The sequence below is a fragment of the Calidris pugnax genome, unplaced genomic scaffold (assembly GCF_001431845.1).
Source record: "Calidris pugnax isolate Ruff unplaced genomic scaffold, ASM143184v1 scaffold31, whole genome shotgun sequence".
Taxonomy (NCBI): Eukaryota; Metazoa; Chordata; class Aves; order Charadriiformes; family Scolopacidae; genus Calidris; species Calidris pugnax.
Window position 1 is genome coordinate 3,557,098 of NW_015090786.1, and position 235,000 is coordinate 3,792,097.

General features: G+C 39.6%; 1 long non-coding RNA gene across 1 annotated transcript; it reads right to left on the bottom strand.

Moving 5' to 3' along the window:
• Nucleotides 1–28,452: 28,452 nt before the first annotated feature.
• Nucleotides 28,453–174,133, bottom strand: LOC106902675. Its single transcript, XR_001414558.1, has 4 exons — nt 174,014–174,133; nt 115,867–115,992; nt 114,198–114,300; nt 28,453–28,539 (listed from the first exon to the last, which is right to left on the bottom strand). It is a non-coding gene; the product is annotated as an uncharacterized LOC106902675 (long non-coding RNA).
• Nucleotides 174,134–235,000: the final 60,867 nt, after the last annotated feature.

Consider the following 235,000-nt stretch of genomic DNA (forward strand, 5'->3'; position numbering starts at 1 on the left):
GCCTGGAGAAGAGGAGGCTCCGGGGAGACCTAATAGCAGCCTTCCAGTACCTGAAGGGAGCCTACAGGAAGGCTGGGGAGAACCTGTTTAGAAAGGCCTGCAGTGACAGGACGAGGGGAAATGGCTTCAAGCTGGAGGGGAACAGATTTAGATTGGAGATTAGAAGGGGGTTCTTCACTGTGAGGGTGGTGGAGCACTGGAACAGGTTGCCCAGGGAGGTGGTTGAGGCCCCTTCCCTGGAGATATTCAAGGAGAGGCTCGACGAGGCCCTGGGCAACCTGGTCTAGTTGGGGTTGTCCCTGCTGACTGCGAGGAGGTCGGACTAGATGACCCTTGGAGGTCCCTTCCGGCCTGGGAAATTCTATGATTCTATGATTCTATTAAATCCTAAGGATAAACTCAAATCGGCAGAACTCTTCCATTTATAAAGGTAACTTGCACTGCATACAGAATTCTCACTCCTTGGGAAAGAGATACTGCAGCTACTATTAACAGCAGACTGCAGTCAAGGAGTTTGAGGATGCTAGTCTAATACCTTGAGGATCTTAAGATGACTTCACCCAAAAAGAATTGCCATACATAGAAAAGCAAAAGCTAGATCAATCCACTGTACCTGTGATGCAGGAGGAATGCATACCTCCACTTTTTTCAGTACATGTACCATCATTTTGGGGGATGAAGGCCTCTTCCTTCTCCCTCCAGGATTGCAAGGCCCTCCTCAGCCAGCCAGAGCCCCAGTCCTCCCTGATGCCAGAGCTATGAAACACCAACACACCAGCTCAGACAGAGCTGGGAGCACTTCCCTCCGCAGAGAGAAGAGGATGGAATAGACCTTATAACTAACTGCTTTTTGGAAATCCTCAGGAGCATGATTAAGGTTTCTCCACAGCACTTTTGCATTGCTGGGGAGACTAAAGAAGCTAGCTATTCAAACTACTAGATTCAAACAGGGTAACAAAAACAAGGAATAAGCTCTAAGACTGGGCAAAGATGATCCAGATGTGAAAACCGCTAACGGAGGCATAGTTTCTCTAAGTTACAGTCATGTTTATGTGCATCAGAGATAAGTTCCAAAAGGCCAGGGATTTATAAGCTGCTTGCTACTTCATTTATCTACTACCTACCTACTAGAAAATAAATCAAACAGCTGAAAATCTGAGCTAATAACCCTGTAATTGTCTTTTCAAACTACCTCGCATTTGGATAAAACAGCTTTCACTGCCATGCCACAGAAGTAGATATTGTCTGGATTCCACATAGCAGCTGGCTTCAGCAGCTTTGATGTAAAAATTTCTCTTGTGATTTATTCCTTCCATCTGATAATAATTTCTGAGGGAAGTTTTGGGTTGCAGCTCTACTACAACCCTCTTACTGGCAGTGCACAAAGGAGACCGCCCACAATTAACAGAACTAGATAATCATTCTAGTTAAGATTTTTCTGACCTGGAAGAGAATGTTAGCTAAGGTAATTAGTCTGGATTTTTAAAAAAAAAAAAGGAAAAAATACCAGTGAAGATGATAGCCCAGAATTAATTTGTGAGAGACAGCCTATAGATGTCTAAACATCAGCTGCCAGTTGAAACAGAGCACCATCAACACCAGATATAAGCACTTCATCCTCTTTAATTGGCGAGTTGGAGGTACAAGCCCAAAGCTGAGCTAAGCTCCTGCAGAACAGCATTTTGTATCAGGTAAAGTGTGTTAAGTCCTCAGGCCTTGAGGTGGGGAACACACACAGAGGTGGTACTAGAAATTAAGGTCAGCTGAGAACCAAGCTTCTGTTTGGGAAGCGCTGGCCTTGACTACCAGCAACATCAGGGGGACTAAAGAAAAGTCATCTCAGTAAAAAGTAATGAGCAGCACCAGACCAGATCCTCACCCAGTACAGATTCAAGTACTTCATTAACTCAGTCCCTGAAAGTCACTGCTCATACCTGCATACAAATTTCTTTTTGGGGGGAAAAATATGCCTATATCATCATCTCCATATTCACAAATAATGTCTTTTAGATTCTAAGTATATTATTTATGCCTGGGATTTATTGTAAAAGTAAAGGCCACTATTAAAATGACTTTAATAGAGTAATGAAATACTGTGGAAATGAAGAACTGCAGAGTCCTCTGGCACATTTGACTCAGGAATGGGGATGATATTTGCAAGTAAAATCAGTTTAAGACATTATATAATTAGATGAATAATCAAAAAATGCTCATTAAAGCATCGAAGGATGCTGATAAAGCAAAATGCTCTTCTCTGACCTTCATTGTTTTGTATTGTCCATTTTGACTAACTGTTTCTTCTTTCCTGCCAAACAGAATAAATTCAGCCCTTGAAATTATTCTCCAGCAAACCCTCTTCTCAGCTATTTTCCATCATCCATTACAATGTTCTTTTATCCTTAAGTGGTACCTGCGCAGTGGTAGGATCTTGCGAGTTAACCCTGTTTCACTGTCATAAGAGGTCATCAAGACAAAGATGAAACTATTTTTGTGAGCAATTATGTAAAAACAAGGAAAAAGCACAGCATTAAGTTGCCATTAAGATACCATAAGTGCATCACAGACATCAACTGCATGGTTGTCTGTAGTTTTTAGGGTCCAAGATCAGCGATTCAGATCACCCCTGCTTAGTCCCATGTATCCCTCCCCTGCACATACAAACACAACCACAGGCAGGTTCCCGAAAGGAAATGTCTCCTGGTGCCACCGGGCATCTGCTGCTGAAGATGGGCCTGGCACTGCATCTCAGGTATGCCCTGAAGCCTTCCCTGAGCCTTAAGAGAGTGTGTTGGCTGTATGAACACACTGGCATGCTACTGGCATCCAAAGCAAAGTGTGAACACGGTTTAAAAATTTTAGGGCAGAAGCCCAAACACTTGGTGCCCTGCTAACGCGATAACAAAACTATTATAATTCATACCCCAGCTGTCAGCATCTCGATACTTTCTTCTCTGCTTTGGTAGGCACTCTAAAATCCAATTTTACCAGAGAAATAAACAGAGAAACACAACCAGAGCCTCATCAACCCCCCAAAACACAAAAAGGCATTTAAAACGTAGTGCAACAAAAGGAAGGTGGAACGCACATCACTAAATTTTAAGCAGAATTTGAGCACCGACATCTAAAACAGCATCACAGGGATTTCCAAAATCAATAAGTGCTAGAGATGTCTCAGTTCCTGACACTGCACCTTACTGCATCTCTTGAAAGTGCTGAAAACATTTACAGCTGTGTCCCACACAAGCTCACCTTGCCTCCCCCTAGGGTACTGCTCAAATAGTCACCATCTGTGCACGATCTCAGCTTTTTCTCTCTAGTTTTGGTTTAAGTGAGATGAGACTCCATGGTAACTACAAGGTATTAGAAAGACAATGTTGAGTTTGAGAGGTACCAGAGAGAAGACCCTGAGTGTGTGAGGGACAGCAGGGAGCTTCTCTGGCACACTCCTGTTCAGAGAAACTCAACATGGGTTCTTCCATGATAAGATAATGAAAAATAGCACCAGTTTTTACTTATTTTGCTTAAATATACACATTAATTTCCTTAGAGTTTCCATTATGCTTCTCTTTAATCTGGGTGCTAGGAAAAAGAGGTCGGGAATCAATAGGCAATTCATCTTAGAAGACTGTTGTTAAAAATATTTTTTCCAAAATATCACAATGCTTTAACATACACAGTTGATCACCAAGAAACTGCCATGGTCAAAATCAAGTGCATATCTTATACCTGATTACATGAGATGACAGCCTAAATAAGTACATGTAACAGCTATTATTTTGTTAGTCATAATTTCAATCAGCAGGCGTCAAACATCATTAACTCTGATAGCTCTGGGATTTTGAGATTATTTTTTTAAATGAAATATAGTCTTAATGGAACATTGTGAGGCGTATTTGTAATTATACATCAGCTTGGCATTGGCTTTTCCTCTGGGAAGATAAAAAAAAAAGGGGTAGATACTTATGTTAAGAGACAAAAAGGGAGGAGAGCTCTAGAACAAGTCTCAATAGAAAGGAAAGAACAGGATACAACAGAACCACAGATCTAGAACAAGGTGCTAGGAGTGTTTTTTAAGTCTGCCCTTTGCTTATTTTTGTCGTTTGTTTTTTAAACAGAAGCAGCTTAGATCTGTGTTTTCTGTAGCACAGGAGGAGGGGAATGTTAAAGTGCTAATGAGGAAAGCTTTATTATAAGAGATCTTTGTTATAAAGAAACCTCAGTTTATTATTAGAATATATATAGATTAAATAATGAAGTTCAAAACTCAAACACTACCTAAACATGCATCTACCATTTCTCTTTTATAGCACATTATTTTTGATAGGTGTCTAAAAATAACCTTTTAATACAATTCACATTAGCACGGGTTCTGTACCAAAGCTTTAGCTGTTCTGACTTGGATCCCCAAAAGCCATTAAATACATCTTCTGTTGATTTTAACAGCTTCACTAAAGCTATTGTTAAGTTTCAGACCCCTGAAATAATTTTCACATTAAAAATGACCACAAACAAAAACCAGTAATGGTCCATTTGATAAGCAATGAATGCAGAGGAAGAAAATATTAACAAGTGCTTGCATATATTTACTCACTGTTTATTTACAAACAACATATAATAAATGTTTTAATATTTTGCCAAGAATGCCATTAACACAATTCAAGATCTTCTAGAAACCAACCCACCATCATACCTAGTTGAGCTCGTTAGACTAGAATTGCAGCTGCCTAGTACTTCTGCAAAGCAGAGTACAGAAGCAATAAAGAGACATAAACCGTTCATATTTTGTTTTGATAGAAAGTTAAGCCATTTAAAATTCTGTTTATGGTTACCATGCAGGAAAAAACCTTCAGCTAGAAAACAAGAATAGTAAGAATAATTGACAACTGTTTTTTCAGCCATACTCATTCAATTAGACAAGAAAGTCCTTTCTGCCCTACCCACAGCTAACTCCCATTGCAAACACATCTCTCTCACTCAGTCCTTCATTATGAATGGGGGGGGGTGGGGAGGGGGTGTGTGTGTGAACAAAACACCGAACAAAACCGCACCAACAAACACAACCTCCCTCCCACATATTAAAGAGCCACCCTTCTTGGGGTACTCCAAGAGAAAGCAAGCTTTTCACAGAAGTCGTTTATTGGGGCACACTGACCTGTGTTTAAGACACCACCACAGTAGCTCAGCTGAAAGCAGAGAATCTTTTCCTTAAAAGAGATTTAAATATTTTAACAGATCAAACAATTACAAGCCTGATAGCATGGGTATAACCCCCAGCACATCCAAATGCACAGCATATTAAACTAAACCTCATAAATCATAAACATACACAGTCAAGTCATAACTTTTCTCACATTTAAGTCAAAGATACAGTACTATTTTCCTGCTCTCTCCCCAAACCCAGCTGCACACACAAAGGCTAGCTCAGCCCACAGGCTCCTACCTGGCTCCTGCCTTGACAGAGAAGCAGCTACCATCCTGCAGCCATGAAAGAGTGGAGCTTGTCCAGGCCAAAACCACAAGTATCCCACAGACAGAGCAGGAGAAAAGTTCTCTTCAGCTGCTGCCAGGCAAGTGCAGCCAGACAAGGGCAAGCAGGAGGTGGGAGGACCACCAGCTGTAGGTGATAATGACCTCATCAGCACAGCCAGGTGATGCACACAGGTGTGGCTCCCCAGGGGATGACTCAGCTGAGGTAATTTATTGAAAATGTTAGGTAGCACTCAGAAAAAAATATCAGCCCCTTGGTGTTGTTCATCTGTTGTTACACTGTAGTTTTATAAAGTCTTTGTACCATCTTCTGTATGTTGGGCCTAATCCAGACTACATGAGGAAGTCCTGTTATGCTGAATGTCTCCTATGCACGATGTAGATAATATTGTACTAGATGTGAGAGGAGTTGCACAGGATTAGTGAGCAGGAATCATGGATTGCTTTATTCCCCATTTCCATTTTGAAACAGTTTGGCCTGGACTAAAATTAGCTCTAGCAATACACCTGGTATTGCATCCTCTTAGACCCAACAGAGCTTTTTCAAGTGTTGCCTGTAGTGGTGTGAAAGACAAATAAAAGATTTACGAACTGACTGCAGCAACCAGAGACAAAATTCCTTTTCTGCAGCTGAAACAGGCTGACGGAGGTACCTGCAAAAAGCAGTGAGTCTAGAAAAGCTAGAATAGCCCAAATACTGCTCTTGACCATATGCTCAAGGCTGATCAGACATTCAAATACTATTGCAATGACTAATGGCAGGTAGGGAGCAATTGTCCATATCTGAAGTTCGTCATCATGTAAGTTAACAGAAGTTATTAAATAGAAATGGGGAAAAGATCAGTGAAGGACTGCAAGGATTTCATGGAGTCCTTCATGTGTATATCCCAAATGGACTGAGCAATTCTGTGGCCAAGTGAGACACACAGGTTTATTAAATTCACACAGAGCCACATGTGCCAAATAACCATAAAACCATCTGAATTTGGGGGTGGGAGGGGCTTATGCCTTCTCTGTATTTTCTGTTATTTCTAGTAGAAAAACTGCACAAAATTAAATCTACAGGCTTCAGTAGTTTCTAGTGTTGCAAACCCATTCTCTGTGTAAGTTATTGTTTCCCTTTCATCCTTCAATACAGAATACTCATTTAGGATACAGCTAGTATTTGCCATCCTTAGTTTGAAAATAATTCATTGACTAGCTCCTGAACGTGGCACAAAACTTAGACCTTGATCTATTCTGGTTAAGTCAGTGAGAGTGTTTTCAGCCCTTCAGTATGGCTCAGAAGAAATTGTCTTCACTGAGCTGTCTCAGGTGAGTTTTCTCTGCCTTTATTCATGTGTAATATTGTGGCTGTTGCATTTGCAGTAATTTAGGAGGAAAACCAAATGTGAAAGTAGAAATGGTACAGGGTTCTGAAAGTGCAATGCCAAGCATCATTCCCAAACTCTGTATTGAAGTCTTTTTTTCAATTCTGTGTTGGGGGTGAAAAGTCCATTCAGTGCCTTACCCCCAAAATGGGGATGGTATTGTGAACAGGTGAAACTTCCGCACAAAGGTCTGAATACACATTTCCATACAACAAAAGGAAAATTAAAAATATGCCTTAACAGCCAAATGAGTTAAAAAATAGTTTTCCTGGGCCAGAATTTATTATGAATAGATCTTTTCAGCCCTAACCTGTGCTAAGACAGTAAATGCTTCACTGAAGCTCGGTTTCAGCTAGAAAAAGGTATTACTTTATTTCTCCTTCTCTCGCATGAGCTCTAACTCCTTTCTGTTGATTCTGCCTTTTTCTTCCTATGTTAAAGAAAGTAAAAAAAAAAAAAAAGAAAGATGAGCAGAGCTGGGCAAGTTTAATAGTTGGGCTCAATTCCTACATTTGCAAACAGTTCCGTTATCTGAGTGACATCTGCAAACTGATAACACAAACTGGGAATCCAACCAAAACAAACTTTGTGGTATTGTCTCATAGACTGAAACTCACTAACATCCCTTTCCCATGTGAATGCATGTTAAAAAAACCAACAAATCCTTGTATCTCATCGTGAACAAAGTTTACCTTATGGAGTGTATTCTGAAGTAATTTTCCAATATTTAGAACAGACTTCCTTCTCCTGTGTCATGTTGAAGTCATGTCAAACATGGATTTGACTTGAATCATATTAGAGAGCTCGAGGCAGTTTCAGTGCTTGATCTGCCAAACCACATTTATCTGGAATCAGAAATTCTTTGATGGTACAATCTGAAAAAAACACTTTTGTGGCCCCGATGCTTACAGGCTAGAAAATCCAGTCAGAAAATTCATGCAATAATAACAACAATAACAACAGAATGAAAATAAATTAGTGCTTCCCTAAAACACTAGGATCACTTTCTGCTAGATCATCAAGACTGTGCTGAAGAATTCTGCTCTGATTTCAGTCATTATTGGTGGTGTGGGATGTTTCACTTACTCTTGAAATATGTGGCTGTACACTCAGTACAACGTATGTAACCTATTAAACACTGTGTTGTCTCTTATTAACAGAGACCAATTTTTGTCAATATAGTATTAATCAATATGTTACAGAAGTTGACTGCAGCTGCAACAATCCCAAATATTTACTAATATCATCCGAAGAAAGGTTGAATATAAAAGCTGGAAACTCAACCCAAACACCCACAGGCTTATAGATTTTATCCAGTTTAATTTTGTATGCACAGGCATTATCACAGAAATAAGGATTTATACACTGGCTACTTGCTTTGAATGAATTACTGACAAAAGTGCAATTCTGCTTAGAAAGTCAATGAAATTCACAGCCGTGAAACTGATGCCCTGTTCTTAAAGACTCGAAGTATTGCATTTGTATATCAAGCTTTATTGACAGGAAGTTTGCACTCAAACCCAGTGCTGAAATATTTGGTAAGGGTATATGAATTAGGAAGCCAATTCACTTCAACAGATTAGAAGGGTCTGTGGGGCATCCCTCATTTTACAAATGCAGTGACATGATAGTCATCAGCAGAATTCCTAAGGGCCAGCAGCTCTGGTGTGCCATGGGGCTAGATGCACTCTCTATAGGGAGAAGAATCACAGCTGCTTCCACTTAGCTCTTTTTCATATTCTCTAGACAGCTACTGAAAGAAAAAACTAACATTTCAAGCATATATTTATAGGAAACCAGAGAAGTCTTGGTCAGACAGATGCCTGCGAGTGTGTTCAAGTCAAAGCCCACCTATGGAGCTGTAAAGCATCACTTTTTTAAATTAAGGTGACTTCTCTCCATCCTTAGGGGCTGCTTAACATAGCCACTCTCTTTAAAGACTGCAGAGTTCAGCCTCTGAAGAGCTGTTCTTCCAGATACATGCTGGAAATCCAGCCCTGGAGCAAAATATGGGAAGTCGAGTGCAAAGATGATAATGCCTCCTGTCCTTCAGGGGATTCTCCTAGGAATTATGTTCATGTGGGATTCAGAGGTTTTAGTACACCCAACCATGAACTTACGAGTACAGCCATGAAAAACATCTACAGACAGACAGCTTTTTATGTCATATGAGTAAGGTTGGTACTATTGTTCACTGCACCAAGTTATGGTAATGTTTTTAGCCCCATAAATACAGCCTCTCAGTATACCACCTATTTAATAAAATCATTTAGAATCACTTTGGTTGGAAAAGACCCTTAAGGTCATTGAATCCAACTGATGTATGCGTTCATTCTATGTTGGAATCCACTGGCAGGATTTCTGTACATTAACTGCCAATATTTCACTATGGAGACAGAACTTGTTGGTCATGGTTGTTATGTCATTCACTGACATAATGAAAATTAACTTTCATATGTAGGATTTGTTATTCATTGAGAATGCTTTGCCTACCTGCATGATTGACTTACAATATTCATAATCAGTGGACAATCTCCTACTCTGTTAACATGATGAAATATTAGATGGTAAGAGGTGGAGTTAGCTGCTCACCATGAAAATGTTTCTGGTTTAGAAACATAAAGTGACCTCGTAATTTAAAAACCGACAAAATTCTAGAAGATGTGGACTCAATTCTCAACTGTGATCAACCCTCACTTCAATGCTTGCTCTGCCTCCCTTATCTTCTTCGATCAGGCATTGACCATGAAAGGACTATCTTTCCCTGGGAACAGGAAGAGCATCTAATACAGTCTGGCTCTGAACTCCACTGGATTTCCCTGAAAATAGTTCAATGGAAAGAGACAGTTTCCTGAATAACACTTTTCATTGCAATTTATTCAACTGTACAGCCTTATATACGCATGAGGTTTTGATTTTTTTCTGTTTCATACAGGAGTCTTCGTTAGGCTGCTGTGTTACCAACAAAAAAAGGTGACAACAACCACTAAACCACTGCAGGAAGAGGACAATATTCATACTACCATTTTACTGCTGTAGACTGTTAGAGATTTTGTTGGGAGAAACGGTGTGAAAATGAGTTAAGGTAATTGGGCTGAGCACAGGGATGGGGCAAAAGGACTCCTCACATATAAGGCACAACTCTGATTTTGAGTCAAATCACCAGGAACTGTACCACCACTTAAAAAAGGTAACCTGTGATAAAAAGCCATTAAAAGAGGCTGGGTAGACCGAACAGGAAGAAATAGATTAATAGATCTCAATGTGAGCATAATTGATTTTGGGCATGTACTCCTAAAACCCTTCACCAATGATTTATCTTCATTTGGTGGGTATAACACTGAGTTCAGTCAGATCCTCAGAGACCCATCCATCAAACGCATCATCAGCAAAAAGTGCTGCCTTTTCTCTTTCTATTTTATCTTTCCTTTTTCTTTCATATGTGACTTAAACAAAACAAGCAATCGTTTTTCTTTTGAAAATAAATAAATCACTGCTAGTTATTGAAGTATTTCTAGGTCAGGTAACCCACCAGGATACTTAACAATTGAATTTTTCCCTGAACCATGAATTTTCCTTTTCTCTGGGTTTATAGCAACACACTAGCCAAGAAAGTTTGGAAAGACATGAGAAAAAGGATGGTTTGGACACCTGAGCAGAATTATTAACAACTTTGCCCCTTGCGTCCATGCACACACACTGACAAGTTACACGTTGTACACAGAAAATCATCAGGCATTTTCAGTATTCCTACTTCTCTCAGTCAGCAGTGAGACCCAGCACAATCACACATTGAGCTGTTACCGTCTAAGCCAACTCCAAAGCTGATAATGCATCTCCCACCTGCTGCAATTCCAGCTCTGTTCAGCCTCTGCACACCAAGAAGGGAGAGCTAATGCCATATTTAAACTGTGGATGATAAAGCTTAAACAATCTTTTCTGCTGTAGCTATTTTTGTGCAAGGAACACTTTCTTTAAGGATTTATACTTGCTGCTTTAACAGGGCTCATCATTCTGGTAATGAACAAAATAGGAGAGACAGCTATTAATAAAAGGAGAATGCCTGAATGCCTCCAGCATGCTCCTTCTGCCTCCAAGGAAAAGCGCCATGGGAAGGAAGCCCCGGGCCAGGCTACCTTCGTTTGCCTCCAGGAAAAATTGCTGAGGAAGACTCTAAAGCACAGTTTCTGTGAGGGGTCCCTCACAGACCCCCACAGACATTTTACCCGGAATTGCCAGCACAGCATGGCACAAGGCTTCACTCCTACTGCTACAGCCTTCAGACTCCAGTTTAGACTGGTTAAAACCACACCAATGCACTTAGCTGCCCATTGCAATAGGCTGGACCTACATTTTGTCTATAGTAGTACTCTGCTTCTTGCTTACAATTGATTCTCTTAGGTAGAGGGAAGTTTGTATAACCTCCATTTCTCTCTCTCAGGCTGCAATAAGAGGCTTTAACAGGGTACAGAAAAGGTTGGGGAGAAGGACTGTAAGTAACACATTAAAGAAAAAGAATTAGAGGGGAAACATGAGTAACCTGCAGCCAGCGTTAAAATGATCTCAAACATTAAATGATGACAAAGGAGGATAGAATAAAATCGTAAGTCAGGCATGCAATTTGAAAAATAAACATCATGCTATGTCCCAACCATCCCCTTTTTGGATTATCTATTTTTTCTGCACTTAGTTTATTATAAATTCTGAGGAAAAGAAATATAATTATTTCCAATTGCATTTAAGAAATGAATGCACCTAAAAGCAGTATTTGCTTTTAGGTGTGTAAGCTCACTGAAATGGGCACCTCTCACATTTATAATTTTTACACATTATTTTTTGTGACATTTAAATTACACTGAACTCCATCAGGGCAGAAAGCATATAGTTATTTTGGGAACATTTTATCAACTTCTTCCCTTGTTTTTCATCATTTTTGGCTAATCAGGCCAGGACACAGATGATACATATGGCAAACACATAGTTTGGACGTATGCAGTCCTGTGCCTTCTTCAGGACTTTGTCAATTGGGGTTTTGAATATCTCCAAGGATGGAGACTCCGAAACACATCTGGGCAGCCTGGCCCAGTGTTTAATCATCCCCAAAGGGAAAAAAAACAACACAAAAACACAAACCAAAACCAAACCCAAAGGAAAAAAAAACCAAAACCCTCCCCAACAATCTTTTAATTGGAATTCCCTGCAAATCAATTTATGTCATCTTGTCCTGTCAAGATTTTGCATTCAGAGCAACACAGGGCAGGAAAGGAAAAATTTTTTCCTCAAGACAATTTTATTATTTTATTTCAGAAACCCTTAGTTGCAGGCAGAACTGTTGGTGAAGTCCAAAGTCATAATACCAGTCCCCATGCTTAATCTAAAAAACTGTAATGAAATGTGATTAGTTAAAATGAAATACAGTCCCCAAGTAATTGAGATGGATTCAGATTTAATTCATCTTTCACATAAGAGTAGGAAATGTTGATGGGAAAAAGGTAATTTTTCTTTTATAAAACAGCTCCCAGAATGCGAAAGCCCCTCTTTTCTGTAAAAAAAATGACTTGAACTGAAAAGAAATACCTCTCTACAATGGGAAACCTGATCCTTCATGAATATGTAAGTAGTATAGGAATTAAATTACTACAATATTTTCAGCTTTTTGAGGACTACCAATTGCGAACTCTTCCACAGTATTTTCACGAAAAGCTTAACCACACTAGTGAAGGGTAAGGTTCTCCTGAAGTTTTGTTAAAGCATCCTAGATGAAACAATAGAATTTAAGCAACATACCTAATTGCTGTATTGTGTTATTTCTTAGATTTGACCAATTCAAGTGCTCATTGTTTCTACCTGAAATGTGTCTGGAATAATAAAAGAAACAACATGTCTTTGAATGTTACTGATCACAAAGAAACATCTGTGGAGGAGAATTTCCACTTGCAAACGCTGGTTGTATTTCTTTACAAATTCTGGGGTACATCTCTTAGAAGAGTGATACCGGTAGTTCAGCCTCCATGGATGTTATACACATAAGGCAGCAATTTTGGTGCCAGTAGGACACTTGTTTTTTGGTTGGTTTTTTTTTGTTGTTCTCCCCTCCCCATTTTGGGGGCCTAAAAGCAAAGGTCTGTTTAATCATCAAAATGAATTCTTTTGGAATAAAGCAAAAATCAATCTGATTTCCAAATCAGAAATACTCATTTTTATGATTAGCCAAAGAGGTTGTTGCAGAAGCCATGCTCTATGACTTAATGACCAAATCATCCATGGAGAATAATTGCATTCAACCTTTAATCTACAGTTTTGTACAGACCAATACATTTCAAATTGACAGTTTCAAAAGGCCAAATGCCACAGTCAAAACCTGCAAACTATTAAACTTTAAAAAAAGAATAAAATCAACTATTTCTTTAAGACAGTTACCAGGAACTGCTCACTTAACTGTCTCCTGTATGTGTTGGGGGGGGGCAGCTACACAGTGCCCTGTTAATACTCTACATATTGCCTCTACAGAGGCAATAAAATATCATTTTCTTCACCATACAAAATTTCTGTTAAAAATTATGGTTCCTGCCTTCTGTTTCATGAATATTTAAAAAATATAAGTGCATTTTTTATGGTGTTCATCATAGATACTACAATTCCCTTAGTGTTCAATGTGCTGATTTATCCCTACTGAAACCAATAATAGATAACAGAAGAGACCCCACAGCATTATTAATTACCACAGGTGTTAATTAGATGTTGCACATGGTAACAAGACAGATGGCAAGACAAACAGTAGTAAGACAGACAGGTATGGCTGAGTACCTCACGCTGTCCTAGAGAGATAGATGATGCCTTGCTATTCATGTAAGCCAACAGGGAATGACCTTCTTTGTCACAGAAGACACATTAATGATAAGACAACTATCAGAAACTAAAAATACAGCAGAGATGTGAAAATAAAGAAACAAGTAAATACTTCCTCAGTTCAACTGAGCCCATTAATTGAAATAAATGAAACATCCCAACTGAAGAAAGGAATGGCATCTGCAATGTGTGACAATGATTGCCATTTAGAAAGATGGCTAGTTGGCTTCCCAGAGCTTCCATTCACTTTGGTTAATTGTCTCCCAGCAGTAAAGAAGAATAACATGTCAAAGGTTTCTCATGCTTTCCCCCCCGCCTTTAATTGCTATTTTCTTTTTAAATAACTGGCAGATATAGAGCCTAGTTATGCATTTTATATTAACCAGTCAGCAGAGAAAAAAAAAAACAACCACAAGAAAATAGGGGAGGACCACGCAGCTGCTTGCTCACACCCCCTCTGGTGTGATGGGGGAGAAAATCAGAAGAGTAAAAGTGAGAACACTCATGGTTTGAGATAAAGGCAGTTTAATAGGTAGAGCAAAAGCCACGCACGCGAACAAAGCAAAACACAGAATTCATTCACTACTCATCACCAGGCAGGTGTTCAGCCATCTCCAGGAAAGCAGGGCTCCATCATGTGCAATGGTTACTTGGGAAGACAAGCATCATCACTCGTGAACATTCCCCCCCTTTCTTCTTCTTCCCCTGCTTTTATACTGAGCATGACATCACATGGCATGGAACATCCCTTTGGGCAGCTGAGGTCAGTTGTCCCAGCTCTGTCGCCCCCAGCTTCTTGTTTGAGACAAAGAGTTTAATAAGTAGAGCAAATGCTCTACTTATTGAACCCAAGAAGATGGAGTCAGTGTCCCATTACAACACAGTTAAGTCACATCTTTATTCCTACCATCATCTGTAGGCCGGACCCGTCCTGTAGGGAAGTCACTTGCCTCCCTGGGGCCAGGACTAGGGACATACTGAATAAAACTCGCACATTGGTTCAGCCTTCGGACTATTACCCACTTCTGATATTTCAGGTGGGCCATGATGAGATAAATACTAGAAGCCTCAAGGCAATGAGGAAGGATTTCAGAAGGCTGGGGCAACTAGTCAAGGGATCAGGAGCACAGGTTGTGTTCTCTTCTATCCCACTAGTCACAGGGCAGGATGAAGGGATAAACAGGAAAAAACAACAGTTCAACTTATGGCTGAAAGGCTGGAGTAAAAGCCAGGACTTTGGCTTCTTTGAGCACAGGCAGACTTACAGGTCATCAGGCGTGGTTGCGGCAGGTGGGGAAAGCCTAAGCCAAAGGGGAAAAACGATATTGGGACAGGAGTTAGCACAGCTCATTAAGAGGGCTTTAAACTAGATTTGAAGGGGGACGGGGTTGGAACCAGGGTCGCTGAAGTGGTACCCGGGAGTAAACTAGAATCGAAGGGGGAAGGGGAGGATACCAGGCCCATTGGTAACGTGCCTGGGGGGGAAGAACCGTGGATGAGGGTGAAATCGGGTGCCCGGCTTAAGTGCATCTACACTAATGCACGTAGCATGGGCAACAAACGGGATGAGCTGGAGGCCATCGTGCAGCAGGACAGCTATGATGTAATCGCCATCACGGAAACGTGGTGGGATGATGGTCATAGCTGGAATGCTGTGATGGATGGCTATAAGCTCTTCAGGAGGGATAGGCAAGGAAGGAGAGGTGGGGGTGTGGCTCTGTATGTTAGGGAGTGTTTTGATTGTATGGAAATTGATTGCAGCAATGATAGAGTTGAGTGTTTGTGGGTAAAGATGAAGGGCAAGGCTAGTAAGGGAGATCTGGTGCTGGGAGTCTGCTATAGACCACCCAACCAGGAGGAGGGGGTAGACGAGGCATTCTATAAGCAGCTGGCTGAAGTCTCTCGATCGCCAGCCCTTGTTCTGGTTGGGGACTTCAACCTACCGGACATCTGCTGGGAATACAACACAGCAGAGAGCAGGCAGGCTAGGAGGTTCCTTGAGTGTATGGAAGATAACTTCCTGACACAACTGGTAGGTGAGCCGACCAGGGGAAGTGCCTCTCTAGACCTGCTGCTCACAAATAGGGAGGGACTAGTGGGAGATGTGGTGGTCGGAGGCCGTCTTGGGCTTAGCGACCATGAAATGGTCAAGTTTTCAATTATTAGAGAGGTAAGGAAGGGGGCTAGCAAAACCTCAACCTTGGACTTCCGGCGGGCGGACTTCAGCCTTTTCAGAACACTGGTTGGAAAAGTCCCATGGGAGGAATCCCTGAAGGGCAAAGGTGTTCAGGAAGGCTGGGTGTTTTTCAAGGAGGAAGTATTAAAAGCCCAGGCACGGGCCATCCCTACGCGGTGTAAAGCGAGCCGTCGGGGGAAAAGGCCGGCCTGGCTGAGCAAAGAGATAGGGTCACAGCTTAGAGAAAAAAGGAGAATTTATGACCTTTGGAAAAAGGGGCAGGCCACGCAGGAAGATTACAAAGGTGTAGCAAAGTTATGTAGGGAAAAGATTAGGAAGGCCAAAGCCCACCTAGAGCTCAACCTGGCTTTGGATGTTAAAAACAATAAAAAGAATTTCTATAAATATATCAATAGCAAGAGGAGGTCTTGGGAGAACCTCCATCCTCTACTGGATAAGGGAGGTAACATAGTGACCAAAGATGAGGAGAAGGCTGAAGTCCTAAATGCCTTCTTTGCCTCAGTCTTCAGTAGTAGGACAGGGGGTTCCCTAAATATCCAGACCCCTAAACTAGCAGACAGGGGCGGGGAGCAGAGCGAAGCCCCTGCAATTCAAAGGGAGATGGTGAGGGACCTGCTCCAACACCTAGATGCAAACAAGTCTATGGGACCAGATGAGATCCACCCGAGGGTGCTGAGGGAACTGGCAGAAGTGCTTGCGGAGCCACTCTCCATCATTTACCAGCAGTCCTGGCAAACTGGGGAGGTCCCGGCCGACTGGCGTCTGGCAAATGTGACGCCCATCCACAAGAAGGGCCGTAAGGATGATCCAGAGAACTACAGGCCTGTCAGCCTGACCTCGGTGCCTGGTAAGATCATGGAGCAGATCATCCTGAGTGCCATCATGCAACACATGAGGGACACCCATGCGATCTGGCCCAGCCAGCACGGGTTCACAAGGGGCAGGTCCTGCTTGACAAACCTGATCTCCTTCTATGACAAAGTGACCCGCTTGCTGGATGAAGGAAAGGCTGTGGATGTTGTTTATCTGGACTTCAGCAAAGCCTTTGATACAGTCTCCCACAGTATCCTCCTGGAGAAACTGTCTGCCCATGGCTTGGATGGGAATACCCTCTGCTGGGTTAAAAACTGGCTGGAGGGACGGACCCAGAGAGTGGTGGTGAATGGAGCTAAATCCAGCTGGCGTCCAGTCACGAGTGGTGTCCCACAGGGCTCAGTACTGGGGCCACTTCTCTTTAACATCTTTATCAATGATCTGGACGAGGGGATCGAGTGCACCCTCAGTAAGTTCGCAGACGACACCAAGCTGGGTGGCAGTGTTGATCTGCTGGAGGGTAGAGAGGCTCTGCAGAGAGATCTCGACAGGCTGGATCGATGGGCCGAGACCAACGGGATGAGGTTTAACAAGGCCAAGTGCCGGGTCCTGCACTTCGGTCACAACAACCCCAGGCAGCGCTACAGGCTGGGGGCAGAGTGGCTGTAGAGCTGCCTGGCAGAAAAGGACCTGGGGGTGTTGGTCGACTGTTGGCTGAACATGAGCCAGCAGTGTGCCCAGGTGGCCAAGAAGGCCAACAGCATCCTGGCCTGTATCAAGAACAGTGTGGCGAGTAGAGCCCGAGAGGTGATCGTCCCCCTGTACTCGGCACTGGTGAGGCCCCACCTCGAGTACTGTGTCCAATTTTGGGCCCCCTACCACAAGAGGGACATTGAGGTGCTGGAGCGGGTCCAGAGAAGGGCAACGAAGCTGGTGAGGGGTCTGGAGCACAAGTCTTACGAGGAGAGGCTGAGGGAACTGGGGTTGTTCAGTCTGGGGAAGAGGAGACTGAGGGGAGACCTTATCGCTCTGTACAAGTACCTGAAAGGAGGCTGTAGAGAGACGGGGGTCGGTCTCTTCTCCCAAGTTACAGATGTCAGGACAAGGGGTAACGGCTTCAAGTTGCGCCAGGGGAAGTTCAGGTTGGATATTAGGAAACATTTCTTTACTGAAAGGGTTATCCAGCATTGGAATGGGCTGCCCAGGGAGGTGGTGGAGTCACCATCCCTGGAGGTATTTAAGAAACGTGTAGACATGGTTCTTCAGGGCATGCTCTAGTGCCCAAGATTACTGGTTTGTGGTGGGGTGCTGTGTGGGTGGGTGATGGTTTTTTGGTTGGAGGTTGTTGTGTGTTTAGGTGGTGGGAGCTGGTGTTGTTTGTTTGGTGGTTTTTTTGTTTTTTGTTTTTTGGTTTTTTTTGTGGTTGGACTCGATGATCTCTGAGGTCCCTTCCAACCACTACAATTCTGTGATTCTGTGATTCTGTGATCTAGAATTGGCAGGGCTAATATGTAATTAAGCAACCAACCATGGCAGTTATCAGTAAATAAATACTAGTGTGGTCCAGAAACTTTCTCCGTATTTTAAATAAGATAAAGTTTTCCACATTACATCCAATGAATTGCTTTCAAGGTTTTCTGTGCAATTGATATCCACTGGGCCAGAAAGCTGCTAATCAGCTGAAGACTCTACAGTGTGCATTTTGACAGACATGTAATAGTTTTAAAAATATTTTTTCTATTACCTGCCAATATTATTTAGGTTTTCTTCAAGGTCTGTAATACAGCTCTATGTGCCAATTTATTTGAATCATTTTCCAATATACCTTGAAAATCAAAGAAAATGGAAATAAATGCATAAAGCATGGAGTATAAAGATGTGTTGCTCCAGACTATCTGTTTCCTTGGCTTCATTATTCATGTAAGCACAGAAACAATGAGTTGAATGTAAAGAAATTGGAAAAACATCAGCTTAAGCAAAACAAATCACTGTATTACTGAGTAACATGAAAACAAAACAATACATGTACATTTCAGAGAGAAATCCAGATTTTTTCAGAGATCTTTTGCAAACGTGATTATTATCAACTCCACAATATTTTGAGATTACTTTTGTCATGTAAGGTCTTACAAAAATCTCACATTAATCTCTCTAATTTCATTCTCTGAGTTTTGAGGGAAACCCCCTGCCTCCTACCCAGCAAAGCAAACTGCAGAAACTTAAAATGGAAAATCTCCAGCTGTTATATTTGAGGTATAACGCTTACCGCTTAAATTGTTTCATAGATTCCTATACATTTATTGCAGCAATGACGGGATCTCTATGACAACAATACTAACAAATGCTCTCTGAACGCTGTTGCTGCACAATGCATTTACCATGCTTCAAATGATAAAACCGTTACGCTGATTCCCATCAATTATTTTTGGAGTGAGAAATTACTCATTATGATATTTTATCAAGAATAGGGAGAGGCAGCTAACCCTGAAGCACATACAAAGATCTAAAATTTGGCATATCTGAGTATACAGAAACAAATGCTAAAATTCATGGTGACGTCAGGATATCTGAGTACACAAACAAATGCTAAAATTCATGGTGACGTCAGTATTTTTCTATCCCTCCCCCTTGAGGGTGATAGGCATCTTTCTGCCTTCTGGATAAGCCTGCCCACACCAGCCAAGATATCAGCTAGAGCACAAATAACCGGGACTCGGAAAAATTCATTCTCTGGAAGTTTCTCAGTGCATTTTAGCTCTTCTAAAAATAAGAAATAATAATAGTAGCATAGGCAACTTCCAGTCAAGTCTTCTGGCGCACTCCCAATCCTATGCTCAGGGTTGTTACATCACAGCACTGTTAAAATGATCATTTTTGCAGGAGCACAACTCATCAGTGCCTATTGAAATGCTCTCCTGCCTCCTTCTCATCTCTTACAGCAGATCACTAGGAACTGACTGTTTTGGCCCATGATATCTAGATCCAGGAGGCCCAGCTGCAGCTCAAGCTGCATCATGGAGAAAGTACCAAGGTAGAATTAGAGAAAAGAAATCTCCTTTGCCTTTCACTCTGTACTATCTGGGCTGCATAAACAGCTGTATTGTAACAAGGTTCCCCACAGCTGAAAATTTCAATGGAGAAGATGAAGGATGTATGAACCACTCATAATGTCTCCATTATTCCCGAGCACTAATAGGTATAGTTTTCTACATGCTGGCATTATGAAATAGACTATGAAGTAGGATGAAACGTGCCACAAGATGCTCAGTTTGTCCGTACTGTCTGAATGGGAAGAGAGTACACAAATGTCTGCCACTAGAAGACCAGCATGAATAGGTACTAAACCCCTCTCTAAGTATATTTGGTTTCATATTTGACCATTTGTTTGTGATTATTTATGACAGCAATAATGGTGCCATTGTATAGCTATTACGTTTTCCTTTCATAAGCCTGAAAGCACTTCAGAGGTGTCTGTCAGTATTTACAGTATCACTTCGAAACATTTTAAATATCTCTGCACATGCAAGCAAACCCATAGAAGTGGCCACAGAGGAAGACTCGAAGCGGTAACCTCTGCACAACATGGGTCACTTGCCACCAGAGCAACGTGCCCTGTGAGCTGCAGACACAGCGTGGCACCAGCAGCTTGGGGGGAGCTGGCGTGGGTGAAAAGGCGAGCCCAGCAGCCCTGGCATAGCTCTCTGCCAAATGAGGCATTGAAGTCAGATTTCTAGAACTCCAGTGCAATGCTTCAACTACAAAAGCATTCTCTGATGAGATTAGCACTTAATTGAAAAATACCCTCTACTACTTGATACTTAACTCTCTCATAAATTAAGAGCGAAGAAGCTCAAAAATCCCCCAGAAGAGTACTGCCAGCATTCCACCTCTTGCAGACACCTCTCAGTCTCTGTGCCAGGGCAATGGCCACGTGCACTGCTAAAAGACAGTGGCAAAGTTTTTTAAACTAGTCATCCCACAAAAGCCTATTTTCTTTTTTTTTTCTTTTTCTGAATTAGGAATGAATTGAAAGCGGCCTCCCCTGTTTGCAGCAATGCCTGTTTCCATGGCACCCAGAGCAGCAGCCGACGGCTTTGTTATCACAAGAACTCTAATAAATTTCAGCAGATTGCTGGGAGTTGCCGCTTTTTCTCCTTTTTGTTTTTTTTAAACCCAGATGACCCTCTGGTCCTGTAACCTCCAATATGGTCCAAAAGTGTATGGCGAAGTTAAGCCCTTCATAGTGATGATAGTTTGGTTGTGAATTTTTTTAATCAAGAAATAAAACAGAACATACATCCCCCAGAGAGAGAAGAAAAAACCCCAAACCCTACAAATTTTTCCTAGTTATTATGGACTTGATAGAGCTCTAAAGATGACTGTCTGATGAATCCTACCTGAGCAGCATCTGTCTCGCACCCACCAAAGAGCAATCACGGATGGCCTCGGAGACAGAACATCTTCTCTCTTTAACTATGTTCCCAAAAAGCTGATAAGCTGACATGCTGCCCTGTAAATTTTTGAAAAGAGATTAATCAGCATGGGCATTTTACACTCAAATATACTTTTCATCACTCTGATATTCATTTCTGTGAAACCTCATGAATATGTAGAAGTGTCTTTTATTTCTTTTTAGGATCTTCCAGGCTCAATGACTTTTAGATGCCTTTTGTTTCTAAGGCATTGATTCTGTGGTTTCCACTTTGATTTTACGTACAATTATAACTGATTGAATAGTGTTTACGAAACTGTGAAAAGCAATGGAAGAAAATCAGCTTTTCACAGATTCAAAGGTAACCGAAAAAAATCTGTAGGTTATCCCTTGTGCTATATTAATTACCCTGGTGTCAGCCTGTATTACACTGGCCTCTAATGCAAAACACGCATTTATCCCTGTGGTAACAATCAGATTTCAAAACTAAAGAGAAAACAGAAAGCAGTATTCAAATGCCTATAAGGGGGGAAAAATAATCAGTATTAACCACTGCATTTGAGAATTCAGTACTAATAAAAAATTTTCTGCTAAATTCTAAGTACCTGTTTGCCAGAGATGTCCTTAATGTTCATAGAATCACAGAAATGTTTGGGTTGGAAGGGACCTTAAAGATCATCCAGTTCCAACCTCCCCTCCCGCTAGACCACTCCCAGTACCGACCCCTGAGGAACACCACGTGTCACTGGCTTCCACTTGGACATTAAGCCATTGACCACCCCGCTAGACCACTCCCAGTACCGACCCCTGAGGAACACCACGTGTCACTGGCTTCCACTTGGACATTAAGCCATTGACCACAATGTTTTGAGTGCAGCCAACCAGCCAGTTTCTTATCCAGTGAGCGGTCCATCCATCAAATCCATGACTTTCCAATTTTGAGACCAGGATGTCATGTGGGATAGTGTCAACCGCTTTGCGTAAGTCCAGGTAGATGATGTCAGTTGCTCTGCCCTTGTCTACCAATGCTGTGGCAATATTGTAAAAGGCCAACAAATTTGTCAGGCATGACTTGCCGTTGGTGAAGCCATGTTGGATGTCACCAATCAACTCCTTATTTTCCATGTGCCTTAGAGGAGATTCCAGGAGGATCTGTTCTATGACCTTGCTGGGCACAGAGGTGAGACTGACTGGCCTGTAGTTCTCTGGATCTTCCTTTCTTCCCTTTTTGAAAATGGGGGTTATGTTTCCCCTTTTCCAGTCAGTGGGAACTTCACCAGACTGCCATGACTTCTCAAATATAATGGAAAGCGGCATAGCAACTTCATCCACCAGCTCCCTCAGGACCCATGGATGGATTTCATCAGGTCCCATGGACTTACACACCTTCAGGTTCCTTAGATGGTCTCGAACCTGATCTTCTCCTACAGTGGGTGGTTAATTTTAAGTGGTTAATGTTGAGCATTACCAAGTTATTACACTAAAGGGAATCAACAAACATTGGGCCTGAACTAGTACATTTTCAGGCTGCCATGAAATGCACTGTACTACATGGAGAAGTATGGACCAAAGCTGCCATCAAATTTTCTTCCTTTGCCACAGCAGAGGAAATGGTGGTTCTCCACATCCTGTTCTCAGTTCAATACCTGTTACTGCATCTGCTCCACTCTCTGTGTCCCGACACCCTACAGCTGAGCCTTTGACCCAAACTCAGAAAATGACTGCTCAAAATATGTGACTTCCCCCAATGAACCTGCAATTCAGTAAATGAACAATAAAAATAACAGAACCTGTAGAACTGTAGGACTACCTATTCCTAAAAACATGGCTTTTGGTACACCATGAAAAATAAAACTGAAAAGCCTCAACTGAATTTCAAAGAGAAAAACTGCTTTTCTCCATATTTAAATATTAACATTTGTGTATGTAAAAAACTTGCTAAAAGTAACTGTCCTATAGTTCATTATAGAGAAAAATATACAGAAGGAAAGGCATATGAACTTAACCAAAGTATCAAACTTCACCTCAAAGTGAACTGAAGTCTTTTGTTTGGGAGCCATAGGAAGGAATATGTGGATGTGCAAGAAAAAAATAAGTGGACAGGGAGTAAAGGTGACAGAGTGAGACAGCTGTTCTTCGGCAACAATAACTCAATCGCTAGAGTTACTGACAGGTCATTTTAATATGAGAAATAACATGCAATAGAACTATAGAAGATTTTCTCAGTGTTTTGGAAGACACCACTGTACCATGTCTATATTATCACTAAGAGGTTAAAAATGCACTCTGGCATCCCAGGCTATACCATATGTTTTGCATTCTCATTTCTAGAGGAGCTGCACACATGTTCTGCAGAGGCACAGGGAGTATATTCAAATACAGCACCAGTAATCTCCATTTCATTCACAAAGTGCTTAATAAAATGACCAAGATTACTCCAGTTTAGCACATCATTATAATTCATTTTGCAGCCATAATATTCTCAGGTTCAGACATTAAAAGAACAGTAAAAATGCTTAGGAGGTATTCTCTCCAGTTAATAAGCACGATGCAATCCACCAAACTTACTTCAACTTCTGGGGAATTGCCAAGAAAGTTAATAAACTAGAGTGGTTGAGGAGTCTACTAATTTTGGATGGTGTAATTTATATCCAGATTCTCTCTAGAAATAGTTGCCAGGACAAAAATCCTCATTGACTGATATTTTGCACTGTTTCCAGCACTCCAGTAGTTTTCCTTCTACTCCCTGCCCTGAATGGACTTTTTCCCCTGCAGATGCAAAGCCCTCTCCACACCGTTATGAGACCATGTCCTACCTCAACTGCCAGAGGGGTCCAAGCAAACATGCCATTTATGAAGCCTTTTTCTCCAAATACAGGGAAGGGATGACCAAGCAGCTTCCTCCAAGGTGTTTTTGTTCAGGTGATTCTAGACAGACTGCTTGTAGCTGCTGTAGGCATAAAGATCCCGCTTTTGAGCCATGTAAAAGTTGCACCCCTGCCGACCAAGCTTCAGCTCCACATTATGGATTATTTTCCTCCTTTCATGTTCGTTTGACAGACTGAAGGATTGAAACAACCAAGGGATTCGTACATTAGCTTTGTTTTAAAACATTGCAAAAACTATTTTGCTAGCATAGCACATCATCCACCCTGTGGGCTGCTCTGTCCTCCAAGGGAGTGCCACTACACCGCTGCCACCAGCCACAATGTGCACCATTTTTGTCATGAGACCTTTACTACTGACTGAGCAGGATTGCATCTAACACTTTATTTTCCACACAGCACAGCCTTTACCCACCTCAGTCAAAATATCACAACCATCCTGTTGATCTGTGCTTAGCTAAATGACAAAAACCTGTATTGTCTGTCCCCTCCATCAGGTTGCTCACTGTTCCATGGTGCGATTAGGGTTTTAGACAAAAACTATGCCATATAGTTTGCCCTGGAAATATACACCCTGAATCTTTCAAAATGCATTACTGTAGCAAAGTGCATTAAATACCATTGCGGGAATACTGAGAAACTCAGGGAAAAACTAGCATTCTACCCAATTTCTTTCTTTCTATCTGAGGCAGGTAAATTATTAGGAATTTGATATCAGATAGCAAAACATTTCAATCTTCCACAAGATAACAGTAATAAGATGTGACAACAACCATAATTTGTGCATTAGAATACATCAAAAGAGCTGTTTTAAAGGTGTGATAGTGGCTCATTTGCAATGGCAGATGTGTGACATTTTACAAGTCTGTGACACGTCTCTGATTGTTCTGCATTGCAATTGCTATAGCCAGAGTTTTTTCAGCCGCTAATGCATTTGATCATTGACATTAGAAACATATTTATTGAATGGGACAAATATTTAAGGACCTAAAATGATTATTAAAAGAGCCTGTTGGATTTGGTGCAGGGAGAAAAACCAGAAAACAACCCCAAATAGGAAGAGTATGAGAATTCCCCCACCAGCCCAAGTCTGATATGGCCAGTACCTACGCCATCGCCAACAGAACCCCAACTCATGGAGATCTCAAACATGACACAGAGCAGAGGGGTAGCCTGACAATTTCAGCTGAGCTTAGGGACAAAGGGAAAATGGCTGTAAACAACAGTAAATATTCCCCACTTCTGTTCCCTATACATCACCTTTTTTTTATTCCCTCTTTTTTCTCTTATGAGGATTGGGAAAAGGCTGACTTATGCTGCATCCTGCAGGTGCATGAAATGTAATCTCACTACTGTGCTTCCTATGCCACCTTCAGCTAACTGAATGCACGTGGATGGGTCCTGTGCAGGTTAAGCAGGATGCCCAGTTCCTGAGGTGTATATCCCATTTTCTACCTCCACATGCACCTTTCTTCATTTTCTCAATCTTAGTAGGACAAAATAGTTTCTACACCTACCACTATAAACCAAAATAAATGCTTGAGAGAGGAGAATTAATTATTTATGTTTGATATGTTCTGCTTCTCACTACTATATAATTTAATCCAATAGTATTGCTTAACACAACTGATGTGATGTATCACGATTTTCTAGCAGCTAATGTTTTTATTTTGAATCTGTCATCTTATTGATTAGATTTTTCACATGCTTCATGTTTTCTTGCTTGTATCTCCTCCAAAACACTACACTTCATTTTGTCTATAATGGAGCTCTACTTATATATTGTAACACATAATTTTATATAATTATAATGTACACCATAAAACGAATGCAAGGTTCATGGTCAATTTGAAAGATCAAAAGCAAGACTTAATTCTCCTGGCTGAAAGTGACTTCTGAAAAAGTTAATTATTCCTCTTTATCTCTGATTTACCTCTTAAATCTTTCTGCAAGAAATCTTTTTACAAGAGATCTGAAAGGATTTTGCTTTTCAGTCCTGGCCACATAATGGCACAGCAGAATATTAAAAGCTCAAATAGTGTGTGAAACACGAAGAGTTATTGCTACTATTTACAAAGTACCAGGAACAAGTCCCGCTTTCAATTATTTCTGAAGTTACTCCACTGAGTCTGATCCCCTATTGCCCTCCATAATATATACATTTAAACCTATACGAAGTGGGTTAGAAAGCACTCCTTGTCTTCTCTCTGCACACTTCAGCTTGACATGACACTGATAAAGAGCCGCAAGAGAGCCACTTGTTTCTAAAAAAGATGCTTTAGGCTAACAGAAAATATTATCTATAAACCTTATGTGTATTTGAGGAGGGCTGGAGGGGGAAAAATAAGCTGTATTTCTAACATGTCCTGTCAAGGCACCTGGTTACAGTTTTCATTGAGTTTAATGGGAGGCACTTGGTTTCTGTTGAAAACAGAGCAGAAATGTAACATTGGTTTCACAGAACAGATTATTAACATCTCTTACGTGATTTCTAGAACACTATTAGCACTAGAAAATCACAAAAAATCATAGCAGGTCTCCAGCTAGAAGCGGTTAAGCACAGTTGCATTGTGTGTACCCACACAGAGCTAGCAGATGAGCTCAATCCTTCAGGTGTGAGCCACTGACTTCAGCCCTTAGGTTCCCTGCAGGGCAGCTTCAGGCCCCAGGTGGGCATAAGGGGAAGCAGAGCCACCCCTGAGGGGTGACTGGCCATCACCCAGGTCAGCTGGGGGAATCAGGGTGAAAAGAAACAGTAGTGATGCCTGCTGAAGGTCTTTCCCTCTGGGCCATCTGAGCAGCTCCCCCACAGGACTGTGGTGGGTGCCAGTGCCCAGGCAGCTGCTGCAGGAGCCTGAGGAGCGGCTGGGGCTGCCCACAGCCAGTTCTGGCTGTTCTGGACGGCTCCATCGGCCCCTGAGTGCCAGCAGAGCTGAGCCCTGCTGGAGCCCGAGGCAGAGCATTTCACAGAATCACACAATATTCATGGTTGAAAGGGACCTTTGAGATCATCGAGTCCAACCACTCCCGCAGCATATTGAGTCTTGTCATTAGAAGCGAGCGATGTGACCTCAAACATACAAGGAAGACCCTGTGTACCTGGACAGGAAGGAGGGGAAAGCTCTTGAGGGATGTGTTGTGAGAATATCTGTTGCTCTTACAAGCAGTAAAAAATACCAGGTTGATATGGGATTTTAGAGCATTCTTACAAGAAAACTTTGAAGGGTGGTGGAGATTTGGTCAGCTGTCCTCAAGCAGCTTAATAACGTGACCTTTCAAGCAGCCCATGGGCTGATTAGCTCACAAGCCCATCAAGGACTCACCACTGTCATTGCCTCCTCCACATCTTTCCCCCAGGGCTCTCCTGCTTACTGCCAGTGAATTTTGCAGTAACTTGTGGCTTTCCCCAAGACATTCAAGATGACCAATTCCAGAACCCCATCTCTTCCTCCTCTTGCTCCCAGCAAGCCCGCAGAGCCTCACACACTCTTCACCATGTGCCTCCTCCTCCCTGCAAAGCTGGATCTGATGGCTGCAAGTGAGGCCAGGTGGCAGCCACCAGCCTGCCAGAGCAGAGGCAGAGCTGAAAAGCCAAGAGACCTTCCTGGCAGGAAGAAAGAGACTGTGAGGTGGCTACTGAGTGCTCACATCCATCATCTCCTTGCCCTAATACCCGAGGCTACAGGAGAACAAGGTTTCTGGCACGTTGCACAGCATTAGGCAACATGGTAACGTTTCCATCAGGCTGAAATGTTTTCGCGTTATCTAATTTGATGTGGCTTAATAAATAAGCTAGAGCAGTACAGGATGCTATAATGCAATCATGTTGCACTAACATGCCATAACTAATTATTTGTATCAACCCTATAGAAAAAGGGCAGGGGTGCACCTAAGTTGCATTCCCAGCATTGCCTGTTCCTCCCTACTCCCCCCCGCCACAAAAATCAGAGAGCATTCTTCTACCAGGAGTTGTGTTCAAATAACTCCAGATATCTATGTGCCTAATAATGGAGATTAGTTTCTCAGAAATAAGACCATGGATTTCACGAAAAGCATTACAGCTTTTAATGTGGTAGGATACCAACAATGTACAGCTGAAATCATAAATACTAGAATAGAGAGAACTGCTTGAAATGGGGCATTTAATGGATTCATTTAGCGTCTTTGTTTTTCTTTGTTAATTCTTCATGAGCTGATTTGAACAAATCCTACTTATTTGACCACTAATTCAAACAAAGACATTTCTATCTATAGAACACTTGCAAATTATACACTGCTGCTGCTATCTCACAGTGTAAACAATCACATAAATTAAATAGTATGAGCTCTAGTCCCTGGTTGAAGACTCACTGAAAAAAACCCCAAAGTGCACAAAAAGTGTCACATCACATGTGACAAAACTACTCACCATCAACCACAGTGACAATCCTCATCTCAGTGCGCTTATGTTTATGTATTCACAAATTCTTGGTGCAAACATGCTTTCCCATCTGTACAACAGCAGACCTGCAGAATGATACAGTGTTTCAGATAATTCCTTTAAAATGATACGAACTAGCTAGCACAAGAAAGGGCTCCAAGAGATAGGGTAGCTTCAACTCTTATTAAAATACCAAGAGCAACTTAGCATAATAACTTTTTGTTCTTTCAGGGTAAATAAAAGGGGAATTTTTAAATGAACGTCTCTCTCCACTTGGATTCGTTGCTGATCAGTTTTCATCAGTTAGTGAAAATTGGCCTATAGAAACTACTTGTTTTGGAAGACATATTGCCCTATTTTATAGTGGGGATGGTTTTAGACTGGAAGAAGAGCAAGGCCGAGGACCTTGTTGGAAGAGGGGAAAGCTGGCACTTAACAGTTTTCCTGTGTTCTGTCAAGGGGCAGCTGGAATAGCTCCCATTAACTTCCTGAATGGCAGCTTTTCAGAGCACGCTTTTAAATAATACTAAAATTGCAAATATAATGTGAAGTTTGTGGCTACAGAATAAATTCAACTCCATTAAAATAATAAACAAAACTGACAGGATATTAAACTGAGTTTCCATGAAAACAATTCTCTGTGGTCTCCTGTGTAGGTTCCTCATCTCAGAGCTTGATTAGCCATTGCCATTGAGAGCAACTCACAGGTTAGTCAGCTCAGGGAGAACAGCAGGCAGTCCAATCCAATTTCACTCTGAAATGATTTTTTTGTTTGCTTTTTGGTTGTTTTTTCCCCCAACTGCCAAACTCACATGACTTCAACATGAAACTGCCAGACATGTCTAAGGCCAGACAGTTTTTAATTTATTAAAGAGAAGTAGGAAAACGTAAAATAGTAAAAAGCCACAAAATCAAATACCAGAGGTCAAGTACAACCCATAAAAGACTGAAACAGTCCACCAGTTGATCCTGTGTAGATTAGAGACTATTAGTAGCTCATCTACAATAATTTAAAGGCCCATCTCCTGTTGGCCCTGCCTAAGCTTGCGGTTGGTGGCTGTTAGGAATACTTGCTGAAGCAGGCATTCCACCTCTTACACCCCACCGTTTGTGAATCCCATGGCTTGGCTGTTAAAGCATTTCCACATTCATTCACTGTGTCTGTCTACTGTGCTCCTCCAGCCCTGACTTAGTAGAAAGATGATTCATACTAAAATGGCAACCAAATGGTCAAGGGAGCCAGGAGCCCTGTATCGTATGGGGTAGTCTCGTACCTGATGGTCTTTGATCTTCGTGAGGCTCTTCAAAGTCTTAACACAGACAGATAAGAAATAGTAAGCACAGCAACACAGTAATGTTGTGAAGCTTAGGCAGTGACTGAATAAGTGAAGTTGCCTTTTAAGAGCTGGGATATTATTTTTGATGTTTTAGATACATTTAGATAAACCTAGCAGTGCTATTTCTTTGCAAGACACAGTGACGTTAATAAGGGAGGAAAGAATTAAGCATATATAGAGAGGGGTGAAATCAGTTTGGGGGAATCTCACAATTAAAGTTGTGCCTCTTACACTATCATTCATCATGCTTTGTCCCACAGAGCTCTTGCAGTCTCAAAGGAATACTTAGTAAAATACATTCCCTGTGTGTTTTCCATGTATGTCTTTGTCTGTGGATCTAATGCTTTTGTCTCTCGCTGTATGAGAATAAATACTTATATAGAAAAGAAATCAGGGAAGTTCATGAAAGAGTAATGAATGACTATGCTTTACACTGACACTTATTGTTCAGATCTATTATTAAATAGACTTCAAGGATATGTGGGGAGTTTGAATAACCATAACTGCAACGCACAGTCTCCATAAACCCTAAGCCCAGCATTTGAAGATAAGACTGAACCTGGCAAACTGGCATGCATGTAATTGTACTACTGGGTATAATTTATCCATCCTAACAATACAGTTACACCTAGACTAGTCCCTAAGCAATAATCTATGTTAAACTATCAGATACCATAGTCCCATATGCACAATTCAAGCAAATGATTAAGATGGCTGTAGATTTCCTGTGGGTAATGTTTAGATTTAGGATTAGTACTACTAAATGTTGCAACACATAGCACTGGTTTCCACAGGCGTTAAGACTGACAGTATATTTGGCACACATCATTCCTAGCTACTCAGTCAGTCCTTATGCTGTTTGGTGTCATTCTCCTTTCACTGCTAGCAGAGGGGTTTTGAACTAATGTGGCACAATAAAGTGAATACAGAAACATATATTAACAAATTTCAGATTTGTGGAGGGGTACATATTGGCAGTAGTATGACAGCAAAGCATTTACCCCACAGCTGGAGAAGGTTTTCATCCATTACTGAACGAGTCAAATTTAAAATCTGATCCAAAGCAATTTTACTCTTCCTCATCCCTTTATGTCTCTTAGGTCCTTTGTGAGCACAGAAATTCTGCATTTATTTCCTGCAAGATTTTAATTATTTATCCCTGCACCGAAAAGAAAATCTGTCTGATCTTACCTTTGCATTTTAAAAAGAAGATTTTTTTTTCATGTTTTGTGTGAAGTTATTACCTATCCCATTTTCAATGATCATCTTCATTTTTCATATAAATGTAGCCAGAATTTCTTTTGAAGTGCCCAAGAATTAAATCAAGTAAAGAATTTGGCCTGCTAGTAAATTCTTTAAGGATCTGATATCAAGAACATAGCAGACACTCCAATAGTCTTGAAATTTCCTTAAGAGGGTATAAATAAGAATCTTGAAACTTGCTGTTTTAGGCAACACTGAAGGAGAATTTCACCAAAATGACATACTAAAATTATTAGCAACCCTACCAAGGGAAGAACAAAGTTACTAGTATTTTGTCCTGCTTTCAGGTAAAACAGAACCAATTCTCTTTGCAGTGATTTTACTTTTCAGCTAAGCCTCTTCTAACTAACTGAACCCTCTGAAATTAACAGCATATTTTTCAGTGTCTGCTTCTAGTAGATCATGTCTGGTGCTCATAGTGAATACCAAGGGATGGTATGCAGATTATACTTACTGCTCTAACATCCAAGGTCAGCTAACCCTGTTATGGGCCCTGCTGCAGGGCCAGAGGAATGGTGTAAAGGGGTCACATCTGTGGGAAGGAGCAGACAGGGCAGGTGACCCGAAACTGACCAACAGGGTATTCCATCCCATCTGCATCACTCTCGTTATAAAAGCTGAGGGATCAAAGGGTCAGCTTCTTTCTTCAATGTCTGGTGTCTGAGGAGGACTCTGTGCTCATTAGCCTTTGATCCAGATCCGCGTGTTCCTGAAACCAGATCTGGAATCCAGTTCCTGTCCATTGCTGGGTCCAGTCAGGGACTTTACCAGCGCCTGCCAGTGACATCACTGTCATCCTGGAAGCTTGATAGGGTTTTGTATATCTTGTGTATATTTAATTATTTTCTTATTAGTATTATTATATTTTCTATTTATCATTTTACTATTATATTTCATTCAGATATTTTAGTTTCTTTTAAACTCTGAAGTTTCTCCCATTTTCTCTCCTCTCCTCTGAAGGGAGATTCTCTCTCTTCTCTGAAAGGGAGAGAGGTAAAATAGAGCATTGGCCTTTTTAGCAGCCAGCCCAGCCCAAACCATGACACTTTGCAAGAATAAACGTGTGAAAATACATATTCTATCTGTGACTACCCTTTCACTTCTATCACCCACTATGGTGAAACAATATAATTTTCCTTCTCATAGAGCCTATGAGACATAAAAAGTGCAATTTCACTATAATAAGAATTTTTAAACTATTCCAGATTCAGGCAAAAGCAGCACATTTAAGTATTTACTTATGGAAGTCAAAATAATTTATTTCTAGGACTGTAAATGTCTGCTCAGACATTCTTTTGGCACGCAGTTTCTGACTTAATCTTGAGGCATTCTTCTTTGATCTCTGGGAAAAGACAGATGAGGACAGTCACACTGCATAAGATGTGGGCTGAAGCACTGGTCTAGCTTGAGGATGTCATACACGTGGCATTCCTGGCAGAGCCAGTTGGCCACCTTGGGGTCTACAAGAGCTAAAATATATACCTCTAACTTCTAAACTCACATAACTTATAAACTCTGGTTGATATTAGTGACTCTTTACATTTACAGGAACATTGTTTTTATTTACATGTTGAACTAAATTTCCCCAGCACACTGACACACAGTTCTTCCTCTCATCCAAGTCAAGTTTCAAAACCCCATTGCTAAGTCAAAGGAAAGCTCTGATTCACGATCCATGTTTCAATAAAAATGGCAATTCCCTTGAAAATCTCAAAGGTGTAACACTGACCCAAAACAATCCCTTTGAAATTTTGTAAGCAGTTGCAGGACCCTGATTTGCCAGCATTTTTGGTTTGCTAGATCAGGGAACAGCTGCTGGTAGAAGCCTGGAGGATTAGGCTGTACTTTGCTAATAAGAACTGACTGCAGCACCTCAGAAAACAGTGAAAGTCATTCTATAAATAGTGAAGGTTTCTATTACAAAATGCATTTACATATATTAAATCAAGATGCCATAATTAAGGTAGCCATTTCAGAGGAATGTATAATAAAGAAAAAGTCATTAATAATCTCTTACTGCATGCGATTATGGGAAAAAAATCTGACTGAGATAAGCTAACATTTTTTTTGCATTTGGAGAGAAACTGTTATATTTTCATGGGTTTGATATAAATTACTAGTAGTGAAAATGATATGGAAAACATACAAGTCTATTAATAATATACACTGTCATAGGTCGTCTAAGGCTTTACTAAGTATATCTCAGTGTTTTCATAATTACAATCAGCTAAATAGCTGGTTAAGTGAGGCAGTGTTTTACAATCAGCTAAATAGCTGGTTAAGTGAGTGATACAATTTAAATTACAAAATTAAAATGTTTGAACTATTTTCCTGCAGATTTAGAATGGCTCCTTAAAGGATCTGAAGTGCCAATGGAGTGCCAGGATTCTCTATAGTCAGTGATTGTCTGCTGTTTGCAATCAGTTTCCGATTTGTCCTACTGCTTCCAATAAAATATTAATGTAATCAGATGAAATTATTTCATTTCCAGTCATTTGGTTTCAAGTCAGTGCTGTGTTTGCTATTGTTCTAAATGAGAATGTGGTGCTCCAAGGAAGTAAGAGTTGGTGAGAGAAGAAAAGGTGACAATTTTAAAATGATACTTGAAATAGCATTATAAAATACTACATGTTACTCTGGTCTAGGCCACGGTAGCCTAGAAACACCACCCCTGAGAACCCAGAAGCTTCCTAGTGGAGGGGAATATTTGAGATCACTACTATTCCATTGCTTTTTTTCAAAAATTAGCAGTGCTTTAATTAACAACAGGAAAGCTATAAACTATGAACATCAAAAATCTGTAAAAAAATTAAGTTACCTTAACGGCACAGTGGCACAATTAGTCACAATTAGTGCAGCTATAGATTGTAAGTGATTAAAAATGAGTCTTAGATAAAAAGGGTGTATTTGACTAAAAATGTTTCTATTAGAAGGATTTGACCTTCCTACCCATTAAATATGAACATTAATCTGGAGACGAAAATCAAGTTACAATTGAACAGAGACAACTACATTTCAATTTTGCTTGACAGCAAGCTCAGGTTTCAATTCTAATACAGTTATTTTGTGACCTCAGGCACCTCATCAAAGTCCTTTTCATCTCTAAATGAAGATAATACCTTCCTGTATTTGTAAAGAGCTTTTAAACCTTTGCTAAATTGTTATTATTTATGTCTACACCCCTGAAAGCATAACTCAACAAGATGGCAGTGTTTGCACATTTGAGCCTGGACGGTATTGTGAACAAAACATTTACTCTATCTGTACCCAAATAAATTTTGCTAGAAATACTGCACCAGATGCCTTAATGAAAGTTTGCTTGCTTGCTTCCTTGTTTGTTTTTCAAACAGAATCCTAAATAAGGCTCTGGATCCTACCAAAATGTATGTACTTGACTTTCTTCAGAGAAATCTATCCACTGGAATCCATGAGACTGGTCACATGCCTCAGTTCAGGCTTAAGTACACATCTGTACAATCAGAATTTAAGGGACCATAAAATATGAAACCAGCCCTATTAAATCCATGCAAAGTCAACAGATCCTGCATCAACCTCACCTCAATGCCTTTATCCTCACATATCCTGCCTTGTTACACTCCATCTGAAGTCCTTGAATCAATGCCCTATCAGCTTCAATGACAGATGAACCACATGCTTTTTTTCATTCATTACAGACTCTGGCTATCACTTTAAGAGTTGTCTGATCTCATTCTCTGGTTTTTTTGTAAGTGTTCAACTTAATAAATAAGAAAAGGAACTAGAGCGTTGACAGATGGCAGGGTTTGATAGATTCAAATTACTAGTGATGACACCAGTGAATATACTGTCTCATTTAAAAAAAGAAAAATTAAAAAAAAGAGAAAGATTGGAAATGTATAAGCATGAAAGAAGCATGAAAGAAGCAGCTCTCCTTTAGCCCCTACCCTAACAAGTTAACAAGTTATCAAATAATCTTCCCTTCAAGCACTGTGAGCATTGCCCTGTTTCTGAGGAATAGCTATATTCTAATTTCCGTACGTGAGTGAGGGAAGACGATGGCATTTAGCAGTAAAGTACAGGGCAAAAGAACACATCCAGTTTTTTGTTAATCAATGTGTCAGCACAGCCACTGGTATCAAGTATATTTATGTAGCTGCAGAAATGCCCTTAGGGGCCTTTTGGTGAGCTGCACTCCAATGACAGAAGACGACAAGTCATTCATTTCCTCCTGTGCAGAAGATGGTATGAGTAACAGCTCCAACAATCTCAGAGATGAACTGGGCCAAGCTGAAGTATAGGGGTTCTTTTCCTTTCAATTTTTCTGCTTGCACAGTCCAGATGCTGCTTCCCACTCTAACTGCAGACACGGCTCACACATAACCACTCAAAGTACCCTGCCAGATAAACAGACTCCCACGTCAGAGCACCAGACTTCTAAAAGGCGCTAATAACATAAAGCTGCAAACAGAGGAACAAGAAATTCTCACAGGTATGGAGCACCTCACTCCCACTGAAGCCAGACAGCACAGTCCTTGTACTGGAGTCCAGAAACACCTCTGGGTTTGTGTGTCGGTCCATACCATCCTAAGGTTTTTGCGGGCTGACATCCACTGCAGTGCTCAGTGATGAGAATAGAATCCCATGCGTTATCAGACTTTACACCTGCGGAAGATTTTCCTCTCTGCTAAACTGCCTCTGCAATTCTGAAACCAGGATTGAGAAGGTGCACCTACAATATCTCCTGCATCATCACTGTTTGCTTCATGTGATGTAGGTAGTTGGACTGGCACACAAATATCACTCATCTGTGGGAGTGAGGTATTTTTCTCACATCACTAATTCCTGAGAAGGTGATGGAATACCCTCTCCCCTAAAAAAAGTGCCCATTCTTTCTTATTCTTAAGCCTTTTAAGTTGTATTTCTTATGTAGCTGCCAAAAAGTTCAGGAGTTTTTAGAAGTCTAATGAAAGCCAATATGTACATGAAGGTCATGTGCACAGTCACCAGAAGTAGCCATATTTCTGCACTGCAGCTAAAATCAGCCACCTCCAAAATCATGTTTTAGGTTTTCTTTGCAAGACCCCAGGGAGCACACTGCTCTTAGAGATGCAAAACTAAAAGTACAAACACAAATGATTTTTTTTACCTGGTATGAAGACCACAAACAACATGACTGCACTTGCAAAAAATAAAAATATTTTGATTTAACTATGACTCTGCTGTCACCAAGAATACCTTAAAAGCTTCCAAGGTATATTTGCAAGATTCCCTCTTCTGCTCTGCTATGAGCAAAAAGCAATGTAGAGCAAGTCAGTATCTGCTGGACCTCATTATGAGAGCCAAGCAACTCTGACCAGGACCACAGGGCTACAGATAAAGCCATAACTGTGACCAAAAAAAAAAAAAAAAAAAGGAAAAAAAAGCCTGAGATAAAATCCAACTCTTAAAGAAAAAAGAACAGACTGAAAACCATATGAAAGCTGTTACGGACATATTTTCTTATTCAATGTCTTTTGGTTTTGGTGGTGGTTTTTTTCCTTTGCTTAGCAACACTGACCTTTTGTAGGAAAGATAAAGACTGATTTGTTTTTGTGATCCCTGATACAGTCAATGCACTGAGATGTCTCATGCAAGTCTGGGCAAAGCTTATTAGTCAACCCAAGAGAGGTTCACAGAAGTTATGGGGTGTTTTCCCTCTATTTTGCCTTCTGATCTAACATGCAAAACAAGCCCAGCTCTAAAACTTGAATTTGTCTGAGTTTTCTAAGTTTCTTAAACTTCTCTGAAAGCCAGAGGAGTGCTAATAGTGATAGAGTGACTCGATGCACTTCCAGCTTTCAGTTTGAACTGCTTGCAACCGTATCTCCTGCTGAATTGTCTGTGTTTATATAAAACTGAGTCTGAACTCATACTATTAACCCAAACAGTCTTTGTCATAAGTCACATGGAAAGTCATCAATCACATTCCAGAGGAACACACACAAATATATATATATATATGTTTTAAAAAAAAAAATTATAAAGGCCAATACTTTGAGGGTTTTTTTGTTTGTGGTGTGTTTCTTTTTGTTTGCTTGTTTTTTAATACTTATATGTGTGCATGTGCCATGTGAGGAAGTAAATGGTCTTCAGAAGTAGTCCATTTCTTTCACAGCCATGGCAGAAGTTCCTACATGGCAACTGTCAGGCTTCCAGCTTTGCTTATCTGGAATTTATAGCCAGATACCCAACACAACATTTAAGGTTCAGTAACCTGGGTCAGATTCTAGTTTTTCTTACATTGGTGTATCAGAGATTATAATTTTTAGTAACAACCTGTGGCACTATTTTAAACTTACTTTTTGGAGGTAACTGTACTGTAATTTTAAGTCTACAGGCTAGTCATGGGTTATGCATCCTGTATTAATAGAAAGTCCATTCTGATAGCAGAGGTAAAGTGGACTTAAGGTGAAGCATTGTATACAGTCAGTCAAACGATGCGCCACAAACTTTTGGTTTTTTCTGGTGGTGTTTGTTCAACAGGAAATCTGATAAGAAGAGGTAGGGAACATGGGTACAGAATGAGGCTGTTTTCCACAGGAAAAATACATTAAGTAAAAGATACACCGCTTGAATTTCATGACTCAGATTATTTGGTACCTAAAACTCATCCATTTTCTTCTTTAATTTAGTTGAAAAATTACTCAGCTGGGATCATTAAAAGGCTGTCCAAATGTCTCTTTTGGCCACACAAAAGAGCAGCACTTAAGCAGGTAAAGAGAAAATTACATGGGTTGTTGTCAGATGAAGCACCCCATTTTGACATTCTGTTAAGATGCCTGTATCTGAAAATTAAACCTGTGGCATTAAGAACTTTCACATCCAGGACAAGGAATGTTTTTGAGTCTGAAGGAGCTGTAGGAAAATGACTTTCCTCTTTCTATGAATTTAAAGCACTGCTACTCCCCTGCTAGGTCTAATACTGTGGGCTATGAGAAGCAGAAATACTTCACTTCTAGGTATTTAGCAATAAACTAGATTTAATACGTTTGCTCTGTGTAAGGCTGACATTTACTTTGCAGCTGCTGAGTACTATATTTTCCACTTGTGCAGCATATGAATTTCCTGTGAAGCCAACTCAGATCAGCTCACTTCAGCCAAAGTCACCTGTCTATGCAAGTAATGCAGATTTTACCCCTTGTTTTTCTCTATCAGAACACTCAGTGCCCCTCATACTCTGTCTTCCATCTCAGAGGTGGCCTTTTTACTTTATTTCTCTCAAGAGCTTTCTTTTCCTCCAACCGCTCATGCCTCTATCCCTTACTCTGCACAGGCCCTTTGAAAACATACTTCTAGTTTAAAACAGATTAACAGTTATCCAAGGTGCACATTACCTGAGTCCCGAGTATATCTCATGTGCTCCCAGTTGCTAATAGATTCCAGCTACTTTCTTGCAAGAAGAAAATACCCCACGCTGCTAACAATGAGGAGCTCTTGTGACTTTGTTTCAGTGACTCCTTGCTAACATTAGTGTTAGTCTTTAGTTATAACTAATCTCAAATAATATTAAATTACACCACTAGTGGGACTTTTTCTTATATAGAAGCTATAAAGTGTCCCACTTCATCCCCAAAAGGGAGGGAATTAGGAATGGTAGAGACCCAAAAAAAACAGATGAAAGAAAAACAGGTATCTGCAAATTGTCAAAAAAAAAGCTAAGGCCGGCTGGTGGTATGCATAAAAACTTTCCAACATTTATTGTATAGTGGAAGAGATTTCTGGGATACTTCAAGAAGTAGCAATGTTATTTGAGATGAATGAAACTGAAACATTGTGTTTTCTCTGAAATTGGACTGTTTGTCTAAGTAGTGGTGCATTTTTTTCTTCAAAGAAATCTGTAATCCCCTCCATCTCTGGCTGATTCTGTGCATGCCATCAAAGGAATGGTGGTTTATGCAGGGTACTACTGATTCGGGTCTGTTGTAAAGCCTCTGATAGAAAAATAAGACTACAGTTAAGAAAGTGAAGCTGCACAGAGTTATGCACGTACTTTAAAACCTCCCAACACCAGTGTTCTATTTCAAAGTAAACCCTAACGTCAGGCCAGGCCCTCCTCTATGAAGCTGGCAAGGAAAATATAAACCTAGACTTAGCAAGCCGTTTCTGCAGAAGACTGCTTTATGCTTCACAAGCATTAGGATTCACAAGGGATATAAGAATCGGGCCATGTGTTAAAATATAAAGACATATGTTGGACAGTTTATTAGACATGAAGTCAGAATCCCTTAGCTGTGCCTCACAAGAAGGGTTGCAATGGCCCAAGAACGTTATTAATTTACCGTGTCCTTCTTTTGTACCAAAAAATCACTCAAAAAGAAATAGCAAATGGTAGAGAATGAAAGGAAACCGTATTACTGGAAACTGATTTTAAGATATTGGTTCATAGTCTCCACTATTAAGGAGATGCCACGTTAAGGCTGTGGATGTAATCTCATGGGGATTTCAAGAATTATTAACAGGGGGGAAGGAAGATAAATAGCTGATTCAAACTCAGAAGTTGCTAGGTGGCATATATTTGTCTGGCCAAAAATAAACCAAAACAAAACACTAAAACAACCACGTGAGGCAACTTCTCCTGTTCAACACAGTTTCAGTTTCTTACCATCACAGCGAATCTGACCCTCAGTTTTCCCAGCCCTGCTGTATAGAGCTATTCCATTACACACAAATAACAATCAACACAGGGTGCTTAAAGTGTCTGTGCACAGCTGGTAAATCACTTTTTCTAGCATATCCTTTGTCAATTTTCGCCCTTAATACATATTTGACCTGATGGTCAGACTACTCACTGACCCAGACTCATCAGAATGAAAGAAAACAGGCCACTGTCAATCAAGGGCTCAGCTGGTTTGCTTCCTGCAAGTATTTCTTGAAGGAATGACTAAATCTGTCTGCAAGTATCTTTTTCCAAGAAATAATTGTCTGCTTGTGGTGCTCAAATAAATATCTTTTATTGCCTATGTGCAACTACTGGTTTTACAGAGAGTCAGGGAGAGAAAAGATTAATTACAGTGAGCCTGGCATACACTTTAGAAAGTGAGGCAACTTCTCCTGTTGAACTTCTCCTGTTCAACACAGTTTCAGTTTCCGTGAGGCAACTTCTCCTGTTCAACACAGTTTCAGTTTCTTACCATCACAGCGAATCTGACCCTCAGTTTTCCCAGCCCTGCTGTATAGAGCTATTCCATTACACACAAATAACAATCAACACAGGGTGCTTAAAGTGTCTGTGCACAGCTGGTAAATCACTTTTTCTAGCATATCCTTTGTCAATTTTCGCCCTTAATACATATTTGACCTGATGGTCAGACTACTCACTGACCCAGACTCATCAGAATGAAAGAAAACAGGCCACTGTCAATCAAGGGCTCAGCTGGTTTGCTTCCTGCAAGTATTTCTTGAAGGAATGACTAAATCTGTCTGCAAGTATCTTTTTCCAAGAAATAATTGTCTGCTTGTGGTGCTCAAATAAATATCTTTTATTGCCTATGTGCAACTACTGGTTTTACAGAGAGTCAGGGAGAGAAAAGATTAATTACAGTGAGCCTGGCATACACTTTAGAAAAAACTAATCCTCCAAAATGAAAAAAAAAAACCAACCCACTGTGGACTTCATTCCCTGCTCCCTTCTGTTAGTTACATTTGCTCTTATGTTTGAAGAGGACCAAGCAGAGCTTCTGTGCACAGGACTTCACAGTTCCTCTCTCAGACACATGGCAAATAATGAACCAGAACCTCAGCTGCTTGCACACTGTGTGTCACCTGGACAGAAGCACAAATATGGGAATGTCACAGGAACAGCTTAGATGCTGACCATTTCTAGTCTGGATTTGTAGGCACAAGAGGTTTAGGTAAGGATAGGAAAAGCACCAGCATTTTACATTGTACAGAACTAAGGGCTAAAAATAGAATAGCTCTGTACAAGTAGATGTAAACAGGACAGATATTACAAAACAATTATTTCTCTCTGCATACATACAAATCTACATTTTGTAGGTTTGATTTCATTGAAGAAGATCATCATATAATCTTCATAACACAGCTTTATGGCCTGACATGTTTACCTACACCACAATACTGTTGAACTCTGCTCTGCTGAAAGCAAAGCAAGGTTTAACGTTAACTTCAGTGTGACCATGATTTCACATTTGAGTCATTTTTCATCATTAGAAGTTTAGAGCATACCAACAAAAGTTCTGTTTTTACTACTCTCCATCTTTCCAGTGCCAGTTCATTTTATGTCTATGGTAAGCTGATCAAAGTCAGGTCATTAATTGCTTTTTCACAAAGCAATGCAAGACCCATTGATTTTGAAACTGAGCCTACATTATGAATGTTCTTGAGGTTTAAAATAAAGATTGATCTGATATCTATTTATTAGTGCAGTTCTATGCACTTTAACTAATGGCTCTTTAGGTCTTCAGACAAATGGTTTCTGCATATGTTTTCGCAGAGAAGTATTTGCCACTAACTTCACAGAAAATTAGGTTTGTGAAATAAAAGTGTATTAAACAGAAAGAGAAAAATCAATAAGAAAAAAACAGCTGCATATTTGAAAAGTCCCCACTGACACGGAGATGCATGCTTTATGCAAACAGGTAAATGGATGCAACTTCAGAAAAAAAAAAAAATTGGACTTCTGACATGTTTGGCTTCCTTACAGATCAGAAACTTCTTAAATATTTTCAGTCACTCCCAATTTCTCTTTATTTTTTATTACCAGATAATCTGGTATCAGTCAGACCCACTGAGAACTGTTTCACTTTGGTCCTCCCTGGCTGCCCAGGTGGGCAGATAGACAACTGGCATCATTTGCAACATGAAGAAACACAGCCCTGGATATGTAAGCTAAAATGTATCAGTTCACTTAAATCCCCATCACAGCAGAATGGTGGTATTTTATTCCCGATTCATAGACATCAAGACTGTCATATCCAAGTGATGATGATAATGGATCACTGGGAAGGTAGCGGTGACCTAAGTGTTGTCACTTAGAGTGGTGTTTACTAATCTAAAATTTTTTAATTACTTACATTTAGGCATTTTAACTGAAAGTAGTCAGTATATTAAACTTTTAAATGTAGATGCATTTAGGATGTGAACACCTATTCATTTTTAACTCAGTGTGCAGAACAACTTAATAACATCATTACACATTATAAATACATCACTGTACATGATAAGCATGCTGTGGTACACAAGAAAATTGGATTGCACATTTACCCTAATTGTTTGATGAGACATCATTACACCAATTAACTACACTTTATTATTTATCTTTTCACTGAACTGTGCTTGCAATTGCAAAAGCTTAGATTTGTCTCATAGAATCATAGAATGGTTCGGGTTGGAATGGACCTTGAAGATCATCGAGTTCCAAACCCCCTGCCCTGGGCAGGGACACCTCCCACTAGACCTTGCCCCAAGCCCCATCCAGCCTGGCCTTGAACACCTCCAGGGATGGGGCAGCCACAGCTTCTCTGGGCAACCCGTTCCAGTGCCTAACTGCCCTCACACTAATGAATTTATTCCTGATATCTAATCTAAATCTCCCCTCTTTCAGTTTAAAATGGTTAGCCCTCGTCCTATAATCAAAGCCAAACTTTCAACCAAGAGAACAAAGACAACTCCAACATCATTTAGAAAAAGCACACTTAACTAGAAGTCTTATAGAGAAAGAGGGCAGGTATGACATACAATTTTTCAATATCTATGTAAATCAGTCATGAAAAGTCAAACAGATGCTGATGGAGTCCCATCCCTTTTTTGATGACACTATTAAGTCCCTGGATTGTCCTTCTATGAGTTCTGTGAAGGAGGAACTCATCCAGGTTTGAAGGCCACTAGACATTTCCATTCCTCCTCCACTAAAACAGTAAGGCTGTTTTATGGCAAGGCTTCCTTGCCATAAAAATGCTGTGCTTGGATATGAAAACAATTTGCTTAGATGCTCATCAGAGCTACAGTACAACCCAAGCTGTAAAAGGAATGGGGCTGCACATGCTAACACAGCTGTGAAAGGTAAAACAAATGAGAGGCAAGCTACTGGACAAAATCTGTGTTTCTGATCAATTTGGTATTGGGCAGACCTCAACACTGCCTGGTTACATGGGAACAAAGAGGGTTCTAAGTTAGCATATAGTTTGCTGCTGTCCAAATCATCACTAACACAACATTTTAAATTTTTTTTAATCTGCAAACTAAATTTAATTTATATGGAAATTGTAAATCTATCAAATGTGAAACCTCACAATACTATCTTTGAAAATCAAGGTAGGCTCAAATCCTACCTATAAGCAAAAGTAGAACCAGTAAAGACCGTGTCTGTAAAGTATTATATAGTTACCTTGGCTGGTGCTTCTGGATCTCCCATCTCTCCCCTGAGGCACCCAAGTTCTACTAAAGCCCCCCAGTTTAACATGAAAATACATTCCCTTCTGCTTTTACACAAGTCAGCAAGTAATTTGCATTTAACCCTATAAAGAACCCACACTCAGAGAAATTACATTTTTCATAGCAGAAGCGCAAGGCAAGTCATCTAATGATTGCCTCTTACAATCAAACAATACAGAAGAGAGAAACCTATGATTTTTGGTGTTATAGGCATCTTTATACATTTCTTTAACAGATTTGAGTATCTTTTCTCATTTCCAATGTAACTTCATTTCTTCACTGTCCTAATTTTTCCATTCTTTGCGATAATCATCCCTTTATTGCTAAGCGAAAGCCTCACCTGCCTCAGCAAAATTTCCAACCAAAATGCTTTAAACTCAATCAATAAAAGTGAGTTTTATAGAACATATGAATTAATGTGGCACTGATAAAAAAATCAGTGGTTTCACTTTACATGCAGATAGGCTCTAATATGCTGCATTGAAGGTACAATCCTTATGGCACTAGCAAGTAATAGTGGGCTGAATGCTAATGGTCACAATGTGCATTTGGGTGGTATATACCACCTTCAACAGCTTTTGCCAGAATTTTGTCAGGCAGCTAGGCATTTCTTCCAAAAACTAGGTAAATATAGCCGTTCCCAGCAAAACTCACCTTCAAGCCTTTTTCACTACTTATTGCTTACTAAGCTTTGGTAGTGGTAGCAACAAATAAATCTAAGAAATGTCCCCTGGAACTTATCGCTGTAAGTTATATATATCTACAAAAAATAGAGGACAGAATTTTTGCTCTTCAAACTATGCTATTCTTTATTCATTATGCCTTGGAAATGTAACAGCATATAAAGCCAGTTACTTTACTTGAATACACCACAAGAGCTCTGCAGAGCAAAAGGGCCTTGCGCACAGACACTATCACCTAACGGTTACTCTCTTCTCTAGCAAGACTTGTGGGGAGGTTTTCACAGCCCATATTAATCCATGGATTAATACACAATGCATGCTTCTGCCTTGCTGCTTCATTTATCATTCAAGTATGGCCTTGACCCTGGCTGAAGTGAGGTTGGTGCCAAGAAAGCAGCTGGATTTCCCCGAGTGTCTCTAAATATCTGAAGCCCAAACATAAATGCAGATCTCTGCCTGCCTTTTGACACGTGCTATTATACAAGAGCAGTGTGAAGTATTAATATTTATTGACAGGAAAAAATAATTTAACTAGAATAATTTCTTTTAAAAAACACTTTTCCTCAGAGCAGAATCAACTGTGAAACCTACCTTCAAGACCATTTACCCTACAGGTCACTTCCTATTAATAATATATGTATGTAATTGATATTTAACAGAAATCCTGGCAATGCTATTTGAAAGATGCTTTTGCCCGTAGTTGTTTTCGCATTTAGAAACACACTGCTGTCAAACTCTTCAGTGGGATAGTCACTGGTGGAATAAATATTTTGAAATTCTCTTTTTGTCCCCTGGTTAGATGGAAATAGAAGCAGGATGATAGCTGTGCACAGCTCAGCTGCACTTGCGGTCTTTTCATCTTGTACTTTGGTTCAGATTTTTGATCTTTGATTCCCACATCTGTTTTCTTGCATGACTGCTTGTTAACAGCAGCGCCTGGGACAGTTCATCCTACCGGAGGAATTCACCAAGACCTAATGCTGCCTCTCCATTTGTGCTTTTCCTCCCTTGATCCTACCCTTTCACAGCTTATGCTACAAGGAGCCCATTGCCAGAATTGGCCTTCCAAAACCCGAAATGATTTAACATAGCATACAAAATGTCATTGATACAATTATACGTAAAAGGAGAAAAATACAGAAGCACAGAGAATTTTCCTTGGAAGACTTCCACAGAAAGATTTTTCTTTTAGAAATACAGGCTCTATTGCACCCAGGAAAAGTACTAGGGGAGTTTCTGCTTCCAATTTCTTTACTCTTACGAGGCATTATTTCTTCACACTGGGCCTTTCAGTTCCTGCAAAGCACTTGATAAAGCAGATGATGAAGAAATAAAAAGAGAAGGTCTAAGGCTTCTGGGTTGAATTCTTTTGCCAAAGACTGTCATATAAGTGGCTTTTTGCCTCTCCGTTTTATTATGTGTACCTGCAGCCTAATCTGGACCATAGCATCACAGATACAGCCCAAATACCAACAAGAGGATTCAGCTAGGGAAAAAAAAAACAACACAGGCATTAAATAGCTATAAGTAAAATCATATTCATAAAAATGTATGCAGACATGTATATAAGTGTGTACATTTATAGTCAAACTTTATTATTGTGTCTAGAATGGCCTGAGAAACAATAACCTGCTAAGAAGAAACTGGACAAACCAGGTATTCACATACTTGGAAAAGGGAAAAAACATAGGTACTTGCTGTTCCCTTCATAGCCATTTTGATTTCCTCAACAGACAATACCTGAAAGGTGGGGGGAGGAAACCACAACCCAAAAATCACTCCCCTGAACTTTTTTTCAAAACATCTGCCAACCATCTACTCTATGTTATGTCGTCATGTTGACTGCAAATTTGAATGACATCACAAAACTGACTGCCTCCAGAGCAATAAAAAGATGAAGGCTCAGCAGAATATGTGTTGATCTATGCAAGGTTCAGGCAAGTCAGACCCAGAAGAACAAGAACTATTCCCTGTGCACCAAGAGCACAGTTCTCTCTGAACCACTGAACCCAGCAGCACTGTGCACCTGGCTAATGTCAAGCTACTAACATCTTCAACTGCTAGTGCAAAAGGTTGCCAAGTAGGTGAGAAAAGGAAGGCAACCACTACACAAAAATTCTGTGATGTTGCTTTCCTTCAGAAAAAAGCATGGAAAGGAGTGTAATAGATATTTAAACACTGCAGAGAGTCATAACACAGCAGAGGATTGCTTCTTCAAGCATGAACTAATACTTCTAAAGGAATCAAAATAAGCTTGTGAGTCATTAAGAAGCTAAATTTTCAAAACATACTTTTTTTTTTTTTTTTTTTTTTAAATGCCCCTCAGTGAAAACTCACTCCTTTCTGCCTTAGTCTTACAAAGGAAAAAACATTCTGGCTTTCTTCCAGGGGTCCTTTGACTTTCAGTGACTAAAGGAGCAGGAGAAGAAAGAGGAATGGGAAGGATCACAGAAATCCTGGACTTGGCCCTTGCCATCAAAACAGCACCTGCCAGCACAGTGCTAATCCATGTGTTAAGGCCACGTCCTGCCTCCTGCTCTTTCCTCCGGGTGACAAGTATCTTTATCTGCAAAATTTTATAGCCATCTGTTAATTGGGCAAGCAACCACCCTCTGCTCCCCTTAAAGCCTCCGCCTGGGTATTTAAGGCCAAAGGATAATTAAGATGCCATTTGAAAGACATACCCAAAACAAGATGGGTATGAGAAGGGTGAGCCGTTCTGAGGTCAATTCCCACAAAGAGCACTAATGATCTTCTGAATAATGAGTTATGGAAGAGCAGCAGCTGGTGCAGGAGAACCAGGACTTTGTGTGAATACAATCAGTCTGGGTGCCAAATTAAAAACAACAAAACCAAATCAACCAGTTCCTTAAAAGGGTACATTCTGCTTAAATGGCAATGCTGACAGATCTTCATCTCAACAGGTGTTTCAGTTGCATCTAATAGTTGCCTTATGCAAAATAAATCTTTCTCTTGTTTCACTTTTTAACAGAGGAAATATTACCATAAGGGTCCAAAAAATCTGAAAAAACAATTATTATTGGCTTTTGCTAGGTTCTTGTTAACTCTGGTAAACAACTGAGTGTATTAGATAAAGATCAGAGAACAATGAAACAGCCAGTCCTACTTTTCCCAGATCTTGTAGCATAGATGAGGCAAAACCAGACTTGGATAAACCCACTGGGAGAATTTTTCCATGAAATGTCAATAAACTTGGGCCTGTTGCTGAGGAAGTTCTCTCTGGGACAAACTAGGAGCACTTTCACTATTTCCCCAGGCAAGATAACCTAAAAGCTAAGCACTGGGATGGGAGGTGGGTGGCTTTTGGTGTTTTTCTTAAAGCTTCAATTGGAGAAGGCATCTCTATTCAAGTTTAAACACACTTAAATACATCAGTTGTCTAAATGGGATTCTGGAACTAATGCCTATTGGACTGTGTGCTATCAATACATACTGTGACTTTAAGTCAAAACACATGGAAAAGAGCAATGCTGATGAGTACCATGTTGCAGAAGTACCCAGGTTACTGGTGCTTTGCAGCCATATGCTTTTTTTTTTCTGTTGCTGTCTGAGCAGAAGTATCAGAGGAATTACATGAAAGAGATTCACCTTTTGTACTCAGAGATGTTGTTTTTAAAAAAGGCAGGAGGTGTCCTCTTAAGTCCTTTCTTGAGTCTTCTGCAAAGCCAGAAAAGGTGGGCAATAGATCCCCTCCTTCAGGGGAAGGCCAGAGCAGTGTCTCAGCAAGGACTGACATACATGATGTTCTTCAATGGGACCTCCAAAGCTTGCCAGGATGTTTTACAACAAGAAAACCTTCTCTCAGTGAGGAAAGTCCAGGCTTTTAGAAGCCAACAGACAAACTAGAATTCATTAATATTAGGTAAAAATTGCTGCTTTGATGCACTTTTTCCATTTCTTTTCATAAAATACCACTGGGAGTGTAATTTGCCAGGAGGAATGTATTTAGCATAGCATCTCCTAAGCCGCAAGAGTTCAAAGTCAAGCCACACTGGTAAGGCCAGGTGACACTGTAAAGCAGTGACATATTTTACAGCATAGGCAAAAGGTAATATATATGGCTGTTAGCAAAACTATCACCCAAAGACCTAGTCCTCATTGAAGGTATTCATGACTTTGCAAACTGAGCTTTACAAACATATGCAGGTAAAGCTGCAATTTGTGACTACAGCCCAAGCAAAAAGGAAAAGCCAAACATAAATGAAAAAAGAGATGTAATTTTCCTTCTCCCTCACTTCTGTATTGGAAAAAGAAATTAGAGGTCAATAGCTTATAGCAAAGCTTTATCTCTTCTCCTTTGCCAAAAGTTTGAAAAACTCAAAATTTCAGATTTGCATTTTCTGTTTCCAAATGCAAAAATGTATCTGTATGGTACAACCCCAACTGTGTGAGCTGAGTAAGAAGTTTCTTTAAATAAGGCAAGGTAAGCAGAGTTTTTGTTGTTCATTCATTTATTCAGCTCTTATCCCTTGGGGCTGAGCTATACCATCTCCCTTCTGTACAGCTCTGCTTCTCATTTTACCAATTTGCTTATCTTTAGGCACTGCATTAAGTTTACTGTTGGAAATCTGGAATTTTAGAACTCAGAAGATGCAATCATTCATTATCCTTGATGTCATCGACTAAGCCAAATCATCTCTCTCATCTGCTTACAGGCTAGTCTAATACCACTCCATCACACTTTATCTATGTAAGTCTTATTTCTACTATTACTGCAGTCAGAATAACTGTACCTGTGCTGACTATAATGCCCTTTTTTCATTAAGAAGAATGAAAAATAAGATGAGGTAGAGGATGTAAATGCATAGAATTAAATTAGGGAGAATAACCATTAAGGAGTTTGTGCTCTCCCTTAGTGTACTTTGGAGATCAAGGGTGAGGTTTGAAGCTTTAGGAAATACATGTGGAAGCATCAAATGTTTGACAGTCTTCCCTTTTGGAAGCAAGATATGAAGCACATTTGTCATATCCCATTATGAAAAGCACCTAATTCAACTGATGTGATAGAATGCAAATTGTTTAAGTGGCCATGGTTTCCCTGGGGTGTAGAAATGGCACTGCAGGGAGCTGATTATCGAGGCTTCTTGTATGCAATGCATGGTGCCCGGGAGAGCTCTGCTAAGGGGGGGGTTTCCTCCCTGTCAGGTGCTGTGTTGAGCTGACTTTTGAGTTAACATAAATTATTCATGTCCCTTTTATCAGTTGTTACCCTTACTTTGTCCTCTGCTTGATTTTGGTTCCAGCTGCCAAATTCCCGGGTGTCTTTCAAGTATAAATGATAAAGTGATATTCGAGGCACATTTGTAGTAATTTGACTTTTGCTAACAACTTCATACATTTCAGCACTTTAATATTAATGTATCCTAGGGTTAAATTACAGGAATTATGATGGTTGTTTTATGATCACAAAGAATACTCAAAATTCTTTCTGCTCCATTGGAGTTCTGAAATTATTTCGACATTTTTAAATCCCAAGAGTTATTTCTAAGATACAATGGACTTGTTCAGTGGCTTTCTTCTGCCTTTTCTTTTGCTTTTCAGTTGGTAATAATATTCTTTACTAAGTAATGCCCATTAGCTACATGTATATCCCATTGTAAAATGTCTAAAAGAGAACACAATCTACTATTATAATATATCACAGCAAAAATGTTTGAGATTTCCTGTGCAAAATGCCTCAGAAAAATTGCGTGCATAACAATTTTCTATCAATATCTGAGAGGCTTTAAGCAAAAAATTCTCAAAACTTTCAATCCCTTTTTTTAAGATTTAAAATTATGCAAATTTATACTACTTAAATAAATTTATGAGGCACAAAATCGAGGAACCATTTTCCAGGCAACTACAGAGACCAGAACCCCATTCCTCTTTGGATGTTTCCCTGCCATAAAGGAATTCATTCAACAGAGACAGGGCTGTGACACCTGTACTACCTGAGGATCTGTCTGAACAACCTTACAAGTGAATCGTCGACCCATACAGTTGTGTGTCAGCTGTAGTTAAACACACCATGTTAACTGCTTCCTCTTCTAAAGATTTTAAATACCCAGAGAAAATACCCGTGTTATCCATTCATCCTTCTGCTGCTTTCTAATCCCATTACAACTGCATTGTAATGTTGGAGTGGTTAATTGAGCAGTTACGAAGCATGAAGTACAGTAAAATGAATAGGAGATGAAGAGATGTGAGAGTCCAGGAGTGCTAGGAGAAAAAAAAAAATAGATTGAAAGAGACGCTCAGAGCTGCTGTGTTTAAGATTCATAAATCTTTCAGATTTAGGCTGACACCTCAGTTCTGAGGAAAAAGAATCCTCAGAATCCCCCAAATTACCGATTTCTTATCCTGAGTATTTTACTGCACTGTCACATCTAGTTGAAAGAGCACAGCAGCCCAAAACACCTGCAGAAAAGGTGAGGGGGGAAGCATCGAGACACAGAAGAAACAGTTGTGCAGATCTTCATTCCCAAAGACATCAAGCTTGAAATTGCCATCTCCGGTAAGACTGAATGAGACAGCTTTCTGTAAGCTGTCTGCGAGCTCTTGAGTGACAGGGTGGTGTTGGGAAAGCTTCACAAGGCCAAACAGTTGAGAAGCACAGATTTCAAAGCAAAAGGTGGCAACTGGAAGTGTCAGGAGAGAAGAACAGAAGAGAGAAGACAAGTGCCTGCGTCAGCAAAGCACTCTCAAGAGAGAAGACTGGAGAATTTAGCCATGGTTGATTTTTGGCAATGAAGGCAAATAATATATGGAAACAAAGCTGGAGATTGCTCCTTTTTGAGGGGCACCTGACCCTTTCAGTTTGCATGTGCTTCGGTAGGCTGCACAGTAGCCATGATCTCAACCAGATTCCACCAACTCTCCTGCTGGAGAATTGAATCTGCGGAGGAACAAAAAGGTGGTAGAAAAAACCACCACGACTAAAAAGTTCCTGGCATCCACCACGATGAACAGCTTCAGCAAAGCAAACCAACAAATGCAAAATGAAAATGAAAGCATTCTTACAGAAATAAATATGAGATTAAATGATTGTGTTTCTGCTGTCAGTCTGCTGTGTACATTTCTCATATACTCTTGACACTTGAGCAATAGTTAATTTAATAACTAGTTTTCTTTGTTTATAGCTTTACCAGTCCGGTCTGGTTATGCAAATAATACATCATAATATTGAAATGGTTGCAGCATTTATTACAACATCATAAAAATGCAATGCACTTCTCTTCTGTGCAGTCAGTCAAGTGCAGACAGTTAGGTGTTCAACAGCCACTTGAAATGAGAATATGCAACCAAAGGCAGCACTGCTTAAGTAAATGAAACAGTCAGAAGTCATGTACCAGTGCCTGTTTCTGAAACAGTACAGCTTCTTGACAAGCACTTACCCTTCTATGTTTGCTGGGGCTTATAGAATTGCCTGAGCAGTCACACTTACTTTCAAGGAGATCACACTGGGATTCAGGAAACAGGTGTTCCTTCAAGTTGGCCTCCCAGCAAGCTTGATGTTAGAGACATGCTCCCTACAGGACTTTCACAAAACCCAGCATTTTATTTTTAAAATGCTAATTTCAGAGCAAGGTTTAGGAAACTATGCACTTTTATGCTTTCCAGTCCTATGGAGATTTAGACCTTGGTATCTCTGCTGCTCTGAAGATGAAGGATCTGCCCCATAGGTTAAGGCACGATAAAGCTTGGCCAATGTGCAAGAAGGAATATGAGAGTTATGTCTCTAGGACTGTGCACAGAACACAGCTCTATAGCCTAAAGAGAGCATATAACTCTGGAGGGTACAAGTACTCAACAGGGAGCAGAAAGATGCAATGGTTCTGATCTTTGCTCCCTAGGATCACAGAATCATAGAATGGGTAGAGTTAGAAGGGACCTTAGAGGTCACTGAGTTCCAACCCCCCTGCCCTGGGCAGGGACACCTCCCACTAGACCACATTGCTCGAAGCCCCATCCAGCCTGGCCTTGAACCCCTCCAGGGATAGGGCAGCCACAGCTTCTCTGGTCAACCTGTTCCAGTGCTTCATCACCCTGCCAGTAAAGAATTTCTTCCTAATATCTAATCTAAATCTCCCCTCTTCCAATTTAAAACCATTACCCCTTGTCCTGTCACTACACTCCCTGACAGAGTCCCTCTCCGGCTCTCCTGTAGCTCCCTTCAGATATTGGTAGGTTGCTATGAGGTCTCTTCGGAGCCTTTTCTTCTCCAGGCTGAACAACCAGAGCTCTCTCAGCCTGTCCTCATAGGGGAAGTGCTCCATCCCTCTGATCATGTTCATACAACCAATTCTGATATAATTAGATAAAAAAATTTCTGACAGCAAAGGCTCTAGGTTTTTGCTCTAAAACTTTGGTTATAGCCTGTTTATCCATCTCTTCTCTCTTCCCAGGTGAGTAAACCTCTCACTGATTTCCACCTTTTCTCACTGATGGCCACCTATAACAGGTCAATAGAAGTGCCCACTTCTAAGAAAAAAATCAATATACTTCTTCCCAATCAAACAAATCCATAAATAAAAAATGAAAAACAAAAGCACGCAATTAATCCTCACACAAGGTACAAAATTCCAGCCCTTAAGACCAGATCTGAAAATACTCAAAAGCAAACCCTTGTAGCCATAGTTTTTCTTATAATATATTGCTGAAAATACTGCCTTTGCCAGAAACTCAAAGACTGAAGGCTAAGTGGAAAAAATGTCTCCTGAGTACAAGTCCAAGTGTTTCTATCTGAACAGATGTCCTTCCTTTTCTATTATAAAGCAAACACAGTCTTGCATGACTCAATTAATGAATAAACATGATAAACCCACTGGAAACAAAATAATTGTGTTTTCCCTTTCTTATATTATTATATATGCCAGATAGATGATCATTTTGAATGCAATGCTTTATTAATCAAAGATGAGGTGGTTGCCTTTCTCAAAGTCATTAAAATTTAATGTTTACAGCTGCTCATCACCTATCACTGTATCTTTGATGTTTTGTATTTTTCCTTATATTTGAGAATTCATTAGCTGTCTCCTTATGCTATTATTTCCCCAAGAAAGTTACATATTAAGTTTTAAAGTAATATAGATAAATGAGTGTATACCTAAACAGTTTCTTGCCTACAAGTGATCTTGCTTTGATCAATATATTAAATTAAGACCTTTTTTACATGAACAGAGCTGTGTACACCAGAATTTCTCATACCACAGATATACTCTTATCACTCCGGCAAACATTACCCACATGATACAGCATGTATTTATCACAATATAGATAGAAGAAGTGGTCACTGACATCCTCTTCTCAACCGGTTGAAAAACTCCAAAACATTCAAAGTTGTTATGAAGGCTAAAAAAAAAAAGTTTTCCAAAGGGAGAAATACTCCGATCTCTTTCACAAAATAAGATATATGCAAAGAGCAGGTTTTAAAGGCATCTCAGAAATCCGAGCACAAGTGCTCCAGTACCAAATACAGCTCTTAACTGCAGTATTGTACAATTCTACCCATACGCTCTTCAGTGGAAATTCCTATCGCTTCCACATCAGATATATCCTAATATTTCCCTGCAAAACTAACCTGAATTTTAAGACCAAAACTAAGATTTTCGCCTTTTATTACGTACTCTAAATTCATGGCGGGAGGGAGAGGAACAAGCTTTTGTAAAGCTGCCATTTCTAAATAATGATTCCTGAAATCCTATTTACAACGTATTCTACAAGCAAAGGTGATTAGGATGTATGAAACAAGGATTTTGAACCTGCCTCTCCTGCCAGATCACGAGTAGCATGGTATTAACACCGATTGATTGTGTAACACCTGCAGTACCAAAAGAAATAAGAGCTTCAATTACCTCCACAACACAAGCAGGCAGAGCTACTTTCGCACATGCTCAAGAGGCAGATGTATTGAGCTATAAGGCACTATTTCAACATAGCTGCTGTTCAAAGGAGTGCATCAATTTGAATTCTGCTAAATCCTCATTTCTTGAAAATAGTTAATGATTTTTCAACACTTTTAAAGGCACACTTACCCCTCTGTGAGATGTTTATGGAGCAACTATCTCTTCTTTGGCTTACACCAGTATTTAAAGTTGCACATACAGATGAGCTATGTAGTTACAGAAAGTATGAGACCAGCAACGTCTCAGACACTGTGGTTAAAAAGTAATCTTTCTACATTAACTTTGGACAAAGAGAGCCTTCAGAAGGACCAGGCTGATGCAGAAATCCAGCTCTGAAAGCAAAACATAGTCATTCTTTTCCCATCTGTGTGGACCAAGAAAGTCTATCTTCCAGATTCTTTTTCTTCTAAAGAACACATTTTCTTCTCCAAGATTGTGGTGTCTTGCTTCACCTCTACATGTGTGAATAAAGGAGGCTTTGCTCAAAGAGTTAGACCATCTTACAGAACAACAAGTTAACTCAGACCTCTAAGAAAAATGATTTTTCAAGAAAAGCCCCTAAAACTTAAGCAACGTTAGATTTACCAAGCACAACCAATGAGCCCTCTGGGAAAGAACCAGTACACTAGATAAAACAATCAAACATTTACCAGATGACAGCCCTTGTTTTCTTCTTGTGCCCTTCAAGATATTTGACAAAATAACTATTATTCCTTCTGAAAGTTTGCTGAAAGCAGACTTGAAAGCCAGCTAGGACTCTTCTCAAATACTGTTGGAGAGTTTCTATTTACATCTAGTACTTGAATCTGTATAGACCTTAAATTGAGTTAGCGGGGTGGGGTCAGCCTCTGTGTTTTAGGGGGCACATGTGCCTCTGAATCACCTAACAAGGGCCCTGTGTTCTATTCAACACTGAGCACTGCCTACCAGGCATTACACAGAATCCGTACACAAGATCTTTCTGAGTGAATAACACATCTGAATTAAGAATTTCTACTTGAGTAAAGCACCGTAATGAAGAATTGAAAGGAATCTCCTGGGTCCAGTGTGCTGCTATCATAGACAATCTCACCACATAATTTTTCTCCTAAGGGTATCACTTTAAAAATTACAAGAAATATCTTTAAATGCTGAAACATTTTCTAAATATTAAATCATTTTAATATAATTTCAATTGTTTCTGAAATCACTATAAATACATACTTTTTTTTTTAAACCTCAACTTGTTAATATCTGACTGTTAAAGGCCAGGAATTCACAAGCAATTTAAGCTCTCGAATAACTTGAAAAATTCACCTATTAAATATTGAAAATATTGAAAAATGCTTCCAAAGAATAAAATTACAGACCTTGTTAATTAGGATGGTAGAAGTAGCACCCTCTCCTTCCAAATTATCCTACTTCCCTTGTTCAGACTGTGTAATTTATTATGGAGTGAATGAATAATTCATACATACTGTGAGACCTTGGCCAACGTTGCACAAAATCAGCTGTGAACAACACACTGCTTGAACATTAAGCCACTCTGCTGTACTTGCATTCACTATCCCAGCATCTGTTTTTTACTGGCCAGTACGTTCTTTTCAAGCCTGCAATCACCAATATTTGCACAAAAGCCTGCCTCCTCACTCACCCAGCAAAACAAGAACATGTAACACATGCTAACATCTACGAACATAACTGGCTCTGAACTTTCAGAAGCAATTACAGCTATTTTGTCAAATATCTTGAAGGCACAAGAAGAATCATTGTATCACGGGAAATCAGTGAGATATAGATGTTCATTTAGAGGTTTTGTGCCTATTTTGAAAAAATGCGATGGTAACCAACACTTCGCAAAAAAATGCCTTCATTTCCAGAAAAATACTAAATATCTGAAAAAAAAACCCCAAACCCTAACCTTCATACTCTGTTTTCAGGAATTCACACGACCCTGAATTTAGCAGCCTAGGAGAAAACAGCCAACTCAAAGATACTCAACCTTCCCTGTACGTCAATCTTCCACGTACTTCAGAAGAGAAACAGGAAAAAGGCAAAAAGACCTTGAACAATTTCACATTAATCACAATGGCAGCAACAACAGAAGTTCTGCTCTAAGTCAAGAGAAATCTCAGAATACATCACACATTTCTGACTCCTGACTGCATGAAGTAGCTTAGATGCTGATAGAGGCACAAAAGGCATATGGCTAACGGAATACAGATCCATTTCAGACAACAGTCTGAGATACACAGGGTGTACATCCAATGTACAGATCCATCGTTGTCTGTTTTTATTAATAATATTTAATAGTGAGTTTGGGATTAACTTTTCTCTTTATCACACTCTAAAGCCCAAGAATAAAAAGCTGTAGCCATAGTAACCCTGATGCCACTGTTAGAGAGAACTACTTGCATCCACTTAAAAAAAAGGGGTTTTAAATTGAAAAATCAGCACTGAAATAGAAAGCGTAACAGCAAGGCATTTGCTAATATGTCTTAAAGGCAAATATGTCCAACAACCAAATCAGCATCAATTATCAATAAAATGGGCTGGTTGTGATGTTCTGTGCTGCTGGTGCCTTTTAAAAAAAAAAAAACCCAAACAAAATCAACCAGACAATTCAGGCAGTTATATTAAAGAGATCAAACAGCAAAGGACATCACCTGTGACATCCTGGCCCCACTGACGTCACTGGTCCATCACACAGCGATTTCAGTAGGGACAGGAGTTTACATCCATGGAGAGATTCTGAACAGGAAAAAGTCAGAAGTACAGCAAAAAAACCCACATCTACAGCAGTGCAAGCTTCCTGCACCTCCATCCTGAATGTATTCTGAATGTAAGAGAGGTGTTCATGCCACAGTTATAATCCCAAAGGTAAGAACATCCTAACTGCATCGTAGCAGATCTGATAAGGAACCTTTCAAAATCACCTGGTAATAACAGCATGAGTGAAAATGAACAGCAAAATTTCTCTCCCTCTGTGCAATCCCTTTTAATAGCAATATCTGTGCATTTGGCACATTAGCTAACTAACTGCATCTTCTCACTTCATCACTGCAGTCTTTGCAGCACTATAACCCCAATTATACAGTGACAGCAGCATTAAGCACTTATTAGACATGACATATTCTACCTTTCTTCAACATGACCATGTCCTACAGAGAAGATACAGGAGAGAAGCCCCAGATAGATAAGTAAGTTACTATTATTCATAAAATTTCCCACAACAGTCTTATAACTGAAGTAGTTTCTTAAATTGTGGAAAGATCCAAACTGGCAGCAACAGCTAGCACCAATGTCCAAGCAGTTCCACTGGGGAAGGCAGCTCGTGCTGGGGAGAGGCAGAGGTGCAGAGTCATTTTGCAGCTTCCCCAATGATCTGACAACAGGGGGGCAGGAGATGATCCATGCTTGACATACTCCAAACAGCCACAATTTGAACCCTAATTGTCAGTACCGCTGTAAAGATGGAACTGCTCACAGCTCCTATCCAAATTTAGCAAGGCTTTTTAATCGGCAAGACCAGAATCAAATAGCAAAGACCAGGAACACCTGCCGTGATGCCCAGCACGGTACTGGCTTTTCCTTACCTTTATTAAAAGGTTCCTGAGAATATGCCCTGATTTCTTTTAGAACAGTTCTTTTGCATATTCCCTGCTGGAACAAATGGTAGCTCTATAAAAGCCTCAAAAAAGCATTTAATTTAGATTTAATAGGGAAGTAAAAAAATCTATGGGTTCTAAAAGAACACTTACAGCAGTTTAATGAGTACGTGGGATAAATCTGGGCAAGAAATATTCCAGCAAGACAACATAGTGCCTGGTTTAGAGTTCATTATCCTAGGAGGTATACTTGCTTAGTTTACATTTGTGATTAAATTTGCAATAAAAGTTGCAACCCAACTGAACCTCGAAACCCTGTTTTTTAATGTGAATTAGCAAATGCAAAAGCAGAAAACCCACCAGTGCTTCATCAACTTCTACTCATTATGGGCATTTACTGAAAATAAGCCCCTAGAAGCTCATGCACTTGCAACAGCCAGGATACTGTGTGTCACTCGCCAAATTCATTTACAGTAGTTGCCCTACTGAGGATGTGCTTTAATCAGCAATCCAACCAAGCAAAACCTACCAATGTCTCTGTCTCCCTCTCCACCTCCCTCCTCTTTTTTCTTTCTTTTTCTTTTTTTTTCTTTTTTAAAGCATTCCTCCTTTTAAATCCATCTGTAGTAACCATCACTCCATGTCAATTCTTGGCTTTTGTTCATGCTTTGAGCTCTCTTCAATCTCCATTTTTTGATCCTGGAGGCTACTTCTGGACCTAATCCTGCAGCTGCCCTGCATACAGCCTGCCCCATTTTCTGCAACAGAATTGAGCAAACAAGTTCAGTGACGAAATTCTTATCTGTGCAGATAAAAAATAGAAGAAGTACTGCTGTCTAAACTGCACACAGCCTCAATCACTCAAGGAAAGAGAATAGATGGAGCAGCAAGAAAGGATGATGTAGCAGCGTCAGACAAATGTCTTCATAGTTAAACTGCAACACACTGGGTCTTGGGGCTGGCTGCTGTTATTATCTATTTAGTGTCAGTTGCTGCCACTTTCCTGTGCAGATTGGTTCCCAGTTTGTATGTAGTTCCACTGACTGCAACTCAGTGTGAGGAACAGTTGGGCTTTAGGCACCTAATGGCCTCTTGAGCTGGAAGACTCCTCAGTGACTCTCCCAAGAACCACGTCTGATTGCTTTGCTTTGTTGGAGAGAGAGCATTTGAGATTGTGCTGCTTCAGGTGAGAGTCGTCAGTGGGGACAGGCTTGAGTCTGCACTCCTAGTTTTATCTGATAAAACTTGTCTTCTCTGTGCAACAGCTTGAAAAATCATGCTCAAGATTGACCACAAACATGTCTGTGAACAAGTTGTCTTCCTCCATATCCCTTCAAGCAGGGCACTAACGTTTCCCCTCTTAAGACTGCACTTTAAAGTTCTTGTATTAAATTGTGCTTGCTGATATCCTAATAAATGCATTAAAGGACTTATTAGGGTTTTGAAATATGTATCTTTGCCACTCGGTTGCTTTGTCTATGAAGTTCAATTAGCAGTACCTACTTCAGACAGATTGGGGAAGGTACATTTATAATTAATCTGTGTCCTGCATTTTAAGGTACTCAGAGGAAAGGCACCCTAAGTGCACAGCATTCCTATTAATAGCATGTTTTTGCACTGGCTTATAAATATCTGCCCTGCTGCTTCTCTCTCTTTACTTTTCCCCCATTTTCAGTGAAATTATCATACTTTAGAAAAACAAATGCTAATTGGATGAAACCTCAGGAAAGAAAATGCTCAAATAACCTTGGAAATTACATTTTTTTATGATTGAGTATGTTTATTTCAGGCACTAGCACATGTAAACTAGGAGAAATTGGGAGTATAAAAATATATAGGATGCCTACCACATAATGGCTCCTTGCAAGAGGAACAACAATAAATATTTAATAAAAATGCAAATGTAAAGCCATCTGAGAAGCAACTTCTGCCATAATTTCACAGGGAGAGACCAACTGCAGCTGGGTTAACGCCCTGAACTTCCTTCAAGAGATGGGCCTTCAGCAATTCATTCCCCTGCACCTAGAAAAGATTGAGCTGAATTATTTATGTTTTGGAAATCTTCAGCGGTTCATATTCATCACTTTGACACGGGAGATACAGTTACTGCATATTGTTCCATCGGGTGTTGCCTGACAAGCTCTCCTCACATGGCAAAATGCAGCAGCAGAAGGGAGCTTGCTTTCAGCTCCCTGAATGATCTCCTGGGCCCCGTCCGGGAGCGGGCAGGTGACCGCACCTGCAGCAAGCGGAGCCTGGTGCAGAGGGGGTGGCATAAGCAAGGACAGAAAACTGGGGAGTTGGCTTAGACTCTGGGCAGCAACTGTTGAAGAGCTGTGTCCAACAGCAGATGAAAGGACCTAAAGACTATTTATGGTATGTTGTTCTCTTTTCTTATCTCTCGGGTGTCTTTCAAGACATATGATCCAAATGTCTGAGCTCTTTGCAATAATTAAATACTGAAACCTATTTAACAGCTAACAGGAAGCATAAATCATTTTATTATCTGCTTTGTTAGTATAACAAAATGTGGTTGGGGTTGCTGGTTTTTGGGGGTTTTTTTGTTTGAGTTTTTTTTTTAAGACCTGTTTTTTAGATCAGTAGAGAAACTTCAGTTAGAGAAATCTTGCACAAAGCACTGGCTATGATTTGTACTGGGCTATTGGATGATGACCAGTCTTCCTTGGCTGCAGACAGCATCTTTACTTTTAAAAATGAAGATTAATAGAATATAATTTGGTAGGCAAAGCTGGAGCCATTAGGCTGTGGTCAGACCTGCTCACGAACGCAGATTTAAAATGAAAAGAATGACATAAACACACCTGGCTGGGAGCACTGCAGGCTGCTTGTCAGCTCAGCTGAGCCAGCGTTGTGAGGAACAAAGGTGTGCATGGCCACATGCCCAAGTCCACAATCCTACTACAGGATGCACTCAGCATGTTACTTAGTCTTTTCCCCAGGAATGCCTTGGGAAAAAAAAATATTAATCAGGGATGAAGTTAAATTTAAAAAATTTGTGGCATCACATCTCTACTGAAGCACAGTGTGGAAGTCTAACACGTTTACATACACCTCCCAACACTCCTTCAGTAGGATTTGAAATGAGGCAGCCACAAAGCAAAAGAAACGTGTATTGGGAGCTGATGTTGTTTTCTCTGTTTGTCCTCAGTTCCTTCATCTGTCATGGAAACAGGAAGTGCCCAAACTTGCAAATGGGGCGATCTCACTGGACAAAGGTGCTTGACAGTGCCAGTGACAACTGTGCCACAGCCCAAACTGGTGACAGCTTGTGAAATTTGACAGGAGGCAGAGAACTTACCCCAGTTTTTACCACTGCTAGTGAGGCTTTTGTAGTATATTTTTTTCTTCTGAGAACTAACACAAATGACAAAAGTATTTTTCTGTTTGTGTGTTGGAAAGAAAAGGTGACTTTTGTAACCATCAGCTCTGCAAATTCTGTCTGACACCTGAAAGCAAAGCTGTGATATTTCTGGCTGTTACACCATTGATGGCAACAAAAATGCAGCATCTTACACTGTGCTGGATTGCCACAAAGTCGAACTTAGGCCTGAGGAGACTGGTGTCCTTGGACATCCTTCACCAGAGGAGTGTGCCTGGCCATCTGCAGAGGGAGAAGGGCTTTTCCAAGAAGGAATTCAGGCTCTGTGTTGATCCTTGCTCCGAATCTGCTGCTGGTAAAGCAGACCACTCACACCACTACAGAGGGGCAGTCTTAGCCTTCACATGACAAGTTTCCACTTGGAAAACTTATTGTTTAAATGTTAGAGTCTGAGCAACCCCAGAGGCCACACTCTTTGCACAAGACTGCCTTTTCCAGGGGAACAGATAGAGTGCGCTCACCGAAGCAGAAGCTGCAAAATGTGTATTTTATCCTTTCTCTTTATTTGTGGGGCTTTTAGTGTTACTGCCTGTGCTCTATTTGAGCCCTGTGCCACAGACAGTACTCAGCTTCCTCAAGGGCATTCCTGGGAAAATCCCTGCTGTCTTACTCCTGTTTGGGACGCGGTGACAAGTTTAATGTATGCAACACTGCTTCCTTCACCTTACCATATTTTAAAGAATCCCTGTTCAGTTTTGCTCCCGAGATGTCTTGCGGTGCAGGACCGTGGCATGGCCCCACTTCTCTGTGCCCAAACCTCATGCTTTTCCCTTTGAGCATATTCCTGTTAGAGGCCAGGATAAAATCTCTCATCTGTTTATGAGGCCTCTGAGCAGCAGCAAAGGACCAACCCTCTACATCAGGGGAAAAACACACTTGGGCCCTTCTGTAGCTTTTGGTGTTCTTGTTTGCCCAACGCAAAAAGAGTTGGTGAAACTCAGGATACAAGGCAAAAATGACATCTTGCCACTTTTCTTCTTCTCTCTTCTCCTGTTGGAGCAGCCCTGGGAAATGGCTTTGCTCTTCTAATAAACTGCAAGAAAGCTGAGACTCATCCATCAGCCATAACTTTCTACACTGCAAAGGTACTTCAAGCTCCCTATTTTCCTTCCTGGGCATGCTGTAGCCTAGACACAGTGGTGGGACAGCAGCCAATAGAGCAATGCCAGGCACTCCTGCCAGTAGCAGTTTCTTTATACCTCTGAAATGTGCAAAGAAATAATAGTGCCACCAGAGGTGTTATTTGCATTCAGCCTTCCTCTGTTAACATCCCTGCTTTGATAGCACAAAAGTACATTTTAATGGTCTGTCACTAACTGTTTGCATTTTGTTCTTTCTCTTGTTCACTGCTCAATACATAATAATATTTTGTTTTCAGTGACTATAAGTATTCTGTCTGTGTTGTTCTCCAAAAACTTATACCTGTGGGTAGCTTCCCACAAGGCCAAAGTCTTCTTTTGAGAAGGATTTGGTAATAAGTTGAGTGTGCTGGCTGATTCCCAACCAATTATTTATTCAGGGAAACAACTTCTGCTTGTGAACAGACTGCAAAGTCCTCAGGTCTCTTTCTTACTCAGAATTATTCATGGGTTTTCCCAGTGACAGATAGTTGGTCTGCAAAAATGTGCATTTCACAATTTTTCACCCGAAGAAAGCTCAGTCACTCAGGGATCTGGGAACGTGACATTCCATACAACAAGAAACACAACACTGAGCTGCACTTGTTACGCTGACATAATGCAATACACTGTCCTGTAAAAATACCTAAAGATGCTCAGATTCCAGGAAAAATGTTGGGGTTTTTTTTCAGTTAACCTACACCTGGACAGCTGGGTCCTATATTTCCGTAAGCAGATGCCAGCAGGTCTACTTGAAAGTATCTCAAATAAATTGACATGGAACTGAATTGTGCTTCATGGACATACCCTTTGTAACCAAAATGAAGTGAGAGCCAAAAGGCAAGGGAGCCAGCCAGAAGTGATCAGCTGTTACCAGGCTTTCTGCAAGTGAACTGCCAAGTAACACCTCCAGAGGTTACAGGCTGGGGGGCAGCAGGCATCCGCGTACTACAATGAGCTATGGCCCTTTACGTAGTACAAGACACTTACAGAGACAGGATTTTCAACCATCTTGAAGGGCCTAACAGTCCTCCATCAGAAACTTCAAACGAAGAGCAGAGTCAGAACTAGTCAAGAAACATCAAGATCTGTTTTCCTGGGGTAAAATACCAAATATCAGCAGAAAATTGGACCAGAATACACATTTGAGTGACAAAAATCTTGATTAGCGCTGATGAAAATTTCAGGATCAATAACAGGGTTTCATCTGGAGCAGGGATCAAAACCAGTTTCTGGGACTTCAAGAGGGACATGAAGAAGAAAAATTTCCAAAGAAATCATGATCTTCGGGGTTTTCTCATCCGAAAGAAGGTATGCTTAAGAGAAGTTAGTGCCCCATGTTAAAGAGGATACATCCTATTTTGGAGTTAATATAAACACACAAGGGCAAGATCCTGCATGCACATGTATCATTACGCTTGCTGGATAAAATACACGAGGGTTTCCAACTAGCAGGTTAAGGTGCAAAAAGTCAGATGGTAAAGACAGGCAGAATGGAAATTGTGGCTTTGTACTGAACTTTGGCATCCTTAGTGAGTGAGAGTTGCATCAACTTTACTTCTAAAGGTACCTTCAGGTGGAGATTTCCACTTAGCTAAGAAAAAGTAGCCTGTACAAGCTGTATTACATTTTCTTGAGCCTTGTCTAAACTAAAAGTGGCTTTTGTTCAGCAAAAGCAGTTAAGACAAAAACCTCAAAATATTGTAAGAAATAACAGAACTCTTCACTTACGAGAGGATGTATTATCAACCATTTTAAAAAGCCAATATCCAAATTATAATAGGTACAGGTAACTAGCAAAGAACTGACCCAATGTATGTTTCACATATGTTTAAAAACAAATTGTGTGTTAAAAGATCCATCCTGTACACGACACACATAACGTAAGATCCATGCATGGACACTTTATGCACCAGTAACATGAGCAGATCCTCCAAGTTAGCCATCATGAGCCAAAACCCCACAATGTGTCTCACCAGTGCTCCTCAAGGCTGGGGGACAGAGTACTTAATTTACTATATTTTTGTTTATTAAGAAGTTTATGCTACAGTCTGATCTGTTTAAATGCTGATACACACTGCCCCAATTTTTTTTGTTGGTGGTTCTTCCCTCCCTCCCCCCCCCATAACAATCTGTATCTACTTCTTCTAAGAACTACAGTCTTTAGATTTAGATAGTTAATCCCAAGACCCCAAAATAGAAGATATCCGACACACATATTTGTCTGAAGAGATTTCTTCTCCAGAGGCAACCTCTGATTTGAGACTTGATGCTTTCATCAGACACATCATCTCATTACCCAAACATGCATTATACTGTTCTTTTCCTTAAAAAGAAACAAGATCCCTATCCCACTGAAGTCCACTGGAAGTCTGCCATATACTCCATCGAGGCAGTGATACTTCTCTTATTCAGTATTATAAAGTGACCCGAATAGTAACCATAAGCAATATCGTCCTTGATTTGACAACTCTTACACAAATTTATCCTACAATTTTTTAATTCTCAGGAATAAGTATTTTGGAGAGTTAGTTTTTACAAACTGTTATTTCACCAAGCTGTATATTTACACAGACATAATTTGCCAGTCCCTTTATTCACTTGACAGCATCCAATTATCCCCTGAACTCCTTCACAGAACACTTATTTCCCACTTTGGCAATTCCTACCATATTTCAGTTAACCTTTTGGTTAAGACCCTCCAATCTGTTAATAGTTCCAGCCTTTAGGAGTTGCAGACCCACTGATAATTCCCACCAAGTCCTTTTACCATAGCACTGGGGCCTTCCTCCCCAGCTGTGTAATTGTGTCTTCCTTACCTGGTTTCCACTACACCCCCGCGTTTCCTAACTCAAGAATTTGTATTCTTCTTTCTGACTAATATTTTGTCATGCAGGCAAGATTTGATTGAGTCATATTTATTGCTGCCTGGTGCACTCTGTAAACCTTTACATTTCCCTTCCAACAAATAATAGGATATAGCAATATATACCCTGTAACCATGCATTAACATTCAGTCTATTTTTATTTTGCATAAACGCTAGCACTGACTTGGAATCACTCTTGCTTCAGCACCAGGGGAGAAGGGAGAAAGAGGATGCTTTTGCAATTAGTGATGCCCAACTATGCTCCTGCAGAAGATGACTTCAGCTACTGCAGAATGAGGCCAATGCTGACTATTTTATAAACCTCCCTTAATTTTCTTCAGTATCCTTAAAGCAACTGCAACTAGATCCAGAATTATTTCCAAACATCTTAATTGTGTACATCGGATAAGTCACCATTATTTTGAGTAAAAAAAAAAACCACCACAAAACTGACTACCTGTATTAGGATAGGGGAGATTTCATTTATTTGAGGCACAAAAGGTTTTGAAATTTTCCTTAACAAATAGCTTCATCTTTAAGTACTAATCCACTTCTAAAAATACACCTTGAGTGTTTTCAGTCTCTTTTGAAAGTACCTATCTCTGGCGTCCCTAGTAGACAGCACTTGTTTCAAACTGGCTTTGATGGCAGCAATGCAAAGCAGCTGTCTATATGTTAAATACGAGGCTACCCTCTAGCGGTGACAGCCCTAGATCTTCTCCATGGGACACAAGCAGTCCACTAGGAAAGGACGCAGCAGGGCTGTTCCCTGTATATTAAATGCCATGCCAAATGCAGGCATTTGCTCTTCATGCAAAGCTTTAATTTTCTTCTTGTACGTTTTTCACTTAATTTCTTTCCTACTTGCTTCTTCTTGACCTACTGTGTGATTTCTTTTTCACTTCACAATATCCATAAAGAAATTAAAATTTTAACTTTCCCTGGACATGGCAGTGGGTTTCAGGAATCAGTGGAGTCATTTGAAAGCATCAAGATGTTTAGAAAGTGCTTTTATAGCCAAATTGGAATAATTCTTTTTTCAAATCTGATGCCCATTTTACCAAAACATCTGCATTTTGACTTTCACCAGTGTAGATTAACTAATTAATTAGCAGCAGGAACAAACACAAATCTGGCACACTAAGCAACCTCTCCTTTTTAGCTATGACTGCATACAAGGGCCTAACATCTCTTCCACTACTACTTTCACTAATCTCAACACTGAAGGTGACTGAGTCATGAGAAAGCAGGCCCAACGAGCCAGCAGAATACAGAGCCTCACCATTGCACAACTGAGAGCTCAGCAGAAACTGAGGATCTTCACTCATAGGGTCTGGTGGCTTCTGTGGAGCCAACAATGTTCAGTACCAAACTGTATGCTATGCAGCTTTCAGTCCTTTCCTTGAGTTTGGCTTTGGGCAGTAATGCAACACTGGCGGCTCATAATGCATGAAAATGCGATGCTCAAACTCCTGATCAGCATTTAAAAATTGCCTAAACTTCCCTGAAAATAATTTCACACAGCAGGTGGCAGTAGGTTGTTCCACTCATACATTTTAGTTCATAATTAAATTATTATTTTTAATATAATTAATTAAGCCTCAGTAGCATGGGTTCAATTCTGTTCTCAAACAATTTATCTTGTGAAAATCTTGCAATCATTCTCACAAAGATCCCTGCCTCTTTGTGTGTACAGACAGGAATATAAAAGGACTGTCAACTGCTATTTTTTTGCTATACTATGGTGTAGATTTGTTGGTTCTTAATCAAAAGAAGATTTCATTTTAAACATTGCTACAGAATAGCAAGAAATGGCACATGGTAACCACAGACAAGACTGGACAGAGCAAAAGGAGGGAGAAATTCATCTGTGTTCTTTACCTTGTTCCACTTTGTCCTTCCAGTGAGAGAGTTAAAGGAAAATTTGACATGGTTTCTTTTGGGCAATAAAGACCTGAAATACTGCACACAAATCAAGATGGAAATTTGCCAGTCAGTGTTGGTGTGCTCCCAGGTAAGAATGTTGATGTGCAGCAACTCCCAGCAGTCATGTTGGTGTGCTACCACAGTACAGAAGGAAAATGAAAACATTGGAGTACCTGGGAGAGGAACATTACTGAGGGTAACCCTCAAAGGCAACGCAGGAGATCAAGTTCAGGCTCCCCACACATCCTCTAGCAAATATGTCAAAACGCATCACCCAGAAATGTTTGTTTTGTTGGTCTGAAAGTGTCCTGAGAACCATGAAACTTTGGGAAATTTTACTTCCTGCCAGTTTTCTCCTAGCAGTTTATTGCTCTTGCTGCCAATCTAGGCTGTCAACAGAAAATATATTTGTTTTAACCTAAAGCTAGTTTTCAAACTACTGAATGACTTTAGGTCAACTGAATGAACTATGAGGTTTGGTGTGAAGTTTCATTTTTCTTTTCTTTTCAAAACTAACTGAAAGAAAATATGAAGATTGTTACAGCAGGCACATAAATTGATGGACACCAGCCATTGTCTGATGAAAGGCCTGTAATGTGGGAACAAGACTATGAAGAAACAAATTTGAACAATGTGTTTGGGTGTCAGCCTCCAGCAAATTGCAGAGTCCCATAATAAGCGTGATTCCTTTCACTCTGACAGTCTAGGGAAAACAAGCTTCAGAAGCTGCCTGCTGTTTGGGATACTAGAATAGTTTGCCAGTGGAAAAATCGGATACTAATGACATTAGTGTTTTAGTCTGATTTAAGTCTTCCACCTCTGCTAAGGAAGAATCTGCTGATATTGTAAGTGTAACCTATTTTATTGATCTGTGTCTCAGTTGTGGAACAGCAGGATCTTCCCACAGCCCTTTCTCAGGCTTGGAGGCTCCAGCTCCCCAACTTCTGCTCCAGAGAATGCTGCCAGCGTGCCCAGGGCTGACACGTGGAGAACTGCCCAACTGCACTGTCGGATTCATGCTGCCTTTCTAATCTCTGCAAATTTTCATCTGTGACTCAAGCCTTATTGGCACAATGATGTCCCCTTTGCCAGCATGTCTAACTCACTCCATCTACACGCTCAGACTTCCCTTCTGATTATTTCCAGGCTCTCTGGCTTCTCTGGGACTATTTTCAATTGATATAATTGTTAGTATTACATGCTAGTCCTGAAAGTGTATTGTTCTTTCTAGTCTTCTCAGTGCTACATAAATGTCCTTAAAATGCAGGGTATTTAGAAGAGAAGAAGCAGTCTGAATGTCTATATTCTTCTATTTCAGGACTTTTCTAGGAAAAACTCCTTACAGCTAGCCTCTCGTAACCATGTGCAGTGAATAAAATGCAGGACCGTTTTCTAATATAACAGCAATATTTTCGTGGTAACTCCTTATTGAAGGTTTTTGCTATGTTTAAAAAAATAAGTTACCTCTGTCATATCAGTTTTAAGGTAAAGTACTCGAGTAAATGCTTTTCATAGCCAGGTTTTACAGGGCAAGCCAAGAAAATGTTATATATAAACAGAGATACAGAAATTATTTATTACCATCACTGGAAAATGTTACATGAACCTTTCTTCATTCTTCGTACCATCTAAGAACAAGCACAATTCTCCTTTGCCTCATACCAGTGATCTCACATGGTAGACACGCTGAATTATGACCCTAAAGAGACATCACTCACTTGTGGAATTGCACAACTCATTAGCTTAAAGGTGAGTAAGTGTTAAATAAAAAAGAGGGGAGAAACAGAGAAGTGACAAATGTGATGTTATATAATTACCATCAAAATTGCTAATACATATTTTGTTATAGCTCAACATCAGAGCCATCCTCTTAAAAAAAAGTTTATACCTTGTTATAGCTCAACATCAGTAAGACTGGCAGAGCCATCCTCTTAAAAAAAAGTTTATACGTAATTCTCATTCATTAGTGCTAAGTAGCTTGAAACAGTTCCCAGTACCCAGCACAGAGTTGTCAGCAAAGCAGCTTCTAGAATGTTCTATTTCTGTAATGCAGCTTAATCAGTATTAATACACTTCTTATTCACTGAGAGGCAATAATCACCATAAAGACACTTGATATTTATACAGGAGCAACGTGTGTAATTCCATCAGAAATGCACTGCACTTCAGTATTCAGGATAATATGGCTAAAGGCTTCGAAAAATTTGTCCCATTACACATGAATGTCTGCCTTCCAGAGCTTTCTAACCACTCTATACATATCTGGTCTGAGTTTAAGGCAAAGCCTAAGGAAATATTATTTTCATTATTCAATGAGTAAAAGCTCCATTTTTCCAGTATAATACCACCCACCAATATAGTTATTTCTCCCTTGTTAAATGAAATGTTCAACTTAATTAACGAAATTCTCCGGGAAGATCTGATTTCTGTCAGCCAATGGCAGGCATGCAGGCTCAAAGAAAATAGCTGCTCTTAAAGAAAAAATAGGGCATTTTTCTTTACACTTTATTTTGCTCTAGGACTCTATGTTTGGTCAAAAATGCAAGTAGACATGTATCCAGGAAATGAATTGAGGCATGAACCAGGGTAAAAACAGAGCAGGATCGAATACTTTCTTGTCTCAATACTGTGTGCTAGACATTTTCTTTGGCTTTGCTAAACCCAGTGTCCTCTGCTTACTTGAAAGCTGCTAAAGTTTTCAGTGAAAAACCTATCGAGCTTCAGCCTTAAACAAGGCCTTCTTCAGTCACCTATGAAAAATGTGGGCAATCTTTATTCCTGACAAACAGCCTAATTTCAGTTTAATTTTACGTAGGGAAGCGAATTTCTCTACAGGAAGAATAAAATTTACAACTAATCTTCATTAAAACTCTTCACTGAGAAATACAGAATGTATATACTGAACATATAATTGGTTACTGCCACTTCCCCCTCCCCCCCTTCCAAACTTTCTTTCCTTCAGTAATAGCAAAGTTACCTTTGTATTCATGCCATCATCTATTCTCAGTTGTGTTGACAGCATAACCAAACCTGTATCTCTAACCAAGGCACCAGCACCCCCTAAAAAAGTGAAAGAAGAGACTTGCAATGTGCCAGGATGGCTCTGAGATGATCCACATGATGCACAGGTTGTCACCTGAGGCCAAGCAGAGCAGGGACCCTGTGAACTAAACTGCATAGGAAAAAAAAAAAAAAAAAAAGGAACTGTCTGAAACGCTGTTACTATTTAGCAGTTAGCACCTTGCTTGGGACCGGGCAGAGGTACCTTCTCTTCCATACTATTACAGCTGGGTCTGTCAAAGCCTTCCTCCCCACTCCTTGGTTATTTTGGGGGGAAGTTTTGTTTTGAAACGAAGAATTTCTTTCAAAAAATAGCTACCAGCACCTCCAATTTATGTGACAGCTCTTTGATAAAGCTCCAGGGACGCAAACATGAAGAAATGAAACATTTTGCAACTCTCTACCTAGTTTAAGAGGTTTCAATTCTATTTTTCCATCTCTAAGGAAGAAGCCTGAATGGCATCTACATAAGGAAAGGCGGAAGAGGAGGCTCAGAGCTGAGAAATCCACTCCACCCTGTAAAAACAAAACTAAACCATTCTCAAAACACAGGAAGACCAGAGCATATGTGTGTAAAACTCAATAACCTAGTGATCAGGGCATTCTCCTAGGAGGAGAATTTATGTGTCTTTTATAGAAAGCCATTGCTGGATAAAATAAACTAGTCCTTGGAGATGGCATTGAAAAGTCAATGTTTCCTGCCAGATGGTACAGCACGCTCATGGGGCCTGCGGGAGCTCCCCCAGCTTTCAGCAGCCACTCAGTGCCCCAAAGGAAACCCAAAGCACCAGAAAAGAGCACACAAGCGAAGCAGGTACTTCTGTGTTGGACAGTACTTGACCTGATCATGAAATCGCCCAGCTCCACCACAAATATGTCTTAATGCCAAAACAAATGTCCAGATGGCTACAAGTACCCCACAACAAGGCAAGATAAAGACAAAGATAAGGAACTGCTTTTGGTTTTATTTTTGTAGGCCGGCACAAAATAAAGTGTGATGAGCCTGATAAATGCAAAGAGCATGGTGCCATGGTTACCAGTGACATTAGATTCCTGATACAGCAAACTAGCTGCAGGAATGATTTCTGTATAAACAGAATTACTCAATTACGTTAGCTGTGTGTCTATAAAATACAATGCAACTTGATTTCACAGATGCAGGATAGGGTTTGTTTGTACGTAGACTCTTCAATAAATACTCCTTTGCTCTGCTCAGCAGTCACACTGCTTTCATAACCGACTTCACCTATTACACCAGCTTTACACTGACTATGAAGAAATGGATTGACACAGAGGTGGCTGCAACTGTGACTTTGTTCTCAAGTCCTCTCTGGTAGTGTTCCAGGAAAATACAAAATGTGCCCAAAAAGACTATTTTTTCCCTCTCTAAAGGAAATATACATTTACTTTGCTTGACACAGTAGAGACTGGATTCTGGGAAGTCGAGCATCATTCCTATGACACAGTAGAGACTAAAGCAAGCACTGGATTCTGGGAAGTCGAGCATCATTCCTGTCTCTGAAATCGAAGGCATAGCACGATACCAGTTGCAGTTTGTCTAGTCTAACCATGGGCCAAAAGCAGGGCTACCTGCACAGTTAGAGCAGGCTGCCAAGGGCTGGTCCAGACAAGTTTTGAATACATCCAAGGATGGAGATTTCACAGCTGCTCTGGGCCCCTGTTCAGTGTTTTACCAGTTACAAAGATTCTTCCGTTGGCTAGGTTTGTAAGATGAAGTAAGCCTCATCATCTTGCTTTGCCTCTATTTTCACAACTGCAAAGTAGGAATAATATTATAATCATCTTTCTTTCTAGAGTGGTCAGAGATGGGCTGACAAAAAGCACGGCAATAGCCAGTTATTCATTTCTACTTACAAGATTCAAACTTACGTCTGAGAACACCAATAATTTTAAATGTAAGCATGCAAAAGCTAGCAGTTTTTTCTAGAATTAGAAGGAAGAATAATTAATCATATACCCAGATCAGTGCTGTGTGCAGCTGCTGCCTGCAGAGGAGAGATGTCAGTTTGGACACTAAGGATTTTGCACCAGTGACATGACCCCAGAAATAAGAATCCCAGAGATTGAACCATTCCCTCTCATGTACCCCAAGGAGGAGGCAAGATCCTGCTGCGAGGCAAGCACTATTTTCTTGTCTGGGATGCAGGATGGTATGAAGTCAGACTGCAAACTAGTCACGGTTACTTGAACATTAAACACCACCATAAAGCATTGACTTAAGGCATGACTATCTAACTTCCAACACCAGGACAAGGCACTGGGGACTCACTCTGGCTCTCAGCAAAGATTTCACCAGGACAAGAGGATAACCTGTGCCCTTGGAAAATACTGTCCTGAAGAGGAAGCATTCATCTACTGTGTGCTTGTGTTAAGACTACACAAAACACACACCTGGGAATTTGTGAGGGTCCACTTCCTTGGCGTCCATAAGAAATGTGGGGCTCAAAATTACCTTGGGGATAGCAGAAGGTGCATCTGTCGGGTTTATTCGGTTTGTATCACAAGCAAAATGATTATGTATCACACCTAAACAGTAACATTGCTGCGAGTGCTTAACAACAGTTGCTATTACTTAACACTTTAGCGACATGGATTTTATATTCATAAAACAAATTCCTAAATTGGTCTTAATCCCTTCTTCATGCCAACACGTCATCACAAATTAAAGGAGCTACACCCATCAACAGCTTGTCACCAGCAGAGTCAAGTGGACGATTTCTCCCTGTCTCTGAGATGGTGACAAAAATTAACATTTAAATATGGGGTAAACCCCCAGATCTTTCAATATGATTACAAGAGATTTTTCTGAATTTCTGCCTTCACAAAGTAAGCCTTGATGGCCCCAGACTAATCCAAATGGGGTCTAATCCAAATATAGCCAACAGTATCTCTTGGAAAGTTTTTATAAATAGTACTCTTTTCACATCTCACTTCACATCTCTTTATGATCCTTATCTCTTAAAAGCCTTTGATCGATGCTATGAAAGAAAACCTCTGGAATCCCCATCTTGTCCTGTGCTGCTTTCAGCTACTTCACTGTCAGAGAGCTGCTGTGGATACTACTTTCTCAGGTTTTCAAATGCTGGTCACTAATTCTGGAAACAGACAAGTTATGGTGTCCCTCCCTCTGCCACACCACAGAGAAATTACAAGTACTTCACTATTCCCTCAGTACATATAAACACAACTTCTGCTTTTTCCTTCCCTGCCCCACAGTCATCTGCATTCCCCTTGTCCTGGGATAGCTGGACACAGTGAACAGTAGATTTATTGGATGATTTTTTGAGAAGAATGTTTGTCATGTTTTTGACGTTTTCTTTTGGTCTTTTCATCACTGAGCTAAATGTGGTGGTGTAAAAAAAGAGGATAAGTCAGACAAGCCAACAACCTCTGCATTCCCCTTGTCCTGGGATAGCTGGACACAGTGAACAGTAGATTTATTGGATGATTTTTTGAGAAGAATGTTTGTCATGTTTTTGACGTTTTCTTTTGGTCTTTTCATCACTGAGCTAAATGTGGTGGTGTAAAAAAAGAGGATAAGTCAGACAGCTCATGAGTAACAGAGGCTGCAGGATGTGGGTAGATTTCTCACTGTATTTCATAGTCTTTGATAAGAATTCTAAGGAAGGTGTCAAGGGAAAGGTGTAAATTTGGAGTCCAATATTCTTCCAGTAAGTTATATCTATTTAAATTCAATTTAATGCCTGTGGAGTGGATGCTAGGGAAGCATCACAGAGCATAATAGGGCTTACGGGAGTGCAGGTGGTCTGACTTGCACAATCTCACACACCACTGCCAAACCAAGAAATTATACAGAGGCACTTAGGTCCTAACCAAAAATGGTTCATAACCCATCTGCAATACTGAGGTGAGACTTTGAAACCAAGAGAGACAATTAAGCCCTTCATGCTCTGATCATCCTTTTATAAACATTCCCACTGCCTCAAGGAACAAATTAAGGAGAAGGGAATTAAAGATAGAAAAATAATAAAAGGATGAAAAAAGGATAACAATAGCACAAATATTCTCATTTCACCTCCCAGTAATGACTTTTTCTTCACTGGCTGAGAAAGGACTATGTGGATCTACAAAAGTGATTATTATATACATTTTGTTACTATACTAAATAAATTTACAAAACCAAGGAGAAATTTCTACCAAAGTGATACTGAATGTTCAAACACAATGAAGAAAACTAAAAGTCTTATTGTGTATACTTCTTTATCTGGTTTTCCATCTGAAAGGAAAAAAAGTTGCAATCAATCCCTCATTTTTCTTTTCCATTCTGCATCTATCAATAACAGCCCCAATAGCTTGGCTGATGGTAGTAACAGCTTAATTTTATTACCATACACATCCTCTCTGCTATAAAAATGTTCCTACCTGCTAAAACTGCAGGTTCTCTAGTGAGTACAAGCTTACTCCAACAGATGCTACCCCAAATGCTACAACTCCTGATAATGTTTAAGGCTGTTCTTGCAGAATATTAAGAGCTGAAAGCCAGCCCAGTCTGGGTGGTATGTTCCCTCTCTTTCAGACAGATTTTGCCTGGATATAAGACAAGGCTACAAGATTAGCACCTTACACTATGATAAGGTTTCATGTTGCTACCTAGGAAAAATTCTGACCTGGAAAATTAAATCTGGAGTATATTTACAGATGATGCTCTTTGGCTCAAAATCTATGGTAACATACTGAAAATGTGCAAAAAGACAGTTATGTTGTCAGCAGCACTGTAGAAGACATCCACCACACTAAGCTGTGATTTTGTGTTGGGTTTTTTGTTGGTTTTTTGGAGGGTTTTGTTTGGGTTTGGTTTTTTTAGTTTTTTTTAATTTTTATTTTTTATTTTTAAATAAAGTGTTTTCTCTGTCGTGTATTGTTTATCTTTCAGGAATTCTTTCATTTGCTGCTTTCCCCCAGTCCCAGCAAAGATGTGCTTCAATTTACTGGTTAGGATACCTGCATAATAACTGTCTCTCTCACAAACACTGAGATGTTCCCATCATCTGGGCTAAATCTTACAGAATACAAGGTTGACTTGAACATAAAATTGTGCAGACACTTTTAACAAAAGTTAACAACAACCAAAATACATGCCAACAGCAGGCAGGAAAAGCATTTTCTCCTTCCTGGAGAAGACTACAGATGGGAAGGTCTGGAGCATGAAGAAGGCATGTGACCACCCTGCAACTGCAAAATCAGAGTGCTGAGTTTTCACTAGGTGTCTTTGGTAACCCCCACAACTGATTTCTGAAGCAAACTGTAATGCAAAAACCCAACAAGCACTTGGCATCTTCCCAGCAAGTCAGAAACATGCAAGGAAAGGGCATACTAAGTGGGCCAAAAAGGATGTTTCAGTTGAAAAATTCCCCCCTGATGGAGGAGGCAGCCTATCACCAGGATTAGCACCCTGGCCACAGTGACTTTGGATGTCCCAAACAAGACAAAAACAGGTCACCTCATTTTTAACATGAGTTTTCTGATTTTAATGAGCCGAGCATATGAAGATAGACATACGGAAATGTATTTAGAAGAGCACACATGATGTTTTACCTTCTGAAAGACAAAATCGAATGCATGTGTGTACAAATTCATTTCCATTTATATCCTTCTTCCTTTATATCTACCCATCTGGATAAAGGGAGAGCTACATACATTGCTTTATCTTTCATTCAATGTATGAAGCAGTTAATGCACTTTTCTAAATACCTCTTATTTAAAAAAAAAATATAACCTATATTATCAGTGTACCTGATACCATCATGTATATATCAGTGTACCTGATTAGTATATAACCTATAGTATCAGTGTCTTGGAAAACAGCCATTTTAGCAACTGACTTTAAGATATTGTTCTTTTCTAATGATAAGAGCAGTAATAATGGGTTTGATCTGTCAATGCTCAAGATAATCTCTTGGCAGAGCATCAGAAGGCAGGTATAAGAAACCACACTACAAATCTGGCTTTAAGGACATTTTAAATACTGAATTTTCAGTGAGTACAAGTAAAACTACTTTATCAAAGTAGCAATTGTGTCATCTCTTTTCACCTCTGCTTATTTTCGGCATTTTTACTGCACTCACATAGTTGCACTTAAGTGCTAGACAATAATTATATATAGGACTGAGTGCGAAGAACAATGTTTTCACAATCACTTCCAATGCATGTATTTAGTTTTTACATTTTCTGATGGTGGTTTTTTTTGGTGTCCTCTCTCCCCCATTTTTCTCCTCTATGCTTTTTTATATCCACTGCCTTTTCATGGTTGCAGATAGATGTTTGGGGGCTTGACAGAATATGTTAAAGACATCCACAACATAACTTTAGATGGTTACTTTGGGAATCTAGAATTTCTTCTAGGTCATAACTTTTTCTGGAAATCAGAGACTTGTTCCCATCTCTACTAAGATTTAATGAAAGCTTCCCATTCCCCAGACACTTCACTCAGAGTAACCATAGCAGAAGAGCCCTCTTCGCTGCATACAATATTGCAACATATCAAAAAAAACCCAACACAAAACAACAAAAACATTCCACCCAATGCATTTAAGATTACTACTGCTTTTCACCAGTGGCATGGTGTACCATCTATAAACTGCACAATAAAAAATTGGCAACATAAATACTTAAAGACTCTCTAGTTCAAGAAAGAAAAGAAACAGGAAAAAAATACCAACCTGAGTTGCTGTGAGACAACAGAAAATTGGAAATACAAGCAGCCAACTAAGTATTAGTCTGAAGGCATTGCACAGCATATAGTCAATACAGCAGTGCACAGGGACCAGCAAAAGAGGAAGCATTCAAAGATAACTTTCTTCACTCCTAGTTTACCACAAGAACAAAACAACAGCTCCTAGTTGACAAAGCCATGCCTGAACAGGAAAAACTACATGAACTACAAACATGCTTATCATACAAGAAAAAAAGGAATGAATGAGGACACTTTTTTCGGCTGAAAAAAAATAAGAATTTGAAACCAGACACTTAGACACTAGACAGAGTAAATCCTTAGTTCAGAAGAGCTCGGATAAGCAGTCTGGCCTTTATTCCTCCTCTCTCATCTCCAAGTGTAACACTGCAGAGCTCACACGTTATCAGTGTGGGAAGAAGGTATTTCATCACTACTCCCACCATTCAACAGACATGATGGAGAAAGTTCCACTAATGGAAAAAATTAGGATTTAAATTTAACATTTCTCTGGGAACAGCGTCTGATTTTAATTTAAGAGGACATCTTTTCTTGGAGAAAGAGGGAGAATTAGTTTCTGTAGGACTTGCTGCATTTCTTTGTGGAAGCTGTTCATTGTCCCACTTCACCATGTATTTGGCACTCTCTCCATGGATTTTGCTCCAAAACTGCATTATGGCAGCTCACAAGGAAGGAAAACCATGGTGTGTTGTAGGGCTTGATAACTGGAGATATTCGAACTCCATCTCTGTTCTCAATTTCTGTCTAAAACGTCACAATTCTCCAAAATAAAACACATAAATAAACCACTAGTTTTTGAAAACACAAAGTCAAGATTTATTCCTATAAAATTCAGGCACTGAGCAGAGATAACATCACTGTGATGCTTCAGAGACTTGAGCACTGAGCTATGCCAGCCTGACTACTGGGTGTAAGTTCGGTTAAATTGTACTTGTCTGCATCACCAAAATGTCAAGAGCCTGTCCAAAGTCTTCTTTACTAAATGGTGTGGGTGAGAGGAAGTTTCAGGGACACGCAAACCATCACATACCTGCTAATGGAAACTTATCTGGGGCTAGGAGGCAGGAAGACCGCTGGAAAGTCATTTGAATGTGCAGTTACATTGATCTCTATACTACATGGCATACAGAAGTGAAATTAACTGGAAAAAAAAAAAGCAGGTGTGGGTTGCATAAAGAGTATGTTTCAAATCACACAAAAATTTAGTCAGGAAGTTTTGACTCCAGCATTTCACATGTTCAGTATCCAAATGGGGTTACCTATTCACAGCTTCACTGGAATAGAAGAGATCTAAAAAAACCAGCTTCATTCTGTTCTCTGAACAAAAACAGAGCCCATGGGGGGAACAAGAGATTCCTCTTTAAATGTCAAAATATTTCTCAGCTGGTGAAGACCTATGATAGCAGCTTTAGATTTCAGTTTGCATGTGTTGTTCTGTAACACAGCCATGATGCAGGTAAATACAGTCCATTTTCACAGCCAGATTAGCTGCTCCATGTTTCAGATTAAGAGCTTGTTCACAACGCAAATCCTTTGCTAGAGAATGAAACAACACAGATAATCTGTCTATTCTTATTTTTATGATCATAAAGAAACTAGAGGAAAAATAATCATGACTTAAATTTTCACTGCTGTGACTCAGGAGGAGCATCACTAAGTACACAACCACCTGTACCACTCAAACAGAAGAATTTTCAAAGCTGATTTCCAAGATTTACTCTAGCTTTAAATTGAACTCTTCATGAAAAACAAGATTAATTCTAATCAAGAACAGTCAGGATTCTTGTGGAAAACCTAACAAGAGTTTGTCTGTGTTTATATTTCTTTCCCCAATAAAAATCTATTTTCTATAACGTTTTGGGCTTTTCAGTATATTTTCCAATGAAGTTTTCACTGGAAAAAAACAAACTAATTACTTGACGATCTCTAAGCCTCCATGTTTCCTTGCACATGCACAATAAGAAATATTGAATAAAGCCGGTAAGAAAACTTTCATTGCTAGGTACGTGGCAGAATTCATTGAAATTCAAATCTGCTGCCCTGTGGCAAATTTTGATAATTCAGTATCTATTTTTACCCCAAATCAAGATGAAAGTTTGAAATATTCATAGATTCTGTAGAACAAAATACACTTAACAATTTTGCCATAAAGAGAATTGACTTTTCAAAGTAATTTAAATGCTATTTTTCTCTTCTTGGGAACTCCTGGAAGTTAGTGTGGGGACATGTAGCCCTGATTTTCCCCACTGAGGTATTATATCCATTAGGGTTTTTCCCCACTGAGGTATTATATCCATTAGGGTTTTTCCCCCCACCAATTCCTTTGCTGTTTTTATCAAAACAAGAAAAAAAAAAAAAAAAAAGAGCATCAGTTATTTCTATACTTATATCCAGAGGTTTTTCTAGCAGCATACAGCTACTTTAACTAAGCATTAAGGTATTGAGTGGAATTTCAAGATAGAAACAAGGAGATTTGCACCCTGAAGTAGCCAAGTGACCATTAATCATTAACGTCAATATCACCTCAAGGCCCAGATTAAACCTATTACACTAGAGACTTGAAGCTAAATCTTTCCTCTCTCTCACCATGCTATTGCTTAGTGCAGCCTCTTTCTTTAGTTTTTTTCTAGGATAAAAACAAACAAAGCAAATGTAATTTTTGACCCAAAGCAAAACAGGAACAAACACAAGTCTCATGAGGTTCACTGAATGGGAAATTTTTTTATTTTTTTTTTAATTATATTTTTAAGCCAAGTCCATTGGGACAAGCGGCAAGCTCTTCACAGCCCATGCTTCTACATTGTCCAAAGGAAGCCTGCACTGGGTAAAACGATAAACCATCCTCAGATAACCAAAAGAACAGGAGAAAAGAAGGAAGAGACCAACACTTCACATGAAGCTGCGAGCTAAACAGAACACATAATTTAGTATTAAACTTAATTGAAACACTTGGTTGTGTTTAAGAGTAAAATAACCTGGTTTCCCTGTGGATTGCCCAGTGCAATCAGTGCACAGGTTCAGGACATACTGAACCTTCCCCAGCCCCACGTTATCCCCAGGTCTCCTGGGTGCTCTGCCAAGCAGTTCAGTGAGATGCTATCGAGTGGCAGTTAGAGACAGCAAACTCATTTGTTACTGCCCATTGTGTCACTTTTCCAATAGCAGAAGTAACTCGCAGAGACCGTGTCGACACCAACAATTTCATGGGGAGGGGTGCCAGAGCCACGCAAGAGTGTCATCTTGTCCCTCTGACATTCTCCACATTATGCTTTGAATATGCATGAGTACATTAATTATAGCCAGTCAATGACTCACAAACCCAAAGTGACTCTTATCTCATGGCTACACCGAGCAAGCCATGCGTGTCAAGACAAAGGCCATGTCCTCGCATGCACATCAACAGCCTTTAAGCACCGCAAACAAATTTGCATGTTTGGAATGCTAATTTCAATCAGTGAAAATGAGGTAAGAAGATTCAAGGCTTTTCAGGAGGAATTGTGGTTTTTTTTCCTAAAGGAATATCAGAGAAATGGGTATAACAATGAGTTTCAGAGCCTACAGGTACACACCCTTAGCCAGGCAGAATTAACCACTATAATTAACAGTGCCAGGGTCAGCAATATAAAGCAGACTCTTATACACATGGGAAAGTTCAGTTGTCCTAGAGGTTTTCCCTGTCAGAAAAAAGGAGGTTACCTGTGATAAACACACAGTAATAGTAAGTAGTCTTTATAGATGTTTTATATTAACAGCAAATAGTAATTCTTACAGTAGGGTCACTTTTAAAAGTATTTGAAAATGCATTATGTTTAAGAGCATATTAACAAATTCTGTGTGACTGTTAGGACATGCCTAGGACAAACGAAATGGAAATGTGTCACTCCAGTTGCCATCGTATCTGGACTCAATCAAGACCCAGTAATAACCTACATTTATCCCAGAGACATTTTCCTCATACATGTCTGTCAACGTATAGAGATGAGTGTACAATATCTTGTGCCTAAATATGTCAGTGAATCACCAACAAGGGGGAAGAACAATTGTGTTTCTTGTCTATATTGGCAAGATACTATTTATTAGGAAGTTAAAAGCAAGATTGAGGCACAGGAAATTCTGATTAAAGAGAAACAGCTTTTTCACCATGAGGCTGGTCAAACATGGACAGGTGCCCAGAGAAGCCACACAATCTCCTTAAGCTCTGCTGGATGAGGCCCCGAGCAACCTGACTGAACTTGAAGTTGGCCCCAATTTAAGCAAAGGGATGGACTAGGGGCCTCCAGAGATCTTTCAAATTCAAGGTATTCTGTGAATTTAAGATCCAACACGGCCCAAAACAGAGGCACCTCTGGGAATCTGCAGTATCTGAGAAACTACCTGAAACTGTGCTCAGACTCTATTTGCTTTTCTTTGAGGCCGACCAATCTTCATGTTCTTGCTGTAGGTTGTTTTAAAGTTGCTCTGAGTGATAACAGTACATAACTATAAATCTGTCTCAGACTTCAGGAAAGTTGTATTGTACAGAGACTGTACAATATTGTACTAGAAGCATTTTAGGGGGGTTTAGGGAATATGTAGGGCATAGGGAAAGGGAAAATGCATCATACTTGTAACATCATTTAAATCCAATTCTGATGCTTCTATTTATCTCCACAGTGTTTTCTAACAGAAATCAGATATTATTTTCCTTCTGCACAACAATAAACAATAACAATCAGCAGCAACATCTGGGTTCTGCTCTTCTTAATAGCACTTTCATGCAGTTATAATGTAAAGTACAGGAACTGAAATTGGAAATAAAACAGAAATGTTAATTTGACACTTGGAACTTCACTACAGCTGTGCCATTTTAAGTCACTTTAACTGCAGACTTATGCTGTTAGATTATATTTTACACTAACACTTTATTCATCCAGACACATTTTCTTAGTCATCATCACTCATGTTTTGGGTGGTTTAAACTTATTTTTCCTATTCTTTCTTACAAAAAGCTATGGAACTGAAGCCACTTGTGATGGATGAGCTCGACCCCTTAACCAAACTAGTGACAGTTTGGTACAGGCTCCAAAGGAGGTAAAGGCCTGAGCTGTAGCTGGGCCAAGAGCTCCTCTAAGTTTCAACCTGTTCTCCAAAAAACCCACAGAGGAACAGAGTGACACAGTTAGATCAATACATAAGAGTTTGGAACACTGATTATGCGACTAATGCCTAAATAACAGGTGGCTTTTCCAAAACTCAGTTATCAAAAAAACAAAGTTGTGGGTGCAAGGAGTTTTATGCCTACCTTTCCATCACATGTGATTTCACTAAAAGCCAATCACTTTATCCCATTAATATGATAGGCAAGAGGGCAGTGATCCCCCCTTGAGCTGCGACGCCTCTCAAGGCTACTCCAAGGCAGAGAGACCTTTTAGCAACAGCAGATTGCATTGAGCCTGACTTGAGCTCCCTCTGAATTGCAGCCAGATGACTGTCCCCTTGAGCAGGGACGCCTTTCAAGGTTTGAGAGTCCTCATCTGAGACACAGAGATCCTTCCTTGCCCAAGGCAAAGAGATCCTTTACTCACTCCTTGACACCGAGAGATCCCTTGCCACAAAAAATCCTCAGAAGTGAAAAGCTATTGCTTGTTAAACTTTGTAAGCTTCGCTAACTCAACTTTCCTTGCAGTAATTAATAAGACCTTACCAAAGTTACTGAACCTCAGTTAACCACTGTCAAACTTTGTTAAATTCCATCGAATTCATTGAACTCTGTCAAATTATTATTTTACCTCAATAAAACATATTGCTGCTTCTCTTTTTTCAGTGAGGTCCATTCCACTTTTCTGCAACACCACTTCAAATCAAGATTTCCTTGTATGCACTGAGGAGCCCCACCCACAGTTCCCTGCCATGTATCAGACACTTGTAACAAGGCAGTCCACCAGTCAGCACACCGGGGATGGACTAGTTCAGGTGCAGCACTGACATTTTACCTAGCATTACCTTCTGCTTTTCTGACCAAGTTTAGAAAAGGCATATGCTGAAAACCCCTGGGGGATGATTTAAAACATCCCTTCTAATGTTTCTGTTGCTGGTGGTGGTATATCAATGCCTGCACAACACAGTTCAAGTAACACATTTCAAGGAATTGCCCTTCAATAACAAAAATGCAACAGCATCCAAAACTCTAAGGAGGAAAAGTATAATCCTGTGCCAATGCCAACCTTGTCATAGAATTGTCTGGAAAACCATAAAGCAAAAGACACTGATTAGAAGATCGGTAACTTAATTGCAAATGAATAAGTGCATGGTAGTGCTTTAAGTGTTCCTTGCAGAATAAATTCTTTCTTTGCACATCAGTTTATACAACTTGTACCTCTGGGAACATCAACAAACCTCTTATTTCCTTCACCTCAACATAATACTTATCCACAAAGACTTCAGGATTGGTACCCCTTCTCTTTATATTAACAATGGTATTATTTTTTTCCTGAGGAGAGGGAAGGGTTCATTGTCTTTGATAAATACTGTACTGATTTTCCCTTCAAAAACCACCTTAGCGCTCCATGAAAATACCTTCAAAAATTAACACTGTTTATGCTGCTGGAGTGCAAAAGCGGCTCTTCAGCTTTTACTCAGCTGACGTAAAGGCTGGACATCATCCAGCACTGTCCACTGTCTCATCAGCTGTTGGTCACTCCTGCCTCTTCAGTCAGGCTTAGAGAAAAGCCTTGAGTTTTTTTGTCTTGTTTAATTTGCCAGCCTCCTCAAGAAATCCTCGTGTGTTCCCTGGTAGCACCTTGAAACTCTAGTCCTGGTCTCATGGTGGTTACAATAAATCACAGTAATCCACAAAGCTAATTAGCTACAAATTTATGCAATATTCACAAGCCCTTACCATATAGCTAAGATGAGTCAAACGTTTGCATTGAGTCTCCTGTTCTGTTATGCCTTGTTCTGCCTGATTAACACATGATGCATTTCCTTCTATCTTGTGGTTAGATTGTCTGAAACTTTCCAGCAGGGAATTACAAAACCAAACACTTGCTAAGTCTCAGGATTTTTATTTCCCATGAAATCAAATAATGACCTGTACAGCCCTAAATCTCATTTACTTCCGTGGGTTTGAAAAAAAATAATAAATTTGGGTCAAACACTGCTTTAACATTAAGAAGAGATTTACTGTTGACTTTGGGTAACCAGAATTCCATTTTATATCTCCAGCAGCTTAGCAAATTTGAAACAATCCTCATCTACACTACACAAGTTAATTGTTCCCCTTTTTGGTAGCACCAGGCAACTCTAAATTAGACAGATGTCCATTTAGGTCTATTTACATAGCAACTTCATAGTAAAACTGCAGATATGACAAGTACATTGGGAAATCACTGGGAGAGGAAGATATTGTAAAATTACAGAGGCCATTTTCTGTAATTACATAGTTCAACCAAACAGTTAAGGAATATTAGGGGCTTCAGGCTGAATGGACAAATTTCAGCATGAGGTTTCAGACTTGGTAAATTACCAAATTGAAAACTATTGGAAACATAAAAAGCTGCCTGGAGTGCACTTCAAAAGTAAAATTTGGAAAAATGATGTGTAGCATTGAAATAAAAACAGAAAGAGACCAGAGAAACAAGGAAGTAACAGGGGGAATGTTACTGCATGTCATCAATGGCTGGACCATTTCATTATAAAATTGGCCACCTTCACAGCACCAATCCATACACCAGTAACCACGTAAACGAAATGCCACTTACAAAAAGAGACTGACAACACTTAGCATTTTATCAGGAGTGAAAACAATAGGTTTGTCATGTCCACAAGTGCATTATACAGACTGATGAATTCATAAACACCACTACCTGAACTGCAGATGGAAATTCTGGGAGCACTGTATTAATGAAATTAGACAGCTACACATAAAACCAAGCATGAGAATCCGAGCCACTGCCATCACACTTGTATCTAAACTCTGGATGCGACCCGTACCCAAAACGTTGCCCGTATGTTACTTGTTTGCAAAGGGCTTTTAGTGAAAGGACATTGGGTAGTTTGACAGAGCTTGTCTGAATAAAATGACCGTGGAGCATACACAAAATAAATAACTGCAGTACATATGGCTGGAGGCAAAGAGGGGAGAGAGAAACAAAGAGGGAGGAAGGTAGGGCAGAAAGCAAGATGTCTACAGCTGATTCACCCCAAAAGCCCCCCCACCATTTTTTCTTTTTAAGGGAATCCTTGGATGTGAGAAAACAGTTTAATTTGACTGTTTATCCTTAAATGACAGCCTGTGCCAATCGCTACTACACTCAGCAGGTGATTAACTTTCAATAATTCTTACAATAAAAGGCAAAAATGTTAATGATACTATCTGATAGGCCTCCCTCACCTGATTTTTTGATGTTTCCTCTTCCCCCTGCCCCCCAAAAATAGACTACCAGACTTGTTATTTTACTGACTGACTCTATACCTGCAACTACCCATTTCCTGTCCTGGTCCATTATGACACTGCTTGAACAACACATGCAAATGGGAAGCCATTGTGGCACTTAATTCAGGGTGGAATTATACCAGTGTAAAACCACTGAGGATCATATTTATGACACTAATTGGGGGCGAGAGGGGGACAACACACAAATGCTACACAAAAAACCACCAATGATTTCTATGAATAAGTGCCCAAAATTCAAATTCCACAGCTGGCAATTGCAGAGAAGCCTCTCTGACTCCCTGTAGATTTCTTTTCAGCAGGAAGTTTAATTAAGGTGGGTTGGTGTTTTTTTTTTTTTCCTTTCCACACAGGAAATTCCCACTGCATCTGCCACACAGAGTGATTCTTTCATTTTCAGGAACAGGAATTCAAAGGAATCCCTGAAGCACATCAGAGTTAGGCTTATGCTAAGTATCAACCACACTCATCTTTTTAAAGATGTTATTTACCTTGTTTAAAACTTGAAATTAATCAAAGGCTAGCCATCATTTTGCCTCTGCAGTGCTGAAACAACTGAAGAAGTTAGTGGAATACATAAAATACTGCAATAAACAAAGTTTGCCTTACAGCACTTCAAGTTCCCTTTCTAAATTAGTTCAGGGAAACGGCAATTAGGTCATCCTCATTTTAGATATTCCAACAGTAAAAAGGCTGATTTTACTGAATTTGGTGAAGCAGCCTAAATTGTTAGTTAGTTAACACAGCCATTTATGTTTAGAAAATGAATCAAGTCCCAGAAGTGAATGTCAAGGTTACCAAGAGTCAAGAGCACTATAAAAGTATAAACAAGGTTTTATCAATATCACTATGCCACACGGTCTCATGAAAATAAGACATGTAGTAGAAGAATCCTATTTCCCCTAAAATCCAGTGCTCTACCCAAAACACGTATGAAAGAAAGAACTTCAGTGGGTAAAAGTAGAAAGCAGTAGTGGCGATACCTTCAGGCAGTTTTGTAAGGACCAGGAACTCAGTGACTATTTTTTTCTCTCCCAAAGGCATAGGGGAAACTAAAATACATCACTGACATTTATTTTTTTAATAAATTTTTTAAATAAAATTTTAAATAAATAAAAGGGTTTTTTAAATAAAAAGGGTTTTTAAATAAAAATAGGGTTTTTAAATAAAAAAGGGTTTTAAATAATTTTTTAAATAAAAAAAGGGTTCATTCCGATTGAAAGTTACATAGCTGTTTAGAAATAGCACTAACATTAGCCACAGAGCATGACAAGTTTAAATAGAGTCACAGTATCTAGAACACTAATGCCAAAAACTCCTTGCTGCTTTGTAGTATTGGGGCAAACAAAACTACCCAGATAATAGGGGTGACATCTGGGTATGCCCCTAGACTCAGGAAAAGAGGAAAGCTTTGGGAATGGATCAACACTACACTTATACCTAGAAAAGTTAATGATTTCATGCTCACCCACTGATACAGGTCAGAGAGCAACCATTGAAATGTGGTGGCATCATTCCCTCAACCAAAGGCAGTCAGATATTTCCCTGCAGACTAATTCAGCCTGCTCAGGAGGACAAAATGCAGCTACACACCCTACAGCTTCTGAGTTGGCTCAATTACAGCCATATGCTAACATGGCTATACTGCTTCTGGCACCCAAACGAGCTTACTCAGCTCTCTCCTGCTTCACATACTCTCAAAAGAGCATGAATTTCAGAAAGCTCAGCTCCATCCCACCCAGAGATACAGAATGTAACAGCAGCTCAACTCAGCATGGGACTGAACAGCTTCCAGCACGGGGTCAACCGCAGCAGGACACAGGAGCGTGCAAGGGAGGGGGTCCTAACCAGGACACAAAACTGCTATGGGAAACTCCACTGAGGCTGCAGAGCTGAGGGTCTGGGACCCTCAACCGCCTCACAAAAGTGCTTTTCTTCCCTGGAGAATCTTTACCGAAAGTGTTGATACTGAACAAAAAGTTCATAGGTCTAAGCGCTTGTCAGCACAATCTACCCAACCATATGCCAATGTGTTGGCATATGCACATTGTGGTCTGGGGGATAATGAATAACTTAAGGAAAGCGAGCTGAGGTCAGGGATGAGGGCAGAAGGTAGAGGGGGAGGAAGACATTATTAAAAGGTGAAAAAAGTGAAAAAAGGTGAAAAAAGCTGAGATTTGATTTAGGGAAAAGGATACACAAAACACGTTAGCTTTTCTATATAATACTTCTAGATTTGCGAATGACAAATTTGTCAAAAAATTTTTAATATGTACTAGTGCTCCTCTTAAGTATGCAAGTCACACCCACAGCATAGGAAAAATGGTCATATTACAAGCAACAACTCTGCCAGTTCACCGTCAGAAAAAAGGAAAACCCACTACAGCCTTAATCCATAATACAGTGTGCAGTGAGTAATTACGCATCTGCTTCATATATCACCAAAAAATCTGTAAAGGTAACAGTGTGCCATATTAAAGAAGTCAGGTTTTGTCTGGGCAAAAACTACAAGAATTAGTCTAATTTATGAATTATGAAAAAAGCACTTTTAAGATACCCAAAGCCTAGAAATTATTCCCCACAGTGAACTTAATTATCTTTATTTGTTCGAAATGTTACGCACCTCATAATGCCTACCACACATTATTTTCACTTCCTAGGTTGTCTTTAGCAGTCTCCATCATCCATGCTGTTCTCCCTACAGCTCCCCATTTCCTAAGGATTTACCTTCAACAACAGCCAAGAAACTGGATTTTTAAAGTGTTACAGTCACCCTCATAAAACATTCCTTTTGTTTGTGGATGTTGCAGCTGATCACGATAAGGCAGGCATTCACGGGTTCTGGGTTTGTTGGGGTGTGGTTTTGGTGGTTTGGGTCTTATTTTTGGGGGTGGAGTGGGTTTTGTTTGCTTGTTTTGTGGCTTTGTTTTTTAAACACAAATCCCCCCAGAGGAAGGGCCGCACACTCCTGGCCTATCCACTAGGTATGCTCACATGATTAAAAATAAACAAACAATGACATATTAACAAAAACTAAGGCACGCTATCAAATATCTACACCATTTTGACAGGGGAAAGCCTATAAATAGACCAAACTCACCTGTCACAAGATGCCGGAGATGTTTACCATCGCTCACTCGCAGACTGGGGGGGCAAGAAGCTTTTCTTGTGATTCTGAGAGAATCAAATGCAGCCCAGGGGCCAGAGCCCCTCAGAAGCCGTGGAAGAAGCCTCATGGTCTGAGGACCAAGTTCAATTCCTAAAATATTTGCAGTACAGACCCTCACAGGTGTTCCAGGTAGCACTGCTGGCTGTGAGTGGCCAGGCGTCGGCTGCGCTGTGAGGGGAGGCGGGAACCCACAGCCGGTTCCAGCCGGTTCCGGATGGTTCCGGCCGGTTCCAGCCGCCTCAGCCCAGCCCCTCAGCCTCCCCAGAGCAGAGGAAATGCTGCCCAGCAGCCAGGGAAATCAGACCTTCAAAAGAGTAAACACATATTGTCTCACTTTGTGGTAGCAGTGGAGCATTATATAGTTTTTTTATGCATATATGTATATGTTTATATAGTGTGTGCTACCGCCTCTCCAGTGGGGCACCCGCCCCAGCAGTACAGCTGAAGGTTCTAGAAACTACCAAGAGCTCATGCTCTGTGTGTTGGGTTTTTTAATATATATATAAAAATATATATTTATATATATGTATTTATTTTAATATTTTATATATATTATAATAATACATATAAATAACATATTTAAAGAAAAAATTACCACAAATGAAACAGAGGGCTGGGAGGGAAGGAGCTGTTTCAGTCAAGGCTCACCCTATATCCCTTTCTGCCATTTCTCAGTTCTCATTTGCTTTTCCTGCTGCTAAGGTTCACTCCCGAGATATATAGAAATCGAGTGTAAACATAGGGTAAATAAACTCAGCCCAGTCCCTGCCAGCACATACAGCTTCTGGCAGTGTGGCTTATTTTCCAACCAAATTCACATAAGCCTAAAAAGAAAAAAAATATCCCATTGCAGCTGATTTACCATTTAACTGCTCAACATACCAGCAGTGAGGGACTTATCTGAAACAAGAGTGAAAAATATAAGTCTCTCCTTTAAATAATATTTACAGTACTGGAGATAAGATACAATTACTGGTTTTTTGTTTGTTTTCTCCCTTCTTTCCCATTCTGCATTGTCTAATAATACCTGCAAGCAAAAAATCCAGGTGGATTTAGAGAAAAAGAGTAGGCACGTATGAGATTCTCCAAGTTGCACCTTCTTTGGTTTGGGCAGCCCCATGCCAATGGGCTCTCTTTCCTATTAACAGTAGTTATGAAGGTTTCAAGGTTTGCTGCAACCATTAACATCAAGCCAGTTACATCCGATGAAATCATATGAGACTTGAAGGATTCTGAGGGGTGTGGGGGGGTGTGGAGAGAGAGGGCACTTGTCATGGGCATGAAACATGAAAACATTTGAGATGATATGGAAGGAGAAATTTTTTGTGTTTTATTCAGTGAACCTGAAGAAAGCCACCAGTTTCTAGTAGGTAGTATTTTATAGGGAAAACACATTTCCCAGGGATTTGACAGGCTAACATAACTAGTTAATAAGGTTTAGGGAAACAAGACAGCTTGGCTGTTTTTGTCATCCTCACAGCAACAGGGACTAGAGGCTGCTCACCTTGAAGTCCGACCTTTCCAAAGCAAGGCAACATGACTGAGGACAGCAGCTTAGAAAGCGGCAGAGCCAAAATTCAGTGACCAACAAATTTAAATATGCAAGGAATGCAGGCAATTTTAAACAAGTAACATCAGGAGAAAAAAAAAAAAAAAAAAAGAAAAGAAAAACCTCAGACCCCTTGCTACCATATTGAAAAATCACTCTTTGGCTCATGTTCTGAAACAAGTCCTTCTGACAAGATGGTCACATCTTCAGCAGCATCAAGATATAATTTAAAATGTGCATTGTTTATCCTTTCTGATCTATTATACATACAGCTCAGCTGTCTCATAATGCAGAAGCAATCCAAGCGCAGTCGTTTCAATACAAACATTCATTAGAAAACAGCCTCTCTGGTCTCAACCAAAACAGATCATTTTTTCTTCCTTTTATAGCTTTCAGAAATAACCTCATGCAAAAAGTGATTATAGTTGTAATGATAAAAAATGAGGAGAAAATGACAATAAATAATGTAGTATCTTTTCCAACCACATCGAGGTCTTTGAAGCTTCAACATGTGAAGAAGGGTCTTTCTTACCTCGGTGAGCTGGGTAATATAAGGTGTTTAAATAAAAAGAAAAAAGAAAAAATAATCTGTCACTGCCATAACAGCAAGACAATAAAATTATTTATATAGGCTGCAAGCAGAAGTGCTCCTGAGAGAAATCATCATGGGAAAAATATTTTTGGGTGAATGGTATTCATCAAAGGGGGAAAAAAAGTGTACTTTGAAGAAAAGGAACATAGCAAATGCAATTAAATATTTCAAATGCCTACTGAAATATAATTTCCAAATTTGCTAGTATGAATTTATAAATATTCCCCCTGCCCTTTTATTTGGATGGACACAGCCCAAGGATGCTGCAGAAAGTGCATCAGTGCTCCAGACCTAAAAATCCAACCTGAGACAAAAGCAGCCATAGTAGCAGTTTCTGTCTCCTACTGTTCCTATACTGATCTCCTACATTTCCTGTCCTGTCACCAGAATACCTAAATTGCCACGAAGAGGGGACATTCCCCTTCACCTTCTCCAATCTATCTCTGTAATACATACCCAGGAAGGAGCTAGGAAGCCTGGGTACTATGCTGGCTTAAGCTCAGGACACCACAACTTCTTTTGAATCTGCTGTGGATAGCCTGACCTATACCATACGGCATAAATACCTATGCAACACCTACATTGCTGAGAGTCAAAACAGACAGAATAGACTTTAAATCTTTATTGAGCAGCAGACCACCAATCCCACAAACAGTATGTTAAAGAAGGAGTCTCATCACAAATGAAGGCAGAATAGCACAGGAAGCAAGTTTAGGAAATTATGCGCAATTAAACTGCCATATGTTTTTCCTTTTCCCTGTTGGATGAGTAACACATAAGACACGCAAACAATGTACAGGGATAGATAGGTTAGACAGACTGATATGGATTCCTTCTTTTTTTTTTTAATAGGCCATGTAAATCAAGACTTGAAATCGACATAGAAGACTTAGGCCCAAAAGACATACCGGTATGAGCTATCACCGTTATGATCAATTAATACAAGCAGACTTGATTTGATTTTTGCTTGTGTTATGAACAGAAACAAGGCTGCTATTTTACCCCTTTTTTCACCATTGTGGGTGCACATTCTTTCCCTTACTTCTCAGAACTGAGATTATGGGCAATTTGGAATAAAGAATCAGATCAAAGCATTCACCAAAGCTGCAAGATGTCTATATGAATTCTGAAAGTGTATGAGAGATGGTGTGGAGAATTTTATTCAGCTTTCTGAATGCAATCAAGAGCTCTGTCCTCTGATCACGATTCCTTTTTCAAGTTTAAAAAGTGACACTGTGTTGTCTGATTAGGTTTCAAATTTTTTATCTGTTTGCCACAAATTATTATATATATTATAAGAGAGAAACAGGGAGAAAACTTTATTATTAGTTTAAAAGTTACTTATTTTCTTTAAACTGGGGCTTGATAATTTTTACTTTCTACAGCCCTACCCTCCCCTTCTAAATCCCTGTTAGTCTAAAGAAACTTGATTAAAGGTAGGTGGTCTCAATTTTTCAGCAGCTGGAAAACCTTTCTTGCTTTAAATCCTTTCAGTGGAGAAAGGACTGAAGTAATTTTGTTTAACATTTCTGAGAACATTCCATCAGGTTGAATTCAAATAGGAGAGATTTCAGCCCCGACAATGAACACTGGATATGCAAGCCACATATTAATCATTAATGACTTTTAATCAGTTCTGCCTTGACAAAAATGCACCTGCATGCACCAGGCACTCAGAGCAGCCTCTTCTCTGCCGGTGCACCATACCGCAGGATGGAAAATGGCATAGCACATTCTCAAAGAGGAGGAAAAACACTGGATATCTTGAATGTCAACGTGATCAAAGGGATCAGCTAAAATGCTCCTTGTGTGCTCTTTCCACTTAAATATTTTTTTCTCAGGAGGCAATGTATAACTCTCAGACAGGATTTAATCTAAATTTGGAGAGAGCATTTATATTTGTCTAGCTTGTTACTGCAGATGTCATTAAAAGAAATGCAATAATACTTTGTCATCATCCTGACAAATCCCAGGAGAACGTAAACGCTTTGCACACAAAATCCTTTCAGATCAAACCCAAGGTAGGTCACTAAAGAAATCTGGCCGAACACTCAAACTCATGACATTACCAAAACATGTAGCAACTTCATGATGAATGGCAACATGGCATTCCCTGATAAACGTACAAAGACCTTAGCCTTATCCTGACAAGTTATCTGTTACATGAAAGCTGCCAAAACCAAAACATTGTCACTGGAGAAGATTTCTAGGATTTGGCCACAAGTCAGCAAGGATTTTGACTGTCTTGTTATGCTGCTTAACAGAGAACAGCAAAGAAAGATGGCAAGCATCAAAGTCTGTTGACTCACTGCTTTTCTGCCTTTCTAAGCATACTTGTGCCTTAGAGTTGCTATAGTTCTGGAGATCTGAATTAATATACAAAGCCTGATGGAGTGCTTACAGTCCCCACAGACACCATTTAGAGGCCAAAAATATAGCGAAGGCAGAGAAATGCCTGTGCAGCAGCCGACACTGCCCCATCACTATCTGCATTGCCTTCCAAGAATAACAGTTACCTCCTTCGAGGTACTCCATCCCAACAGGCTAGTACAAGGCTGGCTAATCTAACATCGGATGGAAACATTTAAGAAGTTTCAAATTTTACCTGACATTGAGAAGCAATTTTCCAAGACAGGTTTATTAATTGCTGACCAAGACAACCCTCTGGAAGTTTGACATGAGTGTGCCGAGGCAGGCAAGTCAAAGAGAAGGGAAAAAAACCCAACAACAATCCCAAACCAAAAAATCCAACTCCACCCCACCCCCCCACAAAAAAAACCCCAAACTCAACCAAATCAACAAAACACATGCACTTCGTGCTCAATTTGTTCTTTATCATTTCTGTTTTAAATCAGGCTGTGTGTTTGTGTTAGCAGCCAGGGTGAAAAACATGAAGCAGGATTGGAGTGGAAGGTCCAAGATCAGCAATGACTTTCCAAAACTACAAGGTTTTGGTGCACTTTCTTGAAGCAGTCCCTAAGAAATGCCCAGTCAGCAGCACCAACTACTTCCTTCTAGCAATAGAGGGCACATAGATAAATAAGCATCCTTCTTCTGCAGGAACACCTTTTGTGTTTCCTTTCCCCCCAATTCTGAACAGAATCATGACTGAACCTGCCTCAGAGTCCAAGAACACAGAGGATCACTGCCATCTGCAACCAAACTGTTCTGTGTTTTCCCAGCTACAGAAAGGTTCAAGGAATTTAAAAAAATCAAAACCCCCGTTGTCTCATCAATAAATACAAAGATTTTGCTTTCAGCAAAAAGTGTTTTTACTAGCAACAGCAAATCACCGAGACTGCCACATTTAGCATCAACAGAGATTGAAACTGGCAACAGCAGGGTTTTACAGCACTTTCTTAAAGAAGATTGACACTAGAGACCAAAAAGGCTCTCAGTTACTAAAGCTACACAAATTATTTCATTCATGTCAAGACTTCTTTTCAGAACAGGATCACTCAAATAGTTCTTTCCTGATAATATTGATGGATAAGAGTAACTTGCAGTCTCCCAGGCTGCCCTGATCTCATAGACTAGGCTAGGCTTTAAGACATTGTGTACAAGACAAGTTGTTATTTGTAGGCAATATTTTGCCTTGTCTGCTCTTTATTCTGCCTGCTCTCTTCTCACATGTATTTCCATGTTTATCCTCAATGTTTTTTAAAAATCAACCCAAAACACTTCAGATTTCTCTCTTCCCTAAAAGCCTGATACACCTGGAATTGGCATCTGTAAGTTGAAACATTACTTCAAGCTAGGAGTTGTCATTGATTTTTGTCCATGCTCCAGGGGAATTTCAGACACTCTGATAATCCCAAATTTAAAAAAAAATTACTAATATGCTCATAAAACAACCAAACTAAGGAGGAGAGAAAACAGAGGAAGTTCTGGTTTATTCTACTTTTTTTAAAGACTGCCAATTCTATTACCTTGTGTTGAAGTCTGGGCTGTCTGCACCCTTTGACATGGTATACTTTAGAAAGGAACAGAGTGCTCAGCTCCGCATTTGAACCATCTGCAAAGGGGAGTTCAGTCTGGAAGTGCTGAGACTCCAGGCTGGAGGGGCACCAGTAAGTGCCACTTGCAGTAGTTCTGCACACAGTGGTGTAAAATTCATTCTTCTCTGAGACAAAGGCTGAGATATTCAGCTCTAGAAATGAATCTCATGATGCAAACAATGATTACCACTTAAAGAGGAGTCTTACTCAATTAAAGCCTTTAGTATTAGCTTCAAGTGAAGAGATCAGACAGAGGTCCCCAAGCAATTACATTAAACAGTCACCCTTACAGCAGCTTCTCTAATAAAACTAGTACTCTATTTTATTCTCAAGAGCTATTTCCTAACTAGGTTTCAAAAATAATTCAACCTTTGCAATTCACAACTCTAGATTAAGAAATCCAGCTCAGAGGTCAAAGGTGCAATTACCTCATTTCACTTAAATCTTCTTCCCTAATGCAAAAGTTACCCTGCTTTTTTCTTGAGACTAAGTGAAAAAAATCTAAGCCTCTTCAACTCTTCTGCTCCTCCCTGCCACTTCTATTCAAACAAAGCTTGTTATATGCTGTGCTACAGTCCTCTCTCACCATTTACATGCATACTCACACCTACTGCCCAGCAAATTTCTTGGACTCTGGTGTTGCCAAGGCAGTAGGGAGGAAACTTTCAGAGTTTCTTTCACGTACTAATGGCATCTGTCTTAAAAGCTCTGAAGCAAGAGCCCAAAGACATCTTTGCTTTATTTTTCACTATACAAAAAACTTTATGCCTAATTTTGATCCCCTGGATTGCATCAAATTTATATAACAAATTTGTAAGTAATTTCGCAGTATCTGTGACTCTCCTGATTTGCCAGACACTTCAGTTTTCTTCAACTTAATGTTACTTACTAAGAAAAAATAGTAACTGGGAACAAGTTATTTGTATATAGTTTAATGAAAGTAACAGATCCCAAAATTCTGCTTTGAATAAATATTTGTTAAAACTGATTGGAAAAAAAAAAAAAAAAGTTTTTTCCAGCCCTCCGATCAGAGAAGCAGTAGGGGAGTCACATCTTGTGTGACTAGTCATCACTGCAACTCTAAATGTGTTTTATATCAAGAGACAAATATTTGCTTGATTTTCTTTGCCATCAAAATGCCTGCCAGAACATGTATTAAAGTCATAAAAGGAAAAGTGGAGGACCTGAGGAAGCATAAAATAGAGCTAGCTGAAAGATCTACAGAAAGATGTTGCTTTGCATATGTTTTTAAACTATGCCACAGAGAGTTTCTTCCCTCCTGGGAAACTGTTCTATGTAAGACGCTTTTTCAGCAGTTAACATGAGCCTTTGGAATGATTATATTTTAATATTAAAAAAATGACCTCAGATACGATTCAGGTAATCTTCATCAAAGATGTAGGCATGAAATGAAAAAGGTTTTCCAAGTGCCTCAGGAAAAGTTTCTACAACTAGTGGTGAAAAATCAGAAATTCTCCCCTGGATTTTTTTTTCTCTGTCATTCTGTTCAGTGGCATTTTCTGTCTTCTGCAGTGGCCTAATGAAGTCCTTCAGTAGCATTACAGACTAACATGCAGTGGACTTTTACTTTATTCTTGGTAGCAGATTTAAACCAAGTTTGTTGCCTTTTCTGCAGCTGTATTCCGTATGTTTTTGCTGAATTTTACAGTCACCGTTGACTTATCCATGCACTTAGTTTAAGCACTTGTCCAGATATAAATCACAAATATACAAAACTTTGCGCTGCATGTGAAGATGCCTAAATGTTTCCTTTAATGCATACTTTACTGTTACCTAGCTGATTGCACATTGATGTAAAACTCTTATTTGTCCCTTGCTGCAAGGGGACAAGGAGATGAATTGAGCAGCACACCTTTTGCAGGCTTGTGTGTTGGAGCTGACATGTGGAACAGTAGAGGCAGAAATCCAGTTCTACTTAAAACAAATTTAAAATTCCCCCAGGCTAGGAAAAAAGAAAAAAAAAAAACCCAACACTTTTTTTCTTATAAACCAGAACTATAAGCAACAATTAAAAAAGGAAAGCTTCTCATCCAACTTTATTACTGAAGTAACCACTGAAATACTGGTAAACCTCTAGTTCTGTCAGAGGCATCTAGAAAAAAAACAAATGATACAATAGCTTAATATCAAAAGCTATTTTGCCCTTTAACAGTAATGCAACGAAAGTGGCTTTCTGTGGCCTTTTTCACACAATTCACAGTACAGCAAACCTATGGCTAGTGACTGTGACATTATCCCAGAAATATCTATCAAGCAGATTCAAAGCAAATTTAACATTTCATTCAGAAATCAAAACTTTGGCTTTACACTGGGGAGAGGCAAGGGACCTGTGGTGAAGTGTAAAACTAACATCTTTATGTCCTGTGCTTATATGATGCCTGACATATGGACCCAAACAACTATAACTGACCCTCTGAAGCAATAAAGTCCTAAATAATAAAATAAGGAATCAAACGCCTCCAATATCCATCACTGCATTTGACGAATGTGCTTAAAAGCTACAGTTAAAGTAGCAAAAATAATAGATGAATAGCATGAAGAGTCTGACTCACTCCTGAAGATTTTGAAAGCATCACAGCTACTAGCTGATGGCATGGTGATAAGGGATGAGCACAAACATCCAGAAGGCAAGGCTGGAAATTGGTCTAAACATAGCAGGGGCAAATACCATTTCGAAATTAAAAGCAACTTTAAATTATCTGCTACTTTATAAGCACAATGTGCAAAAACACTGCAATGAGGGTTTAAAAAACACAAAACAAGTAAGTTGCCATTTTCTGGGTAAACTAAAGGGAAAGAGAGAAAGTGAACTTGTTGGAGTAAGTATAGGCATTTTTAATCAGCACTACTGATATTCTTAAGCAAATCAGCAACAATTTTGTTAAGGTACATCCTGAGCAACATCAGCTGAAAGCAGCACTGTCTCACTAGTCATCTCTCCATAAAAAGGACTCTGATGGAGCATCTGTGTGTCAAGAGCCCACGTTCTGGCAAAGAGCTTGGCCCAAGTACTTCATGCTGCTGAGAATTTTTATCTGCTAATACAGGTGCTTGTCAGTGGCAACTGAAGCCCTTCCTTTGACAACCCCCCCAAGGGAAAGTCAGGGGTTGTTTAGCAACAAGTTTGGTCTCTTAAAAACGAGGCTATCAAATCCTCTGGCTCTTTAAAACCACTGCAATGTTAAGTTCTGAGGTCGAGCTCCAAGGAATTGTTTGGTGTTTGGGTTCAGCAAGAAAATAATTTCTTCTGTGTGCTAATGATGAAGAAAGGAGCACGCTTATCCACAGATCTAATCAATCACCTGCAGAAATCAACTTCAAACCTCTCTAAATGCTAAAAGCAAGTGCTGTCTACATTCTACGTATAACCTTTCAACACCTACAAAAACCCAACTGCTAAGCAGCAAATTGCATTTCAGATGTTATTTTTGGCCACAACAGCATCACTTCAGACTTCTAACTGGAAGCAAAACCTCTCACTACAGGTAAGATGAGCTTGCTGCTGTCACCAAGGGGGTGGCAATGGGTGTGCTGTTTGTTTTCCTCTGCTTTGCCTATTCCAGGTTTGCAACTATGATAGTCTGACTTCTGATATATAACAACAGGGACCAGTGAACACTGCAGTGTTCAGCCACTGTGAACCAAACAACCACAAGTCCCACACAAGGGACTGTGTGTTAAACCAACTCTCCTCCAGCATTTCCAGGCCAGAAGCAGGGGCAGAGGGAGGTAGGGAATAGGACAAAATGCCACTAACCCAGCTTTGTGTGAGCTGAGATCCACCTGTCTTCCAGCCCTACAGTCCTGGAACAGTGTGGATGTGCCCATGGAGCCCTCCAGGTCACTTGCTACTTCAAGTCTTACAGAAAGCTAAATGCTAAATAAACCATTGCATCCCAAAATGCTTTAGATAATTTCCAACATTATTTTTTACATTGTCAGGTTATGTAATGACATGTTACACTGACAGATTAGGAAAACATTTACTGTTACTTTTTTTGAGCAGGCACAATTCATCAATTAGCAATGCATCAAACCAAAATAACTGACAGAAACATCCTCCCTTTTCCCAGTGTTACGTGGCCTTTCGCTACAGATATATCGTTTCCACTTATAGGCAGCTCAGAAAATGCTTAAAGAAAGGATGCAAGAAGAATTGTTACCCTAATGACATATTCAGTCCTAAATAAAGCAAGAGGTTGTGCAGATAAAACCAGAAGAGGTGGGTACTTTAACTCAGCCATTTCTAATAAGACAGAAATAGTCTAATAGTGGGAGTACTAGATTGTAACACACACTCTCTGAGTACCAAACAAAAAGCCTACTATGTTACAGGAAATGTTGAGATGTGTTTACACAGTTAGGAGTAATTAAGCACATATCATTTTGGTAAGTGGACTAAAACACTCATTGTAATTTCTCCAATTCAACTAGTCAGTATTTGCTGTGGTACAATAATGAATAATGCTCATGTAAGACAGGGGAATGCTGCCTGTCACAGCACCTTTCCTACTCTTCTCTTTCCCTCCACCCCCCATACGTATCTCTATTGATCTCAGAAATTTCTGTAAGTTTTGCCTTTGTTTTAAAATGCAGAGGGAAAAATAAATATCTGCACCAAATCCAATGGTTTGCAGGAGCAAAGGAAGGATTAGTCCTAGAGAGAGCTGCAGTGAGTCTGTTTAATCCACCGTAACTTCCAGAGCTGTTACGTTCTGCAGAAGCAGAGCTATTACTTAGGTGTCTGCACAGGAGTACGATGTTAAAGAACACCAAGGGAAACAGTGCTTTCAGTGAAATCAGTATTCCCCAGCCAGCCACAAGGGTCACATGAGAATAAGCCAGGCTACAGTTTATGTCTTCCCAAATAAAGCAGGCCAAAGAGCTGAAGTTAGATAATTAAAGGAATATTTTTGAAGCATTTGGCATTGAAAGTAAGAAAAGAGAAGTAAAGCATGCATTGCCAAAACCACTCAAATCCACGTGGGGAATACCACGCTTATGCACTTAGTACCAGAACAGACATTTAGTGGAATGATGAGTATCTCAGATGCATTCAGGTTTTCCCTGACATGGTTTGGTTCAATTGCAGGACTTTTTTCCAGATACTGTTCTTGTTAATCTGGTTACTGATAAGAGTAATTCTTGTAAAACCTGAAATCATTCTTTATTTGGAGTTATAGAGAGTTCAACTGTCTTCATAAAATTAACATGGAAAAATCATCTCAAACGTGACCCTTTTTAACACGATCAAAACCAAAATGCTTTCATGTCAAGATATCTGAACTTTATATGTGCTGCAGGGATTCAGAACTCAGTATTTTATTAATGAGAACCCCCAGGGCTGGGGAGAAGAGGGGATTGTTTAATAGGCTTATATACATCCAGACTTTTTGTTTTCTCCCCTAATATACAAATACACCAATGCACTTCTGAAAGCATAAGCAAGATTTTTTGACAGAAAGGACATGCTGCCATTTCCACAAAAGCCTTTACTGGCATGCGATCACAAGTATCTTTTCTTTGATGCTACATTGCCTGTTTTACCTATCCAGTAAGCATCAATTTGACCAAGGTAATCAGGCTTAAAAAACAGAAAAAAAAAGACATAGGGTAAAGACATTTTAAAAAGCTACCATCAACAAATTACAATTTGGCCTTCTGCAGGAAACTAACTGTTCAGCAGTGGCTGATTTCATAAATGGATGAATTTATTTTAAAGGCAGTCACCTTTCCAAATACCTCAGTATAAAATAAAGCCTGCTACTTATCTGTTACCAATACTGCTGGCACAGGCATTTAGAATTATTCTTCATTTATCATCACTGCTATCTATATTTTAGATCAAATATTATATCACCTGCTGTTGTTTCTGTTAATTAAAATGACCTTGGGAAAGCAGACTATCCACAAATACCTAATGCTGCCCTGCTGATCCCCGAATAAGGGAAGTAAAGGGACTGCTTGATCTATCAGATATCAACTTCATTACCATCATCTTTCAACAATACCACCTGAAGTTCTGTAATGGCTTTTAGAACCATTTCTTAACTATTACGAATTGAAAGATTTATAATTGTTATTCTTTCCCAGCTTGGGTCTACAGAATTAATACCGTTCAGTTTAAACACATAAAAAAGCACTTTGTGTTTAATCTCAAGTGGTTTGATACCTCCCTTAAAAACTTGTGGAGTTCAGAGAAGCATTTCTAACTCATGGCATACTTGGGTAGCTATTGCTTTATTTTATTTTATTTTTTTTTCAATAAACTTTGAAACTCCTGCCACGTGCTGACCTCTCACTGCTCTGTGGCAGAGGACCATCTGGCTATTTTCTTAACTCCAGGAACTTAACTACAGGGCCAAGGTCTGACTGGAAGGAGAGATTAAGCTAAGTAGGCTCTAATGGAAAGAGATAAATGGCTTCAGCTGGACCACTGCCCCCTACGTGCTCAATGAGATCACTAGCAAACCAAAAGACCAATGCTTGTCACAACTTTTGCAGAGAGAAAAACACAGCAATTATGTCTGCCAACAACATAGTTTTTTGTTCTAAAACACTAAAACATTTATCCTAAAATTCAATGGGAAAACCTAGAAATATCACAGGGAGTATAAATCACAAGTCACAGCACATTGATAGTTTTTTGTTCTAAAACAATTTATCCTAAAATTCAATGGGAAAACCTAGAAATATCACAGGGAGTATACATCACAAGTCACAGCACATTCAAATTACTACCAAGAAGACACCCCCCAAAGCCTAAAGGGCTACATCAAGAAATAAGATTTTTGAGCAGTGGTACTTCCAGGAGAGGTCCTGATCCTGCAGCACTCTGCATGGGAGAAGGCCCAGCAGCACCACACTTACTGCACAACACACAAAAAAGAGCCAGACTCATCCCATAGTAGAAGGTCAAAGAGTACAGGCTGCTGTTGAGCATACAGAATTGGTGTACATCTTGGAGTAGGTTCATAAAAACTCACATGGCACACTGCATGCCACAGTGGAGAAAGCTGCTTTCTACATGACTCCTTCTCCTTCTACTTCAACAAGCAAGAACTTCTCATGCTTCCCTCCTCACATGTCTTGTTTTCTCTTCTTTTCCCCTCCCATGCTACCTTGCTAAAAGCAAGCAGAAAACAAGAAACTGGGAAAAGCTTTCTACAGACCCATTAGTCTGCCCCACCTGAAACTGCTGTAACAGGGCAATGGAGAGGAAGTAGTTGACCCAGCTGCAGATGATTGGTTTCTTCTGGGCTTGGGGGTAGATAGCAGAGTGTGCTTCCCAAAAAGGACAGTTGTTACAGCTACTACCTGTAAGCTTGCTGACCATCAGAAAGGACTTCTGCCTTGTACAGCACAAAGTTCTGCTCACCTTTCTTATTTCTGGGTTGAGGCAAAACGTGCATTTTGTAAAGGTGTTCTCTTTTTGAAGTTGCAGAATAATGTTTCATGAGTGACTGAAAGGCTTCTGACCTGAAAAACCTGGATTCACTATCTTGGCCTTAATGAGGCAGAAAAAGGATTTAAATCTGTGTCTTTATCTGAGGCCAGGCTTTGGTGTTTGATGCACTCAAATGGTCTTTTATGCCTCAGTAAATATTCAGTTTCCATCATAGAGGAAGATGAACACACAGCTTTCAGCTCCTGTTAGTGGTGCACCTGTGGCTAATTACACCATGTAGATTGGTGCTGTGATAGCCTTGTGGGTGTTTCTAGGTCATTACATCATTATGTTATTAGGCCATATGTAATGATGCAGTATCTCCTGGTAATTGGAGCCTTATAATTTCTATGTTGAGATCACGTGTATGTAATGTCACAGGAAAAAGGTGATAATGTCCTGACTATTCAAATACAACCTGAAAAGGGACAGTTGTAAAATATACCAACAAATAAAGCAAAATGAAAGAATACCAAATAATATTATTTTTTTTACCAAAAAAAGTATATCTAATATTTTAAAAAATAGCACAAATAAGCCAGATAGTGACAGAGCTATATCTTTTCTTTCATCTCAATACCAAAGCTGAAGAACTGACATAGCTGTAGAAAAGGTAAAGGGGGCCATGTAAGATTTTTCAATATAGAAAAGCATGTGGATTTTAGTGATTTTTTGGCACTGAATTTCAAAATAAATTAGGATGAGATTGTTTTTCTTACCAATGTCTTTTAGTAACAAATGGAAGATTATACCTCCTCTTGTAATTTGAGAAATGTTGTAATATTGTTTTCTTGAAAATTCCTTTGGAAACTGATTGTATGCACAATAAATTATTTTTTATCAATAAGCATTTTCACCTCAGAAATCTGTTGAGGACTATATGTATACAATCATTGACTGTGGAATTGAAGATTTAATAATTGTTTAGAAATAAACTTATCACAAAAAATATTTTGCTTTCTTTGTGTTAAAATTGACTTGTCTAATTAATCATAAAGTTTTTAACAAACATTTATGCTTTTCCAATAGCAGAGACTAAACGTGACAGGATAGAGGTCTGCCCAAAAAGGCAGAGCAATTCAGCAAGATATCAAGCAAGCATAAAAACCCAGTTTCCAGGGTCTATTTCATTGTTTTTTTAATAATAGGCCATGTACCCCTTAACTGTCAGCAATTTTTCAATGGGAATCAAAGAAAAAGAGCAGTCTAAAGTATACAATGCACTATGATTGGTGGGGGCTTACGATAGTTCCTTACATATGAAAAAACATTGGAAACACCTGGAAGTAGGGCATAAAGACCACACCATCAGCAACAGGAAAGCAGAAGACAACCGCACTATAAAATAATGATCAAAATGAACTACCTAGCTCCTACAGAACATGTTTCATCCTGGGGTCTCAGGAGGGCATTGGTGGTAAGAAATGCAGAGAAGAACTGAAACACCTCTTGAACCAGTGTGAGAAAGCCTCTGTTGATATAAGGAATAAAGAGAAGTCAGGGAAGAGATACAGAAAGGAGAATGTGCTGAGATTGATCAGTTAGGGATACAGGTCTGGAAGCAGCTTTGTGGATGGGTAAGAGGCCAGAGGAGAAAGTGTATAGTGTGGACGTGAGATTTCATGATTATCATCCTGCATGCTACGCCTACTTGCTGTTATTAGTTTAAGTCAGGTAGAGCAAACAATGAAGAGAAATTTCTTCAGGGGAAATGACTCCATAGCACTGTCCATCTCATGTGCTGTGTGCAGCAAGAGCCATATAAAATACAGTATAGCATGCAATTCATAGTGAACTGTCTTGTCAATTTATTTGCATGTGTGAGCTAACTTAAAATCACACAATCCATCAAATCTGGTATTTGATGTCTTGACGATGTAAGATGTTCCTAGAATAGAAGCCTGTCTGGTATCTACATATGCTCATTTCTTTTAATGATCCCTCATTTTATTTCATCTTCCCCAAACTGCAGCAGGAAGGCAGACCGTTATGAATGAGAATCAAAAAGTGTCATTGACACGCTGTGATGTCAGAGGTCTGAGGCCAAACAAACCGCATGACAATACCTACAGGTAGTTAGCATTTTTAAGTATAGTTTGAAATATTACTGTGAATTTGCCCTCAGAGCCAGAGAGGTCTTAGGCAGGTGGCAGAAGGGGTCTGTGTAATCCACTGCCATTAATGCTTCCTCCAAGATAGAAATTTTTTTCTTGAAGAAAACAAAGTAACAAGTAAGAAACATGATTGAAACACAAAGAAGTAAGATTGCAAAGACAAATCTTGGGCATTTGTATTTCTGCATTAAGTGGAACAGAAGCTTTTGTTAGCTGGTGGTTCTAGTTTCAAAACATGAAACGTCACTGCCCCCTTCTGTAATCCAAGAAAGCTGTATCCTTCAGCTACCTAAAAAGTCCATATGCAAAGATAGGTAGCTACATACTAGCTGACACTGACATTGACATACTGAACTTGCCCAAATTATTGAACAAAAGGGTTTCGTTCATTTGTCCATAATTATTTTCATGCCTGCATTAGACTTTAAGAGCCTGATAAAGATCTAGCTTCAAAGAGAACAAATAAGGAATAGATACACTGGATATTTTTGATTAACAGTTTGTGTATGAGACAGAATCATGCCCATTTCTGAATTTTTTAAAAAGCTTTCAGAAGTTTCCAACATTCACTGAAATGTCATCTGAGGGTCTTGCCTAATTAAGCTTTTTGCCACAGTTTTCAAAGAAATTATATACAAAGTTGTTAAATTGCCCTACACTCCAGGGAAAGTGGACAATCACTGACTTTTCTAGAAGGAACCTGGAGACACTTACCCACTTTTTTATGTCAGCTGCAAATTTTACTATCCCAGCCTGTGGTATTCTGCCTGTGGTATAGCCTCCCTTTTTGCAATGTTTAGAAATCCAGTGCATGTTCAGTCCGCTCTTCCCAACCTCTGTGTAAACAAGCAATTTCCTTGTTCTTCCCACATAATCAGATCCTCCACCCAAGACCTTCTCATTTCTCATTCTCAATTCTGCCTGGGACTGTGTCTATAAGCCGCCATGATTTGATGCACCTTGGCCGTGGTACATGAGGAGAGTGTGTCAGAGCCAGAGCACAAGACTTAAGAGCAACAACAGTTCATGTTTGAATTGCACTTGTAGCTTTTAAGCTCTCCTAAGGTCCAAACTCTGTTTTTTTCCAGTTCCTGCAATGTGAATCTACTGACTTTCCTATTATCTTTTCCAGAACCTTTCCTAGGATCTTTTCCATACAGTAACATCTCTGGGGATCCATTCCTGCTTTAAGCCTCCCCTTAAATACTGTTTCAGCTATAACCAACACACTTTCAAGCCTCACTTCTTCTGAGAGCTCAACGAACTGAAAGCTTCCTCATGCAAGTTCAAAATAGACTTGAAATCAAAAATTTTTTTCTTATTGAAAACAGGCATCAGCTGCAGCCTTTAAATATATAAGCTGAAACTCTGGTTTGTGGATTTCCCTGCAGTGCTGAGGCTTATTATTGCTTGGGGAGTAAACTGACCTCCTGCCATAATTGAAAAGAATAGCTCTTACAGATCTTTTTTCTTACAATGGTATAAAGCTCACCTTCTTTCTCACTATTGCCTCCTATGCTGCTGGAAAGGGTACGTGTGAGAGAAGCAGCAGCATTACGCTAAATGGTTAATGGATGGTTGAATATGAAGAGGCAAGAGAAAGTAAACTTCATGTGCCCACAGCTCCCCAGAAAGTGGAAAGAGGTGCTCCTAATCTCATGATTATCCCCACAGGGAAAAGGTACGAGCCAGCACCTTGTTGAATTGAACACCAACACAGACACTCTGCAGAACACAGGCAGGTTTCTTAACCTGCTCACTTGCCCTCTCAAGGCAGAGTATTCTTTATATTGCAGTAGTGCAGTGAAGATTAATGTTAATACAGATTTGGTAAGCAAAGACAGGGAAACCATGTGAATGATGAGATTTTTCTACATAAAAATACAAGAAGTTACAGATTGCCATGTTAAATAAACATGCTGGAACTGCAAGAATCACTGTTAAGAGACACTCCTCATCTAGTGCAGCTCTGCAAGACAAAGCTGATTTATGCTGGAGGGAAGATAAACATATAGGTATGTTTTGAAAGGTGAGCTAGGGCCCTTACACTTTAATTCCTTTGAACTGCCCTATGATTTTTTATTTCACTCCAGTCCACAACACTGAAATATAGAGACACTGGAAGGATAATGCAAATAAAACTATCTTAGTGTCAGCTTGATTCAATGGGGTGGGAGTAGCTCAGTTCCAGTCTTTCCTGATGGCAAGGCCACAGATACTGTAATTTTTAAGAAAAAAACTGTCTTCTGCTTCTGGAAATACCTCTAACCAAACATGTGCATGTCAAACTAGCTGCACCGGGGAAGGGATCAAAAGGCTGACTGCTGTACTGGGACTAGGAAGAAAAGTGAAATATAAGATAAATAATGGTCAGGAAAGTAAAATTGGAACAGGAATGGAGTTTGACCAATGCATGAATGGTGTCCACCACGTGATGCCTGCAAAGGCAGGAAATGAAAGTCAATAATCCAAGAAACTCTTTCCATCCCTACACAAGGTGATGGGAGATTAATAATAGTAATGTCTCTATCAGCGGATGAAGTCAGGCATGTAGAGGCCTCTTTTCCACTTAAAGCAAACGCAGAACCACAGCAAAGGAGCACAAGCCCACACATTGAAGCATGATGCAGGGTCCAAGCTGATGAACCCCACTGAAATCATACTAATGCTCAAAGAACAAAACATTCAGTATTTTATAGCATTTTCCAACCCCGTTTGAAAATGAGAAAGACAACATATCTGCTGTAATGCATAAGAAAATACTCAGTGTGTAGACATCACCTGTAAATTTGTGAAAGCAGTCAGCTTGTGTTAGTTGTGTGACTCCTGTTAACATCTGCACTCCTCTTAGCTCAAAGTTCCTCCTTATGCTCACTTTGACAGCAGACTCCTACAGCCATTTTTCCAGGCTGTTAACATAATGCTACAAGATGGGGACTACATCATGATGCAGGAATCATTTTCTCTGCAACCAGCACTGCAGCTGATTTCAAGTGATAACACAAGGCAGCAGCTTGCAGGCACCCCAGAACTGCTTCATTTGGGTCAGAGTGAGCTCGTAGCACAGTCTGTAGCTGATGGGTGGTGGCGAGTTATGCATCTCAGATTCCCCCAGTGCTATCCAACAGCAGCTCTGCGGCTCATTTCCCCCTTCTTCTTATGATACTGTCTCAGACATCATTCCCTAGGTATCCCATTGTATCACCAGGGCCAGCAAGGGCTAGAGCAGCTTTCCTCCTGTGCAAAATTACAACTCCAGTAAAGTCAACTATTGTTGCATTTCTGTGCAAGTACTGTGGCTAGAATGGGTTTCAGCAAAGAGTAGTTTTTGCTGTGCCAGAATGGCACCAATCCATGGCTACATAAGCAGTTATGGTTGTCCACTTGCTCACACGGTGGCTTGTCAAATGAGCATCTGATGGTATCTATGAATCATGAACCTTCCCATTTAAACATAGGCCAGCATTTGCTGTAACTTCCAATGATATAAACAGCCGCAACGAGGAAGCTGGCAAATGCACACAGCATCGTTCCCATATACAACACTGTGGTTTTGAATTTCCCACCTGAAGGAGTGATGCGTGTCAATGAAAATGAGCCCTTCTGCTCTGGTTCTGGCCAATTGATTAGGCAATCAAATTATATGCTGTCAGTCACATTTGCAGTATGTGCGAGTAGCTTTCATGGCAATTTTACCATGCTGTAGTGTGCACGTGCACGTGTAGTGTGCACTAAACAAACAAGTTCCACTCCCCAAGGAAGTTACAAAACAAGCAGAGACAAAGGGAAAGTGATAGGCAGCAGACCAAGACTCAGAGGATGTCAAGAAGTGGCCCTTTCAAAAATTAGGCTGTTTCGACCATAATTAACCACATGCTTCACTTTAGCATAATACTAAACCTCAGTAAAGTGTATGAAAATACCTCTATCTGTATGATATGACTGGAATTAGTTTATTAGTGTGAAACCCTGCTTCACGAAAGCTGAGAGATTTTACAGGGACTATAGATGATAACATTTTGATGGGTGCAGGACAAACTCCTTTCTAGACAGAGCAGACTTGATATTTTTGTTCTGAAGAAAACCAGATAGTTTCATGTCACTATTTTAGAAAAAAGAATAGCCTTGGTTTTATTTTAGTCCAAAATAAAAATAAATCTGGAAATCATGAAAGTTGTTGCAAAACAGAATTGTTATTTCTTCTGCCAACTATGATATCAAAGACAGGCAGCCAAATAGCAGGGATCACTGAGTAGTTTTCACATCTTCCATAAATCCTTATTATACTGGTCTACTCACAAATATTGACTCTGATTCAGGAATGCACTTAAATATGTTCTTTTGAAGTCAGCATCACAGAGCTGACCTCCTTTGGGGAGGCACAAACATCCGGTTGGGGAAGCGCAAAGGGTAGTCACTGGGGGCTGCCAAGGCAGGAAAAAGAAGATGCAAAGGCAAAATGTCTGTGTCAGCCAAATGATCTTATTTCCCCCTTACATAGAGTTATATAGAAATGGCATGTCGGGAATCCACAGACTTAATGGCAGTCATTGCATTTTTTTTCTTGCACAGGAGTAAGGTGCCCACAGTGGTTTCAAAGCATTAGACATGTTGGTCTCGCCCCAGGAATCCTGCTCTCAGCTGATTTCAAAATGTTCTTACATCTAAGCACATGGTCAATTGTTTTCCTGCTTTGAGGGCCTTTGCCTCACATGATACATATTGTAACTTAAACTTCTCACATATGTCTGCAAAGGACTGATGCTGATGTGAAAGCTGCCTTTGCGCGCTCTGGCTATGCCAACATCATCAGAAACAAGTAGTCCAAATGTGAGCTATAAATGCTGTATTTTACAGACAGTTTGTACAAAATTGAAGTTCTACAGTTCAAATAGAGAATGGAGAAAAAATATTTTTTTAACTTGAATGATTAAGACAAACATCTCTCCGATATAACTTCTCTACCTTCTACAGGAGGAAGGGCTTGTAGAAACCAATGTTTAGGTTTTCAGATGAGTAGATCTTTTTAAAATAATGCTGGCTGCTTTGGCAAAAACTTGAACTGCCTATGTCAAGGTATTTTAATTTTTAAAGCTCAGCACGAAATCCCTGAAATTCATCAATTTATTTTTTTTTTCCTTAGACGTTTCTGGTAACTGTAATAACGCTGTAATTTCTTTCTTGAAAGAAGTTCCACCCTCTGAATCCCTATGAAAGGGTTACCACACCAGCAGAATAGCATGAAATAGCACCATGCTATAAAGACATAAAAATGTAGATATAGATATCTGGAGATACGTTATGCACTGAGGAAATGGTGAGGTTTGCTGCTCACCATCATCAGCAGCTAAAACTTTTACCATAAACTTGTGTTAGAAACAATGACAGTTTTGATGGATAATTCACACCGCATGAATCTGCTTGAGTAATTCTCTGTGGTTAGGCCTACTTGCAGCAAAATCATGTTTAAACTTTTTAATACATTCCCAATACGAAACAAGCCTTTTTCTTTTTTTTTTTTTTGCAACAAGAAAAGAACTTCCAAAACATGCTATTGCTAAGGTGGATTTTGTACAGGGACAGATACTTGGAGATGAAAAGCTGCTTTCCTACAGCAGCCTCTGGCCTCTATTAGAGATCTTCAGATACTCTACAACTGGCAAGAAGAACTCCTCACTGGGCCATTGCTTTAATTAACTAAACTTCTCCATACATAACATTTTACATGGCTGTATATGTTTTATCCTATATTAATCTCTCACTATGTATTCACAGCAGTCACAAACGAACCTGACTTTAGTGGAGAAGCCTGATAACTACACAGTGAATATGATCTTTTTAACCCCCATTGTGCCTTTTATTTCACATAAGCAAAATACGTTATCCAGAATCCATTTTTCAAAGTCCAAATTCACCAGTGAGGCACAGTCTTTGCCTGTGCTCTGCACCATACCAAGTGAAGCCACTTGTGGTATCAGATTTTAGCCACAATCACATTCTTTATTTCAACTCTTCCCCAGACATCTTTCTAATAGCAGGTGGTGCATAAATCGATCACTGCTTATGGTCACACAGCCCCAGCCAACTGAGGGGCTTTTCAAGCACTTCCCTGGAGCTTTGATTCTTAACTGGCACATCTGTGCAAGCTGTATATAAATACTTTTGCTGGTCTCCTTTATGCATTCTTTATTATTGTGTTAAATAGAGCAGGGATCGGAAATGTAAGAGAAGAAAAGAACATTTTCTATTTCATTACAGACTTCAAAGGCAGTAGATGTAATGTGTCCAGAAAAATATGAAAAAAGATTCTCAAGTGGAAGCAATTGGGTAAGCACCAGTTATTATCAAGAAATCGCAATAGAAAATGATGTCGCATGGGCTATAATACCTGTACTCTGTCTCTAAAACCAAAGAAAGCATCAAATTCAGTGCTTTCAATACTCAAAATCTAATCTTGGGGGATGTGGGTGGGTTTGCTTTGTTTTTTTCCCCTTATGACATTCTTCTGTACAAAAACACAACTAATCACAGAATCCCAATAAGTTCAGGAAAAGTTTCTAAAAAGTTACTAATCATAAAGATCTAACAAAAAGGTTTCAGTAGTTCACAATTTTTACCTTTTTCACAGACTTCAGAACTGACTGATTTTCTGAAAGACATCAAAACACTGCATCAATAGCTATCAAAATTGTTCCTACTGAAATAATTTTTAAATTGCTTTCCAAAATTGTAGTCTATAGGTAAAAGACTAAGCAACCCCCAAACAAACAAGCAAGCAAACAGTAGTGCATCACCTATAATCAAAGCCACAAAAGAACAGTTTCTCTACATGCTTCATTTGTGCCTCCTGCAAGCAGCAGTTATTGCCATCCTATTCTCCTTTTTTTTGTTTGAAGACGGTCTCTACTTGCATGAAGCAGACAATGCTGAAATGTTCTTAAAATGCAAAGTATCTGCTTTTTTTAAAAAAAATAAGTTCCTGAGAGCACTACATTCCAATGTGTCATTTGATTATAAAATAAAACCACCCATTAGCAGGAGGTTTTCCGTGGGCTTTTTTCTTGCGCTCACTTGAGCAAATTCCAAGCACTCCCTGTTAGACTCATGAACCCGTGGGGCACGTTGGTTGTTTTCCATCCAGTTATCTTCATTCTTTTGCACTGATGAACTGCAAATCCTACATGAACGCCTAAGCTGCTTCGGCTGCCTCCGTTGGGCTGCGTTGCAACTGCAAAGGCAACAGAGGGCCAGGTGCCCTCTGGCAGTTTTCACTTGACTGCAATTAGATAGACATTTTTCATCGCTGGGTAGGCAGTGGCCAGCCAGCTGCTGGGCAAACAGTAATGGTGATTGACATAAGAATCTCTATTATTCTTGTAAAAAAACATTTCTGAAAAAAGCAAATAATGGCTCTGAACCGCAATTATTTCCATTGCCTGCCCAAAGGCAACACAGTGATCTAATCTGCTTTATTTTTGCTCCTTACCTTCAAAATTACAGCAAGGATACCTGTATTTTGAAAAGTGATTAGGATCTCTGTGGAAAGGATCAAAACTAGTGCAACTTTCCAGATGAGAAAGTTTTCTTTAAGAGTTCAATGGGAAAAGATGGGGGAAAGGTTTTAAAAATCATTAAACCTGGAAAGTTTCTCAAACCTTCTTGCTTACATTGGTTGAGCATTTTAAAAGCCTACAACCAAACAAGTAACTGTGCAGGCCAGAACTGAAGACAGGATGGTAATATTTTGTCAAATGTTCCTACACAGAGATGGAAAGATTTGCCCATACATCATTTCTGTTTTAAAGAAAGCAGATCTCAGACCACATTTTCCATAGAGGCTGCATCACCATTCAGACTGCATGTCTGATTGCTGAATGGCCAGTGCTTACTTGGTTACTCTGTAAATTAGTATATTTGTGTAAATGAGTGTATTTGTATACTTTGTAAAAATATATGCCTAAAAAATACTGAGCAGCAAAAACCGATTACAGAGTATTAGTTCATATGATGGAAAACAGAGTCCCCTAGTGGTCTCTGGTTGCTATAATAACAAAAGCAGTCAATAATTAACAGAAGATAGTGAATGATCTCAAACACGACATTGTAAGAAACAAATCATAGTCCATAGCTAATGATAATCACAGGAAATTGTCCCCATGGATGTTTATGGCAGTCTCTAGAATTTTTCTACACTCAGTCTGCAGAAAATCTCCAAATGTTGCCAGTCATTACATGAACGTTAAAAAGATCTTAGGCAGCTTTTATGGAGAAAGCATTTCTCATCTGTGTATATATGATGCTATTGTGCACATTAGCACAATACAAATTGTTTATCAGCACATTAATTGTGCTGATATAACAAGCACATATTATATACATATACTATAACTGTATAAATATACACATGAACTATGCTGATCTAACAAGTAGAATATACACAAATTCTTTTTGGAATAAGTAACGGTGAAACAAAAGCATGAAGTATTTGAGAGTTTAACTGGGCTTTGCAGTGGCAGCCAATCTTTCAGTAATGAAGAACAAGATTCAAAGAGGAGTGATGGTGCTTGAAACAAGGGCTTTATGTTTGACACAAGAAAATAAGTTTGCAGAGGAAGCGTAAAATCAAATGAAATCCAAGTGATGGGCTTGGAGACAGGATTAGTATCAACTGAGAGAAACCCACATGTTTGGGTCAAAGGGAGGACTGCAGGAGAACTGGGGATAAGAAATTTTAAGAAACAAATGTGTTTTAGACATGTGGATGGAAACTGAAGGCTGTATCTGAGATATATCAGATACTTTCCAGAGTATGATCGTAGATACAGAAGAAGCAGAGGAAGGAAACAAGTGAAAAAAACCAATTTATACAAACTTTCATAGAAAACCAAGGGGAGGATGAGGAAGCTTTGCCAAAGTACATATTAAAGGAGCTACTGAAAGCACACCAGGAGAGGGAGAGGGAAAATGGTATAGCAAGGAGAGTAAACAAGCACAGGGTACAGGTGTGCTGGCAGTGAGACCTGCTTGTTTCCCGCACCTTCACAAAAAAATAATATAAATAATTTGGCACAGTGGGTAGGTGACATAGGTATGTATGTGTTGATGCCAGTTTTGCAGCTGTTTTTATTCAAACCAAGAATTCACCTATATATACAAAAAGCATAAAATGAATATTCCTGTCTTCACCGTGTAGGAATCCTGAATAGTAATCCCATGATTGAAATAAGTTCATAAAATGAAGTTTTGTAAAATAATCAACTCATTCTCTTTAGATGTTAAAATTCCTTGGTGGTAACAATAAATACACAAGTGGCAACATAAAATTCCTAAATTATACAATGTGTGTCCAGGCATCTGCTTTGTACACTTCAGGATCTTAAGCAATCCTTTGGCAAAGGTACTACATAACCAGCCATAAAAATCTGGCAAACAGCAGGTTGTAAGAAAGATTTGTGTGGTCTTCGTACCAGACAGTTCCCAGCACTGTCATTAAAGGCTTATCTCAGGAAAGCACTTGGAAAAATCTGTTCTCCCTTTAAAGAACAACCTCATCAGTCAGAGCTCTAGGGGTCATCTGTCATGACCATCAGCTTCCCTCTCTCTCCAGCATACCTCTGCAGAGTTAGAGCATAAAAAGATAAGTTCCATATGCAAAAAAATCAAGGGTCAAACATTGCCTAGCTATATTTCTAGATGGCATCTTCAAATCTCTGCCCCTACATCTGATTTTTCTTCTTAGTGCTGGAATGGCTTTTATCGGCTTTACCACTTGTAGTTCACACACCTATCAAAAAAGTATTGCTGAACTTAATGACAGACATAGAATAAAGTTTGAAAAGATTCCATCTTTCGTACCGTGGCGGAAATTATTTCCTTTGAACATGCTGTCAGCCTCAAACAGGGTAATGGGTTAGTGCAGAGTGCTCAAACCAGTATTTCGTTTCATATTTTGACATGTGCAAAAAGATTCCAAAACACTGAAAGCTGCCGTGTCTGAATTAATGCAGAACTGCAAACCAAGCAAGCCTGTGGAGATACAACTTGGGAGGTAATTTATGACAGCAGTGTCAAACAGGCAAAGATGTAGAATAACCTAGGACAAAAAAATACTAAGAAAAAGATTAACTCACCATCTAAGAAATGCAGGAATGAAGTTTCGTAAGGGCACATGTGTCTTCCTGTTTCTGCATTAGGTGTGACCGCCAGAGTCCCAAACACAGACTCCTCTTCCTTCTAAATGGAAAAGGAGTTTGCATTTGGAAGTACAAAATTCTGAACACTGTTGTGTTAGTATCACCATCATCACCACAAACTCCCAAAGGAACCACAGTAGTCTTAATTGTGATTAGTGCTTGAGACTTAATAAGAGAATTATTTTTCACAATGATAAGACACAGTTTTTGGTGCAGCTTTGCAGAAGATAGCTCCTGCTTTTTAGGCAAGAAAATCAAAGAGGGATCAGAGGATAAACTCTTTATTGACTGGTCTACTAGGACTTCATTTGAAGTCCAGTGGAGATTGCAACAGAGTCACGGAGCGATTGAGGTTGGAATGCACCTCTGGAGGTAATTTTGTCCAATCCTCCTGCTCAAGCAGGGCCACCTAGAACAGGTTGCCCAAATGATAAATAAAGTTTTCTTGTGGCTCACAAAATTGCTGTAATTTCAACCAGACATTGTTCATATTGGAAAGAAGACTTGATCAGTAATAGTCCTAATTCTTAGTAATAGTAATAGCTGCGCCGATCTTCATTTTCAGGAAGAAAGGTGATCAAAAATATAAAAATGGGACATTCTGTACAATGCTGCAGAGTTTCTGTGCCACAGCCACTCAATATACATAACTAGCCAGGAACAGAGATCCTTTTGATTTTGGAGGCTGAAGAATGTCCCTAGTGATTGCTACAGAAAAACACTCCTCTGCTAAAGGAATTGAGGGGTTCAGCAACCTCTGGCATCACTAATCTTAAGGTCTGCTATGATTCATTGAGGGATCTTGACCCAGCAAACGTGCAAGTCTCCAAGGACAACACTGGGCCATGGCACACAACCTGAGGTCCTTCCCACGGAGCCAGGCATGGGGATCTCTTTTGTCTCCTCACTCTTCAAAAGGCATTTGACAAGGTAAGGTGTTTGAGGATGGATCGATACACAACAATACATAACAGTGCATTGATCAAACACAGCTCTTGACCTCCTCTCCACTGCACTAATGTTGCTATTTTTCAAGTGACTGGCTGAAGCAAGGGCCTAGAAAAAGAATTGTTCTTTTATTCCGTTAAAGAACAAGTTTGTGAAAAGAAACTAGATTTGATGAGTTATCTGTTTTGAACTAGTCAGATTTCCACACCTGACTGACAGTCACATTTCTACCCACACTTCTAATGACAGGAGACGGTTTATGATGTTCGGTTCTGCTGCTGTTTTCTTATAGACAAGTCATCCCACTCCTTCTAACCATTAGCACACATTCCCATCTTCTGAGTGGAGTCAAGAAGGACAATAGGATCTTAGATAAAGCATGTCGCCCTCTCAGAGTAAGAAAAATAATGGATTTCTAGTTGCGACACTCTGAAGTGGTATGACTGGAAATGTCAAGTGCATTTTACTCACTGGTGGCTATGAAAAAGCAAATACGTTCAGTGTTCCATGATATCCAATTGCTATTTGAATTTGCATTGTCCAAACATTGTTATTTTTCAGCCAAAGTTTCTACAACTTCAGCTCCTAGTTGTGCAATCACCCTCAGAAAAGGTTTTCCTCTCTCCTCCAGCAATTCAAACAATAACCTTTGTCTTACCTGGTTTTCCCTTTCGAACATTCTGTTCCTATCTCCCACAAGTTCAGTCTGCCTCTGCACTCAGTAGAGTGACATCTCTCAGTCTCTGGAGAAGCTGCCCCAACTAGCTCCAACTAGGAGGCAAACCTATTAACATAAAACCAACAGTGATTATTTTAGTATGAGGAACAGATGTATAAAGGTTTAAAAACCAACATCTGCCTGGCCAAAGTGGGATAGCAGCTGATAATCGTGACTCAAAGACACCAGTTTCTCAGTCATGGTCGATTCTCAAAACACAGCTAGCAAAAGTTTCCATAACATATTTAAAGATAATGCATGTGATCATACAGCAACTTTGAAAGCAGATGTCTAAAACGGAATGCTTAGCTCTTCACTGAGGCAGCCACATGTCTTCTCACAGATATTAAGCAGCCATAAGGCAAGAGAAGGTGCTTGTGCTCAGCACTGTTTGGGAAAAAAACAAATCAGAATGCTCTAGAAATTTAGATGTTCCTTTAAATATTTCTGAGGCCAAATCAGAATGCTCTTGTAATTTAGATGTTCCTTTAAATATTTCTGAGGACATGGAAATATCAATGGATGCATGTGGCTGGTCTGAACAGAGCACATTTTGTGATACTGTTTACTCACCCTTCCTACCTATCATTTCTTGAGGTAAACGAGAATGTCATCTTTTGCTTTATTCAGCACCATCCCTGAAATATCCAGGACACTGGATTTGATGACCCCACAGGTCCTTCCCAGTCCCACATTCTAAACACTTTGAGGAAGGCAATGTGTCCTTCCATGGGCTTATGAGGTCCTCTCATAGTCTTAATTGAGACTGTGGGCATAATCCAAATGCAAGTCATAATCATAACAATTTAATTAGAATTATTAAATCTAGAGAGCCAGAAACACTTAATTAAATAAGCAGCTTGATTTCTAAGCACAGAGGCATGCTTCAGATCACTGCAGTCATAAAATTCTCACTGTGCAAAATTATGAGTTGTTGTTTGATTATAATCAATAGAACAGACTATTGAATAAATACCTTCTGACTTGTTTTCCAAACCATCATGTTGGTCCCAGTAGTTTGCAAGACAGATATAAATAACAATACAATTGTGTTCCCACAGTCTTGCCCTTATTGGTATCTAAATAACCGCTGTCATGACCATACAAAAAGAGAAAGAAGGGTAGTTTGTCAAATCTTGCAGATAATTGTCACTATAACCTCTATAAAAGACTGTAACTGCCAGGTTGTGTTCATAGCATGGCTTTTTTGCTTCAAGTTCACCACAGCTTCCAGGGCCAAGGACTGAAAATACTTAAAATCTGTCTTTACAAATTAGTACTAGAGATGACAGATGTTAGGAATCCAAACAGGTATTATATATAGGGCATTGCAAATCTCTTCTGGATCTGATTCAGATTACTGGCTTTGGTTTGATTCCTGCGGGAATAGTCACATGGTCCTTTCTAATCTTAAAAATGTATTCCTCTTCTCCAGTCCTACTGAAGTCAATGGAAAGTCCAGTTCTCATGCAACTAAAAATAAACAAATTTATAAAATTTTGTGTTCTTGCTGTGGCCAGGTATCGTCCATAGCCAATTTCTCCTAACATACCTGCAGGGACAATCTTTGACAGCTGTGTGAGAAGCTTATGAGGTCTATATCTCAGCAATGCCTGGCTCCCATGAGCTTCATGAGAGCCCCCTCATGCTGCAACAAGCACCGTGGGGCAGCTCACCAGCCCAAAGTCCCAGCCAAGCCATGCTGAAACCATGAGCTTGTGCTGGGAGCCTGCCAGAGACTGCCTGTGAGTGCTCCTGGCTGCTGGAGTCCCTGCTGCCCTATGACTGCATGTGTCCCTGTGGATTCTTATTTAAAGCCCTTACCAGCTTGTGCTGTACGTTAGGTGGGGGTATCCCTCCCCTGAGGTAAAACTGTTCACATTTACCACTAAACTCCACTAAACCAGAACCTGCTTCCTGTGGATGGACTAGTTTTGAACCCTCCAGAAATGTGCAAATGACATGGAGCAAAACTGTGACTCATCCTCAGAGGCAGTCCTCCAAACGATACCTCCTTTACTTTGGCCTCCTCATAGCAAAGATGGCCGTGAGCAGCTGGCAGCTGGCCTGGAGCATAAGTACTGGCAAGAACCAAAATACAATCTCCTTGCATGGTACATGATGTAGGTCGCAGTTTCAGGGATAAGTTTCTTCTGCCACAGAACTACACATGCAGTGACACAGCCCTGGGCTCTAATGGCACCAACAAGGCACACATGGATGTAAGTGGGACTGGTAGATCCCCCACTCCGTGCTCCTTCAGCCACAGTGCCAGCTTGGAGGCTGCCTCTCATCATGAGGTACCCGCTCTTGTCCCACAAATTCCTTTCTGCCTTTACCCATGTTGTGCCTCAGACTCCTTTGTGACATGCGCTGCCCCGAATACATCATATACAATGTGACATCCGCGTATATACATGCACACACACATATATGAAAGCCATGCAAACGCAACAAAACTGGGAAATATTTCTTGAGCCTTATCCCCAGCTATTCAACCTGCGAGCAGCAGATGGCAGCCCTCCAGCCATCCCTCCTCTGCCGAGCTCGGGCTGCCTTCCCAACCGCCGCCTGCTCTCCCTTCAGCCCCACAGCTTGAGCAAATTCTGCTCCTTCCCACCTTTCCTGGGTTTTTGGTATTACCCATCACCGCAGGTAATTGCCAGGTAAACTCAGTCTGTCCAGTGAAGTCTGCTGTGGTCTGAATGGAACGTTTCACCCTCTTCCCCAGCATAATGCCAGTGATATTAGGAAACATTTCTTTACTGAAAGGGTTATCCAGCATTGGAATGGGCTGCCCAGGGAGGTGGTGGAGTCACCATCCCTGGAGGTATTTAAGAAACGTGTAGACATGGCTCTTCAGGGCATGCTCTAGTGCCCGAGATTACTGGTTTGTGGTGGGGTGCTGGGTGGGTGGGTGATGGTTTTTGGTTTGGTGGTTGTTGTTGTGTGTTTAGGTGGTGGGTGGTGGTTTGTGGTTTTTGTGGTGTGGGTTTTTTGTGGTTTTTTTTCTTTTTTTTTTTTTTTTTTGCCCATGGCGAAAGCCTGAGCGTAAATGCCTGATGGATGGACATGCAGTCACTGCCATGAGTGTTTCCTCGGCTGGAGAAAGAGTGGGCAGAGGAAGACAGTTTACACTCCCTGTAGAAAAGGCTATTTACAACAAGAATTATCCTAAACCCAGTGCTTCCAGTACTGCAGGGCTTTAGGCTCACTCACTTTGAATTTAACGATATAATTTGTCAGTAGTAGGCAGCCCTTGCCTTGTAGAATCTTTGAACTCCGGTCTTTGTTGTCAATCTGCATTGTTCTCTTCCTTTGAAAGAAGAAATGTGTCCTGTATGGTATGTCGTAGCCTGGTAATACTTTTTGAGTGATGTTTTCGTGCAAAGTAAATAAGCAAATGTCTGTATATCCCATCCTCAGCCCTTCGCTGTTTCTCCTTGTACAATTTCTTACACAAGCACAGAATACAAAGGAGAATAAAAGGTTTTGCTTTTTCTTCATACAGATGTATAGGAGAATACATAAACTACACTCGGCAGAGAGAAGCAAATCCTCTTTCTTGGGATTAGGGCCCACATTTCACTTTCTGCATCGTGCCCCGCTTCTACCAGGTGCCAATTCGGTTAAACTTTGTTCAATTCAGTTCAAATTCAGAAAGAAGCAAAAATAAAATCATCTTTTCCCTGCAGTTACTGTATATTTTCCAGAATACTTATGATTTCTATGAGGGTTTTAGACAGGAGAACAAAACAGGCTTAGGAAGAAAACTCTGTTGCAACTTTCTCTCCGGACTGGCTGCCCCGTGTTGTGAGACTCATGGCAAATAAAGCCTCCATGCCAAAGCATGGGAAGCTTTCTATAACCAGAAAAAAAAAATAATATCCGAGAGCAACAATATTTATTTTCCACACTCCATTAGTAGCCCAGAAGCAATTCAAGCATGTTACTAGAAACTGAACCCAGCTAATTAAAAATAATGTTCCAAAGCTACACTGATGTCTTTTGCATCTGGAGCTGGCTTCTGCAAATAAACATACACAAAAACAAGGACAAATCACAATAAATCTAAGCAGACAGGTACAAGCAAATTGCTCTGTGGAAGTGACATGTCTCTCTGCTTAAATGTCTACCGCAAATCCCAAGGACACATGGTAAGATTTAATCTAATTGGGTTTGCCACTTCCCTGCAGCTTAATGTGAGAATAACTGCAATTATATATGACTGTACTTAGCTCACTACCAAAAATCCATTTATTAGGCTATTAGAATCTACAGAAACCAGGGGTTTGAGATCATTTGGATATGCTGGTTACATACTTGGCCTGCTAGTTGTTTTGTGGTTACAATTTCCAAATTGCTACTGATGAGGTGGTAGTAGAAAAGCAGATGCAGTTAAGCATTTGAATAGATGGCTTAGAATCGTTTTCTTCTCGCTTCAGAATCCATAATGGCACCTTATATGTTGGCTCAATGCTCTGCAAATCTCATAACATTCAGCAGGAGACTGGGAAACCGAGAGGTTGCTGAGGTTCTGAAATCTGTTCATCATAAAGCAAAGCATCTTTGCATGTGTGGGGCCCCACAGAGTTGGCACAGCACGGCATAGAGATGCAAAAAGAATTATGTTTAAGGCCAGCCTTATGGGGCAACAGAGGGAAGAACCTCTAGTCTTCTAGTTTTGCGGCATTTGAGAGGGTGCAATTAGCAAGAAACACAAGAAAAGCCATTGGGCCATTCCAAAAAAAATGCGGTATCGCCACTCTCCCACCTGTTCAGTCTGCAAGTGGAGCAGATGATGGGTACACTCAGCGTGGAGCACAGCACGATGAAGCTGCAAAGCCCTGTCCTTCAAGCTTTTGTCAGCTCACACAACCATAATAAAACTCTTCTTGCCAAACAGATGTTTTTAAATGAGGCAGTAAACTCTCACAATTTCATTTCTTCTTCATCATGGCGATTGCTAGGATAAAGGTGGATTTTCTTGCAAGTCTGGAAAACTTCACCTCTAGCCATGGTCCTCTAATGTACGCACAGCAGGAGCAAAAAAATAACAAATGTTTCCTTCAGCACACCCATGCTACGTGTGAATGGCCAATGGTGGGGAAACACTTGGGGCTGTTTGTGACTTGTTAGACACCACCATTCAAGAGGTATTGGGGCCTATTCAACATGTAGGTTTGTTTTAGGAAACCAGAGTTAAAATATGTGATCCTTACATTTAGGACCTGGGATTATGAAGGCTTGATTTTGCTCAGCAAACTGAGTGGCAATGTACCCATGGAGATAGCTGCAGTGAACGCAGGCTTTATGCACCCCATCCAGTCTAACTTTACTGGTAGCCAAGATGTTGATAACCTTGGATAATAGGGTCTGGGTTAGACAGAATTTTAAAGAGATTTCTCTCTCCGTGGCTCGACTCTGATCCAAACACACAAGTATCGCAAATGAACATAATTCCACCAAGATCTGCCTGAATCAGATACCCCAGCAATTACCCGCAAGCTGAAATTCAAAGAACATTAGTTAAGGTCTCTGTCCGACTGCTGCAAAACACTCATTGAAAATCTTCTCTGGGAAAGGAATAAATTTACACATAGTTATGGGCAATTTCTTCAGTAAAAAACCACAAAACAGAGAGCTCTTCTTGGGAAAATCATTTTCCTCATTGCTCTCACTGCAGCACCACAAACATGAGTGGCAACTGCTCACCAAAGGTGGAGGCAGCCTGGTCCAGTCTGGTTTTCTCCTGCCTTCTATCCTTAGGATTGTTTAAAAAGGTTATAATTAACATAATTTCTCTGGATGATGTCTAAAATGAATCCACAGTTCAAGTTACTAGCTGTCAGGACTGGCTCCCAGTTTTGAAGTCATTTCTCTCCCCCCACACACCCACCCCGATCCTCACCGTTCAGCAGAGATGGCAGCGACATTAAGCAGCAACCTGCCAGCCTTCTGCAAGGCAGGCAAAGGCTGCGTTCCCTAATGAGGGTAACTGGTCCCTGTCTCCTCTGAGGAAAAGCCATCACGCAAAGTAGAAACACTGTCAAATGAGGCCAACGGGCTGCTTGGGGCCAGGTGCCACTCAGGGCTGTGGATAGGTGGGCAATGCAGGAGGAAGGAACCAGACCTTGCTCTGTTGCACTGGTGAGACCCCACCTCGAGTACTGTGTCCAGTTTTGGGCCCCCTACCACAAGGGGGACATTGAGGTGCTGGAGCGGGTCCAGAGAAGGGCAACGAAGCTGGTGAGGGGTCTGGAGCACAAGTCTTACGAGGAGAGGCTGAGGGAGCTGGGGGTGTTCAGTCTGGGGAAGAGGAGACTGAGGGGAGACCTTATCGCTCTGTACAAGTACCTGAAAGGAGGCTGTAGAGAGACGGGGGTCGGTCTCTTCTCCCAAGTTACAGATGTCAGGACAAGGGGTAATGGCTTCAAGTTGCGCCAGGGGAAGTTCAGGTTGGATATTAGGAAACATTTCTTTACTGAAAGGGTTATCCAGCATTGGAATGGGCTGCCCAGGGAGGTGGTGGAGTCACCATCCCTGGAGGTATTTAAGAAACGTGTAGACATGGTTCTTCAGGGCATGCTCTAGTGCCCAAGATTACTGGTTTGTGGTGGGGTGCTGTGTGGGTGGGTGATGGTTTTTGGTTTGGTGGTTGTTGTTGTGTGTTTAGGTGGTGGGTGGTGGTTTGTGTTTTTTGTGGTGTGTTTTTTTGGTTTTTTGTTTGGTTTTTTTTGTTGGTTGGACTCAATCTCTGAGGTCCCTTCCAACCACTACGATTCTGTGATTCTGTGATTCTGTGTTCCCACTCTCCTGGAGAAAAGCTAGCAAAACCCTACTGGGAAATTCAGTCTCTTCTTTATGCTTCTGCAGAGACCAGAGTATGATGATGAGGCCTTACCCATCCTCCCCTGGCTCACAACTAAACTGTGAAGATGCATTTGTGCTATGGTAGCACAGACCCTGGGATTCCCTAAGAGAAACCCCAAACAACCTAAATGCAGTAGGTACAGCTACCCTAGCACTGGGCGAAAGGTATTTTTGAGAATGATCACCTTTATCAGCCTAAGACAAGAGCCGGTAAAATATTAAGCCTTCTGAGGTACCTATTTAATCAAAAGTTATATTTAACATACTCATTATCAGAGACATTTAATTTAGTAGTAGAGGGGTGACCAAATGTTTTCTCTGAAAACCTTTAAATTGTAACTCAAATGGGAATATACTAAAATACTTCTGACTTCTAGCAAGATGCGTCATGTACCACTATGTTTAGAGATGCAGAAATGATCAGGATGGGATCTTGAATGGCTGTAGTATATCACACTACACTGAATTCACTGCACTACACAACCTGATGCCACATGACAAAGTGTGACAGCTGATCTGTATTACTTATGAGAGATTGTCGAGATGTGCTGAATATTTTCTAAACTGCTATCAGAAAACATATGTTTCCAAGGGGTAATGATACAGTGGGTCTGAATAACTCATAAAAATTATGAATGAAGTGTTCTCACCTTCATTTGACCTTTGTACTTCTCCAACAGACAGAGCTAAATGTGTAGCACACCAGAATGCATCGGAAGAAGAGACAGATGATAATAAGAAGCTGTTAAGAGATGCTCACTCCACTGGCTCTATTAGTTCAGCTTGCTTGCACAGAAAGAATTACCCTGCACGTGTGAACCTGAGCATAGATCAATAAAGGGAAATATCCAGGTTGATCCTCTCTCGGCCTGAACTCCTCCAAGCAAGATGCACACACAGTCCAATGCCTTGTTGAAGGCTGAAGACAGGGCTTAAGGAGCCCTGTAGAAAATGTGGTGCTGTGCTCTCAGTGCAGCACATCTCCAGCACCACCTGAGAGTGCTCACTCTACCTCTGGCTGAAGCCACATTACAGAGGTATCTGGATGCCTGCATCTCCAGCTGCATTTTCTCGTCTCCCACACCTGCAGCCAATGTATGTTGGGCTACTCACCTTTTGCAGAAAGGTCACAGGTCATTTGAGATCTTTCTTGCATCTACAAAACTGACTGCATGTCATATTTTTCAAACGTCAAAATGAGAGCATTATATTTCAAATGTCAACAGGGGAGCAACACCTGTGCGCCCTTAGATACACATATGGGGTGTAAAATACAGAAAAAGAGAGTTTGGTCAACCAAAACGCAAAATCTTCTGTCCATAGGAATGTACCACACAGATTGGACAAATACCTGGCAGGAATGGTTGAAATGCAATCAGCCTGTCACAGGGTATGAGAAGTATCTCAGTTTAAGGCTTTATAACCTGTCTACCCCACTCCTCACTTCTGTCAGTTCTTTATTTCCCATTGTCACCTGTGGGTATTGAATTTATGCCACAGTTGGGAACGTTTGGTGGTCTAAGAGCATTTGCCAGCTCTGGGATCCATCCATCCCTTTCTCTTTGATGCTATCTGGGTCGGCTACTCAACTGATTTAACTAACAGTTTATCCCCAGCAAAGCTCTTGAAGCTATTTTCATTTCTGTAAATGTATGATCCAAGACCAACCAGAGACCAGCTGGGAGTTACCTCCAGTGGTCACTGGGATTCACAGGTTTGATGTAACCATGATTTTCTCTTATCTTTGACATTAAGGCCTAGAGCGCTTTTCAGGGCACAGATTTGCTGAGGCATTTAAGAGTTTCCTTGTCTTATTCTGCATCACCTACCTCATTCTCATGCCAAGCCCTGGGGCATGATAGGCATGAAGAATGTTCAGTGCTTTGTCACTAAGAAAGTAGGTTTCCACACGCCCTGCTAAACAATCTTAACAGATGCTTCTAAGAAGGCTGAAAAGTGATTTTCAGAAAGCTAAAAACTTCCTTGCAGTCCAGAGTGTGGTCTCCAGACAGAGCCAGAGCTATGCATAAACCCATGGACTCAAGTCCACACTGGGAGCTCTCCAGAGTGTGGTCTCCAGACAGAGCCAGAGCTATGCATAAACCCATAAAATGGACTCAAGTCCACCCTGGGAGCTCTCAGGGGAACTCAGGTGGGAATTACATTTGGGGAGTTGGGGGACACACAGACTAGGTGTCCAGTCTGGCCTTGGAAACAGGCCTGAGCGTGGTGGCAGGGCTAAGTGGGTAGTGGTAGTACCCACTGAGTACAAGCACTCTCCTTGAAGGGCACAGTCAGACATATATCACGGGCAATCGGGGACACCCATCTCTCTCTGCTTTCTCCCACCAGTGGCTTGTTCTTTAACGTCTTGAAGCAGCAGGGAGGAGGCAGGAGACAGCATTAATGACACCTATCAACTAATTGAAGCTATGCACAGGAGTCTGAACAGCAAATATGCTGCATAGGTGCTAAGCCACTACAGATGATAAAAAGGCACAAGGTAAAAAGGAAGGCAATTGCAAACGGGTAAGAGCGAGCATCAAACACAAAGGAAGTTGTAATGAGAGCAGGAGCGTGAAGAGTGACAATTCAGCATGGGAAAGATAAAGATGGAACAAGAATGGGATCAAGAGACAGAGCAGAGAAAGGATGGGGAGGAAGAAAAATTTGAAATGGAAACGATGAAAATGGAATATGATTTCCAGAGGGAAAGAATAAGGGTGAATGAGGGTCCTACTGGGTCAGCCCATGCATATTTAGTCAGTTATAATAAGGTAAAATTGCTTCCTCATTACAAGGAAGGGAATGATGTTGATATGTTTTTGCAGTCTTTTAAAAAACTGTACAGAACTTATAATTGGTGAGAGGAGGCATGGGCAGCACAGTTCAGACCTTGCTCAATGGGAAAACCCTAGAGGCCTATGCCAAGCTGGTTGATAATGACTGCCGTGACTATCAAATTGTGCAGGGAGCTTTTCTGAGAAGGTATGAGGTTGACCCCAGAGACCTGCAGGGTTACACTTAGGTCTCCAAGGAAAGGATCTGATAACTCCTTTCCTGAATTGGCTGTAGAAATGACAAGTTTATTTAACAGGTGTATAGAAGGTGAAAAGACATCTGTATCTGTTTCTTTTTCCTTTTTTTTTTCTTTTAAAAACTGATGAAATTATCTTGAGGAGCAGCTTCTAGAAGATGTTCTGAAGGATTTGGAAGCCTGCTAGACAGAAAATCCTTCTATTAAATTTTTCAGCCTATTAATCATGGCAATTTTTTATGTGTATCCACAAAATAATGAGAGAAGTAATGGGAATCCTACCTATTTCCACAAAGACTTGCCCTCTCTTTCAGAAACAGAAATAGACAACAAAGTACACAAAATCTTACAAGCCACACACTGTTACTTCAAGAACATAATAACAAAACAAAACAAAATCCCATTACATATATTATCTATGCAGAAGCTGCAGATATGGCATTGAGTATGAACGAGGAGACCAGTTATCACGCTTACTTCAGCACTATACAAATGCACTGTAAAAGAAGTTTTCCAAAAGCAAGTTCAGATACAGCTTCTTAAAAGACCCTTAGTGGAAGCACTGACACCAGCCTGTGTTTCCAGAAGGTGGGCTGGTTTGTTCCTCCTGGAAAGAATTACCCAAGACTCATCTACATTCCAGCTTGGATTTCCATTTCAAACAAAGCATGAAGTACTGCAAAGTGACTGGCTGGAATATGAGACAGATGTTATCCTCCGCTTTCTGAAATATTTACTAGTTGTAATGAGTCTGTAAAATGCAACATTGACTCAGCTACTGCATCCCCAAATTCCTTCCAGACTCTTTGACTAAATATCCTCTATGCCTGGCAATGTCGTGCTGCTTCCTCTAACACTCTCCTCCAGCACCTTCCCTCGCAGCGCCTCGGATAGCACCCCTCCGCGTTAACCAGCACAGCAGTCCTGAGGCCACTGCTTCACACCAGGCTCTGCAGCCAAGGCTGAAATGGAGAAATTTGCTGTATCTTCAATGTACTTTTCTTTAACTTCTCCTTATTTGCTACTGATTATTTTCCTTTCTCTTTTAAACTCATCCATTTTCTCCTTTACTTCCTGTTTCTAAAATTCTTAACAGAATATTTATTTTACTTTTTACTTCTGAGCATTCCATCTTCAAATTTCCTCTGAACCTGCCTACGTTTTACAGCCCCTTTACTGCTAGCGTCATTCGGGCTTTCATTTGACTGGCTTTTAATTTTCTGGATAGTTTTTGGCTCAAATAATTTACTGCCTTTTGAGGTGTGAAGATAACAGAACACTTCTTTTCCCTTGGATTCCTGCTTCTCTTCTAACTCTTGTATACAAGTCCTATATCCCCTATGACAATTTCAGTGGAAGACTTAGCACCACTTAATCACATCTCAGTTTCCTCCTTGTGCAAAGATGCTTACATCCAGACACCTGATATACCATAGATAACCCACAGTTAAGAGACTGGGGCTTCACCGACAGGAAAGGGAGTTTAGTCTAATGGCAGTTATTGAACATTTCACTTCAGAACCCACATTTGTATATGTTATATGCTATTTCCCATATGTGCTACCAATGTAGCACAAGATCTATTTCATGCATCTCCAGTGCCGCTTTTGTAAAATGTTATTATGTGAAATAAGATGCCTTCTAACTAAGTGTTCTTGGATGAAGATATATGGTTGCCCGTGAAACTACTAGATAGCCAAATGAAACTAAAGGCACAGTAAAATTAGAAGCACTCCATACTGTTGCAAGTACCAGCACATGTGGTCTGGCCTTTCTATTGCTCATTAACCTCTAGAATAAACATATTTTTATCATTTGCTCTACTACCAGAACTTAATCCTGTGCCTGTTGCGTGTAAAAGAACAGAAGTCAACATTTAAAGAAAAGCCTCAGAAAGATCAAACAATTATCTCAGGCACCCTGGCAAAAGCTCAATGGTATTAGAAAGCTTTGGTAAAATTAGTGCAAGAGTAGATCAAAAGAACTCTTCACGAAGCAAAAATTTCGTATTTCAATTGCTCGTGAAAATGTACTGGCAGGAAGATGTGTATTTGATGGCATACAGGTTAGTGGTATTGATTCTTTTGCCAGAGTGTTTCCTGGAATGAAGCATAAGACCCCAGCTGGCAGAAGGCTGAAAATACGTGATTGTGAAAAGAACTGCCTATGGTCCTCTTTAGGATAGCCATTGCCTTTAATTTATCAGTTTTCATGGAGCTTTTTGTCTGCAGATCTCAAAGTATATCACAGAGAAGCCAGTACCGATATCTACACTTGACAAATAGGGAAACTGAGGCACTGTGACTTGCACAAAGTGTCTTACACAAAGTCAGACAGCTCAGAAAACTCCTAAGTTTGTCATGCAAAAGCTTTGCTTTGATGCAGAACTTATTCTTCAATATGCTCATCATATCTCAGCCCTGACAGACAAAAAAATCCTTAAGAAAAATAGCGTAATATCTTGACCTATCCAACATAGTGGCATTCTTCTGACTGATACCAGCTCACGAGCTGGCCCTTGATTGATCAGTTATCCCTTGCTGAACAACTATAAGCTTCATAACATGTCTTAACTAAAAGAAATTCACTTATGCACTTTGTTAAGCTTAAACCAGTTTACAGAACACGTGCAGGAAGGGAAAGCACGTGATGTTGAAGATTTAAAGCTAGGTTCAGATGCTCTTGTGGTTTGGGTGTTAGCATTAAAGCTCAATGTAACAAATATGGGGTTATTTTCATCTTCTGTAACTGCATGAGATTCGGATTTTAATTGACTTCTTCCCTCCTGAACTCATCTCATAAAGAGTGTTAGGTATATCTGCTGAGTAAATAGAAGACAATAATATGTTTAAATGTCTGTCTAGAGAGTTTCTTCCACCCAGAGCTGAAAATCGATACAGCTCAGAGAGACATCTTTTGTTAATATAACTTTTTTCTTTCAGCACGTTTCTAACATGTTTAATATTTTTCAGTGTTATTTTGCTGGCACTGAAAGCCCAAGCCGTGTTGGCAGATCCCTGAACTGGGACTCCAGAGATGTGTATTCTACTCTTGGAGCCATTTTTAACATCTTGGACAAGTAGCTACAGCTCTCCAGGCCCTTATATTCATTCCCAGCCTTTCCCTTTTGGGCCTTGTTTCTGTAAAGATGTATGCATGTATTTGATTGTATAAACTATGAAGGTACTCAGTGAATTTCATGACTGTGAGCAGGCCAGTGACTTAAAGTTACTATTAAATTCAACATTCAAGTCCTTGTAAAATACAGTTTTGGATTGTTCACTCTTAGATTCTGTTGAATTGGGCTAATTTGTCTACAAAGTTTGATGCTTCCGAAGTCCACCCAGCCTTTACCTGTAGCACCCCAAAAAAGCCAGGGAGTTTTTCAGATTGGAATGCCAAAAATGTCAGCAATATGAGGCAGCTGTGCCTCATTTTAGGAGCATTTAAGAGAATCAGGGAGCCCCACGAGCCCTTAGCAGCAGGCCCCTGAGCATAAGCTCTCCAAGGCTCCATGGACAGCTGAGCCGGTTTTCTCTGGTGCAGTGGGGACAGGGGCATTCATGAGACTCTTCCCTAACCTCAAAGTCAGATTTCAGGCTTGGGGCTGGGGAGGAGGGGAACTCAGGTGAATTCATCTATCCCTGGGCTCTTACAAATAGCCTGAACTTGCCCCTCTGGACTGAATACTGTCAGGCTGAAAATATAGGTTGGAAAAACACTCCCCGTTTCCCCCCCAAAACAGCCTATAAATAACAATTGTGGTCTAAAATGGCCCTGATCTTACATCAGGAATGGATACTGTGGTGCAACAATGACAACAACAAAGAGAGGGGAATTGGTTAAGTACTTTGGGGGTTAAAATCTGTGCCCTGAACAGTAAATTTTATGGCTGAAAGTGAGTCTTCTATAGTCTCATTTATTATTGCAAAAATGATTGGAACTGGGGACCATGACACTATTACCTGTTACTGCAGATTTATTGAAAATTAGCAATTCCATTTATATCTATGAGATTTCAGGGATTATTCTGTTATAGACTAGAAAACGGATAGATTTATAACTCTGGCGAATCTAGTTGTACCAACTAATAGAGCAAGTGAGAAAATTTAGAGGTTTGTACTCCTAAAAGAGTTAACCTTTGGATAAAGCAACATTTTTCAAGTAGCATCGAGAAATTATTGGATCCATAAATTCTTGCTGCCGTAGCACAAAAAATATTCATTTCCTGTGTTTTATATTTTTATTCAAGAAAGATACACAAAGCAAAAGTTAGTACAAAAAAATTTCACTTCTCTCAGAGTCCTGCTGTAATTGGTACTGTACCTTTTGTTAACCCTTTGGCATATATTGGCAGTGTTTGCCTGGCTGACCCTAAGGAAATTTTCAAGCTATGTATCTTCTACATTCATTAACTTTGCATTGACTTGAGTGAATGTTATCTAACTTTAATTTTGATTTTTGTGTACTCGCTGGTCTCCTTAGAAATTGAACCAAACCTGCAGTGGTATTAAATTAATGCCAGGATGTTGGAGGGGTTTTTTGGGGGTTTGTGTTGGTTTTTTTTAATATGAGAGATCTCTGACTGTGGGTGAGGCTTGTGTAAATCACTAAAATGATCCTCGAGCTTCTGTCAAGTCTGTGAAAGAATCTGGTAAGCCCAGGCCTCCATCACCCAACAAAGATACAAAAGCAATACAAAGACTTTGGTATTTGGCTCTTAGGACTTGAAGGTTTGGCAAATCCTGCCCCTGCTGTTTGCCCTGTGACTCTTGCCCAAGGAACTTCCCTCCTTATCTCCTGTGCAAACTGAGGAGGTAAGCACCATGTATCCAAACCAAAGTGCATCCTCAGCAAGGCACTCAAGGACTACAGACTTGTGCATATGAACCTGGCTGAATGCATTAAGTGATACCATGATAGTACAAATATGCAATTTACCTGTAAATACAACCACATGAGAAATATCAAATGAGACCATAGTTTCTTTCTTAGTAATGTGTGAGTTCCATTCCTACACTGAAAGCATTAATGCAATTAAAATCCATCATCTAATAATACATATCACCCATCACACCATGTTCTTTCATTCAATACTCTACCCATTGTTCAGGCATATTAAGGAGGTGGCTGGGCCTGCTTCTAAACCCAGCTAGGCTGAGTCAAAACACTAGGACTTCCTTAGGACTACCCCAATTTCTCCTACAGGAACAGAGGTAGGAATCTATTCCACATATCAGCTGGAGAGTTGTAAGAATTCAAGCTTGGACACTGTGAAGAAGTGTTTCTGTTGTTATTAACTTACCGTTATTTTTGTTCAAATTACATATACAGATAAACAGATTTTTAAAATTACTTTTTAAGGTAATTCAAGGTTTTATAAATCTTAAAAGCTTTAGGTGGTAATGTCTGAAAAAGAAAGAAATGTTTAATTTCAGTTAAAAGTAATCCAGAGTACTCTCACTTTAAAGGGGAAGAAGAACGAAAAGCATTTGTAATACGGACCACATTCCCACCCCAGTGGCATCAGCTGATTTTGGTTATTAACTTTGGAAAGAAGGAAAATCCTTTATCTGACAATCTCTAAGGAAAAAAGCCCCTGAAATTATCCCATCATTTCACAATCAATAAGGCAAAAACGGAGTGTTCAGAAGAGATATTTATGATTCCATGACACCATTATAACACTGCACCTGTAACTTGAGAATAGAGCATTTCTAAGTGTCCAGAGTTTCAGATGAGCCACAAACCAAGTTTAAAGTGCCCAACAGAATTTTTATTTGTTTATTATTTAATATAAACTTATGTATGAGATATTTCCAGCTACAATTTTAAAAAAATAACTGAAAAAGAGTATCCTCTTCCTGTATTGTACTACAAAGACTGTGCTGGATTTTTAGCCAGGACAAATCAGCACAGCTCCATCAATGACTAAACTATCCCCATTTACAACATCTCAGAATTCAGCCCAGCATGCAGTACTTCTCTGATTACAGCTGCAAAATATTCCAGCTTGGCTGAATTCCTTAGTGCAGAACCAAATACAAGAACCTGTCATGGAGCTACACATACATGTATGACTTGGTCATAATATTGAATTTTCTCTCCCTAAATTATAAAGGAATTATATTTCAAAGGTCAGAGATCATCATTTTACAACAGTAGTAAGTCCTGTTTAAAGAAAATATCCTTGAGTACACCTGAAAGATTATTTCTTCAAACAATCTGCAAATATGACAGATTACAGATCCATTTTTCATCTGTTTTATATTTGTTCTAAGGAACAAATACAACTTATTTAGTAGTGTTTATTTATTAATTTAGGCTAAATCACCTCAAATTTTTGTAATTATCTTCTTTAATATGAGACACTGATTTATCATCAGCAATAAGTAATTTGAGTTGAAAGGAGTTGTTCTATTCCTCACAGAAGGTAAATTCAGAGTCACAATGCAGACACAACACCTGCAAGAAGAGGCTCCTAAGCTCAAGAGAGTCACTGCTCACTGAGATACAGATCAAAACAAGAACCTTCAACATGGACTAAAAGGCTGTCTCCTTCTCATCAATTTTTAGAATTAAAAGAAAAAATAAAATAAAAAAAAATACTAATAAAAAAAATTTAGACCCTCAGATTTAACAGAATTCTGCTCCTGTTGAACTCAAGGGTAAGAAAACAGACAGCTTGGCCTGATTTGGTCATGATTTTCAGTAATCTTCTAACAAGACTTACTGAATGTTGAGAGTGAGGAAGCACACAAGAATGATGTAATGCAACCAGTGAGAAGTTGCTTAACTCAATAGAAAACATTTCATCCCCCAAACAGCTGCTGAATTCCCCCATCAATACTTTTCTTTATGCTGTTAAAAGAAAGCTCAACAATGTCATAGGATCTTTTTGCTTTAATATGTCCAGTGCATCAGTACTTCAGACTACTATGAGGGGAAGTATTTTAGCCCACAGGCAATAAAAAGGAAGTTTAACAAATAATGAGTAAGAGAGCAAGATGACAGGTTATGTTCTTCATGTAAATCAAAGTTGTTCCAGAAAGACTTAGAAAGAGAGGTTGCTATTTTCTACTGAGAGTCAACTGAAAGTTAATGGGGACATTGCTAAAGTTCACAGACAAACGGTTACTGTACTTTTAATGAATATTTTATTCATGTCACCTTTAAATTAGTTAAATTTGATAGGATGATAATGTAATGCAAAATGGCTTCCTCCCCAGACCACTTTAGGTGGAGGGTAGATCAGAATTTAATTTTAGGGTAATGCCAGGTCAAAATTAAATTAAAAAAATTATGGTTGGAAAGTCATAAATCCAAAGTGACCAATGGAAAAAATATTAAGTTAATGAGATGTGCAAGCCATTTAGAAAACCACAGATATTTTATATGACTTTTTTTTTTTTTTTTTTTTCTGGAAACAAGCCATTTTAATACCTGCTGATAGGGATGAAAGTGGGGAAAGGAGAAGAGCAGCCCCTCTTAAAGCTACTGCTATCAGGTCTTGATAAAGTTATGATGATGAATGCAAAAAGTTCATGATGGGGATATTCATCATTTGATCAGCAAGCTTGTTAAGAACTTAAGACCCCTAAATCCTCTTTGGGGTATCTAAATAGGTGTTCTGCTTTCTAGAGCACTGTCACTCACATATGACAAAGAAATTGTTCACAAATCAGGTTGATGCAGCTGCCCTGAAAACACAAGGTATGGGACCAGGTAGCTCACTTTCTCCCCATGTCTCATTCCTCTCCTTTCCCTTATCTAGCATGAAGCTAGCACACATCAACACACAGTGTATGCAAGGGATCTCACGATTTAAATCTGCTTTTATAGAGCCTTACTAGTCGTGTGGATACTGTGCTTCCCTGAATTATTCTCCTTCCTCAAAGGAAGGTGATCCTGGACAATTCCAAAGAAAGAAGCCAAGGGACAGCTAAAGCAGCAACCTGCAAAGAAGGCAGGGAAACAAGGCAGGAAGGCACAAAGTAAACCTGAGGGATGCAGCTGAGGCAAGAAGGGAGGTGTGAGAATAGGAAAGTTTCTGTATCACTGGTAGGGCACTGCTTTCCGTTCAAATTCAACAATAACAAGATAGTGCCAGATAGCATGTCAAAGACATAATGATGTCAGATATTTCTTAAGTTGAGTTATGAGAAAGATCAGTGTCATTTGTTGATTGCACCAGATCTAAGACAAAAGAAAATGTAGCCCCAGGTGTTGCCCTTGATGCTGGCTGTTTTCCCACTAAGAGATGCTGCTGGAATTGCTGAAGCTTGAGAAGGCACCAAGACTGCAAGTGAACATCAAACCCGGTGCAGAAGCTGTGAGTGGCAAACTCAATATGAAGAATGTGCTGCACTGGAATGAGGTCTGAGTGAAAAGAAGCATAGAAACTGAGCTCTTCAGAGAGGAGTAAACTCATTTCATGCAAAGACATTAAAATACATCATGATGCGAAACTACAGAGTGTGATTGTTGCTTGCAGTAAAGCTTTGTTTATGTGAATATTGTTACAAATAAGAAAAATACACTTGGGGAGTTTCAAAAATTGAAAAAGTCACCTGATTCCAAGATATTTCTGAATTTTCTGGTGGCAGCACGGCAGCTGATTAGGCTGAGCATATCTGCTACTTTTAAATGTGAGTATGCTACATTAGCCATGCCACAATGACTTTGACACTGAACTAATGGACTATACTATCTCCAAGTTCCCCCTCCACATCATTTACAAACTGAAGCTGGAGAAAAAGTGTCATTAAGAAGCATATCAGGTTATTGCAATGCTTCAAAACCTACAGTGGCAACAAAAGGTATTTTGGGTAGAGTTTCAGGTGTGGGTGTTAATTCATAAAATGTAAAGTAAAACCTGGGCACATGAATGGGCATTGCTTTCCCCTCCCCACACAAAAAAGAGCGAAGGTGTTAGGCAGAAGCAGGTGCCCCTGCTCCCTGTCAGCTTAAAATGAACAGTGCCCCCAAATCCAGCTCCCTATCAAACACCTGGAGGAACTGCCTGGGTTTTAAAAACACTACTGCTGCACATGTCCCAGTGTTTAGGTTTCAGAGAGACCCCTGGGTTGAGTGTTTTAGACATTCTGTATCTTCATTGAAAGTCTGGACAAGAGATAAGCCCCGTTGAAATACAAAGATCTCTGAGGATCAGCCCCACTGCATCATGAAGAGAGACAGTGTATACAGAACTGATCCTGAGCAATGCTGAGCAGTTGTGCTCCATCTGTGTCCTGTGTCTCATCACAGGACATAAATTATTCTAATTTGTTGTCCTTAGCAGACAGCTCACTGATAAGCTGGAATGGTCATCAGGACTATTGATTTTTTTTTAATTTTTTTTTTGCAGGGGGTGAATGCTGGCTTTAAGCAATCTCTTCTCAAGGCTCAGTTTGATAATCCTTTTCAAGCTTTTATTTAAAATCTCTAAGAGAAAAAAAGTAAGAATGAATTAGAAACTGGAAGAACACAAAGAAGCTAGAAAGAAAAGATCAATAACTCACATACACAGCAGTAAACAAACTGGAACAATTACAGTGAAAGATGGTTATTGATCAATATCAGAGCAACTCATATGCTGGCACCTCTGTTTATACCAGACCTCAATTATATTCCTACTTTCTCATAATATAACTGCATTCTACAATTTTTATTACTAGGGAAATTTTAATTCTCTTGTACTAGTGAATAATAACCATATAATATTTTTAGGCAGTGGTCGTTATCAGTAGATTTACATATCAACAAAATGTTGACTTCCCAGTGCCCTGGATTGTTAGAACCTGTTTTACAGACTGGAAAGCTGAGCTGCAGAAAAATGAACTGACCTCCCTAAGGCCAAGGGCAGGGGCAGAAGCTGACAAAGACCTACCTAGATCTCCTGAGGCCTGGGGACTTTGTTTTCTGGCAATACTAGTCCCTGTAGACCTTCATAGCAAAGAGATACCTTTCTCTTTAAAAATAAAACTAAAAATTACGAATGACTCTGTTTCAAAAGAACCCGTTCAGACCTGCAGTTTACAGTACAGTGAGAGAAGCAAAGGTGCGCTTCTGTGTGCATCCAAGTCATTCTGGAAGACTTTTAAACAAATCTCTTCATATTTATGTTGATCTGCTTGTTATACTGAAAGATGCGCCAGTATTTACATTACTAGTAAGAGTTCTCAAGACAGAAATCCTCTCTGGTTTTGCTTTTCACAACTCCTTTCACAAACCTAATTTATGATAGCACACAACAAAAACGTGCCTTTCATTTTTCCCCATCTCCAGTTCTTGATGCATTTCTACACAAAGATCATCAGATATAACAACAATCGAGTGAAAAATCACCACATGTAAGTTAATGCAATGAAATACAAAACAAACATCTACTCAGCAGGAGGGTCCACCGAAAGGAGCAAACTGCCTGACCTTGGGACTGAAAGTCAGAAACTCCTGGCCCTTCTGCCAGTCCCAGCACTGCCTTGTGCAAAATAGCCAAGGCATTTAATTCTCATTGAACTAGGATATTTGCTTTCACTTCCCTCTCAGGTACTTGCCTAGTCTGTAAAAACTATCACGCACTTAAATTTTGTTCAATTACACGAGTCAGAGTGAAATTTAACTTTCAGTTGGTTCGAACTTTGTGGATGTGACTTAATGAGATGTATCAGCACCAACACAGCTTTCTCCTTCTTGGGAAATCGCTACCTCATAGGTATCTGAGGTAACTGGGTTTTAATTTAAGGCACACATATCAATCCGCAAGCCTGTCTCCATATAATCTTACTTAAAAAGGCAAGTTGTTGAAGAATGATGAGCTGAAGTCTGTCCTCTTTAAAAGTTTCCTTACTAAAATAAGCTGATCTTTAAAAAAAAAATATAAAAAAATCCCAGAATCTTATTCACAAATCATATTAGAAATTTAAGGGTGAAGAAATAAATCTGACTAAAAAAAATTTAAGACCAAGGTTAACACAAAGTAAAATAATTTATGATAAAGTTTTTAATATGATACATTTGTTATGATATTTTTTTCCAGAGTTTGAACTATACCATTTTACTGAAAACTGGCTTTTAAATAAACTAAGTAGTTGGTTTTCAAGCCACTGGTTCCAAACATCTACCGAAATACTGTTGAAAATATCTATAGCCGAGAGATTGTCCATAAAGTTTCAATTTGAAAATATATATAGATTTTCAACAAGAAGACATTTACTGTCAACATCTTCAACAAGGTCTCTGTAAAAGCTCAAGCATCTTGGTGAATGATAACAGGCATAAACATAATCAGCATACAAAAGCTGCGGAGACATACTCTGGCTTATGACTAAAGAAGGCCTTAATCATAATGAACCTGGTAAAACAGGTCATGATTTTCACAGAGAAATCACAGAAAGTACAGAAACGTTCAGGAAATCCACCGAAGCTGCAGACTCTGGCTTTATGACTAAAGAAGGCCTTAATCATAATGAACCCGGTAAAACAGGTCATGATTTTCACAGAGAAATCACAGAAAGTACAGAAACGTTCAGGAAATCCACCCCTGCTTCAGGTAGCCAGACAGTAAACTTAGATTTTTCCAATCATGCTAAGTAATAACGCATGTCAGCATTAGCAAGTGCTTTATGCGAGCTTTCAATTGAATTTATCAAAAAGGTTTAAGTGGCACATTTCCTTCCATCATATCCCCTATCCCACTCCTCACCTCTTTTCCTTCCTTGCATCCTTCCTTTTAGGAAAGCTGAAGAAGATGCCACATGACCTTCCTGATGGAGAAGGGATAAAATGCAGCACCTCATTGCTAGGGAGAGGTGGCAGAAATACCTTAAGACGCTTTTTGAGGTCAGGGCATACTTTGTGCTGCCTTTGCCGAGGATGTCACAAGCACCTCTAGAACCTACAGGGCAGCCTTCAGTGCCAGGGCAGTATGGATATCAACCCATTCACACAGAGGAAATAAACACCAGACACACTACTCTGCTCTTCTGCTCAAGAGCAGATATGTTGAGTAAATTGGGTAGGGAGGCACTGAAAATAAGTTGGGAGTGGACTTGAGTTGGTAGCTTTTTTTTCACCCTCTCATTGCCCCAAGTACAGTGTTATAGCAGCTCTTGAGCTATGCACATGAATGGCCCTATAGAGAGATTTCCCTGAGCATCCTGAAAAGAGCACTGAAGTTGGATCTGTGTCCTATTTCTGCTGGGTAGTACTACAACCTTTACCTTTTCTCTTTTTTATTTATTTTATTTTATTTTAAATATCCACTGTGCCTTTCCACGTTAGTTTTTATTTTTTTTATTTATTTTATTTTATTTTAAACATCCACTGTGCCTTTCCACGTTAGTTTTTATTCTGATCCAGCCCTCTGCTGTCTTCACATTCAGGTGCTCTTCAAAAATCCATCACTGATTTCCTTGTAATCCTTACACAAAATGGACAATATGCTAAGGAAAACTGCCTTGCAAAGTTGCCAAAAGAGCAATTCCAATCTAATTAGGAGTTCGTACTGCTTCAGTGAAAGCAGCACAAACACTGTTAATATTCACTGCAGCTGCTTTGTCAATAACTCCCAGTGAATCCTCCAATTTATAAGAAAAATCAGGAAACTATTGGATTCTATGACACTGATAGATCTATCAGTATTCATTGCCCCTATCCTCTGCAACACAAGGCACAAATGCCAATAACTCTAACAGTCCCTTAAATACTGAAGGATCATTATTAAAGTGTGCTTGGCATCCCTGGTCATTAATTATAATCTTGTGCACATATGCAGTGTGATTGCAGGAAATAATCAGCTTTGTCTGCCAAATTGGCAACATTTAGAAACTAATTTGTTATGACATACCATCAAAGATATTTAAACAACAAACCCAAAGCTCTGCTGCACTGCGCACACTGTTAAAATATCAGATCACATCATTAAAAAATAGTTAACATATCCGAGGGGAGGTAATATTTATCCTTGAACCCTGGTTCAAGTGGAATTTCCAGAAAGAACAGTTATATCCTTTCTCCCTCGCAGTTTGCAGGAGAGGAAACTCTCTCCAGAGCGAGGGATGGATGGGGGGGAGGGAATGACTTCGATTACACTACAGACTTGCTGTCAGTCAGGAGCTATTAAACAGCCATTGAATAAATGTTTGCCAAGAGCAAAGCTTACCCAGGATTACTGCACTGTTCAGGATGCCTGCAGATTCATTTAGAGACTTTAAACTCATATTTATCTGTCTAATTTCTTTTATAGCCCCTGTTGCCACTCTCATCCACCTTGCCCACCCTGCTCCGCCGGCAGAGGGTTGTGAACACCTACAGCCCCTTCCAGGCCTGCAGCTGGGATTGAAGGAAAGGCAGATTGTGGGGAGGGGAATGTCTCTGCCCCCCATCTCTGCTAGAACCAGCAGAGCAGCTTCCCACTGCCTCCCAGCCCAGAGGAAGCTGAGCTCCCCAGCAAATTTCTTTCTGCTAAAATGTTAACCTTCCCCACGCCATTTTCCAATTTCAATCTGGTTTAATTCCTGCTCACTAGACGAGATTATTTTTTTTCCCTGTTATTTGGTTTCTTCGTATTGGCCAGGACAATGACAGACCCTGAAAACCACCTGAAAGACGACCATAAAAACCCTTTCTGCTGCTGTATATTGGCCAGGACAATGACAGACTCTGAAAACCACCTGAAAGAAATACAGAGACGACCATAAAAACCCTTTCTGCTGCTGTCTCAGAAGACCAATTCCTGTTCACGTATGATGCAAATCCTGCAGAATTAGGACTTTTCCCTCTTTGTAGTGTTCAATGCCCTCTGAGGAGAACCAGAGACCTACACTGCAGATTTTCTGCCGCAGATGGTATCAAAGCTGTTGATATTTAAGCTCTGGACCAGCAGGAAAACCAACGCTGATGCTGCAGGACTTCTGCTGGTCCTAGGAAGGGGCTAGGCTGTGCAACAGGTTTGCACCAGAGAGGTGAGAAACTCTGGGCACCCTGATTTGTGTTAGGGGTGAGCTCTGAATCTGTGGACTATTCTGGCATGAAACACAGAAGAGAAGATGCCATTTAGAGAGCACTAGAATAAGGTGTACAAAATTATGGCAATCAAGTCAGCTTTAAAATTTCCAAGACTCCAGAACAGGAACTTGCAATGAAGGGAGAGTATGAGACTATAGAAAATTCAAGGGCTTGCCAGACTCACACGTATATCAGGAGGACTAAAACACTTCATCATATTATGTGCATAGATAATATGATTTTTCTCCTCAGATCTATGGTCAGAGTATTAAGATATGCATCAAAATAAAACCAGAAATTAAATATTGAACTATGCTTTCATCCAGGAAACAAAACTTTTTTTTTTCCCCATAAATGCCCAGAATGATTTAAAAATGGCAAAGCAGATCACCGGCAAAAAGCTTTTTAAAGAAATGAATTGTTTCTAAATTGAAATATGGCTGTAGTTCTTATTAAGAGAGCTTAGTATGACGCTTTTCCCTAGAGGAAGAAGCTGAACTTCTATATTTTTCTGCAGTCTTTTCTGACACTTTTTCCTCTACATGCTGTTTCCTTCAGTGCATTTTATTGCTTACGTCCCCTCCCATAGCAGGAGTCCATCAGCCCAGTTAAAGCTGAGGATGGAAAATACACAGAGAACTGACAAGTGCAAAACACTTAACCGATGTGATAGCTTCTCCATTCTTACAATAATGGCTGTTTACTCTGGGAGACTGTACTTCAAAAGAATATTTTGTTTACTTTATATGACAATTTCCTACTCTTTTCCCGTGTTTTCTCAGAATCCAGCATTCCGTGTTATTGAAATAGCAGTTAAGAAATCACAGTTTTGTGCAAATCCATTTCGCCAGCTTCTCAATTGCTGTCATCAGCCACTGAACCAACAATAACATCTTTTCTTTTCTTTCTTGTGGTATTTTGTAGCATGTAACTAATTTAATAACAAAGTCTTTCAAAATGCTTGAAAAGAACTGAATTTTTTTTCAAAGTAATTAATGTTACGTATGTTTCTTTCCCACATGGTTTTGACATCTATGGGTCCCAAGGATGCTTCTTGAAATAGGGGGTAATAAAATAATCTCAAATCCATTGTCATGGAAATATAAACTGTATCAAAAGGTACATGACTATTAATACCTATTATATCAATAGTCTTTAAATGTTTCCATATTTTCAAGGAAAATTAGCACCTTAAAAATACAGCAAATATTTTCTGCATAGCTGTATAGATTTCACTGTAGTATTAACCTTTAACCTTTCAAATGAGTGACTTTTATAGGCTTCCTTTTTTTCTTTCTGTTTTGCGTTTCATATCTGATTGTGTAGGAATAGATAAGAACAGACTATCGCCCAAACCACCCCAAAACAAAGACATCAGTAAAGCCTATTCTTTGAGTTGTTGCAACGCCTCTAGAGATAAAATTTTGAGCTTCCCATTAGGATAAGCATTTAACTAAAGCTTTTCATATAAATGGTGCAAGATCACAAAAGTACCACACTGTACATAGGGTTTAATACAGTGTTCTTCAAGAAAGCAGGTGGAGAGTTCATAATGCCTTTTAATCAGGACACATTTTACCTTGAAAAGTTCTATTACAGTGTACTCCATTAAGGCCAGCATTTAAATTACATAGAATAATATGGTTGCAATTATTTTCTTCTTTTTCTTATTTTGATAAAAGTTATGCAGTGTTTACATAAAGGCCTAAAACACTGGCCTTGGAAACAATGTCCTTTCAAACAAACCCTTTTAAATGTAATGTCCAATGAACAATGCCTTTACACTGGAAACCAAACCTAACAGTGCAAATTACCAGAAGGCCAACACAGCACGAATTTGAGGTGCTGTCCCTGGAGCCACACAGATAATGCATTGTAAGGACAGTAACCATTGTTTTCTACATATTTCAGTAGATTCAACTCCAAAAATGAAATGCCTCAAGAGAAAATATAGGAGTGATTTAATGCCAACTAACTCCAGCTCTATTGGGTTCATTTTGATGCCTCCTCATGATGTGGAAGGAAGCTCTGAAGGCAGGGACTGCATCAACCTCTATAGCAGAGACACAGCAAGAAGTCCCCTTCTCAGTGCCAATCCAAGTCAATGCCCTGGTGGAACAGTCATTATCAGTGCCTGTAATTTCACTACCAAGCACAAGACAAGAAGGAGGGTGCTCTGAGGAGGTGGAAAGACTGTACATGTAAGGACAAGCTCCTTGAGTCCCCGTCTCTCTCTTTGCCAAGGCATGATTTCCAATACTTTAATCACTCTTGTCATTATTCTCTGAACACTCTCTAGTTGTCAGTATCCTCTTGAATTATGGAGAGGAGTACTGCATACAAGGACTATTCCAGCAGCAGTCATACTAGTGCCAAAAACAGAGGTAGCAGAACCTCTCTCATTCTCTTGAAATTTCCTTTTACTCAAGAAAGTCATTAGCCCCTTTGGCCATGGTGTCTCCTCAGACCTCACATCAGCTTGATCATCCACAACAAACCCAGAGATGCACATCATATCCTCCCACTTCACACAGAGAAACTCCTGATTTATATTCTCTTAACTTACGGTCGGAACAGGAAGTATTGCATTACCATCACTTAGCCACTCTCTTGCCCAAATACAAAACAGAAATGGAAATGGCAGCCTCTTTATTCTACATTGAGAACTTTTCCACTTCTATGGAATTCTGTGACGAACCAGTGCCCCTGTTAAGTTTTTCTTTCTCCTAATTATCTCATACCTGATTGCTCCAAGCTCCTCCCTCTGCTCTCATTTCCCTTTTTCATTGTCTATAATTCCTACAGTTTACACCAGCTAATTGATTTCCCTATCGTATTTGCATCTTGTTTCTCTTGTCTAAGCCAGACTGCTTTGTAAATAGGAGTCTTCTCCACTGGGCCTTTGTGGCTTTTGAGGGATCCAACTGAAAGTTTGCAACTCCTTGTAGTTGCCTTTTCTATTTTAATTCTTCCGTTTGCGTGACTGGCTTGGAACCATTTTCATTAATAGCAGCCCTTTTAAAACACAAGATAATGTTACTGCTGAAACTTATTTATATGTGGCATCTCCTGTCAAGTTATTATAACCTACACCAAAACAGTCACTAATTTTAATTCTGTGATCATTTTATCTGTCATTATGAGGTCTGGGACAGAATTTCCCATGCTGGATTCAGTTCTTTATGGCATTGCTGCCTTCACTTCTTTCCTGCAGGCTAAACTCCTCAGGATTTTGCTGTCTTCTTGTTCACATATGCTACATGTGAAAGGAGCTGGTGATCCACTGGTAGATTATAAACCCATACGGTTCTGATCATCTTGGCCAGCTTTCACTGCACCCATCCCTGATAGCACTTGCTTCCATTCAATTAACAGACCTGTCTCTTGTCATGGCACCTAATTTCTGATCTGGTTCATGCCAGTAAAAATGAGAAATAATTGCAGTGAAGTCAGAAAGGCTACTTTTGTGAGAAGTCTTTAGCCCCTCAACATGCAACAGTTCTTCCAATAAACACTGTTTGCTTTACCTAAAGGCATGTGATCTTTGTGTGCCACTGAGTATTCTCTGATGGGAAGGTTCTGCGCCCCTCCTAAATTTACTACTTGTGAATTTGAACTAGGGGCAAATACGATGTGGTTAGCACATCATGTATTGCTTGGCACAATAAACTTCTCGAGCTGACATGAACCGTCATCACATACATATCCAACTTGCCCTGCTTAAATAAGGAAGAAAATTAGAACTCAGCATCCCATGCTTTTAATACTGATGCTGCCAGTGACTTACCCTTGGAAAGATAATACTTATCTAGCAAGTTCATAAAGCTGTTGGAAGAATTATTTACTTGCTATACTAACATTAATTATCTGAAGTGCTGCATAATGGAGCGGTAATGTTTTCCTCATTGTCATAATCATGAAGTATACGTCATTCGTTTGCTGTAGAAAATAAATATGTTGAAAAAATAAAATGGGCATTATTTAAAACCTGTACAACTTTCCAAATTCAGAAATAGAAGTAGTTCTTCTCCACAAGCAAAACATTTTTCCAAAGAGACATGCAAAATGGAAATATGTTTGTTTCTTCCAAATGCTGAAGGGTAGCCTGAGGATGAAAATACAGCATACTCTCCCTATAACTACCAGTACTTTTGCATGGGCTCCAGTAACTAGTTAGTAGAAGTCACACAAAATTAGCTGCTCCATTTCTGTAACATATATAAAATGCTTGTATATTAAAAATCTAGAATTTTAAAAGTCTTTGTCTTGCTCCAGGAATCCTAATGCCTATTTCTTAGATCCTTGGGGAAATTAGGAAGCTACTAGACAAGTTAATGCTTTGAAGCTGTAATTTAAAAGGTTTTTTAAAAGAAACTCTTTTTTTTTTTTTTTCCTTTTTCTTAAAGAACCTGGCATATTTTAAACAGAAAATTGTAATAATTATGGATATATTGACCTCTTTGTACTCTTAGGCTAGCCACTCAAGTGAAGTAGATTTTAACCAGCTCCCTGTAGGATTCTGTCAGCTTCCCATGTTTCTTTGCTGTGGCACTTCTTGCATTCATCCTGCAAGTTGCCTAATACCATCTTAAGGTTTGACTCACTAAAAAAAACACTTTCCCAGATCATTTTGTTACGTGCTTTGAAGAACTTAACAGCTATATGATACCTAGCTGACTGCACTTCTCTTTGAGGCTATATTAGCAGACCTCCTAGCTATAGCTGACCATGGTGATGGTGGGAACTGTATTGCAGGGAAGGCTTCAGGATTTTCACTGCATTGTTTAATTTTTCACTTGATAAAAATGGATGGGCCCCATCTGCAATATAATTTGCACTATTGGTCTCACTGATGTAGCTCTCTGATGCTGTTGAGACTTTGAATGAGCCAGAAGTCCCTATCCAAAATTCTTTGATATCCATGAAGAGCCTGAAATCAACTACCAGGATTGGCTACGTCCCCAAAGATGTGATTTTGAGAAAACTGAAGCACCACAGGTATACCAGAGTCTCTCATAACACACTGAAATACTACTCAACACTGAACTCTGGTTTTGCAAAGAAACAAAGGGAAAAAAAAGCTCCCTCTGCAAAACGACTACGCCTAAGACACAACTGAGCTGCACAACTGAGCTTTATTGATATGGAAAGCATCTGGGGCTTTGGCATTATTACAATGAATAATCAGAAGAAGTTTTGGGGAAATACCTTATCTTTAAATTTCTTTTTAGCTAGGAAATGTTATGCCTCAGTCCATAGCTGGAAATATAAAGAATGAGTTGAACTACAAAAATGAAGAACTACTTTCTGTACTCTGAAACTAAGTCCATTTGCAGGAACCCATGCATCACCTCTAAAGATCCGGGATGAACCAAACCAAAAAGGAAAGATGTGTGTACATGTGAGAACAGATCGTGGATTTGATACTTGTGTCAGTCTAACTGATGCAATTGAGATGTTCTTCCACTGAAATCCTGCACTAGGACTATCAACGTCAGACAAAAAACTCACATTACTTTCAACTATAAGAACATAGTTCACAATAAAATACACTTTGGATTGAAAAATTGCACTTATGTCCAGGCTCAACCACACAGAAATCAGTTTCTTAACACTTTGTCTCTGATCTGAATGTCAGTTCTCTACACAAGTTATCCCCATTTGAGTCAATAGATTTACCACAATAAAAGACAAGTGTCATCCCAGAGGCTCTGCTATGTTTATGTATATAAAGACAGAGAAAGAGAGAAAGACTGAATGAATGTACTTTTCATTTCCACTTTATATCCACTCACGAATATGTAGAGGTATATAATATCTTTCAAATTCATTTCACAATCTTGGCAAACAAGGCAGTTGTCTCGAAGCACAGAGATGTGGAGTTAGCTGCATGCCATACACACCAAATGCAAAAGATGGCCACAAAACATCTGCAATCTTACGGGACGTTCGGAATCTTTTTTAAAATAAATATGCCTCCTAACTCAAAAGAAGCAATTTACATACAAATATATTTCCCCAAATATCTCCCTGCTTTCTAAAAGCAGGGGACACAATTATTTCAATGGATGCATTGCTGCATGCCTTATTCATAACACAATTTACAAAAGTGAAGTTGGAATTTAAAAGCAACCTAGATACACTTGACTATCTACAAAGATAATGAAGTATTATTTTTATTGTTAACATTGCTGATGAAAATGAGATGTTTGGTGATGCAGACCTTCGACAAAAAAAGCCTATAGCTCAGCCATGTAAAACTAGTTCAATTTAAGTAGCAATGATATAACTATTTAGCTGCTTCAATGGTTTTAGCCCTCAAAATGCAGAGACATGGAACACCTTGAAATGAATCTTGATATTTCTTTTTGCTCCTTGGCAGGATTGCTATCTTTTTGTGTACAATACCAGACATAAATGTTCCTGTACCTCTGTCGCTGACAACAACAGTAACAAATGATGACAACCTGATATGAAAGAAATTGTTTCTAGCACTTCAGGACAGTTCACTTGGCTTAACACTACAACACGCATCTAGAACAATCATGATTTACAGTAAGAAAGCAGGTTTTTGACTCTGTATCTAATGGAAGAGAGCTATGCTTATGTTATTATCATTAAAGGATGAAATGTCCCTACAAAGAAAAAACTGAAGTGGTGAAAAGAAATTTGTAGATGGGGTCTCCTGTACCTACATATATATATACACACACATATACACACATGCATATTCATGACACTTGCTATTATATATATACACACACATGTACACACATGCATATTCATGACACTTGCTATTAACAATTGTCTAGGATCTCAATCCTTAGTCAAAACTTTGTTATGGTAAATGTCAAACAAATATGAAGCGCTGCAAAGAGTGCTTGTAACTGAAATGTAGGGCAAGGCACAGTATGTGACTGCATACAGGAAAACAGGAAAGAGTTGAAAAAAAATCCACTGTGATAATACTGGTCAGCTTGAGGTCTCTCACACCAGGTAGAGGTCTCTGCACACCAGCTGCCTAGATGCTGCTAAATTTATGTGTAATGTCCTGACACAGCAGAGTTTTAAGAGAGGAATTAAAGGAGAACAATAAAATAGTCCTGCAAATGTCTAAGAACTCTTCTCCAGGATGATATAAAATCATCATGAAGTGCCTTGCATACACCAGCCCTTAAAAAAAAAAACAAAACTGTTTTCATCTACTTATAATTCTCATGTAAGCACAGAACATCACTGAACCTCAAAGAACCATTTTAAGTTTGTATTAAGTACCAAGATACAGTTGAACCTCAAAGAACCATTTTTAACATTTTTAAGTTTGTATTAAGTACCAAGATACAGGACACTTATAAAAATTAAATGCTGAATACCAATGAAGACAGCAAAATGGCAATGTAACACAAAACTGAAAACTCCAGGTCCTTAATGCTGATACTCTTATTTCTGATTATGCTGAACCTGCTGTTTGTAAATAACTCATTGTCTTTTCCCTAAATTATGCCTTCATGACACTTAACAACTAATTCCTGAAAGCTGTCATTGGTAACATTCCGGGGAGATGCTCACACAAGAGTAAAAGGAAACACAATTTTGTTTTAGAATGATCTTGAGATACTTCCACAAAGATGTCACAGGAAAACACCACTCCCCCCTTCCCAGAAACAGGCATTCCTCTGGGAAAAGATTTAGTAAGCAATAACGAGATGACTTTGTGAAGTGACTTCATGTGATAATGTTTATTTAGAAAGAAAAAAGGGCTGGTGAGTCTCCTGGTTCAGCTCATGTTAAGCAAAAGGAGATGCGAAGTTCAGACTATGACCAACAAAGCAGCTTGCAGCAGAAGCCAAATATGCATATTCATAAAATCATAGAATACCATGTTGGGTGGGACCTCAATGATTATCTGGTCCAACCTTTCTTGGAAAAAAAAAAAAAATAAAAAATTAAGAAGGCAGAGAAAGGCTGGTACAAGCTCTTCCTGCTGACTGATCAGGGAAGGAGGGCCACGTCAGCTACGCTTTCCTATTAAACACACCCCACCGGGCCCTCAAAAGCAGCCTCATTGCAGCGTGCCAGAAGGAGAACTGCTGAGCTGGGATGCATCGGGCATTGAGCAAGCAACCAGACAGCGGGGCACTAATTCACAGCATGAACTGCTGTCCTGCCCAGGTTCTCTCTACCCAGTAATCAAAAGAGTCCTGGAAACCTCTTTTAACTTCATCCACTCCTGACTCACACTGAGCTTCTAATATTTTCTTTGGCCAAGGCTGGTTCTCAGGGCAGACAAATCTAGAACTCCTTGGTGGCATCACTAATGCACAAACCACCTCTCTGGCAGTTCCCATGGGTGGCCTCCTGAGGTGTCCGATCAAAAGGTTACCCTTAGGTTTCTTCCTTCCGGTTCTTAGGAAACAGCTTGATCACTTCAGCCAATGCTTTCCAAAAGTTCAAGCTTAAGGGAGACAGCTGGAGCAGACAACTTCTGCTCAAGCAGTTCAGGTTTGGCAAAGCTGTGAGCAACTGGAAACGGGTCACTTCTACTCTCACTCCTTTGGCACTACTCCTGTTCCCAGCCCGTGGATGGGCTCCTGGGGACGCTACTCCTTTTCCCAGCTCAAGCAAATGTGCCTGCTGCTCACTCATCCCTTTGTGCTTTTGTGCTCATTTGATAAAACACAAGAGTAATGAATGACCTCAAAAGCAGTGGGCAGATGTGCACATCAGTTTGAAATACAGCTCATAAGAAATGAAAACATTTATTTATAACTCAAATACCTTAAATGGAAGCACAAAAACTTTAGTTCTGTTTAAATATGTGGAGAAGTTTTCGCCACACCTACACTGATCAGCTAGCCTATGTCTGGACTTATTATCATAAGCCTTCTATCTAATTCCATCCATTTCTATTTCTTCCTTTTTCTAATACTGGCCTTTTTAATCTCTCTTCATTTGGAAGCTACACACATGCATATTCATGACACTTGCTATTAACAATTGTCTAGGATCTCAATCCTTAGTCAAAACTTTGTTATGGTAAATGTCAAACAAATATGAAGCGCTGCAAAGAGTGCTTGTAACTGAAATGTAGGGCAAGGCACAGTATGTGACTGCATACAGGAAAACAGGAAAGAGTTGAAAAAAAATCCACTGTGATAATACTGGTCAGCTTGAGGTCTCTCACACCAGGTAGAGGTCTCTGCACACCAGCTGCCTAGATGCTGCTAAATTTATGTGTAATGTCCTGACACAGCAGAGTTTTAAGAGAGGAATTAAAGGAGAACAATAAAATAGTCCTGCAAATGTCTAAGAACTCTTCTCCAGGATGATATAAAATCATCATGAAGTGCCTTGCATACACCAGCCCTTAAAAAAAAAAACAAAACTGTTTTCATCTACTTATAATTCTCATGTAAGCACAGAACATCACTGAACCTCAAAGAACCATTTTAAGTTTGTATTAAGTACCAAGATACAGGACACTTATAAAAATTAAATGCTGAATACCAATGAAGACAGCAAAATGGCAAGGCAACACATGTAACACAAAACTGAAAACTCCAGGTCCTTAATGCTGATACTCTTATTTCTGATTATGCTGAACCTGCTGTTTGTAAATAACTCATTGTCTTTTCACTAACTTATGCCTTCATGACACTTAACAACTAATTCCTGAAAGCTGTCATTGGTAACATTCCGGGGAGATGCTCACACAAGAGTAAAAGGAAACACAATTTTGTTTTAGAATGGTCTTGAGATACTTCCACAAAGATGTCACAGGAAAACACCACTCCTCCCTTCCCAGAAACAGGCATTCCTCTGGGAAAAGATTTAGTAAGCAATAACGAGATGACTTTGTGAAGTGACTTCATGTGATAATGTTTATTTAGAAAGAAAAAAGGGCTGGTGAGTCTCCTGGTTCAGCTCATGTTAAGCAAAAGGAGATGCGAAGTTCAGACTATGACCAACAAAGCAGCTTGCAGCAGAAGCCAAATATGCATATTCATAAAATCATAGAATACCATGTTGGGTGGGACCTCAATGATCATCTGGTCCAACCTTTCTTGGAAAAAAAAAATAAAAAATTAAGAAGGCAGAGAAAGGCTGGTACAAGCTCTTCCTGCTGACTGATCAGGGAAGGAGGGCCACGTCAGCTACGCTTTCCTATTAAACACACCCCACCGGGCCCTCAAAAGCAGCCTCATTGCAGCGTGCCAGAAGGAGAACTGCTGAGCTGGGATGCATCGGGCATTGAGCAAGCAACCAGACAGCGGGGCACTAATTCACAGCATGAACTGCTGTCCTGCCCAGGTTCTCTCTACCCAGTAATCAAAAGAGTCCTTGAAACCTCTTTTAACTTCATCCACTCCTGACTCACACTGAGCTTCTAATATTTTCTTTGGCCAAGGCTGGTTCTCAGGGCAGACAAATCTAGAACTCCTTGGTGGCATCACTAATGCACAAACCACCTCTCTGGCAGTTCCCATGGGTGGCCTCCTGAGGTATCCGATCAAAAGGTTACCCTTAGGTTTCTTCCTTCCGGTTCTTAGGAAACAGCTTGATTACTTCAGCCAATGCTTTCCAAAAGTTCAAGCTTAAGGGAGACAGCTGGAGCAGACAACTTCTGCTCAAGCAGTTCAGGTTTGGCAAAGCTGTGAGCAACTGGAAACGGGTCACTTCTACTCTCACTCCTTTGGCACTACTCCTGTTCCCAGCCCGTGGATGGGCTCCTGGGGACGCTACTCCTTTTCCCAGCTCAAGCACATGTGCCTGCTGCTCACTCATCCCTTTGTGCTTTTGTGCTCATTTGATAAAACACAAGAGTAATGAATGACCTCAAAAGCAGTGGGCAGATGTGCACATCAGTTTGAAATACAGCTCATAAGAAATGAAAACATTTATTTATAACTCAAATACCTTAAATGGAAGCACAAAAACTTTAGTTCTGTTTAAATATGTGGAGAAGTTTTCGCCACACCTACACTGATCAGCTAGCCTATGTCTGGACTTATTATCATAAGCCTTCTATCTAATTCCATCCATTTCTATTTCTTCCTTTTTCTAATACTGGCCTTTTTAATCTCTCTTCATTTGGAAGCGCCAACCCTCCCAATACCTTTAACCATCCTCATTGCACTTTCATTGAAATCAATGGGGCTTTGCAAATTACCATTGTGCAGCTGACTCCATTATGCCCATTACAGATTTAAAAACATGATGACAAGAAGCTAATCTGTACGCACAACTCCCTCTCTTCTGCTGTAAATAACTCAGCCATATAATTTTTTAAATACTGAAGTGCCTAAATTATAGACTAACAATATGCAAAATTTCATCTTCAAATAAGTCTACGGGATTTTTTGTAGCTAAGATAATACAGCACTTTTCACAGACTCAGCTAAACTGTGATAGCTTTTGTTTGTTTTGTCTTGTTTCTTGTTTAAAAATGGATAAAGGCATGTCGGGCCAATTTAATTTAAATAGGATATTCGGAGACTAAGTCAAGTGGCAGAATTTCAGTTCTACATAACATTAATAGTAGAATTAACAATCCAGCATCCCTGCACAGCCCTTCAAAACAGGGTCTGGCAAACTCGTAATCACATTCAAAATTCAGTTTCCCCTCATTAGTATCGTGCCTGTGCCAGCAAGGAGGGAAACAACAGTCGGCTGCTCCTTAGATGTCACCCAGCAGAGGCTGGTTTCACCATGGGACACCTCCAAGGCACCAGACTAACCACCAGACCTTCTGACTAAGGACCTTCCTCCAGGCAGTAGTGCCCAGATGACAAAGGAAGAGTGCAGCACCGTGTGGCTATCTGACCCCACCTCATGAAGCCTTGGGAGCTGTAAATGCCTTGAGCTGATGCTATTCTTCCACTGGTACTGTCTAAGCCCTTCAATGCTGAACCACAGCAAGCAGATGGTAGCACACCAAAGGGTAAATGAAACCCCACAGCTGCTGTGCCCTCTGCCAGTGATTTCAGGGACTTTCTGCTGCCAACGGCCTGTGGTAGAGTTTTCATTTGTGCCCTGGAGCTGGTGCAAGGAAGTGAAGAGAACAAAATGCAAGTGAAACATAGGGACACAGAAAGTGTGGGAGCACAGGCAAGATGGTGCTCCCTCTTTTGTGGTTATTCAGCAGAGAGCTGAAAGAAACACAGTGGAGTCTGAAGCTGGGACAGCCAAATCCATCCGATGCCAGAAAAACAAAAGGAAACCCAGAGCTGGCCTCTCCTGGCACAGTGAGCCTTGCATTGCCATCTCTAAAGCCATACAAAGCAGCAGCGTGCTGGCAGGGGACGGCAGCATCACTAACCCCCAAGGTGGTGCTTCTTCCCAGGGGCTGTGGGCACCAAGGACACATCCCACGGGTCCCAGGTCCAGTGAGGAGCCTTGTGACATGCCCCGTGAGACCGCGCTCACCTGGCCAGCAAAACCCTCCCATGAGCAGAAAAATAAGATGCCGCAGAAGGAATAAAGCCGTTTTCCCCAAATAACTTTCCTCCTCCTGTGGGTGGGGATGATTTAGCCCATTGTGCAATCTCCGCCGCTGTGTAATTTATATTCACTGGGGTGCCAAAACTGCACAGTCTCCTCTAAATATAAGCAATTAACTCCCATTAGCATTAGCGGGAATCACTCAGGAGACTATCCCCCATTATTGATTATCTCGTTTTTGTACCAACTCAAAAAAATGTACAAAGAAAAGAAAATCACATAGTTAGTGGCTTTGGCTAAGTTAAGGCAGGCAAATTAGATTCATTATCATTCTTGAGCTAAACAGTGGGGCTTATTAGAATGTAGTTCATTTACATACTTTGATCTGATGGGTGTAGATACCTAATTATACAGCAGCCAGCAACTTATTTTTGATGTTTTTTATTAATTAATATTCAGTATTATAATTAAATGCACAGGCTGCTCTTCTGCAAATTCCTTTTTTTTGTTGTTGTTTCTAAAGCGAAAATAACTTTAAAAACATACCTGTGAAGTACACGACCAGCAACAGATTCCTCCACAATGCAACAGAAATGTACGCCATCACTTACAACAACCATGGCCCACAGCTTAGCCTGGGGCCCTGTTACTCCTCAACCCATCCCGAGCACCTAGCAATGTCCCAAATGTTAAACCTGATGCCCAAAATACAGTCCTTCAGGAGTATCTATACCTTTAAGTAATATAATGTTTTCTATCTATTCATTCTCTCTTTAATGTAAATATTTTAATATAGTTCTTTTTAACAGAATCAGTCATTGGTGCAACTTTGGCAGATCTTGATAGCTCATTCAAAACAAAAAAAAGAATTAGTGTATCTTAATGCAAATTTTGAAAGGGGGAAAAAAAGAGGACTAGTTGTACTCCGTTCTCCAAATTTTTTATGACCATCTTATATAAACGTGGTAAGAAGAAGGAGACAAACGTAGCAAGAAAATCTGCCATAGACACACACATACTTTATATAAATAGCAAAGATTTTGTGTTCTTGTGTGGCCTCAAGAAATGGAAGGACTAATTTCTGCTTTTACCTGCATGGCTCTGTTCCCACAAGAAGGTAAGCGCCGTGCTCCCAATCCAAGAGAGCACTGGCATGCATGCTTAATATGAAGCATACGCCTTCTGTGTCTCTGGTGGCACGCTGTTTTAGAGAGAAGCACAGGGTATACATTTTGATGAAAAGCAGAGTCCTCAGCAGATGACAAAGTTATGTCCTCTCAGCAGTCAGTAAGATGTGACAGATTCATGCCAGTGAACATGAGAGCAGAATTCAGCCATATGAAAATACATGGGCATACCAAAGACTAAAATTACATACCATATTCATAAATGGAGGCAGGACTTGGCTCAGAATTTCCAGATTAAATGCTGATATTATTCACTATGGTTGTGACACCAAAGCTATATGTAGACACATGGGCAGATTTTGAGAGAGCCTCAACATGACCCGATGTGATAGAGTAGTGGCTACAGATTTTAGAAGACATTCAAATTATGCACCGATCTGCGTCTGTCAGAGGTCTCTTGGTCTGAGCAGCTTGGAAGTCTCCTCTCCAAAGCAGGCATTTTTGCAGGAAAAAGCATATCTATCCTGTTAAAACTCCAGGAATTGCCTGCTGATTAGGTCATTAAATAAACCAGCCATGAGTGGTAGTATTATGTACAGATCACTATAAAAGAAATAATAGTAGAATAAATATCACAAGCAAAGCTCACTAAGCCTTCAAATACAATGAACTTTTTTCCTGAGCAGACAGTGCCAAGCAAGCTGAAAAATTAATTTACTATTTGTTACTGGTTTTGTTATGATTGGTATCTTTACAAGTCTGAGTCATTAGCATGCAAGTTTACAATTATCCTGTGAGCCTTGTAATGTCCTGTCATTTACCTCCAGGGATTTATGTCAGAATCCAACTCGGTTCATAAGTGATCTTCCAGTAGGACAGAATGACAGCACCATTATAGCTCCCTCCAGCAGATGATGGTAATGATATTATTATTCCCCTGATCAGCTTGGTGATGATTGTTTGAACTTTATCAGTATTAATAGAGAAAATAATAAAGGTATTAATATTTGAAAGCTCTCTGTATTGTGTTTAGTATCATATTATTGCTACATTTTATGGCAAGTACTTTGACATTTCAGTGAATTTCCATTTACAGTATTACCACTATAATCTACTCATTTTATAATTGCTTCTGGATACTTGTAAGGCTTAATTTCTGATATTTCCTCTCAATAAAGGGACCTGCATATGAAATGGATATACAATTATCCTCACAAATTTGCATTGTTAGCCTAGAGTTGGGGGGGCTTAAAACAGCCAAAAATATTCTATTTGGCTACTGGACCAAATAAGGCCTTATTGGCTTCTTGGGTTTCACAGTCACCAAGATTGCTTCTAGTTCTACAGAAGTACCCTCTCTATCATAGCTATTTAAAATATCCATGCTATCAACATAAAAGGACAGAAGCTGCTAAGCAACCCAGACTGACAATTTCAGAAGGAACCTCAAGATGGAGAAGAACATGTCAAACAATCTCCCTACGAAAGGAGTCAGGAAGACAAAAGACTCCACATGTTTTCTGTCTAGGAAGAGGTAGCACGCATAATGATTGGGTTGGGATGGGGCCATCCCACATGGACATAACCTGAAACTAGTTGATGGAGGGAAACAAGACAGCTGATAGAGTTGTGAAACGAGTATTCGCAATTTGGTCTTTGCAAGGGACTGGGGCAGGAAGAAATGCAGAAAGAGATATTATAGATGGACTTACTAGAGCTGTAGCCCATGGGTCTCTGTGAATGACAGGAGAGGTACAGAGCATATGAACCAGAATTTGTACTTCATTTCTGGCTCGACATTATATTTTGAAAGCGTTCTAGTGAACTCTTGCCCCGTGCCATGCTAACATCTTCAGATCGGTACAGATGTTCCTGCAGAAGTACAGATTTCATTCCAATATCTGCACAGAACTCTAAGTTTCCCAAATACTTCTTGTAACAACTTGCACTAAGTTAATAAAACTACAATTTTGCAGAGTTACAAGACCATCTGTTCTGACTGCTCAAAACCCATTTTTCTAAAGAGAAACTCATAAGAGAAAACTCCGACATTAAGGAAAACGCACGTCTGCCACCTCCTTAGTTTTGTGAAGTATCAGAAAGCCAGCAAAGTTGGTAACGGTAGAGGCAACAACTATTTCTCATCTTGAAGCTCAGCTGAAGCTAGTTTATTTGCTTTACTTTCTCCAGTTTCAGAGCAGCAATATATTAACAGCTTGTAAATCGATGTCAGACACACTATGTTATAGACCCTATATGAAATGTTTATAGTACTATGTGATACTGAGCAAGATGCGCTCTTAGAAACTACCTCTGAAATTTCATAGAATCATATTCTCAGCAGGTCTCGTGAGAGCTGCTCCACAGCCTTCATAGCTGAAAATGAGATGCTAGGAGGGATGGCAGAACCAAAGGGAAGGTGTTTAAACAATAGCCAGTTCACACTAGATGATTCACAGCATAGTATTATGGTAGCTCTTGGGAGCCCTGGTCACCCATGACTCTCTGAGAGATGCTTTTAAACAAAAAAGACAAATGATGCATATAAGAAGGCCAAGCTTATTAAATAGTACTTGGATCCAGACATCTATTTCAGATGAAGGGATAAATCCCAACACTCAACAAAAAATATTCAGTTTTAAGTTTTGCTTGAGATTAAGAGATCCAGTCTAAAGATCTACTATCCAAACAGACAGAATACACTTGCATTATGAAGAAGACTCAGTTACCAGGTACGGTATTGAAAGTGAAAAACACAGTAGTTTTAAGATAAGCTACTACTTCTCTTCCATGCCTGTACTTACTCACCAACCAGCACATAGAATTGTCAACATCCATGATCAGAGCATTGCCTGTTACCAGCCAGTTCTCAGCACAGACCTTGCTTGAACATCATTAATTCAAGTTTCATCCCAGCCTTCCACTTGGTGACAGAGTTGCATCTTTCTTTGCAACCTCCTAGGGCAGGGACCCTTGACATTCCCATAAACTTAGTGAGCAGTGCTAAGAGCAGTCTCAATAGCCCAGGATCTCCTTTAGTTCTCAAGAGCTCCTGCCTGTGCCAGGTCTGAATTTGTGCCAGTGTCTGATTGCAGTAGAAGTAACATTAAAGGAAACCCCTAGGCTAGTCGGCTGTCTTACAACTGTATTAGCCTCACTGTCTTTGTCAGGCTTGCTCTCTCTGGAACTGCATATCCACTTAAGGTTACGGAATTTGATTTATCTTCAAGATTTAGGTGAGTTTCAATCTTTGTGGGAGCAAAAGAACAATAGCATGGAGCAAAAGAAGATACAGGGAAGATATATCTGTGCATGAATATACCACACAGAGCTTTGTCAGGGCACTTCAGCCTCCTGATTTGCAGACCTTTGCGCAGAAATAGAAGTAGTTCTTCTCCACAAGCAAAACATTTTTCCAAAGAGACATGCAAAATGGAAATATGTTTGTTTCTTCCAAATGCTGAAGGGTAGCCTGAGGATGAAAATACAGCATACTCTCCCTATAACTACCAGTACTTTTGCATGGGCTCCAGTAACTAGTTAGTAGAAGTCACACAAAATTAGCTGCTCCATTTCTGTAACATATATAAAATGCTTGTATATTAAAAATCTAGAATTTTAAAAGTCTTTGTCTTGCTCCAGGAATCCTAATGCCTATTTCTTAGATCCTTGGGGAAATTAGGAAGCTACTAGACAAGTTAATGCTTTGAAGCTGTAATTTAAAAGGTTTTTTAAAAGAAACTCTTTTTTTTTTTTTTTCCTTTTTCTTAAAGAACCTGGCATATTTTAAACAGAAAATTGTAATAATTATGGATATATTGACCTCTTTGTACTCTTAGGCTAGCCACTCAAGTGAAGTAGATTTTAACCAGCTCCCTGTAGGATTCTGTCAGCTTCCCATGTTTCTTTGCTGTGGCACTTCTTGCATTCATCCTGCAAGTTGCCTAATACCATCTTAAGGTTTGACTCACTAAAAAAAACACTTTCCCAGATCATTTTGTTACGTGCTTTGAAGAACTTAACAGCTATATGATACCTAGCTGACTGCACTTCTCTTTGAGGCTATATTAGCAGACCTCCTAGCTATAGCTGACCATGGTGATGGTGGGAACTGTATTGCAGGGAAGGCTTCAGGATTTTCACTGCATTGTTTAATTTTTCACTTGATAAAAATGGATGGGCCCCATCTGCAATATAATTTGCACTATTGGTCTCACTGATGTAGCTCTCTGATGCTGTTGAGACTTTGAATGAGCCAGAAGTCCCTATCCAAAATTCTTTGATATCCATGAAGAGCCTGAAATCAACTACCAGGATTGGCTACGTCCCCAAAGATGTGATTTTGAGAAAACTGAAGCACCACAGGTATACCAGAGTCTCTCATAACACACTGAAATACTACTCAACACTGAACTCTGGTTTTGCAAAGAAACAAAGGGAAAAAAAAGCTCCCTCTGCAAAACGACTACGCCTAAGACACAACTGAGCTGCACAACTGAGCTTTATTGATATGGAAAGCATCTGGGGCTTTGGCATTATTACAATGAATAATCAGAAGAAGTTTTGGGGAAATACCTTATCTTTAAATTTCTTTTTAGCTAGGAAATGTTATGCCTCAGTCCATAGCTGGAAATATAAAGAATGAGTTGAACTACAAAAATGAAGAACTACTTTCTGTACTCTGAAACTAAGTCCATTTGCAGGAACCCATGCATCACCTCTAAAGATCCGGGATGAACCAAACCAAAAAGGAAAGATGTGTGTACATGTGAGAACAGATCGTGGATTTGATACTTGTGTCAGTCTAACTGATGCAATTGAGATGTTCTTCCACTGAAATCCTGCACTAGGACTATCAACGTCAGACAAAAAACTCACATTACTTTCAACTATAAGAACATAGTTCACAATAAAATACACTTTGGATTGAAAAATTGCACTTATGTCCAGGCTCAACCACACAGAAATCAGTTTCTTAACACTTTGTCTCTGATCTGAATGTCAGTTCTCTACACAAGTTATCCCCATTTGAGTCAATAGATTTACCACAATAAAAGACAAGTGTCATCCCAGAGGCTCTGCTATGTTTATGTATATAAAGACAGAGAAAGAGAGAAAGACTGAATGAATGTACTTTTCATTTCCACTTTATATCCACTCACGAATATGTAGAGGTATATAATATCTTTCAAATTCATTTCACAATCTTGGCAAACAAGGCAGTTGTCTCGAAGCACAGAGATGTGGAGTTAGCTGCATGCCATACACACCAAATGCAAAAGATGGCCACAAAACATCTGCAATCTTATGGGACGTTCGGAATCTTTTTTAAAATAAATATGCCTCCTAACTCAAAAGAAGCAATTTACATACAAATATATTTCCCCAAATATCTCCCTGCTTCCTAAAAGCAGGGGACACAATTATTTCAATGGATGCATTGCTGCATGCCTTATTCATAACACAATTTACAAAAGTGAAGTTGGAATTTAAAAGCAACCTAGATACACTTGACTATCTACAAAGATAATGAAGTATTATTTTTATTGTTAACATTGCTGATGAAAATGAGATGTTTGGTGATGCAGACCTTCGACAAGAAAAGCCTATAGCTCAGCCATGTAAAACTAGTTCAATTTAAGTAGCAATGATATAACTATTTAGCTGCTTCAATGGTTTTAGCCCTCAAAATGCAGAGACATGGAACACCTTGAAATGAATCTTGATATTTCTTTTTGCTCCTTGGCAGGATTGCTATCTTTTTGTGTACAATACCAGACATAAATGTTCCTGTACCTCTGTCGCTGACAACAACAGTAACAAATGATGACAACCTGATATGAAAGAAATTGTTTCTAGCACTTCAGGACAGTTCACTTGGCTTAACACTACAACACGCATCTAGAACAATCATGATTTACAGTAAGAAAGCAGGTTTTTGACTCTGTATCTAATGGAAGAGAGCTATGCTTATGTTATTATCATTAAAGGATGAAATGTCCCTACAAAGAAAAAACTGAAGTGGTGAAAAGAATATATATATACACACACATGTACACACATGCATATTCATGACACTTGCTATTAACAATTGTCTAGGATCTCAATCCTTAGTCAAAACTTTGTTATGGTAAATGTCAAACAAATATGAAGCGCTGCAAAGAGTGCTTGTAACTGAAATGTAGGGCAAGGCACAGTATGTGACTGCATACAGGAAAACAGGAAAGAGTTGAAAAAAAATCCACTGTGATAATACTGGTCAGCTTGAGGTCTCTCACACCAGGTAGAGGTCTCTGCACACCAGCTGCCTAGATGCTGCTAAATTTATGTGTAATGTCCTGACACAGCAGAGTTTTAAGAGAGGAATTAAAGGAGAACAATAAAATAGTCCTGCAAATGTCTAAGAACTCTTCTCCAGGATGATATAAAATCATCATGAAGTGCCTTGCATACACCAGCCCTTAAAAAAAAAAACAAAACTGTTTTCATCTACTTATAATTCTCATGTAAGCACAGAACATCACTGAACCTCAAAGAACCATTTTAAGTTTGTATTAAGTACCAAGATACAGGACACTTATAAAAATTAAATGCTGAATACCAATGAAGACAGCAAAATGGCAAGGCAACACAAAATTGAAAACTCCAGGTCCTTACTGCTGATACTCTTATTTTGGATTATGCTGAACCTGCTGTTTGTAAGTAACTTATTGTCTTTTCCCTAAATTATGCCTTCATGACACTTAACAACTAATTCCTGAAAGCTGTCATTGGTAACATTCCGGGGAGATGCTCACACAAGAGTAAAAGGAAACACAATTTTGTTTTAGAATGATCTTGAGATACTTCCACAAAGATGTCACAGGAAAACACCACTCCCCCCTTCCCAGAAACAGGCATTCCTCTGGGAAAAGATTTAGTAAGCTATAATGAGATGACTTTGTGAAGTGACTTCATGTGATAATGTTTATTTAGAAAGAAAAAAGGGCTGGTGAGTCTCCTGGTTCAGCTCATGTTAAGCAAAAGGAGATGCGAAGTTCAGACTATGACCAACAAAGCAGCTTGCAGCAGAAGCCAAATATGCATATTCATAAAATCATAGAATACCATGTTGGGTGGGACCTCAATGATCATCTGGTCCAACCTTTCTTGGAAAAAAAAAATAAAAAATTAAGAAGGCAGAGAAAGGCTGGTACAAGCTCTTCCTGCTGACTGATCAGGGAAGGAGGGCCACGTCAGCTACGCTTTCCTATTAAACACACCCCACCGGGCCCTCAAAAGCAGCCTCATTGCAGCGTGCCAGAAGGAGAACTGCTGAGCTGGGATGCATCGGGCATTGAGCAAGCAACCAGACAGCGGGGCACTAATTCACAGCATGAACTGCTGTCCTGCCCAGGTTCTCTCTACCCAGTAATCAAAAGAGTCCTGGAAACCTCTTTTAACTTCATCCACTCCTGACTCACACTGAGCTTCTAATATTTTCTTTGGCCAAGGCTGGTTCTCAGGGCAGACAAATCTAGAACTCCTTGGTGGCATCACTAATGCACAAACCACCTCTCTGGCAGTTCCCATGGGTGGCCTCCTGAGGTATCCGATCAAAAGGTTACCCTTAGGTTTCTTCCTTCCGGTTCTTAGGAAACAGCTTGATTACTTCAGCCAATGCTTTCCAAAAGTTCAAGCTTAAGGGAGACAGCTGGAGCAGACAACTTCTGCTCAAGCAGTTCAGGTTTGGCAAAGCTGTGAGCAACTGGAAACGGGTCACTTCTACTCTCACTCCTTTGGCACTACTCCTGTTCCCAGCCCGTGGATGGGCTCCTGGGAAGGCTACTCCTTTTCCCAGCTCAAGCACACGTGCCTGCTGCTCACTCATCCCTTTGTGCTTTTGTGCTCATTTGATAAAACACAAGAGTAATGAATGACCTCAAAAGCAGTGGGCAGATGTGCACATCAGTTTGAAATACAGCTCATAAGAAATGAAAACATTTATTTATAACTCAAATACCTTAAATGGAAGCACAAAAACTTTAGTTCTGTTTAAATATGTGGAGAAGTTTTCGCCACACCTACACTGATCAGCTAGCCTATGTCTGGACTTATTATCATAAGCCTTCTATCTAATTCCATCCATTTCTATTTCTTCCTTTTTCTAATACTGGCCTTTTTAATCTCTCTTCATTTGGAAGCGCCAACCCTCCCAATACCTTTAACCATCCTCATTGCACTTTCATTGAAATCAATGGGGCTTTGCAAATTACCATTGTGCAGCTGACTCCATTATGCCCATTACAGATTTAAAAACATGATGACAAGAAGCTAATCTGTACGCACAACTCCCTCTCTTCTGCTGTAAATAACTCAGCCATATAATTTTTTAAATACTGAAGTGCCTAAATTATAGACTAACAATATGCAAAATTTCATCTTCAAATAAGTCTACGGGATTTTTTGTAGCTAAGATAATACAGCACTTTTCACAGACTCAGCTAAACTGTGATAGCTTTTGTTTGTTTTGTCTTGTTTCTTGTTTAAAAATGGATAAAGGCATGTCGGGCCAATTTAATTTAAATAGGATATTCGGAGACTAAGTCAAGTGGCAGAATTTCAGTTCTACATAACATTAATAGTAGAATTAACAATCCAGCATCCCTGCACAGCCCTTCAAAACAGGGTCTGGCAAACTCGTAATCACATTCAAAATTCAGTTTCCCCTCATTAGTATCGTGCCTGTGCCAGCAAGGAGGGAAACAACAGTCGGCTGCTCCTTAGATGTCACCCAGCAGAGGCTGGTTTCACCATGGGACACCTCCAAGGCACCAGACTAACCACCAGACCTTCTGACTAAGGACCTTCCTCCAGGCAGTAGTGCCCAGATGACAAAGGAAGAGTGCAGCACCGTGTGGCTATCTGACCCCACCTCATGAAGCCTTGGGAGCTGTAAATGCCTTGAGCTGATGCTATTCTTCCACTGGTACTGTCTAAGCCCTTCAATGCTGAACCACAGCAAGCAGATGGTAGCACACCAAAGGGTAAATGAAACCCCACAGCTGCTGTGCCCTCTGCCAGTGATTTCAGGGACTTTCTGCTGCCAACGGCCTGTGGTAGAGTTTTCATTTGTGCCCTGGAGCTGGTGCAAGGAAGTGAAGAGAACAAAATGCAAGTGAAACATAGGGACACAGAAAGTGTGGGAGCACAGGCAAGATGGTGCTCCCTCTTTTGTGGTTATTCAGCAGAGAGCTGAAAGAAACACAGTGGAGTCTGAAGCTGGGACAGCCAAATCCATCCGATGCCAGAAAAACAAAAGGAAACCCAGAGCTGGCCTCTCCTGGCACAGTGAGCCTTGCATTGCCATCTCTAAAGCCATACAAAGCAGCAGTGTGCTGGCAGGGGACGGCAGCATCACTGACCCCCAAGGTGGTGCTTCTTCCCCAGGGGCTGTGGGCACCAAGGACACGTCCCACGGGGTCCCAGGTCCAGTGAGGAGCCTTGTGACATGCCCCGTGAGACCGCGCTCACCTGGCCAGCAAAACCTTCCCATGAGCAGAAAAATAAGATGCCGCAGAAGGAATAAAGCCGTTTTCCCCAAATAACTTTCCTCCTCCTGTGGGTGGGGATGATTTAGCCCATTGTGCAATCTCCGCCGCTGTGTAATTTATATTCACTGGGGTGCCAAAACTGCACAGTCTCCTCTAAATATAAGCAATTAACTCCCATTAGCATTAGCGGGAATCACTCAGGAGACTATCCCCCATTATTGATTATCTCGTTTTTGTACCAACTCAAAAAAATGTACAAAGAAAAGAAAATCACATAGTTAGTGGCTTTGGCTAAGTTAAGGCAGGCAAATTAGATTCATTATCATTCTTGAGCTAAACAGTGGGGCTTATTAGAATGTAGTTCATTTACATACTTTGATCTGATGGGTGTAGATACCTAATTATACAGCAGCCAGCAACTTATTTTTGATGTTTTTTATTAATTAATATTCAGTATTATAATTAAATGCACAGGCTGCTCTTCTGCAAATTCCTTTTTTTTGTTGTTGTTTCTAAAGCGAAAATAACTTTAAAAACATACCTGTGAAGTACACGACCAGCAACAGATTCCTCCACAATGCAACAGAAATGTACGCCATCACTTACAACAACCATGGCCCACAGCTTAGCCTGGGGCCCTGTTACTCCTCAACCCATCCCGAGCACCTAGCAATGTCCCAAATGTTAAACCTGATGCCCAAAATACAGTCCTTCAGGAGTATCTATACCTTTAAGTAATATAATGTTTTCTATCTATTCATTCTCTCTTTAATGTAAATATTTTAATATAGTTCTTTTTAACAGAATCAGTCATTGGTGCAACTTTGGCAGATCTTGATAGCTCATTCAAAACAAAAAAAAGAATTAGTGTATCTTAATGCAAATTTTGAAAGGGGGAAAAAAAGAGGACTAGTTGTACTCCGTTCTCCAAATTTTTTATGACCATCTTATATAAACGTGGTAAGAAGAAGGAGACAAACGTAGCAAGAAAATCTGCCATAGACACACACATACTTTATATAAATAGCAAAGATTTTGTGTTCTTGTGTGGCCTCAAGAAATGGAAGGACTAATTTCTGCTTTTACCTGCATGGCTCTGTTCCCACAAGAAGGTAAGCGCCGTGCTCCCAATCCAAGAGAGCACTGGCATGCATGCTTAATATGAAGCATACGCCTTCTGTGTCTCTGGTGGCACGCTGTTTTAGAGAGAAGCACAGGGTATACATTTTGATGAAAAGCAGAGTCCTCAGCAGATGACAAAGTTATGTCCTCTCAGCAGTCAGTAAGATGTGACAGATTCATGCCAGTGAACATGAGAGCAGAATTCAGCCATATGAAAATACATGGGCATACCAAAGACTAAAATTACATACCATATTCATAAATGGAGGCAGGACTTGGCTCAGAATTTCCAGATTAAATGCTGATATTATTCACTATGGTTGTGACACCAAAGCTATATGTAGACACATGGGCAGATTTTGAGAGAGCCTCAACATGACCCGATGTGATAGAGTAGTGGCTACAGATTTTAGAAGACATTCAAATTATGCACCGATCTGCGTCTGTCAGAGGTCTCTTGGTCTGAGCAGCTTGGAAGTCTCCTCTCCAAAGCAGGCATTTTTGCAGGAAAAAGCATATCTATCCTGTTAAAACTCCAGGAATTGCCTGCTGATTAGGTCATTAAATAAACCAGCCATGAGTGGTAGTATTATGTACAGATCACTATAAAAGAAATAATAGTAGAATAAATATCACAAGCAAAGCTCACTAAGCCTTCAAATACAATGAACTTTTTTCCTGAGCAGACAGTGCCAAGCAAGCTGAAAAATTAATTTACTATTTGTTACTGGTTTTGTTATGATTGGTATCTTTACAAGTCTGAGTCATTAGCATGCAAGTTTACAATTATCCTGTGAGCCTTGTAATGTCCTGTCATTTACCTCCAGGGATTTATGTCAGAATCCAACTCGGTTCATAAGTGATCTTCCAGTAGGACAGAATGACAGCACCATTATAGCTCCCTCCAGCAGATGATGGTAATGATATTATTATTCCCCTGATCAGCTTGGTGATGATTGTTTGAACTTTATCAGTATTAATAGAGAAAATAATAAAGGTATTAATATTTGAAAGCTCTCTGTATTGTGTTTAGTATCATATTATTGCTACATTTTATGGCAAGTACTTTGACATTTCAGTGAATTTCCATTTACAGTATTACCACTATAATCTACTCATTTTATAATTGCTTCTGGATACTTGTAAGGCTTAATTTCTGATATTTCCTCTCAATAAAGGGACCTGCATATGAAATGGATATACAATTATCCTCACAAATTTGCATTGTTAGCCTAGAGTTGGGGGGGCTTAAAACAGCCAAAAATATTCTATTTGGCTACTGGACCAAATAAGGCCTTATTGGCTTCTTGGGTTTCACAGTCACCAAGATTGCTTCTAGTTCTACAGAAGTACCCTCTCTATCATAGCTATTTAAAATATCCATGCTATCAACATAAAAGGACAGAAGCTGCTAAGCAACCCAGACTGACAATTTCAGAAGGAACCTCAAGATGGAGAAGAACATGTCAAACAATCTCCCTACGAAAGGAGTCAGGAAGACAAAAGACTCCACATGTTTTCTGTCTAGGAAGAGGTAGCACGCATAATGATTGGGTTGGGATGGGGCCATCCCACATGGACATAACCTGAAACTAGTTGATGGAGGGAAACAAGACAGCTGATAGAGTTGTGAAACGAGTATTCGCAATTTGGTCTTTGCAAGGGACTGGGGCAGGAAGAAATGCAGAAAGAGATATTATAGATGGACTTACTAGAGCTGTAGCCCATGGGTCTCTGTGAATGACAGGAGAGGTACAGAGCATATGAACCAGAATTTGTACTTCATTTCTGGCTCGACATTATATTTTGAAAGCGTTCTAGTGAACTCTTGCCCCGTGCCATGCTAACATCTTCAGATCGGTACAGATGTTCCTGCAGAAGTACAGATTTCATTCCAATATCTGCACAGAACTCTAAGTTTCCCAAATACTTCTTGTAACAACTTGCACTAAGTTAATAAAACTACAATTTTGCAGAGTTACAAGACCATCTGTTCTGACTGCTCAAAACCCATTTTTCTAAAGAGAAACTCATAAGAGAAAACTCCGACATTAAGGAAAACGCACGTCTGCCACCTCCTTAGTTTTGTGAAGTATCAGAAAGCCAGCAAAGTTGGTAACGGTAGAGGCAACAACTATTTCTCATCTTGAAGCTCAGCTGAAGCTAGTTTATTTGCTTTACTTTCTCCAGTTTCAGAGCAGCAATATATTAACAGCTTGTAAATCGATGTCAGACACACTATGTTATAGACCCTATATGAAATGTTTATAGTACTATGTGATACTGAGCAAGATGCGCTCTTAGAAACTACCTCTGAAATTTCATAGAATCATATTCTCAGCAGGTCTCGTGAGAGCTGCTCCACAGCCTTCATAGCTGAAAATGAGATGCTAGGAGGGATGGCAGAACCAAAGGGAAGGTGTTTAAACAATAGCCAGTTCACACTAGATGATTCACAGCATAGTATTATGGTAGCTCTTGGGAGCCCTGGTCACCCATGACTCTCTGAGAGATGCTTTTAAACAAAAAAGACAAATGATGCATATAAGAAGGCCAAGCTTATTAAATAGTACTTGGATCCAGACATCTATTTCAGATGAAGGGATAAATCCCAACACTCAACAAAAAATATTCAGTTTTAAGTTTTGCTTGAGATTAAGAGATCCAGTCTAAAGATCTACTATCCAAACAGACAGAATACACTTGCATTATGAAGAAGACTCAGTTACCAGGTACGGTATTGAAAGTGAAAAACACAGTAGTTTTAAGATAAGCTACTACTTCTCTTCCATGCCTGTACTTACTCACCAACCAGCACATAGAATTGTCAACATCCATGATCAGAGCATTGCCTGTTACCAGCCAGTTCTCAGCACAGACCTTGCTTGAACATCATTAATTCAAGTTTCATCCCAGCCTTCCACTTGGTGACAGAGTTGCATCTTTCTTTGCAACCTCCTAGGGCAGGGACCCTTGACATTCCCATAAACTTAGTGAGCAGTGCTAAGAGCAGTCTCAATAGCCCAGGATCTCCTTTAGTTCTCAAGAGCTCCTGCCTGTGCCAGGTCTGAATTTGTGCCAGTGTCTGATTGCAGTAGAAGTAACATTAAAGGAAACCCCTAGGCTAGTCGGCTGTCTTACAACTGTATTAGCCTCACTGTCTTTGTCAGGCTTGCTCTCTCTGGAACTGCATATCCACTTAAGGTTACGGAATTTGATTTATCTTCAAGATTTAGGTGAGTTTCAATCTTTGTGGGAGCAAAAGAACAATAGCATGGAGCAAAAGAAGATACAGGGAAGATATATCTGTGCATGAATATACCACACAGAGCTTTGTCAGGGCACTTCAGCCTCCTGATTTGCAGACCTTTGCAACACACATTTCTGGTATAGGGACTACTAAATTAGGTGTGATTTACATCATTGTGGGGAGCATGAAAAAATACTGATCTAAGCCAACAAAACAAACACATATTTGAACTGAGGTGTCAGGAGGCACAGATGTATTGCGCCACCTGCACTACTTGTAGGATGCTCCTTCCAGTCAATTCTACAGCACATTCACTTTGAGCTAACTTGCGTGGTGTTAAATTACAATTGTATTGATTTTTCGCAGCATTAATTTCATGGTGACGCTTTAAACTACTTAAGGCTCTATCCAGAATAGTGCTGAACTCAGGACAAGGAAAGAATGGAGGCATTTTTGATGAATCAAAAGAGGTCACCATGAGATACCACGTAAGCTGCTTCTGTTCAGTACAGCACACTGTATTTTGCCATGGGTGCCACGGAAGCAGTTGCCCCAGAACTGGACTATATTTTACAGAAGATTTCAACATGCTGTTTGTTGTAAACCTGGAATTTACTTGAAAGTTGTTTCCAATTAACATTCACAAGTACAACTGTGAAGACACTTTAGATCTTATTAATGTCCTCAGACCACTTGGCAAAGAGCCATGAAGTTTCCCAGTTACAGATTCACAATATACTGCACAATCTGCACCTGATTTCTAGATAATACAGAAATACCCTACACACAGGTACGATGTAGTCCATATGGATGTTCTACTTTGCTCTGATAGACCTAAATCTTGTGTTCTTCAAATCAGTGGGAGTTTTGCTTGAGGAAAAAATGAAAGATTAGGGCCACGGAAAACACAGAGTCAGTAATTTGGCAGCCTGGTTTTATAATAATCTTTGTCTAATGATTATTTAATATTGTACTAGGCTATTTAAAAGAATATTCTACAAAGTGTTGGAGCTTCCTTTTCAAAGCTTCTGTAAAATGTGATTTGTAATTAGTAGCTTTAGATATGTAATGTGTGTGGAGAATATTAGTATTCCATAAAAGCTGCTGTCAGTATAAGTTATATGGAGAAGCACAAAATAATATGAATACTTAATACCTAAAATACTTTGTTTAAAATGGATCTGCTAGATTTTGCAGAAGGTCCACCTTGGAAACTTAAATTTTTCGTCCCCTTTAAATTCTGTTATAAATAAATGAGTTAGGAACTATGACCATAAATGACCTGAGCTCTAAGGGTATAAATTAAAATTTACTCTTAAGAACTTCAAAGCATTTAACTTTATTCATATATAGATACTGGAATTATTCACAGAGCTGGAAATTACTCACCAGTCAAAATGTTCATAAAAATATTATGATACTTACAGTAGGTGTCAATTCAGTAAATCCCACTGACTTCTGACACCACTAACTCTAACTAAGCTTAGAATACGGCCGGTTCCTTACAAAGGTCTGGTGCAACCGGTACTCATTCACTGTGCATCACAAGGATAAAGACCTTTCTTTCGGTGGTTTTACCTTTGTTAAAAATAATAAAACAAAAGCGAGCTTTTGTGGCCTGTACAGCGTGTCCAGGAGCAGCAGAGGGCACTCACACTCTATGGTACACAGCCCGGCTACTCTGCAGCATGTTTGCATTTTCTGCAGCACTGTCAAGAGCTGTCAAGCCCTGTGCAAGCACAACTCTCCCCTCTGCTTCAAGAAAATTCCACAGAAATTTTATTCTGATTCCCTCTGAATTCTTGGTGTACTTAGGAAGAAAGCTAAAGAAAAAAACACCACAAATTCCTCGCTTAGACCCGGGAAACCTTCACACACACATCCTAAGGTTCTCAGGGCCAAATCCTGTGGGTCTTAATCAAGCAGCAATACCAATTCTTGAAGAACTCCCCGGCAGACAGAGGGAGCAGGATTTGGCCATCAGGCATCAGAGAAGCAAGGAATGAAAAATGTTTTTTAAATTGTTTAAAGCTGAGGCAAGATTTTTTTTTTTAAACCAGCAATAACATAAGCATCGGTTGATACATGATCCAGACATTCTGCTACTAAAATCGTTAATATTAAAAGAATATCTAAATTAATGCATCTTGTGTTCCCTACAGTTGTGCAATGGCTTGATTTCTCCCTTCACAAAGGAGTTTTTTCAGCATATTCCCTTTCTGACCTAGATAAAATAATTTCTTATTCTTCATCTACTTCTGTAAGGTAATGGCATGGTGAAGAATGTGATGTGTGCACTACAGATGGCACTGAAAGAATCCAAGAATCTAAAAATACAGTAAGTTTTACAGGAGAGGTTTCGTAAGGTGGCTGTCTCCTCCTTGACATCACTATTCAGCTGGCTATTGGAATGGGACTAATTTAATTAAGAGAACAGCTCAGATAAAACATTTTTGTCAGATTCTCCAAGTCCTATTCACCTTGCTTGAGAACTCAAGCAAGTCTTCTCTTAAGCAGTCCAGTAATACACCTCCTGTCATGCCAGCTTAGCTGAGCATAGCAACAATAGGAGCAATTGGCACAAAGAAAACTACTGAAGTTAATGTAAAGATTATCATATTATTTTTCCAACAGTGACCCAACGGTCAAGGCAATTGCTGGCAAGAAATTGTTCACTGCAGTCTTGATCTTTCACTCCTCAAAAGCTCCAGGTGAGTTTTGTTTGCAGTATTTGGTCCTGAAGCCCTCACAGCTTGCCACTAGCTCATTTCACTCCTCTGCTTTCCAAAGCACCTGAAGAAAATCCAGCTATTTCTAAGCAATAAACATCAATTGTGGGTTTGGGGTTTTTTTTGCAGTGATCACCTCTATTGGGTTTTTTTTTTGCAAGAAATATAAGCAGAATAGTGAGACTGTAATTCAGTTAAAATACAAATCAGGTTGTTAATTTGGCTGTGCTCCAATCTCTCCTAGCATGAAACTTGATTTCCTAATAATAAATTTCTGTATCTGGTTTCAGTAAGTAATCGAATACTGCAAATCCACTTTGCATTTTAAAAAAATAGTGTACTTTTAAGGAAAGAGAAAAAGATGGAGATGTTGGTTTTGGGGCTAAACAATACAGTTATTCAGATCCCAAACAGAACCACTATATTCAGTAAATGCTGGGACTTGGGTGATGGGGAAAGCTGAGGGAAGAAAGGGAGCCAACAAGAAGAGGGTTAATAGAAGTATTTCAATCTAACATTCTCAAAGTAAACACATAAACAACGAAAAAAAAGCTTCTATCTGACCAAGGAAGAAGAGTGTTAGAAGGATGTAATGCAATCCCTGCAGCATTTCAAACTCTACTTCAAATCTAGGTCTTTTTCCACATACCATGTTCATTGCTTGCAGCAAAAATGGGTTCTTTTAAAGAGCATGTCCCTTTATCATCATAGAACCAGCAGTTTCAGATTTCATACTTGTGATCTCAATTGCTTGCAGGAATTTATATTCAGAACACAACTTTGGTGTATAAAACTGGGGGAAAATGTCAGATAATGTATTTGTGTATCACCCAGCAATCAGTGAGTGGGTACTGTTACACTTTAGCTGTCCCAACTTCATTTCTCAGACTTTAGAAAAAAAGGGGAAGACTCAAAAAAACAAACAAAAAAATTTGCTTTGTGTACTGTTTGAGGAGTGGCAAGGATTTGTCACGATTAACTAACTGTTTACTGTTTTATTATTGAGTGGCTGCTTCTTAAGGAAATGTGCAGTCTTTCGGAACCACCTGTTAAAGCCTCCGGTGAAGAAATGACTGGTTTAGTACATCTAAGCGTGTGTACGTACAAACACTTGCACTACTCATTCACCCTGGTTAACACTCCCAATCATACTTTCACCTGAGATTTGGATTTACTTGTTTCCATAAATGGTAAGGTAGTCTGCCAGTCTTCCTCAGGCATGAATTTTCATGCAGTCATGTATACACAAGGTTAGTGACGCACTACAATATGCACAATGTTCTTGGTACTTTTCAGGATTAAGCTCAGAATGTTTTTCATATTCAACTCTTTAAAAGTCTTGATGCCATGTTTTGCCTTCTTTTCAGTACAACGTGATTCAAAAAGAGATACATGATGGAATGTTCAAACCTTAGTGCTTCTTTTCTAGGGGTTAAGAAAGAGCACAACGTCAGCTTGCAGCAAGTCATCTTCATACCCCCTAAGCAAGTCCAAAAATTCCTCCAGAGCCTTAGCATATGCATATTAATAAAAACAAATACAAACGAAGACTTCCATTCTTTTTTTTTTTTTCCTGTAGCCAGTCTAATTTACAGATCTCTGGGAAAAATGCACAAGTGTGACCAAGGGCAGACGTTGGGCACATTGCACCCCTGAACCCAGAACATAATCTTAAAAAGGAGCCCCAGGCCTGCAATCCTGACAGACAGAGGAGATCCTTCAAGCCACAGAGAGCTCCAGGAAAACAAAGCAATCTCCTTCAATGGAAGTACTTCCACCCACATGAATCCCTCTCTTGGATATTTCTCACTGGTATATTGACTTTTCAAGATGGCACGGGAGCTAACTTAACTTGAATTTCCTGGATTTTGAGAGATTATAGGCATTATTTACTACTCCTTTTTTTACCTACCACATTTTTAATTAAATTAAATTCCCCATGCATGGTTAGCTATAAAGTGCATATTACTTACCTGCATCTTCAGATCTTTTACAGTCCCACGGGTAAATCCATAATTAGCTGGTTTTGTAAAATGCATATTATTTACTTGACAGGCCAGAATGGCTCTAGAGGAACTGTCCTCATGTCTTGGTTAAGTGCATAATTAGGCAGGTTTTTAAAACCCATATTCAGTTCCCCACATTGAAGCCATTGCACTCCATTCGTTAAATATTCATTCTTTTTTTAAAAAAAAATACGTATTATTTACTCCATTGGCCAAGACAGCATGTAATTATGTATTTAGGATGTGTGCAATGCATAATAAAAAATACTCATGAAAATGTATGGAAAAAATTACTTTGCACTATTAGGGCTTTTTTAAGCCACCATGTCCTCACCATTTCCACCATGTCCTCTCAAAATACCAAGTATTTTCAGAAGAACAACTATTTAATGAAAAAAGTGTTCAACCAAGCAGTACTTAACAGGATACTTATATATTTACCTAAACTTTCAGGCTCATTTCATAGATAAAGAGAGTATTTCTGCTCTTTTCCAAGGACAAAGCTATTTAATAACATTAGAGTAAAACTTTATTTTACATCCCTACTTCCTTAGTCTTTGGGACAGATTCTCACTAGCATAAATGCATGTTATTCCACTGAAGAAGGTAGTAGCACATTAATCAGAAAGCAGAGAGTCTGAATCACCATGTCCTAGACATCATGCACTATTACTTTCCAGTGGATATTTCAAAGTGTAAAGGTTAGGAGATTGACAAGTGCCTGTCCATATGTTCGTATCACTGCAATGGAGACCTTTTAGGGTGACCATTTTCATGGAAAAAACCCTGCAAAAAGCCAATGTATGGCTTTTCGCATGTATCTTCATGCGAGACTGAGGTCTTATGGGGGATACAGGTTGTGCACAGGCTTTGAGGGCTCTGAGCAGGGATGCACATCACACTCTTTTCATTAGTTTCAGACCAAAAGCATGAAGTAGTAATTCACACAGCTGTAATTCCAGACAAGTACCCAAATACCATTCACCACAACAGAGTCTATTAAACATCTGGACACATACTTTACACTGCTACATATTATGGACCAGATTCATGTGGGTACTGAACATCAGTTCCTATTCTACTAAGTGAGATACCCAAGTAACTGAAAAGCCACACCCTTGTGCATTTGTACTGTTATTCTACCAACACAGCCTTTATGAAGTTGAAGTTATTGGATATCAGGTTATCAGCAGTGTGATGAAATCTGGTGAAGATTTGAAACTATCAACAAAGGTTTAATGTTCAACAATCAGAGCCAAGTTCAACCTCCCTGGTCTTATATCATGCTTAGTGCTGCTAAACTGAATAAGGGAGCCAAGTTCAACCTCCCTTATATCATGCTTAGTGCTGCTAAACTGAATAAGAATGATGTGTTCTTTAGTAACTTGTGATGTGACAGCTGTTCAGAAAGAGTAATTCACATCAGCTTATCTTTGAGTAGAAAGGGCACCCTCCTAAGAAGCTAGTGTTTGTTTACTGGAGGCAATTAAATAAAAATTCATCACCCCTCTCCTCCCATTCACTCTCATTTCCCAGCCTTTCCCCACAGCACTGCTATTTCACCCATTTCAGTGAACACACCAAGACATATCTGTAGCTCCTCAGCCCCCTGCCCAGGTATAGAGGGAGAAAAAGCTATGCCTCAAGGGGTGGATACCTCCTCCAAATCACAGCTCAAAACTAAAAGCAAACAAAACAACCATCACATGGCCCAGGTCAGGTAAGAAAGCAACAGCTCCCCTCAAAACCTCATTCACACTCATTTTAGTTCAATTCTTCCCCCGAGTACTGCACCAAGGCCAAGCTACACACCAAAAGCATGATGTATTGCAGAAAGAACTCGCCATAAGTAGAATATGACTCCTTTCTGGAATCTGCTCAGGTTATGGGCACACAATCAAATGCAATCAAGGCACAGCAGCTAAGCAAGTTAGCACCTGTCAGCTGGGCCTCTAAACCTACCTCTGGAAGCGCCTTTATGTTCCACCCAGAAGCGTATTATGGAAAGGGCCATGCAGTGAGAGATGCTGCCTTCACCCCTGGTTTCTTTGGCTGTTCACCACCCCTCTGCTGTAAGTTGCCACCTTCACATTTCAGCTGGCAAATCCAAATCCCTGAGTGTTTTCGTTTGCTTAACTAGGAAAAAAAAAAAAAAGAGAGGAAAAATAAAATCAGATGGCTTAGTTAAAACAGATCTCCAAACTAAGTTGGCTACACGAGCACTAAAATGCAGAAGGACTGATTGAATGTTTTTTTCTCCTCAGCTGGTTAAGTTGGTTCAGGTGATAACCTCTAGGACATCAGCAGTAACAAATAGTTGGAAGGAAATTAAGCCACTTTTGCAGCACTCCTCTGGAATAGCTCCAGCCCACCCTGCCTGCAAAGGAAAACATGCTACCTTAAATCCCAGTGGAAAGGGTCTCAATTTCAGTCAGTATTCTCAATAAATATGAAAAAGAACATGCAAGGCAAAACCAGAGAGGTTCCTTAAACAAAGACTATGATTAATTTTAAACGGTGTTGTCCAATCATATTGATCATTATAGCCACTTATATTTACTATAAATCTAGCAGAGTTCTCCTGTTTTGTTTCTTTACTTCAATACAAAAACAAGAACTCTCTCCCACAGTCAGCGAGATATTTCCTGAAATAACACATGAGTGGTGGCTATTTTACCCAGCAGGTTCCTTTATCACCACAGAGCAGGAAAGTTGACAGGCTTTGTGTCTGAAATGTAATTAGCTTGTGGGTGTATGGTCATAATGAAAGTAAAATTTACATTATTGCAGGCATGTGATTGTTTGCTCTTTCAAACAGGAGTAAAAAGTGAATTCCAAGGCATATATTTGGGGGGCTTATTCAATCAATATCCTCAGACTTTCTACCTGTCTGTTGAGGGGTAGGGAGGCAACTGGAGGTTTAGATCAGGTTTCTGTGCGAAAGCTTTTAAAGCCTCAAAAGAAGACATGAATGACAAAAAATGAATAGCACCATTGGGTCTGAGTCCCATTTCAGTCCCATTCAGGATTCACCTGTATCAACAGAGCAGAAGCCCTCCCTTAGAAGCAGATGTAGAGGTTTACAAACCCCTTCAAAGCACGAAAAGTAGCTACCCCTCTTCATTAAAAAAACAAAAGGTTTAATTTTCTAAGCTAAATTCTCTCAGCAAATACATTTGTAGAGCAAGGCTCAAACACACTGAAATGCAACACGCTTTGACCCTCTTGTATTCATTTCTGAAGGGCTGAAACAGAAGAAAACAGAGTGTTTAGGACACAATCATGCCATGGTCTTCTGTTGGTCCAGGAATAAAATAAAAAAAATGCAGTTTGTTCCAGGGAACTGTAGCTTGCTCTGTAAACACCTAGAGCTCCATGTCACATACCAACACTTATCAATCTCTGTTGGGACATGATATATATTCACAGCAGTCAAGTCCTGCCTCCCAGATCCCTGGGATCTTTCTTTTCTAGATGCTTTTGAACTTGTTGGCCCCTACAGAATTCCCAGGAAACAAACAGCCTTTTCTCAAACCAAGTATTTTATAATGAGATTCTCCACCTATTGATAGCGTCTTTCCAGGAAGAGGAGAGAAAGTAGGAAATTCTCATTCATATAAACTCTTAGCAGGAATAAAATAATATAACATAAGAATGGCACGTTTGGGAACTGCATGGAGATATACAGAATCGTATGGTGGGAAGGGGTCAAGAGACATAAAGGCCATTTTCCCTTTGTAAGCAAATTGCATCCTTTCTACCAGATGTTTGTCTACCCAGTTCCAAGCAGGACACAGTGAAAGAGACTCCAACAACCTACTCCAGTGATGCTATAACCTCCCTGACAAGGAAGGCTTTTTTTAAATCCTGTCTGAATGATGCTAGTTTCCATTTCTTTGTCCACCACAGACAAGGAGAGCAGACTTCTGCATACGTGAAAAGAGCAATCACTCCCTTCCAGACATAAGTGTCACAGGCTCAGTAACCCGTTTCTTTTAATCTTTGTGGGATAGATTTTATTGGGTTCTGATTATACTTCTCTAAACTGTATCCAACTGATTCAAATCTTCCCTGAATTACCTTGCCCCAAATAGGATGAAAGGCTCCAGCTGGGACCTTATGAGAAATGAGAAATCAATGTAACTTCTAGCAAATGTTCCCCAAGAGCTGTTACCCAGGCACTAAAACTAAAGAGGGATATAAACAAGGTTCTTTCTAGAAAATACTGTGTGAAACGAGTTGCTGTGTTGTCCCAAAAACCAACAGTGGACTGAACAGTGGTCCTTACTGGAGTGATGGCGCAGGTCCAGAAGAGGGCCATGAAGATGATCAGAAGGCTGGAGCACCTCTCCTATGAGGACAGGCTGAGAATGTTCGGGTTGTTCAGCCTGGAGAAGAGAAGGCTCCAGGGAGACCTTATAGCAGCTTTACAGTATCTGAAGGGGGCCTACAAGAAAGCTGGAGAGGGACTTATTACAAGGGCATGAAGCAATAGGACAAGGGATAATGGCTTCAAAGTGGAAGAGATGAGATTTACATTATCAGGAAGAAGGCTGGATGAGGCTTTGAGCAATCTGGTCTGGTGGGAGGTGTCCCTCCCTGTGGCAGGGGCATTGGAACTCAATGATCTTTAAGGTCCCTTCCAACCCAAACCATTCTATGATTCTATGATCAGAGTCTATTTTAATGCAACTGAAGTCTAAGTTAAGCAGAAGCAAAACTGTCTTTAATAGTGCTTCGGTGCAGCAAAGAAACAAAGAGAAAAAAAAACTTGTTACAGAAAAATCATCAACAAATTTATGAAAAGTTAATAACTTCAATTTAGCCAAGAAGATACAAATACTGTATCTGCATCCCTGTTCTTTGTATTGATGCTGATTTTGGTTTAATATCATGTTATCTGCTGGGAACGGTGTTATCATACTGCCAGTTGGTTTTAAATAGAAAAAGCAATCGAGATGATGAAGGAGTAAATTTTCTTTTTATCTCCCTTTGCAGAAAAGATTAGGAATAATTTCAAATTTGGTTGAAAAATCTGAATATTTTACTGGTTCTGGCAGTTGCCAATTATGCCAATGCACCTCTCCCCATCTCCTTGCCACATACAGGGATTATGACTATATGGGCTATACATCTGCTGCAACTATTAAGTATGTTTTGAAGTTCATCAGTGACCTTTCCATAACCCTTTTGAAGCTATTTTTTCAGGCTGTCTGCAGACTCAGGCAGTCACTTTTGCCATCATTCACATGCTGCTCATAGATGAAGAGCTTGTTATTTGAAAAGTTTTCTTTGTGATCACAGAGACAGTACGTATAGATATAGAGATGTGTGAGATATACTGGATTCTGGGGACGTTCATGAGCTGCACTATAGAGAAGCCAGCACAGATCCAAAAGACATGAATTTCCAGACAACGGACAAGATAATCCAAAAGACATGCTGGTAGTAATAACACCAATGAAAGGTGTTTTACTGCAAAACAGTGAAATCAGTGCCATGTTCTGCTGAAAAGTACAGTGAATTAGCATCAAGCTGTAATCTAATGTAGCAAACTGTGATCACTCACAGTTAACGTCACAGGACCATCCCTTATTTCTGACAGAACAATGTCTGTTTTGCAGATGAAATGTTGCTCTCCTGATCCACAAGCACTGCTTAAGCCTCTGGATACAACTTGTGTTGAATGTACAGCCAACAATTACAGATAACTGTTGACCAAAAGATACTACAGTAAGCATAGAAATGCAGTGGTCACCATACTGGAGTTTGATATTTTTTGTTGTCACCCTATCCAATTAATTTAGAACTGTTTCTTAATGAGTGGACTTACAAACTGGTATTATTATATCCTTTGAAGTAAAAGTAGGTCTCAATCTGCCTATTTTATTTTTATTTTTTCCTTTTCCTTAAATCAGCAAATCCGCTACATAGCCTCTTGCTGATTTTAAGAGGCATATGGTTCTTAATCCAGCGGTGTATGAATTATGGCAGTAAATGGCTTTGAAAGTGCCTCGAAAGCAAAAATATGGAAATTTCCCCCCCAAGAGACTAGGATGAGCAGTCATTATTTTTGCGATTGCAGAGAACACTGCCCAAGTGTTCCAAGACTGTGTGTGTATAATTGTTTGTCTTTTTCTCGCTTTGAAGTATTTTTTTTTTAAACTGTAAAACCTCAGACACACTCAAGGACAGCTTCCACGGTTTGGTCAAGAACACTAGCATATCTACATATTCACTAAGTCATAAATCTTCCATACTTTGGCTATGCATATATGACACATGACCCTTATTTCTCCCTTGTGGTTGCACTCTGAGAGACAATAGAGGTCCACTAAAGCACACAGCTTCCCTCTTAGGTAATATTTCATATGTATCTCTTTACAACTACCAACACATCAAGGTAACTGAGCTGCAGTCTGGGAGGGGAGTTTAACCATAATTGTCTTAAATTGTCTAATTTGGATAAAATGAGCGAGAAAATTCCCTCAGCTATTTGTTAGTATAATAATGTCATCTATATGTTTCTTGCCTTGTGCTATTCTGTTTTGTAAAGGGGAATGAACTATACTCTGAATCCTTTGGATATTTGGTTCGATCTGTCTGTCAGACATTAATTAGTTTCATAGCAATCTCTCACTGCTGTCTTGTGGAAAGACAGCAAGACTGAAAAATAAGCCAGGATGACAAAGGGAGAGCTTGACTTGCTTCTGACCAAAGAAATCTGTCATTAAGAAAAGGTTCAGAACTCAGATCTGAAGCTCCTTTGCCTGCCTTGTGGGAGCACAGCTGACTGGATTAAAACATTAACACGTTATTATACACAAAATCGTCTTTTCAAAGAATGGTCTATTTGCTCATTTATTTCTATGTACATAAACAACTGTAGAGAGGGAGATTTTCAGAGCAGAGCACTGGAACTCAACCATGCGACTCTCACTAATGACAGTGGCTGTTAGGCAGCCAAAACGCCAAACGAGGTATCCAAATTAACCTTAAAATAACATTATGGAGGCCTCAGTAGCAGCTCTGCAGTTAAATCCATATTAAAATTTGCACTTGGAGCATCGCTAATGTCCCAGGATTTCCTACTCAAATTACTCTGCATCATCTCCCTATTTTACATACTGAGGTCTAATTCTCTGCTCCGTAACAGCATTTTTTAACACTTGTACAGAGCATATTTGCAGCACCAGCAGAAAAGTGCTACAACAGAGCAGAGAGTCATGTCCTAACTCTCCAGGAGACAAGGGAATTTGTTCACGTGTATTTAAATATATTAACTTTCACTCAAAAAGAACCTGTCTTATTAAAAAATCTAGAGCTCAGACTCCCATCTTATATTGGCTAATAGCAGTAAAGAATCATGTGCCCTTAGTCACATATATGCATTTTTGTATATATTTTGAAGATGGGCCTTTTGATTTATTATTTTTTTTACATAAATTAGTCTCTCTTTTATCATTACTTTTCCCCACCTTCAGCAGACAAGATCAACATTTAATCCAAGACAGTGCATTCCCTTTGCAGCAGCACCAAGCCTTCTCCTCACTTGCCCCCTCTGAATTTCAGCACTGAAGTGGAAAGTAGATCCCCACATTTATGCCTCTGTACACAAAGATCACTTCTAGTACGCTAAAATGTGGGATTTTTCCAAATCTGTACCGCCTTCTTAACATTTTCCTCCTATACCAAACCGTTCTCCATAAAGCTCTACTCTAAATCTCTTCCGCTGACCACCACAAACGTTCCATCCCCAAAGGCTTGTGTCTGTCCATACACGTGACCCACCAAAATGATCCATATCCTTTTCTCTTGGGCACCAGCCTGTTCTTGCCTCCCAATGTCATCACTGCCTCAGTTGCCCTGGCATTCCACATCTTTGGGAAGTTCAACTTCCACCTATGCTATGCTAGTTCTTCAATAGCTTGGTGATCCCTTCCTTCTATAACTTATCCCTCATAGGTTCCTGAACATCTGAAAATAAAGCCATTTTATTTAGATTGCTAAATACACACGCTGGATTGATAGGTCGTGTTTTTACACAAAAAATAGATATCGAGCTTACATTACAACACTAGTTTGCAGAAGCGGGCATCAAAATAAATAAATTTTATTTTAAAAATAAAAAAAAAATAGAGGGGGTGGAAAGAATGGGACTAAGCTAATCAATTATTCTCTGAGACATTTCATCCTCAGTCTGTTTTAAAGAACAAGTAGTAAGACCGGGGCTTTTTCAATCTACTGCAGAAAAAAAGGGAAATGACCTGGCAGTACACAGCCTGAAATACATCCCTTCAAAGAGGGACTCAGCCGTGAACGTGTCTATCACCTTGTCCCCCCTCCAAAAAATGAAACAGGAGAAAAACTGGTTTGTTCAAAACATGGGAGCAGAGACAAGATCACTGATTCTTTCATTTTGCTTAAAACAATTCCAGAATGCATTGTGTGGAGATCTAAGATTGTTTGGAGTCAGGGCTGGCAGCTACCAATGGGAAGGGACAGGCACGTGAGCACTGGAGAGTAGTGTGACTCAGCTGGATGGACCTCACACGCCAATGCCCAGGGGAAGACTGCTCAATAGCCCATCATCAGCCTTATGAAACATCTGATTAATTCACAGTTCTTTAATAGCTAACCAAATTCCAAACCTTTTAAAATTTAGCACATTACTGGTGCCTACCCACAGGGAAGAGAGGAATGAAAGTGATACCAAACCAAATTTTCCATCTACTATCTGCTAAAATGACAATAGGCAAACTTACCAGCAAACTACCAGGTAAATCAGTAAATATTTGTAAGCTAGACACAGGTAATACTGTGTGCCAATACGGCTTACTGCAGGCACCCAGAGTGAAATAGACTGTCCTGGCAGAGATGCAAATCTTCATACTAAAATAGGCAAACTTGAACCATCATAGAGAAGAGACTTGGGCATCTTTGCTACCAGATCCAGGGCAGAAAAAACTCCATCCCTAACCAGATCAAATATTGGACAAAAGTGGACAAAAGCAGCAAGATTCTTCAAGGTGAATGGTTTAGTTAGAAGACTTTCCTCATGTCTCACCAGAGATCTGATAAATACCTACAGGAGTTTAGTGCTCATTACAGGCTGCTTGCTATCCTACAAATTCCTTGTATAAGCATGCCTCATTCTCCAACATAATCCTGCAATGAATCCCCTAAGCCTTTCATTTTAACCTTAACTGCAGAATGATGGTAAAATCATTAAAAGTGAGACCACTAAAATATGAAGAACACACCCGATTCCCTACTCACTTTTCATAGTATCTTACTCAGGTTCCAACAACTTCAATATTAGTTCCTCTGACCCCTGATAGATACTAATGAGACATTTTAAGGCAGTTTGCAGTAACGCAGCCACGCCAACAACTTCGAGTGCCTTGTGCGATTCACACACACGTATACACACAAACACTTCAGCTTATCACAAACCAGAGATGAATAAACTAGAGAAGAGCTCCCTTCTTGGTAGGAGGAGGTTAGGCCTTCCTTCAAAATATTGCAGACACTTTGCCACCCTGAACCCTAATCTAAATCAGGCTTACGAGGCAGGAACATTGGGTGTTTTTGAGAATTCCTAGTTTCATTCTAGCTAAATATGCCATGGAAAAAAAATCCCTTTACTTGATTTATTTCCAGTGTGGCTTCCTGAAATGAAATTTAAATCTTATGTATTTGGGAAAAAACCCCACAGACAACTGCAGCATGGCTACAATTTTTGAAAGGGAATGCTTAAAGAGTGGATCCTAAATCCATATATTTCTGCTGAGCCTAGCACTCACAAGAGAGAATCTCCAGTGCGGCTTCCTGAAATGAAATTTAAATCTTATGTATTTGGGAAAAAACCCCACAGACAACTGCAGCATGGCTACAATTTTTGAAAGGGAATGCTTAAAGAGTGGATCCTAAATGCATATATTTCTGCTGAGCCTAGCACTCACAAGAGAGAATCTCCTGGGCCAAAAGACATCAGACCGCATTTCAGAGGGTCACCTTCTGATGTTGCCAACCATGCGGTACAGTAGGAATCCCAGAACTGTAGGAAAGGCAAGTTACATTAGTATTTCCAGATCTCCATCAGATTGTTTCATGGTCTGGATAAAGATAGATCTCATCCAAACCAGTTCACACATTGTCTTAATAAGTACTTGTGTCAAAATGTTTCAGTTGTCAGAATATTCACCTCTGAGCCTGAGCATGTAAGTACAAGTCCACACATTATTTTATCCATCAATATACTGTCTGTATTTTTGTCTATGCATTCCTAAAGTGCCCATCACCCTGATGCGTAGGTGCCAGTTCAAATTCTCACCCCATGTTAGTTTGACAGCACTGTCATCAGGGAAGACAGAGTTGTACTGTGCTTCATCTAAAATACAAAACCACAGCTACTTCTGTCCATCTCTAGCAGCTACTCAGGTGGAAGCTGGTGGCTCCGCTTCAAGAGAAGTAGGAGGTATAATCCCATGTTCAGGTCACTGTTCCCTTCTGCAATAAACCAGGTTATAAATCTCAAGCCTGGACAAAAATTTTCCTAATCACAGATTGGCAGATGGCTCACATGGCAAGCTCACTATCAAGGTCTTAGGGAGATTGGTAAGTATGAAAGAAACAACATATATAAACAAAATCTATTCCATTCTTTATCCTACACAAATCCTAACTAAGGAGCATACCTTCTTCACAGAAAAGTCTATTCTTGTGTTCAGACAGCACCTAGAAGAGATATAAAATAGCAGCTCCTATAGCACCAGCACCATTTTAATGGCTGAATGCAGAATTAAAAAACAGGCTTTGCTTCCAGGTGCAGACAGATGTCTGATGTGAAGATATTGGCTGTCTCTTACCAAAAATGACAGGCATTTTTGGTAAGGCTTTTCTTAACAGATGGCGAAACTTGGGTCCTACTGATAGTAGCAGGATCTGAGGGCGTTCAGTGCACAGCAGGATCAGGCCCAAGGCATGGGTCTGAACACCAGGTTTTCATCCGCATTGTTAAGAAAAGGTATTGGTGTGAAAAGGATGCTCAGACACTAAGCATCAGATTCAGAAAAAAAAGACCAACAAACCTTTACGGTATATTGTGATGTTTTCTTTTGTATACTGTATCAATGACTGTGTGGTGTGCTCACTGAAAAACCAGCCCTTGGTAATTGTCAGGGAACTTCATTCCGAGTGCAGGCTCTACTGGAAATTAATTGCTTCAGTGCAATCTGAACCACATCATAAATGTCATGTAGAAGTTGCAGGGAGTGAGGAGGCAATGACAGCTCTATCCGCACTGTTTCATTTAAAGGTGGGTAAAACACACTGCGACAGAAGTGCTCTTCATCAATAATTTAGTCCGCAGTGTAAAGCCAAGCCTTGCCAAAGATGCCAGGGGAGCAGCTACCTCCCTGGTTTTAATGACACCAGCAGGGAGGGGTTGAGGGGCCAGCTCAAATCAACATTCATTGCACATCTGGGCATGTCGGCAGATGAAGATATCTAGGACTGAGCTGACAGGACAAAGGGTTGAAAAAAGAAGTGTAACCTAGAAAACCTTTACTTTGAATTCTTTGTATAAATTCAAGGGGGATGACAGTTCCTAAGGTCATCTTACATAATAAAACTACAGTGATCTACATAGAGAATTTTAACTCTTTCCAACACATAATCAAAGAAACCGCAAGTTAAGTTTATATTATTCACTTTATGAATGTAAAATGCAGAATCCTTAATTCTCTGAAAAGAACTATTTTAATGAGCAGAATGTTAACATTTATATGCCTGACTTCATCATAATAACCCTAATTACAGTACCACGGAAGCCCCACTGTACTGGAGGGTCACTGGAGTTCCTATTATAACCCTTATCTTAGGGGAGTTTAATATCTTAGCCATTTCGCAGTACATCAGCTGAAACTTGCCATGCAGGTTAGCACTGGTTTACTCCCCCCTTAAAATTATTGGTTTATAGCAGTTTAGTTTGGTTCTTAAACAGCTTCCGCTTGCCAAAAAGAAGAGTTTTTACTGCTTTTATGACAGTCCCTACACAAAAGCCCACCTACTTCCTCTGAAGAGAATATGATGTTCAGGTGCAATGAGACTGATACATCATCATACCAGACTACCGTATTCTCACCCCAGGAGGTTACAAAGCCTTGTAGTTACAACATGGTTGAAGCTATCCTGGTTTGTGGTTTCACTGTGATTCTGGCAGAGCTTTTAGGCAGCAATCTTGCAATCTAGGTTATATGCTGGACACCTATGTTTTGGCTGAGTGCGTGAGGACTCGTAATCTTTACATGGTGGGATGTAATACCAAGGCGGTGGAAAACAAATGGGGGCAGAGAGCCTCGATCTTAGTGAAGCATTAGTTACAGGTTATAAAATGTCTAAGCGTTCAGCTGCCATCTACATCTGTGTAGCAAATTCCTTTTGTCCAGACAAAAGCAGCACCAAAAACCAACCGCTTCCACCTCCAATGTAGCCAGAAAACTTTCTCTATCAAATTTTTTCTCTGCGATAGTAATAATCCCCGCTTTTGGCAAGTTAAGACTAAATTATTTAATATCACAGTACCTAGAGCTATAGCTGAAGGCTATTGAAATGATGTAATTGTTTTTTCCTTGTCCAATAAAACCAAGTAATTAATTTGCTTCTTATTTTCTGCTCACAGACCGTTTTTGATGAAATGTTAGGTGCTTTCCATGATCTTCAAAAGCCCTAAGTAATCTAGACCACATCAGAGCTGTGCTCACAACAGAAGCTTCTTCAGTGCTAACTTCATTGAGGACTACTACAGGTTTCACTCCCAATGGGGTCATGTGGGAAGGCAACAAACAAAGGAGTCAGGGGAATACAGTAGGTGGCATCTCTCCTAATTGCATCTGACATTGCACTTTCATTTTCCCAGCCATCAGAAGATACAAAGTGAGTAATCCAGCTCTTAATAATAATGTTAAAATGCTAATGGCACCAGAAGAGCCCTCTGAAAGTACTGCAGAAGAGGTATAACATTTACATTCTGGAAAAGTTAAACAGTACAGGCAGATAGATCATCACTGACTCCGTTGATGATTTCCAAGAGGGGCCCTGAACAAGACCAGGTTGTAATAATTGTATTTGTTGTCTATGAGTAGAAAAAAAAACACATAATCCTTCCTCAGAAAGAAAGATGCTTATTCCTCAGAAAGCAAGATGCGCTTATTCCACCTTGCAGTGGCTCCTCTAGAGGCCCAGCTTTCCATCAGGGAAGATACAGTGATGCTAGATGCACTAGAAAATGCATCCCAAGATAAAAGTCTTCTAGACCATTGATGTATTTTTCTCTCCACATAGCACCATAGGCACTGGCTCGCTGCAAAACCAGATCCCATATTGTCACAGCGTGCCCTGTACCAAGCGTCACCAAGAGGAACCCATCCTTCTACACTCCTGTTACTTGCTGCCCAACACCAGGAGAAAAAATGATGTGATAAGGCCAGTGATTCTTCTCAATGTTACTGTTTATGCTGATGGATTAAAAGGAAATATGATAATTATCTATAAAACAGATCAGGAGTTTGCCTAACTCTCTAAAAGCTTCAAAAATAACATTGTTCACTGTAAATGTGAGATTTATTAGATAGGTCATGCAAAAGCCTATTCCAGTGTTGTTTCTTCACTCAGTACCTTACTTTTGAGAAAAAGCCTGAATTTTAAAGCAATGGAGAACTGAAGCTGCACTTCTTTCTCAGCTGAATTGCAGAAAACTAGGAGCCCTAATTATAATAAACTCAGATAATAATAGAAGCCTGCACTACCAACGTACATGCAGAGAGATTAAAATAAGGGTGTGCATGTGCACTAAAAAAGCATAAGCATAAAGCCATTTGTGGCAGACTTTTCTTCTAAAGTGCCAGGGTAAGCAGAGCAATTTAACAAACACAAGGAACAGAACAACATCATTTAAAAAAAAAAGCAAAGGAGAGGTTCACACTATAAACACAGCTCCTAGGTGTGTTTTTAAGGACCAACTCTCTTCCACCATGTCCCACCATAGACATTTACACCTCGTGCAAAGCAAGGCTATGAAACTGGGATGTAAGGGCAGTTGAGTCATCTGAGCAGGCATAAGCAACTTCTCAATAGGCAAAGCAGCAGAGGTTCAGGACCTCTTAACTGCAGCAGTCAAGTGCATTAACTTGTTTAATTTTAAACGGCTATTGCCAGACTCCCAGCTGGTGCAGCCTGGCACAGCTCCATGGATTTCAGTAGAGCTACTACAACTGACACTAGCTGGGGATCTGGCCCAGTTTCTCAATTTGTCAAAACGACAGCAGTTCTTAGGGCACACTCCTGTCCTATGCAAGTTGTCGTAACATCTCGGGCTCCAAAAGTTACAGAGTTGCTACAATTCACACCAGACTCGCTTCTGTCCCTTTACTCTCCTTGTTACGCCCACTGCAGGGTTCCTCCAGAAGTAATATCATTTTGTACCCCAAGTATCAAACCCTGCAACGAGACACTTTCCCTTGGGGCACCACAACAATTAGGCAGAGTTAGACATTCTAACTTTAGATAAAGAAAATTTCTCCAATGCTCTATGCACAAAAAAGAACTGCAAAAGCAGAACAAAAAGTCTAGAGGACAAGACATCAGAAAGGGCTGGAGAGTTGGGAATGCCTACAGTTCTAACACAAAAGCCACTTCAGCTCTGCTCCTGTCTCTTCCATCTGTGAAATGGGTCTAGGGAACACTCACCTTCCAGGAGTGCTGCAAGCCCAAGCAGCACTCTGAATGCACCGTCATTTTATAATGCCATTTTGAAGGGTCAAAGAATAGTAAATATCTAAAAAAATAGACTATCCCAGTAAAAGTGACACTGCAAGTAGTTAAAGCACTGAAAATGGGAATTTTATACAGCATGAAAATCAGCAGTTTTATGAAGAAATTACTGTAAAATAGCAGAAATACATAATAGCGGCACTTTAAACGAAAAAAGAAAGGGAAAAAAGAAATCAAAGTCTGAATCCTCCCTCCCAAGCAAATGCCCATCACGCAGCCCAATAGGCTTAATCTGCCATAAAGCCAAATACTTCCCAGAGGAGGTGATCGTTAGTTTGAACATTAATTTCCCTTCCCCTTTTCTTGTGTATCCATTAAGTGGAATAACAAGAAATGTTCATGGCCATAAGGTGTGTTTGATGGCAAGGAGTAAAAGAAAGTGTGCAATTAAAAGATGTAAATGATAAACTGCATAACTTCTCAGCTGGCTTGACCAATATGTGGGACTTCTGGGACACGCACGTTTTGTTCTCCCATGTTGAGGTTAGTGAACTCCAGAGACCCAAGGACAGAAAAAGTTGGAGGGGAAGAGAGAAATTATGAATGCTCCATCTTTTTCGTGTTCGCTTAGATTTGCAAAACATGTTTCTTGAATGAGTTTGAAGCCCAACATATAAAAAGCTGACTATTTATATATTTGATTCTTTAAAAGCAATTAGGAATACAAAGCAGATGGTACAGCATTGTAGATTTCCCTTTTCATATTGCTTAAACACTAGAGATCAATAAGTCTAATATAAACAGATGATTTCCATAGCAGGGTTTATAATTAGCTGGCACTGAATGTGTCCAAACTCTAAAATAATTAGCAGAAGCATGTGGCACACCATTAAAACCTTGTGGCTTGTCTGCATTTACATTTATAATTATTAAAGTTAATTATGATGCTTGTGGTGTGGTTCCAAGCCCCTTTACAACTTAGATTAAATATTTTTTCAGCCATACTTTTTCTTTCAGCCCACCAAATGCCAGCACTTTCAACAAACTTCATTTCATCAAAAAGAAAAAATGGGGGTTATTTTTATAGGAATGACCTGAATGTTTTCTTACCTAACAGTTTTATTTTTCTAAAGGGCCACGACACAGAGATTGAGTAACTCATCATTTTGGAAAAAAGAAAAACAAAAAAATTCCTGATTCAAGCTAATAATTTTAAAGTTGTCTAAGAAAACCATTATACTTATACCTGATGCACTGTATTAACTGAAATTCAAACAAAGATAAAACATTTAGTTAAGCAGAACCTCTCAATGACATTCAAGACTTTAAAGTAAATCTTACTTTTATGTGCTCTGGTACTGGACAAATCACAGTGAAAAAGACAGCATGACTGGGTACAAACATCATACATTGGGCAAGGACTTCTGAAGGTCTGATTTGGGTTTGCAAGTCTATTCCCGCAATCTGAGCTATGGAAAGCTGCAGCTGATCTATCTGGTTACTTAGGAAAGTTATTTTCATAAACATTCATCATGAAGCCATTCTCTGACACATCCAGAACCCCAAAGAAGTTGCATTGTTTGCATAATGTCTTTCTGCAATTATTCTTTTCACTGAAATTTTCTTTTCTTTAATGTAAACACAGCTAAATTCAGTGTTGCCCTCCAAATGTCATTGAGTCAAACAGGATGGATGCCCTATAGAACAGTGACCCTCTGGAAGATGCTGCTTCTGGAATACAGATCCCATGATTCAGGATCACCATCTTTTTTACCGAGACAGAAGCAGCCCTGTACTGGGTAGGCAAGTAAAAATAAATATAATTTGCCAGTCTGCCTTCTGATGCAAATCATCTCATACTGTAAGATTATGGGAGCATACCTTCTGAGCACAGCTTCGAAGAGAATAGTGACTCTTCTATCACGCATCAATTTGCCCATATGAAATTCCCCATCAGTGTCTTTATTCTTCTGTTCTGCCAAATGTTTGACATAGTTCAGCTGCCCAGCTGAGTGATCATATCGTAGGCTTTCCTGCTCTAATGTGCAGTATGAAATGTTCATTTTTGACATGGTTCAACTCTAAAGTTGCCGGGTGAGAACTTAAATTTTTCCAGCCAGTTTTCCCCTGAAAACTGTACAGTGAAAGGCATACCTTCCCTACTCTCTGTTCAAGTTTAACCCTCGTGGAAAAAGTCACACAGATAAGTGTTTGTATAGCAGAAAATGCCACGAGCACTAAATACCAGCAGTGGGAAGCATTCTGACACACCATTCCCAGAGAGAGCAAAACCTAATCTTTTGCATACAAGTTACATGATTTCAATCAGCTGATGGGGTTTACTTGATACAGCAGGGTACCCAAGAACAGGGTAAGACCCGATACCTCCATAGCGTAACCTTAAGATGTGGGGTTTTTTCAATGAAAGGCAATAAAATATTTCACAGAAGTAAGAGGGGATTAAGGTTAGCTTTTACAGAAATAGAGCCTTCCACCTCCCAGGTGCTAAGTATTTCACACGTACAAGTAGTCCCATTTCTGAAATCACAAGGAACACCTGATTTCTACTATAGAGCAGCCTCCCCCCTTTTTGAATGCATTTCTGTTCATTGTACAACATGTCCATCATGAACTTCTTGGCCTTCATTCTTGTTTCCTCTGGCTCAGGCCAGACCTGGAGATGTCTGGAATGTGACAAGGCAGTATTAGCCTGCCAACTATATTCTGTTAGCAAATTTATTTTCTTCTCCTAGACTGATGATAAAAATGTCATGGTGTGATGCTTTAGCAGGCCCAAGAGCTGCCCACCTACAGCTGCAGGGCTTGAAGAGAGCTCAGAGCCAAGAACGCCATAAGGAGAGCAGACAGCAACTCCACCAACTTTGCTCCTTCTGCATTGCTTATTCTCCTGCTAAATGATGCAATGTGACCCCCTCAGGGATTCCAAGTCTGATCATGTTTTTCTCACTATTTTTTCTTTCCTACTTCCTCCTTCTCCTTGACTAAAGCAGCCCAAACTGCTGAATTTTTCATGAAAGAGATAATATCATTGTACATAAGATAATGGCATTCAAATACATCCATCTGCTTGTTAGCTCTGACTACATCGATTGTGTTTCTTCTGAAAGAATATTTACCAAAAGCAGGGGGTGGCGGGGGGGAGAAAGGTTCTCTTTTGTGGCATAAAATATGCACATTTTCATAACTCAACTACAGAATCCCTTTTACATACTTTAGATAAGAGAATAAAATGAACTGAGAAATTAAGAAAAGCACCCTTGAGGTCTTGCCAGGACAAAAGTATTTCCTTCTTCCAATATTTCATTAAAAATCTAGACAGGTTTTACACTAAAACACTGTTGATTTTTTTTTTTTTTCCAGTAAACAATATCTTGTTTCAGAGGTGAAATACTGCATGCCAATGCTTCCAATATTTCATTAAAAATCTAGACAGGTTTTATACTAAAACACTGTTGATTTTTTTTTTTCCAGTAAACAATATCTTGTTTCAGAGGTGAAATACTGCATGCCAATGATTGGACTTTTTGCTAGCCTAAAAGTTTTTCAAACGTGATCTAGAGGATTACTCTAAGCCATCCAGTCTATCTTACTTTCCCATAAAAACTGCCCAACCTAAAGTAATTCAATTTATCATTTTATTCCTTTTTGGCTATTCCAACAACACCGAGTAAGACCATATCCAATTACTGAAAATCTGATGAAAAATTACTCTCAAAAGTAGGGCAAGTGAATATATTTACTGAATTTCAGATGCTCTAGATAAAAAGGACAGCAAGATAAAAACTGCCTATCAGTTTTACACACACTGAACTGCTTTCACTTAATTTCCTATAGGTTGTGTATGATGATCCCTGGTTTTGAAGTTTCATTTCAGCAAACAATATATTCTAATTGGCTTGTTTACATTTATTACAGACACATCCTAAAATCTGAGATGTGCTTTGTGCTCTTCCTTTGACCTGTTTAGCACAGTAACTACTCTAGAGCGCCTGCCATCTTAGGTTGTTATTTGAATAACTCTTGTTTAAAGAACAACTACAGACCAAATGCTGTTTCGCAGATCATCTTGAGCACATTTCAATGCTTAGTGCTGAAATGGCAAACGCAGCAATTAAATGTAAATGACAGCAGTTGATCTGATTATTTCCTTCCCTCCAATCTCCTTTTTATTATAAGCTTGCATATTAAAGAAGCAGGAGGGAACAACACCCCTGAACATTTGTCCCTTTGTTTGCTGGGGAGATCTGTGCATGAATGTGCCTCTTGCAGTGATCCCTGAAACAGAGGAAACGAGAAGTAATCCTGATCCCCAGGGAACTTCCATGCCCCAAAGCCTCCAGCCCACTCCCCTCTGTACTTTTCCTTTGGGATCCCAGGGGGCTCTGACTGCAGCTCTCCATTCCCTATGAACCAATGCCTTCTCAGAGGTGTGGGGAGAAAAACGTGTTTTCCTGGAGCCAGGCATAATCACTCCCAGCACTTCCAGATAGGAACCTGAGTTCGTGCTTTCACTTTTCAGCTGCTGTGGAGCATGTTTTGCACCATTTGAGGGTTTCTTCTCTTTCAGTCCAATTCGCTCTCAACCGGTTTCCACTCCATTAGCAGAGTTCTGCCTGCCTGAAACCCAGAGCATATGTAATCCCATGGGCTGGCCAGAGAGCAGCATCACCAGTAACTAGTGCTGGCTCTAACATTAGTCTCTGTGATGGTTTTCTAAAGCAGAACTTCATCACGCATTGGACACGGATGCCTAAATTGTTCCTCAGCTATGATTTGGTTTCTTTCAAAACTGAATTTAGTACAACCACATATAAAGATACTGTGATTTAATCACAGATATTCAACAAGGGCAAAATTATTCACAAGTTTTCAGTTGTGAATTATTTTTCGGCTCCATTGACCACCATGTCTCACTTTACACTGTAGTACTCCACATTAATAGCTGATGGCGAGTTTCACAAATGATGGCATCTGTGTAGCAACCAGGGAGTGATTTTTTCTGGACAAATGCCTCTCCTTTTCTCTGACTTCTGCTCTGGTGCCTGTCGTAAGTTTCCTATGCAACATATACTGTGGGAGCTTTATGTCCTAAATACAGAGGACATGTCCAGTCCAGTAAAATAATGCTTTTATAATGATTGCTTCAATAGTGTTTGTGCAATCTCTTTGCAAAATCTTGTTATTTGTGATTCTTATCCTACAACTTGATATGCATAATAGCTTGAAGGTGCTGGTGATGGAATTTTTCCAGCTCTTTGATGTGCCAGCAATGACTTGTCCATGTTTCACAGCCACAGACTAATGTGGAAATTACTACAGCAAAATAAACACTAACTCTGGTATTCTGTGGGATACCACGCAGGTGTCGATTTATGATGCAATCTCAGATGCAAAACATATATTTTTAAAGCATCTGATTTCTTAGACATCTGATAGTCTCTTAAAATGTAAATTAAATCCATTATCCACACAAATACGTTGATTCTGAGGCTAGACCTTGCACATGCTTTTCCAGCTATGGACTAGTGCATAACCTTGCTTTTCTTCCAACTGACGATAAATCTGTAGACTTTAGCTGCCACAGCATATTTGCTGGTCGTGAACTAGAGGTCTTCTATAGTGTGTGCAACGAAAGCACAACCACCTGCGCAAAGAAGTTCACATATAACCTTCTCCTTCAGTGTTGTGGAGGCCTTCAATCTGCTCAGGTTAAAGAGCTTGCCAGATGTTCAAAATTTAATAAATATTCCTGGCATCATGTCTCTAGTGGCATCATCAATCATTACTACAAAGAACAGTCCAAAGAACAGTCTGTGCCAAAATATACCTTTGCTTGACTCCTTTTGCTATTACAAATGGATCCAACAGAGTGCCAGCCACAGCCTCTATCCAGCACACCATTGTGCAGATGACGGATAATTTCACAAACTTTTCTGGACATCCAGGAGTTCAGAAATATTGCCAACAGTTTTCACAGAGCTAGAAGTCTAATAGCATCAAAAGCCTTGGTAAGGTCAATGAAAACTTGTTACATGAGCATGTTTTTCCCTTGGTACACTTTTTATTGAAAAGCTGGGGAGAAAACAGCTAATGTTACATCCTAGGACCCTCTTAGATGATGTGCATCACCTTAATATCTGTAACACTCTGCCCCTATAGGGCACTCTATAGAAACATCTTTATTTGTATACCAGACCACTGAAGATTAAGGTGTATTTGAAATTCATCACCTAAGGGCGCATAATTTACGTATGTGAATATGATCACAGGCATCTATTCCCAGAGGAATTCAAGTTCCCAAATTCTTACAAATTCTTTTGAAAATTCTGGTTTTAACTGTTATTTGTCTATGCTCCTCCCTAAATCGTTTTAAAGTCAAATTTACCGTTATAAAAGGGCTGAATTCAACTGTGAGGAAGTTAGAAAAGAACAGCTGATTGAGGCCTTGCTGGCATACACTTTAGGGTTTTTTCAGAGAATTTAGGATACTTGGTTTTCCAGAGTACATGGAGTGACTATTAACATGGCCTTATGGTAGCTGATGTCTTAATTCCCTTAACTTTTTCCTCCTCAATTTGATAATGTCCCTCCTATTGAGATCATTATATGGACTATTTTCAGCTGCTTAAGAACTGTTGCCCCTACTTTTGATGCAAGTATATAACTGAAACACAATCAACAAGAATTATGTTTAACAAATACAAAAACAGAAAGGAAATTGCCTTCTACCACTCCATTACAAGGAACATCCAATAGAAGGACCATTTTAGTGGAAGTAGAGGTGAAAATAGCACTTTAATCAGCTCAGATTCTGACATGTCTCTTCATCTGCTACCTATTCTCAGCTTCAGACAAGAATTGTTTAAATAGGAGCATAAAAACCCTGAATTACTTATGTACTGGACCGCTTTTGCCTAACATTGCTCTGCATTAACAAATACCAACTAAAGTTAAAAAGCTTATTTCTGAGTTACCCTTTTAGTTACCGTGCAAGAGCAAAAGTGCCACACCTCATCTATATGAAACAGTTTTCCCAAAAGCAAAGAAGTATATGGAGCTTCTCATCTTGCTGCCAAATCAAAGCCTTAAAAAGTCTTAAAAATTCTCAGTTGGGAAGTACTGGGCCATTCTGTCCCTTTTCAAGGTCTTAGGTTGGGCATCAGCCTCATCTCCATCTCAAGGAGTCCTTTGAGAAAAATCAGCGTATCTAGGGCTCCACAAAGAGCACAGAAGAAGGCTGCTTTAGATTTAATTGAGGGTGCTAAAAAATTGCTTGTAGAGCTGAACCCTTACCAACATCAAAAAAATATTCAAATCTCTTAGTCATTTAGATGCATTCAAAGTACATAAAGGCAAGCTGGGTAATAAAGAAAGAGGTAAGTACTTCTGCAATGGAGGGAGGACAGGCACCTGTCTGAAGATAGTTCTCTCCTAACCTTTGATGGTTTTTCCCTTCTTGTTTATGTCACAAAACTATGTTATATAATTTTAATTTGTTCACGCACTCATTCATTCAGTACAAAGCAGAATTCCTATTTGGTCATTACTGATTGTAGGGACAATTGGTCTACACAGATAAAGATTTTCCCAAAGCTTTGTTATCCCAATTGGTAATGGCGTGCTCTACACACAGCTGCAGGATATTCTGTTGACAGGATCTGGCTTTCTTGGATGCCAGCCAGTTTGCTAACATCTTCTTTGAGTAGGAGACAACTTGCTGATCAAGGGTTAATTAGTGTTTGGAAGATTTCGGCATGGGCAGCAGGGCTCCAGAGATAGAGGGAAGTTATGTACCTTCGCATGTGCAGGGCCAACAGAGGCACAGAAAGTAGCACGCAGAGAGAAAGGTTCATCTTTCTCACTGCTTTAGTCAGTATGAAAAAAAGGGTTGTCAACCCCTTGACAACCTTTAGCTTGTATTGTACCCCATGGGATACAAATATTTGGCAAGTCCTTGCATTCTCACAAACGCAGGCCCCCGCTTGCAGCTGCCACTCATGCAGATGAGGGAGCTACTCCTCACTTCTGTTGTGCATGCTTTTGGAGCCACAGGCTTCAGAGACAGCAGGATCCGCCAACTGTCCAGTGTAGCCTTTCCTACAGTTCAAGTCAGTGATTTTGTACAAAAAATCTTGTATCAAACTGTGTAGTTTTGGGCCTAGCTAGAACATCGCTTTCAGAAAGGCATCCAGTACTGATTTAAGGACTCAAAGGGGTGAAGAATATTTCACATCTCTTGGGTAACCTATTCCAGTATTATTTTCCATGTTAAAATAAAGATCACTCCATCCTACATAATGCTGCAGATTTCAAGAGGGCAAGTTTTAGCCAATTGTAACTTGAGTTGATATATCTTGCCATATTTGCCCAGCAGAATCTCAGGTGACTACACAAGATAGATACCAGGTTTCTGTACACTAATAGGATCTTTGAAAGTCCACAGGTCCATATATCGTGTTGACTCAGAAACAGAGACCCTCTAAACTGACACTTCTACTGGATGTTCTTTGTAATGAAACTACATAATCTAATTGCCTTTTTCTTATTATATTTCTTAAACATCATTATTGCTGAGTGTTGTTATATGCCTACACCAAAAGTAGGGGCAAGGTTTCTTAGGAAACTAAAAATTTTTCCTCTTTTAGTGTTTAATTAAAAATTATATACTTTAAGGAAATGTAAATGAGAGCTTTGGGATCCTTTGGCACACAACACACAGGGAGCTGAATTAGCACTGTATGTGGGACAGACTCATTGCTTAAGACGTACAGACTCGTTAGAACACAGCACTGAATGCATGAAACAATCTCACCTTTACATGGGAATGGACAGGAGCCAAAATTACAAAACTTGCCCATCAAACATTAGAAACTTATACCCATTTTTACATAAGTGACCTAATTGTAAGAGGCTGGAAACACAGCCTGTTGAAAATGAAGCATGAATTCATTGCCATAGCTCTCCTTTACGTTCTCTTTACTCTCCATAATCACCATTCAAACACAGAAGCATTTACCCTAAAACTTACACCACAGGACAAACTACAGCAGCAAGTCCCAAATTTTTTGCCTGGTGGGGAAAACTAAATGTTACACTTGCCACGTGGCTGTCAGAGAGGAAAGAATTCGAGGAGGAGAAGAGAGAGAAAATAGGAAGGACATGGGGGAATATTAGCAAGAATTCCTTTAAAAGCTAAGTTCATAGGAGCTAACCGCTGCTTTAAGGAAAGCTGGTACTTTGCCTCATAAGAGAACTTTGGTGAACTAGACTGTATAAAATTATAGAGGTTATTATGTTTGTAGCCTCCTTGCTGTGCATTCTTCCACAGAAGTGCTCACACCTGCTGTGCATGGCCAAATAACATGAATTAAAAATGCTGCACAGTGACGAAGTTTGTTTCAGATGAAAATACCTCAGAACTGGCTGGTAGCCTCCAAAGGCTCAGAATAAAAGAGTCCAGGTCTAGTGTTTGGACAATTAAAGGGCCTAGGGTCATAATTTCTCCACACTAGCCTCCAAACAACAACGTGTATGCCCATCTGCCTTATATATAATGCACATGCTACAAGCCCATGTTTGCCATGACAGCCATGAAATCCCAAGCCATTTTGCAGGAGCCATTATCCTTAGGGATAATAAAATCCTGTAAGACAACAAACATAGGAGGTACCAATGCCAGGTCAGAAAAGAACTGTTTTATGGGTAGCTGTATATTAGTTTTAGGACAGGGCTACTGGCAGCTAGTGCCCTAAATTATGTCTGGGAGACACGTGAAGTGAGACAAGTGGAAGGGACAATAAATGCCAACTGCCGCAGGCAAGGTTTATGGGGCCAACAGAGGTTTAACATTCGGGCAAATATCTTAGACATGCTAATTTTCTACTTCTCCCTCTGACTGAAATGACCAATTAGCTGTAACCAACCCAGCTCAAATTTAAAATATCAGGTATTGAATTGTTATAGAGCCGCGTTGGTGATCAATTCTGCAGGTAAACATGTTCACAAAAATGCCAAGTAACACTGAGTAACAAGTAAATACAAGGAAATTGCAAACTGCTCACAGACATTATGTCAAGTAAATTAATTGCTCAGTTCTACTTTATTAGGAGACCTTTATGGTTGTGGGCAAGCCTAGCTTGCTAAAATCCTTTGATCACTCTTAATACTGGAAGTCCTCTTTTGTGAGGCTAACTTAATACTGTTGTATTCATGCGGCCTAATCTGAGTAGGTGCTAAGTGCTTTGCCAGCAGAGCTGTTGCAGAGCGTGGAGGAGAGATCATTCTATTTATTCAATTTTATTCCATTCAATAGGCTGGACTTCTTTGTTTACATGATAAATTTCTTAGCTGTCATTTTTTTCCTCTCTCAGTTTTATGTATTATACTATGTCTTGTCATTTTGTTTTTCTGTTTCTCTTTATCAAAAATTGAAGTAGTTTCAAAAAAGCTGATCCTAAATCTTTTCTGCTTCAAAATTAGCTGTTGCCTAAGCAATCACACATGCAGGTCAAAGTTTAAAGGCTGATTCTACATCCAGAGAATTCAATACCAAAAGTCCATTTGAGACCAAAGGGAAAGAAATGCAGATCTGAGACTGTAAATTCCCTTTTCAAATTTATCCACAGCAACAGAAATTGTAAACAAACTAGTATAGATTTAAAAAGAAAAAAAGAACAACAACAACAACAAAAAAGGAAAAAAGAATGAAAGAAAAGAAAAAGAGTAAAAGTAAGCCTTGGTCTTGCCACAAGACACCATCCAATCCCAGCAAGCACAGAACGGCAGTACAAAGTCTTCAAGTGAAATCCTAGACCAGGCAAAGTCAATTTAAATAAAGCCAAGATTTCACCAAGTAACCTCTCTTTTACTGACTTAAATCTCTATGGCTTCAAAATGAATTGGAAAGACACTTTAAGAAAAAAAAAAAAACACAGAAGGAGCAAATCAGAGAAGGAAACCAAATGTTTCCTTCATCGAGAATGCTAGCAAAAGCTTGTAATCAGAAAAATTTGAGGGTCAGTCCTGCTGCTTTGCTTTAATTGTGCTCCTCTTCAGATAAGAATCTCTTATGGGTGTAAATTGCCTTGCACTCCCTGCATGTATAATGTCCAATTGAGTTCAGGGAAGGGCTTGCAGTCTTAATGGAGGAAGAAAACATGTAGAAGTTAATTTTTATCCACATCATAAACTTCCTCTGTGCCTTCCATGGATTAGGATATACAAGCAGAAAGTGAAGTAGCAATTAAAAAAATCAGTGTGAACACTTTATCCAGAACTGAGATAACTCATATATCCTAAACAGGGAGGTTTCACCTTTGTTCAAATAAAATCTGAAATATTCTTTGCTGTGCTCAGAAATACGATCAAATGAACCACAACTGCCATTTGTGGTTGGTGAAGATGGGCAGTCTCTAAGGGCATTGCCAAGTTCATATAAATGATGCGAGCACTTTAAGTGCTTCTTTCTCAGGAGTCACAGTGACATTCCTCGCTTTTTTTAATTTTATCTTACCAGATTTGCTATTTTCCCTTCCTTATACTAGCCCTAATCAATGCTGCAGGTCAGGTTGAAAGAATGGACAGCCCTAGAGCCACACACATTTAAACCACTTTGATGCAAATATTGATCCAAAGAGCATAGACATGTGGAGGTGCTGCTTTTTTTAATGGACAAGCTTTCCCCCTCCCTCCCCTTCCAGGTTTGCACTTCATGAGATAAAACAGAACTGTCTGCCCAAGAGCAGGAAAGAATAGGTGAATTAACAGATCCAAAGGCAGACCAGCTTCAATGATGAATTTTGTTAAATCCAGAAAGCAAGATGCCATCTGCATGAAGTGCAAGTGCATTTCATGGCTTTGCTTTCTTAAACATTTCCATTTTTTCATTCACACTTTCTAGTAAGGGTACTTTGGCAGACAACATATACAGTGGTGGGAGAGAAGCAGAGCTTCATGTCAGCATGAACGGTGCTGCTGACACAATGTCCACCACCGCCCGATGCTTAATTCCCATGTACACAAGACTATCAAAGCATTTTATTAGAAAGCCACTGTCCACAGCTTATATTTAGAAACAGAGAGCGAGTCCAAGCTGCAATCCAAAGATGAGATCAAGGGAGGGAAAGAATTCTAAGGACCGCTTTGAAATTCAACACTAAAAAGATCTGACATTCTTCTATCTGTAGGCATTTTTAGGCTGGACTGAAAATAAAAAGAAAACCTGTTTGTACAGAGAAAGCTTGCCTGGCCCTGTGCCAAGACAGGAAGTCTATCAAAGCTGGGCAGTGTTTGAAAGCAACAGAATACTAGAACCAAAAAAAGAAAAGGGGGGTGTGGGGGTGAGAGAAACTAGAATGAAAAGACTTACTTCTACATTGCCATTTTTGCTGTTTTTCAGATGGTTGTGCATGGCTGTTGGTAGCTATACCACTCCCTGTTTATTCAGCTCGAGCCACGAGTTCTCCATGTGCGTGGCCCAACTTCAGGTGGCTGTTGCACAACCACAGCAGCACAGCTTCACGGAGGACATGGACGCAAGCGTCTGTATTTAGATCCAAACATTAGGACAAAACAATCTATTTCTAAGCAAAACTACCAGATCACCATGGGATAAATCAGGTTGGGTGTTCAACAGCACGTGTAAAGTGGTCTCCCTGAGGGTTTATCAGAAACGCTAAGGCCTGAAGATAGCTCCAAGGGGTCAGAGGAGGATTTGTTTTGTGGTGGAGAACCATTCACTAGATACATTCACAACACACACAGACGCACAATTATAGCAAGGCAGGGAATGTTGTCTTCCAGCCTTTGACCTTGGACAAAGAAGACCTTGGAAGAACATTAATTCTTAACAGACATCATCTGTTTTTTTAACTTCTTTAATTTTTTCTTTCTCTTTTTTTTTTTTTTTTTTTTTTTCCTTGGAATTTCTGGCTGTAATATATTCAGGTACAAATGGTGCTGTCATCTTAAGCTACAAGTTAGAAAGTTATTACTTTTAATATGCCACTACCTTAGGCCTCTACTGTTATGTAAAAGAAAAATAACCTTGTGTGACAGTTTAACATTGATCGATGTGCCTGCCAAATGCAAAGAGATAAATAAGCAGGTGATGAATAAACAGCACTTCAAGTAAAGACATTACGCTGCATGCATAAAACGACGCCAGGCACCTAGGAGCTGTGGGTGGCCGAAGGTTAGCCATTTCATGCCCACTCAGTAAAGCAGACTTAATCGCTTCCAATATTTTCTGTTAAAAAGCACGCTTAATGAGCCAATTTCACAAGCCCAGAGAAACTGATTATTATCTCCGAGTTCCAACTGAGTTGGTTGTTTTCCAAGAGCCAGTTTTTTCCTTGACGGGATAAAAACCTTTTAGAAAAAAAAAAAAAAAAAAAAAGGAGGAAAAAAAAAAAAAAAAAAGAGGAGAGAAAGAAAGAGCGAGCGGAAGGAAGAGGCGAGCGGAAGGGAGGGCGCGGGTGGCACTAGATGGCAGCGTTGCTCTGCCGGCGGGGGCTGCCGGAGGCTCTGCCGTCCCAGCCGGGCAGCAGCGCTCCCCAAGGGAGGAACGAGGGACAAAGCGGGGCCGGTTGCCCCATCCAGGCTTTGGTACCATGAGCAGCCGCCCGGGTCCTCTTCTAAAAGCCATGAGTTGCTTTGGGGCAGCTGGGATTTCACTACGGGGCGAATTTTAATTGAAGGCCTATAGGGATCTGCTCCTCACCGGCTCAGCGCCAAGCCTCATTTCCAAGGGTGCTCTCGCTTTTGGGGAAGAAAATAAACCGAAGAGGATCCACCCGTGCGATGGGGAAGGGACTTTGCATCAGGGCACCGATGCTCCTTGCAGGGGGACGGTGATGTGGCACCCTCCAGATGCAGAGCAACATTGTGAAAGCCAAACACAAAAACCCAAACTCAAAGCAAAACACAAAAAAAAGGCCCCCGAACCAGGATTATTGTCACCAGCAGCAGTTAGTCAATCACCACTTAGGAAAGAAACCCCAGCAACTAGACCTCAGCATATAATTAACTCATGTATCAAAAAAAAAAAAAATCAAATTGAAGTGAACTGTTGTTGGGTTCTAAATCAGAAGCCAAGTTAATTATTTTTTATGAATATTCATAGGAAACTTGTACAATTTCCAAACTAGGCCCTCAATTACTAATCAGCTAACTAAATAACTGGTATGACTACTTCTCAGGAAAAACTGATTTTTAAATGAAACAGACAAGCACATAGAAACATTTCAAAAATTAGAAGACATTGTTGGAAGCTGGATGGTGGAAACCTACCATTTAGATCGTGGATGCAAAGCAAGGGAGAGCGGAGCATTTTGAAGGATGCAATTGTCCCAGGCCCAGACACCTTGCAGAGCACAGGCAGGAAAGGACCTGCTACACGGGCAGAAGCAAAGGCTGCTGTGCGGGGCCACTGTTGTTGGGTTCTAAATCAGAAGCCAAGTTAATTATTTTTTATGAATATTCATAGGAAACTTGTACAATTTCCAAACTAGGCCCTCAATTACTAATCAGCTAACTAAATAACTGGTATGACTACTTCTCAGGAAAAACTGATTTTTAAATGAAACAGACAAGCACATAGAAACATTTCAAAAATTAGAAGACATTGTTGGAAGCTGGATGGTGGAAACCTACCATTTAGATCGTGGATGCAAAGCAAGGGAGAGCGGAGCATTTTGAAGGATGCAATTGTCCCAGGCCCAGACACCTTGCAGAGCACAGGCAGGAAAGGACCTGCTACACGGGCAGAAGCAAAGGCTGCTGTGCGGGGCCAGGCTTTTTGTCCATCCTAGTCCAGCAGCGAGCGGTGGGAATGGCTCTTCCCATGCACACAGCTCCCTTGCAATATGCTACTCGATTAGGTAGTTGTATTTTTCAGGGGCAATTCATCTTGTCTAGTCCCTTGAGTTCTCCATGGGCTAAAGCACAACTGAGAAACTCCGCTATTACATTGTATGTACACTAACAACGCATTCTGATGAAGCACCAGATCTTACCAGGGACATGTTCCTCACTTCGCTCAAGTTAGGTGCTGGCTTACAAATGAGTGTATCCCAGATACACTTTATTCTTCCATAAATCCTAGCCTGTGTGCCCGAAGACATCCTGTTCATTGTCTTTCATTAGATTAGATTTCATTAGAAACTCGGTTCTACTATGGACTTTTTTAACTTCCTTCCTTACTCAAAAACACTAAAGGCCAATGTCCAATTCATCATTCTCCCTCTGACTTCCACAGAGACTAAATAATCACAGAATCACCATAGTTGGAAGGGACCTCTGAGATCATCGAGTCCAACCTTAAAACAAACAAAAAAAAAACCCCAAAACAAAAACCAAACAACAAGAAAATAACCCACAAAACACAACACCCCACCACATCACACCCACCCACAAACCAATGATCTTGGGCACTAGAGCATGCCCTGAAGAGCCACGTCTACACGTTTCTTAAATACCTCCAGGGATGGTGACTCCACCACCTCCCTGGGCAGGCTGTTCCAGTGCCTGACCACCCTCTCAGTAAAGTAATCTAATCTAATATCTAATCTAAACCTCCCCTGCCGCAACTTTAGACCATTTCCTCTGGGCCTGTCATTATTTCCTTGGGAGAAGAGGCCAACTCCCACCTCTCTACAACCTCCTTTCAGGTGTTTGTAGAGGGCAATGAGGTCTCCCCTCAGCCTCCTCTTCAAACTAAACATGCCCAGTTCCCTCAGCCTCTCCTCGTATGCCTTGTTCTCTAGACCCCTCACCAGCTTGGTGGCTCTCCTCTGGACACGCTCCAGCAGCTCAACTTCCTTCTTGTAGTGAGGGGCCCAGAACTGAACAGAGCACTCGAGGTGAGGCCTCACAGGTGCCGAGTACAGAGGCACGATGACTTCCCTACTCCTGCTGGCCACACTATTCCTGATGCAGGCCAGGGTGCCATTGGCCTTTTTGGCCACCTGGGCACACTGCTGGCTCACGTTAAGCCGGCTGTCCACCAACACTCCTAGGTCTTTTTGTGCTGGGCAGATTTCTAGCCACTCTTCCCCGAGCCTGTAGCATTGCCTGGGGTTGTTGTGACCAAAATGCAGGACCTGGCACTTGGCCTTATTAAATCTTATCCCATTGGCCTTGGCCCATTGATCCAGTCTGTCCAGATCCCTCTGTAGAGCCTTCCGACCCTCAAGCAGATCAACACTCCCACCTAGTTTGGTGTCATCTGCGAACTTACTGGGGGTGCACTCAATCCCCTTATCTAGATCATCAGTAAAGATATTAAACAAGACTGGCCCCAAAACTGAGCCGGAGGCCAAGTCAAGATACTTCTGTTAATATAACACATGGCAGATTTATTCATTTGGGCTTAAATCCTCCGAAGATATTTAGATATCTAATATCTACTGAAATCAATTACTCTATTGGAAGTGAAGTGCCTAAACACCTCTGAGGATCTCAGCCCTGGTAAGAAGGAATATTCTGCTAAAGAGAATATACTAAGAGTATTTGTGTGGTCTACATTAGCCCCATGAATTTAAGAGGTCTCCCATGTATTTTGCCAATTTAAATCAGATTGTGATTAGTTTCTGACCCAACGAAGGATAGATTTGATGAAATAAGACTGGTAAAACTCACTTTAGGACAAAGGTTGATTTGATAATCATAATTGCATTTCTACTATATCTATTTTCTTAAGTGTTAGTAGATTTATTAGACTTTTCCTCTATAACCTATGGCTGATTTGCAGCTTCCTTGGTAATTTCTTAGTAGGCAGTAGCAATTTCTTATATCTTCAGTAATGTCTTGAATGTACATTTTTTATATTAATGATCTCACCAGGAGAAAAAGTGTACCGTGAATGCATGATAGCCATATGGAAAAGACAATGAAGTTTAGTAATTAAAACTGAAAAGGGAAAGAACTATGCAGTAATTAGAACACTGATTAATCAGCTGATAATTTTATCTTGATTAATGCTGCTGATTTTCCTCTTCTTATTGACCTAGGAAAGGTAGGTTTAGACCAATTAAATATAAATTATTCCCTTTTTTCACATTCCAGGCAGATTCCAGTGTTCTAAGCCATACCACATTTAAGATGTAGCACTGAATTGCTCTTACTAAATTGGGCAGCTCAACAAAAGGTAAAATAAGGTTTATGTTCCAAACAGGCTGATGCTTTTATCTAAGGTAGAATTGGACAGAATTGGTTATTTCACTATTATCTGGGGAATATTAAAATTAGATTAAATTGCAGTGGAAAAAAATAAAAGACTTCGCCTGTTTTAAAGCCATAACAGTAGGAAAACTAAAAGGATTCATTCATTTTATTGGGCCCAAGATATGGATGCATAATGTAGTCCTGAAACTTAAAGAAAAGGTTCTATATTAATGCTCCGACTTCCCTTCATGTGCAGAACTTTATTATTCATGGGGGAAAAGTGTTGCCAGTACCAATCTCACTCCTGTGTCTGTTCACAGACCATAAACAACAACACCTATTCTTGCTTGCCCATGCACAGTTAAGGGATTAAAGCTACTTATTTTAAATCCTGCAAAAAAAGGAAGGAATTCTATTTATAGTCTCATTCCATTGCATTCATATGCGAATCAGGATATTTCGTGGTGGAAGATACCAACACTCCACAATCACAAACCCCATCCTTTTACAACTGCAAAATACAGATGTTAAAGACACTACTTGTTCTCAGGTAGTATCGTTTATCAGCATTTATCAATTATCATCATTTGCTCATAAGAAAAATGCACATATCTTAGTTCTGGAAATTCACACAGAAAATAATTCTCATCTGTGCTTTAACTTGCTGTGGTAGGAAAATACTGCAATCCATGGATAACAAAGCCCTGGCTGCTCCTTTATGGATTGCCTTCAACCCTAGTATGCTGTGAAATTCCACACATGCCAGTTTCTTCAGTTTTGTATTCTGAAGTAGACCTTAAGATTAGCAAAAGTGTGGAAAGGTAAATCCACAAACTTACACCTCCAGCACATGACTTCTTGGCTGCTTTCTCTTTGCTGGATTTTCAGGTGTGAGAGCAAAAACACACCTGTGTATGATGCCAAAAATGCTGCTGTGTCGCCAACAGTTTAGAGAGCAAGGGGAATCCCACAGACCCTAAGTTAAGGATTTTAGCTGACAAAAGACTCCTCTTTATTCATCATCCACACTACTCATTTCAGTTTTGTATTTACCGTGTAGCAGACGAGCAGGTAAAATTATTTATTGCTAATAAATTGTCCAATTGAGTAACACTTCCTTGCTTTTCCTGCACTTTTCCTAAAGCAAACCTTTAACACTATTTGCATGACATCAATCTAATTCTGCAAGTCCGTTTTCAAGTGTATTTGACCAGCCATAAAAGTCACACTGCTCTGCTTTCTCTCTGTAATGGAATTACTCAGCAGAGCATAATGAATTATTAAAAAAATAATGACCACGCAGTAGAAAATGTTGTTTGAAAAAAATAAATATAAACTTGTTAACAAACACATTTAGGTGTGTATAAGATAAGTATATCTTTCTGAAGCAGAAGTGGTCAGACAGAGAATATGAAGACACCAAAACAGAACTGGAGAGTTTTCACATTATTAGATCAACTCTGTTCATTAATGTCCCCTATGATGCCAAAAGAAATAGCACTTCTGTGTTCTCTGGCAAGGGAATGAAATAAATGATCCCCTAGTTTGGATCAAATCAAGTGAGCAAAAATGGATGGATCAACCATGGGATAGCAGATACTTCTTCACTGCACCACCAGTCCAACCTCGTGGTAGGCTGATTGTGCAAAAAACACGGTTACCATTGTAACTGACTGCCTTTATGTTAGTAATAATCCAAAATCCACTACTTTGCAACTTTTAAGGTATGTTACTAATGCTAAGTAGGCCAAAAGATTGCCTCACTCGGTAGGAGAGGTCTACTAATAGATAAATGATGTATCAAGTGAAATCTTGCTTTGCAACTACATGTATTCGCTCATGGCTAAACAAAAAACTTCCAGTTTCTGTTTGCAGAGATCCAAATTTTATAGTCACAAAATTAAGAAGTGAAGTATGGATGGACATAAGCCTGGTATGAATTTCCATAACAAATACAAACAAATAAAAAAAAAAAAAAATAAAAAAAATCCCATTGCTAAACAAATTAAAAAAAAAATAAAAAAATAGGGAAATAATGGAATTTTTTTTTCTCAGACATCACACTATATCCTGGCTACACTTTGACTGTTTATTTCCCTTTCTCAGACGTCACACTATATCCTGGCTACACTTTGACTGTTTTGCTCCAGTTATAAGCTCTTTGGGGGAAAAGGAATGTGCAATGCCAAACATAGTCTGTGCTTATTTAGAAAGAGTCAAAGATTAATGTTTTAAATCAATGTGCCTAAAGTACAACTCAAAAAGTTGTATTCAAAATTTTACACGTGTGGTATAACTTAGAAGCACTAATTCTCTGCCAATTCTTGAGCATCTCAAAGTTCAGCATTTTTATAATCAGGCCACTCCATATAAGTATGGATTTTCCAGCTAAATTTTAGGCCTCACAGTTTGAAACAGAGCTGAACCTTGTTTAACTAGCTGGAAGCCCATCCATCTGGGAACATGATGTTTTTCCTAAACAAAAGGAAGCCAAGAATTTGAGAAACAGTAACGTAAATAATTTTCAACTACAGTGAGGCAGCTACTGCCCAAAGACAATTTTCTTGAAAAAAACTATTAGAACAAGATATGAAAACTATTAATTCAGCTAAAAGTAAAGGTGAATATGTGAGAAGCAAACCTTACATCATGAGGCCTTATAATCCCATTTGTGTATTAACCATACAACAGACTAGAAGAAAAAATAAGTTAAACCCTTCATATATTCTTACTTGTTGATAACCTTTCATATATGACTGAGAGCAGAATATAATTACATATAATTAAGGATAACTAGTACACTTGGGTTTAGGTACAACTATATATTAGTAATATCACAAATTTCTAAAAGTCCATGAGGAAAACTGAAAAAGTACAGTGCACAGACAGACTATTTCTAACACTTTGAAAAAAATATATAGCATTGTGCACAGTGAACTGTTAGTTTTTATATAACTATTTCAACAAATATTTTCAACAGCATTATTAACTGTTGTAGGATTTTAATATAAAATGAGATTTGCAAGACTGATTATCAGTGCTGTTTGATAAACCAGCAAAGCATAGCCAACTTCAGCTAACAGAAGCAAGTTTCAGCTGTTTGATAAACCAGCATAGCATTGCCAACTTCAGCTAACAGAAGCAAGTTTCAGGATCACAAATGAAAACTGAAAAATTCCTGCTTCAAATAGCTTTAGATTGCTCAAAACCTAGTCATATATATATTGGCCAATGGATAAAAAAATATAGAAACTTTAAGAAATGGGGGTGGGGTGTAAATTACCAGAATTTACGCTCATATTATTAAACAGTTGAAGATTTGCCTGAAATTTTCACACTGTTCTTTTAGAAAAGTTAAAACATTTTATTAAGAGCTTATGCAATGCTTTTGCTTTGGATACCTTATGATTAATTTACACCAGGAGCAAGCTCGAAGCTACTAGGATGTTCCAACGTTACCACCATCACTAATATTTTTTCTGTGTTAAGGGCAAGAACATAAACTGAAGACAAAGTTTTATGACTGCTACACTGAGCTGGATGGTGGGATCCACTGATACACAAGTTAATGGGGCATTCCACTTAAAATTAACAATGCCCATGGTAAAGCAAAAGGAATTCTACAGGCTGGAAAGGACAGAGCAAGAAACTCACAAAAGAAAAACCCAAAATGCTAAGAAGAAAGATATTTAAAGTTTAGAAAGAACACCAATAAATTTTCTGTTAACAAGATGACACAAAAAGTTATCAACCATCTGATTTATCAATCTTGGAATACAAACAGCAACGGAGCAGCAACCACACTGAAGTGTAATACAAAATTATTTTTTGAAAATGATCAAATCATACCGTATTAAGATTGATGATATTCAATAAAAACTTCATTAAGAGTCAAATGAAAGAGGTTACTCAAGATCAAGATAAACATCACATCTGATACAGTAATTGAGATCACAATGCGCCATATATATGAGTGAAATTATGAGTGGAAGTTTATGCATTATGTCAGGACAAAACATTGCTCCAAACCTACATAAAAGCCAACAAGTGGGGACAGGCACTAGGACTGGTAATCCAGCTGAGCTCCTCTGGAATTCTACCAGACAGGGAACAGACATTACTTTGGTTTAGCTAAAAAAATGCTTCAAGATAATGGAAAGTCTGTGTAATCAGCAAAGAAAACACTGAAGTTAATTTCATGAGGTGGTTGATGAACTAAAGACAGTAAGAACAACATTACATGTGAAACTAACATAACAAATATTCTAAAATAAGAAAGAGTAATGTCTGGAGAAAAAAAAAAATGCAATGCTGGTAATTTATCACAAATAGGATCAATCAGATCCTTTCAGCACCTGTTATTGTACAGAAATTAAAAATCCCTAAGTGCAAACCTTCACAGGGAAGCCAAGTTGTGAACAGTTACCCAAATCTTTGTAATGTACCACACAATTTTTTCATCATTTCAGTTGTGTGATTCCATACAAAACAATGTTTAGTGTTAGCAGCTCAGATGATAAAACAAAGCACATCTAAACAAAGAATCACCAGAACAGAGGAGACAGGTCTAGAATAATTAAAAGGTGTTGATTCAATCTGAAGGAGATTCAACACTATAAAAATAATCTGTGATCTCAACATTTTGTTACGGATTAACTGAGGTATAGACTCACAGATCCCAATCTTGTGCCAAGAATTCAATCTAATAAATGATAGATGGATATGATAAAAAAGCACACATTTTAATATAGCAGCTAACAGATCTAACTTCTAATGCTTGAAACATTACCAGAGCCAGTGGGATTTCCAGTGGGTCTCCAAGAGAGTGAACAGACCTCATCGGTAAGGGATGCTCTAGGTCTGGATAAGAATGACAAGGAGGAGATCTCCAGAGACCCAGAACTAGAAAACATTTGCTCCCAAATCTTAGCTGAATGATGAACAATAGTAGAAGTCATCCGCCCGTGGTCATCTACCGATAGCTAAGCAGCCACATTTGGAGAACATCCAGTTACTTAAATTTTAAGAACCTCTAACTTTCAATTCACTTTCATATGTACAGTAAGATACTGCTTCTTCATGCAAAAGCCAGCATTCAGACAATTTAAAAAATCCCCGCTCTCCCACTCAACTGCTAATGACTTTCCAGTCCCATATCAACTCTTGGGCAGTTTTTGGACTTCAAAAATCACATTCCTAAATAATATGCCATTACAGAACATTTCTTCTTCAAAAGAAACAATCTACACGTTACAACTCCTGACAAATACATTCGGTATTTAGTTCCTAACGGTCTGGTAGTTCATAGCTTTCAACAAATGGCACCACTTACGCTTTTTCCCCACTGTCCAAACAGCTTAAGTTCTTCACTCCCAGCATCATTGATGGCTCTTCTACAGTCCCACCAGAATTTTTTTAAACTCTCAGCTCCCACCTAGCTGAACATACTGTCGGTTCTCTACAAAACTCCAACTTCTCCTTCCAGCAATTTTTTTTCCTCCCAGTCCCAGCAACTCACAAATTCAACACCCAGGCATACTTGTATTTCTTCTAAAAGCAGCCATGATTGCCCTTGGTCAAAATTATTCTGTACTTTTCTGCAGCCCCAACAGCACTTTTCACAGTCAGGATTATTCTCCACATTGTTGTCTGCAGTCAAAGTCACTCAAAAATTCCTATGGTCCCAGCAGCACTAAAAATACATAACAGCCTCCTTACAATAATGGCTGTGAATCACAGCATTCCTCAGCTGACATAAGTAGTTAAAATAGTTTAAAAAAAAGTTAAAATAAAACTTTTTAAAAGTTCAAGTGAAAAATGAAAAAAGGTTGAAAAGGACTCCCCTACCGTCTAACAATATTAAAGTCTGCCTCAAATTTACAAACGTACTCAGCAACATCAAACGCGCCGGCTTCAAACACACGCGGCAGCTTCAAACCTGGCAGCTTCAAATGCGGCAGCTTCAAACACACGCGGCAGCTTCAAACGCGGCAGCTTCAAACACTTTTGTGGCAGCCATCTTGCACACGCTCAAAAGAGCACAACCTTAGAAACCTTAGGCAGGCACCTTATCCACTAGGCTACACAGAGGCTTTGTTACAAAAAAGAATTATTGGAATTTGCAGACGTTAAATTAGCCCGTAGAGGGAGCTCACACCGTCCCATAAATGTACAATAATTGGAACATACTGTAATTTAAAACATTTCTCTATTAAGCTCTCTGTAGAGAGGCTACAGAGGTCAAAGTAGAGCATTCCTTACTTCACACCAACCTCTGTGTGCCCATAAAATTTCATTCAAATTAGACTCCATTGACCACGTATTTTGTAGCTCCAACAAACAGAAGAAGAGGTGTTTGGCCATGTATTCTCCACAACAAGCACAGCTTGTCATAATCATCATTTGCACCTGATGTCGGAACAAGAAAGTCTATGTCAGAATGCAACAAGAACAAAGATCTGTCAGAATTGTCATGGCAATGCCCTCGATCTCCCCACACGTTCCTTCTGTTCAGGCAGCAATGGTAGTGCTCTTTTTATAACTTGACTAGAGCTGCTCTAGTGTCTCTCAGGTTTCTGTGCTACATGCAGTGCTTTCAAAGAGTATTAGAATATCGTGCTTGATATTCAAAGGTTGATGATGGAAATTGTTAGCTACTGGACGTCCTTTAATGAAGCCACAAGTAAACATTGACCCAAATTCCTCTGGAAATGTGGAACAGAACGGCCACTCTACAGAAGAATACATGCAATAAATGTGCAGGTAAAAGGAATTTTCTAATTCTGTATCGCAAAAGATACACCAGAAAGAAAGCCATACCCTTAGCTGGAAAGGTTCTGAACACATATATTGATTTACATCATGCATACTGAAACAGCAGAGCACACTTAGTCTGTAAAAAGGAGGTTACCTTCCCTCAGCCTGAATGCACAAAAGAGCAAGCCGGTGTGCAAGGAAGTAAGAAAAAATGTTAGCAAAGAGACGTTTTATTTGACTTAACATAATTTGGGACATTCTAAGCATTGCACAGATTGATCAGGATTCAATATTGTTGTATTTTCTATACCATAACAACGCCAGCAGACACTTCATTCTCATGTTGGTTTTGGAAATCTAAGCACCTACATCTTTCAGAGATTTGGTGCCTCCCATTTTGCAACAGTAAATTGGAACATCATTTTAATTTTCTTAGAGAAAATATGATTGTTCTGGGAGCCACATACTCGACCCATCAATAACCATGAAGGAAAAGAATATTAGTACGACACATAGAGCAGGAGGAGCCTTTTTGGTTAAAGCTTCCTCTAGCATCCATATAAATCTTGCTAGACCGTGCTGTTTCACGAGCATTCAGTGAGTTGATGTGCTTTGTTTTCACCCCTATGCATCCCACCTACGTCAAAGCCAAAAGTTAACCTTACACTCTCTAATTAAAGCAAACCAAACCATCCATCTCCACTTCTTCCCCCCTCCCATATTATATGATGTTGACATACACAAATACATTTTAATTAAAATAAATTCCAGCACCTTCAACTTTCAAATCCAAAATTGAAGATGGTGTGTTATACTCTTTCAGTCTCTGTAGCCCTTACTCACCCAGTTGGCTCTTCAAGGCTCTGACCCAGCAACATGTATTCTTCACGGTTAAACAGCTTAATCCAGCTGAACGTAGTCAATTAAGCATGTGCTTTAGTGGTTTCCTGGAGCTGAGGAAGAGTGAATTCTGTAAGTCAGAGTTGCAAAACAGAAATCTCTTTTAAAACAGAATATTTAATAACGCTGTACCAGAAATTTGGAGATGCACATGACAACAAGGCGAATAGTGATGGAGAAAGCTCAGCAGTTAATTCTAACCAGGAAAACACCAAGTAAGTCTCACAAACGCAAATATTTATCTGCAGAGTTGGAAACTTCCAGGTGCCTGCAAATCTGGGCTGAAAATTCTGAAAGGACATGACTTTTAATGCAATACAAAATGTATTTTCTAGGTATAAAGTTAGTATTTCCTATAGTATCTTCAGCATTCCTGACTCCAAAGCTCTTCGAAATCAGAAGGTGCAGAACTAAGAAAAAGAGTTTTTAAAACCAAACAAGACTTCTTTTTTTCTACTTTTGAAAAGATCCAATTAAGGATTAGCTCCAGCTTTAGCTGTAGGTCTGGGTGAGTAATCACTACACAACTGGTTAATTCATTGTTACTGATCTACTGCAGAGTCTCATCCACAGGTGCCAGTATAAAGTTTTGGGAGCTGATCCTCTCCTCCTCTTCTCACAGAACTTGCATAAAGGGTTACACATTTGATTCCTAGTAAACTCACATAAAGAAGAAATCCATTTAGCTTTGCTGATTAATTTTTTTCTCCTCAAGATTTATGTCTATCTAAATTTGATTTCTTGCTTAGTAATAGAACCTTGTTCAATTTCTCCTTTGAAGTGGTTATGTAGAACTTGAGTTTAATGTACTAAATGAAAATATTCCCACCTTTGTACCTTTAAGCAGCTATAAGAAGAAATAAAATTATGTAAAACAGAAATTAATAGCTAATACACTTCACAGAATCCAAAAGAAACCTGAAAAGAGAGCCCAGAGATAAGACTATGAGTCAGTGTCTTTTGTGTAAAAGCTCTGTTTTCCATCACTGCATCTATTACCTCCCGTGATGCAGACTGAATAGAAGACTAATGCCTACAGGGAAAAAGGGACCAGCTATGGTTACGGCTATAGTTTAGGCAAAGAATAACGAGTCTGCATCTGCCATCCTTTTTAGAGTCCTCCCAGACATGGCGCTTCTATATCCACACAAGTCTCATAAAAAGCCAGTTGCTAACCAGAGTTAACTTCAGAAGAGCATGAGAAGGAGGCAGATATATGGAGTTATTTCCCCAATATCTTCTCCCAGCCTCCAGGAATTTGCTGCACAGGAATTTTTTGAGGCAAAGGTGATGTTTGTGCTTAACAGCTCCCACGATTCTTTCTGGTTGCTTTGTGAATTTCTGAAAACTTTCAGCATTCACCAAGTTACGTAGTTATGTGCATGTGTGAAAGGTACCCCCAGAACTCAAGAGACTCCAGACAAAATGCAGTCATTTACTATTGCTTACAAAAGACTAACTTGCTCTGCATTTCCCTGCAACCACCTATGCCTGACCGGGATAGATTCTGAAGAGTACTTCATAAGTATCTCCAAGAAATTAGTGTAATTATTTAAGGGTGTCCAATTGGCATAAAATCACAAGAACTGCTGAGAAGACAATTAGCAGAATCATGCCATCAACCTCTAGAGTCACTAGCTGCACGGGATCTCTGACCTCTGTCAGAGATCACACTGGCCTGGACAAGATATAGTGAACTTCCTAATAAAAGAAATTCTAAAATCATGCATAATCATAAATTTGCCACAAAGCTTTTATTTAGGCAGATACACTTCTTTTCAAAGCCTTGGAGGAGCCAGACGGCAGCACTAGAGTTGCAGCTGCACAAAGGATCATTTGGGCTGTAGCACCTGAACCTCAAGAGAGATTTCTTTCCTGGCATCTTTTCTTTTTCTCTCTCTCTTTTCCTAACAGGTTAAATGTGAAACCCCAGAGAAACTAAATAATGACTTACCTTGTATACACAGTATGTGCTGCTTATGTTTAGGGACGATCTGTGAATGTATTTCATAATGCAAACATTCTTCATGTAATAACAATGATCTGAAGACTGAAATATTTTCTTTTCCTTAAAAGCAAATAAAAAGAATTCCATTTCAGTTGCAGTGCTAGAAGCCTGGAGGTCAGTTTATTCTAAGTAGGCGTCACTGATGGCAGCAAAGAGATATTTTAAGAAAGCTTATTTGTGTACAATATCCACAGGCCATCCACCTCAACTATTGGTATGAATTCTTCAGTTAGTATACAGCTGGGCTAGCAGAAATGAAAAGTCGTACTAGCATTTATCATACACTAAATATTCAATTTTTCAAAAAAATAGAAACCAGTGATTTATTTTTAAAAAAATATTTGTGCCATTTTAATCTTTTTTTAAAGCAATTTTTTAGATTAAGTCTTCATTTTTTGATACATACACACATTCATCTCACTCTTAGGACACATACAAAAACAAAATAAAAACTTTCCTGTTAAATATCATTACAGTGTAGTAATAATCTTTCTAGAATACAGTTTAAACACCATTTTTAGTGTATGATTACATTGTCCTAACACTGTAATCTCATCACAGATGTTGTAAGGAATTTGAAGTATTTTTGTCTGTTCATGCTTCTGCCTCTTACCTGGTGTTTTGACTCTACTTTGAAGTAATTTTTTCCATTTTCACTTTTATTAGATGGTTGCAGGGTTTTATGTTAGCTTTATTTTTTTTTTCCTTTGCACTGCAAAGGCTACATTTTGGGATGAAATGCTTGATACTGGAACCATTTTCCATGCCAGCATTCCCTGAGATCTACTTGACCAGTTTTGAGGGTTTGGTTGGTTTGTTTGTGTCTTAATAGCTCAATTTATAGTGGTCTCCTCAAATAGAAAACAGGAACCTGCTCACAACTACCAATTACTGACTGAGTGCAGACACCTTCTCACAGTTCCTCAACATGCCTATAACAGTTCTCAGTATTCAAAGGACTACTTGTATTTTAAATGAGTGTAAGTTTGTAGAGGCAGCAAACCAATGAGCATAATTTCACTAGCAATTCTGTATGTTTGTATTTTACAACACCGCATTGTCCATGCACTTTAACACAAGGAGATTTCTCAATTCTACAAAAGCCACTTATTTCACTGCATCACTGCGTCACTGGGGGAACAAAAAAACAGGTACAAAAAAAAAAAGAAAAGGGTTGGGCGCTGAAATTTCAGTACCAAACATCTGGATTATGACAGATCTCATTCACAAACATGTCTGCAAATGGAGAGAGCAAAAGAACGCCAGATTGATTCTACCTACCAAGAATGACCACAAAGTCAAAACAAGAGGGCAGCAGTCTACAGTCTTTTATAGGAGATGTCTAGTTTCTGTATTTATAAAGTGCCTAGAGCTATAAGCCCATAACAATAATAATGATTCCTTCTTATTCTAATCACTAATCACTCCACTTGAACACTTACAGATCACTTTTTCCAATATAACAATATCTGTTATTGTGCTTCTTGACAAAATGGATGCTGCAAGTCAATCTTAGGTGCTGTTTACAGCACAAGCAAATGTATCTGTAGGTTAGTAATTGGAGCTGGAGACATTGATCCCATACCAAAAAAACCTGAGCAGAAATCATACTTCACCACCACCACCACCACCAAATAATGTAATCTAAAACCGAGAAAAAAAAAATATATCTTATCACAGCACCTCATTCATAATTATGCAGTTATTCTAAAAAAAAAAAAAACAACTAGTTATTGATAATAGATAATTCTGCTATTTATATTAAAAATAGTGTAGATCATAGACGAAATTGAACAATGAACAGCTTATCTCCTTACTAACAAATTTATTCTTGGGATCCAAGTAACTTCTATGAGAAAGTAGGTTAAATGTAGAGAGTGTTCGTAACAGGATTATATGAAAGAAGGCATGTCACATCTGAGATAGTCTAATAAGAGAAAACCTTGGAATATAAATGGCTCATGCAATATAACAAAGATTTTCTGACAAAATTAGATTGTCATTCTAGAACCAAATGCTGAATTACTGAAAACTAATGTCAAACAGGATTACGCAATTTGCCTGATGATCCCAGGTATGAAAGCTACAGAATACTGGGATCACAGGAAGAAATAAACAAACAACTTAATAACAATCACATTCAGCAACTCTTCTGGAACAAAGTTCAGGCTGGCAAGACTCTGGGGCCAGATCCTCCTGACAATTATTGCTGTTTCCCTGGGTAATAGCACCACTGAAATCAATACAATTACATCAGAGGAAAGATGAATCTGCTTTCTAGTGTTTCATGAAGTTGGAAGACAAAATTAAAGGAAAGCCCTAATATAATATAATTGGCATGAATGCTAGAGAGTCTGTCCCACACATGGATTCATTCAGTTTTAGTCTGCTGGCATAATGAATAGTTTTCTGAGTACAAGTTAGGTGCTAACGGCAGGAAAGTGACAATATAATTTAACATGAATGACAGAAATAGGAAAAAAAAAATCTAAGACTTACAATATTAGTAGAAGGAAAATGTTAATTGCATGATGATGGGTGTAGCATTAACTAGATGTTTGGTCTACCCTCAGTATCAGTTTAGAGCATTTGTAACTATGGACACTAATTCCAAAATGAGATATTCTGTTTTCTAGTATTACATTTCATATTATCAGATCTGAATTTCAACAGAATTAATTGCTCTTCTTGTTTTTCTTTTTTTTTTGGTGGGGGGGGGAGTGGAAATTGGGATTTGTGGCATGTTTTTTTTTGTTTGGGGTTTGGGGTTTTTTTGTGTAAAGCATATAACTCGCATGCTTTGCTTATCTGGCAACACCTTTTTAAAAATCAAATCAGACCTTTAGGTCAGGTCTCACTGAACATCCTTATTAGAAGGGTGGGTGGCATCCTTAAGACAATTACCACTGATCACCTCTTAATGGCACTTCAAAACTACTCGAACATTAAAGGAAAGGTCATACAAAGCCCATGTGTGCCATCTTTCAGGGCACCAAAACTGTAATGGAATCATCTATATTAACTCAGTCATATAAATCGTTCTTGTTGCTGTTTCTGAACTGTGGAAACAAACAGGTTTAACGCGCATTTTAGGTTGTTGAGTGGGATCAGTTGGTTGATTGCTGTTGGGGGGAGAATCGTGACCTCTGCTTCTTACATTTTCCAAAATTATATCAGGCATTGCTATGTAAAACTGCTTCTATTATTAGGAAATATTTTTCTTTCAATACAGTTTTAAGGATTGGAAAGATTTCTTAAAAATATTATTTTTGCCAAAATGCAAATGCTGCACCAGTATTTTCCCCGTCTCAGCTCCCAGTCCTGCATTTAGCTATTGGAGTCTCTGAAGTAGGACAATCTGCTTTAAATGAGGGTGTTGCATTATTGCTAAGCACATATACACTATACTTGTGCATTCAGATTTTAGCATTTTCCAGAAAAGTTTCTCAGTTCAAGATTAAAACAGGAAGGAATTTTTTCCAGTACGCTTTCTGTGATTTGGACAGATTGCAAAGTTTTGGCAAGGTTCTTTAGAGGAGACTAGGAATGGCTGGTGCGCACCAAAAGAAAAGTTAGTTGGCAAGTTTTTAGGGATTTCCAAGACAGTTTCTTTTCTTGCAGTTTGGTGTTTTGAATAATCTGTCATTTTTGACCTCAAACCTCCAAATATTTTGAACAAGTAAGAACTGAGTATATTGTTTTTTAAATGAACCATTTGCTCAACTTCCGTGCAGACAGAAGTGAGGAGAAAAGTGTAGTGTTTATTATTAGAGTTAGCAGCATTCTCCTGTCACAGCAGCAGAGCAAGATATAAAATCAGTGCTGATGGGGAGCAGTGACTCAGTGTCACCAAAATGACGACTGTTGTTCCAACTTTCCACTACCAACGGCGCTTACTCAAACCCATGTACAACAGAGCCTGTACAAAAGGAGAAAACAGTCCTCTCATGCAGAGACATAACACAGATGTGCAAATTATTTTATAAGTAAAAATTTGAGTTAGTGCAACAGGTCTTGGTTAGCACAAAATTGTCTTGGACGCTTCTTAATGTAATAATAGCCCAACTAAAGCCTGTTATAAAGGACAATACCATAAAACCGTTGTAACGCTCTACTTCATACACAACACAGCTAATTTAAATGTATGTTCATTGAGCTAATAGATTTCCTGAATCCAAAGCTAACAATACCATAAAACCGTTGTAGCGCTCTACTTCATACACAACACAGCTAATTTAAATGTATGTTCATTGAGCTAATAGATTTCCTGAATCCAAAGCTAACTCCTAAAACTTGTAACAGTAGTGCTGTCTTAGATTAACGATTGAAGGAAAGAAACTTCCTGAAATATTAAACTTGCCATGCATTAAGAACATGGCAAATGGCTGAAAAAAATCTCTGAAAAGAAAGTCTCTTTTGCCTTGCATTTAGCTGTGCTCGGCTAATGGTGAATCAGTCTTAAATGTGTTACAGGGAAAGATCCCTTATGAACTGAAACGAGGGCTCTCAGTGGTCTTCAGTAGATGAAGAAAGGGGCGAAACACTGATGTACAGACCAGTTCTTTCAGCCTCCGGGCCTGAGTCCTACCCAGAGACCTGTGCAAGTGCAGGAGTTGAATCTTGCCTCTGGAAATAGCATCATCATGAGCCACAAACAGCTGTCAGTAAGTGGTTTGTGTATATACACTATATCGCCTGATCATTTTCCTTCTCAACGCATACAAACAATAAAGAGCTTAATAAGGAAAATATACTGCCCTGATTAGAAAGCAATGTAGACATTCAGATTTTTCCTCCATTGCTGGGTTTTATATGATAAAAATTCCAAAGTGCTATTTAGAAACAATTTTGTGCTATTTTTAGAAACATTAAAAAGGTAATAATTTGCCGTGTTACTGCTTTCTGAAAGCAAAGACCAAATTCTGATTTTGCAGAGATACAGTTCGCTTTTTATTTTTTAAACTGTCATCATCATCAAAAAAGATTTAGATTATCTTTCACTGGGTCCTCACCTTAAATTATTTTCTTTTTGTTTAAATAATGTCTTCACATCTTTTTTCAAACTGTAAACTTCCATAAAAGAAAAACATCCACTGGATGCAGTGCATCATCTTTCTCCAATGCTATCCTAACAAATATGCGCAAAACTAGTTTTCTGCCCATACTTTTACTGCGATTTAGAGTATTCAGCCTGAAATATGAGTTCTTACAGTAGCATATTAATAATTATTCTGTATTTTTAAATCCTAAAACCACATAACATTAACTTAGGCAGTTAACTCACATAACTCTACTTCATCAATACAGTATTGAATTTTGAGCAGAGCTCTGAGTTGTTGGGACATACTCAAGATAAATTTCCATGTAATTAACATACCTTGCATGATTCAGGTCCCCAACCCAACATCTGAGGTCATTTTGGACCCCCTAGCAGGTCTGGTCTGCTACAAGTTGCCACTGGTAGATCACCCATAGACCATGTGTTGTATTGCATGTCATTCTTTGTAGATGTTTCAGCAGCCTTAGGTCAGTATGTTTAGGCACCTGAGTCATTCTCGCTAGCAAAGGTTGAAAGATAGGACAGAGATCCAGCCACACAGCAGGAGATATTGTTGACATGCACAGTACTTGAAGAAGGTAAGAATTACACAAGTTTAAGGCTCCCTTATACACTCCAATGTGCACAGAAGTGGCAGCAAATTTTGAATGCCAATTCATGTTGTGTCCATCGTGAAGCACGGAGAGACTGAGGGGTTTCTAGCAATGCCCTAAGCCTGTGTGAGCTTCAGCTTTGGCTCGCAAGGGCTCTCTGCTAGTGAAGGATGGGGTGTCAGAGGCCAGACACACAGTCAATGCAGTGACCACCTCTGCATAACTCAGAAATGCTACATGGAGAAACAGCCTTTCAGAAGCTGGCCAATACAGGTCAGCAACAAGACAGATCTTTACAATGCTGCAAACACAAGTCATTTTGCCACCTTTGTAAGTTTACTGCTATTCTAATGTTTTCCAGTGCACCTGTAGAGATGTGTATGAGTTTAACTCACTTCTCATTTGTGGTTTTTCCTCCGTGTCTGAAAGGCTTTTTAGTCTGGACTTTTGTTTTAACACATGAGAGATTGACTGCAAAGGGTGGTTACATTCATGGTATGTTTCAAGTTTAAATTTAAGAACTATCCTTTACGTTAAAAGAGAGAGAGTGGCAGAGAGAAACACACATCTGATAATCAACAACAAATGGCCAGGAGTTAAATTAGTTTAGAAATAAGACTCTCTTTCAAAAACAAGAGAAAACCCAACAAAATTACATATATATGTAATAAATATGTTTTATATATATCCTTTGACATATCCGGGAGGGTTTCACTCCCTGGGGGGGTTGGCTGACAGTCCAACTTGAGAGAGCAGGGCGGCAGCAGCCCCTGGGAACACCCCCAGCCTCAGGGCTGCAAGAACAGATCCCACCCCAGTCTCACATGCAGTCATACATGACTGTATTCTGGGTTTAATAATTTCCATTTGATGTATTTTGCCTCTAAAGAAACACCTCATAGTTTTAAGAAAGGTCACTTAGCTCTGTCCGGGAAATTCTCAGTCATCAGGAAGCAGGTGTAAAAGGCCTAGGTATTTACATACGTATGCTGAGAAGGGGAGAAAATTGCCTGTATTAGAGAACATCAGAAGAGACAGAAGGAGAGGTGACAGTTTCGGTATTAGAGGCAGAATGACCAGTAATATCATTAATGTAAGGTATTCTTCAGCTAAAAATCGATTATGCAGTCATTTCTCAGGAAGATCACTTATGAACTCAATTCAGCTAATTTTTCATGTCCTACAGGTGGAAGCCATGCTAATAGGCGGAAATGAGGGTTCTCCCCAGTTGATGATGTGAATATTAAGGAGAATTAAAAATTCTTTCTTCAGAAGAACTGATTGAAACACCTGTGACAGGCACCGCTGCAGGGCTGGTTTAGCTGGACCTCACCCAGACTCTTTCGATCACGGGGTATATTGCAACAAAAGCTACTGTATCTGTACAGTCACCCAAACAAAACATTTTGTTTTTATTCAGCATATCAAAAACTAGATCATGGAATAAGACACATGTCCTCTCTCAGTATTTACTGTTTGCTGGGCAATGAATTCCAGCTTAATTCTATTGCTGTCTGAATGAAGGCTGACCCTGAAATGACCAAACCAGTAGCCTAAACAGCCATGGAAATAACTTAAGGCATTTTCACCCTCCATTTAGTTTAGATGTTTCTTACTGTTAGAACTGCTATTCCTAGAGGATTAATTATAAATAGTTATCTACTGATATCTACAGTAATACGTTTTGCTTCTGAGCATGCACCACTGAGTTTTATAATGGGTTGTGTATACACTGCAAATGTTAAACAATATTTTCATTGATAAATGACAGGCAACTTGTATTTGCATTTCCTGTGAGATTTAATGATGCAGTGGGATAGCTGTATGGAAACTGGGAATTAATATTAAGACTTAGTGTCAAAGCTACCTCAGGACAGCAAGCACATTGCTCATTAACTTAATAGAATTTGAACCCATTTACTCTATGCTATACTTTGGTTCTCGGGATCAAAAGTCACTTTGTTTTTCCAATAGTCTATGTAGAAACACAACTGAATAAAGTAAGTATCATCTCTCTTTACCTTCTCCAAATGCTCCGCTTTTTTCCTGAGAAGCAAAAGGTTCTTCCAACTTCCCAGATTGCCTCAAAAGTCCTTTCCTGCCACCAACTGTGCTCTTCCAAATGTGAACCTGTAGCAATACAACTGCTCCACCCTCACCGACTTTTTTCAGACCAACTCAACACCACATCTGCACACACATGGAGCTAATTTCCTCCTGTCCACTGACTCACGAGCTGCACGGCACTTTTGGTAGCAAAAGCAAGTGAGTTGTTCACACTGATAGGGAAGTTGAAGCAGATTAGGGGAAGCAAAGGAAACCTATCTAGGGAAATGATCCTGCCCCACATCCATCACCCAGAAACACCTTGCTATAATGATGCTTGTAACACGTGCTTCAAGAGTGCTTAAAAGCTTTAGGAAAGCCACTGTTACCTAGGACACATCTACTCAAGAGCTGCTGAAACTTAAAGCTGGGGATGGTAGCAGGAATAGAATTTTTTCATGGAAGCTTCAGTTTATTATTTGTAGAATGTTAAAAACTAGACACAGAGGAACTGGAAAAATCATTTGCATTTTATTTGCTGAACAGTTTTACTTCTAAAACCAAAGTAAGGTATTCCCTCTTTAATGCCAAGTCCATCCAAGACTACTCAAAAAAACACCTTCCCATGTTTACAAGCTACAACATATTTCTAAATGATACCATATATTCCTCACTCTCCTCATTTTTCATGGTAACCTAGAATTTTATTTTCAAAGTTTAAGGTGACGGAGTTAAGTGGCCACGCTTCCAACCACATGGAAGCTTCAAACTTGTTTTTGGTTTCTCCCTCTCTTCCTGTGAGCCTTGTCCATGGCACAATCTGCTGAATTCATTTTACAGTGATATTTTAGTGTTTCTTCTCTCATAGAATTTTAATGTGTTTAATCTGACAAACTCAAACCTAAAATATGCACAGACCCATTTTTCTGAGCTGTTTTGAAGTCTTGGAGGCTCTGCCTTACGTACTTTCCCTGAAATCCATACAATTACACCTGATAAATATTCCTCTCTTGTAAATTAGGAGAAAATATCTCTCAAGTTGAGTATTGCCAATCCTCTGAAAACGGACATACAGTGGGAGGTAGTGTCACGGAAAATTAAGCTTCCTAAAAAGAGAAATTTGTGTATGGTTGATGGAGCACTAGCACTTACCAAAAAGAAAAGTTATTCCTGAAACATCTTCACATTGGTGATACATAATAAAAGGAGTTTTCATGTTGGCACCAATGGGAACAAAACTGTGCAGGAGAACACAAATGCTCACATCTAACCTAAGCTAGTGGTTAGATGGTCACTTCACAGTGGCCCAGACCTGTTGCTGAATAACATGCTAGGAACACGCAGGAGCCACTACATATCTGTTTGGACTAAACCTTATAAAATACATACTACTTTAACATTTCTTACATTAGGGTAGCATTTGTAGATATTTACTAAGTAAGACTCCTTTAACAGAGGCTTACAAATGAAATGTAGAAATTATTTTTACAAACACTCGTCATCAAAAGCAATTTCTTTGTCTGTGATATTACTAACACACCACCAGATAGCACAAGTCACCTCCACCCCACACAACACTCCCACTGGTATCAGCAAACTGAGAGCACTCTCAAGCTTCCGGTCATTAACTGACTTGTTTCATTATGTAGTGTGTAAATGGGTCGAAATCAAAACCTTATTTAAGCTACAAGAGTGAAACTGTGCACAACCCCAAATTTCATGGTTAACTGTGTGTAACTTAAGCAGTTCTTTGGTACTATCTGGAAGCTAATGTATGTTTATGCTTAGAAAATTGACACAGAAAAAAAAAAATCTTCAAGAGCACTTGTACAGCAATTCTGCTCTCAAGATGAAATTCACACCTGTGCAATAAACCACCACAGCCTCAAACCCCATGCAACACAGAATTTAAATGGAATTTGAATGTCTAAATCTTTACAGTATCTCTCTCTCTATATGGGACAAATGTCACCCCTTTCTCTCCAGTCCCATTCATATGGACTTAAAAAAAAAAAAACAAAAAAACCCCAACACAATAAAACCCCAACCAACGAACCAAAAAACCAACAGATTTTACTTTAGTCAAAAGAAAACTATTTTACATTTTGTTCCACTTTGGCTCTGCAATCCAGTTCATAAGAAAGTGATCTTACATTTCCCACCCTACGTTTGTAACTTGTCAATCAGAAGCAATTTGTTTTTTCACAAATTGTATTTCAGCGCGTAAACATATTCAAATGTTGCATTTATTTATCTAGTCAAAATCCCTGTCTGGCACTGCTACTTCAGCCATCCTAGTGTGAAGCAGATGCAGGAGTTTGAACTAACTTTCCCACAAAAGCAGGCGTCCAAGAGTCTGACTTCACTGGAGCGAGCAGTTTTGGGTGGCTTGTGCTAACTGCTCCCAGGGAGCCTGTCTGAAATCTACATTCAGGTTTTCAACAAGAAGGTTTGTCATTCAGGTTCCTTTCTCAGTATATTAACATCCCTGCTTAAAAACAATAAATACCAAAGTGAAGCTTTTAAGTAAGCTGAAATGAAGATTAAACACCACTAGAAGTGTGATGCTAAAAAAAAATAATATATATCATATTTTTTTTTTATTAACAGAAGTGTGGTCTTATGGATAAGGCCCAGGGCCTGAAGAAATTTACATTCATTCCCTGTGCTGTCACAGACCTTAGCTGTGACCTCTGGCAAGTCATTAAATTGCCTTGTCCTCAATTTCCCCCTTTGAAACAGGGACAGATGCAGCTCCATCTGTACTGAGGGATGTGCAGCCATGTGGCCACAACTACATCATGCAACATGGCAACGTGAGTCAGTGCAGCAGGTACTATGGAGGAGGTGTAATTCCTCTTTAAGACCTCTCCAGAAGAACAGTTCCACCATAATATGGAGATCCTCATCTGTCTTTCATCCAAACCTTCTAGCAGTTTGCCAATTTACTGTTTCAGACCAAGAGTTTTTCCTCATCATGTACCAGCAAAATGGGGTTTATCCAATTTGCACATACAGGAACCCCACCACATGCAGTTATGATGGACAACTTAGATCAACCCATCTCTTTTCATCAGCTGAAATGGTTCAATAAATGGCACCTGTCCTAGCCAAAAAGGAGGTCCTGACATGCAGTTACTCAGAACCAAGTCCTGCTTCCTGGTACAGGAGATTAAATTAAGGTGGGTATGGCACCAGGGCTGCAGAAGCCAATCTCTTTTTCTTACTAACAAACTACTTATGAATGTAAAAGGCTGTGGTGCACACCAAACTTTGGCTCTTAAACGACCTGCCATTTCCACAAAGGCCACCAATTCTGAATGACAATGTAAAATAGGGCAAATTATGACCTTGTGAATGCATCTCCTTCCACATACAGAATAGCCTTAACAAAGCCTGTATAAGAACAGGCTATCATTTCACTTAAGTGTTTGCTTAGACCAGTGGACCCATAAGAATGGCTGCAGAGGGAAAATATGCAGGATAAATTGTTCTGTGTCTCACTAAGACACATGCAATCACAAAGGAGGAAAGAAAGAAGAGTTGAAAACTGACCTTCCTTAGCTTGAAACTGCCTGTAGGAGTCCCAGGACAGGTTGTTCTGACATTCTTTTAACATCGTTTCATCAGCACAGCCAAAACTAATCACAAGAATATTACCCAATGACAGGTGCATTTATTCTGTCAATTAAATCAGATGGTTAAATCGAAATGTGCCCCAAATCTCTCTTGTTTGCATTATCCATATTGGCATTTCTTGGCTGTGGTTCATTGCTGGCTGGAAGTCATCCAGCCCCTGCAGAGTCACTTTGCAATACGGTGCCAGCAAGTTTCCATGCTTTGCAGCAGCAGTTACACTGAGACCAGAGTGGTCCTACAGGACTGACCTGAAATGTTTCATTGTTTCATTAAGATTTATTTAAGGGGGGAAAAAAAAAAAAAGAAGAGGAAAAAAAAGAAATCCCTCTCAGTGAAGGAGACTTAGATCAATGTTTTTGAAATGGAAAAGGATATATCACAGCACACCTAACCACTAGTGACATGCATGCATTAAAACAGAGAACAGAATGGAGATTTTTAATGTTACCAAACGACTACTGTGTAAGAATACGAAATTTAGCCTTCTTTAAAACACATTTACTGTGGGGAAAAAAAAAAAAAAAAAGGTGTTCCTCCTAATCCATCAGAAAGGTGAGGAAAGCAATGGACATTAAGGTATAACTGCAATAGAAATCAACAAGAACTACTGAAGCACCACCTCCTATTACCTAATTACCCCAGGAGTCTCCAAGCAGAGGGTGAGTTTACATAAAATATTTGCTGCAATGACAGTTGCACTGGAGCAAACTAAGGATGTGGCCAAGTTTTTCATTTTGGTTTTGCAGTGCACATGCAAGTGTATTTCAGCTGAGAATTTGTATGTTTACAATTTGTTGAGTGCTCACCCCTTTATTAAAGAAGCATTCTTCCTTTCATCACCAAGGAGAAATGCATCCCAGCTGCTCAATCCCAAGGTAACATTATTTTGGCAGAACAGGTAGACACAGTTAGCAGCTTCAGTTCTGCAGGAAACACCCCTCGAGTCCTGACCTCTTTTCCCAGCCTTCAGCCCCATCCTTTGCTACTGCATCCTTCCCAGTTTGGAAGAATCCCCTACTGCCAGCTCTTCTGTAGCAGAAGATAATCCAGAACACATTGCTGAGTGCAGTCCCATATAAAATATGGGTGAAATCTCAGGACTATACTCAATATAAATAGAAGAATAAACACATATAAGCATTGTTCTTTTAAATATTCTCTGAACCTTTCCTTGATAGCCTGAAGCATTTCCCCTCAATCTGATTTTGGAAACATCCAGGCACTTGTCCATGGGTAAAACTACTAGCAAGACAAGTCTCTCTAAGAGTTTCCATGTAGTTAGGTAAGTATCTTCTACCGCTAGGTTTTTGAGATTCTCTAACTATCTTAAATTGATAATCTGGCAATCAAGAACATCTGTAGAACTCACTGGAAAACTGATGTGAGTTCCGAATAGCAATAACAGGCTTAATCTGACAATCAAGAACATCTGTAGAACTTACTGGAAAACTGATGTGAGTTCCGAATAGCACAGAATATAGTCCTACAAACAGCCATGAAAAGTACATGCATGTTTTTCCTTTCAGTATGGTATCTATCTAGGCAGTAATGAGATCTGGAAAACATGCTAGTCAGCAATTTTTCAACACATTACATTTCTAAACCATTCACAAGGATTTAGCTGCTCATTTCCCACTAGCCCTAGAAGGGCTGGTTTGGATAAGTGCACAAAATCACTTTGAAACTTAAGCAATGCAATTTACCTTTAATTTGAAGTTCAGCAGTTCAGTGTTAGGCTTAGGGACTATGAACCAGGAAACGAAGAATTTATTCTTTAACGGTTCTGTTTATCCACAAGGCCAATCATGTAAGGCCATACTTTCATGCACATGTAGCCCTCAAACCCCAGATTTGGCTGCCTGTGCTCAATGCCATTTCTGATATGCTGTGGCTCTGTAACCTTGGATCAGACTGCTGCAAAAAGAGCTGCGTGAGGATGAGCTGTGAGAAGCCTTGCCAGGGCCTCCTCCCCCTCCTTGCTATATTTATAGAAGCTGCATTTGTGGTCAGGAGGCCCAGATCTTGTCCTTAGTCCTCACCTCAGCTACGCCACAGATGTGACTGTGCCTGGCCATGTACCTCTATGATCCTGACCTAACTTGCCTTCCCGGCTTGACCTCAGACTGACAACTTTGCTGTAGATTTGCCTGGTGATCTGTTCTTAACCCTGCTTACCATCACTGGACATCACCTCTTCCCATCATTGGACTGGACCTCACCTTGGCTTGCTCTGGCACTGCGGGACTGTGCCCTTTCTCCCCAAGACCACTGCCCCTACCAGCCTTGCTGGTACCCTCAGCTCCTGGCTTGCCTGGAGCACCTCACCATTGCTGCTCCCTGGCACAGAATAAACACAGTACCCATTTCTGTCTTGAAAAGAAAGACCATTAAAGTGAAGTCACCTTTGTTCCAGGGTGTCATTCAGAGCAGCACATGCCTCCAAACACAGTAAAGTGACGATGGCACAGGGAATCGGGAAGTTTTATGTCAGAGCCACACAAGCATAACTCTGACATCCCAATGTTTTATTGCAGTGGTCCTAAAACAAAATAAAAAATGCATAATTAACATTTCTAGCAATTTCCCATTATTCACCTTTCACAAGAAACACTATAACAAGGCACTACTTATAGTATAATATTAAATACCCAAAAATTAGTTCATGACCCATTTTCTGATTGATGTGTTTTCACATTCCAAAGCAAGTTATAAGCTAATAAAGACCATAAATCTAGTTATTATTAAAGACAGGGATTAGGTGCTGATTGTTTCATCCTAAGGCCAAAGTCAATCCTTATCTCTGTCCTAAATCCAACAGGATGCAAGTACAAGGTTTTGCACATAAGCATGAAATTGTAAGACCATGGCTTTAAAGTGGCAAGCACACATTGCTTTTAAACAAGAGAAATCTATGTAGAAGAACAGGACTCTATATTAAGGGTGACACCGCTTATCTTCTCATTGCTGTTCCCAAAGACTTTTCTTTCTGCTCTAAGTTGTTTTGATACTACTTCCTAATTAATCTGTCTTTAAGAAAGCCCGTAATATTCAGCTAAGTAAATTATCTTTATTTCCCTAGCTATGTGCTTTCATCAACAATGTTGGTGGGGAATTCTGCAAACAATGTTGTATATTTACAATAGGAGAATTTTTTAAAAAGTATTTTGTATGTGCACATGTAGGCCCTAGGATCAACACAAGAGAATGCTTTTGCCACCTGAAAAATAAGAATGTTTACCATTTTTTTTTAACATAACTATCTAAGTTGAAGGCTATTTGTGGCCTGCAACGTAGCTGGTTGAAATTGTCTGCGTGAATAATGCACTTTTACAATTAATCAGCCATAGTAATTTTAAAGATTAATCAATGGACACATTAAAAAAAAAAAAAGTTTAGAAGTTTCCTATTCTTATAGCTCCTAAAAGTGTAGAGAAAATATTAATGGGTCATTCAGTCTTAAAACCCACATATTTTTACCATTTTTAATCAGTTCCACTGGTCAGATACATCCTTACTTTATATATCTCTATACATTTCAGGGAGTTACCCCAATATCACAGAATATTCAAATCCCTCCCAACAACTGATGTGTAAATTCCATTTATTTTATTGTCATACTGGTGGAATGTAAAACACAACTGGGAAACTGTGGGGGTTTTAAAGCCAAAATACTAAATTTTGCTGCTGAGACCTTAACAAAGAGTTGGTAAAAAAGTGCTATTCTCATGCAAGGCCATGCAGGGAGACAGTAAAAATACATAAGTGTAACTGGAAAACAAGTAAAGCATAATTACCACTTGCTTTCATTACATAAAACCCCAGCTTTCCTGCGATACTCACTAATATCTATGATTTTAAAAATAGTATAATATGCATATACATCTATTCCTCTAACATAAATTACATATCTGTTACATTACACATTGTGTTCAAAAAAATACAAACCCTCACATATACGATGTTTTTATTTTCTGCTGCATTCCACATCCTTGTGATCTACCAATAAAGCTAATGCCCATTTAGGGGAATATGTTGTGGGATGACAGTACAGCAATATTAAGTAAGGCAACCATATGTTTCCTCCTTTTGCCATACTGCTTGCGACTGCCCCTGACTCTTCATGGATTAGATCCCTCATCAGTTTGCCTGGTGCTGATGGAATGCCTTTTGCAGGTGTTTTGTTGATATAATGTAAAACATAGATTTCAAAAAGCTGAGCTCCCTAGCGCATAAAGCAGCATTAGCTCCTTGTTTTCCCTTATGACACAGCCCACAGAGGTCTGCTCTAGGCTCTTACTTTACAAAATTATCTTAAATAACATCATCTGAGTGAATACCTGCAACCTGAATACCTAAAAGAAGGACTAGGATATTCAGATCTACGAGATTTTCATCATATTTTTGGTTTTGATTTTAAGTAATTGGTGAAAGGCAGGTGACAATAGACTGATATTATCACATACAGCAAAGATTTCTTTCCATCAAGCTTCCTCATCTTAAATGCTAATTGAGGACTACCCACCTAGAGCACACAAAGTAATGAATCTTTAAGTACAGTGAGAGTTAAAGCCTCATTTAAAAGCATCGATCCATTTTTACTCAATTTTTGTCCAGCTTTAAAAGCAACAATGATGTAAAATTGTATGTAAAACAAGTAAGTGTATCAGCTAAAAATCAACACTAACTTAACCTAACACCACAAACAATATCCTGGGAAGTTTTCGTGGGTTTTCATGGTTCTGAAGACCCTCACCTCTCTGTGCTCTTTCTCTACTGGGATTAAAGTGTAGGTGCACAGTGTCTTGAAGAAGAAATCAACAAGAGGGAGAAAATAAAAGCAACACAAGTGGAGAAACTCTAAGTTTATATTTTTATGTTAATGTGCTGGTAAGAAAAGGGCCTCATTTGGAAAGTCATAAAAAAAAAAAAAAAGCGTTAGCAGATCTCCAAGTTAGAGCATAGAAGCTTTCTCTGCAGATGGAGGATTTAAAAGAAGTAAAATGATAACCACATAGTCGAGAGACTAGAAAAGAGACCTTGATGTTTGATAGTTGTAATAACCTGCAGAGTGCTCTAATGGCTCAGGGATCAGGTGCAGAACTACAGCAATAACAAGAGCTGAATAATTATCTCAGCCATATCTGTATAACCACAGTCCCAGAGTATGAACTATATAAGGAGGCTTCTGCTGCCTCTCCAAGATTTCCTGAAATGTTAAATCACTGAATTGGGAGCACTTCCAGCATTAGTACTGCCCAGTTAGAAAGAAATAAAGCCCAGAATCCTCTAGTGGCAGTTCTAATGTCTTTGTTAATTATGAATTATGGGTAAACATGCAGACTCACAGAGGTCACGGCTGTCAACAACAATACTTTTCAAGAAGGATTTTTATGAGGGTCTTTTTCATTTTGCCATAATGTCCTTTATATATACATAAAACGCACGAAGAATACAAAAAATAGTGTTTGTTTTTAGGGAGGATGTAATTATTTTCCACTTGTTTTCTACCCTCCGTACAGTCATGTTACCTGCTGCCAGTACAACCCAGTTCATAACTCTAGGCTCCTCTGTGAATAACAACAGCTGTACAGTTCCAAGGACCAGGCAGAAAGAGTCACGGGGGCTGGGGTTAGGTTAATGATCAGACACTCTGTTAACAAGAAAGTAGTGGTTCTTGCAGTGAACGGCCAGTCAGGATCCCATCAGCTGTAGTCACCTTTCACACACAATAGAGAAACAAAAGCTGCATACAGTATGCTTGATTAACCTCACTTAAATGGCAACGCTGGTCTCAAATCTGTCCCAGGAGTGTATAGAAACAGGATTAAAATTATATTATGTGTGGATCCTACCCAACAAAAGCAACTGGCACAAAATCATTTTAATTAGGTGGTAGCGGCTGTAACTCATTCAACTTTGGCATTAATTCTTCCCTGTCCCATCAAAGAACTTTCGGGACTCGCTAAATCGTGGAAGAAATAAAGGAGATTTAGAGACAACATTGAACAACTTGTTGCCATAATTGTTGGCTACTTTGTAAGAAGGCTACATGGAACTTGGAGGACAACACTAAAAATAGGTATGTGAGATTCTGCATGGAGGGTATAATCTTAGAGTTTTTAAAGCAGGTAACAGACTTGTAACAAATTACAATGGACTTTTTACATAAGTAAAATTCAAAAGATTGTTGTTCAGTTTCTAAGAAACCTATTACTGCTCACTGAGTTGCTTGAAATCTCTCCAGGAGTTGATAAACCTTAAGATCTTCAACGACATACGGTTCCAGCTCAATCCTGAGCCCAAGAAAATAAAATTGTAGAAGATATCTTTTCAGGATTGCACTTTTTAACAAAATGCAAAAGGAGAACTTTCTTCTGGCTGTAGATAAATTTTCCCCATTTTGTAGGGAAAATGTCATAATAAAGAACTATCAAGCATATGACAGTTGTTCTGGATCAAAATAAGGTGAAGTCTTATAAACCCTTGTGAGCACACATACAATAGCCACAGTCTAGTAACACTGCTACCATTTGCATTTATCTATAATTCACTTTTTTGTTCCAAGGAAGCCAATCTTGTAATTTTCGAGAACACACAGGTTTTTTTCCAAATAATGAGAAATATTGTATAAAAACAGAAACAAAAAACTCCCTGAAAATTAATTTAGAACCTTGAACATCTGTCACTGCACTGTTGATGACCAATAAAGTTTAGTCCTCTAGACTGTGACAGTCTTGAATGGAGGAAAGGTTCTAAACTCTATGCCACATCAGAAAATACAGGTTAAATATTTCAAGTGGTCAATTAATACCAATTTTCATCGTGCAAGAGAAATCTAACCTTTGGCTCACCCCACTGTCATTAGGAAATTAAGGTCAAAATTACTCTGCCTTTGTTATCAGAGGTAAATCTTTTTCCCCATTAAAAATTTGTTAGTAGCAACCTCTCTAAGTTGAAGAAAAATTGGCAAAGAGAAAGAGATGGTAACTACAAAGCCTCTGTACTTTCTTAGAAGCAACAACAATTGCAGAAAAAAAAAAAACAAAACCAGAGCTGTTGAAATCCTTATCACTTTTCTTGGCACAGACTATAACACCATGTAATCTGCAGTATATTCCATAGGGGGCACATTGGCAACATGGGAATGTCATAAGTAGAAAAAAATATTTTTCAAACCAAAATATCACTAGCAGGTAAGAAGACTGACCATTATGCTACCTAATAAAGATAAGTCATGTGTACTTGAATAGTTAACAGATGGACTAATTAGAGGCTGAATTATTTGTGGTATAACTGATAGCTGGTGAAATCAAGGTTACTGAGGGAAATGGACTTGACTTTGGAAAAAAACAGAGGGTACTTGCAGGGCTATGGCAAACTGCTTCTCAAAAGAAAGGGTTAACAACCAATGAAAGAACAGAAGTGCATCTAATTAGAAGGCATACCAAGGCATGCAGAGAGAATACAAGGGTAAGCAAATGGCAGAGACCACATTTGTGTGCAATACATGAAGCAGCAATTGTGGAATAATATATAGATAACCAGTACGAAGGGCAAGGTGTCAGGCAGGTAAAATAAGCTTCCATCTTAAAAAGATGTATTATTTTTGGTAAAAATGGTGCAAACAAATATATACAGGCAACAGAACAGAACAAATAATGTGAAGAATGTGAAGATGACAGGAGATATCTGTTTGGGGCAGTCTATGAATAGGAATATTGTACAATGACTTGACTGAAGACACAAATATTGTACAATGACTTGACTGAAGACACAAAATTATACGGACAGAAGTGAATTTTAAAAGAGAGAAGTTCAACATCCTCTCATTTAAAACAGTTTATTAGCTTGCATGATGACCTTTGGAAATATTTCCTCCCCCCGATTGCCAGTATACAAGATGACCATGGGAAAGATAACATTGCTACATAGGTAGGTATCAGAGTTTAATCCCCCAAAATGCACAAAGGGCCTACAAATGCAGAACACATGAGTAAGCCAAGAATGATCCTTCTACACTAGCATCTACTACATGTTCGTGGAGCCCTCATGTAGCTGAGATTATCATTCTCTGGGCTCACATAGAACAGAAGATGTTAAGATTGAAAAGGAAATACTTCTAATTGTTATACTTGCAAACCATTTTGCAGCTGTAGCTCTGGGTGAGTACTCATCAACAGACTGTAGAATCCACATAGAAAACTTAAGAATAAATACTATTGCGTACAGCATCACCCAGGCTTCAAAAATTATCACGAAATTGCAAGATACTAATCAAAGGAGGTCTAAACTAGGAAGAACCTTCTTTTAGCAGCCATGCATTTGAGAGCAGTTGCAAGTAGTAGAAAGAAAGCTAAAAGGAGTATAAAATCAGCCAACTACTATCTATTTCTACAACAAAATGTGACAAGGCCAGATGAGAAGCACGAAGTGACTCACCTTTACTGAAAGCTTGAGAGAGTAATTCCAGATGACTGGGCAAAAAGAAAAAAAAAAAAAAAAGGTGACGCATGTCCAAGAATACCCATATAGAGATATATATACACACACACTTGTGTGTGCCTATCGAGATGACGAAGATTAAAATGCTACATATAAAGGATCTTGCACAAAGATGACCATGCCATAATAGTCCACAGCAGGAGGGCAGAAATCTTAAGCATAATCCACATTACCTATTTGGGCATTGAAAAAGGGAAGAAAACAGCCTAAGGTATTTCATTTTAGTCAGGCTGAACGATGTCACACAAGGTCAAGGGTTAAATCCAAACTCTCATGTGAAGTAAAGGGCTGAACTACAGACAAGACTTCTCTTCAGGTATGAAATGCACTAGTGTAAACACAGCAACAAACACACCCATGCTGGAATCACATCACATTCCTAAGATTTTGGGTCTAAGATTGGTACATTTTTATTTCAGTTCAAAGAAAAATCTCACCCTTGGATAACAGGTTCCTTTCCATCCAGTTTGGTTTAACACACCATTGACACTGACGGTGTTTTGTCATTGTCCAAAATGGGCTTTCAAACAGCACCTTCTGCATTTCTAATTGAGTTGCTGGATGACACCGTAACAGCCATGTAGTTACACTTTATAAATCATATTTGTTTGGAATGGGATTCCCGATGGGTTAATATCTCCTAAATAGGCCATGATTGCTCTCATTTCTAGGTTGCACACAACAACTAACCCTTCAGCAACATGTTATTTAGGGGCACCGGCTCAGAGACTTCTCACAGGCCCCAGACAGAAATAGGAACAAACTTTGTGCTGGAATTTGGTAAATTTGTTGAGCCATAAAAAACAAGTGGCTTTGAATTAGTTGTATAAAGTTACAGAAGAAGTACAAACTGGTTCTAAACAAAGCAGCAAACCATTATCTTACATGTACCCTTTCTTACCCCACAGCCAGCAAAGACAAAGCTTTGTAAGGAACATATTGGATACATCATTTTGCCCATGGCAAAATAAATGCAGGGAGGCTGTCCGGTCTCATCAGTTGATCCTGTTTCTTGGCAGAGACCCTGATCTCAGATACAGCCCCAAGAGCTGTTGATCAGTCTCATGTAACCAACTGTGCAAACAGTTAATTTTTTCAAGCTGACAACCAAACTTCAAAAAAACCTCACAACAATACTAGTGGCTTGGATCAACCCAAGAATAGTCTTTACAGCAAAACAAAATTACCATTTCACACTCTAAGAAGGAAATTAGATTTGTTACAAAATGAAAGCACTTTGTTGCAAAATGTAGAAATGAAACATTTCTAGGGTGGGTGAAAAAATTCCATTGAATCTGAACTGAATTCGCAAATACTTTTGGCTCCTCAACTTCACACAATAAGCCTCTTGGCTGATTACTGCAATTCTTAATTAGGAATGAAGCTGCACTCACTGAATGAGGGCAAGCATATATATCACAGATGTTAACACCCTGAGGAGCACACACTGAGCACTTCCCCCTGCCATAAACATAGTACGTATGAAA